Genomic DNA, 288,358 nt, shown 5'->3' on the forward strand with positions numbered 1-288,358 from the left:
AAACTGGGCCTCGTAGGGGTGACGGTGCCCTGTGGGACATGGAAGGAGATTGTAGGCTGGAGGAGAATTATTCAGGGAAGGAGGGCAGTATGTGTAATGTCTTTGCTGAGGAAGGCAGAGGTTTTCCTGCATTTTGGGAAGTCAACACGTCCCTGGCTATCAGCATTTCTGGATGGTTTATCCGGAGATATCGGCAGGTTATGTGGGTGTATCTTGTTCGAGTCTGGAGTTCGTTCATATAGACAAGAGCAACTAACACTCCCCCTCCACAGAGAGACATGCAAAGAAATTCATAAATGCAACAACACATTCACCACATTCGCTCTTTGGGGACTGCTCGTATCTCTCTTCCTGGGGTCTGATAATATTCTGTCTCCCTCTGCTCCATGAGTTACAGTAATTACCAGCGAATGCCATAGAAAGTTATAGATAATCAGTCTGTGTGCGTGTGTTTATCAATGGTCTTTTGTGGATGTGCAACTATGAGCTCACTGGACCACTGAGACAGAGGAGATATGATGGGGTGAGATCATTCCATCTACAAGTGAAAGGAAAATTAAGTAAATTTTTCAAAATAAAATAATGATCCTGTACTTCAAATAGGAGTAAGAATGTTGATAATAAATAAAATACAGAATACTCCCTAAACAGATTTGTTTCCTCCTTGGTTACAATTTAGGAATGTGTGCACTCTATTTAACATGTTACAAAAATGTTCACATATAAACACACTCACACACACACACACACACACACACACACACACACACACACACACACACACACACACACACACACACACACACACACACACACACACACACACACACACACACACACACACACTTGTCACTCCCCCTCCTGAGTAATGAGGAGGAAGAGGATCAAAGCAGAGAACCTGATACAGCCAATAGGAGCGCAGCACTGTTTATCATCCCTCTCCATCATCGCCCTCCTTGTTAACAATTGCCTGAGTAATCAGGTGTGAATAATATCAGCGACGCTCCAGCATTACAACGCTAATTAGGTGTGTGTAATGATAATCCTGACAATATATAACTCTTCATTTATAAAGATGAATAGATTTTAAATGATTATGTCTTGGTAAGACTGGGTAGACTTGACTCAAACACTGTCATCTGAATTATCTGCGCATTACTTATCTTAATCTTACATTTGAAATGTAATCAATACAAATGTTTAATTCCTGTAAGATAAGCGCAATGTTAGGCTACACCACACATCTTAAGTATACTACAGCTACAATTCAAACAATTCTGATAACAACATTTTAATCAGATCTGATTTAACAATATTAATAATAGTTATTATTATATTTCATTTCTGCTAATACATCCCCTTATATCAGATCAGATTAGACTCTGATGCTCCTTTGAAAAAGAAGAAAATAAAACAACATAGATTAGCTCCATGGCATAATGCCGAAACCCGCAAAATAAAGCAAAAGTTGAGACAACTTGAAAGGATATGGCGTTCCACTAAACTTGAAGAATCTCGTTTAATTTGGCATATTACTCTCAATGAATATAAGAAAGCACTGCGTAAAGCGAGAGCAGCCTACTACTCTTCATTAATAGATGAGCCATAGCTCGATTGAGCCTTCTATTCCCATAGCACTCAGTAGTAATGATTGTATGTGCTTTTTTAACGATAAAATTGTTACTCTTAGAAACAAAATCAATGACCTCTTGCCTTTGACCAGTATAGTGTTATCAACAGCTCCTGGAAACGTAAGTTCAAATATTACACTAGATAGTAAACTAGAATGCTTTTCAGCCATAAACCTTGAACAATTTAATTCAATGATTCTTTCTTCTAAACCATCAACGTGTATATTAGACCCGATTCCAACTAAGCTGTTAAAGGATGTTTTTCCATTAATTAGCACTTATTTATTAAATATTATGAATATGTCTTTATTATCAGGCTATGTTCCACAATCATTCAAAGTAGCAGTGATAAAACCTCTTCTTAAAAAGCACAACCTCGATCCAGAGGTTTTAGCCAACTATAGACCTACAGTTGCAAGAAAAAGTATGTGAACCCTTTGGAATTAGCTGGATTTCTGCATAAGTTGGTCATAAAATGTGTTCTGATCTTCATCTAAGTCACAACAATAGACAAACACAGTCTGCTTAAACTAATACCACACAAACAATTATATGTTTTCATGTTTTTATTGAACACACCATGTAAACATTCACAGTGCAGGGTGGAAAAAGTATGTGAACCCCTAGGCTAAAGACTTCTTCAAGAGCTAATTGGAGTCAGGAGTCAGCCGACCTGGAGTCCAATCAATGAGACGAGATTGGAGGTGTTGGTTAAAGCTGCCCTGCCCTATAAAAACTACACACCAGTTTTGAATTTGCTATTCTTAAGAAGCATTGCCAGATGTGAACCGTGCCTCGCACAGAAGAGCTCTCAGAAGACCTACGATTAAGAATTGTTGACTTGCATAAAGCTGGAAAGGGTTACAAAAGTATCTCTAAAAGCCTTGATGTTCATCAGTCCATGGTAAGACAAGTTGTCTATAAATGGAGAAAGTTCAGCACTGTTGCTACTCTCCCTAGGAGTGGCCGTCCTGTAAAGATGACTGCAAGAGCACAGTGCAGAATGCTCAATGAGGTGAAGAAGAATCCTAGAGTGTCAGCTAGAGACTTAAAGAATTCTCTGGCACATGCTAACATCTCTGTTGACGAATCTACGATACGTAAAACACTGAACAAGAATGGAGTTCATGGGAGGACACCACGGAGGAAGCCACTGCTGTCCAGAAAAAACATTGCTGCACGTTTGAAGTTTGCAAAAGAGCACCTGGATGTTCCACAGCACTACTGGCAAAATATTCTGTGGACAGATGAAACCAAAGTCGAGTTGTTTGGAAGGAACACACAACGCTATGTGTGGAGAATCCAAAGGGTTCACATACTTTTTCTTGCAACTGTATTTCTAATCTTCCGTTCCTCTCAAGAATACTTGAGAAAGCAGCAAGAATACTTGAGAAAGCAGTCGCAAAACAGTTGTGTGATTACTTAAAAAACAATGATTTATTTGAAGATTTTCAGTCTGGCTTTAGAACACATCATAGCACAGAGACAGCTCTGGTTAAAGTCACAAATGACCTTCTCAGACAAAGGACTTGTCTCTATTCTTGTTTTGCTCGATCTCAGTGCTGCATTTGACACTATCGACCATGATATCCTATTGCAAAGACTAGAGCACTTAGTTGGCATAAAGGGAACTGCTTTAGGCTGGTTTAGGTCCTATCTATCTGAACGGTCTCAGTTTGTGTGTGTCAACGATGAATCTTCCATCCAAACCAAAGTGAGCCATGGAGTACCACAGGGCTCAGTACTTGGACCTATTTTGTTTACATTATATATGCTTCCGTTAAGCAATATTATAAGGAATCATTCTGTACATTTCCATTGTTATGCGGATGATACTATATGATATGATATATATATATGATATGATACTATATTTATCCATCAAGCCTGATGAAACCAATCATCTAAATAAAATTCAAGACTGCCTCAAGGACTTAAAAACATGGATGACGTTAAACCTTTTTGATGTTAAACACGGCCAAAACTGAAGTTATTGTACTCGGCCCAAATAATCTACGAAACAAATTATCTATATTAAATTAACATGAAGCCAAGTTGTTGCCTGGCAACGCAATCGCACAACGTCACGTTCGTTAATTCCACAACCGCACACATGAATTAACATCGATTTAATACATTAATGTAGCCTTTGTTTCTGCTAAAAGAGGTGTTGACCAGCTGGGGCAACAAGAAAATCGGCGAAATCGAAATCATTATTATATTAATATTGACAATAACAACCGACCGTTGGGGTAGCATTTGCTTGGCATTTCCGGGTATTTGTGCCATGTTAACAATACCGTGTAACTGTCATGTTTGAAGAGACGAAATCGTGACATATTCACGTCTCCCAGCATGGTAAATTGTCACATGTTCACGTCTTGCCGTGATACCGGGTTGGGCGTATATCATATGCACGCAAAATTGGACTTCTGCGTATCTATTGCACGCATTTCCAATGTGTAAAGTCGTGTCATTTGTACACAGACTGAAGAGAGTGGGTTGGATATTATGTACAAACTGTGAAGTCCACTGAGACAAATGTAACATTTGTAATATTGGGTTATATAATTAAACATTGATTGATTATATATTACACACTGGGCCTTTAAGAGCCAAACAAACATATATTGCAGTTTCATCTGGCCTATAGATTTAAAGTTGACTACCACTTTGAAATACAGGTATCAGTATTTAAACAGGATCAAGTGTGTGGCTGTATCTTGGCTGAAAAGCTTGTTTGTGCTCAACTGTTTTTACTTTATTTGTTTTGGCTAGAAGGATTTGACAAGACATCCAACAACAGACAGTGGAGTCCGTAGTGGGGACAGTTAGGGGGGGGGGGGGGGGTTCAAACGGATGCTGTGAAGGATTTAGTAGGGTGCTGGGAGTTCGGATTAAACCACGCACACAAACACACACATCCAAACTGTGCAGAGATCCTCTCCCTCTCTGTTTATAAACTGTAGCCTGTAGTGACAGAGACCAGACCTTTAACTCTGAAACCCAGCACTGTCCTACACTGCCCTGATGCCCAGTGCTGAGGAGTCACACACACACACACACACACACACACACACACACACACACACACACACACACACACACACACACACACACACACACACACACACACACACACACACACTTTTGTTATCTGTGCATCCGATCACCAGGCCACAAAGAGCAGAGGTTCCAGCAGAGGTTGAAAAGTGCCATACTGTAGCAGAACACATGCTAACACACAAACACACTCAAACTGCAGCTGCATCACGTCTCACTTACTTCCGACAGGCCACTTTGGGCACTTTGCCAATTCAAGTTCAAGCCAATACAATTTAAGAAGCGTTGTGTGTATGTCTATTCTGGAGCCAGCCATCAATGTAGCAATGGCTAGCCACAAAGTCAGTTCATGTTAATATATATGTATCTTTTTCTGAAATATCCACCATGTATTTTTGTGTCTTTTCTCTCTCTTCACATTTCCAACGATTAATTTATTTCTGACCTCCATCTGTCCATTTAACTCTGAGACAGTTGTCAAAGCTACTTTTTGTCTGTCCGCTGTGCTCTTTGTGTTTATTTAACAGCCCGTTTTCCAACTGTGCAGGCGTAAGCTGGAAAATACCTAACAACAAACGCTCCAGTGAAAATCTGTTAAGTGGTCTTTGAATCCATTTGACATAGTTGCCAAACCGTGGAATGACAACTTCCTGGTCTGTCACATGATGCAACTGGGCCCAAAAAATATGTTCTCCAATCAGAAAAGACCCTTAAATATTGTGGACTAAAAGTTGTAAAAGGAATGTATAGTTGTTCAGTGAACCACCACGTTGCGCTTCTCTATTGGTTGATGAATGCTAAAGATTAAAATGCAGGTTATTTTATACCCTGCAGTTAAACGTTTTGGGCCCCTTGCACCACTGAGCAACTTTATTATTTCGTTTTTTATATTTAGGATGATGTAACATTTGAGCACAATGACAACACCATGTTTGCTCAAGTCAAAACATGCTGTTGTTCCTGTCTTCTGATTGGTCGTTGAGGTAAGGAGTAAAACATTACCCCAGCAGGGCACATTAGAGATGATTCTCCATCATTTGCCACCATTTCTTTCAACATCCATCACACACATTGTGAAACCCAATACATTAACCACATATTTACACATTTATGCAGATAATGTGTGCACACATTCCAGAGACTAACCAACTCCAACTCCCTCAAGCTGCAAGGACAAGACTTCCAGGTCATTAACCGACACTGTGACAGAATATCAGTCTCTTTCTGGAAAATCACTGTTTGCCTCCCCCCGGATGTTCCTGTCACTTAATATCAAAGGATTTTAGTCTTTTTGAAAAAATAATATGACAAATCCACTCCCAAAAAAATGTCATAATTCTCTATCATTGCCTGGTTTGTCCGTCATATCCTTTTTTTCTTTTCTCTGGCTTGCTCCACTCCCTGCTTTGCACTTTCTGGAACCTTTCTTTGTTTTACTTTGATTTGATTTTTGAGGTACTTGAACTGAGGCGGAAACTAAATAGTGCGCACATTTGTGAATGTGTGTGTGTGTGTGTGTGTGTGTGTGTGTGTGTGTGTGTGTGTGTGTGTGTGTGTGTGTGTGTGTGTGTGTGTGTGTGTGTGTGTGTGTGTGTGTGTGTGTGTGTGTGTGTGTGTGTGTGTGTGTGTGTGTGTGTGTGTGTGTGTGTGTGTGTGTGTGTGTGTGTGTGTGTGTGTGTTGGGGGAGTATGGTTGTGATAAGGGACAGGGAACTGGAGTGCTTGGACATAGATGGATGATGTTTTTCTCACCCCAAGCCTCACTCAAAGATTGCATTCTCTTTCAGCTCTTTAAAACCAGCAAGCAACTATATTTTTCCCATTTTTATATGTCACAGAAAAACACAAGTGGAATGTTTTGCCAATAAATAAAACAATATTTTGCTTTATATTATCCTTCTTTTCCCTGACAATATGTAATGGTTCCTTCCTGTATTGTGTTGTCCTTGTGATGTTTTGCTCTTTTCTTTTTAGTTTTGATAAATTAGGTGAAGAAAAAAAGGACAAGTTAAGCAGTATTAACTGCTTAACTTGACTGGAAAGTTTGTCAGAAGATACCACAATTTGATAGAGGCATCTTTTTCTTAATCACCAAGTAACATTTTAGGAATAAGAAACACTGTAAATATACAGTAGCTTTAATCCTCAACTGCAGCTTTTCCTTGTTTTCAGTTTATATGTTTTATTTTGTTACTCATTTAATATCTAAAAGAAGCTTTCCCCCGACCACTGCAACTCTTTTGTGCTTTGCAAGTCAAATTAAAGTGTTATATCTATGTTTTTTGTAACGAATCAAGAACAAATTACAATAAAAATACAGTAGTATTAGAGATTCTTATACATAAGAAGTTTCATGCCTCTCGTTGGGCATTATTAGTGTTTAAGCAATACTTGCTAATGTTACTTTTGGTTTATTTCCTGCATAGTAGGTCTTTGATTTGTCATACGTTAAAGAAAGGAGGGGCTCTAGTGTCAGCCCTCTGTCTTTTTCATGGGTGTAGTTGTGGTGACGGTAAATATAGGCTGTCAAAACTCACAGCAACAGGGAGTTCTTTGACCATGTAACCTTTAGTCCATGGCTGTGTTGGCTCTTAAGTGATGAAGTGCCTGTTTCTTGTAGGACTAGAATAAATACAGTATTTTTTAAAGATCAACCACACGAAAAAGGGGCCCATAAAATGTGTTGGTACTGACAGTGTTAATCAGAAGCAATCTGCATCCCCTTAGTAACACAATGTGGGCCGCTGTCACTTAGGATGAAATAAATAACTTTCAGTTCTGTCATACAATATTATTTGTTCTCTTACAGGACATTCCAATAACAATATCACTTGATAAATTCCTCCTTTCTCAACATAAGCATTTAACAAAGGTGTGTGTGCTGTGCATGTGTGTGTGTGACAGAGAGAGAAATGATGATGACCGGAGGCATCAGGTGCCCCCCCCCTCGGTGGCCCTGCGAGCAACATCTGTAACCCGTCCCTTTGTGGTGACATCACACAACCAGCCTAACCTTTGAACCCAACCCGGCTAATTAGCACCTCGTCCCTCCATAACTGCCAGGGTCCCTTTTTTTTCTTTCCCCGTCTTTCTCACCATTACCCCCCTCTCCACCTGTTGCCTCATGTCACACAGTGTGTGAGACCGGGGCTCTCGATGTGAAGGTTTTCTAAACACTCATTGAATTTTTTTTTCTCACATGAAAAGCAGTTAGCCCTGGCAAGTGCAAGTTTGAGTCATGATTGTTGTACATCAGGGACTGTGTTTTATAGACGTACAGGGAAGAAAAACACGATTGTGCTCTGTTTTTTTAGCTATTTTAGTTCATTTCCCTTTCCCTGGTGGATCCATGTATCTCAGAGGTGATCATCAATCTACCAGACTCTATTATTACTTTTCCACAGAGTGCTTTGATTTCCAGCCCACCCAGGAGATTAAGCCCCCTCGTTGCTCTCTTTCCTCTCCCTCCATCCCCTCACCTATCTTTTCATTTCTCTCTTTCTTTTTGTCCGCTCTGTGTAGTGCCTTATCGCTTTTCTTTCCAAATGTGTTCCCGTTTTAGATCTTTTTGTTTTAAGATGTATCTCCACACAAGTGTTTTTAAGTATTGTGTCAATTCTATGGCTAAAACATATAGTGCTGGTGCTTGTTTGGATGCACTGTGACACCGGAAGCGAGGGGGTTAAAGGTCAGCTCTCAAGAGACACACCTCTCATCCTTTGCACACGCTTCAGCTGTGAAGGCAAAGGCACACACATTCCCAAGAGATCTGCAGCTTCATGCAAATGTGCAGCTTTAGCCACACGTGCAAACAGCAAATGTTTCAGTCTTTCAGTATCACCAGCAATTAGGAATTTCAGTCAGCAACACATACCTGACTATCATCAGTACTATTAACCCACCGTTTCCCGCTTTAACAGCTCCAGGTCCCATTTGTTTGGAGCATCGGTGTGGAATGATGTGGAAGGCCAAACAGAGGATTTCGGGTCCCGAGTATCCATTACATCAGAGGGGACCAAGGCGCCAGTTTGCCATTTGAGACGTGGCACCCCCATGTCCTTGCACTTTATCCTGTTAACTGGCAAGATGTGCTGAAAGTTACGTGGGCCCTGTAAGTGGAACTCGCTTAAAACAAACACTTTTTGGATTTGTAATTGTAAAGTAAAATCTAAATATCTTAGAGTAAAGTGTCTTGATGATAGGACCTTTTTTATAATATTTTTTAATTATAATGTAAGATTTATGGCAAGAACCGTAAACCAATTTCTTTATAGAAGACTATAGAAGACAGTATTTTGATCTCACGAGGTTATTAGAATAAACGTTATGCCAATTACATATAAGATGACATATTAAAATCATATTGTCCAAAGTTAAGAAAAAGTGGTCACAGGTTAGTTTTCTTAAGTTTTTTAGATGTGCAACAAAATGTGGCTATTGCACCAAGTCAAAAGACATCAGTAGAACCATCACAATTAAAATATGTTTCTTTGTCTGTAATATTTGTCTGCTATATTTATAACCACATCGGTTGTGGCCATTAATGGTGAACAAAGGTCAAACGTTTGAAACCTTGAAAAATAACTGTGAATATCACAGATTGAGTCTAACTTTTTCAAACTGTATGGCCCACACTTTTTAACCTGTTAAGCCCCATCCCCTCACCGGCGGGGGGGGAAAACGCATCATCTGCAGGAAACAGCGTCTGAGGGCTTCTTAATATTTAAAAACCAGCCTGTCCTCCGACAAAAAACGACCATATAGGTCGATTGTTCAGCAGCTAAATACGACCCAGAGTCACGTTTTAAAGTGTAGCACCTCTAGTGGTCGTGTAAGAAACAACATGCTCCTGTCGATTGCAAACGCTCCGGAGGGTCGTTTATTCACAAATAACCCTCTCTGGAAAATCCTAAATTGTGGAATAGTTTGGCCATTAAAATGCTTTTTTATTAGATTTCGAGCGAGAAGTGTATATTGTACTTTTATAATCTACGTCCAGTGGATGTGTAGGATCTACAGTTTGATAGATATACGAAGATGATTTGAGGTCTCGCCAGGAGAACGTGTACTGTATATGGGGCAACTTCCATGTAAAGTTAGCGTGGGTGAAAACAGTATTTCCGGTCTCGAAGTTTTCATAATAAAACCGGAAGTATTCCCCACACTGTCAAATGATTACACAGTGATATCTCCATTACTCATCCACTAAAAAACATCAGTTTATCCTTGTTAATTACACAATATTGATTGGTTTAAATTGTGTACAATGTTTTTGTGTTTTTAACCTTCGATTCGGAGAAACAAATTGTTTTTTCGGAGTTTAGACACTACAGAGTTTCCGAAGACACTACACTACCCAGAATCCCCAGCTATCGTTTGGGACTACAACATCCGCCTTGCTTTACAAACCCCGTGATTAGCCCTCAAGCTCTGTGATTGGATATTGGAGTGGCAGTGCGACAAGGTTACGCTGTCAAACAGCTCTTTGAAATGGAATGGAACCACGCCAGACTATCCAAAACTGGACTTGGACGGGTCCAGCCCGGCCCTCCCCCCCAGAATTACACTTGCTGGCTATTGTGTGTTTCGCAACATGTTCTATGGCACGTCTCTACTGGGAAATGTAGTTTTAAAAGACGTTTTCGTATTTCCCACAATTAGAAGTTGCCAGTATTAAACTGTATACATCCCTGGAGGTTTAGGGGATACAAACACATTGGTGTTATCAAATTTAAAACATATAATTAATACATGGGTGAAAATTGCTTGTGTCCATAATGGGCAGCATTAATACCACATGACAGCTAAGGTCAGAAGAGCTTTATTTAACAGCTGGTCTTATGTCTGTGACCCCTCCTGTTGTTAATTGATAAGCCTGAAACATGCACTTGTCAAGGTTCAGATGCACATTTAGCAAATATGGCAGTAGCCATCGATCATCTTAAGTTAAGATACTTTATTGATCCCAAGTTGGGAAATGTTTTTGTTACAGCAGCATGTACTACTTTGTTCTACTCCACTACAATTCAGAGGTTAACCTGGTATTTTTACTCTACTACATTTATTTTTGTTACTTTGCAGATTCTGATTAATGATGTGAAATATAAACAACCCTTAAATCAGACTTTAGTTACACCTGAGTAAAATTCAGCCTTATCAGTTTGTCTGTTTTGCACATCCTCCTGTTAATATCTTTGGACGTCCTGCACTAAACTGTTTTATTGTAGAGATCACTACAGTATCCTCTTGATATTTTCCATTCTATATTTCTATCATTGACCCCTATTTTGTATGTAGGCTACTCTTAATATTTAAATGTTTTCATCAAATATAACTTATTCAACAACTAAATTCAATAACGTGCTTTAACCACTAGGAGGTGCGGTTTAGACCAGTGGTCTAGTTAATAAAACATAATAATATCGTACATAATATAACTATAAACTTTATTGTGAAATTAAAACAGAACGTTAAAGGAAAATACAGTTTCAGTCTCTCGATGTGAAGCTTATGCATTGTACCATGAACTTGTATAGACCTGTAACAGTCAACTGCATGAGGAGTTGGAAAGGTAGTTCAGAAAATCAGTAATATCTTTAAAAACTACAAAAAAGTCCCTTTCTATCAGCTGTGCACCGTTATGGTGTAAATACAGACTATCTACTAATTGGATCAAATATAAAAGTCAGCCGAATTAGTGTTGATACTGCAAGGAGACGTATTGTGTGAAAATAAATGGAAGATGTTGTTTAATTGTTGATATATTTATGGTCCACGTCACGTATTCAGTTTTGGCGGCATCTCTTCCAGTTTGTCAAAAGGTCTTCTGATCAGGGCTCTATAAATACATATCTAGGGCAGATATGTAATATTTAATGCAGCCGAACCGTGTATTGTAATGCCGTTATGTGATGACTTTCAAAGAGAAAAGCAAGAACACTCGGAATAAAGTATTATTATAATTTTGTTCATGTTTTCCGATTTCATATCACATAAACACCATATCCCGACGTGCATTGCGGCGTGATTTCAAAACCTCTGAAAACAGAAATGTGTCTCTCAGAATCGAAAGAGAAAAACCTATGGGAAAAACACAAAAGCATTGTACACAATTTAAACCAATTAATGTCGTATAATTAACTAGGATAAACTGATGTTTTTTAGTGGATGAGTAGTGCAGATATCACTGTTAAATCATTTGATCATTGGTTTTATTATGAAAACGGCGAGACCGGAAATACTGTTTTCAACCCGTAACTTTACATGGAAGCTTGCCGCATATACACGTTCTCCTGACGAAACCTCAAATCATCTTCGTAATATCTATCAAACTATAGATCCTACATATCGACTGGACGTGGATTCTAAAAGTACAATATATACTTCTCGCTAGAAATCTAATCATAACGCGTTTTAATGGCCAAACTATCCTACAATTTAGGATTTTACAGAGAGGGTTATTTGTGAATAAACAACCCTCTGTAACGTTTGCATTGAACGGGAGCACTAGAGGCCGACAATTTTAAAACGTAATTATAGGTCGTATTAAGCGCTTGAACAAACGACATATTTGGTCGTAATAAGGGCTTAAACAATCGACCCATTTGGTCGTATGAGTTGGAGGACTTGTTGTTAAAAACCTATTAATGTGTCATACCCACTTAACGGGAAGAAACTCAGCTATCAGACAATATTAACCACTGTTAGCAAAACAACACATAAGGGTAATACGTTTAACAAAGGCTCTGAATTAGCCCTGAGCGACACTTAGCACAGAAATCACTTTAAAATACCCTTATTACTTTTCTGCAAAAACAAGATATCGATTAGCAAACTGAGATTGCACAGATTCGACAGGTATTGGTATCATTACTGACCCATCCGAACTCAAGACATGAGAAGCTAACAAAGACATCACACCACGTAGCATTAGGTAGCAATTACCTTTGTTGTTTTTTGATCAGAAGTTGTCTTCAATGGCAACGATAACAACGCTGCTGAAGGTTAATCCAGGTTAATCCAATGTGTCTGTGTCACTTTGAAATTATTTCTGATAATCCATCAGCAATAGAACTAGATTTCAGTTTTCAGATTTCAGAGCGTAAAATAGGTTTCGCTTTGGGCAAACTGCGTGGCATAGCTATCATTTATCAATGGTAACCTGTGTGTATGTGGAAATTCCCCTTCGATTCTATTGGCTCTAACGGTTCAAAAGAGATGTCAATCATCAACATCGACCAATGGGTTCCAGATAAACGGCAAATACGCCCATTTCAACCCAAATGACCCCAGAGGTGGAGGTTTTCTTTGCTAAACCTCTCCAAAAAGGTCAAATGCCACTTGTTTTGCATCAATCTTGATACAGGGTACTTATATGTTATATTTTAGATTCTTAAAGATTTTAGTCTCCGATCCCATCATTCAAGGGTGGTTTTCACCATAAGTAATGGTTTATTTTTGGATGGACAATATAATTTACATTAAAATAAAAAAATCTATATTGATTCTGACTTTTCTACATCCAACTCACAGGTTTATCATTGTTTTGAGAAAAAATATGATTAATTTACCCCTTTTAGAAGTTATTGTCATTTGTTCTGGGAATGTCATTTTTGAGCCTGAGACCTGAAAAACAAGCTTGGGGCTAATGCACCCCTTGAACTTCTTAAAACGGACAAATATATTTATAATTCATCCTTTCAGTTTTTTTCCTCATAGAAAGGCCTACTCCTAATTGTTGGTTTGAATTACGGTTCAAACAAACGATATAATCCTCCTTTTCCTGGGGACCTATCCAGCGTCCCTTGGGGTCCTGGACCACTTCGGGGACCAGCATGAGATCAACTCCATGTCTCCTCCCAGCATGAGGTAACGCCCTCCCAACGATGGGGATAAAAAGCCTGCTCCTCTCTGCTCTGTTCACGCTCACTTTGCAGTTGATGAACTTATCTCTGAGGCGCGTGGTTGTTCATTCCTGTCCGGCCACAGCTTCCTGCTCCCATGTTTTAAGCGCGCTGCTTTTGGTTCACCATGTCCACCGGGTCTCTCAGCGATGTCGACGACGAGCTCCTGGACGGCATCCTAAAGTTTGGCTCCTCCAGTAAAGACTCCAACGAGAGCGAGGAAGAGAGCTCCAACTCCGAGGGCGCAAAAGACGCACCGGGCAAGAAACGGAAGAAAGCGTCCCGGAAAAAGGCATCCAAGGGTGGGGCACCGCAGGAGGGCAAGCATGGGCCGAGGAACGCGGCCAACGCCCGGGAGAGAGCCAGGATGCGGGTCCTGTCCAAAGCCTTCTCTCGCCTGAAGACCACCTTACCATGGGTACCGTCGGACACCAAGCTCTCCAAACTGGACACTCTGCGCCTGGCGTCCAGCTACATCGCGCACCTCCGGCAGATACTGGCCAACGACAAATATGAAAACGGATTTATCCACCCCGTTAACCTGGTGAGACTGGGTGAAGGGGAAATTCAGCTGAACGTTTATTTATGTTTAAAAATAAATGTATGAAGGAGGGAACTGAAGTGAAGTATAAATGTATTACAGGCCGACTTGAGCAGGAAGGGTTTATTTTTTTTGCCTTATAATATTTCAGTCCCTGATATTTTTGTATTCCAGGCTACACCAATGTATAGGTGATACATGTGGGTGATAGATAAGTGAAGCAGGTGCATGAGAGAGGAAGAGCAACAACTCAGCTGACTGTTTTTAGGCAAAACATTTGAATTATTTTTACTGAGCTCTGTCTAAAATGTATTTTTACCATAACAAAAATTAAATGCACACATAGGCCACAAATGTATGAGATTTACAATTGTTTTGGGGGGGGAAAGCTCTGAGGCATACAACATTTGGCCTTGATATGTTGATAATAGCTCAAAATAGCTTCACTAATGTCAATTGGGATTACAACTCTTCTGATTTAGGAGACACACTGATTTATTGTTAAATCGATTAGATCTCAATCACATAACATTTGTATTTATTTAATGCATGAACGTCTGCATGATATCGTCCATTCCTGCCAGGCAATTATTATGTGCACTTGATATCCGCAGGTGATAAAATGACACATTATGGTTCTGTGTCTTTTTTCTTCCAATCTAATAACTTGATTTATTTTTATTAATATTCTAAGAAACTGCTGGCCCTAATTGATTTTATTTTTCCTCGCAGACGTGGCCTTTCATGGTTGCAGGTAAGCCGGAGAACGAGTTGAAGGAGATGCTGAACAATACAACGAGGTTATGTGGAACAACGGCGTCTTGACGAACCGAGAAAAAACCAGAAACATTGTGACTGACATGAACGTCTCATCTCCGCAGACTTTGAGTGGGAATAACAGAGAATATTATCTCTTTTTCGTTCCCGTAAAGACAAGTTGAATTTTATTTAAATGCAATACGTCACACATTGTTGTCTTTGCTGGTCCAAAGATAAACTGCGTGCTTTAAATTGCTTTTTTATAATCTTCAAACGCATTTTCACGCATGCAGGCCTGTTGTGGCGGCTGCATTATGAAGGATGTGCATATGAAAAATGTCCACCGTCTCAAATGGTTGTACAGATTACATGTATATAAAATATATTTGTATCACTTTTACACCTTGAGTATTGAATGTTTTTGTATTCCATTTATTCCTGTTTATTACCGTGTGTGGGCCAATGCTTTGACCTAGTAACCCCTCTTATCAGTTCACTCCTTCAGGATAACCTGAGCACCGGAGCATCAGTGCAGATAAATCCCTCTGTTGTTTCTAAAAGATAACAGTGGACGTGGTTGTCATTACATAAACAAACGTTTTTCTTCAAAGATTATTTGAGACCCTTAAAGGAGTTAGTGCTCTTAGTTTAAACAAGTCACAAATTAGTTTACCACCCTGCCAATTGATGGATGAAGGGGAAGTGAACGGCATACAAAAAAATATATCTCAGCTAATTGATATATTTATGAATATCTAAATATAACATGTTGTTAGTCAATGCTTTTATTAAACCTTTGACTTTATTTAATGACAACCACACACGTTTATTTCTAATGCAACTTCCAAATGAGTGTCGAATGAGAGTTGTAGATATACACATTTCAGTTACTGAAGTGCACTGATTGGATAGCCATATTTAGGATTAAGCCAATCAGCAGTGAGGGGCTGAGCAACGCGATTTGTAAGAGGTCAGCAAATATTTGGAACATTATGAAAGTTGTAGAAAAACCTGCGGGCTGATTTTTAATCCCTCCCAAACCAATTGTTTTAATTCGCTCGGGTTATGACCGCTTTGTTTACATCAAGCCGACATTTATTTATGCAGTCTGACACGCGGCCCCGCCCCTCTCTTTCTCTTTAACACGCGTCCTCTCATTTGTCCTCCTTTCTGTATATACATGTCATACTCTATTTTGTATTTAACCTTTATTTAACCAGATAAAAAGCATTGAGATAACATCTCATTTACAATGCTGACCTGGTCAAGAAGGCATGCAACGTTACACATAGCACATACTGTAACACACAACTAAGAAAACAAAAAGACGAAAAAGCAGTCGCTACATTGTGCACATTTAGGACAGAAAGAAAGGTGCACTACTTATTACTGCAAGAGCAGCTGGTGGTAAGGACCTCAGACAACTTCAATTTAAAAGAGGATATTGGGACAATCAGTTTTAGGCTTGATTGAAGGTCATTCCAAGACCAAGGACCATAATAAAAAAGACTCATTTTTCCAGCCTCAGTCCGCACGGCAGGTACCTGGAACCGTATCCAGGCACTGGATCTGAGGTTGTAAGAGTTACAAACTGGAACACATCTGGCACAAATATACAGTGGAAGCTTACCTAAAATGGCTTAATAAAAACCAATGCTGCATCCTACGCAGTGAGGACCATCCAGTTAGGCTATACAGTTTGCAATGATGAGTCCTATAGGGTGCATTTGATATATATCGCAGTGCAGCATGGTAGAGTGGGTCAAGTTTGGCCAAAACAGTGGGACAGGCAAATCTATAGATTGTATCACCGTAGTCCAGCTGGGACAGGAATAAGCCAGAGACCAACCTTTTACGGGAAGAAATTGAAAAACAACATTTAAGTCTGTAAAGGAAGCCAAGAGTGAATTTCAATTTATTTGTTAGAACTTCAATGTGATGTTTAAAGTTTAGATTTCTGTCCAACCAAAAGCCCAGATATGTGTATGTATCAACAAACTCAACAGAGACACCATCAACGGTGTCAATGGAGAGGCAAAAGGACGCTGACTTGGGAGCAAAGAGCATTGCTTTGGTTTTCACTGTTCAATAGCAGTTTAGAATCAAGAGGTGCATGCTACAGAGACAGTCACTGGTCAAATGCAAACACAGCGCTATACCTGACATGCAATTGTATTTTCTTAAAGACAAGCAACATTGCATATTAAAGAAAAATACATCTAAATGTTGATGTGCATGTACTTGTATTTATCATTTTATTTTATGCTACCTACATCATATTTTAGAGGTAACTTTTGATGAGTGAAATCAAATATGATGCATTGTTATATCAATATACTGAAGAAACCAGTTTGACAGATTACAGTAACTGATTAACTGACAGGTTACAGACATAATCAAGATTATATATATATGTACACAATCTAAATATATATCAAGTATTTTATACATCTATATTCCTTCAGTAATCAGCCTAAACACCCCCAGTGTGTTTTTTTCTGAAACATGTGAAATGTTTTTATCTTATAGTGTAACCCTCAAATTCACAGACATATTAGGACATGACCTCATTTTCCTCCATGGAGTTAAATGTTGCTTATACAGTATTTCCACATTAATGATTATCCAATAATCCAAGACTGACTTCAGCCATTCAACTCCATAATAATCTGCTTTTCAATGCATTTACCCAACATCACTTCTGTATTTTAAATTAGGTTTCAAATGCTGCACTTTATTTTGTATTGGAATATTTTTTAGATATATGTTGCTTTATTAAACATCTGAATATGTCTGCTCCCAACTGTAAGCAAAACATAACAGTAAACTACATTAATTTGATAGTATTATTCAATCACTAATGCTATGCAAGTCTCGTTCATGATTTACTAATAGTGATTTGAAAACAATGCTAACTCTCTACCAACTCTCAAAAGCAACTCATGGCCTTCGCAAACTTGTATTTTCTTAGTCGTCATGGAGATATTTACATTATTATTGAGGCTCATGTGCTAATTTTATTTCAGAGGTCATTACCTTTCCAGTGACTGGAATGATGTGGTTGACTTTAATCACTTTTACTAGATCACTTCATTTTAGGCATTAGAAAAAGAAAACACCAAGTGTCCTTTAATAGGAACAATAAGATGGAGTGCTGCAGTAATAAAAGAGTCCCACCGACATCTCTTCAAGGACCCTCACCTAATACATCAGCTGTGGCGTGGCAGGGGCCTCGCCGCCACCTCAAAGGGACCACCGTGGAGAAAATAAACTTGGCCGCCTCTCTGCTGGGGCCAGCTGCAGAGAGATAGAGAGGAAGAGAGATATAAAAGGGGAGGGAGGAGACTGCATGAGAGCAGGGCAGGGATTCCCATACTTGCTAATTGTTTTGTTGGACGGATGCCCAAACTGTGATGTGAAAAAGGTCCAGGAAAGAAAAAGAAAAAATCACATTGTGTTCCATCAAGTTTCCCATCTGCCCTCATGGTTCCTGCAGATCACTTGATAGTGGCATGTCTTTCCTTCAGGGGTGTGTTGGCTAATGCGGTATAATGGTGTTAAGAATATAATAAACAGTGTGTATTCAGTTTATATTTAATCTCTCTGTTTATTCAAAAATATTGGATAGATATATGAGGCAATGAAGAAACATAAACATAATGATCTTTTGTTATTTTTGAAGGCCTAATTAAGCAGAAAACAGCCATCACTTATATGATGCATTACCATTTACATGTCATTGTATTCCAATTTACTCCCAAGGCCCAACCCTGACACAGCCTGCTGTTCGTGCAGCATCCAACACTGCCATCTTTTGGACAAAGTATAACAGTGTTTTTGGGAAAGCTTTGGACCTGCATCACACTCTGTCCTAAGGAATCAGCTCTCGACAGCATTTTTTGTTTGTCCTTTTTAAGAAATAATTCGAAAATCAGATTTAAATTGTATTTTTTGATTGTTTATGTCATGGAAGGCCCGTAAAGTAACTGTATGTAATAAATCACAGTCGTATTAGCAAAACAATGATTTGAAAATAGCAAATTATTTCTCTTTTTGTTCAATTTGAATGGATTGTTTCAATCTTCATTCACATATTGAAAAGCAAGAAGCCACTAAATGTGCTGTGATTGTTTGAATTATCATACACTGCATTCTCTTCTGGTAGGACCAAATGTAATTCATCACCCACATTCAGCTCTAGAGTAACAGCATTTGACAAGTACTCAAAAGAATAAGTATACCTGGTTTGCAAATTAAACATTACCGATCTCCCATTATAAAAGAGTTTCACTCCCATGTGGCCCTTTTTTGTAGAACCACATATTGTGAATCTAAAATAGTACACTCCTTTCACAGGTGCGGTGAAGAAGCCAGTGGTCGGACTGTAGGCGTTGCCAACATTGGTGAAGACCTTGCTGAACTTTAGCACTGTTGGAGTATTGTAAGGCCCTACAACAAGTGAGTCTGTTAAAGCAGCGTAGAAGGCCACCTTTGCACTCTCTTTGATCAGAATGTCCACTCGGCTCTCAATGGTGTTCATCCTCTCCGATACAGATGTAAGTTGGACTTCTTGAGCTGTGTTCTGGGCCTTCAGGTCCTCCATCTTGTGTGTTAGCAGCTGCAGCTGACTACCGCCGACTGTCACTCTGGTTTCTATGGACAAAAGTTCAGCAGCCTGCTTTTCGAGAGCGACCCCCAGCTCTGTGTTTACTTTCTTGAGTTCTTCCACTTGCTTTTCACTTGTTTTCAGTCTCTCCTGTGTGGCAGCGTGATCTCTCTTCAGCTCCTCCAGGCTGGTTTGAGTGAGAAGCAGGTCGACCTTCTGCTCGTCTGCATGCATCTCTGTCTCACTCAGCCTGGCCTCCATGTTCCTGAGCTCCACCCTCTGCTCCACAACCATGTCTCTCAGCATCCTCAACTCCGTCCAAACGTCAGGGCCGGTGTTGGTTTGGTCATTGGGCCCCTCTGCTGTTGTATCGGGGTCCAGAGGTTGCTTTTTGTCAGTCACAAAAACGAGGAGTTTGGTCTCCACTCTTTCACTTGCTGGGACATCAAGAGTGGTTGGAACGAACAGGCAGGGCAGCAAAACCAGCAAAAATAAAAAGGCCCTCATTTTGCCATCTATTGATGCCTCGACGGTGAAAGGTCTAAATGAATGCGGTTTGGGGAGCGTCTTTTTATAAGCAAAATACGTAGCTGTTGTCATCTGCTTTTGTTTTTTGGCAAGCTCTGCTGGAAAAAGTAAAAGGTGGCACAAAGATAAACTGAATGTGAAGCAGGCTGCTCTTCAAGGTCATGTGAAAAAGCCCAGATGATGTTTCACTGAGGAGGGTTGTACTGTATTGTAGTGGTGTTGTGTAAGGATATACAAATAGTATTCTATTAGTACAACAAGTGCTAGAAGTAGCATTTTTCAGAGTTTGACTGCCAGCTTTGGGGATATATATCGATATGTTTTTTTTTTAAATACATCTGCTGTGCTTCTTCTTCTATGTGGCTGTGTTCATATCACCAATTTAATAAACTGTAGAAGGATTGGTGAAGAAGGTGCTCTAGCATGTATATGTTCATGTCTATATTGATGGGTGGCTTTGGTGTTCATGCAAATGGTTAAAAAATGCATGACTTACACTTGACATGTCTGCTATTTGCATGGCATGGCATCTTTCCTAAGTCTTTCTTTATCGATCCGTTAGCCAGTTTGTGTTGTGTAATCCGAGACCCTGCCAAATTGTGTAGCACAAACACATGCTGCTGCTCTCATGACTAAGGTCAGCTTAATACCGTTACTCTGTACTGTAAGAAGGTAACCGAGCCCCACATGTCTCTGTTTTATCCATGTTTTTTGTCAAGAAGAATATAATTGTTTAAAATAAAAGTTAGTCTTTATTAGGATGACTTGGCATTATATGACCAGACATTTTTGACCAGAAGATGGCAGCCTTACAACAATAATGAGACACATCACTTTTAGTTGCTGCACTCAGGACTGGTATATGGATGAAATGTAATGGATGAATCTGACAAGAAATCACATCATTACCAGGTCCCTCAGTGTTTTGGGAAAACATTTAAATGCAAAGTGTATATTTAACTTTAAGACTGCACACTGATGTCCAACCCTTTCTACAAAAGGAGACAACATTTGTACTTTTCTACCTCTTAAGAGTTGAACCAGCAGGTGGCAGCCGAAGACTCCCTTTAACAAACGTCAACAACAGCAGCAAGAGAAAGAAATGGAAGGGAGGGAGGAATAAAAACGCTTAAGCATATTTGAAGATTAAGGAACTGTGACTGAATGGAGCACAGGAAGTGGACATTCAACCTGTGTGAGCTTTGTGGCAAAAAACTGCAGCTGTGACTTTTCCACCAGTTGTGTTTTTGTGAACATATACTGAGAGTTTGACACCAGTGGGTTGCTTTAAAGTATGTAAAAACCACAATCTCATCATGCATTCAAAAACATTGCTGATGTAAGAGAACAGCTGATGATGGTGTCAATTTGTATCAGATGGTATGGCAGCCTGGCACAGCGGCCACCAGCCAGAGCAGAGATGCCAAAGATAGCTGCGGCCTACCCAGATCACATGTGTATTGGCATGCTCATACTTTTGGTGTTATTTGTAAGTTATTTGAGATAGTATTCTTTGAGATGTTTGCCCTTAATCCAAGATGAATAAATCAGTAGTCTTTGTACTGTTCAAAGCGTTGAAAAGGACTTTAAAATTAATCAGCTGCATCTTATATACATAAAATGGCTCCTTATATGATGCACCACTACTTAGTCTATTTGACCTAATATGTAGAAGCTGAAAAATGTTTTTTTCCCCTTTAGTTTACCGTTGATGCTACGACAGTTCTGCCGTCTATTGGTTTCACATTTTGCCAGTTTCTACAGTGTATACATTGAGGAAACATATCAATTTATTATAATAATAATGCCATATGGAGAAAGAGGCTTAGAAGCATTGCAACTCTTCTTATTGAACAGAACTTGTGATGCGTAAATGTGTAGGAGACAAGAGGACAGATGATTATCCATCCCTGCCAGGGTGCTTTTCTCCTCCTCCTGAGCCACAGCACATGAACAATAAATGTCACTGTGAAATGTGTTTGTCTCAAGCCTTGAAGTGCTCGCTTGCACACACAGATTTATGTTGCCTAAAGTACTTTACACTCAGCAGACTGTTAAGGAATGTGACCTTAACACAGTGGCTGTCAGCCTAGGCTTTGGTGATTATGTTACAGTAAATACAATCACTAATATACATGTTCTAACCTGCACGAAAAAGTACTCGAATCCTTTATTCAAGTAAAAGTAGCAATACCAGTGTACAAATATTAATTTAAAAGTACAAAAGTATGAGCATCAAAATATACTTAAAGTAGCAAAAGTATTGTGCCCACCATACAAAATGGTCCATCTTAGAATGATATACTGTATGTGATATTATTGGATTAATACAACATTACTTTAATTAATGTTGTTGCTGGTCAATATGGTTAATACCTTATTAAGTGCTGGATAACTTTGCCTTTAATAATAATTTTTTTAAAAAGCAATTGATTAGTTTATTTAATATTGTGTATTATTAATATAAATCTGCAAATAAACTGATAAACAAAGCTTTAAACAAAGGTAGTATAAGGTCAAAAGTACAACATTTACATTGAAAATGAAGTTGAGTAAAAGTATTAAGTATAGTCAAATGGAAAGTACCCTCAGTACCTTTTTCAAATACTTGAGTAAATGGTATAGTTGCATTCTACCACAGGAGACAAAACAACCAAGGAATATAAAGGTAAAATGTGATTTTCAGTAGGGAGAAGTCATTTTACTCATAGCCTTGAACTGCTAAGCTTATAAAACACTGTATTGTAATTGGATGGTTTAGGGCTTAGGGAGTGTTCATAGTCAAATGCAATTTGGGATCAATGAGCATCCAAAGGGTAAAGGAGGTCATGATTAACTCACACACACATGCACCCAAAAACACACACATGCTGTAAGGGCAGTGTTAGTAGAAGGAAGGGGCGCCTGACTAAATGATGTTTTCCCAGGTGGGCACAATTACCTGTGTGTGTGTGTGTGTGTGTGTGTGTGTGTGTGTGTGTGTGTGTGTGTGTGTGTGTGTGTGTGTGTGTGTGTGTGTGTGTGTGTGTGTGTGTGTGTGTGTGTGTGTGTGTGTGTGTGTGTGTGTGTGTGTGTGTGTGTGTGTGTGTGTGTGTGTGCATAAGAATTATGGGCATGTTGTTTTTAGAGGATGCAGGTCCATTACAATTAGGAATACATGAATCAAAGTCAGACCTCCACAGAACACTCACAGGTAGAGAGCGGTCAGCTGAGAGACAGACAGTGTCCTGATGCTTTTTCTTATTATTAGCACTTAGAATAATACCGTGCAGACAACTATGATATCCAAGCAGCGTACCAGGTTTATTGAACAAGTGGCTATTCATTCGCGGTTAGAGCAGAGCACTCACAAAGCCAGAGGGAGCAGGAGGATGATGGGTCACTGCATAGGGGAGCAGAACACAAGCTCTCACTGTTGAGTCACAGAGTTTATGAGAAGCCGAGGCTAATCCTTGGTGAGTCTGTGTGTGTGTGTGTGTGTGTGTGTGTGTGTGTGTGTGTGTGTGTGTGTGTGTGTGTGTGTGTGTGTGTGTGTGTGTGTGTGTGTGTGTGTGTGTGTGTGTGTGTGTGTGTGTGTGTGTGTGTGTGTGTGTGTGTGTGTGTGTGTGTGTGTGTGTGTGTGTGTGTGTGTGTGTGTGTGTATATTTGGATACAAATTAAGTGCCAGTGTGGAGGCATATGCAGGATTTCACTGAGGGATTGATACCAACACCTGCTTTAGTGCTAATCAAATTGGTGAATGTGTGCGAGTGTGACTTTGTGTGTGCACATGTGAACTAGTGAACGTGTGTCTCATTAGAAGCTAAAATCACTCACAGGTGACTTTGTTTATTTGATCTCAATTTAGCTTCCACATCTTCCAACATGGAAATCTGACTTTAAAAAAAGAAGTCCTTTTCTATTAACTCCAAACAACGCTCCAAGGATTGTGGTTGAAAAGCCAGATGAAGAAAAAGAGGAAAGGGAAAAATAGATTTGTAAAAAATGTGCCCGCCCTGATGGCTGTAACAACGCCATTTGTATCCACACTCTTCCAAAAAGGGGAATACCGAGCACACATGGGCTCAATTATTTTCCCAAGGAATTCCGCAAAAAGTAAAGTCGGCAATAAGGAAAATATTCCTCTAATCTGGGGTCTTCCTCAAGCTGGGTGTGAAGGAAATTTAGGGGGTCCTCCTTTTAATTGGGTCCAGATTCGACCACCCTATTGAACCAGGGCCGGGAAATTTTTTCTTAGTGGGGTTATTTTGTTGAAGAAAAAAAAATAGACTACTTTACTTGTATGTGAATAAATGTCAGATTTGTCTGAGGGGGTTTCTGCAAACCAGATCAGACTGCCCCAGTGTTATAGGAAGCAGATGGACAAGACCAAGAAAAGAAAACAGTGAGTCCCAAAAGAAACGTGGAATATAGAAAGCGTTAGCATCATAGAAAGAAAGTTGAGAATATGTGAGAAGAGACAAACTGTTCTTAAGTCTAAATCACATCAATCAAATGTGACTGTAAGAATTCAATGACATATTGGACAGTAACGCTATTTTCTGATTTCTTAATGAGTTTAACATGCAAGGCTACAAGTTTGACACCATGAAAAATCCCTAATCTCAACACACTAATCATCAGTCACACACACACGCCTGTATTTTTGACAGATTTATCTGGTGAATGTAGTGACTAACAGCACTTTTCTTACAATGAAAGCTTTAAGAGGCCGCTGTGAGGAAAGTATAATACTGCAATTCACTTAAACAGAACTTTTATCTTGTGAAAGTACTACATTAGTACAACCTACAAAGAAAACACCATAAAGTTAATCTAAAAGGACTGACAAACGCACAACTGATTTTACAGTAATAAGAAAAACATAAACTAGCCTACAGCAATGCATTCAAATTAATCACATACTGCCCTTTTTCATGGGCATAGTTAAGTGATCCATTCCTTTATGGATAATTGATTTGTTATTGAAGAGTTTAGGCAGTAAAAATCTGCTTTGTTTTCTCTCACTAGAGTCACTATTATTGCTGTGTCATCAGAAATTTGTTTTGCTTCTGGCCCTGTCGCAAAGTTTCAAAACAGCTAAATGTGGTGACATAAAAAAGAAAAAATTGTGTATGATTCTTTTTAAGGAGAGTGACAAGGCAAGGGTGCATTCAATAAAAAGACAATTGCGCAAATGTTTTTTTAATAAACGTACTACTAGCGCCTGAGCTAACGAACATGCTAGCTACACAGTCAAAGATCAGCAATTTCGAAGGAGCACATTTTTCTGCACAACTTTCAACTCCATGAACTAATGACAAATGCAGACTAGCTACAGCGCTAGGTTTGAGAAATGCACACAGTGTACATGGTCCTTAGGTTTTAAATACATACATAAGGTTCAATGAGAACAAGAAGGAAGACCGCACAAGTTGAGATCAGCGTTTTGAGAGTGTGCTGTCTGAGGGAAAAACATCGCCTACTCCACCATTCACTTCACCCTCACCCTCCATCCCGTTCTTTCTCTCTAGATGCCATTTGTCCACCTTGGTACTCTGATGCCCTTCCGGAGAGCCAGGTATCAGTTTTCTTCCCCAGCGGCCCCCAGCTCCCTCCACCATGCATTTTTAATGGATACACTCGTGCAGCGGACAAATGATTTTTATTTTTGACAGGGGAGGGCTGGCTCCAGTTACATAGGGATGGGGAGTGAGGGAGCGAGCATGCCCAAGTGTGCATGATGAAAAAATGCTCTTTCACACACACACACACACACACACACACACACACACACACACACACACACACACACACACACACACACACACACACACACACACACACACACACACACACACACGACTGGCAACCCAGTCTCACGGCATTTCGACTGGACAGGAAAGTCAAGAATGACCCAGTATCCGCCAAGTACAGAACAGATCTTTCCTAAAATTCCCTTAGACGACCTTATAAACCAAAACAAGTACTGTACACACACACACACACACACACACACACACACACACACACACACACACACACACACACACACACACACACACACACGCACACACACACACACACACACACACACACACACACACACACACACACACACACACACACACACACACACACACACACATACATACACCTTACATTTTCCATAAAGTGGTTGATTAATTCACCACTTGGATTATGATGGGCTGCAGTCCAGGATGATGAAAGAGAAAGAAGCCCACCAAGGCCTTCATTAAACCAGGATTAGAGCCAGTCTAAACCCATTAACTCTGGCTTAAAACCACTTTAATTCCAATCAAATCAGAATTAAAATTCACACTGTGAGGCTATGTGCATCTTACACAATGTGACAGCAGCCCACTGTGTGTTAAACTGTCTAGCCGTGTGTGTGTGTGTGTGTGTGTGTGTGTGTGTGTGTGTGTGTGTGTGTGTGTGTGTGTGTGTGTGTGTGTGTGTGTGTGTGTGTGTGTGTGTGTGTGTGTGTGTGTGTGTGTGTGTGTGTGTGTGTGTGTGTGTGTGTGTGTGTGTGTGTGTGTGTGTGTGTGTGTGTGTGTGTGTGTGTGTGTGTGTGTGTGTGTGTGTGTGTGTTACAAAAATCTCTCCAGTACTGGCTTTGCCCCTGGATGGGGAGGTCCATTCATTGAGGGGGACATGTACATAGTACTCTTGATAGACACTATAGTGTTACCAATAAAGGTATATTCCAATTAAGAGAAATAGAGGTTTGAGACTTGAGCTGTGATTATAAAAGGTATAGGGAAGCACAACAAAGAAATTAAAGGAATAGTTAGAAATGTTGGGAATTATGCTTGATGGCTTTGTTTTAAACAAGAAAAATAATTACCACTCCAGATCTGTGTACAACAATAGGTACAAATACAGTTTTTAAATAGACAATTGGCTACATTACTGCTTAACTTGATGAACACTTCCTGATAATTGAATAAGGGTATTGGATAGAAACTAACATTTTTATTTTGCCGATTTTAATTAAATTCAAATTAAATTGGCGACACCTTTGGCCAAATTTGAGCGATTTAAGTGTTAAGACAAGTAAAAATGTGTCACATTTACGTTTAAATAATAACTTAAAGAAATGTGTTATCATATGTGCATTATGTGTTCTAAATGTTATCTATGTTTGTTTTACAGTTTTTAAAGATTTTGATTGGTTTAATGGCCAGTCGAGTAAATCAACATCTTTTTAATCCCATCAAAAGCTGCAATATCCTACTTGTACTTTAAGCCTGCTTAAATGGAGAAGTAAACATACGTTAAGTGAATGTAATTCGTTACTTTCCACCTCTTGAGAGAGGAAATGATGGAGGGAGCGAAAACATTAGGCAGGTTAGCAAAAAGAGCATTCCCAGGTGTGACCACAGCATTCCCTCCATACACTTTAACAAACCACTTGTGTGTCAATGTGTTTGTGTGTGTGTAGGTCTGAGGTTTTTAGCTCGTAGCCAAACTGGAGCTGAAGTCCAGTCCTGCAGCCAATAGCAACAACTCCTAACTCAAGCATGCACACCCATTCACACACAAACACAGACTTGGTTAAACACATTTGCACTCAGAGAGGTGACAAGTGAGAAAATGATTTTCATTTGGACAGACATTCATTTTGAAAATATTTGAAGAGAAAGTCACTTAATCCGGGGTGACAGAATGACGGTGTCCTTGAAATAACTTTGTCAGCGTTTATTGTTGGAAAGTATATGTGTTTTTTGGGCTGTGTGAGTCATTGTGTAGCAATGAACGTGTGTGAGGCCTTAAAGCTTTCCTGTCGGTATGTACACTGTTTCCCCCCTTTTCTTAATCCTCTCTCTGTTATAAGCTTCAATTTGGAGCCAGCAATGAAAGACTTGGCTTGATATCTGCTGAAATTGTGCACACACATATATATAATATATATATATATATAATATATATATATATAATATATATATAATATATATATATATAATATATATATAATATATGTATATATATAATGTGTGTGTGTGTGTGTGTGTGTGTGTGTGTGTGTGTGTGTGTGTGTGTGTGTGTGTGTGTGTGTGTGTGTGTGTGTGTGTGTGTGTGTGTGTGTGTGTGTGTGTGTGTGTGTGTGTGTGTGTGTGTGTGTGTAATGCGAGCCTCTCTGTGACACAGCAGTTGGCAGATAGAGGGGACTAAGTTACCCAAGCTCCCTGGGGCATCCACATTGTAGAGGGCTGTCTGGGGCACCGCAGTGGTATGTATAGGTGAGTGTGTGTGTGTGTGTGTGTGTGTGTGTGTGTGTGTGTGTGTGTGTGTGTGTGTGTGTGTGTGTGTGTGTGTGTGTGTGTGTGTGTGTGTGTGTGTGTGTGTGTGTGTGTGTGTGTGTGTGTGTGTGTGTGTGTGTGTGTGTGTGTGTGTGTGTGTGTGTGTGTGTGTGTGTGTGTGTGTGAGGAAACATGATGGTTCAGGGATGACAGGAAAGGAGGATGACAGCCTGAGCCAGAAAAGGATGTGATATAAATGTAGGGGCATGAATTAGACAGATTCGAAAAACACGAGCTAATGAATATTAATGTTGCTTTGCCTCTGCTGGATGTTTAAACATAGGCAACTGTTTGATAACCTTTACAATTAAAATATGGGGGATGATTTAAAAAAATACCTCTTTGAATTTATTAAATAATCTGTATCCTTTGATAATATATATTTATTTTTAATAAAAGTACTGTATATTTGACTGGAAGTGCTGCATGAGATGATACTGAGTTTGCCTTGATGTTAAAGGCTAAACACAGGAGCAGCTGTTGGATGTGACCAAACAGATGGCACAGGTACAATACACACACACACACACACACACACACACACACACACACACACACACACACACACACACACACACACACACACACACACACATTCGCCTGATGTGATGCATTAGGTATATGCAAACTCACCTGTCGATGTAAGATATGAATGAACAAGGATAGGATATAATGGCTGTTTTACATACCTATTATCTGACTTTCTCTCCATCCTCTCCCCCAGCCTTGTTCTCTCTCCATCTCCTGCTCCATTCAGCCTGAGCTTGTTGTTTGAATGAGAGGAGCGGACCACCCTGGGGAGAAATGGGGGAGATCACATTACCCCCAAAAATGTAGAGGGCCTACAAAAGGGCCATGAGACATCAGGGTAAGGGAGAGAGGGCGGCAGAGAGGGAGAGAAATAGGAGAACACATGAAAGAGTGCATTAGTGAGAGGGGAGGGAGAGATTGATTGGGATGGAGAGATGAGGGAATGGATAAAGAGAGGTGGAGGTGAGAGAAATAATGGGTGAAGCTGGGTGAAACACTTTCTTTTTAATTATATGTATTTACACTGAAATGCAGCATTCTATGTTTATTCATCTCCCTTTTTCTGACCTAAATCTGTGCTTTCAGAGTTTCTAACCTTTGTCTTTAAATAGTTAACATTTAAAGGGAAATTAAATTATTCTTGGAGATAGCGACATGGCTACACTAAAGTCAGATTAGAGATGCAAGAAGTCGGACATAGAGGTTTAAACCGAAACCCCAAATATATATTTATATATTTGTATGATCCTATCAATAACTACATTGATAATGCTGAGATATAGTTTTAAATGAGCAATCATTTCAATGAACATTCAATCAAAGTTGCAAAACGTACTGAATTTGCAATATCTTCAAAACGCTGACAAACCCAGTATTTAAATTGTTTAAGTGATTTTGATATGAAATACAGACAAACATCTCCTAAAACATAATCGTAAATAATTTAGTTTACTATCATGATATTCAATTTAAAAAAAACACCAACAACTTTCTCCTCATTGCGCTTGCTGACTTTTAAACATTGTATACAATGCACATATAACAGCAAACAGATGAACGAGGACACACATAGGATTAGTCTCATACATTTTGTTACTAGTTCTAAAGTTCCCATTTCTAGTGCATTAAAATAACTTCTGTTAAGCCACACATATTATAATTTTGCCTTGTACCAGTGTTGCTGGATTGACCAACATGGCCGACCTGTGCAAAAGATGGGCCTTTTAAAGCTCTTAAATACAGGAACTGCCAATCAGAACCAAGTGCCTGTCTCATCATAGGGGTGTTTGAGATTTATAGTCTTGACATTGTGTTCATTTCTTGAGAGTATATTAGTTTGTTGGTACTTTTGTTTTTGTTAATTGGAACATATTTATACAGACGGAATAACTGTCATTTTTATTTTATTTTATTTGTATTTTAGTGTTTGTCTTTGGGTAACTTTGTGGCTAAAATGGACTGAACTACACAACAGTAAAAGGTGATAATGCTACGCCTGGTGAAAAATGTGTCATTGAAAAAAGTGAAAAATGTACCTGTGAGTTTTCATGCTCGCCAGCTGGGTCCCTCGTCTTCAGGCCCAAACTCTTCAACCCCAATCCCTAGTGACAAAGTTATTCACTTTGTAAGACCACCATCCACTCAAGACTGTAACACTTCATGTATTAGAAAAATGTAATCCAGGCAGCAATCCCATTAGCTCCCAAATGTAACATTTACAAGACAGGGTGGTTTTGTAATTAAATGCTGGCTTATTGTATTGGAGTACTGAGTCTTTCTAAAGCAATGAAGAATTAACAAAGAATGTTTAGGTTTTTTGTTAGTCCCTGGTACCTGGTCATTTTTTTAAATTCCACCTGGGTCAAGGTTCCCATCAAGCTGAGCCAATGGTAGAAGGTGAAGTTGAACCACTGCAGACCACTGATTGGTCAGAGAGAATCGTCACTAATGCGACACGGGACATCCTGCACAAACCCGTAGTGATATCATGTTTTATTGACTTGACTATAGCAGAGGGTAAAACTTACCCCTAAAGAAAGTGCGTCTTTCTGAGTTTTCAAACTCATTGGTTTGTTTAAAACCTGGCTGATTAACCGACCACTTCTTTCTCTCTGCAAACTCAAACTTCATTGTCGAGGACCAAGCACCCTGCAATTACAACACAATATTGTCATAACGGATAGAAATAATGGTAAAAAACGAAGACAAAAAGAGCCAGGTTGTAATCGACGGATCGTTCCTTTAAGTCAGTACATGAATGTGACTCATACACACATTTTAAACCGCGAACCACAGTGATCGCTATCGAGAGTATCTAATGTATACCTGTTGATTCGTCAAGACAGCCATATATTATTAATGTGCTAACTATCCTGTATGACTCAGCAACATAATTGTAGATGTGAAATAGTAGCTGAATGGAGGCTGATAATGGATGAGGGGGATACAAGAGGTAAAGGACTGCTTCTGAATGACGTTGTCAGTAGGAAGTGATTCACACATAAGGTCATAGCCTTTTCACTCCACTGAATTCATCTTCTCATCTCGAGCAGAAGTAAATGCATTACTGAGGCTGCAGTTTCTGAAAAATGTCCTCAGGAGGCGCTGTGAGTCAGGGCTTTTGGACTTATCTGCAGTCTCTTCATTGACATTTAATGATAATTATAACTTGGGTCACACCAGGGGCAGATGCACACACACACACTCACTAAAGCCACACACACACCCACACACACTGCCTGGTTAAAAACACGAAGACATTAGTGGTAACGTGATGCTGAGTGAGTATTGATCTACTCTCAGGGGGCTTAGAGAGTGAGTGAGAGAACACTAGACAGCACTTTATCACAGCACTTGACCATCTATGCTGGCCAGTGTGTGTGTGTGTGTGTGTGTGTGTGTGTGTGTGTGTGTGTGTGTGTGTGTGTGTGTGTGTGTGTGTGTGTGTGTGTGTGTGTGTGTGTGTGTGTGTGTGTGTGTGTGTGTGTGTGTGTGTGTGTGTGTGTGTGTGTGTGTGTGTGTGTGTGTGTGTGTGTGTGTGTGTGTGTTAGAGAGCAGACCACGAAGCTTTAACAAACTATATTTTTTTGTAGAGATACCCTGCAGAACATACTAATAGGATCGCAACTGTTAAACTGATCTTCGAAATCCAATCTCATTTTAGTCATACAAAATCTAAAATTGTACCTACTGCATTGCTAAAAAGAGAACTTCCTTTTCCTTCCTTTATTTCCTCATTCCTTCCTTCAGCAACTATTCCAATATCCTCTTGTGAGGTCCTGACTGACACATTCAATCTGTATCTATAACATTATACAGACCAGACTGAGTAGTAATCAGGCCTGTGAGTGTGTGCGTGTGTGTTTGTGGGTCTGTGTGTGCTTGCGTGCGTGCCTGTGTGTGTGTGTGTGTGTGTGTGTGTGTGTGTGTGTGTGTGTGTGTGTGTGTGTGTGTGTGTGTGTGTGTGTGTGTGTGTGTGTGTGTGTGTGTGTGTGTGTGTGTGTGTGTGTGCGTGTGTGCGTGTGCGTGCGTGCGTGCGTGCGTGCATGCGTATCTGTGTGTGTGAGACCAGTAGGGATTTCATAATTATGATTGCTGAGGACACGTGCTGCTCAAATTCTTCAATGATTGCCTCTAAACGAAACATAAATGCCAAACAAAACAATAAACCCTTCGAGAGAGAGAGAGAGAGAGAGAGAGAGAGAGAGAGAGAGAGAGAGAGAGAGAAATGGCAACGTCATATACTTGGAGTCTGTTTCTTGAAGATATCCAGACCACAATAACATGAGCAAAAAGTGACCAAAAGCGACCTGAAAACAAGGAGCAGATGGTGTGCTTTCCTTTAAACATTACATTATACACTGCACTCATTAAGGCTATGATTGTGTCTCATTTTTCATTACGTTTTATGATCGTTTTCACACAGGTATCCTCTCCTCAGCTTTCGATCTATGTTTCAAAGTTTTTCCTCATCCCTGACACTTTGTCTTCTCCTCAGAAGTCAAGCCAAGTCAAACTATAGCTGCTCGTCCAGACAGACAGTCACTGTATGTCTTTTGTGTCAAACCCTCGGGCCATTGGCACATCTCTCTGTTTGTCTCTCTAGTAAAATGTGTCTCTTTTTTTTATATCCGTTGCTGTTTTGGCTCCGCTTCAGAGTCATAAAGTCTCTCAGATCCTCGGGAGATGATTCGCCTTTGAACTCTCCATTCTGTTTCATTAATTTTCAGTGTCTTTGTCTCTAACATGATGATGAGCAGCACACTCTCATAAAGTACCGATATACACAAATGAATATGCACCCATGTACAGTACAAACAAACAAAAGGCTTTGCTTTGTCGTTTAGCTTCATTTAAGCACTGATGTGATTGATTCTCTTTTTAATGCTTTGGGACTAAAGTAATTTCCATAATGTTACAAAAACAATGTTGGGCGCTTTGAAACTCCTCAGATTAATGTGTTTATTTCATATGACTAGTAGAAAAACGGTACTTTCAGTAAAAAATAACATCTGACGTATACTCAGTGGCTCTTTGGTCAAAACCGAATGATTGATCGTTCAAAGGGGGATTTTCGGGAAAGAAAGAAAAAGTTGGATACTCTGGTGCGCCGTCATTCCTTTGAGTTAAAGTAATGGTTTGTTCAGGAAGAAAGATGCTTTGTAGAGAGAAAACTAAAATAAATAAATAAATAAAAACTGCAAATTCAAAAATGAGAAATCTGCAATATTATTGCACAGCTGCATTGAAGTTAGCACTTAGGGATACATTTTATTCACATTCATGCCAAGCGGCCACATTCTATTACGTTTGGGCAATACATTCAAATGTCCAGTTTTGAACTTTAAAATGAATAGTACACTTTAAATAATTCAATTAATGGACGAGTTGTCATTCAAGCTGACACTTATGTCTTCATTCTTTAATGACAGACTTCTCAAAGTTATCTTAATCTGGGGGGGAAATATCTAAATGAGTTCAAATGTTTTGTCAGACAGTCCCTTAACCCCAACCTTCATTAGCCAAGAACAAACTGGACTGAGAAAACTATGCAGAGGAATACAAATTGAATGAGAGACACTCGTACACGGCTTTCTTCCTCAGCGTGTTTTCTTCTCTCAATCCTTTTTTTCTCTTTTAATTTGGCCCCCGTTTGTTTTTCTTCATTCTTTCATTAGTTGAAAAAACATTGCAGGCATTCCAGCTGTAACACCACTGAGATTCAGTATCAGTGCGGGGACTCAGACGTGTGTGTGTGCGTGCGTGTGTGTGTGTGTGTGTGTCAGCGACAAACCGAGAGAGAGATGGTATTACACTAGAGATTGTAGGTAGTGCCTCATTATGATTCATCCCTGTCCCTGTGCTACGTGTGCATGGAGGCAAACGTATCAGCCACAGAGGGGCATCAAGCGAATACTAGAGATTTTGAATGAAGACACTCGAGGCATTTGTTTTTTTTAATTCTTTATTTCAAGCCAAGTTACTGCAGGGACAAGTCAAATATGTATTGATATTGAAGCACGTTACTGTAAATCTATTTCCTTTATTAAGCCCTAATCACAAAACTCCCTCAAACATGTTCAAATAACAGCATTACCCAAAAACAATAGAACTTTATTAAAACAGTAACATTTTATTAATCTTAGTCTGATCACATATTTACATTATTTAACTCTGAAAGTCTGTTTTAAAAGAAGCTGATATATACAATCTCTACAGTGGATTTATCCTGAAATAAAAAAGGAAACAAAGAAGACCTTACCTCTATCAACCGGTATATTCTTGAACAAAACAAAGCATTATATTAAACTTCCAGTGATTTAGTTTAGATCTACTTTAATACAAAACAACTTTTAGACCCTGGTATGTGTCATCCTGGATCCTACATTTCCCATAATGCAACTCATTATAATCTTTAATTTGAGCCTCCCTTCCTCCTAAATGCTCATATCTTTTAAACACCACTTTCAAAATATCTTTCAGAGCCACCAAATACCGTATACACTCCATTTTTTTACAAGCCGTTTAGTACTTCTCAGGATGAGGAAAGCAAACTTCAAGTGTAAAGTCAATAGAGGGCTCATTTAAAGCTGAATAAACTAAGAGCAAACAGGGATAGCATGCATGATGTCTTACAATGATGAGGTTAACATGTTTTTGGTTACAAACAGCTATCAAAACGTTACAGGGACAGCCAAAGATATACCCAAATATACTGAAAACTGACTAATTAAAACCTTAAAAGATACATTTAAAAAGAAAATAATAAAAAATACACTAATAAAAACTATTGTTCCTAATTTTCGCTATGGTAGTTCATTTCGCAAATACTTAAGGCCTCATCCTGTTGTTTGACCTCTGCAATAATGCAGAATGTTTAAGTGGGTCGTCTTTTCACAACTGACCATTCAGCTGGAAGGATTTTTACATTATTCTGAAAATACGGAAAGACCGTTTCTGTGAAAGTGTATTTGATTGTGTGGACAGGTTTTTTCCTGTCAAGGTCAAAAAATGCTAATATTCCACGGTCATAATCAAGCTGCACTCTGACTCTTTTGGGATACGAATCTTCAGATACAACTTTCACATAATCCTCTGGAGTAAGTTCACGCAGGATGTCAGTGCAAGCGCACATGTAAATGGCCCAGATCTTTTTATGGAGGTTATCCTTAACAGCCACACCAACAGCCCAATAACCTTCTACCTCCACATCCCAGCTGTGTTTTCCACGGCTAAAGCCTTCACAGCCAAGAACGTTAAAGCCGCTCTGCCTTTCTGGGTTTTTAGGAAGGGTCTGACACTTGTCCATTAATGTTGAACGAGTCATGTGTTCGGATATACTACTCCAGATGCTGCCAGTGTTGGGGTCCAGAGTAACTGGAGCTTCAGGGAAAAGCAAATATAAACAAAAAGGGGGATATTAATTGTGACGTTTATTAAATTAAAAAGGTAAATGTTCTCTTAAAGGCATTGCAGTGTATTCATGGGAAAGCCAGGTGTTGCCTGATAAAATTAACAGTATCTTGACATGCCTTTGCAGTTTAAAATGTAAAATATAACAAAAGCAAAACCACTTTGCTTACTGTGTTGGAGGATGTCCTTCATCTTCTTCCAGACTGTGAATAACAGGTTCCCAGTGTGTTTGGCCTCGTCAAGAAGGGCTCCTAATGGAGTCTCAGGGTCTGGTAGGTTGAACTGGGATCTGAAGGAATTAAGTTATTGTTGCATGTTTAAGTTATAAGTCATCATTTTCATCATAGGAAACCCATTTTTTGGAATTGTTCATGACTGGTATCTATTCGTCACTAGCTTTCATGGTAACTTCTTTATATAAGCGTTTGCATTGTCAAAATCCGCCCTTATCACACAAAACATTTAAACAGTATGATTCACTTTCGAAAATATTTTTCAGTTAACTTCCCCTCTTTTGAACCACCCTTAAACTTTTGAATGTCATGTCCATGACTTTCCCCACACCTTGGATTTGATCCTCCCAAAAAAAAACAAGCTCTGCTGCTAAGATGGACAATGTAAACGTTTCACAGGAAACCACTTACCTCTCCATAGTGGATTTGACATTCTGTAAAATAAAGAGAAAACAGGATAGCAAATCAATATTTAAATTATGTTAAATACTCAATATTATGTTCTGAATTCACATTAAGAATCATTAAGTACCAGCATAAATGTTATGTCCTCAGCCTTGATGTCCATCTCTAGGGTTTTGAGTTTGTCTGTTAGCGAGGAGATCTCTGCTGTCAAATTTACAATCCTGATGTCCATTGCTTCACTTTTGAGCGCTGCCTCTATCCTCACTGCATCAATCCTAGCAGTCTCCTCTGCCCGCAGGAACTGGTAAAGCTTCTGAAACTCCTCTTTGATCGTCTTCTCCGTCTGCTGAGCCTGGAGCTGAGGCGAAACCATTTTTGTATTTTTTTTAATTAAAAGTCAACAACACATGTTTTGCGCCTGTAAATTCAATCCAGCATGTCTGTGACTCACCTTGATGTGTTTGGCCATTGTATCACACTTGAGCTTTTCGTCTTTTAATGACCCTTGTTTCGTTATTAAATTAATCACCTTAAGACTGAGGTGAGCCTACAAAAAAAGGTGCATACATTACCTGACTAGTATTCAGTGGGTGAAAGTTACACAACACATTTGCCTGGTATGTGAAATATGAAACATTCTAAATAAAGTGATGAAAACTACAAAACAAAACGACATTGCTTGTATTCTTACCCTGAAGGGTCCAGCTGCCTCGTTGATGGGGATGCAGTTGTGTTTCTTGTGTTTTTGTGAATCCCTACAGATGACACAGATGAGCTGTCGGTCATCTTGACAGAAGAGCTTCAGTTTCTCACTGTGCAGGCTGCAGATCAGATCCTTGGATCCTGACTTAGGTCTCTGACTCTTCTCGTGTCTCAAATTGTCACACAGGTTTCTCAGTGCTATATTATGTGGAGGCTGTTCCAATGGAAACAGCCCCTTACATACCGGGCAACTCTGGAGAGCACTCTGTCTCCACCACTCCTGAAGACAGTGCTTACAGAAGCTGTGACCGCACAACAACACAACAGGATCCCTGAAGATATCACAGCAAATAGGGCAGGTAAAGTCCACCTCAGCCGGTGAAACATTAGCAGCCATTCTGACTTCTCCTACGGCTTTCAGACTGTTCACTTACTTTCACTTTCAGAGATTCACTAGTATTTCAAACCTTTAGCTCCAAGTGCTTTCAACCAACACTAAATAAACCAAAAATACCGAGTTAAATCATTAAACCTTCGTTTAACTAGATATTTTTACAAATAGATTACCATGAGCAGTTTTATGTGCCGACTCATTTAACTTATTTCCTTCTTCCTGTCTTCTGCGTAAAAAGGGAGGAGTTTTTACCAAAGTGAAGTTGGTTTTATGTTGGATGTTCGATGTTCAGTCAGATCTAGAGGTTATTCTTCCTCATTTGTATGCAGTTAAAGGGCGATTAGCTCCAATCCGATTCATAGCTCTTAACCACACGGTATTTACTAATAAATTACTGTTTCAATGGCACAAAGCCTTTGTTATTTAAAAAAATCTCCACGCTAACTTGCCCATACTACTGAAAATAATGATTAGGAGAAATAGTTGAAAAATGTTTAATGAAAAGTGTCATTTACTTTCATGTCATGTGATCTATTGATTCCCAATGCATACCAGATATTTAACTATACTGGAAAAATAAGACACATCTTTGTATTGGATTAAAGGGCTCCTTTAATTTATAGAATAGTGTTATTAAAAATGCAGCTGAACTTTTTGATGATCCAATAAAAATAAGCGTGTCCTACTTGCCCAATGCAGTAAAACAATGCTGGTATGACATTAGGTTTATGAAAGCTATTGGAAAAAAATCTTTAAAAAACTAGAAAAAGACTTTTCAAGCAAACATTAAATTGTTCATGATAATATTAATTTTAAATAATGTCCAACAAATCCAACACAAAGAGATGCATCTTAATTTGCCAGTGTAGAAATAATATCTGTTATGGATTTGGAGCCCATTGGTCACATGGAATGGAAGCTATATAAAAGAAAATAAGAATCATCTATTAACTGCTTTTGTAAAATACATTAATGAAACATGAGTAATCACAAAAGATGTGCTTTGCATCATTTTTATTAAGTTTATATGAACAAGTTAGCATGGAGGTTTTGAAAAGAACATTGGGTTTGATACCAAACATAAAACCAACTGCACCACGGATCACTTTTTTATTTTTTTTGCAGTGCAATAAATAGAAACATTCATGGCAAAAACAATGCGGAAAGAATATATCCTGGTTATCTGATTATTAATATGATCTGATGAGTCTTTAACAAATTGCAAAATGAATGTAGACCATAATCAACCCTCATGCACATCACCAGTGCAAAGGAGTATTGACATTAAGCTTTTTAAAAAAGACCTTTAAAATGTAACCAAGTCTTAAAGCAAAACCTGTTTTTAAAGTCTAATGTGGGCATTAATCTCTGGCTTTTACTTTTATGAGCTGAGCATTTTTTTCTTCACAAAAGTGCTTTGTGGCAATAAACCTGAGCTGTCTATTAGACATTGTAAACAGGTCAAAAGTTAGCTGGTACTTAAATAATAGGTAAAACAGAAAGTGAACGCAGCCATAATGTCTCAAAACAGCGAGCATCAAACTGTGACTGCAGCAAACAACGACACTATGTGAGTGGTAGGAAAAAGTCAGACATCACTTCCTGGTATGTGAGAGAGACTCTCACCACTGAAACATGCAATGCAAGAATCACAGAACCAACAATTAACTGAGAATTTCAGTTCCTTTACTTTTATTTATTTTAAATGTGAGTGCTCAGTATAGTATTTTTTTTATAATAAATGTTTTATTGCAACTTCTTCAATTTACAACACAGTACAGAAGACAATTCAGGTTGCACAACATTTTGGATTAATGAAATCACATCCCTCTACCCTACACCCACCCCCCAGTTCCTTTGCTTTTTAAGAGTGTCCATTTATTCAGATTTGTATTTTTTTTAAACAAATCCTGGAAAAAGGAACATAGACCAGATTAAAACTATGCTAAAGAGCAGGGTCTGTAACTGGGTATTATAATGGGAATTATATCATCAAGAAGCTGATACAATCTTAACAGTGGATTTATCCTGAAATGAAACAAAACATATTTGAAAGATTATTTCAAAACCTTTCAACAGATTCATACTCAACCTAACCTCTATCAAACTGTATATTCTTAAAGAAAACAATGGATTATATTAAACAGATTTTACAGTGATTACATTTGGATCTAGTTTAATACAAAACAACTTTTAGACCCTGGTATGTGTCATCCTGGATCCTACATTTCCCATAATGCAACTCCTTAGCATCTTTCATTTGAGTCTCCCTTTCTCCTAAATGCTCATATTTTTTAAACATCACTTTCAAATATCTTTCGGAGCCACCAAATACTGTATACACTCTGTTTTTTTACAAGCTGTTTAGTACTTCTCAGGATGAGGAAACCTAATTTAAAGTGTAAAGTCAATAGAGGGCCCCTTTAAAACTAAGAGCAAACAGGGATAGCAAAGATTTACACAAATATACTGAAAACTGATTCAAAATTCAAACTTAAAACTTATATTTAAAAATAAAAGAATAAAAAGTAGACACTAATAAAACTCATATTCCTAATTTGGCCATAACAGTTAGCTAAGTAGTTCATTTTGCAAACTGGCCCCAAAATAAGGTCTCTTTCTGTTGTTTGACCTCTGCAATAATGTAGAATGTTTAAGGGGTTTGTCTTTGCACAACTGACCATTCAGCAGGAAGGATTTTTACGTTTCCCTGAAAATACGGAAAGACCGTTTCTGTGAAAGTGTATTTAAAGGTTTTTTCCTGTCAAGGTCAAGAAATCAAGCTGCACTCTGATTCTTTTGGGAAATGAATCTTCAGATACAATTTTCATAAAATCCTCTGGAGTAAGTTCCCTCACCTTGTCAGTGCAACTGCACATGTAAATGCCCCATTTCTTTCCACAGGTGTTATCCTTACAAGTCACAGCAATAACCCAATAACCTTCTACCTCCACATCCCAGCTGTGTTTTCCACAGCTAAACCCATCAGAGCCAAGGACGTCTGAGGCGCTCTGCCTTTCTGGGGTTTCAGGAAGGGTCTGACGCTTGTCCATTGTTGTTGAACGAGTCATGTGATCAGATATAATAAGTATGCTGCTGCAGCCAGTGTTGGGGTCCAGAGTAATTGGAGCTTGAGGGGGAAATAAAATATGTATTGTGATGTTCATTATAGTAAAGGTAAATGTTCTACTTAAGGCATTACAGTGTATTCATAGAAAACCTGGAAGTTGCTTTCCTGATAAAAGGAAGTTACCTAAACGTGCATCTGTAGGTTAAAAAACTCTTACTCATCTTCTTCCAGACTGTGAATAACAGGTTCCCAGTGTGTTTGGACTCATCAAGAAGGGCTCCTAATGGAGTCTCAGGGTCTGGTAGGTTGAAGATGGAACTAAAGAAATATAAGAAGCCAAAGATTATCAGTCGAAATATTTTAAATAACCCATATTGGTACCATTTATATCTGGTGCATAGAAACAAATACATTTATTGTTACATATCTTTAACTTGCAAAAGTTTCATTATATTTGTGGGTTTTGTTTATGACTGGCCAGACATTCAAGCAGTATGTTTAAGAAATGGTTTCAGGTTAACCTCCAAACCTTTTAACAAGCTTCAAACACCCTACACTTTTGAAAGTCACGCATCCAGGACTTTTCCCCACACAGTGGACGAGATCAGTCCCAAACTACCATAAGCTATGCTGCTGAAGTGGACACTCTTAAATGTTATATACATAGTTGACACGAAACAACTTACTGCTGCAGAGTGGATTTGACATTCTGTTAAATAAAGAGGAAAAAATAGGAAAACAAATCAATATTAAGATGCTGTTAAATACTCAGTGTTATGTTCTAAATATACATTTAGAAAGGTAATCATTTAGTACCAGCATAAATGTCATGTCATCGACCTTGATCTCCATCTTTAGAGTTTGTAGGTTGTCTGTTAACGAGGAGATCTCTGTTGTCAATTCGACAAGCCTTGTGTCCATTGCTTCACTTTTGAGCGCTGCCTCTATCCTCACTGCATCAATCCTAGAAGTCTCCTCTGCTCGCAGGAACTGGTCAAGCTTCTGAAACTCCTCCTTGATCGTCTTCTCCGTCTGCTGAGCCTGGAGCTGAGGAGAAAACATGTGTACTTATGAAAGTCAACAACACATGTTGCTTTTCCATTGGAGTTTGACTTACCTTGATGTGGCTTGCCATTTTGTCACATTTGCGTGTGTCATTTTGAAATGACCTATGCTTGGTTTCTAAATCCATGCTCTGACGATGAAGGAGACCCAACAAATAAAAGGTGTATCCATTACATATATATTCATATGAAATAATAATTTGAAATAAGTAAATGAATCATACCGAGCACAAATAATGTATTTGTTATAATGTCATGCATCCAGGACTTTTCCCCACAATGAATCAATTCACTGTTTGGTTTCGTAAAGATTAAATAATAAATAGAAAATAGTGAGAAATTCCTTCAAAATATGACAAAAAAACTACAAACAATTTACCAAAACAGTTGCCGATAAATGTCCAGTTAATCGAGTAATAGAAACAAATTGTGCTGTAATTGTACATGTTCATATGTATTGTGTGATAGAAATATATACAGTTGTAAAGTAAAACATTTAAAAGTACAATATTCCCCAACTGAAGTGTGGACTAGAAGTATAAATAAAAAGCTAGAAATGCACAATAAAATACTGGGTAAATATACTAATATCTCACTGCTATTAACAGTATAAGCTACAGTTAACTGCCTAACTTTTTGCTAATGTCTTTTCTACAGTATACAGAATTGTGTCCACTAACTTTTCCTTCACTCGTCTATTTATTTGAGATAGTGGTGCGGGGTTGGATTCATGTGAGACTGTTCCTATACTTAAATATTATGTCCATAACCATAAAACATTCAATCCACATAAAGCCAAGTGTTCTGGATCTGGCCACAGTAGCCTCCCCAGGGTGGTGCAGTAAAACAGCCCTGAGCCGCCATTAGGTGGAGCGAGCTGGAAGAAATACTGGACGGAGGCTGGGACCGAACGAGAGCCAGAGCACAGCTGATGGTAAACTAATTGTGTTGGCCTGAACCCCACTGAAAAAAAAACACACACTCGTGCAGTACGTGTTGTGTTCACACACACAGCGTATGAAAGACACACATACTTGTTCTGTATCATGCTTCCACACAAGTAGAGTCTCATAGGACGGTCAATGCGGGACAAAATCACACTCTCTCGCTCACTCCCTCTTTCCATCTCTCCCCTCAACTGCTCTCACACACTTGATCACCATCTCAGCGAGTCAGGCATATGCTCCATCATTTGCCTTGAGGGACAGAAAAGACTGGGAAGGAATTCAGCGAGAAATTGTAGCACTTCTCCGCAGAGTCTTGGAGAGAAGTTCTGTATTTGTGTGTGTTAACAGCGTTCAGCTGCACAGCTTTCCTGTCTGTGAAACAGATGAAACACTATCCAGGTCTAAATCTGGACTTCATATTCAATGTACACTATTTCAAATGAGGAACATCAGTCATGTTCCTGGTGTGATAAATAGCTCAGATTAAGTCTAAAAGAGGTTACACGTTAATGCCAGACATCATTTAACAAAAGTGACCAGTATGTCCAGCATTTTAATTTTGGATGACTACATTTAAAAATGGAAACAGCTTGTCCTGTCACATGAAGGCAAGAAGCACTTGAGACTAAATCCAGAACAAATGTTTAGTGATCACAGAAGGCCACAAACAAAGAATCTTAAAACATGCAAAAACAGCCATAACGATATTTAATTGACTCTTATTGTATTATGTTTGTCTTTCTATCACCGGACAGACAGCAAAAAGATTACAAGTGTAACCAGAGCGGGGACTCCTCGGCAGGACATTACAGGAATTTACGATGTGTTAAATGTTTCCTTTGTTCCTCCCTGTGGCAGCTCGCTCCAGCAATTAGGGAAGGCAGCGTCCTGCAATGAGTTCATTATCCCTCCCTTTCTATCTTTTACTTCATGTTTATGCAGTCATTAAATGTATTGGTTGATACTTCCAGCAGTTAGTCATAAGTAAAGTAAAAAATCCTTCCACTTGCATCTTTGTCTTTCCGACAGACACATGAACATTGGATTCGACTCATGCACCACCATCCTAATTAACAGAAGAAAGTAATTAAACGTAGCTTTTGTGTCGCTTTTAATACTGTAATCAAATCCGAAACCCAGTGATGGCACTTTGCCGAAGTCTAAGATTCTGTGCACTCGGCCCCGGAAATAAAACCCATGCGCCATTCCATTTGGCAAACCAATTTGGGATGAGGGTAGGGGCAGGAAAGGGAGAGGTATAGGTTAGCTGTAGTAATAACCATAAATCACCTCTGAAATGCTGCCATGTCACAGACTGCCTCACTAATGACCAGGCCCATCTTTCACCGGGTATTTTTATCTGTGTGCCCTGACACTCGACTTCTGGAAGCGTCCTCTCGTTTTACGTCGTCAGCACCTCGGCCCGGCCTGAGCACAAGTTCCTCACATATCTATAAATACCAACCAGCTAAATGGCATTTTCACCCACCCAGCCATCCACCCCCTGCTTGGCAAGAACCAGGAGCTCTGTGACTTGGCAAAGGGACTCGCAGTCCTGCACCACTAAACATCTTAGGGCTTAGCCCCCCCGCCCCCGCGTCACCCTCCAGAGAACAGCTGGCTAAAAAAATAGATCCATCTGCCACTGCCTTCAAATTCCAAAGTGGTTTCAATTTAATTAAACGCTTTGAAATTGATTAATAGCAAATATACGCGCATCTGTCCAGTCAGGTCACCTGTAGGATTACTTCCTGACCCTGCAGGTGTAGTTAAAGCATTAACATAGATTAGTGCTTGTTGACTCATGTATGCCCACCAAAAACGCTCAAACACCTGCACATGCTTCCTTTGTGCAGAATGTTCTGCCAAGTTTTTTAAGCTTGCTGACATGTGGCACTAGAGACTGCAGGTCAGCGACAGCTTCCTGCTATTTCGGGCTCTGTCACAGCTTGAGGTTTTAATTTATTCTAACAGAATGTGTCAATCACTGAGCGGCAGGGTTCAGGTCTGAGTAAGTGTTGAGGGTAGAGGGAGAGGGCACAGCAGGCAGGGCCGAGAGTCAGAACTAAAAACAAACTGATATTATGACGGAAAGTAAACCGCGTGAAATTCCCCACAACCTTTCCTTCATGCCTTTACCACAGAATGCATGTGTTAAATGTGTTGGTCAACAGAAGCAGTGTCACATCAGGGACTCAGAGAAGTCTGCTGTTTGCACTAAACTTCAAGACAAATGTCCTTTTAATAGGGTGAGATTTCAGTGATGTGTCATGTGATTTTCTGCACTAATAACTGCATGTATTTACGTGACAGAAGGCTGAAAAGAGCACGTTATCAGAGAAGCAGCTTCACTCCTCCATCAGTGGCCACACAGGATACGTTTAGGCCGTTTACTCAAGAAGTCTAAAATAGAGGAGAAGTCTTAGCGTGGTGTCGCGTCATATCGTTGACAACACATGCACAGTGAAATCGGGTCTGAGCTTGCTGAAAGGCTTAGTAGCTGGCACAGGATCATAAAACATTTGTCATGATTGATTTCACAGAGATTTTAGCACGGACACCGTCAATAGAAGCCATATGTATAGGTAAGAATTACAATTCTACAAACCTTTGCCCCAACATCAAGGCCTGCAATACATTACTTTTACATTTATACAAATGAAACTGATTATTTAAAAATATATACACATTAACATTTACTTACGATACGTAGAAGGTGTGTTGCCGGTCTTGGTTTGGGTTGAAGGTCAAAGCATGTGTCGCCTGAAGATGAACCTCATATTCACTTTTCTTTACTTAATGGGACAATTCCAGATGAGCGTCTTTGGTAATTGGGTTTGATGAATTACGTCTTAGTGTCAATGAGTATTGTTCTCTCTTTCTCTTAGCGGCAGGCCTGTTTGCCATGCCAGTGCGTGTACTCAGACCATGCCACAGATTTGACCCTCTCCCAATGCAGTGCCAAAGCAAGCCCACACACACACACACACACACACACACGCACACACGCACGCACGCACGCACACACACACCGCAGTCATCATGTGATGTCACACCGACTTCACATGGCATTATATGACTCTGCACAGTGCTAATGTATGAATGACAAAAAAGCTCAGATGTAAAGCAGAGGCACAGAGCAGGATGACAACAGGACTAAATAATCTGGCATTTGGACCCCTCCCTAATTACTCCTCTCGGTGTCTAAAGGCAAACGTTTTTCTGATTATATGATCATCTGTTTTTGTTACCTTTACACAGTGATAACTTTAATGTCTGTGTTTAAAGCTGAAGCAGACGTGTGCTTGGACATACCCTTGTGATGGTTGCTACGCGCTAACTTTATGAGATGTCTTACTGTAGTACTTATAGGTATATTAAAAAATTGCAACATTTTATCAAGAAACACATAGCAATTGTTTATAATATTTATAAAAAAATAGCTTCGCTAAGGCAGAAAAAAATGAAATGTCATGTTGTTGAAGCCAGATGAGAATCATGCTCTTATCGATACACAACCAACGTGTTCTACCAGAAAAACATTCGAGTTAAAACGAGGGCCTGCTGTTCCTTTCCCCATGTTCATCTTAAAGTCAATGCTAGGTTTCTTTAACGCATGACCACAATCGATCTCGACTGTTATCCATGTGTTTGTTATTGTAACCATGACAATAAAGCTCAGCTGACCTTAACAAAGTAGTCATTTTCACCAAAACCACAATGTTTCCCAGTATGAACCAAGTACTTATTTCAACCCAAACCATGATCTTTTCCTTAACAAAGTGTTTTTTGTACCTCAACCAAACCGTAACCACAGTGCTGTCATATCAGAAAACTGATTTATTTTTCACCAGTGATTTGTAATGGTTTCTAGAAGTCACAGACAATATCATGCTGTCGTGTCGATAGGGGCGCTAGATGAGAAAACGACAATTGATATGTTTATTTGCTTAATTTTTGAGGACTCTTTTTTTTTTTACCACAGGTCACTTGATCCATTACACAGCCTGCTAATTGTCCTACTCCTAATAACTGATGAGATAACGTTGAGTTCAGCCACTAATGTGTGTGTGACATCAATTATACTGCATCAAGCCTGCAGCTGGATTATCTCCGGCACTTAATTTAACAGTTACATGTTACAAGGCAATGAATGGATAGAAAGATAAAAGGATGGGACAGTGAGAGTAAACACTGAGGTTAAAAAAATAACCGCTTATCCAATATGTAAGCTTTCCCTTTGTCTCAGGATCTGCCAGCTGATGTGTCATCCAAGGCCACAAGTGTTTGTGTGTTTAATGCCAGGGAAACTTGGTTGTTTTTATTACCAAGAAGCCTCTTAAATCATATTAACAAATTGCATTTGTGTGCATGAGAGGGACAGAAAAGCAGGGGAAAGAATGCAAGATGCATTTAGTTTGTATGTGTGTGTATTTGTGAATGTCAGCAGGGTTTTCGAAACCAACAATCAAGGATCTGTCTGACATCATTATCCCAAATAAATGACAGCATGGTAAAAGAGCGCAGATCCGAGGCAAGCGGGATCCAACAGTCACAGAATCCATCAGCCATAACAAAAATTCCATTTTTCAAATAAACTACACTCCATGGCCAAATCTGTCATCTATCTGGGGCCACTGTGGAGCGGTGCTGTCTGACTGAGTATGTTTGTTATTTTGTTTTGTGCACGCAGCATGTTTTTGGGCTTTATTGGCACATTTGTTTACCATCTCTTTGTCTATTACTGTATATGGATTAACCCGGACCATGTTTTCCCTCTGCGTGTCTCTTTGATGTTGTTCTTTTGCTTTCATGTTTGCTTTTTATTAATGTATATGTGTGTATAATTTGTATGTGTGTGTGGGTCAGTGAATGTCAGTTCACCCGAACTCTGCATTTAAGTGATTCTTAGATTTAACCAGACTTGCAGCTCTTTATTAGTGGACCCATCTCTTCTGGTTCACATCAATTCTTTCTGGAACAGCTTACAAAGTACAAACATTTTTTAATATATCATCACAGTCATAAACAAATTGTTTGCTTTGTAATGTTTTGTAAACTGCTTGGAGCATTTTTCCAACTTACATTAAAATTCATCCAAAAAGCTTCCAACTGCACGCAAAATACTGTATATTGTAGTTTGAAGTATAACTTTGTGTCTCTTTTGGTTTACGAACCAGTTCAGTGTCTTGTGGTTTCAATCTGTTCTTAAACTAAACATGTATATACAAGAGTCATATGTGTCACGTAATTGTGTTCTTAAATAACTGTTAACATATACAGTAACTATTGCCCCATGTTATCACTTAATGACGATTAGTAATTTAACAGTTTAAGAACAACAATTTAAATTGTTTTAATATAATTATAGATTTATATGTGGTATAATAATTAAAACCATTGGGAGAATACATTTTACATATTTGATAGATAGCTAGATAGATAGATAGATAGATAGATAGATAGATAGATAGATAGATAGATAGATAGATAGATAGATAGATAGATAGATAGATAGATAGATAGATAGATAGATAGATAGATAGATAGGTCAGTGGGTGCGTTTTGTTTTTGCTCTGATGCAATAAATAAAACTGTGAGCACGTCATTTGGGCCAAACTATTAATAAGAATGTCATTTTGGTGCCCCCTCCCCTCTGAACCCCATTAGTCCTTTGGACACTTGCCCAATACTGTCCGCATGGCAGCTGAGCGCATGCGCAGCGGAACGGTTTTCAATAATGAAGTTGAGCCTAATGCCTCTGAACAGCCTGGTGTTCAAACTTGGACGCGGACTGAAAATGATGTTGTTTCCCGCTGAGGTGAGCCGTCCGGTCACCGAAACCGAGACCCGGGACTCTTGTCTGAGTTTGTAAATGTGTTAAATCGAGTGTGATCAACTCGTCGGGCTTGTTTTTGGACTCTTGCGGGTAATGGCCAGCAGTGGCTGAAGTGTTTTGATCCAGTCAGTGACAGCCTGCAAACAGCAGGGAGAGCTGTGCGGCGACCACACTGCATTTGATTATGAGTCTTTCTAAGAAGTGAAGGGAATCTGGGAGCTGTTTCTTGCTGAGACAAAAGTAATTTAAGCACAGGTATGTTGACTTTCTTTCTTATTTATGGGCAATAACAGATCTGTGGTTTTACTCTGAAAAACATCATGCGAGTGACAGTTTTGGGTTCATGTAGTCCGAGGATCAGTCGATAACTGTCATGGTTATTGACTTTGATTGAACATTAATTAAATTAAATCTAAACTATGCAAAGTATTGAAGTATGATTCCTTTTCAAAACATGCTTTATTTAAAAAGTATTTATCCCACAAACAATGTATTATAGACATTTTCACAATTTATATGAATTTATTTGCGTAAATTGATGAATGCAATTACGCACCCAGTAACACATCTATCAAATTGAATGACTATCATATTTAAATTGGTGTCCATTTTTTTGTCATTTATGGAGTCCCAACTCCATCCCATCCCCTGGCACGTCCAGGCCACTTTAATTTATATTAACAACCTTTTAATTCGCAGGTATAGACTGAGAAAAACTACATTAGACGAGAACCCTCACAATTTCACAGTAAATTCAGTTTGATTGTCATTTATTAAAGAGTAGCCTACTCCCCCGTAAAAGGTCGATGTGGTTTCTACCTTTTTTAAATGCAGATTCATCGCATGGAGGAATTTAGTGTCTCCTCGGTGCTTTGCCAGCATCCCTCCGTGTGTCCTCGATTTTTCTCCCCATCTCTTCTATCATCCCACGTGGAGTTTGTGTTTATATTTGATATGGAGGAAATGGGAATCTTATACCGCGTCCGAGCTCCCAGGGCTTGAATGGCCCCTAACTGTTGGCCTGCCCCTAACAACACAAATTACGCGCCGACTCCAAATCTGATAGGCCTACTGCCCCGTAATCCATACAGATTAGATTTCACATTAAGGACTCATAGCTACTTAACCAATGCGCATTAATGCGCAATAGATGGATGGACGGGGTTGGGGTTGTGGAGATTTTGGGGAATGTTAATGTCCTCTAGAGATGGAAACAAAATTGTTCCGACTTTTTCTTTTTTTTTCTTTGGATATTTATAATAAAGCCTATACCGAAAACTGCACTCAATTTTAAAATAGTCTGTTTTACATTGTGATGAAAACAATATAACGTAGCCTATCGATTTATTCTGTCCTATAAAATGTAATACATGTTTTAATAAATTGCAATGTTTTAAAATGGCCTTTAAATTTGTTCAATTTATTTCATAATTTATTTAATTTTTCTGTTGTAGTTGTATTATCTGAAATGTTTTTTTTGCATTCAATATAAGGCTAAAGGGACAGTCCGTCGACTTTTTTGTTCTAAAGCTAAGAGGGGGAAATCATTTTGCGTATCAAAAATAAAATATCGATACCATTATAGCCAGTAATAAGAAAAACAAATATTATATTTATTGACTTAATTGTCTAATAACAAATACAAATACATGTATATGCCTACCTACTGCCCATTACAAACATTTATTTTGACGATTAGGCCTACTCGACAATTATTCACAGGAATAAATATGTGCCTCACTTTTGCGGAAATAATCCAAATTGAAATGTATAGAGAAGATCTGCATCTGCATCTATTTTTCTGAACAATTAAAGGAACATTTAAAAACTGTCAGCCTCCAATAAAAACGATCTGTGCGTAACAACGACAGATGTCAATAAAGTTTGACTCGGATTGAATATGTGCCTTTTCACAACACGCTCTCCTGCAGCAGCAGTTTGCGGTTTGTTCAACATTCTCCTCTCTTCGGCTTTTATAGCGTGAAATTACCGCAGTGTAGCCTTGCAGTGCACTTTCTAACCCTCCGCTGTCCCATATGTGTTTCCTATGTCGCTGTCAATAGCCATAGTGAGAAATCTAATTCTCTCTTCTGGGACCCTCAAGGAAATGGCTGGCATTATTGATTCCCCTTGCAGTGTCAGGTAACTTCTGGTTTTAGGGCCGTGTCAGGCAGACATGTGTAGTGGGATATAGCCTACCACATACTGTAGCTAGAGATGGGCAAACTAGTTAACGTAGCCTATAAGAATATTTAAAAACAACAATTTATGTTTTTTCTTTCAATATACATATTCTAAGCTACCATACTTTGACACTGAGTGTAACATAAGATTATCATAACTTGATTGATAATCTTGACTTAATGTGGGTTTGCTATCCACTACATCCTCACTAAATAGGAATACATCATAAAAGGGGAGAGTAAAAAGCAAACAGAAGCCTGAGTCTGTCCTCCACAAAGGTGAGAGGGGGGAGAGAGAGGCAGAGAGAGAGGGAGGGGGGAGTGGGGCACAAATCAATTCACCTGAGAGACACATTATTGTCTTGGGTTTCAGGCGAGGAGGAGCTGAACGCTATGAAAAATTAAAAGGATGCCAGTTAGTTTAAAGGAATCGAGCTAGAAAAGTCCACAGTTTACGAGCACACACACTGACGCACACTCAATCGCATGCATACACACACACACACACACACACACACACACACACACACACACACACACGGATCAAACTGAAACAACACTTAATTAATAACAAATGTAATGTTCTTCCTTGTCAATTCGGGACACATTTAGATTTAAAAGACTAGTCAGCTTTTGTAGGAGATGAATACACATACATACTCTATATGTACTCTCTCTCTCTGCATTGACACAGAGCCTTGAATACACTGTGCAGCAGCTTGCTCTTGACACTGGTTCGAATTGCGGGTGTAGAAAAATATTCATGTAAGGGAAAGGTAAATAGTGCAAATGCATTCAAACTTCATCACAGGGAAAATGAGCCGGGGGCACTCCTTGCCACACTTGCTGGGAAACTCAGATCTAATGACAGGGAAGGACTATTTGTGTGTGCTTGTGGTTTGTGTCTTCCCAGCATGCTCTTTTGTTCGACTGTGAAACTTTCGCACACAATAGCAGAAAAGAGCCGTTCTGTTGGGATGATGGCATTGTTCTCCATTCTTTCAGCTGACCTTTTGTTGCAACTGGGTCACAATGGCAACGGAAACACGGCTAGGGCAGAATGTGAGTTATGTGCTTTTCTGATCGCAACATCTAATCTCACTTCGGTTGTAGACAATCACCTCGGCCTCCCCGTCGCTCCGGACTCCTGCGCCAACCTGTCTCCTGTCTAGTATTAATAGGGTCACTCACTGTCTTCGCGTGCCAGTCAGCCACTGTGACTGTGGTCCAGAGCCAGCCAAGCAGCCGTATCATTTACACTTCTCCATTTTCATTGTTGATATTTACTTCTGCAATTATCTCTCCACTTCACCCTCGGCTAAAGATGATATGCTGAAGTTACTGCTGCCGCTTCCCTCCTTCAGTCTCCTGTTGCTCACACATAAACACAGTGGCAGAAGGTCTAACCGACAGATGCACATAGACGTGAAAAAAAGGAGAAATGAATACAGTCGGTGCATGGTTTCATCCACAATGTGATTACATGTGGTAATCAAACCCCCTCAATCGACATCACTGCAAAACAAAGTTACAGTAGTGCAGGTGACGATTCAACCTGTGCCCAGGTAATACAAAACAAATCCATTGACGCCCATTTTATTTCCTTATTTTTTGCCCCTCAAGTGTGTGGTGGATCACAACCAAAGAAGCCATGGAGGCCTCACAGGACCTCAACGAACAGATGGTGAGCTAAACGCTACTGTATGCATGTGAACGTGTGTGTGTGTGTGTGTGTGTGTGTGTGTGTGTGTGTGTGTGTGTGTGTGTGTGTGTGTGTGTGTGTGTGTGTGTGTGTGTGTGTGTGTGTGTGTGTGTGTGTGTGTGTGTGTGTGTGTGTGTGTGTGTGTGTGTGTGAGTATACCTTATATCGACCACACAAGTCTGAGGTATGGGTACATTGGAGAGACGTGTGTGTGTGCGGTAACACACAGCAGATGTGGTTCAGTGAGTGCACAGTAACCATATGGCTGCAGTCAGAGTGAATGAGGCCAAGACACAATGCTGGACAGAGACATCAATTTTGGAACTGTGTGTGTGTGTGTGTGTGTGTGTGTGTGTGTGTGTGTGTGTGTGTGTGTGTGTGTGTGTGTGTGTGTGTGTGTGTGTGTGTGTGTGTGTGTGTGTGTGTGTGTGTGTGTGTGTGTGTGTGTGTGTGTGTGTGTGTGTGTGTGTGTGTGTGTGTGTGTGTGTGTGTGTGTGTGTGTGCCTAAAGTGAATACACAGTTGGGTATCCCAGTTATCCCAGTTTAATTGAATGATTAACTTAATTGAAAAAAGTAGGCCTTTTTTATCCTCACCACATCTATTAGAGCTCAATCACACACACACACACACACACACACACACACACACACACACACACACACACACACACACACACACACACACACCGTGCCTGAGAGTTTGTCGGTGTCTCTGCACAGCGGGCCGTCTCTTCGTCACGTCAGTGCGGCGTCCCAGTTCTGCTTGTTTAAAGATCAGGCCGTATTGTTGGGAAAATGATTTTGGCGGTGAGCGAGGTCTGCTCGCATTTCAAAGTCGTTAGTCAGCCACCAGAACAGGTGTAATTTCATCTCCTCCTCCTCCTCCTCCTCCTTCTCCTCCTCCTCCTCCTCCTCCTCCTCCTCCATCAAGCTTGGTTCTCTCTCCCTCACTCTCCCTCTGACCTGCCAGCCACGACAGTAATAATAGCACAAAGTGGGACAGAGCGCATGAAGTATGTTGTTTTTCCCCCTCTTTTTGTGTTGCTCTGTCAGACTCGCCCTGGGTTGGATTACGGGCTGACCCCAGCTGAGTACTGTCACTCACACATACAGTACAATACAAAAACACAGAGAAAGACAAAGAAAGGGGAGAGGAACATTCATCTTTTCTTGCTGCCACCTAAATATCAAATATTGATGTCCATATTCCACAATTACTTCACCTTCTTAAAATAGGGCACTGATATCATTTATAATGCGAATTTGAGCTGCGGCCTCAAAGACATTGATTAATTGTTCAGGTTGGAAATGAGAGCTCCGAGCAAGGACAGAGATTTGAATCAAACTGCACAGAGCTATAGGCTTACCGAGCTGAGATCTGTGACTTCCGGGACTTATTTTCAAGTATTCAACTGCACATTTTGAAGCTAGATCATAATAGTTGTGTTGTTGTGCATCCGTGTTTGAATCAGTATTCAGGAATGTACATCCAGCCTTAGCTAATGTCCAGTCAGAATATAGTGAAAAATGCTTTTCACACTTTCCCAAAGCTCAAGTTATTTTGTTCAATATCAAAGAGAAAGAAAACCAGAAAGCACTCACACATTGAGAAGGTGAAGCCAATCAGCATCTCGCTTTTCTGCTTAAATAATGCTTCCAAATGGTTACTTTTTGTCTCACTTTCATTACACCTGAGCTTTTAATTCTACGTCTGACAGTTTCCAAGTATTCAATTTAACATATACTATTTAATATTTAAGCTGAAAGTGGCTAACTCTTTCCCCGAATTGCTTCATTGAAATAGGCGTGTCTCGGGTGACTGAGAAAACAGCGCAGACCTCACACACAAAGTTTCGGGGAGTTGTCTGTTGATACCTGATACCCTCATCCCTCCACTCTACCCTTTTAGAGTCCCCCCCCCCCTTTCTGTCCCTTACTTCCTCCACCCTGCCCTTTTCCCACCACATCCATCGCACGTCATCTGGGTTATGGTCAGGCGTCCTCTCTGGCCGCCTGCCTGCCTGCCGAGGGCCAGCCTGCCGTCTGGGGTCCTCTGGGAGGCAGGGCCAACTGTGGGTAGCCCCTTAATGCTACTTTTTGCTCGTTTAAGTGTCTCACTCCACCTGTTGTCACTTACTTGTTTAGCTTTGAAGAAAAGGTGACAACGGCCTTTTGGTGATGTTTTTGAGATAAAGAGATGATGCTGTTTGGATCAAATGTTTTTTTTATTTTTTTTAAATGAGTTCAATCGTAAGGATTTGTATTAGCATTAGGCGTTTATATCAGATAGACTAGTCTTTGAGTATAAACACACAACACTCACAAACTCCACTCACAGTCCCTATGGATCCGACAGAGCCCTGATTGAAGTCTCCAGTCTGTTGGCGAGTGGAGGAAGCGGTGAGAGACGTGGGGGGGGGGGCAGCGGCGGTGTTTGTTGACCCCGGGGAGCCTTGCAGGATTTAAATGTATGGCCACCAGAAGAAAAAAGTAAGAGAGATGAAGGAGGAGGTAAAAAAGAGGGGAAAAAAGGTTATTTTAGCTGTAGCCTTTTCCTCTGGTGCACTGGGAGAGGCCCCGAGTATGGCAGCTGTCCCAGTGTGTGTGTGTGTGTGTGTGTGTGTGTGTGTGTGTGTGTGTGTGTGTGTGTGTGTGTGTGTGTGTGTGTGTGTGTGTGTGTGTGTGTGTGTGTGTGTGTGTGTGTGTGTGTGTGTGTGTGTGTGTGTGTGTGTGTGTGTGAGTGAGACAGAAAGACGGAGAGAGAGACCAAGTTAGAGGAGGAAAGGGGTCAGGTTGCACCCCTCTTTCACCCCTACAACCCCATACAGACACATTCGTACAAACGTACATGCAGTAGCTAAATGCGAGCACGGCCCAACCCCGATTGCCAAGATTGCATTGGCGTCACAGACAGTCGTTTTTAAAATCTGCCCGGCGACAAGGCATGTGGACAGATCACAAGAGTGTGGAGTGTAACAGCTACCCCCTGGCATCCCTCTACTAGGCTGGCATCCTAGTTGTGGCACCGAGGCGCTCTTCAATTTCAGCTTGGTGTACAGTGATTCTTGTAAGATGTATGTTTAGTTGACAGCTGAGTGTTGCCGAGAGGCTGACGTTCAGTCTTCTAGTCGCCTTAGCTGTAAAGAGGGAAGAAAATATTTATGGCATTAACCTCGTAAAAAGAAGCCGTTATTCTTGATTGCGTTTTGTAACTATAGCAAAGGAGGAGATGAAGTCTAATAGGAAGCAAAACATGTGGAGCATGCAATAAAACGTAACTCATCCTCATCAGGAAAATGTTCAATAAATACTTTGACACTCGGGGAAATATTCTCTTTTCTGCTGAGAATAAAGGCCATTTAATTTAGACGGCACCTTTAGAAGTGTTTCTGACACTTTGTCACATGTTCATCTCACGAAAGATTTACACTTCCATTAAACAAATGTGTGAATTCACACTAACTTCATGACTTCCATATGGGATATACGTCACCTACAGACTGACGTTTTATATTACACATATTATCCCACTGTTTATCTTCTGAACGCTATCTGTAATGAACGCAAATCAAAAAATAAAAACAATGCAAATGTCTTCCCATGAAGCCTAAATGAATGCTCTATTGTCTTTTTTGTAGAACAGAGGCTGTTAAATTGAAAAATAACAACCAAAACATCTGTCTCTCACCAAGATCTGTTCATTCGTGCCTTGGTTCAGATAATCTATAACTCATATATGAGAGTCTGGCCAGCCAGGGAAAGGCAGCTAGGTGTGAGGTGAGCAGGTCACAGACAGCCTGTGAGCCAATCACAGTCTAACGGAGTCAAAGCCCCCAAACAGACTGGAGAATCCATCTAGAACCCCAGAGCCACCGGCGTGGGCTTTCTAGAAGAACGCACCAGACAGGAAACCACATGATATGTGTGCTTCAGTGTCTGCTGTATGTGTGTGTGTGTGTGTGTGTGTGTGTGTGTGTGTGTGTGTGTGTGTGTGTGTGTGTGTGTGTGTGTGTGTGTGTGTGTGTGTGTGTGTGTGTGTGTGTGTGTGTGTGTGTGTGTGTGTGTGTGTGTGTGTGTGTGTGTGTGTGTGTAGGTGTTTCTTTCTCTGTTATACACATAAACTCTCTGTGGTGTGGGGCGGCTGAGGTCATCTGAGTGGAGACGACCTCATATTGTGACCGTGCTTGTTTAATGGAAGTCAATCAGGGCACGATATTTCATGCCAAGATTTCCCTTTATTGATTACTCAAAGAGTTTGAAAAGAAAATCACATTATTGCCAGATGTTACATTTGCCCACTACTGAAGATTTTAACATCATTCTTAAAGAGCAGTGGCACTGAATTCAAACTCCAGAGCTTTGAAACAGAATAACAGAAGTCCTCAAGTACTCAAACATTTTTATTTTTTCGTTCCCAGCCACTTCCATAAATAGAGCCCTTGATAGCACAGCCCACCTTTTGTTCAGACTGGTCTTCTGGCCAAACGCTCATCTGCCTTTCGTTACAAAAAATGCAGCGTATTTCCTCATTTTGCTGGGAAGGAAATGAAATTGCAACAATTGTGCTTTGGTTTTGGAGGAACCTGCCTGCCGCGAGAACTTCCTCTGCTGCTCTGCCGGGGGATTGTGTTTCTCTCTCAAATCAGATAGGTAACAGAGGGGTCGCCAGGACCAGATGATCTGTGACCTGGGTCTGCGCTCACTCAATACTTCAGACTAGGGCTGCAGCTAATGATTACTTCCATTATCGATAAAACCATTATATCCATATACATCTTTTGTTAACATACGTTGTTTTTTCTCTGACTATGGGTATTTGCTTATAGCTGGGGACATTTGTGTCCAATACCTGGCTGAATAGAACATTTTATTTGCGATTATAATAAAGTTGAAGTTTAAGGTATGTTATATGATTTCAGAAAAGCTCAAGGTAATACCAACAATTATGGTTTGGTTATTTTTTTCAGGTGTTTTTCTCTATTAGGGTTAGTTGTACAGTAGTAGTTAATTTCCACATGAAAAAGTGAGATGGAGGGAACAACATGCAGAGAAGGGCAAGCAGGAATTCTTACAATTAAGAAGCTTGAACAAAAATGTGTTAGCCTTTGCGCTTGATAAATTAACCATTAGTGTCATAATTGGATGATTAAAATAGTTGTTGACTCGTTCTCTGTTAATTCAATAATTGTTCCTACGTTACTTAGGTACAAATCGACATTCACACGGGACACCTACTAGTCTGGTGTTTTCCACCCCATCCTCTTCCCTAGGGCTTTACTCATACTTCCTGGTTCACAATTGCACAGTAAATATTGCGGGATATAGACAAATGATGGCGTATTACGTTTAGCTATGAAAAAGGAATGTATTTGAACAGCATGCAAGAGCTTTACTGTATTATTTAGACCGTTAATTTTTTTAAAGTTATGCTAGATTTATTTTGTGTGTGTGTGTGTGTGTGTGTGTGTGTGTGTGTGTGTGTGTGTGTGTGTGTGTGTGTGTGTGTGTGTGTGTGTGTGTGTGTGTGTGTGTGTGTGTGTGTGTGTGTGTGTGTGTGTGTGTGTGTGTGTGTGTGTGCCTGTCTGTCTCACTGTCTGTCCCACCCTCTCTTTCTCCACCGGCCTCTTCGTCTCCCCCTGTGTCTCTCTGGCTATAGAGTGATGATTCAGGGCCTATTGTGAAGTCAGCAATCCGATACAGAGCCAGCCCGAGAGCAGGGGGGGAACGGGGGGAGGGAGGAGAGGGGGGGAGATAGAGAGAGTAGAGGGGGATGAGAAACAGAAGGGATTATGGGTGTTCTCATAGCCATGTCCATGCTGTCTGGGGCCCGGGGCTCTTTGGCACCGCTACCTGTCCTCTGCGTTACCTGTTGCTCTCATTTTCTGATTTGTGTCTCTTTGTGTTTCTTTATCTTTATCTTTCTCACACCCCCGGGCTCTCCCTGCCCTTCTCTCCTTTCTTTTTTCACACTTACGTACATCCTCCTCTCCCTCAAGCTGCCTCGGTTCTATCGCAGACATATGGTATTGTGAGTGATTTTATTAGGAAGACGATATGAAGTGTTTCGAGGCCTGGACTGACGGAACAGCTTGCAACTTCTGAAACACTTTGCCCCCGCTCGCTCGCCTCAGCAGTAACTTCTAATAATATTGAATCTGAGAGCAGATGGCATATGAGGGCATACCTATCTGTCTGCTGGATGTCTCCTCAAGAGTCTGCCTTTTGAAGGATATCTACCTTATGGCGTAGCTCTCACAAGCACACACACTGTGATGTCATGAGCAGCATTATTTAACAGGCAGCTGGGAGGCCATTCATCATTTAATTAAAAGCGTCTGAAAAGGATCTTAGGACTAATGAGATTAGCTTTAATTATTGATGCTTCTGCCGCTGCCACAGACATGCACTCACACACAGGCTCACACACACAGGCTCACACACACACACACACACACACACACACACACACACACACACACACACACACACACACACACACACACACACACACACACACACACACACACACACACACACACACAAGTGATGACCAGACTCTCAGACTCTCTTAGGCTCTTAACACGCAATGTTCCCTTTTTTTGCTTTTAAATTCTTTGCTTTCTTACCTGATGTTTTCCCCGACACACACACATACACACTATACATTATACAGAAACACACACACACACTCATTGATTTCAGTTGTATGAAGTGCTCAGGGAGGGTGGGTTGGTGGATTCGGAGGGGGAAGGCTGCGGTATGGGGACCGAGCGGGGGGTGCGGTAGCTGCGGTCGAGTTGGGGATGAGGAAGGGTGAGGGGGGGGGATTTGCAGAAGGATGGTGTTGTGTTTCTTCAGGTCTCAGAGCAGCAGCAGAGAAGAGCTTTTACTGTTGTAGCCCACTCACTCTATTCGCCATCAGGCCGGATTCTGCAACATAACATGGAGTAAACACAAGTGCGTGTCGTGTGTAAAGTGTTCTCTAACATACATGTTCCCCTTTATTTATCTTTAGTTAAACAATATCATATATTCAACTGATGGCTCTTAATGTTTTATGACTGCAGCATCTGGTCATTTTATGAAATATAATATATAACTATTCTAATGAAGGCCTAGTGAAAATAAGATTTGTTTTCAGTTCAGTTTGTATTTCTACTTGGCAGCCGGATTAACAGAAAAATACTTGCCTAATGTTTATGAAGCTTGGTAGAAATATGTACGGTATATGGACCAAAGAAGAAGACATTTCATTTTGGAGCTGATCAGGATCACGGGGCTGAGACACAATTTATTTTTGACTTTCGTTAACATAAGGAGATAGGGCCTTGTTTGCTCTCTCTGAGTTGAATTCTATTTTTATATTCATTTTGCATGACATACTACTTGGTTTATGTGTGTGTGCACTAGAATTTGTAGGTTGAAAATTTGGCGGCACAATTTGTACCTTGAAATGTCTCAAGTCGAAGATAGATTTGTCCTAAAATATCAGAGTGAAGACATGTCTGTAATAGTATATCCTATACACTTTCACAACTTCTACCTAGGTTACTAATCTGTTATCCTGCCGCATGGAGCCGAGTCACTTTTTGAATCAGATGATCTCGCATTCAATGAATTTTCATCTTTCTGTTCACATTGCAGTGATCTCTTCCCGTGTACGTGCATATTATACAAATATAAGTGTGTCCACTGATCAGAGTGAAGTCCAGAGTGTGTGTGTGTGTGTGTGTGTGTGTGTGTGTGTGTGTGTGTGTGTGTGTGTGTGTGTGTGTGTGTGTGTGTGTGTGTGTGTGTGTGTGTGTGTGTGTGTGTGTGTGTGTGTGTGTGTGTGTGTGTGTGACTGGTTTAGGTTTCCCCCAGTTGTTTTTTTAATCACTCTCATCAGATTAGCTGAGCAGGGGCAGTCGAGGCCAAACGCTTCACAATTAACAGCGCAGAACCGTCTCACACACACACACACACACACACACACACACACGGACGTATACACACACATCCATCAGTGACTTTTCATTTGTCTCCATTGAGTAAAGCTGCATTAAATCATGTCTCTGATCCCCTGGCTCTCTGAGACAATGAGGAGCCAATTTAAATGGCAGCTATGAAGACCACCAGGATGGCAGGGGGGCCTAACACGGTTCTGCTAGACTGCTCTTCTTCCATAAACGCGTGTATTCCCTAGAAATTGATTAAATACAAATGTATGGGATTCTAAAATGAGTCGAATGCGCTGACTACAAATGGTCCATTGGTGCAAATGGGATAAACACCGAAGACATTATTATTTTCACTTCATAATTCACGATTTCTTGTCTTCTAATGAGAAGAAAAAGCATTGTGTTGTAAAAAGTCAGCAGCTATTGTAAAAGTGTAATTTCTGCTTTGAAATGGACATGTGGGGTAGCGATCTGAACAGGAGGATGTAGAGATGGTTTAGTAAGATAAGACACTTCATTGAGATGTGAGGTGAAGTGTGACGGTGGTTATGGTGACTGGTCTATTTCTGCCTACCTACTGTTTGTGTGACAATAACTTTAAGAAAATGTGATTCATTACATTGTTTGGCAAATGCATCACTAACACACTGGTTGTAAGTTGCCCATTATGACAGATGAAGGGAGTCTGAGTGTACAGATTCTGTCATTACACTAGTCGGATATCTAATCTCATCAAATGTGTTATTCTTTGATCGTTCACCATGCTAGTTGGCATCACAGCTAGATGCCCTGTTCCCATTGTTACCAGTCTTCATGCTATTATTTCCATTATTGATCAATCTGCTGATTATGTTCATGATTGATCAAATACATTTCCGAAAGTAGTATAAATATCTGTGACGAAAACTCCTGGTCTCGTGTCTAACTGTATGACAAATCACTTTCACGATGGTTCGATGAGTTCAGGATCAGGAAAACACTAAGACTGCCAGCATATATTAACATTTGGGAAGATGGAATAAGAACATTTAAATTAAATCTTTGCTAAAGGAATATCCACACAAACAATTATTATTTCTTTGTTATATGTATTGCTTCTTTCAGACTGAGCCATTCGTAAGCCTTTTCAAATACACCGTAACTCCTTTCTTTGTCTTGAATAATAACATGACTGTGCTGTATAGCTTGGAGCGACCATGCTGCGCGTTGTTCTCTCGTTTCTACGATTGTACGTATTGTCCTGGGGATTCGATGTAGAGGTCAGCGTCTTGTTTTTGCTCTATTTTTGTATTTGTTCTCTCCCTGGGTGATTCCAAGACAAAGGCCTACACAGACATGCGATACTTTACTGTGTGTGAATATACTTTCATTTCTGCGCCCTTCGAATTGTGAGTAACACTAAGCAGCTCTTGGCAAATTCGTACGAGGAGAGACTGGTAGAACCAGAGGGAGAGGGAGAGATGTTTCGGGAGAGTACCTTTTCACCCAAACACCTCCTCCCTCTCCTCCTCCACCTCTTCCCTGCTCCACAGACTCACCCTGTTCTTCCCTTTCACTCCCTCACTTCTTTTTTTCCTTTATAGCTTCCTACTACACCTGAAAAAGGGGCATTTTTGGAGGTATAAAGAGAGGGATAGTTTTACACCTCCCCAGGCCGGGGGAACTGCGTGGGGGGGGGGGTAGGAGGAGTGGAGGAGAGAGGGAGGAGGCTCGGCACAATGTATTTTACATGAAAGGAAGGGGATAGAGTTACCACACGGATAACCACTCATACAAATGGGGAGAGCGTTGGGCAGGGGACAGGTAAATGTGTGTGTGTGTGTGTGTGTGTGTGTGTGTGTGTGTGTGTGTGTGTGTGTGTGTGTGTGTGTGTGTGTGTGTGTGTGTGTGTGTGTGTGTGTGTGTGTGTGAGAGAGAGAGAGAGAGACTTCATGAGTGTATTTTGTGGTCAACACACCAGCCTCTCAGAGACAGAAATGGTTGAATGATCACGTTGCACAGTGTGTGTGTCTATCTTCATCATATAATTCTCTGTAAGAAAGCAAAAAGGAACCATCATTTCCTTAAAGATCAAACAATTCCCTTAAACTCAAATTTATTTCATACATTTTATTAATTAATTATAAAGAAGTTTAGAAATGCACTGCTGTAGTTACATGTTGGTGTAACATGGCGGACTCCGTGGAAGAGGACCTGCTTCTAATGTAAATATGAAGGGCCTATATTCAACTAAAGAAAACACGGTTATTAGTTTTAGGTGATAAAAGAACAATATACATATATTAAACTACATTTTTGCTAATACATCTTAAATATTACACGCTGACCTAAAAACAACTAATTAAAAAAGATGGAAGATCAGCATATTCAGAATAAATGAAAAGAGCAACAACAAAACAAAGGAGATAATGAACAGCAGTCTGTCACACTGTCCGCCTAGTAGAAGATAAACTGCTGTTGTTCCACTTGAAGAACAAAGTTGTTCTCGAGGGCCTCTTTAAAGGGAGCGAGGCAACTTAGTCAGACACTTTAAAAACCCTCCTAAAGTCAACAACAACCAAAGGCGAGTGCAGCCATTTAGCCGTCTAATATACTACCCGCTTCCTCAGCTCAGTTCACTGCTCTGAAGTGCCCATGCCACGCTACCGTTTTGTTTTTCTTCTGCCTTTCTTTCTTTTTTCTATTTCATCAGGCGTGTTTTGGGACACCTCCCCTGCTCCCTTCTCCACTTGCTGTGAAAATATTTCATCGGGGATGTTTTTGGAAGACCCCCTCCTGATGGGGGTCCTGCCTAGCTAATAATAAAGTGCTTGAGTTGTCAAGCGCTTCGGCAACACCCTAATCTGTTCTGACAGCTAGTCCTCCACCTACGCTCTCAAACGTCCCGCACACAAGTGCATGTCGGTATGCACGTATAACACACTTTCACCAGACATTTGCACTGATGTATGCACAGAGCTCCACAGACAGTCTATCAATCAGGGTGTTTATTGGGGTTGGGGGGATAAATGCTGTGGGACAGGACCGCATGCTGTCACCATGGTGATCGAGCTAAAGGTGGCTAGTGCACAGTCGGAGACAGTGCCTCTGTTCCAAATTAGTCTCTACTGTAGGCCTGTTTTCATTTGGCACCCTTCAGCTGTTGTAGATGTACAGTAACATACAGTACAAGCTAGTCTGAGTGTAGTTAAAGGATCACTTCACTCAAATAAAAAAAAGACTCAGTTAAAATGGTATAGCCCATGGCCCCGTATTCATTCTCCAACACCGATTAACAAATTAAGATATTTAGTGCATTTTAAAGGTGACATATTATGTAAATGTTCCGGTTCATATGGTATTTTTGAGTTTATACTAGAACATGTTAACATGCTTTAATGTAAAAATAAACCTTATTTTTGTCATACAGTCCCTATAAACACACCTGCATTCACCCTCTGTCTAAAACACTCTGTTTTAGCGCCTGTCTTTTTAAGACCCTTTTTCTGAAAGCCTAGTTTGCTCTGATTGGTAATTTGTTCTGGGTCCAGCATATTTGCGCTCCCAGTCTCTCGAATGACCATATCGGCACTCTAGCCTCACTTTCTACCTATATCAGTGGCGAACCATGTCTATCACAGCTGGACCTTCTGTAGACACACACACCCCCCGCCGCCGCCGCCCCCCCCGTGGCATTATAATGTCCGTCTTTTCACTGAATTGTCGTCTTGAAAAGGGTACTCACAACAATTCCGCAACAATTTCATCTTCACCTGTTGCACTTGTCATTTCAACGTTAAAAACAATAAAACGACATTCGAACGGCTTCGTCGCATTCATCTAGATCCTCTGTCTCGAGACAGTTAACTAGCGGGCCTTCTAGAGCACCCTGGAACCGAGGGAAACTCTGAAAGAATACGCCCATTGGCTACAAATCAATATATGATTGGTTGATCAAACTGTCAGTCCAAACGTACGCTCTCATTCAGTGCAACGGCCAGGGCATCCTATCAAGGATGTGGAATACCTTGGTTGAAGGATATTCTACCCAGAGACCCAGAACAAGATCTGATTGGTTGCTTTCTTTTCTAACACAAAACCACTGAAATGCGTAGTGCATGGTCCGAGAAGGACAAACAAATCAACGTAACACTGTAATATTACAGATCGACAACACAGATACGATTCTCATTTAATATACATTTTATTACATTTTATTTATATAATTAAATCGATTTTTTGTTTGTTTTATCTGAGAGTTCCAGGGTATTCTCTGAATACCTTGAAGGCCCTGACGGTTCGCCACTGACCTATATATGTACAGTTGTGATTTTACCCCAGCCTTTTAACACCACAAAGACGACCATGTTCATAACCAGAGTGGTCCGTAAAAGCAGTATGATCAACCGAATCTTACTTGACCAAAATATTGTTTTGATTTATAATATACGTATGTTATATTCTAAATAACAACATTGAACATTTCTAATCCCTTCTTAAAAAACAGACTCATTCTGCCAGATTAGTGTTATTAGGCCTATTATCACACAATCAAATGTTTTTATATTTAGACAGTTTTCCAAAGTAAACAGACTCTATAAAGACAAGTTTAAGGCAGAAATCGAATAACTTGGCCTGGATAATATTCGAGATAAGAGACAAAATATGGCCCTTTACATTTGTTGTAGTGCAAGGAATTTTAGTATGATGTTATTTTGGACGAGATGACTCAAATGCTGGATGAAACCTGATTTAAGCGTTTGTATTTTTGTGTGTGTGGGATTCGCGGTTGTGTGTTTGGGTGTGTGTCTCCCCTGACAACACCTTGACCACCATAGTGAAAGAGTGCCATCTTCAGACTGAGGCAGCTGGGAATCTACCTCGTATATAGACCCCCACCCATGCCTCCAGCTCAGCTCTTCACATATGACGCACACGTGCAGTCCGTGTGGTTCCAATTAACACAGATTGAATGTGTGTGTCCGTGTGCTCAGGTGTACATGTGAGTCTCTGTGTGGTGTGGGTGAAATGGTGGAGGGTGTGTGTGTGTGAAAGAAGTGGGGGGGGGGGGGGGTCAATTGCATGGTGTGAAGTTTATGGTCTGGCCTGTACTTTCTACTGCACAGCAAGACATTACATCTACACCATGTCTCCATTTACCATCTATAGCTTCGTGGAAGTCATCACGCTAGAGCTAACATCAGCGGGATTTAGGTCACACACACGGATGTTTTTAATTTTAGGGGCTCCGACCTATTTCTGTTATGGTATATTTTCATACACGGGCTGCTTACAATGTGGAATTTGGTTTATTTGGGTCTAGAAAATCTACATCTGTTACATTTAAAGAACTTATTGGGTTTTAAGAGTCTGTAGTGAGTGACAGCCGAGAGGGAGAAAGAGAGAGAGAGGAACGAGGAGGAGGAGGGGAAGAGAAAAATAGGGGGAGGAGGCAGAGGAGGAGAGAAACAGGACGAGTGAAATGTTCCCCATTATTGGAGTTGAGGAAGACAGGAGCGGTGCATGGATGACCTAAAAGAAAGATAGATAGAGGGAGAGAAGGGAATATAAGTGTCTTTTTCACAGATTAAGAGAAGAAGACTCCAGTTTCTCCTTTAGAGCAAAAAACTAGAATAACGTGACACCTGGAGTACAAAGGGAGAGGCAGGTAGATAGAGCCGAGCTGGAGTGTGTATGCTTCTGTTTGTGTGTGAAAGCAGCCTGTGTGTGAGGGGAAGCCAGTGGATCGTACAGCTCTGTAATGCTTTGTGGAAGTATAGGACTGCTAAGTGACCTGATTACACCCTGAGGTAAGAATGCACCTCCACCTCTGTGTGTGTGTCAGTGTGTGTTTCATGCTCAAACTAATGTTATAGGTTATTTTATCAAGCAATTATTTTGTATATTAATCTAGTCAGTATATAAATGCTTCTGTACAAGAAAGGATTGGAAATGCTATTCAATATTTCATTTGGCTGAGCGGGTGCAATGTTCAGGAAGAAACCAGTAAGGAAAGGTTAGTAGGTTATGGTGACAGCAGCGATGTTTTAAAGTAATATTTAAGGTAATTTATATATAATTTAGTTTACTGTTTGAATCAACAAAGTATATATATATAAAAAAAAAGTATGATAACAATTTTTTAACTAAATACATTGTTTCTAAATTATTTTCGATGTAAATAGACAAGGTATTTGTTTTAGATGCTGTTTCAGAATTGTCATTAATAAATATTCTTAGATCTGACATCATCAACATTTTAATGTATATAAAACTACCAGATACAAAAAAAGTCATTAGGATTTCAGAACCATTTTTACTATTATGTTTTTATTTTTTATAAATTATATATTATTGTTGCATTTTTTTATTTCAATTACGACATTTTGAAGTGGAATTACTGCAATCACAGCAAATATATTATTTGACGAAAACATTTTTGGAAATTTTGATATTAATCTAAATGTTCCTTCTACACAAGCGTAACAACAGATATTTTAAAACGTGTTTGTGTATGTGTGCGCAAACTCTGTGCATGATATCGGATGACCCATTGCAGATGGGTTGGGTTGTTACCAGAAACACATAGCGCTATTCTTCTTTCTCTCTCCATCTCTACCCCTTTTCTCTTCCTGCACTTCCTTCACAGTTTGTCAGGAACAATAACACACACCTTGTTGATGTGCTTTTTATGTAAAATGTTTGACCTTTCAGTGAGCTTGTTAAAAAAACAAATTGTGTGTGTGTGTGTGTGTGTGTGTGTGTGTGTGTGTGTGTGTGTGTGTGTGTGTGTGTGTGTGTGTGTGTGTGTGTGTGTGTGTGTGTGTGTGTGTGTGTGTGTGTGTGTGTGTGTGTGTGTGTGTGTGTGTGTGTGTGTGTGTGTGTGTGTGTGTGTGTGTGTGTGTGTGTGTGTGTGTGTGGGACAATACAAGGAAACAAATCTAGGACCAGAACTAGGACTGCTTCTGCTCATTTCGGATAACACCTACTGTTTCTTATTACTGCCCTTTGGGTCAAATTAGGGCCTCATGGTATCATTACATAATGATGATAAGTAAGTACCAACACAAACATAGCTATGTGTAATTCTCTTAAATATACCATTGTTATTAGGGCTAATTACCTGGGGTACCTGTATTCATCCCTAAGGGAGTCTCCAGGCTGGCCAGGTTGTGTTGCAGACCGGTCACCCGGCCAACCAGGTCAAAGGTCGCCTATTTAAATGGCTCGGATGACACAAATGGGTCCTTCAGGCATCGTGTCCACAGGACGCTTACAGGCCCTCTGTTTTGTTGTTAGAGATGAAATTGTCCATGCTTTACTGCAAAAAAAGGAAAGAGCAAGAATGACGCATGCTGTAAGCGTGAATATATTTGTAGCTTTAATATTGCAAGATTATGGCAAACACTTGTTTCAATGGGTTTTGATTGGATCATCATTTATATGTGTGACTGTTAAAATCAGTAAAAAAAAAAAAAGTAGAACATAGCAGAACAAAAACATGTTCAGCACGGTCATATGTCCTTCTCATATTTAAAAAAGATGAAGAACAAATATATACAATTTTCTAAATACGGAGTTTTAGATAAAAACAATGAGCTAGAAGAGATGTGAGAGAATCGGAAAGGTGGGCTGGGAGAGAAAGTGTGCAATGGATAAAGCACAATGATAAAAGCTTTTCGGGATCAAAGCCCTCGTGTGCCTGTGTTTTCACAGATCATGTTGAGACAGAAACAGCCAGGGTTGTGCGCGTGTGTGTGTGTGTGTGTGTGTGTGTGTGTGTGTGTGTGTGTGTGTGTGTGTGTGTGTGTGTGTGTGTGTGTGTGTGTGTGTGTGTGTGTGTGTGTGTGTGTGTGTGTGTGTGTGTGTGTGTGTGTGTGTGTGTGTGTGTGCGCTCCTTCGTTTGTACGTAGCCCGGCGTCTGCATAACATGTGGATTGCAGTTTCTCACATGTCTCATGTCGTGACTGACAGCCTTGTTACATTTCAGTAAAGCATGAAACGTGACATTAAAGTGCTGTGTTAGTGTGTGTGTGTGTGTGTGTGTGTGTGTGTGTGTGTGTGTGTGTGTGTGTGTGTGTGTGTGTGTGTGTGTGTGTGTGTGTGTGTGTGTGTGCGTGTGCGTGCGCGTGCGTATGAAAGTGATCCATATGAGGGCACCGGCTAACCTTTGAACCCTGTCTTAAACAGCTAAGTGCTGCTTCTTATTCGCTCTCAGCAGGATCCTCTAATCAAAACCATAACACCACAACTCAAACAAAAATTGACACACACACACACACACACACATGCATACAGAAATGTCCTATTTTCCAAATACCTGGAGTTTAGTGTCTGCTTGGCCAAGCACTTTCTCTGTATACTTACCTGTGATTGCGATAATGTGCAAATGGCTTGAATATATGCTGCCTGGGTGAATTTCACCATGTGTGTGTGCGTTTGTGTGGGCATTTCCATGTGCGGGTGCAGATGTGTGTGTTTGGCACCTCGCGCGTGCCCTACACCTCGACAGTGTGTTGACACAGTGATTATAGGGCAGCTGGTACACATTGGCCCTCGCTCCGCCCTGCATTTACTGTTCTAATTAGTTCCTGTTCCAAATAAGAGAGAGGAATTTTAATAGAGAACCGCTGGTCTGTCGTCGAGTGCCGCATAGCCTCACACACAGCGACGCACATGAAGCCGGCCTGTGTGTGAGCGCAGTGAGTGTTTGCTGCGGTGGAAAGCCACGGAGGCTGAAGTGTGTTTTCTAACTTTTTTTTTTTCAAGGATGAAGGAAAAGTTCCAGCTTGCAGTGATTGACACGACCAAATGTGACGGTTACCCCCACCAAAGTCAAGGCTCGATTTAGTGTCTACCGTGACGTGGGTGCAGAGTGAACCCTGTGACCTAACATGACCCTGGCGTGACCTTTCAACTCTTTAAGGGTTGAGGAAGGGGCTTGAGCTCCGGATGGAGCAGGGTCACGGGTGAACAAGGGAAAGTTCATATCTGTCACTTAGACGCCAGTTAGCACTTCTGTCACGGCGGTGGCTACAACTACAGACACCAGTTCTGGTTTAATATCAATTCTGCATTTCAGTAACATTGAATAAATAACACAACAAAAAGTCAATGCATTTTGTCGCAATATTCTGTTAAATTTGCAGAAACATTACATTTGAATTTTCTCTGGCATCTTAGTTTCTTCTAAGAAGTGAAGGGGGGAATCTATTTTTGTTGTTATTCACAACAGATATCTGTCTCATTCATAAACACTGGTTTATGACACTAATATAATATATGTGGTGAGTTAACATTTCCTCTGCTCTGGTTTCTCTGCAGGTGAAGAAATCACACAGTGAATCTCATGTTCCAGACCCCTCCGACGCCAGGTACGCTCACATATGTCTGATTGTATAATATAACAAACAACGTGAGGTCTTTCAGAACTCTATGTGTGTGTCCTAGTTCTCTCGTCATGGTGCAGAGAGGTGAGGTTTCACTGCAGTTGCGAGTTATGATGATGTCATCAACACTGGCCCAAGACCTCAGTGTCTGACACACACACACAGAAAAATATGTTCTGATCCAATCAAAAGACAAGCAAAGTGAGCAAGCTGGAGACTGTGACTCATTTAGTTGATTAGTATTAAAACATTTTAAAAGCTATTTTGATAACCAATTTATCCTTTTTGTCATTTTTCAAGTACAAAGTACAAAAATATTCTCTGCTTCCAGCTGCTAAAGGGGAAGATATCCTTTTTTGTTAGGTATTTTATAATGATAAAATCTCTGGTTTTGTTCACAGAAAAGGCAAGTCATCGAGTCAGAAGTTAAATAAACTATTAAGAAAAACATTACCATATGAATCAATACCCAACAAAGGTGTCGGTTGATTGCCTCAAACTATTCATTTTACACAATACATCGTACATTCTGCATTGCATCAGGATGCAGCGTGTTTTTTCAATGACCAGACATAATGTGAAAACCAGAAAAGAGTTTATGAAACACCAACTCCTGCCATCGCCTCCCGAGAGGAGCGAAACGGAGAGAAGAAAAAAAAACAAGAAGGGGAGACACAAAATAAGGATGGATGAAGAGTGTTGAAGCACACAGGAGAGAGAGAGAGAGAGAGAGAGAGAGAGAGAGAGAGAGAGAGAGAGAGAGAGAGAGAGAGAGAGAGAGAGAGAGAGAGAGAGAGAGAAAAAACACAATCTGTGAAAGATCTTAACTGTTATTGCCGTGTATTATAGCAGAGATATTTGAGGCTTTCAATTGAATTTTGGGCTTGGTTTAATATCTTATCCACAAGAAAACCTTGTTGATTTTATATAAATGATTTTAATTCAAGCTGCACATGAGAGCAGATTGGATGTTAAGCTGTAAATACAGAGTTGATTTGGAGTGTTTATCTTTTGTACGGTTTATCTTTTGCGCCCTGTAGCTGTGTCTTCCTCCATGCTGAAAGCTCTATGTTTATACCTGTCAGTCATGGGCTGCAGTCATGTGTGACAATGCTATCTGCCCATAGCATTGGGATGGCCAGCTTCCAAACCACAGATGTATTGTACACACTCTCTTTTAGTACACACACACACACACACACACACACACACACACACACAATGGTAGAACGGCAACCCGCATTTGTTTAATTCTCCCTCCATCTCTGTCATTTCTCTCTTTGATGTCTCACACAAAAGCACAAGTGTGACCAGCCTGCGGGCGGCGTGAGTCAGGGCTCACACACACATGATTACACACGTTCATAAGAAGTACTGTCCAAACACACACACTGACTCAACGTTAAACTATGTCCACCACCAAAGGACATGTCAAAGTGTCGGTTTGTGGCCACAGTGATGAAGAGTCATGAGCGAGTGTTTAATGTTGCTTTTCTTGCAGTCTTCATGCATAGAAGTTTATTAAAAACACTTACACCTCTCAATGGGGGTTATGAACCCTGGGATGAGTGGTAGTTGCCATGGTAATAACTAATAGGAAGTCAAATAAATAGTAAATATTGAAGTCAGACCTCTGCTCCACCACAAATGTTCATCTTCATTCTCTTCATGTCTCTATTTACTTCCACACACACACTCTCACTTTACCACTACCACCTTGTGCACTGGTTTGTCCCACTCATGCATGTGGAACACATTGTAAAACCAAAGCACGCTGGCAAGCTGTGGGTTTGTATTGGAGCCCAGAAAGTGCACACACACATACACACACACTCCATAAAAGAGCCAGCAGGCCCGCAGACAATGTCTAGCGCCTCTGAACACATGCTCATGTAAGCTAACTGGTACGGAGAAGCATAACGTTTATGACTTTAATGTGTGTGAGTGTGTGTGCAGTATGTCATTGAATGTGTTCAGTGAAATTTCAACGTGATATATCGAGGTGGCAGATTCCCAGCTGTGAGAGCATATTGCTGTTGATCTGTTATTCATTCAAAAATCACAGTTCATCTTTATTTTTCTCCTCTCCTCCCCCCCTCCTCTTCCTCCCAGGTCTATGGAAATGCAGGACCTAGCCAGTCCTCATAACCGTGTGGGAGGTGGAGATTCGACGGGCTCCAAGCTGGACAAGAACAACCTTGGCAGCCCCTCCATCACAACCAATGGAACAGGAGGTGAGAAGGCCAAGAGTGTATGGTGTTGCAGTAATGAATGGGTATTTGTGTTTGAAATGGTAGAAAGGTTAGTTTTAGTGTTGTTGCTATACATGGTCTTGAGCATCTTTTATAATCTATTTTCAATGTGTATTCAGGTATTATTTAGACTTCTAAGCTTTAGGAAGACAAAATGTGCTGTTTAAGTACTTCATTTCACATTTCGGGATCTACTCTTCTGGTCACGAATAAGTGAGAAGATAATACCAAAATAATGTGAGGCTCTTCACCAGTAGGCTATTACATTAGCTTAGCACAAATAATATAACTAGTGATAACAGCTCGGGTCTGTCCATAGGTGACAAAAACCCTTTGAAAAGAAGATTAAACAAGAGATAAATTGTAAATTAGTTAGCTTAAACATTTGTTGGTAGGTGAATCTAGTTACCCCTGGACAGAACCCAGCCAGCCTTTTCGAGCTAAGCTAACTTTCTGATGGCTGTAGCTTCGTTAAATCAATCTTCTCATCTTAACTTCGGCAATAGAACAAATAGGCAAATTGCCTAAAATGTTGAATATAATCCCTTTAAGGGCTTCTTTGTTCCATCTATGTTTTCATATGAAATGAAGACCAGTCAACTTCACTCTTTGAAGTCAGAGTCACAGTGAAAGCCGGCTGTTTCAGATTAGGGCTCGACATGTCATGGTAACATTAATTGATGTCCTGATTTTTAAACAAAATAAGAACATATATTAAGTTGAAGGAAGCACTTCTACTATACATTCTGTTTTTTGTTTTCCCAGAAGAGATGCACTTCCAGTTGTTTTATGAGATGTTCTCCTGCTACAGCAGAGGTTGAAAGTGCATATTGTAAATTACTTTGGGCAAAAAAAAACTGTGTAATGTAATAAAATATATTTCAAAATCATCAGTCAGAAAGACTTTCAACATGCAGAGATAAGTACTTTTTGAGGAATTTATAGGGACGGAAAGAGACGCGCACATGCAAACGCACATATACACACACACACACATCCTGCGCTGGCAGGAGGACTTGAGTAAACCACTGGAGGATGTGTGTAAACACACGGTGAAGCACTTCTGCTCTCCTCCACTGGCCGCTTAGCAAAGTGTGTGTATGTGTGTGTTTTTGTCTGTTCAAGCCCAAAATCCCATTGGAAACTATTCACTCTACAAGAGCATTAAAGCATCACAGCTCTCGTATATGTCAACACCAGTGAGCGCTCTCCTCTCTGTCTTCCCCTTTCTTTTTCTTCCTTTTCTTTTCCTCTATCCATCTGTGTTTCTCTTTCCTTCTTCTCATCTTTTCTACAGTCACCCTTGATCCCTTCCTCTCTCAGTGTCTGTCTGTACATTTTTTGACAAGGCAATTTGATGTAATAGCAATGGATGTAAGTGCTTTTGTTGAGGGCGATCTTTTGATCTATTGCTAATTTTAACAGGCAATGGAAACTAATGTAATGGAAAAAGTGAGATACTACATTTGAGTCAACTTCATGTGTCATCACACACAGACAAAGTCATACTCAGATGTAATCGTGCATTTAGACCATATTAGCACATTAAATCATTTTTGATGAGCTCACAGTTAATGGTTTTAGCAGACAAAACCAGGACTACACACTCACAGCCAAAACAAACTACATACCCAACATTCCCCTCACATCAGCCAGAGCCCCGGCCCGTTGGCCGTCTCCATAGCAACTCATTTGTCTTCATTAGGGCTTGTCCGATGGCTTGTATTGCTCCCCGAGGGGCTTAATGAAGTTCCCCTGATCTAAATGGAGTTCTCAGATGTTCACTGATGATGAGTTTGAATCATGTTCAGAGAGAAACAAGAAAAGTCACCTAATAAAACGGCTTGGAGGATTTTAAGGTGGTTCACAGGTGTGCTTCTTTTTTTGTAGTTTGGGAAAAAGCTTTATTGCTGTGCCAAGAGTAAAATAAGAAGATACCACTCTCCTCTTAAGGCGCTTATTATCAATACATTCACATTTGTGATGGATCACATTACAAAGCTGTAGGTCATAGTGACAAACCAATAGATAATTATTATTCAACTCTGCTGTTCCCCTCATCAATACACATCATTGTAGCTCGTCATTATTTTGGTTTGTCGGCCAAAACAATGACCTGAAAACAGAGGGAACAGCTAACATGGTTTAGCTCATTATATTGTGTTTGTTTAATCTGGACCAAAACTAAAGCTTAAAAAATAAGTTGCATTTCTTCGTCAGGCTTATTGTAGTTTCCCACTGCCTGTTAACATCATTATGATGAGGTACATCAGAGGTGCCAGTAGGCAGAAGATATATACATTCCCACACTTGTTCCCTCTGCCTCCATATTTAAACTAAGTAAAGCAAATAAATATCTCACATTAGCTTCTTATTTAGTTTACAGACATGAGATTGGTATTCATAGTCTCATAGAACTCTGGACAGGAAAGTAAATAAGCATGTTTCCCAAAATGTTGAAGTATTAAATATTAATAATGATAAAATTGTCTACCTTTTAAGTTAATCAACACCATGTCCCATATACCTGAGACTGGCTCCTGGTTCTCAGTGCATCTTATCCTCACCACCTTCCCACCTTGCACCCTTTTAGGTGAAAACATGACAGTTCTAAACACGGCTGATTGGCTGTTGGGCTGCAGCAGCCCGCCCCCTGCCCCGGGCTCCAAGGACTATGGTACAGAGGTGCATGTGTGTGAATCTAAGGCCAGAGGTCATACTATCCCTTAAATGCAAAAAAGAATGGGTTCCTATAGTTTAGGCTGGTCCTAGATCTGACGTTTTGTGTGCCGGAATTGCAGTGATTTTCTTTCTTTTTTCTTGCTGTGCAGTGTTCCCTGCTCTTTGGATCCCATTGGGGTTTTCACAGTGTGTGTGTGGAGTTGTTATTTGCAGGGTTCCTACCTGTCAACAGATTTATGAAAAGTTGGAGAATTTGATAAATCGGCTGGGAAAGAAAGTATAGTAGGAAGGATTTTGACAAAACGGTCAAAAACACAAAGCTTTACAAAAATAAAAAAATCTATGATGGTGGGAACCCTGCACACGACACTCACTCCCATACTTGAACTGCATGGTAGTTTTTGTTTGTATGTGTGTTTGTGAGTGCGCGACAGAACTTCCTTACTGGCCTCCCCTAACACTGATATTTTCCGTCTTCCTTAAGTGAAAACAGAGCCTATGAACAACAGCGATACAGTCACTACGACAGGCGACACCGCACTGGACACATACGCAGGCTCAGGTAACACACACATCTCTCTAATAAATGCACTCATGTACTATTTCCTCATTGAAAAGGAAAAAAAAAACTCTCAATTCAATTCAAAACCTTTATTTATCCAGGTAAAATCCCATTGAGATCAATGATCTCTTTTTCAAGGGAGACCTGCAGCAGTCAGCACGTCTCTGTCAGCTCTATATTAGTCTGTTGTCTCACACACACACACAGACACCGTCATCCATTTCTGCTCCGCGGTGGGCCTGCTGAAAGCTTTAATCCCGTGAAGTATTGCCTGTCCTTGGATTGCGTCATCAAAGGCTGGCAGAGGGATGAGAGAGAGCGAGAGACATTTTTACACTTGTCTTTTTTTTTAGACTCACACAAGACCCCGTGCTCCTTCACTCTGCAAAACACGCACCCACTGAGACACAAAACCATTAAGCAACGCACAGTGAGGGCTTGGAAGCAGCGGGGTGTTTGTCAGTATTGAGCTCTGACATCTCAATGACCACAAACACACATTTTGTTTTACTTTGAGGCCCGCAGTAAGGGTTTCATGTACAGTGCTCTCTGAAGGGGGAGAACTTGGCACCTCTCCATTGGAAATGCTTCAAATTATGTTTACTGGAAATGCATTTCAATTCAAGCCCGAGGCCTTGAATTGTGCTATTCAGGAGTGGTTTTGTTGAACGTGAAAGGAAACAGATGATTTACGTCGACACCATCCATAACCTCGTGTTGCCTTGTTGTTTTTTATTATTGTGCTGTTTTTAGTAATCACCAGCAGCGGATACAGCCCTCGTTCAGCCCATCAGTACTCCCCTCCTCTATACCCATCAAAGTAAGTGTGACAGAAGCTGGTTTCTAAAAATTATTATCAGCATGTCTCGTATTCTTCAATTGTATTGTCCCATTCTGCCAACATTGTTTTTGTATCTACATTACCTGTTGTTCCTCTCCTTTTCCAGGCCCTACCCTCACATTCTCTCCACACCGGCAGCCCCCCCCATGCCCACGTACGCCGGTCAACCGCAGTTCAGCAGCATGCAGCAGTCCACCGTCTACACCGCCTACTCCCAGACAGGACAGGCATACGGACTGTCCTCCTATGGTACCAAAAAAAACATTTAAAAAAGACAAAGAGTGACATTCAATAACAAACAACTGTTAGGAGCAGATCGATGACAAAAGCAGAATAAGTCTTACTTACAAATATGTTTTAGAAATTAAACTACAGGTTCTGCAATACGTAGAAAAAACACACAATGGAGATTGAACCTTATTGGGATATTTTTAAGAGTAGAACAATGATCAGATGTAGTTGTTTTAGGAAAAGAAGCAAACAAACATTTGAAATGAGATAGAATCCATTTCAAGACAATGGTACTCGCGTACCATGCTGTGAATGGATCTGGTCCTTCCTACATCCAGGACATGGTTAGACCGTACACCCCAGCACGTGCACTCTGCTCTGCATCAGCCAAACGGCTCGCTGCACCCGCACTGCGAGGGGGACCCAAGTTCCCATCAGCAAAAACACGTGGGTTTGCTATCCTGGCTCCAAAATGGTGGAATGAGCTCCCCATTGACATCAGGACAGCAGATAGCTTACACACCTTCCAGACTGAAAACTCATCTCTTTCGACTCCACTTAGAGCGATAGAACTATTAACAAAGCACTTATATACTAATAAAGGACTGGCTTACCTAAAGCCAGTTGAGTAGCACTTGAAATGTTTTTGCTCTATGAAACCTAATGTATATGATATGATTCTGTTTTCTTCAAGTTTGTATTTTGTTGGTCGAACGCACTTATTGTAAGTGGCTTTGGATAAAGCGTCAGCTAAATGCAATGTAATGTAATGTAGATACATTTTCTCTTGTCTTTTTGATTGACTATTGTAGCTACAAAATTAGCATGCAAGATGTAAGTTATGGGTGCCAAATAAATAATTACCTCAGTGAAAAATGCAATATTTTCACCATTATACTATATTATAAAAATTGAAAGACATGTAATGTAATACAAGTAAAGCCAGAAAGACAACATTATTCAAACATTGATGATGGCATAAAATGTGAAGTTTCAAGAAAATACATTCTGTTAACATTCAAGTTTTAACAGTACAGTTTGCTGATGCTGTAATATTTGCACTACATTGTATAATATTCCTGTTGTTGTTGTTGTTGTTGTCACAGACCTGGGTGTTATGCTGCCGGGCATTAAGACGGAGAGCGGCCTGGCTCAGAGTCAGTCTCCTCTGCAGACCGGCCTCAGCTACAGCCCCGGCTTCACCACCCCTCAGCCCGGACAGACTGCATACTCACCCTATCAGATGCCAGGTCAGTCTGAGATGTACACTATCAAATACCTTTAATGGCTCACCTTTCTCTCCTGCCACAAGTTAATAATGCACTCCTACAGTTTTAAATAAATCACACATCATCAGTAGTTCATCATTTTAATGCTATAACTTTGCGCGTGATTACATTTTATTTTTCATTCTCTCTGTATTAGTCCATCTTCTCCTTTTTGTCCCAAGGTTCCAGTTTCACTCCTTCCTCAGGCCTCTATGCCACCAACAACTCAGTGTCCAACCCCGCCAACTATACTGCCACACAGCAGGTACCTTTGTGTTTATATACTGTGTGTGTGCAGGCTTGACGTGTACATGACATTTCATTTAGCTACAGTAAGGCTCTTTTCCAAAGTGTGCTTTAAACTGGACCGTCCAGCTGTAAGTTAGCGAGTAAAAAAACATTTTCCCAAGCCCAAAAATACATTTACTAAAGGAGTTCTTGCCAGCTTGAATTAACCACACTACAAGTTTGGTCAAGTGAAGGGCATTTTCGCAATTATGCTGCTGGCTAAAACTAAAGTTGAGGATATTGCATGGTGCAGTAACGAAAAGTGGACCCGAAGGGATATTGCAGTCACTAACCTACAGCACTTTGCTTACCTCACGAAATAAAAATCTAATTACATTGTGACCCCGCAACAGGAACAGACTTATGAGTGAAACGGACAATTAGTCTTTGTGAAGGAGTGCTTTGTTCTGGATATTTCTTTATGTCTATTTGATGAATTATATTGAGGTAGTAAAATGCTTCAAGGGGAATTTCAATGTTCCACTATGATAGATGTGGCTGTTTATGGGAAGAAAGTCAAGGTTTGGCTTGTGTGGGTGGATTGAGGGGAATAGTGTGTGTGTGTGCGCATGCGTGTATATGAGTTTAACAGAAAAGGAGAAGTAAGGGTGTATACAGTGTGGATATGCATGCTTGCGTACGTACATCATTGTATTTGTGTGTGTGTTGGTGTGTGTATGCATTCATGTGGTACGCTCCACTTTATAAGGATTTGTCGAGATGGACGTAGTGACAGGTTTAGAGAGCTGACTCGTAAAAGCGCCCATCTCCACTGGGTCAGTAAAAAGCAGCAACACAAGGCTTTAATTGTTTTGGAGATATAAACTACAGAACCGAGGGAATAAAAGATTTGAGAAATGAGAACGAGCACTTGTAAAGTCTCTCTTCAAAAGTCAGTTTGAACCTCCCCAGAAACCTCTTCCTTTAGTTTCTTATTGTTTTATTCTTTTTGTCTTCGAACCCTTTGTGCTCATGTATCGTGTTATTCCCCGCAGGATTATCCCTCATATACGACGTTTGGCCAAAACCAGTACGCCCAGTATTATTCCGCCTCCACTTACGGGACTTATATGAGCTCCAACAGCGCGGACGGCACAGGCTCCACGGCGGCCTACCAGCTGCAGGACCCCGCTCCTGCCATGACCGGACAGGCTGCTGAACTTCACCCAGGTTTGTATTCAAAAGAATGAAAACACTCCACCACGGTTCTTCCTAAGTCATGAATATGCAAACAAATGTTAAATCTCTCACAGTTTCTTGATGCTGGCTCCATGATCTTGTTTTTTTAGGAAAAATACCACAGTTTGATTAGCTGAGTTCAAACTCTTTCACCCATGATGAAGCACAGGAAGTAACTTCAGACTGTAGCCATAGTTACCTAGCATTGCACTCTCTAATTGGAGGATCCACATATGTTTACATTAGCCTCTGAGAGTTAAGTTATGTTAAATATTGCACTTTTGTAGAGAAAGAGAAAAGAAGTTAACCCATATGTACAGAAATATGACTTGGTGTTCTATTATATTTTTCTTTTTTGCACATATTTCCTGTGGTTTGTCTTGGCTGTTCCTCAGAAAGCCTGATTAAAGGAGCTTATCATTCTTCCCGTCACTGGCACTTTCCCCACTTTCCTCGCTCTGCCTCTTTTCTCTCTTGTTGGAGTTACAGTTTGCATTTGTGTTCTGTTTTTGTCGCTCACATGCTCTTTGTGTCTCTTTGTGTATCTACCCACCCCCTCTCTCTTGGTCTCTCCCTCTCACCCTGATTGAGACATAACAATATGAGAGCTGAAGCTTAGAGTCTGGTTCTAGTTACCACACAGCAGTGGGAGCATATGGCATTAGGAGTGTGTGTGTGTGTGTGTGTGTGTGTGTGTGTGTGTGTGTGTGTGTGTGTGTGTGTGTGTGTGTGTGTGTGTGTGTGTGTGTGTGTGTGTGTGTGTGTGTGTGTGTGTGTGTGTGTGTGTGTGTGTGTGTGTGTGTGTGTGTGTGTGTGTGTGTGTGTGTGTGTGTGTGTGTGTGTGTGTGTGTGTGTGTTCAAGAATGTGTGTCCACTCATATGTGCTCCTGCAGAATTTTGTATCTTTGCATCAGATTACCTAACTTTTTCTAATTTATTGCACAGCTCCATCGCTCCCGCCCTACGTTTAATCTTTACATTTCATGCTACCATGAATCAGTCAGAATACCAATGGCACTTTTTTGTTACGGTTCATTGGTAGTCTTTCAGTTGATCTGTTGTGCCAATTACGTTGAATTATTAAACCTGACAAGATGGCTTATTACTGTACCAAGTCTGAGTTATCGCTCTTCCTGAAGTTGATACCCCAGAACACCTGAGGGATCAGCCCAAAACCACATCATTACTGTTGCTTTAATGCGTTGAATATATTTTCTGATCGTTTGGGACGGACATTTGATCATTTGTACATTTTCAATGTTTAAAATGTTTAGCCCTGCCTGTGTTTGCCTACACTCTCAGGGGACTTTGATACAGTGCAGAGCCCCTCCACGCCCATCAAAGAGCTGGATGACCGAGCCTGCCGGAGTGGGGGGTCCAAGTCCCGGGGAAGGGGCCGCAAAAACAACCCCTCCCCTCCCCCTGATAGTGACCTGGAGGTAAGGGAGCGAAGAAAACACTCAGTTGACTCTAAGCGCTTACATTTCTGACTTACAAAAAAGTTGTGTCACTTTTTTTGTTCTCCAGAGGGTGTTCGTGTGGGATCTGGACGAGACAATCATCGTCTTCCACTCTCTGCTCACAGGCTCCTACGCACAGAAATATGGCAAGGTAAGATCCTGCAGTCTATTTGATTTCTCTTTGCCAAAGATATAGATTAAACTATGCATCATTTTGCCTCAGATGCTTAAACAAATATCACAATGGAGGATCAATAACCAAAACCCTTGGAGAAAGGCTACATCTGCTCTACTGTTGAACTTCGACCCAAGAAAGCACTTAAAACTGCATTGTTCTCACTTGTAATAGAAGCAGACATGTCCCCATTATTTTTTACAGTTTTAGTTTATTTTGCTCACTTCTAAACTGTGAACTCTGACTGTCCAGCTGCCGGAATCCTAGTGAGACGGGGAGGAGTTGATAATATTGTTGATACCCTCTTCTGCCTTGCCTACAGTTATTGCTATGAGCTCAGAGGAATACGCTTTACAAGTAATCCTGCAGTCAGTGCTGTGGACTTTCTCTGCCCCGCGCTTTGCCTTACAGGCTACATACAGGCTTAACCAGGCCCTGTGGTTTGTGCAGGTTGTTGGGGCAATATACAACTTTTCAGGAATAGTTAAAAAAAAAAAAAAAAAAAAGAATTCCATCAGTTTTTTTCTGGATGGAGTAAAACATAATTAAACTAAAATTCGAAATAATTTATTGAAAAAGATCAGAAAATAGTTATATTTTAAAATGGTGATAATAATATATAAATGTGATTTTAAGTAGGGATAGTGCCTCTGAATCCAAACCTCGCCCCTACTTTTGTGGGGACTATTTTCATAGCTAAATGTTTCTCTCTGTAGTCTCTTATAAAATGCAACTCACAATGAGCTCACCATTCGAATACGCGTAATTCTCCTCAGGCGTTCTTCAGTGTTATGGTCAATTTATGATCATTACCACATATAAGAAAATATGTAAAAAATGCATATCATGTTATAAATACATTTAAAAGCCATTGATAATTGCCTTTGCTTACATTAGCTCAATTTACTTGGACTGATGTTTATTCCAATCTTTATTTTGAGCTTATTTGGTGGTGTCGCCCTCTCACCTCCCAATTACACTGTTTATAGTTCCCTACATTTTAATAGTTCTTGGCTCTGATCCGGCTCATCCTATGTGGCCTAAGCTACAGATCTTTTTATTGGGTGACGTCGTTTCCTGTGGGCACCAGCGTAAGCCACCAGCCTTGCCTGTACGGGTTTCGCGTACCACTCTGAGCCTGCAGTCCATTCTGATATAGTTTGGCACTCAAACAAAAGCTGGCGCCGCACAAATACCATTTAGAGCTAGACCCGCATAGACTCATATAAGCCCAGGCATTTTACAGATAAGGGTTTGTGGGCAGTGATGTACTTCCGAGTTGGATCCGAATTTAATGTTGGGCAATTGAGATTGAATGGATAAAAGAGAGGCTTGGGACTTGTACAAGTTTGCATGTGAATGAGAAGTTAATTCAACTTGGTTTGCTGTGTGTTTATCATAGAGAAATACTGAATACCAAAATATATCACAATATAAATCTTGGCTTAAGTACAAAAGCATTTTCAAATATTAAATTAAATGTTTTTCAATGGCTCAAATAAAGTTGCATGTAACTTCTGATAAGGAATCATGTTTTTTTTAATCCAAATGAATACAAAAGAAAGAACATGTTTTCACCTAATTTGCTGCGGCTGCCCTCGAGAAACTTAGTGGCAGCTGTGTCTGTTCACACCTCGCCCAAAATAGTGTTTACACTGTTGACATAGCAACCACTAGCCCTGAGCACCCTTCTCACAAGCTCTAGGGAGTATAACTGCTTTAAAAGATGTTTCAATTTTTAATAAATATTCGTTTACATAAAGTTATTATAATCAGGGATAATGTTCACATCATCATGAAGTGTTGAGTTTTCACCGCTCAAATAATAACAGTGGAGGGAGAGAGTGGAATTGTTCCAGGCTACCTTTGCCAGGCCAAATTAATATTTGCTATTCTCTGTGATTGATTGAACTTTTCTGGCAAAATAAGAAAAAGCCAACTCAGCCTTTCTGGAGCCCAAAGCAATATCCAAAATGAACTGCTCAAAATGAATAAACACATTTGAGCAGTGAGTGTTTTGACACACTGATGTTAGTAACGTATCTCTGGCTGACAGCCAACGTAATAATTACCTGAGACACAAACGTAAGTGCCTCTTGTCTCTGTGATTGACAGGTAAGAGGGACAAGAAATACCTATTATCACTATTAGCAGCTGTCAAGTTTTTTAGAGCTCTGAACACTTTCGGTGCCTGCTCGCTCACTTTCACTCTCCTTCCTGTTAGTTTCTTTCTATTCTGGTCCTCTGACGGCGTCAGCGAATCGCGCAGCGAGCTGTCGTCCCTTACTGACCTATCACAGATGATGGTTTTTGCAGCTGAGCCCCGGGCCCACACATAGACACACACAAACCATTCACATACCAAATACACTCCAAGTATCTCTCTCTTTGAGGGTGCTTGCTCCCTGCAACACACACATGAGGACGCACACTCTTCCTCTCACCCCCCCCCCCCCCACACAAACACCCCACCACCACCAAGCATGAGGAATGTTGATGGGACAGAACAAGTGCAACCTGTCTGTCAGCATCTGCTGTAATGAGTGGAGTGTACCATCTTTAAAAGTGGGGGGTTATGGGGGCAGAGGTGTGAATAAAAAAAAATTAGGAAGAGTGTGAAAAATTAAATCTATTATGGGTTGTCAATAATTGTTCGTAATGGGGATGTCATGATGATGATAATGATGATTGTATCTTCCTTTAGGACCCTCCTATGGCCGTAACGCTGGGTCTGAGGATGGAAGAGATGATCTTCAACTTGGCTGACACACACTTATTCTTTAATGACCTGGAGGTGAGTCTGGCACATGCAAAACACACTTTTAAATAGTTTTAAGGGTGTGTCATAAGATTGGGAATTTTGTACAGTATTCCCATTTTGCACAAAGCTGACAGTTTCTTGAAGCCCGGCTGTCATTCAGTTGAAAACTACTACTGCCCCCTAGTGTTGTAAAGTGGTGTAACATGCTTTTTATACATTTGGCATAACTTTATATTTTCTAATTTTAGTTCTGTTAAAATGGTGTATGTTAAATAGATTAATGTTGACCAGAACATGTATTCAAACAGGGTTCATTAAGAATTATAGTTACTATTTAGGTTTATGTATAGCATTTAGTATATTTTACATTTATATTTTCATGCTTCATTTGTAATAGCAAATTCTCATAATGTATATAGCATACTAGTTTATTTGAGTCACTTAGCTTAGCATCTATTTTTGTATTTATCCTGCGTGGAATTAATAATATGTTCTTTGTGTGCACAGGAGTGTGATCAGGTACACATTGATGACGTGTCATCAGACGACAATGGCCAGGACTTAAGGTAGGCATTCAACAATTCACATTTATTTAAACAATAATAAGTATGATGTTAACACTGTTGATGTTATTGAATTTGTTTTATTATTATTCTTTAATTTGGCTTACATTTTTTAATGTTGGTAACATCCATTTATCAAAAATAACAGTCACCTATATTTTTGCTTTGCATTTTAAAGGTAGTACTGAATTGCATTCTTAAAAAGACATATATGAATATTGAAAATAACCATTTGTTCTACCAGAGGAGATTTTTCAAATAAAACATATCATTATTATTGACAGTACTTACAGTTTTGCAACTGATGGCTTCCATGCAGCTGCAACCAGCGCCAACCTGTGCCTGGCTACGGGGGTCCGCGGCGGGGTCGACTGGATGAGGAAACTGGCCTTCCGCTACCGACGGGTCAAAGAGTTGTATAGCTCGTACAAAAACAATGTGGGGGGTAAGCCAATCTGACGGGAATACTGGACACGAGGGACAGACCAAAGGCTGATAGAGAGGGGGGGGGGGAAGAATACCTTGTTATACATATATATATATTGTAGTGGCCAAAATCCTAAAAAGCTTGTCTTGTAACTCGATACCTCGGAAGTTATTGTTCTTGGCCGCATGTAGAGCTTGGGGCTGGGAAGCAGTACAAAATCCACTGGACGTTTGGTTGCTTTTCAACGTTTGTTTCCAGCAAACAAAATACGAAAACAATATTTAACGTAAACTTAAACAGCAGATCCTAATAATCTGTCTTTTACTAAACATAAGGTTGCGTCTGCGTGTCAATGACGGTATTGCTGCTGCCTGCTGCCCTCCCGTCACACACCGCACCTCCAACGTAAAGCTTTAGCCCCGCCCCCTGAGCAAAGCGCACCTCTCACTGAAACAGAAAAATGCATTAATAAAGTTTCCAAATAAATCAAAACAAAATCAACTTAAATGCGGCTGCTACATATATATATATATATATATATATATATATATATATAAACAGGGTATCAAAGTTATTATAAAACAAGTTAATGTATCTTATAGTATAGCTGAATTTGAGAGGAAAGGCATTCAAGGGAAGATTATTCAAAGACAGAAAACAGAGATTAAACATGGAATGGGAAGCCACGATCTGGAAACAAGTATTAAATATATACTAGTATTTGCAAACTGTGCATGTACATACATATGATAAAGGCTGCAGTGCACAAGTGTTTATATCTGTTTTTAAAATGTGGGTTTAATGAAAGCAGAGATCAAAAACAAAGCTGCTGTTGGACTATACATTTAGCTTATTCCTAATAAAATAATGATTTTTATTTGACCAATTTTAGGGTTTCATGAAGGATATATTCAGTGTTTCCTCCTGAGATGTATTGACACTAAAGTAGACCATACTTAGCTTACTGTGTGTGTACCTTTCCTGATGTATATACATGTGTGATGCTTTATACCGGTGTGTGTGATGCTTTATACCGGTGTGTGTGATGCTTTATACCGGTGTGTGTGATGCTTTATACCGGTGTGTGTGATGCTTTATACCGGTGTGTGTGATGCTTAAAGCTGCGAGGGGTAACTGAATATCATGCTGTGTTTTAGGCCTGCTGGGTCCCGCTAAAAGAGACGCCTGGCTGCAGCTCAGAGCCGAGGTGGAGGGTCTGACTGACTCCTGGCTCACCCACGCACTCAAGTCGCTATCCATCATCAGCTCCAGGTGCCATTTTGTGACATATTTCACACAGACTTTTATCGCTCTAATCCTCCTCTCTGTTCATTTACAATTTTAAGATTTAGAGCATGGGAACTAATCCATATTCAGCATCAAAGTACATTTACTCATGACCCAGCTTTACACGGTCTGCTCTCTGTTTGTGTGTCCCTCAGGAGTAACTGTGTAAACGTGATGGTGACCACAACGCAGCTCATACCAGCGCTGGCTAAAGTTCTCTTATATAGTCTGGGATCTGTTTTCCCCGTGGAGAACATTTACAGTGCAACGAAAATAGGTAAGACACAAACACTGGTGCACACAAACGTTCATTCACTTCTAGGTAATAATCCAATACGGATGAAAATAAATTGAATGTAGAAGTGGAGTAACTAAATAGTAGCTGACTATATATTTTATGTATTGTATTTAAATGCTCAAAGGTCACATGCATTCTGTTCTGTCCATTATTTTTGATGTGTCTTCATCTACTCCATGTGGTCCAGATATCCTGTTTCTTGTTATGATATAATTGCTTTAGTTGGGCTCAGGTTCATTGAGCGGCTGGTTAGGATTGTTTGAGTTATAGTTTGTTTTATATTATGGTGTGTGTGTGTGTGTGTGTGTGTGTGTGTGTGTGTGTGTGTGTGTGTGTGTGTGTGTGTGTGTGTGTGTGTGTGTGTGTGTGTGTGTGTGTGTGTGTGTGTGTGTGTGTGTGTGTGTGTGTGTGTGTGTGTGTGTGTGTCCTAGCATTACTATACTTGTGGGGACCTAAATCTGTTTACACAGTCACGTGTGGGGACTCACCTCCCTTATGGGGACAAAATGGAGGTCCCCATGAGGGGGATCATTCATTTTAGGGTGAAGAATTGGTTAGGGTTAAGGGTAAGGGTTAGGGTTATGTATATAGAGAACCGCAGTGACACGTCCTAAAACCCGGATGTAAACTCTTTCCGGTTCCTTCGTCAAAAAGCAATGCAATTTCTCCATAGGATTTTGGAAAATAGCTCGAAATAAGGTCTGTGGTTGAAACACATTTAAGAGACGGATCACGTTTTGTTCAGCCGGATAATATCCACATGTCTATCCTACTTTTATAATTTTCGAATCATAAATCTAGTCGCCAGAAGCTAAATGCTAACGTTATGCTATAAAGGAACTACAGCAGGGTCGCTGCTTCAACGTCACGCCAACTTAAGATCCATATTCAAACATACAGATTGTAAATGGTACAAGTTGAAGCGTTTGTTTGAACAGTTTGAAGGAGGCAGGGACTTGCTTTCAAGCAGAACAGGGCAAACAAACTTAGCGGGAGTGTTTTACGTGTTCGGTGTAATGACGTAAAACGGCCTGGACACATTCTGTAGTCCTATATACAACCATCGTTTTTCAGACACGTAAACTCTTCAAAAATCACCAGTGGGGCCACTGCTGATGGATTTAATGTCGTAGAACAAAACGTGATCTGTCTCTTCAATTTGTGTCAAACACAGACCTTATTTGGAGCTATTTTCCAAAATCCTATGGAGAAATTGCATTGCTTTTTATCGAAGGAACCGGACGTGGTAAAAATGCTAACTTACTTCCGGGTTTTATGACGCATCACTGCGGTTCTCTATGTTGGTTATGGTTAAGGTTAGCATAAGTCTCCAGGAAATGCATGTAAGTCAATGTAATGTCCCCTGATGTGTGTGTGTGTGTGTGTGTGTGTGTGTGTGTGTGTGTGTGTGTGTGTGTGTGTGTGTGTGTGTGTGTGTGTGTGTGTGTGTGTGTGTGTGTGTGTGTGTGTGTGTGTGTGTGTGTGTGTGTGTGTGTGTGTGTGTGTGTGTGTGTGTGTGTGTGTGTGTGTGTGTGTGTGTGTGTGTGTGTGTGTGTGTGTGTGTGTGTGTGTGTGTGTGAGCAAGGAAGTTGACTTAGAACAAGAGGCTATCAAGTAACTGTACAATTATAGTATTTAGCAAAGTTTAAAAATTCCAATACATAAACATATTTCTATGTAATTTGAATTTAATGATTTAATACAAATTACAATTAATCGCAATTGAAACATAAGTGACATAGCGCTTGTGATTCAAAGCTGAAAATACCTGTGAGTAATGCTAACTCTTTGGACCAGCATTAGAGCACATACATCCTCCGATTAAAATGATTTAGAAGGTTTATTTCAAGATTATCAACAATGCATTATTTTAATCACTTTCACTGATAGAATGAAGAAGGGTTAGGGCCTACATCCGTCTTTTCCTTACTCCATAGTTTACAATAAACGACAACAATGGATGTTATTGATGAATGAATGGTATGATGAATTAAATGTTACTGATGCAAGGATTTAATGGACGCAATAAACTCCTTGTCTTCCGTAATGGATTGTCCACTCGACGCTATGAAAAGGAGATAATTGTGTCTATCAACACCCCCGATGTATAATTACTTAATAATTACATCATCCCCTGGCTAAATGCTTAGTTCGACTGCAGCCATTTTACTCCAGCTCACACTGACCTAAACAACAAATCCATCCTCACATCACATGCAGTCCTGCTCTTGAACATCTCCAACACTTGTGGGATCTTCCAGGCCAGATGCCCACTTTCTGAATGGAGTCCGTTAGCAGGAGAAAACGCAACTGGTTACGCCAATGTACCGCAACTGTGGCCAACACTAAATCCTATTCAACCAGACATCAAGAAAACAAAACAACTCGGATAAGAAATGGAGTTAGAGAGCCAAAACATCCAGGAAACAAAACTCAAAGCCAAGTGTGTGAGTGTGTGTGCTTGTGAGCTAATGTTACACCCAGTTCAACCCCCACGGCGCCTTGATTCAAACGGACGTAGCAATGTGGAAACCATGACAACTGCCTGATGTTTAGGACACAAGTGTTTCAGGTCAAACGCCGGATCACGTAGACTCATGGATACTTTGCATATGGAATTACTCTAAATGCAATTAGCGCTGTATATGTATAGGAGGAAGGCTAAAGGTTAGCATGGGGTGTGACCTCTGACAACAGTCGGAAACATGTTGTGGCAACCAGATATTATATTTATCTGAAAGTGTGTGTGTGTGTCAACCTTGATGCATACAGCTCAGATTTTTTGATGTGTTTAATTCCCATTCCGACCACTAAGGAAAAACCTGTGAAAGCCATTTGTTTGTCTCCAGGCAAAGAGAGCTGTTTTGAACGTATAGTCTCCCGCTTTGGCACTAACATTACATATGTTGTGATTGGCGATGGGAAGGATGAAGAGCATGCGGCCAGCCAGGTAAACAAACGACTTCAAAACGTTGACCCCTCTGACCTTGTGACCCTCCTTCCTCCCCCCTTTGTTTATTTGTTTTTTTGCAGGAAAAGAGAGTTGCTTTGAACGCATAATGCAAAGGTTTGGCAGGAAAGTAGTGTATGTTGTAATTGGGGACGGTGTGGAAGAGGAGCAGGCGGCCAAAAAGGTAATGGACCCGCAACCTCACCGTGACCCCGCCTACTCCACACAGTGTGAGCTCTGATTGGAAGAAGCCTGCCTTTCTTTGCTGTAGAGGATTTGTGTTACTTTTTTTCTGTTCTACTTGCTCTTGCTTTTTCCTATTTTATAAAGTGGCAGGTGACTTTTGATTGTCAGGGTGACAATTTGAGACTAAGGCTTGGCAAGTGTACATTTTGGACCTACTTTTGGAAGTCAAATATACCAAATTCGTGAGCCACCTGCAGCTACAATTCAACTTAATGTGTGTCACATTTGACATGAATGGCTCCGAAATGTACACAATGATTTGAACAATGTGATTTGTTAAGCGCAATAATGCTGTTTTTTTATCCAGTGGTGTGCGAAGACTTTTTTCATTGGTACTGTAGTAGAAAAGCTATATCCCAACAAAGAAATATGACAAATATTGACAATCGAGGACATATTTCCTAAAGTGAAAATGTAAATCCCATCTTTCCTCCAGCTTTGGGTTTCATTGTTGATGCTGGGTGCTGGGATTGTTAAAGGAGAAGTTTGACATTATTGGAAAAGATCACAATCACTTTCCTGCTGAGAGTTAGATGAGAAGAATAATATCAATCTCTGCCCCTTAAACATAATGTTACCGACAGTTAGCTTAGCATATACAGTAGGCAGCTAATAGTGCAGTTAACTGTGTATCAATGTTGTTACTTGTAATGCTAAGCTAAGGGCACAGCTGTAGCCTTATTGATATAAGAGTTATACTTATCTTTCTATCTCAATTAACTCTCAGCACAAGAGCAGATAAGTAAATGTCTCCAAATGCTGAACTCTTCCTTTAAGCCTTATGATTGCATGGATTTCGTTTGCAGTGCTTTTGCAAAGCAAGCAGCTACAAGCTACTGTAGTGTAGCTTGCATGAGTTTAGGTGGCGGTGTGCAGCTCTGCTAACAGTACTGTTGGTTCTAATGATGTGTGTTCACTCCACAGCACAACATGCCTTTCTGGAGGATATCCAGCCACTCTGACCTGCTGGCACTACACCAAGCACTGGAGTTTGAGTACCTGTAACTATTATAGCAATATGGACTCATGCAATGTTACCGTGGACATGGTCAGCCCCCTTCTTTTGTATAACTATTTAAGAACAAACAATACACTGCAACCGTTTTTGTGATTTTTTTTTTGTCTTGTTGAACGTCTGGATTTACAAACTCTGAACGGTCTTAAGAAGAGGTGTCTCGAATACCCAGCTCAGCCCCTGTGGCCCCTATGCTGCGAACAGACCGCTGTGAAACCCCCCCCCCCTACTGTCCCTGCAGCTGACTGGAAGCCTGGAAAGGCTCAATGCCTCCCTTGGCCTGGGAGGATGTTTCTGGGGCAACTCCTGGATGTTTGGTTTGATGGAGGGCAGCCAGACTAGTCTCAGGCCTGCTGAGGATCTTCAAACCACGAGGGCTTCTCTGTACAGGCATTCTGTGTGCGGGGTTAACAGCTGCTTTTTTTCTAAGTGTTTTCTTCCTGGTGGTATAATAATCACAACACAATGGAGCCTGCATCAGAAACTTGTGTAAATTATTTACAATAAACTTAAGGGCAGTGGTGGATGTTTTTGTGAAGGAAATTAAATGCATTTTTGGGGTCTTTATTTTTTTTCTCCACTCTGGATTTTTGTAATTGTTTGGGCAGGGGAATTGAGGTGGATGTGCGTCATGATGTGTTGTGCCTTAATGTGTTTGAATGTCTTTTCTTTATTCAGAAATGTCTATGTATGTAGATATAAAGGAGAAAACTTATACAAATGACCTATGCATCTCGTCTTTCCTTTTAAACTGATCCAACATGCATGTACAGGTAGTGCTGCTAATTATTGAAAATGACATTTGCAGTATGCTAATCATAAAGCACACAAACCATAACAGACTTCTGTGTTCATATCTGCAGTTTGATTAACTCGCCAACCTTTGGAGCAATCAACTTCATTCCCCCCATAGATATATATAAACACATCTATGGTTCCCCCAGGCCACTGGTGCTTGCTGGGGACCCAGCAGTTATTTGAATAATCAGTTTTATACAAAACTTTTTTTTTTTTTTAAAAACTCGGTCCAGCCAAATAATCTTATAAAATAGAGCGCCTTTCTGTGCCATTATGTCAGGGGACAGAAATAAGGATGTTTGTGCATTAAACACTGCACTTCAAATGAAGCCTGTGTCAGCCAGTCTGACCTTTAAAGGGGACCGATCATGTCTTTTATACATAAGTGTCCCCGGTGTCAGGGAACTCAACCATCTTTTCCTCCATACCCAAATCTCTAAAAACAGGGGTACAACGGCGCTGATCCAGAATGTAGCTATATCTGCCGGTAGAATTCTGAGCAGGCATTAGCTTCCCCTCTTTTTTTCAAGCCAAGGACCCCAAACCTGCAGTTCTCTAACAGGCCTGAAATAGAGGGATGTCTAAAATGCATAATCTGTTTGGTATTTTGAGCAAAACACATCAGACGTGTTTTTATATATCCGAGACCCATAATATATGCCTAAAAATAGCATAATAGGAGACCTTTGGACAGACCAATTTAATATCACTGCCAGTGTTTAGTTTGGGTGAGACTTGTCTGGAAAAAGGAACACTTCAGACAACTGCATCATTTTCACTTTTTATTGACATTTTATTTTTTGCCTTTGAAGTATTCCTCAATCACATCCTTGGCTTGAGACTCCTTGCCGTAGTCCTGTAAACAGAAAAGTACAGTTTGAGATGAGCAGATTAGACGGTTGACTAAGCTATAAATAACAGCGGAAGCGATATCATCAGCCATGTGTCTAGATGTGTTGAGGGCCTTGTTGGGTCAAGGGATATTTACATTCAGTCTGACCCACCTAAACACATTGTGTGAATAATAGTGGTAAAACTGAGCATTAGTTTATACATTACTCAAAAGTCTAGCCCCAAAAACACATGTTAGGCTCTTTATGGGAATCATTGCAGCTAATTCAAATAAAAACTAGAAATTAATATACAGGCATGTTGATTGGAATAAATCGCAAACTACGAGGTAAGTCAGTCATGACCCGTCACTCCTGGTGCTCGTTTACTATTTGTTGCCATTCTTAGGGACCCCAGACACCACAGTTAGACGACGGGGCTCGTACCCTGGCTTTCATTTGGCCAGATGTTTTTAAACAACAGCTGCATGGCACAAAGCACAGCAGCTGCACTTGTCTGGCAGATAGTGTATACTTAGCAGGAATATGTTGAGCGTCTATTCTGTTTGTTTTTCTTGAATGTAAGCAAAAAATGAAGTGAACCGCATCATTTACCTTGACCACCACACAGCTGCAGCCCACAATCTTACGGGGTTTGCCCTCACGGTCGATCTTGCACAGACCGACCCACTCGCCGAGCTTCTTGTTGTCATCAACCTGAAATAAGGTTCAACAGCATGTTTTAACTTGAGTCATTCCTGATAAACAATGAGGTGTAATTATAATGTATTTTTTCAACATAACGGCAGCAATGTGTGTACTCTTGCTGCACCGCCAACAGGACCATTTCACATCCCTTTGCATTTGTTCATTTGAATTTCCCAAGCCAGATACTTGATTAGTCGGTTATGAGCAGCCTTGTTACCTTTATCAGGTTGATCTGATGCTCCGCACAGAGGGCTTCCACCAGCTTGACGTATGTGGGCTCATCGCAGTTGCCTGCAAGGGCACAGAGATGGGCTTGACGCCTGGAAAAAACAAAACAATCATGATTTAGTTTGCAGCAAAGGCTACATTAACACATTCCCAAAAATGTGTGGCAAGACAAATTGGGTAACATTGGCAGTCATCCACACAAAGGTTCAGTAGAGGGAGCCAGGATGTCACCCGGGATGCGAAACTACATTTACATTTTTTTTAACTAAATAAAAATTAAACATACTTGTCCAGGGCCTTGGCAGCCTCACGGATACCACGGGCAAGGCCATCGTGGATAAGTGCGGTCTTGAGCACTTCAGGGAGAGCAGTGTTCACATCCATCACACCCGTCGAAATACCTCCAGCAGCACCTCCAGCAGGGACTGCAGCAGGGACGCTACTAAAAACAGAATTGTTTTGCGTTTTATTTTAGCAAAATAGGCTTCATAGATTAGCAGATTTCAGTTGAGCTTCTGGCGTTGTCAGAACAGGGTTCTCACTCATTGTAGAGAGAAGGGGTATCCGACAAAAGAAATAAAGTCATCATTCAAGCGCCAGAGAACTCGCCTGAAGTGGGAATAGCACACTGAGCATTTCATTGCATGCCTGAGGACAGCTGACCATTTAAATGGGATGGATAATATAATCCCTGTCTGGTGCAAGTTCTGCCTGGAATAAAAAAGTAAGCATTCTAAAAACATTGACAAAAGCATTGACAAAAGCGTTGATATCGTATTAAATTTGGCTTTATCCACTTTTGCTTGTGATATTAAAGTGCACCGATTCGAGCCTTTGCAGAGAGGGTACTTCAGGTTAAAAGGGGAACTGGGGTTGTTTTAATAATTATGCAGCTACTGACTTGACCAGTAACATGGCAAATTCAATGGTAAAATATGTTAGCATAGCAAGAGCTGATCAAAACATAACCACGTTCAACTTTAGTTTTTTTTAGCCTTCCCTACACTTGATAACTGCTGCACAAGCAGAAATATGTTGGTCTAATCACCTCACAGTATAAGTTGACATGTTGCTAAGCTAGGTAGCTAGCGGTAGCTTCGGCAAAACAATAGACTACAACTAACATTTATAACCTCACAAGTGTGGACGACATGTTCTCAAAAATAATTGTAAGTTTCAGCCCCTCCATCACCACTTTTCACAGAGAGTAAGAACAGTTTTTGTTAGAAATACCTCGCTTTGTTGGTTAGCGACAGATAGAAGAATGTAATTATGCTCACCCTTCCTCGGCCATTGTTGATTATCGATGGATGTTGGATATAAAGATCTGAAATACAGAACAAAAATGAAAGAATAGTTGTTATTAAACATAAACGGTTCATGGTGATGACTTTATATATCAAGATGTTTGATAAATCCTTTAGATTGTGCCGGTAGTGGGAGAAACGTACCCTGTCCTCCTCTCGGTCAGCGTGTAAAGAGGACGTCATAACTCCGCGACATTGCTTTAAAAGCAGAAGGCCCCGTCCGTGCTTCAGAGGGTCGTCCAGTATGCTGCCTGTTTTAGTTTCAATGTTCAATATTACACAAACAAATAAATAATTATGAAATAATTGTAGGTGGACAAACTCAGGCCCTTTTACTTCTATACAAATGGTAATACCACAGTGTAAAAGAAAAAGTGGAGTAAAAGTCCTTTATTTGTTGTTTTTACTTAAAATGCAAAAGTATTAACATCAAAATATATCTAGGGCTACCAATAGAAGGCTACTAATTCGGCACAGCTGTCCATATATACTGTATTTATTTATATATATATAATATATATATATAGTTTGGTCCTTCAACAGGGTTTTTATTTTATTTTCGTGGCACCCAGAGAGGCGCATACTGAAAGCCTCCCAGCAAGCACCAGTGGCCTGGGGGAACCATAGATGTGTTTATATATATCTATGGGGGGAACAGTCTACGGGGGAACAGTTTTATAGATGTTATTTTCTGTTCCCACTTTTTCAACAATTACATTTAGTTATTAAATTAGTATTTGGGACAAATACTCTAAGAATTCTATACTAAAAGTGGGTTTTTTTTCTCTAAGTTTTGGGACACTTCCAGTCATGTCTGTTGCTTTGCTAATACTACGTACGATTGTATGTTTATACCATAGACGGTTTATACCATAGACTGTATATATAAAGGTGTATACATATGGAATAATGCAGCGACTTTAATCTCAATTCCCTGGTAAATGTGCAGATCGATACTTTTTACATAGAAAAAGTGTCAATAAGGGCAACAAGCAGAGTTCAAATTATTATTATTTTTTATTTCATTCATGCAACTCCAAACATTTCAGAAGGCAAATATGTTTAGCTGAACATTATCAGACATTGCCAAATCAAATGACAGTTAACAGAAATATTAATAGTATTTTTCAAAGATCTTCATTCCTTTTTGAGCTTGAGAAACGCCTCCAACTGTTCGTTCTCAATTGCCTCCAAAAATGCTTCGTAGTTCTAAAAGAAAGAAAAGATGTTGGGGGTGGAGATGCAAGAAAGTGAGAAAATAAACACAGAAGCAGTTAATATCAAACAAATCTTAATAAAATGAATACATATTTGAGAGATATTGTGTGCTGTAATTTGTACTTTTAATATTTGTTGGGAACCTTCAACAATCCAAGGTGCGCCCCTCAAAACAAGAACAACTTCCTCTCAGACAAAATCTAAATGCAATGAAGTGTGTGTATGTGTGTGTGTGTGTGTGTGTGTGTGTGTGTGTGTGTGTGTGTTGTGTGTGTGTGTGTGTGTGTGTGTGGTGTGTGTGTGTGTGTGTGTGTGTGGTGTGTGTGTGTGTGTGTGTGTGTGTGTGTGTGTGTGTGTGTGTGTGTGTGTGTGTGTGTGTGTGTGTGGATCTTAGGTGATTGGGTGGTACTGTAAATATGTATTTAATTTCTAAGTCTCTACGCCCTGTGGACGACCACATTGTTTTCCCTCTTTTCAAGTTCCACTATGTAAATGATTAACATTCAATTGTAATTCTGTTGGTTCCAATAAGGTGTTGCATTGTCCCCAGAAATTATCATTACTTTTGGTAACTGTGTGAGACTTACCCCACAATGTTCGTTCCCATTGCATATCTGAGGAGGTAGAGCCGTAGCGTCATTTGCCATTTTCCTCATTTCATCCTTGGTATTAGAATCCTGACTAATGTCTATAGCTTCAAATTCTACTTTCTTGGAGGAAAGAACATCCAAGATTTGTTGCTGTCTTTTCTTGATCTGGAAAGGATAGTATTTCATCAGTTACATACATATACAATGCATGTGTAACCCTTACACTTAAAAGTTATCACAAAGTTTTGATTTGCAATATACATTTCTTCAATGGCCATGATGAGCAGTTACAGTTATTCAGAAAAAAAATGTATGCATATCAACGTGAATTCTGACAATCTTTTATTAAACGTAATCTTCTATAAAAATTACTACAAGTAAAACAATCAAACAAGTAAGACAGCACTGTACCTCTTTGGAGCCGCTGACGCTGGTATAAAATACTTTGACAGGCATATCTGCTATTGTTCTAAAATGATCTATAAAGAGAGGAGTGCAGGCACAGAATGATCCAGTTTCCAAATGCAGGTATACGGAGCTGCTTCACTGCACTAGACAAGCTGAGCAGGTTTGGACAAGCTGAGCAGGTTTGCAGGTACCTGCCTGCATGGACACACCCACTAGTGTGAGTGTCATTCTTTGGTATATTGCTTCATTGCTAATCCAAACCTGTTACTTAACTGAACCCCCTGGGCCGTCAGGCTGCTCAACCACCACACATAATGCAATAACTGTAACCATTCTCACACATACACACACTTTTAATGCACTTTATATACTATTTTTTTTTAATCAATATTTTTAACTATTTATTCCCCCGTATGATTGTATGTCCTATTGCTGTGTTTTTTAGTATTATGTATTTGTTTGTATTTTTTGCACACCGGGACAGAGTTGCACTCTGAATCTCGTTATACTCTGTGTATAATGACAATAAAAGGCTTTAACATTTAACTTTAACATTTAACCACTTATAAACCACTTATAAAGTGAAAAATAGTTTGGAGTGTATCAAATACATAGGAAATCGAGAAACTATATAGGTACTTTTTTTAACCTGAATTGACTGATTTGTTTGGCCACTTGGGGGCAGTTTAACAAGCTGTAACATAACATTGACATTACACAATCTTTTTCCTGCAAAAAATCAAATAAGCATTTTGTTTGTGTTGAGGTTAAACAAGGTGAGCAGATTATATAACAATAACAACATATCTGCTGTATGGAGACACCCACTTATGTGATTCATGTTGTTGACATTCCAGCCTGCTTACGTCTATCATGAAACCACAAAAACTACCAGCAGTGGTGGGAAATAACTAAGTATATTGTCCCACTACTGAACCTAAGAGCTAGTAGAGGTACTTGTACTTGAATATTTCCAGTGTATTCCTTCTTTCTTCTTCTCCACAAAGTTTCAGGGGGGGATTGTACTTTTTAGTCTATATTCTTTTTTGCATTGAAGGCCTTTTGAGTGGAACAGCATAGGTGTCAATGATAATTAATAATGATGCTGAATACATTCAGTTCCTCTTTTATTGTACAGGTTATGCTGAATAATTTGTTATAACAATTACTGATTTTGATTGATAAAACATATTCATGTATTTGATAGTTCACATATTTTGGCAGCGTTTGGTAACAATTGGGCACATTTCCCCACATAAAGCAAATTACCATAGCATGCAAAGACAATGTAATCAGCCTACTCCTGCAGGTCAGTCGATCTAAGCTTTCTGATCAATAGAATCTCTCTGTCAAATGTAAGCCTCAACAGGAATAAAGCAAAGAATGCAGCATATATTTGAGGAAGTGTGTAGATTAAAAAAATGTTGTGTAAAAACACACTTAAACCTGGTCTTCCCGAAAGAGCAACAGATCATCAGCTAGTCACCGATACACTGTGACACCATTGTTGGCTGTCGTTAAAGATGCAGCAGACTTATAAACTTTAACCACCCAAACTTTTCACGTTTTGTGAAATTGCACAACATTCTTCATTACTTGATGCATTTAGTTATCAAGGGAAAACGAGTGGTTCTCGCTCATAGCACACTCTCCCAGCCAGATCTTCAGGGATCCTCTCCACAGAGTTATCAACATCAGCATTGTTTTCGTCCTGCCCGGGGCTGTGTTTCTGTTCATTCTCTTCGGTATTTCTGGCACTGAGGGGAATGAGGAGGAGGACAATCGCAATCAATTTAAAGTTGTTTGATCTAAAACAAAAATATGTATATCTTTGCAAATAACATTATATGTACTACCTTTCATAGAGGGCTCCATTGCACCTGTCGTCAAGATCATCCTTTAATGCTCCTCCAAACCTGTTACTGAACTGAACCATATTACCTGGAAAGTAAAAATATTAAAGTTTTTGACCTAAAACAAATACAGGGGATCCAGATTAAACTAATTTTCTAAAAATGCTTTTACTGAATTGTTTGGCCATTTGGGGGCCAGTTTGACAAATTGGGGATGTCTTTGTTTATGCATGGCTCTGCAAGGTAACTGGTATTATTGTGTTTAACATTTTGACCAATTACTTTTTGGTTATGTATGTCATTATGAAATAACCATGGTTAGACTGTTAGACTGTAAGTGTGGTTGTCTTTAGGTTTGGGGGTACTTTCTTATCATAATTAAGGTGCTACAACAATCCTTAGAGCCAAAGGGATCAGTAAATTGATTATAATTGAACACAGTAGCCTAAAATGATGCTATGAGAGCAGTGAGAGTGGACAAAACATTTAAAGAGAGATGCAAAAACGTTATTTGCTGTGAAGGATTGAACCATCCAATTTTGTTATGTTTTGTGTGAAACTCACCAGCAACCCTCCTTCTCTTTCTCCACATCAGGTAACCTAGAACCCCCACAAGTAACACTGACAGCAGACCCACAACCCATCCTGTGGCCACTGAAGAGTATGAGGCCGCTGTAGGGGTCAAAAGATCATTTAGTTAGCAAAGGAGAAAACTAGCCATTTTAAGTCAAATCATTTCTCAAGGGCTCCTTGGGTCTTACCGACTACATGGACTTGGAGTGACTTGGAGGGAACTGAAGAGAAGGACATTGAAGACATGTTCACACCGTAGATGCACCTATAGTCCCCTTGGTTTTTATAATCTATTGCAGGAAATTCAAAGGTTGTCAGGTAGTGGATGGAGTGGCCAAATGCAGGCACCGGTTCAGTGACATTGTTGTGGGACTTTGTCAGATAGAAGAAACCTCCAGGGTATATGGAATGAGTAGAGCATTTGATGGAGAAGCTGCTCCCTCGGGTGACCGATATTTTGTCAGGGCTGTAGACCACCATTGCATGAGGAGATGACAGGGAGAGAGTGGGTTTGTCCAGTTTCACTGCAGATTAGAAAACCTTTTTTTAACAACTCATTTGGATCACAAAACCTGTTTGCAATATTGCAGTCAAATTAACCCTTTTGCTAAGGCCTGCCACATCAGCTTAAGAAAAGCTTAGTTTTAAAAACAAAATAAGCAATTTCAGAGAGAAACAGATCTACAATATGCATTTGAAAGATTTATCGGAGTTCATTTCGTATTTGTTGCTCATTTACTTAACGCTTTGCTCTGCTAATTTCAAAGATAGCACCACAGGTTTTTACATAGAAACACAGGCTAAACATTTTTAAACGTATATTAACTTTGTCTGGGTATCGAGAAATTTCTATTTCAGACACTCCAAGCACTACTGTTAGTGTTAACCATAACTACGAACAGACTGAAACTGATCTAAACAATGGCATGACAGTCAATATAGCATATACAGTTTAATAGCCAAATAGTTATCAGACAGAATTATTGACCTATGATGGAGAGCTCTGCCGTTTCTCCTTGAGGAAAATAGATGACTTGATTGGGCAATTTCTTTTGATATTCACAGAAATATGACCCCTTCTGGTTGAAATCTACTGAATGGAAGATAAAGGTTGCAGCTTCATTCTCCGTGAATTTTTCCATTTTAAAGGAGTCTTGGATCCTCTTCAGGAAGAATGTCCCGCCCAACTTTTCTGTTATTATATTGCATGTGATCTCAACTTTGTCACCCCAGTTTACCTCTGGAGCGGGAATCAAAGTGATTTGGGGCTTCTCTAGAGCACCTGAAAAAGACAATAAGCGCCATTACACCGTGATGTAATACCAGTTAGAAGGTAATGATTTAATCCACAAATTAGAAAAGGAGCCAGGCCTCTCACCTATACAGATAACACCAGCATCTTCTCCGTGCCCGCAGTTATTTTCTCCATAACCGTTATGCGGACAATGTGTGATTGCAGTCTCTTCGCCTGCACACTCCACGTTATCCATCCATATTGGACCAGTGCCTCTACCAAAGTGGGCACTTGTAGGAGCAGAAATTGCATGTCCACAGCCAAGCTGTCTACATACCACATCAGCATTGCCAAGTGACCATTCATCATCACACACAGTCCCCCACTGGCCTTTGTAGAGGATCTCCAATCTACCGGAGCATTGACTGCCGCTGACCAACCGAATCTGTGCTGCATTTAAAAATGTAATTTAGGTGAGTTCAACAGCAAGCGACAGTCCTTAAGTCATGTTTTAACAAACAATTCTAAAAAACATTAATACATATTGTAAAACAAAAAGTGAATATGTTTGTATTAAATAAAAAATATTGTTTATCCCATCATTACAAAAAGGTAAAAGGAAAAGGTTGACTTACGGTAACCTAATTATGTATAACTTTTGTCACGTACGTGAAAAATGTAAGCAATACATATTGGGCAATATTCTATGCTTTTTCGTGCTGAGCGTCGGTAAGTATAAACAGTAGGCTACTAGAGCCAGTGGCAAGTTAGCATAGCATAAAAACAGGAAACCAGAAAGTGTGTCTTTGTCTAAAAAAGTAAATAAAAAAACTCTGGCAACCATTACCTATAACACTAAATAAATAATTAACCATTAACATATATCTGAATTAATTTAAGGAAGCTTGTTTTTTTCATTCCTAATTCAAAGCTGAGCTAAGCGGCTGCTATCCTGAGATTCCAATCTTCTCATCTAACTCTTGACAATAAAGCTGATTAGTGTATTTCCAAAAAGTTGATCTATTGCTTTAAGGAATGATTACACATCCTTTATTATTGTTATTATATTTGTTACCCAAAAGCATGTGAGAATGTTCAACACCTAATTTTAAAGGCCATACCTGTACAAACAGCGCCAGCGTCATGTCCGTGCCCACAGCTTGCTCCTCTGTAACCTTTGGTCGCGCATTGCCGAAGAGATGTCACATTGTCAAAACATGAATTGCTCGCCTCCACTACTAGTCCACTGCCTTCACCAAAATGGGCACTGCCTGGAGCGGTCTTTGCCTCACCGCATTCAAGCTGCTCACACACCACCTGAGCTTTACTCAGGGTCCAGTCTGTGTCACACACAGTTTGCCACATGTCGTCATGACGGACCTCTACTCTGCCAGAGCACACATCCTTACCATTCGCCAACCGGACCTCCAAATTTCCTGTGATATGAGGTAAACTGAAATTATTTTACAGTACATTCCACATTATAAAAAGTTTTTAAAAAAAACACTGGAGCACATGTTGCCTATTGCACACCATTCAGATTTGGAACAGAAAACATTTAACTATATGGAAATGGAGATAAGATTGAATGTGGCAATTTAGTAAATAGAGTTTTGTAAAACCAACTAAGAAAGCCCTACATTTAATTGTACAAAAAATAGGAGTGATAGAACTGAACTAAACATTATAGAATGTATAACATTTGTTTTAGATATGCTTTTTCTTACCTGTGCAGACAACACCAGCGACTGAGGTAATGTTGCAGGTTCTGTCTCTAAAAGGACTTTGTGAGCACTGACTCAGTGTTGACTCCAATCCATTGCATTCGATTCGATTGGTCCAGGTATGTCCTGTGCTATGGCCATACTCAGTCAATGTGGTAATCTTGTGAGCTGTCCCGCAGTCAAGCTGTTTGCACACCACATTTGCATCATTCACATCCCAGGATTCACCACACACAGTCCCCCACTGGCCTTTGTCGTAAAACTCCACTCTTCCAGCACAACGACTGGACCCATTGGACAACCTCACATTGCCTGGAAATGACAGTTGTTATATACGTATATGTACAGTATACAGTATGTACATTCCAACTTTGCTGTTGTTTTTTATTTATGCTACATGCTACATTAGTGGTCTCCAGGGGCATATGCTCGTGACTGAAAATGTCTGTTGTTTAATTGGTATCATTAGTAAAAAATATTGTGTAATATTGCTTCAATTCCAATTGAATTCCAAATGGGGTGCAGTTAATCAGCCCGGGGAGCAACATTGTTAGTCATTGCTTGCTACCATATGTGATTTCAGCAATTGAGCTTGTAACATACAAGTTTGCTTGGCCTATTGCTGACATCTGACAATCTGGCCCTGTCTTTTTGTGTTGACAAATAAAAGAAAGTCAGCAAATGCCCCACTTCTTTTAGAAATCAGTGTGTTGTGGGCTTGTTGAAAACGATCGTGGGCTACACGGCAGTCCTGATGCCATTTTTAGACGCTGTTTCCATAATTGCCTAAAAAAGGTTCATGCTAATCTTTTAAAAAAAAATTACCACTTCAAATATCAATTACATTTCAAGTCTTACCTAAACATTTTACAGATGCCTCTTCAATGCGAACATGGCCTGTGCTTCCACTTTCTCTCAGTGTGCACTGTGAGAGAGAACTCTCTCTACCGTTACAGCTGACCTGATACCCTCCAGGATGTCCGCCATGACCGTATGATCCTGGAAGCATGTCAGGATCTCCGCAATTCATCTCTCTGCACACCACTGTAGCTTCATTTATTCCCCAGTTAACATTATATGGTGTTGCCCATTTGACACCAGTGTAGAACTCAACCCTGCCAGAGCACTGGTCAGTCCCATCGATCAGTCTAATTGTAGCTGGGAAGCAAAAAGCAGAGAATCAGACACTGATGTTCTTAGCATGTTTGTCATGACATTCAAATTGTATGTAGCAATCTCCAGATACCCTTCTAAACAACTTCACAATCAACATTTCTGGATGAAACGTTGTCAGGAAATTCAAAACAAAAAGACATAGAGACAGACGGACAGACAGACAGACAGACAGACAGAATTTGCCTTAGTAAAACATTTTGATGTAAGTCAAATTACCAAGAATAATCAGCAAAATACTGATATTAGGAACTGTGTCTTCATGGAAACAGTAACACTTATCAGAGGCTGGCAGGCCTGTTCATTTAATGGGGAAAGGGATGTCACCGGAGTGACTCTGTTTACTCTTGGTGGCGCATTTTATATATAAATCACTATATAAATACAGTTCATTTACCATAACATATTGCATAGGAGCTCACTGCAGGCTATAATTCAATTGTTCCTGTGTTAAGGGCGACAGTTAAAAGCAAGCAAATGAACATTGAAAATTTAAATAATATAAATAGCATGCAAAAAGCCATAAAATAACTGAGATGATACCTGAGCACATCACACCCGCATCTTCCGCATGGCCACAGTTATTTTCTCCACGGGGGGCATGTCGGCAGTGCAATAGCGACGTCTCATTACCGACACATCTAACATCATCCAGCCAAATGTCTCCGTGGCCTTCACCAAAGAAGGAACCGGATTTGGCCGTCTTAGCTGTTCCACAGTCCATGGCTCTGCAAACCACCTGAGCATCTTTGATGTCCCACTCATCATCACACACAGTTCCCCACGTGCCATCATGAAGAACCTCCACTCTACCTGAGCATCGATCAGTGCCGTTCATAAGCCTTAGCGGTGGATTACCTGAGGACATGTCCACTCATGTTAACATTACTTACTTAATTTAGACTGAAATAATCCAAATATTAAGCTTTGTCTGAACTTTCAGTTTAGTAGTTATTAGTAGTTAGTTAGTTGCAACCATTAGAATATTCACCAGTAAATAGCAATAATAAGGTGTAATGCACATACAGTATGCCAATTCTGTTTTTTAATTAACCACTTGTCCTTTGCTATAATGGTTGAATAGTGCTGCAGTGCAGTGTGTACCCTCCTGTTGTGTCTTACCTGCACATGAAAGAGAAACAGCTTCACATCTCCCGGTGTAATCTTGAATATTGCATTTGGAGAAGGAATCCACAGGGCCAGAGCATCTACTTGTATACCCTCTGAGTGTGCTGTCACCAAAATTGAAGCTTTCTTGGATTTTTTTTGGAGCACCACAACCTAGTTCCTTACACACCACTGCAGCATCTTCGCTGGCCAAGTTATTACAAATTTTCCCCCAGCTGTGATTGGCTAAGACTTCCACTCTGCCAGAGCAGCGGTCAGTCCCATTGGCCAATCTGATCGATTCTTGAAAGCAGATAAGAAGAGGTATTTTATTAAGAAAGTTTGTGAAAAATGCAAATATTTCTGCAATGACTCTGTCAACTATAAAAAGAGAAACAGCCAAAACTTCAGCAAACTGTCATACAAAAAACAACTAATACTTTCCAGAAATTGCATGCATTATCATTGCATACAAATGCCAATATTTAGGATTGGCAATTGAATTTCCACTATTAATTAGAAGAAATAAAGTGTGTTACCTGAGCATATAACACCAGCATCTTCATTGTGGTCACAGTCGTGTTCTCCAAAACCTCTGTGTGGGCATTCAGAAAGGGACTTCTCATGACCAGTGCACTCAACATCGTCCAACAAAACCTGATTGTGACCTCTTCCGAAAAAAGACTTGTACTTGACAGAGAGAGCATTCCCACAATTCATCTCTCGACATATCACATCTGCTTCCTGCATCCCCCATTTGTCATCACAAATTGTTCCCCAATTTCCATCGTGGAAGACTTCCACACGTCCAGAGCACCGACCATCAGAAGAACCGTTTACCAGTCGAACTGGTGTACTGTCTGTCAGGTGGAAAGTAAAAAAATCAAGGGTATGTATATTCATAAGCCATCCAAATTGTAAGATTTATACAGGTGAAGTTTAATACAAAATTATTGATGTAGCTTGAACACAGGAATTACTAACGTTCACAGACGATAGTAGCATCCAAACAGCTTTCCTTGCTTTCCTGAATTCCGCACAGCGAGATAGAGCTCTCATTTCCTAAACAGTTGGGTTTGATGCCATGCAGGTCACGTGACTCTCCGAAATATAGCTCTTCAGTCTGAGTGACAGGGGTGCCACAGGAAAGCTCTCGGCACACCACGACAGCGTCTAACTCCTCCCAGTCACTTTTGCATGCTCGTTTCCAGTTGCCTTCATGGTAGACTTCCACTCTGCCAGTACACCGATTGCTTCCGTTGACTACCTTCACATGTTCTGCAAATGATGTGCACCGTTAAAAAAAATCTATAACCGTTTTTTTTCTCCACAGCCGTATTTCACAATTTCTCCCGAAAGTTTCACATGTTCTTGATTTAAATTGAGAAATCCTAGAAATGCAGAGTTTCGAAATACCTGATCTTCTGAGCTAACTTAGTCTATTCAAAGCAAAAGCTCAGCATTTTGGGAATCGTGATTACTTTGGGGGAGCTTCACCAAAAATTGGAAACAGTTGTAACAGTTTCCAGGCAACCACCAGAAACCTAAGGAAGTAACTGCTCAAGTCCAAGAAAATAGTTTCCCAGTGATTAAATCTGAAACTCTGTAGCTTAGCATAGTTAGCTCAGCTTATTTTAGCTTGTGGTTAAGCTTGCTTTATCTTAGTTTTAACGCTTCTGCTGCAAAAATCCTCTAAAAGCAGAGAGCAAATGTGACCTGACAATATAACCGCTGGGTTTTCAAAGCAATATTATGATCAGTTGCCAAGATAAATGCTGCGTTAGTTTTTTTTCTCCACAGCCGTATTTCACAATTTCTCCTGAAAGTTTCACATGTTCTTGATTTAAATTGAGAAATCCTAGAAAAGTAGAGTTTCGAAATACCTGATCTTCTGAGCTAACTTAGTCTATTCAAAGCAAAAGTTCAGCATTTTGGGAAACGTGATTACTTTGGGGGAGTTCGATAAAAAGATTGATTCTACTCTTCCATTCACTTGATAAACAAAAAGTATACAGCAAGCAGCAACTTATCTAAGCACAGCAGAAACACTAAGAACAGAGATAGACCCTGGCTTTCTCTGAGGTTAACACAATCCAGCACGTTCAAAGCTCCATCTTTAACACCTGTTTGTTTGTGAAAGAAATGACAATATGCCCTTTTATAATCTCCAGTATTTATGCTAAGCGTAATTTAGGGGCTGAGCTTGACCTTTGCCTTGTATGTCCAACTATAGATTTAATAAAAGGGATTATCCTTTTATTAAGAAAGTCATTGAGTACTGGTAATTTTTGAAAAACATAGACCAAACATACCATTAATTGAACTCTTGAAGTCTTACCTGAACAGATAACCCCAGCATCTTCAGAGTGGCCGCAGTTACTTTGCCCCATTGGTCTGTGTTGGCACTTGAGGATAGATGTCTCATGACCAGTACACTGCACATCATCCAACCAGATCATGTTCTTTCCCTCTCCAAAAGTGGCGGCTTTAGTGGCCTGAAGAGCTGTCCCGCAGTTTAACTCTCGACATACCACGTCACCGTTGGCGAGGCTCCATTTGTCATCACACACAGTTCCCCAACTGTCTGTGTAGAAGACCTCCAGTCTACCAGAGCAACGTGAAGGCCCGACCAGCCTAACCTCAATGCATTCTATAAATGAAAAATGAACACACAATAGCTCAAGGTCATGTCAGCCTGATCTCAGTGACAAATGGTCCTTTGTTGTTAGATCAGACTATAATTCAATTTGAGGCATGAGATCAATAGAATGTACTGACCTGCAAGCAATGGTATACTCAACAGACCTAGAGCAGACACAAGACGTTTGTCATTAATATTTAAAACAATATTTTACAATAGCAGTGTTTACTTTAATTCATCTTATTTATTACGTATCAGGAACGCTTGAGATGTGCAGAAATACATACCTCCTTATTGTCCAACCTCAACTTTGTAAAATTGTTTTAAAGCAAGAAAATGTGAACAATCAATAATAAGAGCTGTCTTTCTTAAGGGACTGAGAGCATGAGACCAAGTTGTTTGACTATCACATGATTTAAGAATTCAAGAAAAGAATGGAAAAATGAAAAACTTACCAATTGACAAGTAAAAAGCGAAATGACGTTTTTCAGCTGAAATGAAGATCATGGTGTCTTCAAAGTAGATCAAAAGCTGCCAAAATACAGTCAAAATGGGGTATTGTTAAAAAGGTACTTTACTGTATTATCAGTCTTCAGTAGAACAAGAAAGTTGATTTCAGTTCTTGTTGTTTTTTAACCAAAATCTTCAAATTAAATGATGTTGCCATCTAACCTTTTAAATCCAGCAGCTGCTTAAACCTCACAATTCAAAATAAAACGCTGATCATATCTGAAACATCCAAAAGACAGCAGCCTCGTGTACAGATCCAGTAATTGTTATGAATAAAAGGGGTTACATGGACTTGGACTGCAAACTGGACGCATGTTGACATTTGGATCAATCATTAAAGACAGGGGATGAGCGGAGATTTCATTTTGTTTTACACAACACCTACATTACTTTCTAAAAAGACATTATATTCAACAGGATATATGAAAACTAATGCTGGTAAACTGTAGTAGATAGTATTAGTAAGATAGTGACTCTGATGTAGCGACACAACGAAGGTTGAGCTACAGAAAAATAAAAGGGAAATGTTGATTAAAAAGAGAGTTGTTGTTTAACGAATGACAACATGTGAACACCGAGTCCCACCTGTCCCTAGAATCTCATCGCCTTATCATTCCCAGCAGTCCTTTTATGTTGAATTTGTTAAAAGAACAGCCAATCGATTTCAATGTAATAGTATAAACTAGCTTAAATAAACAGGCCATTTTGATTGACTTGTTTTATTTCCTTCATCTCAGTTCAATATCTTATTCTGTTGCAGGAACTTAACAAAAAAAGGTATTTAAGGATATTAAAGCAATTATAGATAAAAATCCGTGTGTTATAAACACGATCTTGCTTTCCCCTGGAATACTTTTTTCAATGTTCAAGACAATCGTATTGTTGTCATGGATCGAAACTTAATATGGTCAGTCCTAATAATTAATATGTTGCCTTTGTTACTTCAAAATGTGATCCAAGACCTGGATACTATAAACAGAACTAAAAAAAACGGATCGTTACTTTCAACCCATGCTTTTTATGGATACTAAACCTCATCTGTAAGGTTAAATGCATCAAACATTAAGCTTTGAATCTAGTTTTACCCCAAATCAGACATATCATCATTTATTCTTACCTTACAGAATGGGTTGTAGTTTTTTGCTCATCACAAAGAATTAAACCAACAGATCTACATTAACTGAGATGTTTCCTTTCACTAACGGTTGACTTGATTGAACCACTTCCCCTTCAGAAACCCTCAGCCTTAGTTATTTTTTTTGTTTGTTCAGCACCTTTTATAAATCTGGAATTTTCTGCCGTTCTCTGAGTGCCCCACAAATAAAATGTGGGACAGCAGGATGTACATTTAGTAAAACTTTATTTTCATACACGATACGATACGATATTACTTTATTTGTCAGATCGCGTCACAGCAGCTCCATGTCCAACATCAACAGACAAATATCCAGACAAAAATACATGAAACACAAACAACAAACATTTAACATAACAGCACAATCAGTGAGAGAAAAGCTGCTCAAAGAGCCTTCAGTGTGCATGTGATCTAGGATTCAGCTCTGTATTTACTGTGAGGATTGACTGATGCACAAAGGAGTGCTTCAGTCTGACTTTATTGAATCGTGGGACCCTGTATCTCCGATTTAGATGGTAGCAGTTCATATTCACTGTTCAGAACATGGTTTGGGTCAGAGATGATGTTGTTGGACAGCCTCACTAGGTTGTTATGAGTTGTCATAGAGTCTACAGCAAGTAAACATGTGTAGTTCTTCTCACATGATGTTTTTTCTTTTGTTCATAAGAAGATACATTAGTGATTACACTGAGGCAGCACATCATATTGCATAACAGACTTGTCTATTCAGCATTATAGATTGCCTGGTTTGGCCATCTGTTTGTATAATGTACAAGGAGTTCCCTTAATTTGCCTCCGGTTAACCGTTACATGGTTGTGTTGCAATTTCATAAAGAGAATAAGTTCCTCTTTAGCCTTTAGAGAATTGTCACATGCATGCTCATATACACGCTTTATTGTTAAAGTCAATGTTGGCCACTGAAAATAAAGCAGCTAAATTGAATCAAGCAATTGATAATTGTATCATTCACACCATTGCTTTTCGTATCATGAAAAAGGACTAAATGAACATGACGTGCTGATGGACTTTTCTGTGTCAGTACTTAAGGATTAATGAAGATTCTTTCACATCCAATCTCAATATATTATTCAATTCATGTCTGTACTTTGTATATGAACTGACACATGGCTATGTCGTGCAATTCATTTGTTTAAAACCGTAATACATAAGAGTTGGGCACCATTCACATACACAGACAAAAAAAGTACTGCAACCAGCCGCAAAAGAACCTGTAATGGTGGTTTGTGACTGGAATGTGTCTTAAGTTATAAAGGCTGTGAACCAGTATTCAAGATTAGCACAATAAGAGGCTCTAAAAGTAGTGAAGCGATTACCTCAGCTTTCTAACAGTATTCCCAAATGACAGAAGGGAGGATCTTAATAGTTTGGACTTCAGGTTAAGCACATATTGATGTCTGGGTAAATCATTACACAGAGATTTGCATCATCCTTTGATGGGAAATGACATTACTCTGGGGGCGTAGGGCCAATATTTTAGAAGTGACAAAAAGCAAATATAAGCCATTTAAACGTACAGCATCAAGTTAGTTACCACTGAACTATGTGTACTTCAGTTTGTTTTATAGACATGAGTCATGTAATAGCATTACTCTGAGGCTATGTTTTAGATATTCACCGCTCCGGCCCTTGTGTGTTTTCTGGCTGTTTGATGTCTGCCTCACCCTGATTGTTTTCACCTATTCCTCATTAGCGCTGTTCTCGCCTGTCCCTTGCTATGATGCTTCTTTCTTTGTGCATTTATTATGCGTGCTCCCCGTTTGGACCAATCTCCAGTTACCTTGACTCAGATATTGCCTAGTGTTTTTGAATGCCTTTTCCCTTTGTTGGACTGCTTACACGTAAATCAAACCCTGCCTTTAATTAAAGACATTAAAAAAAAACGGTGTTCAAATGTTGCTATTGAGTCATTTGTTACTCATGTGTTTCCTATGGATTGTGTTAGTAAATGTGTTGTTATCCAGTTGCAATCACAACACAAATGTGGATCCAATAGGTTTTTACAGTTTTGTTGCCCTTAGTTTTTTTGTAATTCTGCAGGTATGTAACTACAGTATAAAGAAATACAAAAAGAAATGTGTTTACCAAATTCTGTTTTCAGTTTGCAAATTGAAATTTCTCCGTAACAAAACACAGATGTGATTCAGAACGTTTATGACTGTTTACATTTCAGATAGTTTTTAGTCAGATTTCTAATATGAAAACAACAAAAAAAACGAATTTTGAATGCAAATTTTACTTCTGAAATTTAAATCTGTTAAAAAATGGATCCCACGAGTCTGTTATCAACCGAAAAATGCAATAATCAAGCACGACAGAGAGGTGTAGCACAAAGTATATTTAGTTGGCCCAACAAGCTTGCTAGTATCTGTCACAACAAAGTCATCACATGATTTCACAGTACATGAGCTCAGTAAAATAGGAATGTAGATAGATAGAATTGGAGGGATGAAACCCCTCTTTAATGGTCACACATGCAGCGCACACAGCACACAGTGACATTTGGCCTCTGCTTTGAACCCATCCTAGTACCAGGGGTCTAGTACTAGGAGCAGTGGGCAGCTATTGTACAGCGCCCGGGGAGCAAGGGGGTTGTCCGGTGCCTTGCTCAAGGGCACCCCGGCAGGGCCCAGGAGGTGAACTGGGAATGGCTAGAGAGGGTGAATCTGTTTGTGTTGACATGTGTAAACAAAGGGATTAGTCAACCTCTCACCCGTGATAATTTAAGTAGAATGAGAAACATAACAACAACATGCTTAGTGTTCCTGACGAAGAATATAACAACAGATTGGACAGTACTGCTATGATGCGTCAACCTGTTCATTTCACAACATGCAACGTAAAACACACTGAAGGCAGTCTGTCAGAGCTTTACATTTATCTCTAAGCAATAAACTATATTTTCTTACATCCTGTCCTGTGTCTGATTCATCTTGGAGTAATAATCTGCCAAGTGCACTCCTATGGCTCATGTGACCCTGGTTGTAGCTTTGATTTGTCTATAGCAGTCTGGATTAGAGGATAGAGCTGGCAATATGTTCCATGTCATAAACACATCCCATGAACCTTAAGCACTGTAGTTTATGTAGGGTTAATCCCCTAACATTGTCCTGCTTCTGTAAACAATCAAAAAGATCCAAACGTGTATTAACTCATAGCTTAAAGTAGTCCCTACAAATTATATTTACTTCTGTTTTACTAACGTTTGCTGTATTGTGCCTAGCTTCTTTAGGAAAATACTTAGAAAATATAAAAAGTATATTTGTAACCGAACCAAGACCTTCCTCCCAGTCATTTGAGTAACCTATTTGGCAGTTGAATAAACAAGGTTTGTTTTATTTGATGACGGTGACTACACACTTGAATGCTAGCAATGTTTTAAGGCCTTGCCTATCCCTATTATGTTTAGGATTGATAGTATTTGGTCTGATCTGCTTTGTGTTGAACTGAAGTGTCACTGTCACCTCTGGGAACTCTTCCTCACTCCCACACATGAACACACACACATGCAGCCAGACATGATAGCTAGACCTCAAGTTGTTTAAGGTTGAATTAAGTGCTAACTCTCATCCTCCCTCAATATACACAGCTATTATTAACAGCTGCTGATTGAAGAACACAGACACATAAACACACACTCACTAAGGCATACACACACAAGGGTGGTGTGTTCAGGTGACTTAAGCTGCACCTCATCTTATTCTTCATCTACAGCATTAAACATCGAACTTAGGCAACTGTTCTCCTGAAGCAAAAGCTGCTACATCTAGTTTGCTCAGAATGGATGCTCCTGATAGATTGTTGTGACAGTGTGTTAAACATGAAAAAGGAAACATGAAACATAATAAAGTGAATCCCCTTTCTTCTGTGATTTAGTATCTGTTGATCATCAGATACTTGTTGGAGACTTAAGTGATAGTGGAATGAGTGTTTGAAGAGTCAGGAGAGGTCGTTCAGGGTGAGATCCGTGGAGTCTGATGTTTGGCAAGGTGCTGGCTTTGAAGCGGGAAGAACGTGGGAGAAGAGGTGATGCAACACAGGAAGCAATGCAGTTTTGGTCCTCGTAGTTTCGGGTCCCTCGTCGTCACATACCAGCAGTATGATCCCAGCTATGACTCAGAATCCTAGAGATTGGGGGGGGAAATTATATAGATATTTAACAATTAGTATCTACATTCTCCTTGGATTTGTTAGATCAATGGTTCCAAATGTTTTCCTAAAGGGACCCCTTTTCTATGATTAAGCACAGTGAACACCTTTAACTAAGCCACATATGTTATATTAGGTTCAATGCTTAACAATATCAGTACAGAACGACTGATAGGCTGTGCAATGAACCCAAGTAGTGAATGCAATAACTGCAGGAAGTTTGTGTAAAACAAGTACATTTTGAGTGGACTATTTTCAATTTAATTTACTTTCTACCAGATAGATTGGATATAGGCCAACTGTATAAATAAAAAACAAAGAAAGGTTTTCTTACTACCATTTGTAATCAAGTAGGCCTTGTGAAGCTTTGGCGGCCCCTAGTGTGGATCAGATACACCCATAGATAAGAAACCAGTGTACTAAACAACACATTCAAAAGCCAGACATCTCTTCTACACGTGTCCATGTCCATATTGAATATATCTGCAATATCCTGCTGGTTATATATTATCAGATCTCGCCTAACATAATTATCCATAAGGAGAGAGACAGAAAATGGACGCAACTGGAGGGAAATCAAATCTCTTATGTGATGAATGGAAATAAGGTCCTTTGATGTTTGGTAAGTGGATCATTGAATTGTGCCTGGACCTTTGTATTCTTTCAAAAGCATCAACATTGCCCAAAGCAGTTAGGAATCAGAGATACTGTGTATGTTATTTGTTTACTGGTCATCTAAGCACTGAGATTAACTCAGTGAGAACTATGATTGTCTCAATTCTAAGAGGATCTTTGGGATAAATATTTCTAACAGATTGAGGGGAGGAGACAAGGCAGCTGAATCTAGATGTATGGGATTTGAGTTTTGTTCTTTTTCCTGCAAACAAAGCTGATTTCAATGAAATGCAAATAAGATGGAAATCCTACGTTTCAGAGCAAGCTTGCTGAAAGTATAGCTGCTCGTCCAGCACTGGAGAGGGTTTGAGGTAATCTGGATTGACAGCTAACTTTCTTGGCTGTATGATTGATACCACAGAGACAGCAGAGTGTTTGAGTGTTTTCAAATGCCTATATAATCTCCCTTACTTTCACTGAGGGCTGGGCACTGAGCCCAAGGAATGCAAACACAGTGTTGTCCTCCTTTGACTGGAAGAAGTCTTCGTAGTCCTGAGGGGAAAACAACAAAATGGGGATGTTACATAATCTCGATGTTTGAGAGATGCTTGCAAACATCTGTGCCAAATAGTCCCTCCTCTTCTGTTTTTAATGTAATTCAATTGCCATGACATTACAGAGTAATGTTGGATTACCTTGACCAGTGAGAGGGACGGCAGGCAGCAGATAATCCACCCCATCCGTGAAACTGGATTACCACAGGATTACTGGGTGGCGTGCAAACTCAGTGGAGACATGAACTGGCCAGCACTAACTAATCGAACTCACCAGCATAGGATGCTCAACCTTGTACTGACTTACAATGATAAAGATGTATGTACAAACTCAATTGCATGGTTTACACTGCTTAAATTAAATGTTATCCTGAGTTAAGAATTCAGCTATTTATTGTTATATAGACTTTTCTGAGTGTTTGTGTATCAAAATCTCATTCTGTTTCAAACATTTTGAATGACTTATTTGAACTTAAAAATATCCAATCAAATGTGATTTTGGGCGAATCGCCTTCCTCTGCTTATCATATAAAACAACACTACAAGTAAAAAAATTGGGTTTATTTTTATCTCAATTGGTAAAAATGTTCCTTACATTTGATTTGAAATCCTCTCTTTGTGATATTGAAGGTACTTTCTCTCAATTTTACCACCAGTGTCCCTGGAGAAAAATATTAGATTTTCTTCCTGCTGTTATCTCATGTTCCATCAAAATGTAGTTCTAAACTCTTCAGTTCTTCAAGAAATGAACCTTTGGGCAACACTGTCTCCAACTGTTAAAAGCTACCATATGGACGTATGATCATTTTAAACATTATAAACAAACTTCCATCATACCCCACAGTAGTGATCATCATTGAAGATCTGTGGAGGCAGTGGGTTGCCTTTCTCTGGCTGCTTGTCTTTCGGGATGTTTCGGTACATCCACTGCCTCTGCTCCTCCAGCATGGTGATGTCTACTTCCTGGAAGCTGATTCGATTGGCCTCCAGGAAACCCACCACTGCCTGCTGATGCTTTTTTATCTAAACAGGCCAAAAAGAAATAGTAACAAAAAAGAGGATTCAGCCCTGAAGAGTTTGGAGAGTCAACTTTTTTGTGTGTGAAAATAAGTGTTTGTCTATGATGTGAATACACACAGTACATATGAATATGTATGCGCACAAACATATTTTGTGCTGTAGCTCTGTATAGCTGGGTCAGTTTATGAGGGAACCCCACCGTGAAGACATGCAATTAACTTTTCCATTTGTGGTCTAAGGGATGGATACAACAGCTCCCTACGGTATTGTCCCTGTGTGTGCTCTGGGACTGTGTGTGTGTGAAACTGCATCAATGTGTTTGTGAGTGCTGGAACAAAAACAAACACAGGGTTATTTTAGAAGTCAGAATACTCCCACAGAAGAGAAAACAACAATCAAACATAACACACTAATCCATAAGACATAAGGTTGAAATGTCATGAGATTTCTGATTAAAAATGATATTTTTTTTACTGAATTGGTTTGGTTGCAACTTCACTTAAACACATTTCAACAATGTTTGTCATTTTATTTATCTAGCTTGCATTTTTGCTTTAAAGCATTTTTATAATTATTGATGTTACTGCAATTATTACGTTTGTTTAGCATGGAAATAATTGTATATTCAGCATCACCGTCAAACATTCTGTTATCATGTATCAATGCTCTCAACAAAAAACAATAAATGTGCGCTTTATTCATTCATTCCTATTTGTCTCCATTTGTATTATCTCATGCAGTCTATTATTGTGATAATATCTTTTGTATGATTTAGTATTTATAGTTAACAAAACAAAAGGGCTGATTTTTCTAAATCATTTGGGGACCAGACAGTGTGAACCAATAAAAACAGGGCGTATCATTTTGTGGAAACATTTTTCTACGAATTATGCCATTGGCAGATAATGAAAAAAATTAAAATATGACGATTTAATAATGATAACGGTCCAGTGAGCTTGTGTGTGTATATATGTCAAGTGTATCCATTATTTAAGTGACGCTAAGGACCACAATGGAGCTATTGTTTAACATTAAAAACAATAAGGGATTGTTCAGGACAGTCTGTTATAGACACACACCCAAACAAGATTATCTGTTGTGTCTGCCTTCAAACAGTGAGCCTCTTTGTGCGCCAATAAAACAGATTTATCTGGAGACTCACAACAAAGTAAATGAATTGCAGGGGGACTGACTGTCTTTAAAGAGAAACACATGTCTGTCTGTTTGCTCTGGGAAAAGGTTAAAACTCCATATAGAATCACAGGTTTAAGTATGTGCTGTATATCACATTGCTGCTCACAAAATGATACAACTTTCCTCTGAGCTGAAAAGCCGGCAGCGTGAGCCTAAATAATGAAAAGGGTTCTCCCAGTGAGGGTGAGTGTGTCAAGGGATGGATGAGTTCAGGTTCAATTTGGGAGTATGCAGAAATGACACTCCTAAAAACTCACATTTTCCTATATGAGTATGCATTCATTGTTTGAGCGCACGTTCTGAAATATGGGGATTAACTGGAGGCTGATCTCTCAGTCATGGACAGAGAGGGACACAGGGAAAGAGAGGATTTTGGATGGAAAAATGAAAATACATACATTTCCTGAGCTACTAAATAACATTTAAAAACATGACATTTTTAAAACGGCAGCATTTCTCCCCCCCCCCCTCACGTTACCACTATATAGAACTTGGCACATATCCACGGATGGGTGGGAGGAATAACCTAATTTGCACTTCATTCATTCTGCTCCACTAATCTGCTGTTGTTAAACTGTGAACTGCTCATTTTATCGGTTCACTGGAGTGTTTTCATTATTACTCCCCCTTATTGCTGTTCACATATTCCAACTTCTGTTGCACCGGTCTGTTTTATAGAGTTCACTCTATATTTAACAGTATTATTCCCCGAATGTCTATCTAACACTATTTACTGTATTTCTTTCCACTCACATGTCCAATTTACTTTAAACCAGCTGAGGGATCCAGTCCCACCTTCCCTGTTTATTCAATCACTTGTAACTCAATTTAAAAGCATTTGCAGTAAATTGCATTCACATGAGCTCAACACTCACATAACTGACCCAAATGGTGGACCTATTCAGCCAGGCGTGCACGACTGTGCTTTGTGTGTGTGAGAGTCAGTGTGCTCTGAATGTATGTGTCATAGGGTTAAAAATAACTTCTTTGTAAACGCAGAAAGATTGTGCTGATCTCTTATAGAGATGGAGCGTGTTAAAATAAATATATTACTCATTTTCCCCATTACCTAAGGCTTGAAGCATTCACACAAGAGTGTTGTTTGATAATCTGCCGGTACTAACTATCAGATGTGCTTTCTCAATGACATTTGGCTTTCACAAACTGAACTAGGGCTGCAAATAATGACTTTTTCATATTGGTTAATTTATTTTTTGTTCATCAATTCATTGCTATCAATAGCAAAAAGTGAACTATTTAAGTGCTTTTACGGTCTGATGATCAATCCACAATCCAGTTGTATTCAAAACACGATTATTAACATCTGTTAAAAAAAACCTCCCATTTTAGCAGCTAGACATTTCTGTTGTTGTATTCAATTACTAATTTCTGCACTGCTCAATATAAACAGGAAATGGCTTTCTCAGAAGTATGGACCCCACCCAAGATTAACCTAAGGGTTAAACAAACCATGGTTAACAACTAAATAAAATCTCACAACACGAATAAGAGGACATAAGGAATGTTCCATGAGAGGTGCACTTCTACATATAGTTCACTATGACAAACATAATCAGTTTAATACACAGTAGTGTTCCTGTTATTTTGTCCACCCCTGTGCATCCTGGGGGGCTGTTGTTTGCTCACCATACAGGTACTTTTTTCTAACAAGAATGTGTTATTTATTAAGCTTCTAAATTAAAATGTAGAATGCTGCACATTAAAATTCTTATACAATTTAAAATTAAAAAAATATATTTTTGGAAAATGCATTTGCCAAAAATGCAACAGGCTGAATCAACACATGCATCACACATTATACAAAATAAATGTATCCTGACAATAAAAAATGTTTTTTAGATTTGATGTCTGAAGGATGCTATTACTTTCACTGCTTGTGAACAGCACTAATCACAGTACGCTGTGGCTACATTATGGCAATAAACACTGTTTGGCCAGTCATATTTCAACACTCCTTTGTGATATGCCTTGATGTGCAACTGTCAACAAGCTTTAAAACATATTTTGCAAACACTCACCGCGATAGAGCCAGTTGAGGAGGCGATGTAAACCTTGATGACCATTTTAATCCCAAATTAATGTCAGATGATAGACGATAGACAAATTGATGGCAACGATTTCGTTTGTTCTCAATAGAGCGAATTCCGACTTTCAACTACAGGCAGTAGAAAAGAGTAGACACGCGTCTCCAGTATTTAAACTGAGCCATGGTAATAACACAACGTGCGCTTCTGCTACTGTGGCTCTCAGCGCACAGATGCAACAGACATCACATTTAACACTGAAGCCTACTTCCGGTCACAGTTTTCAAAATAAACAAACAGTGGTGTTGTTTTTGGAGAACAAAACTCAATTTGTGAAAATCCAACCTTGCTGTGGGATTATTCAATTATTATAGTATTGATTAAAGCTGAGGTTTTAAATGACAAAATTAAAGTCCGCATGTGCTCAGTTTGAGTGTCCCTTACATTTGAATAATGAAGTAAATAGTAGCCTATAATATACTATAACATAACAGATGCATTTCACTGCATGACTAAAACACATTTGTTTGAGTTATTTCCAATCAAATCACATTGTATCCAGAGCACAACATGCACTACAGCGCCCCTCTGGATGTAAAGTGTTACTGCAGGGAGCACTGCGGTTGCCATGGTACAGCGTCAGCGGAGGGACTGGAGCAAACCTCAAGGCGTGGACTATAATAACATTATATGAGGCTGCTGGCTCGGGAAAACTCCGTCTTGCTGTTTTATTGTGGATAATTGCAGGACGGCTCATTATTAAAAAAACATAGTCATTACTGTGTCCATCAAGGACGGACGTCAATGCTTTATATATCCAATGCTGAAATCAAACGGTAGCTAAATTAGCTTAAGTTAATGCTAGCTTGCTAGAAGTTGAAGCTACGTCGTTATCATTAGCGGGCTGAGTCTTAAAACAAGAAGCAAGGCATTGCTTCTTCTTGCAAAGTTAAACGTAAACTAGCCAACAAGATTGAAAACATCAACACGCGGGACAAAAGGACATGTTGGTGCCAGCAGATGCCAAAGGGTAACGTTAAAACCTCCCACCAGCTGATGGTAGTTTTGTATTGCTATGCTAGCATAATAAGCTAGCATCAACAAGTCGGTCATCTCTCACCGTTAGCTTTATACAACCTCTTTTGGGCTAACGGTTGCTAGTGGCGTTACGCTAAAATGCTGTTTGGAAGCTCAACAACTACTCTCCTTTTGTATTCGTGTTTATTTGATAATGTGGAGTATAGAGCCCACTTAAGTGTGTGGTTGGCTTCAGGCAACTAAACTATTTACTTGAGAGGCAGTTTAGAAACAAAGCACCTGTCAACAGCAGACGGCCTACTTTAATCCTATCTGTCCGTCACTGAGAGCAGGCTCGGGAGTCGGGACGCTTGTTGTACCGCTATAGTAAGCCCTTAATAACACGAATCTATTTTTATTTTTTTATTGAGAGCATAATAAAGCATATATATTTGTTCTCAATTTATGTTTAGGGACCTCCTGGGACAGTCTGGCAATAGAAAGATGAAGTAGAAGATGCCAAAGGAGATGATGGGGATGAACCTCTGTGGTGAGTGATGTAACACACTCTGATGCTGATAATGAATATTATTATTATTATTAAATCACTTTTTGTGATCAAAAACATTAAACAAACTGAAATTGTTAAGTAAATCCGTTTAAATTATTATGCTTAATCTATGTATCCATTTATTTCTAAATGTTAGAGGTGAACAACATTATATAGGGCCACTTAATTTATTTGTTTAAAGTTTTTCGTCTGTTTGTTCATTTAACAAAGCTTTTTACCCTCATTTACACTTTTCTCTGATTATTGTAATGATGCTGTGTGTGTACTGTTGTTGCCATAGATACAGTACTTATCCATCAAGTGTTTCTATTATTGTCAAGGCAGATGAAAGGGCCAGATGACTGCACGATGATATAAGAATATTATGGTTGGCTATTAGTTTTTAATATTTATTCCTTAATCTACTCAAGGTTGTTTGATCCCTTACAATCAAAATCTTAAGTGGCATGGGCGTTTGTCCTTAAATACTAAAACAATTTAAAACAATAAAAAAAGGCAATTTTATATAATAATTCACAAAATATTCTCCGAAGAATTCTACATATTTTTTATATATATACAAAATAGTGTCAGCATACAATAAATATACATGTGCATGTTATTACATGACATTATGTATATATGCAACACCATATTTATAATCAGCCAAATAAAAAGTGTCAGGTAAGAATTGTAAATGTTCCTATTTTTCTGTTTTCTTTTAACACAAGTTCTTATATTCCAGTAAGAAATAATCAACTGGCTGTTTAATAAGTCACCAGGGCAGACAGAGGCATGTTAGTGTGTTGTCTGTAGCAGCAGTGCTGTAAGGTAGTGATATCATACATCATTCAGCCTCATGGAAACTGCCACCTCTTGTGTGTTGTCGCTTAGTGACCAAGACACACAATACAGAACATCTTGAGAGAACGCAGTTGGACTATGTTCTTATAAGTGGTTTGGATTCATGGTTTGCATTGTTAAACAGTTGAGATCAGATTACCAGGAGATGTTTTTTATGTTAAATTATAAATCAGGTAAGACACATCCTATAGTTTGTTATTGGTACACTTTAATTTAGAAAGTATCCTTATGTAGTTCAAAGTCTGACATGTTTCTTTTCCCTTGTGTTTGAATTCATCACAGCATTTCTTCTCCGAGTGACAGCATGGAATCTGAAAACATGACCGACCCGTATGAGGACAACCGTGATGTCGATCCAAGTCGTCAGTCACTCCGCAGTTCAAAGAAGGATTCCCGATCATCACACTTCGAAAAACGCAAAAAGAACTCCCAGGACAATCTCAAGGACGAGGTGGAAAAAGAAAGCTGTGTTGAGAGTAGATCTAAAACCCGAACCTGGCGTTCAGATCCAGATCGGGACCAGTTATCAGACGGAGAGGGACGAAGAAGTAGTGGGACGTTTTACTCAGACGACTATGACAATGAGTCTCCCTCAGAGCGCTCAAACTCACCATACTCCCGGTCCCGGACTCCAACTGCTACTCCTCGGAGAATGGTGCGTTCAAAAAGGATTTCTAACAGCCCCCTCAAGACAGGTATGTAAAGTAAGAATATGTTCAAACTCATCTTGTAACCTTTACTGGCTACATTGGATTTAATGTCCAGGTGATGGCAGTATAAGGCCGATTTGAACATGGTCATTTAATGACAAGACTATACTCCAGCTTTGACTAACACATCAATACAATCTTTCATTCAGAAGTTCTATTTGAATCTAATAAAAGCTCCTCACATTCTAATTATGTTTCAATAAGTACAATTGTATTCAAAGGTTTTAAATTAATGTCATATGCACATAAGCTACAGTGTAGAAATGGCAATGAAAATCTTATTACCCGAGCTCCTCCAACGATGCAACATATATAATAAAATACAAATAAAAAATAGTGCAAGAAGTCTATACACGTAAATAGAATATGATATATACAAAAACAGAATGGGAAATTAAATATTGTACATTAAGACGAAATTAAACACGGTATGTCGATTAGTCTTCAGCCTCAACCTTATTTTCCATTTACCACTACCAGTGCACTTGTTTCAGTATGGTCCTGTCAAAGTGTTTACTGTCTTTATCCCTACATCATGTGTGTTCCTCTATCTTTGCAGGAGGTGTGGGGCGTCGGGGTGTTTCTCGTCCACAGCGTCCAGGTGGCCACCTGCTGACCCAGCATCAGCGCAGGGGAGTGCGTTCACAAAGCAAGGACTCCACGCCTCCCAAAGACCTGGACCTGGTGACCAAGAGGATGCTCTCAGCCCGCCTGCTCAAGATCAATGAACTGAGTAACTCACTCGCTGAGCTGCAACAGCGCACTGATGAGCTGCAGAAGGAAAATCGAGTTCTCAGACAGGTAAGTTTGCCACTCTAGTTAGATCGAGGTTAAATAAATAAGGCCAGGAAAGGTTGAGAGTTTTAAGTGAGCAATGTCGGATTTTATTGGCAAGTATGGATCTTTAAGACATCTTAAAAGGCCCTGATTAAATCATTTAACACCTACATTTAGGTTGAAATGTCTTAAATCAATCCCTCAAAAAGTCTTCAAAAATAAATGGGAACTAGTATTTTATGAATGTTTTTTTTCTGCTGCTGCATTCTCAAAAAAAATCTTTAAAAGAGAAAGATACCTAATATCTAATTTGTTTGAATTAGTTTTTTTGCATCATGAAAAGTGTTAAACATGAAATCTAATTTCCCTTTAGCTGTAGGAATCCTATAAAATAAAATAAACACATCTCTGTTGGAAAATCAATCCCATAACCCTTTACCTTAATAAACATTTTCTAACTCATCATTATTAATACCTGTGGTGTCCTGAATTCGAATGTCTGCTTTTCCATGCTTCAGCTTCAGGTCCGCCAAGATAAAGCCCTGCAGCGCTACGATGACACAGAAAGTGAGATTTCCCAGCTGATTTCGCGGCACAACAACGACACCCACGTGCTGCGCGAGCGGCTCAGACGCACCCAGGAGCGGGAGCGGGCCGCTGAGCGCCGGATGAAGGACAGCGAGGAGCAGCTGCAGAGGAGTCAGGCCACCATCGCACGGCTGAAGAAGCTCGTCGACCAGCGAGACTTAGGAGCCAGAGACGAGCTCAGCCGCAAGCTAGAGGAGGAGAAGACCCGGGCCCTAGAGGCAGAACGCAAGATTAAGGTACATTTATTTACTTATTTATTAATAGTTACGCGTTACTTTGCAGTGTTTCTTTTCTAGAATGTAATGCTATTACTAACTCTAATCTGTACGGGACTTTAAAGGCCTCTGTGTTGTAGATATTCAAGGGAAATTGCCTAAATAAATCAGGTTTTTACATTTTTACAAAATCTGTAAATAAATGAAGTAATATACATTATTGCCTGCTGTTTACACCACAGTAAAAAAACACCTGTTCAGATTTGATAGAATTGCGTTATAATAACAAAATGTTAACACACATCTTTTTTTAATATTACACTTTTCTTTGTCATACTTCTGTACATTTATTTTTTAGTTTATTTGCACAATTAAAAAATACACAAACAAACAAAGATAACAAATAATATACAGTGGGGCAAAAAAGTATTTAGTCAGCCACCAATTGTGCAAGTTCTCCCACTTAAAAAGACGAGAGGCCTGTAATTTTCATCTTAGGTACACTGCAACTATGAGAGACAGAATGGGGGGAAAGAATCCAGGAAATCACATTGTAGGATTTTTAATGAATTAATTGGTAAATTCCTCGGTAAAATAAGTATTTGGTCACCTACAAACAAACAAGATTTCTGGCTATCACAGACCTGTAACTTCTTCTTTAAGAGCCTCCTCTGTCCTCCACTTGTTAACTGTATTAATGGCACTTGTTTGATCTCGTTATCAGTATAAAAGACAACCTCAAACAGTCACACTCCAAACTCCACTATGGCCAAGACCAAAGAGCTGTCAAAGGACACCAGAAACAAAATTGTAGACCTGCACCAGGCTGGGAAGACTGAATCTGCAATAGGTAAGCAGCTTGGTGTGAAGAAATCAACTCTGGGAGCAATTATTAGAAAATGGAAGACATACAAGACCACTGATAATCTCCCTCGATCTGGGGCTCCACGCAAGATCTCACCCCGTGGGGTCAAAATGATCACAAGAACGGTGAGCAAAAATCCCAGAACCACACGGGGGGACCTAGTCAATGACCTGCAGAGAGCTGGGACCAAAGTAACAAAGGCTACCATCAGTAACACACTACGCCACCAGGGACTCAAATCCTGCAGTGCCAGACGTGTCCCCCTACTTAAGCCAGTACATGTCCAGGCCAGGGTTTCCGCTAGGATTTTTCCTCGCCGGTCAAATGTCCGGGTAGAGTTTATTTTACCGGACTAATTTGAAACTTACCGGTCATATTTCAATAATAATAAGAGTTGTGTAGCAGAGTTTCCGTTAGCATGTAATTACCGGACTATGAGCAGATATACTTCAGTTTAAAACTCAGTTCACGGGGCTCATTTTTATATTGCTTCAGTTCATAATTGTAACTGTGATTCATTTTTCAATAAATGATTCCACAAACAACAAACAACATAATTATTACATTCAAACAAACTACTTGTAGTAGATGAAGTACATTATTCAAAAGTTTACATTACATTTGAATAATAACACAGGAGAAACGGATCCTCTCTTTTCCCCTCTCTCTCTCCTGACAGCCCGTCAGTTTCTCATGCAGCTCCTGCAGCTCGCTAAACAGAGGGCGGGGCTTCAGGTGATCATGCAGAGCTGCGTGTCTCGGTCAGACTCAGCAGCCGATCTGATCTCTCTCTCTCGTCCGGTTACACTTCACTCGCGTTTATGTCCATATCGATCAGATCCAGCTCTCCTGATCGGCCTTTATAGAGAGCACCGATCAAACTATTAAGAGTGAATATTGGCCGATAATGACCGGCGGCCGATTGATCGGAGCCTCCCTAATTATTACCAGACATTTTGACCGGCAGGTTTTGAATTGACCGGTTTTTAATAAATGTTACCAGCTAAAAACCGGTAATTACCGGCTAACGGAAACCCTGGTCCAGGCCCGTCTGAAGTTTGCTAGAGAGCATTTAGATGATCCAGAAGAGGATTGGGAGAATGTCATATGGTCAGATGAAACCAAAATAGAACTTTTTGGTAAAAACTCAACTAGACGTGTTTGGAGGAGAAAGAATGCTGAGTTGCATCCAAAGAACACCATACCTACTGTGAAACATGGGGGTGGAAACATCATGCTTTGGGGCTGTTTTTCTGCAAAGGGACCAGGACGACTGATCCGTGTAAAGGAAAGAATGAATGGGGCCATGTATCATGAGATTTTGAGTGACAACCTCCTTCCATCAGCAAGGGCATTGCAGATGAAACGTGGCTGGGTCTTTCAGCATGACAATGATCCCAAACACACCGCCCGGGCAACGAAGGAGTGGCTTCGTAAGAAGCATTTCAAGGTCCTGGAGTGGCCTAGCCAGTCTCCAGATCTCAACCCCATAGAAAATCTTTGGAGGGAGTTGAAAGTCCGTGTTGCCCAGCGACAGCCCCAAAACATCACTGCTCTAGAGGAGATCTGCATGGAGGAATGGGCCAAAATACCAGCAACAGTGTGTGAAAACCTTGTGAAGACTTACAGAAAACGTTTGTTTGTTTGAAGCCTTTATTTAACCAGGTGAAAGCCCCTTGAGATAAAAAGATCTCTTTTTCAAGGATGACCTGCAGGACATGTAACATAAAAACAACAGAACAAAAATAAGGATGACATACAACATAATGTACAGGGTACAGTTTACAAACTCTATTTACAGTGACAGGTACCATGAGTATCAAACAGCATGTCACCCAGCCGAGTTTTAAAATGATGCAGGGGAACCAAAGTGCTCAGTTTTAAACATGTTTGCAGACTGTTCCAATTTAGTGGAGCTGCACAACTAAAAGCTTTCTTCCCTAAGACAGTCCTAGCACTTGGCACATTTAATAAAACAACATCATGAGATCTCAGGCAATACGTACTTTCAATACGTCGAGAGATCAGAGAGCAGATATAAAAAGGTAGTTTACCCAACATGGCTTTATAAATGAAGCCATGTAAATTGAATATAAATTTGACCTCTGTCATTGCAAACAAAGGGTATATAACAAAGTATTGAGATGAACTTTTGTTATTGACCAAATATTTATTTTCCACCATAATTTGCAAATAAATTCTTTAAAAATCAGATAATGTGATTGTCTGGATTTTTTTTTTCTCATTTTGTCTCTCATAGTTGAGGTATACCTAGGATGAAAATTACAGGCCTCTCTCATCGTTTTAAGTGGGAGAACTTGCACAATTGGTGGCTGACTAAATACTTTTTTGCCACACTGTACAGTGTAGGTCGAGGCAGAAAACCTACTGGATTCATTTGAAGCCTCCACGTAAACAATGTTCACACTTCACAATGTTCAAAATAAAATGACTTGTGAAACTATTAGAACAAGATAATGTGAGTTTTTGAGGGGGATATTGACTTAGACTTGTCTGTTAGAGTTTATTTTCTTCTTGTGTTAGCTGGAAAGTGTCTACATCTGTGTGTGTGTGTGTGTGTGTGTGTGTGTGTGTGTGTGTGTGTGTGTGTGTGTGTGTGTGTGTGTGTGTGTGTGTGTGTGTGTGTGTGTGTGTGTGTGTGTGTGTGTGTGTGTGTGTGTGTGTGTGTGTGTGTGTGTGTGTGTGTGTGTGTGTGTGTGTGTGTGTGTGTGTGTGTGTGTGTGTGTGTGTGTGTGTGTGTGTGTGTGTGTGTGTGTGTGTGTGTGTGTGTGTGTGTGTGTGTGTGTGTGTGTGTGTGCGCGCGCGTGAAGGAGCTGGAGCGTAGCATGGAGCTAACAAGCGGCAGTTACCAGAGGCAGCTGGCTGCAGAGAAGAAGAAGACCATCAGTGCCCAGGACGAGATCCGGACCCTGCAAGAGGAGCTGCAACGACTGACCAATAAACTCAAGGTCCAAACACAGAAAATATACTTTGGAATATCCACTAAGGCAAACCGTATCGTCCTCTTTCATTTGGTATAAAAAGCAACATTGTACGAAATGTTCACTTTGTTGATTCCTTTTCTTTTTAGGAGAAGGAGAGAGAACTAGATGATAGGAACATCTATGCCAACCGCATGATGAAACCTGCCCCAAGGAAAGATGTTGAGCGGAAAAGTAAGGCCACAATTTTGGTTCTAGGTAGACAGAAGCTTATTTGTGCAGTTAACCAAAGAGTCTATTACAAAGACTGAGGGATTTTGAAGTGCGGACTGTATGAGATAATTATCTACCTACAGTCGGCAAGCCCACATTTTGCATAAAAGGACACCAACACAAGTACCAGCACAGGAGCTAAGCAATGCACTTCAATGGATTATGGGCAGCAGGAAAACATATTTTAGCCCCCTAAAAGAAAGGCTAGACCAAGATATCGATCAATCTAACTGCATGCAATAAGTAGAATCGTTTTTACCAATATACCTTCCCGTCATATCGCCCTTTTCAACAGTGAACCAGTAATAATGGAAGTCACACAATGAAACAAACATATCGAGCACACAGTAAACCAGCAATTTATTTATTCTACAATCTTAAATAACTGTTTTTATCAATGGAGTCTGGTGGCTACCTAATTGCATGTGGTAAGGGCTGTCTAATTGCATGTGGTGAAAATATTCAATATGTAGCGTAAACTAAAACTGATATTGATTTTTGTGTAGGTTTTAAACTTTGGAAACTTCCCTCATACAATACCGCCACTTAATACAATCTGTACTATCCCTTTAAGTTTAGATGGTCATTGTAGACCTGTAAATATCTATACATAAGCTTCTCAAATGTTTGTATATTTATCCATATTGAAGTAGTTTTGAGAAGCTGATGAACATTGATGCTAATACATATTGGAAACTAGTGATCAAGGTTTCATGGTTTGCAAAAGGACTACAAAATGAACTTTAATATTTATTCTGCTCTTGTTTCACACGTAGTCCCCAGCAGGGGCAGCACTAAGGCAGTGCAGACTAAAGACAGGGCGCCCAGTCTGGATTTCCCCACTCCTCCCCCTGCCATCACTGATACCAATGGGTACAGTGAACAGGCACCTGATGAGTATCTATCGCTCAAGGTAAATTCACTGTACCCAACATTCACATTTATTCCCCTCTCAGCGTCATTTGTCTGTCATTCACCTTTTACGCCTCTTTCTCTCAATCCATTTACTTCAGCAGGAGTTTGCCGGTGTTGACAGACAGGTGGAGACAGAGGACCGACATCTAAAGTGGGAACAGCAGAAGACAAGCAACAAAGAAATAGAAGGAAACAAGGAGAAGGAGAACAATAAAGAGCTGCAAAAAGAGGAGAAGCTGCAACTGAACCAGGAGCTAAACTTTCTTGAGGAGAAGGCAAAGCAACTAAGAGAAGGTAAGATGAGCATAGAGTACACATGTGCAACACTAATGTATTGAGAAAAGGATTAAAACATGGTCTTATGTCCACAGAGGAGAAAAAAGAGAAAGAGGACAGGAAGAGGATGAGTTCCCTGTTATGCCAGGAGGAAGAGAACAACAGGAAGCGTGGCCATGTCCAGGAAGAGGTGGACAGGTGGAACCACGGGGCTCTGTCCAATCGGCAAACGGCAGAGGAAGCACGTCGCACAAAAGAACTGCTGCTGGCTAAGATGCGTGAAATAGACCGCCAAGAGCACGGATCTCAGGACGCTATTTTTGCTGAGTCTATTCCTTCCGAGTCCAATAAGACCACCAGTAACCACGCTTCTCCTCGTCTTCCTGAGCAGAGAAACTCTTCCGTTTTTAACCTCACAGAACCAGAAGAGTCGGCCGGTTTCCGTGCTGGAGGCGGGGACAGTGGAAGGAAGAGATCAGGCATGGAGGGTGGAACTGCCACAGCAGGAGTGGGAAGGAGAGCACTGCGGACACAAATCTCCGGTGACGACCTGGCATTCGGGAGCTACGCGCCTTCATTCGGGAATTCAGCTTCTCGAGGTTCTTCCGGTTTCCCACCCCCTCCCCCGAAACAGGACAGGGACTCGTCGTTAGAGGCGATAGGTGTTTTTAGCCTCAGAGGGGTGGAGACAGAGAAAGAAAAGGACACGGAAGGAGGAGCGGAGAAGGACAGGAAGGCTAGCCTCATGCAGCAACTATTCGGAGCTCTGGCAACACCTCTGGGTGACAGTGTGAGCACATACAATAAGATGGAGGTCCTCAAAAATCCTCCAACTACCAACGTGGTGCGTAAAAGGGACGGACTACTCGGCTTCAACTCAGGTTCTTCTACTCCTCCAGCATCCTCCCTCAACACCATCCACGTGGCAGACAGCAGGCCCGCTATCCGTGCCATCACCTCATTTGATGATGACATAGAGGAACTTACTTTATGAAAATAATTTCGATTTGAGGTAGTCAGGCTCATAAAAGGCCATCACTGATGTCTGAAGTCACAAGATGAGTCAAAAATATAGATAATAATAATAATAAAGAGGGCGTCTTTGGCTCAGATGGTCGATGGTTGTCCGACATCGGAAGGTCGATGGTTCAATCCCCAGGCTCTGCAGTCAACATAAATGCAGTCCATTCACAATAAACATTGTCCTTAAATGTAAGTCTTACCACTATTTATTTCACAACAAAAATGTCCACATCATCAGCAGAAAAAATACTTTTCCTACAGATTTTCTTAAATATTTTCCAACAATATAAATGAAAAATTAAATAACTTGTGTGAATTTTTTTATGTAGAACATGTATGGTTTAATGAGGTGTTGATGAAACTGGTAATACAGGGTTTTTGACCTTTTGATGTTCAGCTTGTAAATGTTGTGGACACGGACAGAGACTTGTTTCACTCCTGTTGTTCACGCAAATATTTAACAGATGTGTGATTCATTATTGGATATTAGCCCTGGAAAAGAGATCTTCCAGTATGTTAGTCTGGGGTAGCTGATGTGATTGTTTGGTTTGGACATTTATTTTATGTTTAGGCTCTGTCATTATGATTTATTTTACAGTCCATACCTCAATAATCTAGCACTAAGCAATATGACAATCACTGTATGATAAGAGATTCTTCCTGAATGTCTGACATCTATATAAAACAGGTTATTTTTACAACTTTATGAAAATGGCAACTTTCTGCAGGTGTGTAACTACCAAGGTAATCATGATATTGATTAAAAGTAATATTACAGGGAACACTTAAATGACCCGAACTACATGTTGCTGCCCTGTTATCAAAGGATGGAAATATATTATTATAGGCTCAATGAATGCTTCTGTAGTTGTGTGGGAAATGAAATCAATCAATTAAATGTTGTGTTTGGACCATAGACTGTATATATAAAGGTTTGGACAAAAACTAACAAATGTGTTCCCTTGACTTGAAGATATTGTAAAACGGTAACCATTAAACAATATGTCTTAGGGCCAGTCCCCTGCACTCGGTCTCATGGGATGGCAGACAATCAGCACTAAAGCAAACCAGGAGAAATTACATGCTATATTGAAGTTATATTGAAAAAAAAAATACTTTATTTATATCTATATTTAATGATGTGTTGTTATAGACTGAAATCATACCTTGCAACTCTGAATGTGGCACACAAAAGTGCATCAGTAAGCTTTAAAATTAATAGTTTTTTATTCAAATGTCCCATTAAACAATTTTGAAAAGGTTTTTGTACCTTTTTGTGGCAAATTTGGTAACTTTCGTGATGGATGAAACTTGTAACAGTTAAAACAAACGTTGTAGTCTGTATTTAATTGTCGATTTTTTCACATTTTGTACCTGTTGTCAAATGTTTGTTTGTTTTAAAAAGTGTATTTTGTTGAAAATAAATGATAGTAAAAGTGAAGTTGTGGCGCACTTGCAGTAATATCCGTGCGGCGGGAAGTCTGATTGGGATTCCTGGGACGTCTCCAGGCAACCAGAACCTGACGCAACCTCCCGCCCCTCCTCCGGCAGCTCGCTGCTCAAAAACAAGTGAACCGTGGAGCTGCTCGTGGATGATATGAGCGAGAGGGCTGGCTCGCGACGTGACGGTCTTCACTGATGTCGCTGCTTGAACTACAAGTTTGTCTTCTGCGGGGAGATTCACAAAAGGTAACGAAACACACGCAGTTTGAATTATATTAGCGGCCTGTTCCACATGATGCCAGTGGTGACTCTGCAGCACGGTGTCAGAAAAGATAGAGCAGGTTAAAATAAATGTTGAAGTGAGCTCGCAGTGCCACCTAGTTTACTCGTTCAAATGTAGCCTTAACATGTTGCAATGTGAAATTATGCTAGGCTATATCCTGAAGAAACAAACTAGAACTAGTTACATGGGGTTTTATTTATACATTTGGCTACATGAACGATGAGCAATGGTATGATATTTGTTAACCACAACGTTATGTTTTGTCGTCAATGCTTAGTCTAAAAGTATTGTCAAGTTCATATTTAAAATTATAAATCTAAAGACAGTAATACAGCATTAAGTTGTATTGTTGCATGTGTCAAGTTTAACCCATGCACAAGTGGAAAACTTTATTTGTAATCTTGATTATCATTTACCAATATAATCTTAACCTTGTGTCTGTCTATGCAGACATTACATTTTAGGTTGTGTATTATTGCCTTTTTATCTTTGGGTATATGGTTTGACTAAAGACCAAAGGACTCATGTTTGATGGTCACCTTGACATTAACCTAGATACAGTAACACAGTAATTTAGTTTTAGTCTCTAAAATGTACTTTATTCAAACTCATAAACAACCATAAAAAAAACACCTGTTGATACTAATATCAAGTGGGCTTTCTGCTCCATTTGTGGTTGGTGTAGGCTGTAAATGTTGCACATTATGAACCACAGTCTTTATGAGTGTTGCCGTAACGAACAAATCCAATATGCCACAGTTATTGGGTGTTTGACTTATAAATAGCTTTAGTTTTTCGGCTTCTCATCTCTTTTATTCCTGGTGCTATCCTGCTGATGATGTGGATGATTCTCATATTCCCATGTTCAGAACTGTATATCAGCACATAACCTTCCCTCCAGTTCTAATGTAGCACCTTTAAATGGAAATGACTCACAGGGGATAAAGCCTGGTCGGTTACTCTGCATTCATGTTTGTTTAGTAGACATGCCTGCGTGTGCTAGATGGGAGAGCCAGACTTCTTAAGGACGGTCTTTAGCCAGACTTCTTAAGGTTTGGCATCTCATAACAGCATCAAACACATTTTATTAGTGTGGTAACGCTGTACTGGATGTAGACGAGCCATCCAATTCTGCTGACTTGAAACCAGAGGATTATACGCGCAATACTTGGTGGTTTTGATGCCAGTTGAGATATTTGGATATAGCGATAAATGGTCCTTTTTCCCCACAAAGATTTGTCTGAGTTTGTATTTGCCTCAGACTGCATTTGATATTCATATTCAGGATGTAAATGCTGGCTTCCTTAAGAAAAAGCTTCCCTGCTGGTCTATTGAAAAGTGGCTGGCTTCACCAAGAGTCTCACAAGAAATCCACAATAAGGGTGGTTATGATTCACAACCATTTAAGTCTTTATAGTTTTCATCAAAGCTCATTATATGCGTACAACACACACACACACACACGCACACGCACACGCACACGCACACACACACTTCCCCTATCTTTCTAAACACCCTGGCTCTGCAGTTCCTATTCACAGTTTAAATCAATATCTCGCTGTACATATAGGGTCTTTACAAACTCTTTAAAAATGCATGTGGCATGGATTTTCCTCCGCTTTCACCGGCCTCCTGTAACAATGTGGTCTCCAGAGACACACTGATTCCTTTAGAAAAGAATGAGAGGATCCATTCCAGGGCATTCAAACAGAAGTCAGCTACTCTGCACAGTCAGAGGTCTATTTACCTTGCGGAGCAGCTAAGCCTATCATTAGCTACAAGGGCAATGACTTCACTTCTGGTCTGCTGTGCCCATTATGGAATAACTGAGCACTAACCGCTTATTGAGTGCTTTAAGACTTTGTAAGAGGACACTGGGCAGAAAGTCCGCTTTGCTTCCACTGCTACGAGCGTGTGAATGCTATATCATTTAAGAGGCTGCATTAACTATTTGTTTCCTGAGTTTGTTTTTCCTGTGGGCCTCCAGACTCCCATGCAGTGTTTCTAAACTGGTCACATTAAAAGATATGGCGATTTGGATCCCATATGTCTTTGTGTAAATGCAACTGCGTATGGATGTATAGCAATACACAAGAGCAGGCTCCTTAACAATATGTGATGTAACTTTTAGCAATGTAAGCTGTATGGCTTTATGGTAGGAAAGCTAGCGTGTAGGTTGATCCACCACTTTGGTCCAGACTAAAATAAGTCGGCACATATTTGATGGATTGCCCTGAAATTTGGGATAGACTCTTGTGGTTTTGTGAAGGGAGAGTCCGATTAACTTTTTTGTGACCAAATTTAAAGTTGTTTATCGCTTTTCCCCCTTTTCTCCATTATGGAGAAGACATTTCACATGTAAATGAAGTTACTAGTAATATAGTGTGTTGACATTGCACAACACATCTACATGTATTCACTAAGTTAATCATAAATGCACCCTACATGTACATACATGTATATATTCACATAATGACATGTAATTAAATGCAAAAGGAAATGGTAAAAAAGAACACAGTAAAACATTGATTACCCTGGGGAACCCAAGATAAGCACATCAGTGTGCTATGCCTTAGCGAAAACCCTTAATAGAATTCATAATTATTTTCCAAACATCATTAAAACCTCCTATCACCATAATTATAACTTAACCCAGGATTAGACTTAATGCACTTTGTTGAATTGTGTGTTTTTGTAATGTATATAGATATATTAGAAAGGGATCTATGACTAATAAGTAATTAATACATACTTTTCTTGGCTCTTAATTTATGAGTATTCTATGATTTTGTAAGATTATGTTATTGACATACGTTTTTAGCTATAAACACAAGGCTTGCTGTATAAAAGCTAGCCTATCCCCCATTGTGCCCCACTGCCAGTCCTCTGACCCAGGTTCCACTGTTTAGGTCAATAAGTGCTGACGACATGAAATGGAAAATGTGCAGATTAATTTACATGGGCTGTGACGTTGTTATGGAAACAATGTGTTCCTGTTAAATGAAAAACCTGTAGGTGTGTTTCATCTGTGCGCTGATTTGTTCTTATCTGATACGAGAGAAGCCAATTGCTCAGTCACGTTACAGAATGAAGGCAAACACGGAAAAGACACAAACTTTCCCTATCCTCATCATTCAGGACATGTTCTGTCCACTCATAACTGAGCCTGCCAAGCTTCAGCCGAGGTTAGTCTTGCTTGTCAGATGATGACACACTAGTTTTCGTCATTTGGATGAAATTGCCAGTCAGCAAAAGTTTCACAAGTTGTATTTCTCTCCTCTGCAGATCTAACTCTTCCTCCGAAACGCCAATGGAGATGTCAAGGAGCTTTTAGATATCAACTTTCCTGACAGAGACAGTGGACACAGCAAAGGAAAAACATACGACTATGATTATTTGTAAAAACGAATGAGGCCACCAATGAAGAGCAGATATTCACTTTTATTTTGAAACATTTTGTACAGAGCTTTTTGTTTTGAAAAGAGTAATCATGGACAGTACCTCAGCTCCTCAGATTGTTGTGGACAAGGCAGAATGTGAGGAAGACTTGGCTCTGCCTGCAAACGACCATCTCATGGACCTGAAAGCCCTGACAGAGAAGCTGAGACTGGAGACGAGGAGACCGTCGTACCTCGACTGGAAAGCCCAGCTCGAGATGGAAAGCTTCAGAGAGTTTAGATCGGAAAAAAGCCCGGTCACAGAGGAGCCTGAGGGCGAAGCAGCCCCCCCCAAAGAGACCGCAGTGAGGTCTGCTGTGATTCAGTGCAAGATGCCTTCAGGTGCACTGAAGGGGTTCGAGAACATCGATGAAGCTCTCAGCTGGCTGCGGAGAGAACTGGTGAGACGATGCTTACATTATTTTCAATGTAGAAATATATCATCTTTTTTTGTAAACCGGGAAAAGATGACATAATGTTATCCAATTTGTAAGACTATGAGGTCTCATATCACAATATTGATATACAATTGGTTTATTTTCTAGCCCTAGATATTGTAGGTCCTATTTAAAAGTTATTTAGACACTTGAGAATTGCATGTGTACAGATGAAAATACACACTTTGACTCACATTTCTAATTTGAAGAGCCTTACAATTTTGCATTAAAAGGCCAACATAGGAAAGAACTCGGCTAATTAAAATGTAACATCGTGCACTATGTCCAATTAGTGGCCTGCAGAATCCCATTCGCGTGAGATGGATGCAGCAGCAGCAGCAGCATCAGACATTTGTCTCACACTGTTTCTGCCGCTGTAATCTCTTTCCCTCTGCTCAATCACTCAATGCATTCACCCCACGGTTGGTGAGCTTGGCTGCAGCACGCAAAGAGGCACAGGCAGAGGGAGAAGCTCTCACAGTATGTGGCCGCAAACGTTTTGCACAAACACAGAGGCCGGGAGAGGTGATTACCATCTCTGCACGGGCGTTTGTGCACACACACACACACACACACACACACACACACACACACACACACACACACACACACACACACACACACACACACACACACACACACAGGACACGAGAGCGATAAAATGGAGAGAGGTTACGATGAGGAACGTCTTTGTTGATGTCCCACTGTGAGTTTTCTTTTTGGATTGTGTTACACAATAAGGACTCACAGCAAAGGTCCTGCAGTCAATCAAGATCATGCATCAAGTAAATAAGTTCCAACTATATCAACAATTAATTGAAGAAAAAAAGGAGTTTGGGGGCAATTTTAGGAAGTTTGCTTTCTTTCTTTCTTATTTTATGTCTGTAGGGTAAACATTCAGTTACAACCAGGAAACAATTAGCTTAGCTTACCATAAAGAGTGGGACAGGTGGTCAAACATGGCCTGGCTCTGTCTGAAGGTTACAAATCTACCAACAAACCTCTCAAACGTACAAATGAACACAACACAATTATAAATCTTAATGATAAAGTTGTAAGATGTCCAAAAACGATTTACTCAGCTAAAACAATAGCGCAATTTTTTTTTCGACTTTTCACTTAAGTTGAAGACAATTTGATTTGATTTGGTGATCGGGTTGTTTGAGCACCACTGTTGTCCCGCCTCTCTCCATCAGACAGACATGCGGATGCAGGACCAGCAGCTGGCGAGGCAGCTCATGCGGCTCCGCAGCGACATCCACCAGCTGAAGATCGAGCAGACGTGCCACCAGCACCGCCGGATGCTCAATGACGCCACCTTCGGCATGGAGGAGCGGGACGAGCTGTCCGACCTGCTGTGTGAGTGTCCCGTCACCCCGGGGCTCGGCCTCTCCGCCCCGCTGAGGCTCATCGGCGTCACCAAGATGAACATTAACTCTCGACGGTTCTCGCTTTGCTAGTGACTGGGATACAGTTTGAGGCAAAGAATCCTGAAAACCAAAAAACAGCCGGTCTAATCTGGTCTTGTCATGACAGCCCTGGTTGTTTGTTGGATTGTGGAGCAATCTTTTTTTGGCCACAATGTTGTGAGGGATGTAAACACCGTTTTCAAGACCCTATAATCCAAGAGAGAGATTTAGGTCATTTGGAAATAAGAATTCTAGTGTTGAAGTAAATATATCATTTGTTTGCCACTTAACTATAATACATGGCAGCTATATACAGAAACCTTTATTTCTTAAAACTACAGCAGATTTTAGAATTTTAGACATTGAAACAGAAAACTTGCCCTTTTTTAAACTACAGTAAAGCAATCTCAATCTTATTCCTGAGCTTTTTAAGCCTCATCAGCTAAACTACAAACAGCTACAGTATATGTTTCCTTATATTTGTGTTGTTTGCCAGATTGATCAAGCACAGATTTAAATATATTCTTACTGTATTCAGACCTCTATGTAGGATGTTTCAGTGACAGCTTCTTTCCCTTAATATAAATACATACATACTTTACATACATAAAGTTACATTTAAAAATATGTTTTAATATGGATACCATTTGTATACTATGCTGTACCTTATGCACAATTGAGTAAGCGAGTAGTTAAGCAGTTTAGAAAGCATTTGTAGAATATGATGAAAATTATTCTTTATGATGACTGTCATTTTGCACTAGTTGTTAACATCGCAGTGGTTTCCAGCAAATTGCTGCATTTTGTTATAAATAAAGAAGTTTAGCTCTTGGGTTGAGCTTTGCTCTTTTTTTACTCTAATTGTTCAGTTCCAGCCAGGAAGTTAACATTTGAGATGGCGTTCTTTGTCTGAAAAATATGGTTTTGTTTTATTGAATTATAGGTCATGGCATGATTATGTGGGTCCTACTATAATGGGACATATAATTGGAGGTAACCTATTTTCTATGTTCAGACTCACAATGCACAGACCGCACAACAAGCAAAGGAGTTTAGACTTTGAGATGCCCCTCCTTGTGTCCCAGAATACTATAATATAGCTTGGGCAAAATTACAGCTTTAATCTCTCACTCCACTAGTTGCTTTTCAACCAACACAATACCTAGCCTCAGTTTGCAGTTCCCCTGAACAATAAGCCACCTGGCTAGAAAACACCAAGTTTGCCAACTTGATCTTGTGTTACTGAGCATATAATAGACGGGAACATACCTTAAAACTGGTTTGGTTAAATATGATATACCTAATACAGGAAGAAGCATGATTTATTTAAAATAAAGAAGATTAGATACATTTTACCAACAATTATTTTTGAGTTGGGATACAGTATACATCATTGTTGGTTTTTAAACAATTAAAGCTTCTCTTTTTGGAGATGCTCTGGGCTTTTAACAACATCTATATTAGTTTAGCTTCATGAATACGTCTCTTAAAACTATACATTTCTCTTCTTATTAAAGAAACCAGTTGAATGTGCTGTCACTTTAAGAGTGAAGTTTTTCCTTGTACGATGTGAGGGTCTAAGGACAGAGGGTGTCGTATTGTCATACTGATATTCTGTACAAACTGTGAAGACCAGTGAGACAAATGTAACATTTGTGATATTGGGCTATATAAATAAACATTGATTGATTGACTTTAAGCTTTAGAGAAACGGGTCTATAACTCTTTAATAAGTAACCTAGCCAGGCAAACTCCCCTCTGTTTCCATTATGCTAAGCTAGGCTAACTGACTGTAGCTTCATAATTGACCGTCCACTCTTAAATGACAGTGGTGTCTGTGTTCTCGTCAAACTAACATCCAGAAAAGGAATACATTCCCGAAATGTTTAATTTGTCGGTAAAACTTTGGTGAATGACATACATTGGGTTTCCACCTTTCTTCAAATAAACCCCTCAGTTTTTTTGTCATAATACTTTTGTTCCGCATACAGCTGTCGTCTGTGTGCACGCTGCACTGGTGTAAACAGTTGGCTCCAGCAGGTTTTGCATTATAGGCAGGGCTGCACATAACTGGTGCGCAGGTGCGCATGCGCACCTCCGCCAAAAAAAGAGCACCGTGTCATTTGAAAAAAGGCGCATTTGCGTACCAACATTGAGAGAGGGAGAGAGAGAGAGCAGGGAGAGAAATATATTTGCGAGTTGCATATATGAACCATATTAACCTATGATATGCACTCAGGGCCCGTAGCACTGGCGTAATAGATGTTCGCCTAGGGCGCCAGATCTGGGGAAGCGCTTCGCTGGCAGCTCTGGGAGGGGAAAAAACATTTTTGACCGTTGATGCTCATCCTAATTTTCGGCCTTGATGTAAGAATATTTATAATTATGTAAATGTAACACCCTTTTCACCCCGGTTACACGTTTAATTTGCCCTGTACGATGGACGCTGTAAGTGATGAAAATGGGGGATGTTGGCTTATCTGGCGCCCGCAGCTCACAGCCAAAATGCGAGTGAGCGAGGGAGGGTGCACCGGTACCGGCGCTGTTGTTATTAGAATCTGGTGCTAGCTGCTCTAACGGATATAAGAAGAAGATGTTTCAACAATAATGTGGAGGGAGAGTCCTCCCAGTCAGACTGAGAGGCTGATAAGTTAACTACAGCTCAGTGAGGTAAAGGACTCTGAGTGTTTAGATAGTTCACTTTTAGTCTAAGTTCAAACGGTTTGGTCTTTATGTATATTTCCAAGGCACTCCTTTATAATTATTGGGATAAACAGGTTTGAAATCATTCAAATGTATACTATAGGACAGCAACCACAAATATCCTTTAAAACTGGAGAGATAAAAAAAAATGCATAAATAAATGTTAAGGTAAAATAAGATATGAATGAACAACACAAATAAAATAAGTTACATTCATTTGTTATTGGCTATGGTAGGTTATTGGTTATGTTCACATACTTATTTGATTACATCCACTTGTCTAAGATGACAACAGAGACTTTCGACCCAAAACCAGCTGTTGACTTGTGGATGCAAGCAGCTAATCGCAGACTCAACCAGAGAGGAAGTAGGCCTACATCATCAGCTACCATGTCTGACAGAGAGGAAGACAATGAGGAGAACAGTCAGGAGAACAGTCAGGAGGGTAGTGATGACAGCTTGTAGGATTACTGGTCGTGCTAATGTTGTCTTGTGTTCACCTCTGCTGCATGTGTGTTCTGTGTTCACCTCTGCACATGTGTTCAGTTCCGTGTGTCTGGCAAATAAAGTCAAGACCCCCTCAAAAGTTACGGTTGATTTCATTTGAAGGATGAGCACCAAGCAACATCTCCAGGTGCTCCTTTGAGAACCAGGGCAAACAAGTTATGTGCACCCCTGATTATAGGGCTCTGGTTTTGAGTGTGGTGAAGACATGAGCACGGGGTGACGCTTTTTAGCATGTGACCTGTCGGTGTAACCCATAGATGTGTAACCCTTGCTGATCCCTGCGTCCCTTTCCATTCTGGAGGGCCTGAAGTGGCCTGTCATGAAGGCAGTGTTAAATTGCGGCGGCGCCACTTATTATTAAAATAATAATAAGCCACTGTATGTAGGCTACTAGAACTCAAGAGCCTTACTGGTGCTGGCAGACACAACATATTGGCGGGGCACACTTCGCACGCGCACACACTAAACAATTCCAGTGCTCCGCGCTCACATTTTACTGGGCCCGCGTGCCTTAGCACCGCTGCTGTGACTCCATCCTAGAGGAAACATTGGAAGGACTTTGAGATGTTCATGCATGAGCTCCAGCTTTACGTTGGTTTACCGCTGCTGAAAGCCACAACTCCTTTTGACTGAAAGGCTGCCAAAAAGGGGCTAGTAGACTTTTTTCTGGTGATCAAGATTTCTATCTTTCTCTTGTTCTATAAAGCTTATTAAATGACCTAAATCCAAGAAACACCAAGAAAATCGTTGTGCTTGTTTAGACTCAAGGTCTGACAGATGCTCCTGGACTTTGCCATTTTATTAATGTCATGCCTAAATCTTCTAATTTCCATGACAAAATGAATTGACTAGCATAACATCTGGCACTATCGCCTAGGCTGAAGCATGAAGATACTGTGTAGAAACCAGTCCTGATGCAAAAAATAGACAGCTAATTCAGGGAGATTTTGACAGTAGCCTGTATGATGTGCATTTAATGTAAGGGTAATTACGTTACAGCTTCCAGTTAGATTTATATGTATTTTAAAGCAGCGAGCAGTCTTGCTTTCTTAACCATTTGTCAGAGTTGTTTTCTGGGAATGTAGCTGCGATACTCTTCCAGGAACATAGCAGATGTGACACCACAGAGAGGCACTTCTCACCCTGACTGAGCAGCAGACACAACAAGCATCAATGACTGACAGGAGGCTCACAGAGGGTCCGCAGGGTGAGACTGGCGACAATCCCAGTCTCAGACAGCATCTACATGCCGAGACTTTGTGTTGGAGAGAATCGATCAATCTCAGCAAATATTAACTGTAAGAATGAGACCATACAAGAAACCACAGCCCAGAGAACAGACCAAGAATAGTCAAGGACAAGGAAGCATTTTAACTGATGGATTATTCCCTATTTTGCATTATAACTATATGTGTGATAACAAAATGTTCCTACTTCCTCATTTGTGACACTTTGCAAATACATTTGATCAATTTATCAATGATTTACTGGAAGATACCCAACCAGAAATGTCACTGTTAACTTTTGATGTTGTAGAAATAAGGACCGAGTCACTGTTTTTGTTGCAGAACAGGGCACGTTGCTGAGGCCTGAACTCGACCACACCATTAACCACCTGGGGGGTATACTGCGAAGCAGGATTTTCGCTTAGCCGGCTAAATTCAGGGAAACTCCGGCTTTCCGGTCATCCGAAGCTGGTTCTCTTTTTAGCAGGCTAGATCTCCATGGTAATATATGCTAAGCAGCTAACCTGGTCGGGACCAGGTTAGGTTGCAGGCTAAGAGCTCAACTCAGTGAAAGCACCGCCTGCTGACCAATCAGAGCTCAGTGTGCGGAGTTTAAAGCGATCAAGTCATATTACAGGAGAAAGGAATTACAGAAAAGCTGCCGTCGCAGGAAAGACGGCCGGCAAAAATCACCGACTGTGTGAACATGAATAGAATATCACCTCCATCTTCAGAGCAATCTGACTATTATAACATTAGCGTTAAGAAAGCTTACTTAAATATCGGCCACAACATAAGTAACCGGATCAGAGTACATTAAGTACAGTCCGCGGCATATCACTTCATAATGTATCATATATCTCCTGATCTGAGTCAGCTGAGCCGTATCTGGCCGTGCAACACTCACAGTGTCACATACTGTATGCAGAAGTATTATTTTAAGCAACACATAAGTTGACGAAACACTCGAGACAAATGTAATTAAAGTCAGATCGTGTTTTAGACGGGGCAGTGATATCATAAACCTGTTAATGTACGCATTCAAACACTTTTTCTTTTTCCAGCTGTATTCACCTTGCAGGTGCAGCTATGTGGCTTTGATCCTGGATAAAGTGTTTAAGTCATGGATGTTTAAAGTTTAACTTCTTCATTTTTGACTAGTATTAAAGTTCACTTTTCATTCAGGAAGTATGACGCTGCGCTGTCAGTGCGCTTCTCCATGTTTGTGATTGGTCGAATGCTCCAAATACCACCCCTTTCATGTGAACGCGCACCTAACTAGATAGGACACGGCTGGCTTGAGCGATCCACTTGATAACCCGCGTCGTAGGACCGTTTAGCGAGAGCGCGTATGTTTTGGATTAGGCCAACCGGCTAACTCAAACATATCCAGGTTAGGTTGAACCAGCTTCGTAGCATAGGCCCCTGGAGTGTCAAGACACGGATTCTGACTGTGTTTGTTGTTGGAAAATAGATTTATAAGGTCAGAGGAACACTTATTAAAAGTGTCCTGGAGCTAACAATAGAGATTAAACCATAGCTTTCTATGTGGGATATTAATTTGGGGAAAAGCCCCTTGCTTGCAGATTCCTTTTAATTTTGGATTAGGCTAGTGGGCCTTTCATTGAGGATCAAAGGTTGTGTTTTTTTATATATATTTAAAGCTTTTTGAATTTGTTTAATCAGCATTTTGGGACAGATTTGTTCCAACATTGTGGCCAACTTTGTCTGCCATTTCGGGCTTCGTATATCCGATTGTTCTGTTGATGCTGGAACAGATGCCTAAAATATGTTAAATTGACCTGAAAACAAAAACAATGCAGGATATGTTAAAAAGTTATGTAGAACTAAGGGGAACTGCAGTCAGGTGATACATATGGGAGTTTGCCAATAAATAATTCAACCGTTAACACATTTTTATTTCTAATTATAGCTGGTAGGCTAGCTAGGCTTTAGTCTTATTAAGGTAAACCACAACATAAATTAACCCTTATTTTAATATCTAGATTGTTTTTTATTTAAACTGTGAAACATACATTTGGAGATGCAAATCCACTGTATTTACAGATTTTACACAATGTTAATCCCATAACCATTATGACTTAAATCTCATGTCTGCATTTGTGACTACAATAATCTTCTCATTAAAACGAGCCAACACCCATCGTGTTCTACTTCATGAGGAATGCTCACACGAAGTGACAGGAGGCTCAACAGGGGCTCCAGCAGTTGTGGTAAATACTCTTGTTATAAAGCAGCATGGGATCTGTTTACTGACTTAAACAAACGGATCTATTTAATAATTACCTACTTCAAACGAGGCACTATGGTTCATTCTGCTGTTTAAAATCTGGATTAATTTACAGTCGGCCAATTAGCAGTCTGCCGAGCTCTGTGAGAACATAGTTTGATTACACAGAGGCTGTGTCAAAAACAATAATTGACTCTACTTATGTACCAAAACAGTGCCGGGACTTTCTCAGAAACTAACCGAGAATAGTTTGCTTGTGTGATGAGAGGATTTGCTCGGTTAGATCATCCTTTTGTTTGAGGCAGACAGTGTCGAGAGCCAAAGCTATTTGAACCCAGGTGTAGTGTTGCAGTCTGCACATGCACTCCTATACCCTCTGCTCCATCCGGACCACTCATTCCAGTTTTTCTAAAATCATATAAAAAGTAGATCTGTAAAGGAAATGTTTTAAAATCCCAGAGTGGCTTCACAGGCTGGAATGAGCTCCATTTTTCTTGCCAATTTTCCAAGACTCACAAAAATATCCCCCAACTTTGTAGGGCATGTCTGGCATGATTGCTTTGATGAAACTCAGACTGATGTTTCACAGCAGCTTATGTGCATCCAAGCACATGATCAGTCAGAGAGGATTATAATCAGATTAAACCTTCGCGTCTTGGGTCAGATTTGGTGTATGAAAGTCACACAAAACAGCACAGCCTCATTTCAAACTGCTTATAATGCAGCAGCGTAGAATAATAAAAAGGCTCGTTAATGCTTAGCGCTTTAGAAAGAAAAACAGACATGTCAGTGTAAATAGCTGTTATTTAATAACCATGATTTGCTCAACAACTGTAGTTACAGTTCATAATTCCCTGTCCGTGTGGCAGACAGTCGGCAGCAGTACTGCAGCGTAAAGGCACAATGACAGATACATGTAATATCAGGTGACATAACAAAGATGACCTGCAGGAGAAATCATACATTTACATCAGCCATAAGTGGCTTTGTCAAATACATTCCACTCAATCGCTTGGATTGACTGAGAATGTTTTGTTTGTACAGCATTTCCTTGGTCAGTTTGAATAAAGCAAAAAAATATATATAACGGCCTGTCCACACTACAGCTTCGACAGCTTCAAAAACGGTTTCCAACGCGTCTGCCCATTCACTTTCAATGGGGTGACGTCACTTTTCGCCGAACTGCATTGTGGGAAGCAGAGCGAAGCTTTCCTGGCGTTTCAGGCTGCAAAAGTTGAGCAATGTTCAACTTTTGAAGCTTTCGGTGGAAGCGTCAGCCAATCAAATCATATGCCAGTACAAGCTCTAGCTAATCAAACCGCTGCTTGTGTGTCAGGGGTGGGAGATTCATGTGATTGGTTGTTGGTCGAGCTTCAGACAAGCCCAGCTCCAAGCTTTTTTTGAAGCTGTAGTGTGGACGGGCCGTTAGAATAAACACTGATTAAAAAAAAATGATAGTGTACTGTTAAGTGATACACAAATCTTATGAGAAAAAATTATATATATATCAAAATGTTCCACTCTCACAGCGACACACAAATGTGAAATAAATGAAAGTTCTCCTGGTGGATGAAGCTGCCTGACCTAATGGTAATACAACAGCACACCGATACAGCCTCAGTCTTTACCTTCTAAAACATGCACACAAGCTTTGAGACGTTAAAAAAAACAGCCGGAAATATTCTCAATCACTGGAGATTTTCACTACAATGCCGACAGCCGTGGCAGATACTGCCAATAAAAAGAGTACAAAATCAAGTGACTTTAAAAATAAGCCAGAGGCTCTGAAATCCTCTGAAATGCAGAAATAGTCCACTGACTGCCTAATGTCTGCAGCATAAGTGCATTTGTTGACTTCATGTTTGTTTTCTTCGTGGTGATAGGTTGAGGTTTTCCTTGAGTGCGTGGGGATTATGGAACGTCCTCTTGATAATTAGAGGAAAATACAATAAACAAAAAAAAACTCTTAGGTCAGTGCTTCGGACCCCCTTCATCTGATCCGTTCAGCTCATGCCTACTTGTTCACCTCCTCAGTGTCCCCCTGTGTTCTCTGGTTCAGGGGGCCACGCCCTCCTGGTCCATGCTGCAGCCGAGGGCCTCGATGTCGTTGCTGATGTCCGTGATCATGCGGTCCCACTCGTCCCCCTCCGAGGCCTCCTGGCCCTCGTCCGAGGCCACGCTCCCTCCTGCCGCGCCGTTCCCGTTGGTGGTGGAGTCGGAGGCGGAGCTTGCTGTGCGGCGGTAGCGTCCGAAGCTGTCCGTGATGATGCCTCGGCCGTCCTTCACACCGATGGTCTCCAGGAAATTCTCAAAGTGCTGGCTGTCCTTCTCTGGTATGAAGGGGCGCAGGCCTGCAGCGAGAGATTACAAGGCATACGGTTACTGTTTAATAATATTAAAAAGGTAAGTGATTTTTGAAAAAGGATCTGTAGCAAACAAGGATTTCTATAAAGCCTGTAGAATAGGAATGTCTCTGCAGAAGATATTGCATCTTGTGATTCCACTTAATTGTGCAGCCCTACTTTAAAACATTTCTGTTGCATTTATTCTGATATAAAACACAGGTGTTTTCTTTTAAATATTGAGTAAAAAATTGGTGCTACTGGCAGTTTTATCCACATGTTTTTTTACAACATCTCACGATTACATGTGGGGAGACAAAATGGTGCCGGTTTGACCACAGCATCACAATAGTCTTGTGGCATGATGCCCAACATCCTTGTCTCTTAACTAATAGGAGTACAGTGTGGTCGTACCAAGTAAAAGGAACTTCCTGCTGTCCCCGTAGAGTTGCCGCAGGTTAATGCAGAACTCGTGAATAGAGGCACCGTTACGGTATTCATGGAGCAGCGTGGCAAACTGCTGGATCTCCTGTGATGATAGTTTTGTCCGCAGCTAAACAGAAAATAAAAGAGATTAAAATAGAGACTTATTTGAATCACAGTCTGGGAAATGTTCTCATGTACAGAAAGGTGTGAAGTTGTCATACTGTGGTCATGTAGTCCTGCAGCAGCTCTGCAGCGGTGGTGCTGAGCTCTCCTTCACTCGCCGTCTTCGTTTGAGGGGAAGCAGGGGTGGACGCTGATGGGGAGCTTCCTTCTGCCTCCATAGATGCCTGGAAAGGACTGAGAGATCAAAACAAACGTGTCAAATTCTGTCTGTGTCCAACTGAAAACCTATGATCAAAGTAGGACTCTCAACTGTGTTCTTACAATGTGCCTGCTTCCCCTTCAAAGGACTCTTTAACATCCACTTTGCTTGAAGAATCCTCTGCAAAATAAAAAACAAGTGAATAATTAAAAGGATTATTTCTGAATCAACAACACATAAACTTGTTAAAGGACAATGACTAGTCCCATTCAGTTTGTTTTTCCTGTTTTCCCCTTACCGCTGTATAGAGACAGGTGTCTGGTAGGTGTAGTTGCTCCATCAAAAATGGCTCTGTCCAAGAAGTCGATGGTTGACTCCGTGTAAACAATCTGAAAGACCTGGCTGAGCAAGAGACAAAGCTCCTCCGCTGCTGCCTGGAAGACAAACACAGTATCTATAAATGCAACATTCTGCAGGAACCAAGTTACGACAGTGCTCCGATACATATTCACAATGTAACCCATAATGTAAAACTATACATGTGAGAGTTTTCTTGCATAGGTCAAGTTTAATTTAGCTAAGCCATTTTAAACCATTGGGAATAGCTGCAGTTGACCTTCTGTGCTATGCCACTTTTAAAAGGCTCCATGAGTTTCTCTTTGAGATTTGTATGCACTTTTACTTGGTGTATTTGTTTGTTGGGGAACCTTCTACAAACAGCCCTGTAGGTGGCTTGGAGCCAAAAATCAATTCATTTTTTAAAGTAGCCTCAGTAAATTGTTGCCACCTGTGTAATCTGAATAAACTTGAGGAATGTATTTTCATTTAGCGTAGCCACAGATGCAAAATAATACCTTATTATCAACAGCGAGCACCAGCAGACAGCAGACTTCCACGAGCACAGCCCCACTCTCTGATAAGGAGCTCAGGGTCTGAGACTTGTTAAGATCGGGACACGAGCTGGGACAAGGAGAACCCCCCGACTCCTGGGCTGGAGAGCAAAGAGAAATACGCAGTCAGTCAGAATAATAAAGTCAAATTTTCATTTGTTGCAAGTCCAAATATTTCTTCATTATTGGTCCCCCTTTACGTTACGAACTCATTTTGAATTATTTCTAGTTACTCAAGAAAGACATGAGTTAAACAATTAAGGCGAGACACCCCAGGTGAATAGGGTAATTTTTTTAACTTAAAGGTATCAGCTAGAAATGTCTCCAGTTAATTACTTACAATAAGGAAATTGTCTTTTATATTACAAGTTTTCTGAAATAGCATGTTTAAATATACAAATTATCCATTATCTCATTAAATATGCACATATTTGAACACATTTCAGGAATCGAAATCTGAACTTTGGATAAAGCCAGATTCAAAATTATTGTTTCATTTTGTAGTCATATTAGTATCTAAGGCTTTTACAGAAGGGATATTGGATATCTCTTTTTATCACTCCATAAATCAGAAAATACTGTCAACAGCCATAAAATATCAATTTGCGCCACGTTTTTAGGTATACAATGTTGTATAATTCAGGCTATGAATGATATATGAACAAACCCTTCTGTAAAAGCCTTCATAATATTGATAGGAATATAACTGGAAGGTTTGGTGTATCTACGTGCTACTGAAGTTGAAATTTCGAACTCAGAGTAGGAGAAAAAACTCATTTTGAGAAAACGACCTTTAAAGATTGCAATGAGGCGCTAGCTAAACCCTCCTGTTCTTTGGATGATAGCTTGCGCATCGACGCACTCCGTGAAGGTATTTCATGTTCGGGGTCATTTGTTTTTTGTATAACCTTGCTTCGTGCAAGTGACAATTGTTGTCGTGTTCTCTGTGAACGTTTTTTTCGCCGTTCTTTTGCCATTTTGAGATTTCAATTTCTAGCGGAAAGCTAACCAGGAAGTGTTTTAGCACACCACGTGACGCATCTGAACGAATCACGTTGTCAGAAATTGACACCAGCCAATGAGATTTCGTTTCTTGGTTTAAGACCCCTTTGTACTTTCACGATTGGTTGCTGATACAAAGGAAATGACCATATTTGGATCCGATGAGATTGTGCAGGAGAGACACAGCTTTCCAGCGATACCTCTGTTGACATGGTGCACACAGCGGTCGCGGTACTTTATGTTACGTTAGAATGCTAACTTTTGGTGAATTTAGGAGAAATCTACAAACGCAAATAGACAAACTATAGTAAAATAAACACTTAAATGTGTATTTTGTATGTTTTCCTTCCAAAAGCCTGAAAGAAAACATGTTATAGAATCAAAATAGCACAACATCTCAAAATTGACCAGTACTTGAAAAACGATGTTTTTGCCTGCCGTGTCTCGCCTTAATGGGATTTAACATTATCAAATCCTCATTATTACTTGTTGACATAAAGAAGACAACAAAATAAACAACCAGATGGACCTGATGTTGATGTGAGGTTGGCTACAATTAAAACAAAACATGTTTAAACAGGACTGCAGGTGACTCCTCTCTACTGTAAATTCACAACATGACTTATTTGACCACTTCATTTGAACATCTTTAAAATGTAAACAATGTTGTCCACCTGTTTTGATCACCACGAGGTGCAGAGAGTCGTCCCTGATGTAGGACACAGCAGCGATATCATGGATGGGCACTCTCAGGATGATGTCTTCTCCGTCGCGCCGGACTAGCTTTATGTTGTACGCCGATAAGCTCACCACGGCGTCCTGCTCCGATGTCAGCTGGCCCGCCAACTGATGGGACTTCTGAGAATCACAGAGGCGTGAGCAGAGGGTAATTATCCCTGACATGATGGAAATTATAAATGCCATATCTGACAACGTTAATATGCGTTCTGTCTTTGCATGAACAGAACTAATCTATTAAAGGAGTTCAATCTAAGAAACAAAACCATTTATTTTGAAATTAGCAACTAACAAGTGAACGAAGAAGTGAAATGCTCTTTCTCAGATACTAACCCTTGCGGTGTCAATGAGCTGCAGCACTTCTGTGCGACTTGATGGGTTCAAGTATCCTGGAACTGATGATAGCTGCCCCAAGTACTGGGAAAGAAAGAACAGTCACAAACTTATTGCCATAGCATTGCTTGAATGAATAGTGTTTCAACATGTATGTGTATGAGGTAAGGGAGTTTATATCTCTGCTAGTCACTCACTTTGACTTCCTTCTCAATGTAGTCATTAAGCAGGATGTCAGGGTCTATACGGTGGTCGGGTTGAGAGAGTGAGAAGGTGTGGAGTGCTCTGCGCTCGGTGGCCTTCTCCTGGGCCTTCTTATCTCTCCCCTTCTCTCCTTTCAGAAAGACTCTCTTGAACGGAGAGACGATACCAGGCTGGTGAATAAAGACAAAGAAAGCAGGGTGAGACGTATTAGATGATTCTCAAAATGCAGAAGGAAATGCGACTCAATATGTGTGGATATGTAGCATTTCACACTCTCTAAATGATAAACTATTGCCATAATCTGTTTCTATGTAACAGTATGTTATAAATAATACAGGACTATTCATATCCACTACCTAGATATAATGTACATGCAATGGGCTACGCAATTGAAGCTAAAAGTGTAATGTCTGTCAGAAAAACGTCGGTTGAGTGTGGTTCTTTAAAGCCTTGTAATTTATGCTGAGCCTGCTTCCCGTGGCGGAACGGTTGCTGAGAAGAAAGACACAGCAGATGCAAAGCCTGCCCTGTTATCCAATACATGTTACTCAAATGTCAACAATAGCATGTGCACAAGAAAGCTTTGCAAAACTGGAGGTGTTTTCAGTGGAACTTAACATTACAAATCACAAATTAGTCACAAAAGAATGAATTTTCTTTAAGATATTACTGAATATACCACTTAAAAAGTCTTCATTGCTTTACTTTTAAATGTAATGTCCTGTATCAACTGGTAACACTGCAGCACTGTTTAGGAGCTCAGCTAAGTGTGCTGCGAATGCGATTAAATAAAACCTTGATAGAGTTTGTCCATTGCATTATGCCTAATACAATACACCTTTCTAGATTCAAAGCATTACAAAGCCTACCTCGGTCTCCATGAACCCTCTCGCTAGAAGAGTCGCCTAACGCCAAACACACTGCCTGGCCACAGATGCTGCTACGCTCGCCGTCTGCACTAGTCACCTGTTGCCTCCCCTCACACAGTGACAGCTGCCAACTGGTGACAGATCAAACGTGATGAGGGGCGGGACCCGTCGCAGAGGAAAGGAAGTGTCAGCCTCTGGTTTCAGGCCCAAGAGCAGGAAGCGGACTAGCCACAACATCCTGTGATGACACGCGCGTTCATATGAATATTGAAGCACTAACTGAACACACTTCTAGTTTTATTTTCACTTAATTATGGACAAAAGAACATGTATAGTGATAATCACTAACTCCAGGATTGTATTGTGATGATTGCTGCCTTTGTGCATCACTTACTCGGGACTGTTACTGAAGGTCGATGCTAACCACACGTCACATTTGCAAGGCTGTTGTGTTTACACTGCAGATTCAATAATACCACAAGTGCAGAGAATCTGATGAAGTTCGAGCCAAATTGTGGCAAACCATTGAACAGCACAACCTACAACTGGTGCATTATTAAGTACGTTGCTCGTGAAGATACCTACATTAACATTTAATAGCTTGTCTTTGGGAAATGGGAGACAAGAGCCACAGTAGTTGACCCAAGGGAATGACTTTAAAATAATGAAATGCCTTTTCTTAAATAAAGTCTGTTTAGTAAGAAACATACGAGAGGATGATTTGTGGCTTACTTTTGCAGTTATCCAGGATTAAAAAAAGTTCGGGTGGACTTGAGCAATTTAAGTCCCATTTGTACCCAATATAATAATATATTACATTTTTAATTAGAGCGCTTTTACAGGTGCTCAAAGCGACATGCATGTTTAGTTTTCTGCGAGGCATTGTGACTGCCTTTCCAGATGTAAGAAGCAGCATGGTTATATATGCCCATTCATTTTTATCAGTTTTTAACTACTTCTGCTGGTCTGAAAGCAAGCCAATACAATATATATGAAAGAGTAGCTAATCACATCCTTACATTTTCCAGATACCTCTGACAGTTTACAGAGTTTAAAGTTTATATTTAGCAAAGTGAAAGTAACACTATCAGGACATCACATGAAGGGGTCTGAGCTTTCACTTGTGTCATATTTTAATACTGCTTTTAATATATCATCAAGAATACATCTGGGCAAAATGTTGTTCATTATCTCCACCAAGTGGCATATACAGAAACTGTATACACTGGAGACACCAATCTAAAAGTAAAGAGCATCAACCCTTAAAGACAGTACTACACATGTGGCTTATCCAGTTTCATAGAGCTAACAACAATACTTTATACTGAGGTTAGAGGTATTACTGATATTTGGTCCCCCATCTTTCCAGAAAACCACAATGCTGCCAAGCAGGCGTTGAAATATATTTACTTCAAATCTATCTGTTTTGGGGCCACAAGTATTTAGTCATATCAACATTTTCTGAGTTGAAGTTTTAAAGACGTGCCTTAATCCAACCACAGGCAGTTTTTTTTTTTTTTTAAATTGCTGACAAAAACGTTTTCTTGCCGTAACTAACCTTATTAACATAAGGATATCCATTCATGTCCATCCAAATTTCCCTTCACATCAAGAGGACATTGAATTGGATGGGAAATAACATGGAAAAGATGATGGACGTCAGCACAGTCATAGCATGAATGTTAACATAAGACACTTCACTGCATTGCTAAGGTTGTGAGAGCTTGTCAATGTAATGTCCTGCTTAGATTTGGAGGGTTCTGCCCTTCCTCCTGTGAACAACACGAAGAACAGAGGGAAAATGTCCTTTGTGTCAGATAAAAGAAATGTCAGCTATGTGTCTGAACATACCGATCTGCCTCCACATCAAACGGGATCATTAGGCAGTATGTGTCTGTAGTGTTTGTCTGTGAGAGCTGGGTAAAGGATGCTGGTTCCCCTTAGCATGACTGACACTGATAGCCGCTGCCTCTGACAGCTGTTGAGCACACAGATCCTCTTTGACCCACGCCTACACATAACGACGAGGGTTACTACTCTGAAAAACACATGGTTGTGCTTTCATTACGTTTAGGGGAATACTCTCTTTGAGCCATAGCCTCACTGTTAACACAAACCAAAACAAACGCACAATTAGCCACAGTAACACAACAGTAGCCGATGTTTTCAGGACGTTACTATAAATAGCACATCTGGACTACAAAACTAACAATGCAAAGTCGATATTCAGAGAACTATGAACCAACAATAGATCACGAAGCTCATGTTGATTATAAATTAAGACACTTTACACTGATCTTGTAAAACGTTGCTCTGTTTTTTAGGTTCCATCTGTTGCACATCCTGAAGATAACTTTATGTAACATTCATTCTGTAAATTACACACTCTACGTATTCAATGAAAAGTCGGGAAAGTGTCAGTGTGTTATCGTGATATGTTGGCCCCTGCTCGCGGACATTGACTCCATATTTATTATAAACTTAGCCAGCAAACAGTTAAGCTAGTCTGGTATGAGTAGCTAGTAAGTTAGCATGCTAGCTGGCAAACTTGCAGTAAAAAGTAATGCTAGCTGTGACAATGGCCCGACTTACCTTTTTCACTTTTTTCACATCATCCTCCATTTCTATGTAAAGGTCCTCCTCTTCATATTCAGTTCAGCGTGGGGAGCAAGGTGTGAAAACACATAACTATCTACAGAATATGTTTAACCAGCACTCATCTGAAAGTAGTTAGCTTGCTAGCCTAGCTTAGGCTAGCCTAGCATTGGTAAAGTGATGTCCGAATTTGAGCTGATAGCAACATGTCATTATGATCTGCCTTATTCCGCAAGTGTTAGATTATACACCGGCGTGACACCAGTGTGCGAATGGTGTGCTTCAGTGCCGCGAACACAACTAAAGCAGTAGACTGTTAAAAAAACAAACTCGGATAAAACAGGCAAAACTTTTCAATCGTGCCGCCATTTTGGGCGTTGAACAGTGGTCCAGCATGCTTTGCACAAACCAAAACAGCTGTGAGAACACATAGTGAGAACACCGCCCAGGCAGTTTGACGAGGCGCTTCTTCAGTATCACTTCACAGGCATAATTTCAGGTAATATAATATACATTGTAATTACAGAAAAGCAATGTATTGAGTGACAGAGATTCACTTCAGACCAAAACATATATTTGTTAACTATAGAGCACCTAATGCAGACAGAGTAGCTTATATATTTGGTGATTATAGAGCAGCTAATGCAGGGTTGGCTTTTGCACAGCAGTTGACTACTTTAACTTGTATTAACATTAGCTGTAACGTTGAATACTTTATTTTATCAGGTAAATGCTTTTTAAAAAAACAGATTTATGGAGACTCACATTTGAGAAGATTTTGAAATGTTGACAGAACTTGACATTTTTGCCTCAATTCTCGTAATTAAATTCACCAAATCTCACTTTTACTTTATTATTTTGAAACTTTATACAATGTTTTTTTTCAACAGCTGACATTTTCACTTTAAATAACAGGAAAAGCTCTGACTCCTTTCAGTATTATTGTTAAGGTTAAGTCTAAAATCACAATTGAGCTGTTCAAATGCAGGTGTTTCACTGAGCAAGAGACTATACATATGTTATATGAAAGCAATGTCTGACAGCCTGTTTACGGCTTTTGTTTTATATCCCTATTTTACTAGGACATGATTGTACACGCATGAGTGAGAGAGAAGACAAGTGGGGTGAAAAAGACAGAGACATGCATACAGCAAGAGCATATGAAAGTCTCGACTCACAAGGTTGGCTGCAAAGTGGCAACAAAAGAAAGGGTAGGCTATGTTATGTACTCATATGGTAACTGTCAGTGGTATTTAATTTGTATACATATCACATGCTTACCTTTCATTTTTCTAAACCTGTGTAAAAAGTATATAGCCTAAGGTATAGACCTATTTCAAGCTTCTGGCTTGTCTAAGAAAAAGCACAGGTGTAATTGATGAAATGGTTAAAAAAACGAGGTTCACCTGGGGGATGCTTAAAAAGGTACCTACTGAAAAAAGGTTTACAAAATAAATAAATGCTAATACAAATGAAACCCAATATTTGTAAATGGTTGCAAAGTGGGATATAATAAGCCAACCCTGTCAGGAAAGCTGTTTCCTGACTACTCTCTATGTCTTTCCTACTTTCCCCCTTTAAACCATATGACTACACTGTACTAGTAACACTACTGTGCACCTTTGATAATACAGTACACACACACACCATACACCATTTAACCTAACATTTGCTCTATTTATTTTGTTTTGTGTTGTCGTGTGTATTTATTCACATCACCCAATGTAAGTCTTACCTTTGCTTTGTTTCACTAATACAAATATAAAATCAGTTTCAGCCGTGTTCTTCCTACTCTTTTTACTTCTGACAAAATAAAATGATAAAAATGACTGCCATTAAAAATATTGATTTGGGATGGTCCTGAAATGTCGCTTTGATGGCTTTTTTAGGTCATTTGTGGTTTAATCAGGTCTGAATTTGTTAAGTCAAAGGTCTCTTTTCAAATAAAATAATACATCCTTCTAAATTGGCTCTAAAATTACAACTGCAATTAAGAAAATGTCACGTATATTTGAACTGTTATTCCAATGTGCCAAATATATTCCACAATAATTATTGTTGGTATCGTGAAATAATTAGCAAAAAATGATGTGATGTATTGGACTCATGTTAAAAGATCTTAAACAGCTTTAGTCAAACTACGCAGGTGTTTTCACTTATTGTCCCTGATTACACCTTCCTCAGATTGATCGTCATCTCTAAAAATGTTCACTTTCATTATTTTGATTAATGCATCATTCTGTGTTTGGTGTTATCACAGTAATCCCCACCACAACTTCAACCTGAATAAGTATATTCAAATGAAATGAAAACACCTGTGTGAGTGTGGAGGCCTTTTATCTGCTAGACATTCCCATCAGAGGCTGGAATGTATCACATTAAAACACAATTAAGGTGTGTAGCTTACATCTTTGCATCTGCCTTCATATGTTGAAATGTGAATTGTGCATGTGAACACAGTACTAAAATGCACTTTTAAATACTATATTTATTTTTCTTTTCTGGGATGAACAGTCTGATATATGAATCTACAGTAAGGCTTAACATTACATTTTCAGCATAATATTTCTCTTTTCATCTAAAAACCAAAACATACAAAAAGAACCGTAGCACCATATGTTATTAATAATATTCATATTGTTCCCAAAAAAAGGACATCAGTTTTGCTTTTTTTAAAGAACAGGGTTTCCATTAAACAGTGTACTATGTTATATTTAACAACAAAGAAACCATTCCTTTTATGTTCTCAGTTAAAACATTGGTTGTATGAGTACACTTTCATAAAGATGCTACAGATTGTAGCAAATTTGCTTTCTGACATTGTGCCAACATTTGGAATACCCTGGAAAAAATAATAATGGTCTAGGAAATATCCTGATTTGTAAAATACACCAACAAGCTAACACAATCTAGAAATTGATTGAATATAAACAAAGCATTATTTCCCAACACAATTTGATAACTATTTCAAAAATCAGCAGCAATTAATATAACAACCATAGTCGCTTAATTGGAATATCAAATCCATGTTAAACAAAAATATTACAGCCAATTCTACAATAACAACAAAAAGTAGATACACACAGATTAAGGACATATAGATGACAGGAATTTACAACACAGCAATCACGTTCTATTTTTTTAACCCAAACTCCAGTAGCATTTGTGATCCTGTTCGTCTGCCATAAAGATGCTTTTATCTGCCAGTTTCATTCTCTCTCAGAGAAAAGAAATAAAAAAATCCTAGTGCAGATTGAATCATAGTAGACGAAAAACATACTCTATGCTTAAACCAGTATATTAAACATTAAATGCAGAGAGTCACTCGTTTTTTGAGCAAGTTAGGAAATCAAAATGGCACCATTGAGAGTTGAAGTCTGCTGTAAACTATGTGGCTGTAAGGTGCTAGCGCTCAAGCATTTTGAGACTGCAAGTATGTGGGGCGCAGGCCCTCTCAGTCAGGCTATGCTATCAGAAAGCTAAAAAGTGGACTGCAGTCCACAGTAGTAGCACCTTTTTAAATGTATTTATTCAGCACCAGGTTATTAACATAAATCAAAACGGAATCAAAAATAAAAGAAGAAAATGCACCATTTTATCTTCTGAACATACTGCTCCAGTGGTCAAAGAGATGGTCATGAGTCATGACACAAAGGTACAGATTCAAACCAAGTCAAACACTGACCTGCTGCTACACATTAATGCAGAAATCAGAGGGTTTGTTGTGCAGTCGAGAGCACTTACATGCTAAATGTTGAGGGTCACCTCACAATGACTTCCAAAGGCATGCTGGGAGGTGGTAGGAAAACAAGAAAATCAGGTTATTTAAAAGTGAAATAGTGATCAGGCCTGTTAATCCTTACATTGTAAGCAACATTTATGCAACATAAATGTTTTTTTTGCGCATTTTGTCATCATTGACTCTCGTTCAAATCCAACTGCAGGCATTATTGTTTTGGCTAGAGGAAGTATTTTTCACACAAGACAAACGACACAGAAACTTTACGTCTTGGCACCACAAATCATTCATCATTGCAAGACAGAAGTAGATGTAAAGGCATAGACAAAAGTACAAAACAATCATTGACCAAATCGCTCGGTACCGTGGCTGGCATCTGTTAAGAGTTTCCATCAAACAGTCCAAAGCTAACACTTTAGAGCTCAGTCCAAACTGCTAATTGTAACTTGCTGAATTAACTGGGGCTGTTGTATTTCAGCTTGCTCCAACGTAATATAGATGAGGAACCCTACGTTCAAGTACAGAAGGTGTTCAGTATTGCCTTACTTCTCCTCCCATGTCTTTGACATATGCACCACTTGGTTCTTTCACTCTGTTATTAGTTGTAACACTGTAACGAGGAAACAGTGCAACTGTGGATGTCAACTTAAATGAAATAGTAAGATTAAATGGAGTTGTCAAATGAGGTGACAAAATTGAGAACTTGGCTTGATTTGGTTTGGAGAGACAAACAGGAAGAATATTGTTTGGTGTTGTCACCATCTTGATGAGTGGGCTGGCACATGGAACAAGTAAAGAAACAAATTGGCATTGTTGTTTGCGGGCCTGGCTGCCATGGCTGGATTGAAGCACCCAAAGTAACAAGGCACAACAAGGACAGAGTAGAACAAGCTTGCTACTTAAACACTCTTGTGCGTTGTGTCAGTTGAAAGATGGGGGCTTGCAACCTGACAGAAACAGGGGATTTCTTTGTGACCTTGTTCATATTGTAATGTGTGGCGGCCAAATATAATATTGTTTGGTAATGTTTCCAAATGCAACCCTTGTGTAGCTTAGCTTTTGAAACCTGTGTATAATTAAGGAAAACATTAAAAATACTAAATTAAAACCTACTTATTGGGCTTCTAGCTAATTTGTTTAAAAATACACAGAATGTGGCAATAATGTGATTGTTCTGTAGAAATAAGTAAAATATACTGCATGTTTCATAAAAATCTAGACTTGTACATTTAGACTCTTCACATACTTAATTAAAATCAACAATGTAATTAACTGTAATTACTTTATTCATATGACACAGCTAAGCAAGCATAAATACTCTGCATTATACAACATTAAGCACCACAAGATGAAATGCAGCCCAATTGTACATAATCTTGGTTGTTATAATATATACTACTGTACTCCCACACAAACACACCCGCACAAAAATGAATTAATCACAGTGTATTTGCACCTGATTTGGACTTATGTCCATGTCTGTAAAATGTCAGCAGTGTTTGCCAGGCAGCCAACTACCACAAAAAACTGCCTATCCCCCCACCAATAATAAGAATGAGCAACCATTCCCATTAAAACAAATGTGCAAACCATAATTAAGTGGTGCAATCCCAGCCACGTAGTGGTGCAATCCCAGCCACATTGTGGTCCAGGATGCAATTTTGTAAGGAAAAAATGGAGGACATGCCTGGGGATGAGAACTGCATTGAGACACCCCTGAGTCAGCTGGTATAGTGGTCTTGGTTGTTGGTCCTGAGGAACCCCTGTATTGGCTGCTTTGCTTAGTTTTTTTTTTTAAGTCCAACAATATTTGTTTACATTAATTGGCTTGCTATTAACATGGCTGTTAATTCACTACAACAAAGAGAACTACTGGCTGCTATGGTAAACAATGAACAACTTGGTTGTTTGCATACTCATGTATATCAAAACATATGGGGTGTTGGATGTTTGCTCCAACCGAGCTGACCCAACAGTTAAATATTACTCAGGGCTGAACATCGCTTTAAGCTGAAGGGTGGCAGACCCTGGATGTTGAAGCTCTTGGTTATGGCAGTGTACCTCATTGCATGTTCTCATGCCAGGATCTCCAGTTGTTCAGCCTCAACCCTGTTGTTCAGTTACCAGAAAGTGTGAGAGTGTGTCATGGGAGTGCACCAAGGCCCAGCAACGCAGGGATTGGGAAGAGGGCAGAGCAGCAACCAAGGGTGGAGCCGAACTTTCGGCGAGAGGACAGAACTGTGGAAAAGGGCTCAGGAGATACACATGACACGCATGCATACACACACCACGCAAACACACTTAAATCCCAAACACAAACTGTAGGTTGCACAGCACGTGCTAACAATAAAACACCCATCTTTCTTACACAAGCATACAAAGAGTCATACAGCATAATTCAGTTAAGACCTTTCTCAAGTTCTGTCCTCATGTTCATTTCCATCCCTGGCAAAAACCCCCTCTCACCTTTGGCCTGGACTTAACGTGGCATCTGCCTTTTACAGTACGATGTTAGTAGGCACATTTGGCCACAGCTAAGCAGAAAGCCTGTGAGCCAGGAGAAAGGAATCTCTGCTTTGCGTAGGGCTCTTGGTCATCCCTGGTTGGGTGCATTGGTACTAATGCCTCATACTAACGTCATGCCAAACAATGTAGAAAACACACATTATATATTTGGATGAATCATTGAGTAAATAGATACAATTGGAGTATGAAATGCATTCATTTTTTTAAATAAATTGTTTAGTAGCCCTCTCTGGGAGTTTTAGTCAAACTCCTTTGACCTAGAAGGCATCTTTTTTTAAATATTTGATTTCATTATTGTCATGAGTAAATACAGTGGCCGTCCCAAGTGTATCCGTAGTGAAGAACTCCCGCAGGTTCAGCTGGGAGATGTTGTGTGTACTCACTTTACAGCAGGCCTATATATGTTAATGTTTAGCAAGGACTCATTCTACTGGTTCAAGGGCGCAGATACGACGGAAAGACAGTTCTGTAAGATGCCATTTTGCTTTGTTTCAACTGCACTAGCAGTGCCAAAACAGTTGACCTGTACACCCATATTAGAGTATACACTCTTGAGGGCACACTGATGTTGAGGAGTATAACTTTTAACACTGCACTGCACAACAATTGTTGTTATGTAAAAAGTTTGTGTTCTGGCAAAATATAGATGTCAATGTATCAATGACTATAAATGAGGACACAAACACGCACTGAAGTATAATAGCATAGAAATATCTTCTCCTAGTTGTCTTTTTTTAAAGAACTTATTACGAGTCTTTGCACCAGATAAGCATATATTATCAACCCTAACATTTGTTGATTAGAAAACAAAATAGGGAGGCTGTACTTTCTAGGATTCAGAAGGGAATGGTGGAGGATTCCTTGAAGGCTGTCTTTGCAATTCAAACACAAATGTGTGTTAACACATTTATACCCTTCTACCCTTTACTAAACCCTTACAATCTTTAAAAAAGTTATTGGAATGTTTAATTATGATATACCCACCAATTCAGAAAATGTTGTGCTCATTTCCATTACATTCTACTTTCCTTTCATTGTGTTTTTCTTTAATATTTGTGCTGTCACAATTACGGGCAAAAATAACCATGTAAGGCATGCTGTTCCAGTTCGCCTCCACTGGAGGGCAGTCTGCACTGTTGAAATTATATATGTGGGTGGAACTGATTGAAGGTCGGTGTGCTTCTTTTTCCTTCCATACATGATGCGATTATGATTAAGGGTTTTGAACAAAAATAGTACGGCCAGGTTCCACTTGAGCCATGTATGGCTCACAGAGGGATAATCCATTTTGAAGTGCTTCTTCTGGACATTGACTTTGATTGTGTCCTTTTTGTTATTTACAGTATCGCGATTTCAGTGCTTTTCAATTCACGGGCTAAGGAATTAGTAAACATTATCATACAGTACAATCATTTACATAAAGAATGGCAGTAAATGTTGGGATGTGCAAAGACCTGCCCCCTTTGAGACTCTCCTCCATCATTCCCATCAGCCTTTGCGCCAGTCCCATGTCACAGGGACATACAATATGCCCTTCAAAAGTATTCACAGGTTGAATCACCAATACAGTATAATGTATTAAACACATTTCATAATGAAACATTCATATTTGATCTACACACGCATACAGAACCCTCCTATATCAATGTAGAGGGATTTACATGATTCTTCTGTATATATCACAGATACTGGAGGTTCATGATTTTATCTCTGTACTGTATGTTTCTTTTCCAAAAATAAATCATGGCTGTGTGTTTCGACCGTCTCGACACACATCTCTTGCAGGAAAATAGAATGATCAGAGAGGAGAGAAGGAGATAGCAGTGTGTCAAATGGAAAGAGATAATATCTGGAGAGGAGGAAGAGCATAGTCCAAGAAAGGATAAGTATGTGCATCGTAGTGTGTAAGAGGACGTTGGCAGAGCTGTGGGAGAAGATGCCTTCAGAGGGAGGATTCGTACTGCAGGAGTTCATAGAGAAATGGACCGTCCCTATACCTGATGCCCACCGCGTTAGGGCTAATGTACTGCAGCACATTTATGGTCCTGCGCAGGCGCCGATCCACAAAGTGTGCATCCCATGCTGGGTAGCGTTTTCTGGGCATGTCTATCTTAATGAGAGGACCCTCGGGCTGGATGGGCCTGCCAGTGGCATCCACAGGCTCTGTGGACCTCACCTGGAAAACCGGTAGGCAGGTGTCCGTGGGTGTTTCATCTGACTCCTCATATTCCCCTGCCAGACCCCGTGTGGGGGTGGCCTGAGAACCACGCGGTCCAGGTGTGGGAGCCATGGGCTCGGCCTCGGGGGGTAATGGAAGGCCCCAAAGAAGCTCAGCGCAGCACGAGCTGGCCAGCACCCTCAGCCGGGGGCCCATGGGGTGTAGGACCCCGTAATAGAGAACCATACAGGCCACACCTGAGGCAAAGCACAGGAAGACACCACAGAGGGCAAAAGCGGCATAGGCGTCGGTGGTGACTGGGTCACGATACGCATACCAAAGGAGGCTGAGGATGGCGTTCTCTAACAGCACTACTGTATAATAGGTCACCATTCTGTACCGCGTCCGGCCCTCGCGTACATTGAACCAACAGAAGACATAGACCACCCCCACCACCATGTTGAACAGTACTTCCTCCCACTTGGACATGCAGAAGTCGGTGCCGCCATGGATGACCCAGAAAGCCATGGCACACCAATGGAGCACCACAAAAATGCCAAAGTATATGTGGAAAACCGAGGCAAATAGGGCAAGGGAGATCACCCGTGAGGAGATGGTAAAAAGGCGCCAGAACAGATGCACCAGGGCACCTCGGTAACTCATGCTCTTCTGGTCGTCACGTGAATCACGCAGGAGTTTGTGGTAAGAAGCTAGCACCCAGGCCAGGGACAGGAGGGAGGACATGGTTGAAAGACCTGTGAATATAGACGGAGAAAGAGTGTGAAAGAAGAGAAAGACTAAGAATGAGATACACTGACATGCCATGAGATGGTTTTCAAAGCACCAGAAATGTAAAGAAAAATCCAGTTTTTATTTCTAGTCTAAAGCATAATCCAAAGAAAAATACTTTTATCTTGACTTGGCTGGCGTTCCACTTACAGTACATTTCATTTCAGCCAAAGCAATCTATCACATTCTAGAAAGCCATATTATTACCAAGATCATCATAGGTCAATCAGTCAACAACAATTCAGTTTGCTTTGGACTTGTATAACAGCATTATGTCAGAGCAGTAACCTGCGACATGAAAAATGATAGAGGATTATCTGCAGAGCAGCAGCATGGTGCCTCTCAGCAAATGTATTGATGGCATTTCTATAGACCCCCAGACAGGGAGGGTATCTTGTTATGATTGAATTGCCTTCCTTGGGGAGATGTTTTGCACGTGGAAACTGGAAATGTAAAAGAGCTTTCAAAAATGATGAATGTTTGAAATTGAATACAATGGTGGAGAATAGTGCACACTGTAAATAAAGCGATATGTGAACTTCACAGAAAATGAACTGTCAGGTTTAAAATACGAAACCATCTCAGCATTATGGGACAACAGTATGACGTAATGCACAAACGAAGGATAGATGTCTGGAATTAGACACAAACATAATGAAAGTTGTGTGTTGCCTGTATAGTGCCATATGGAAGTCCTTACACTGCAGCCACTCAGCATCGTTGCTCTGGATCATAATGCAGAGCTGCAGCACCATCTGAGGGGCGCTTTCTAAGAAGGTCTCCAGCAGTCGCAGCATGTTGACATCGGCATACTCGTACATCATAGCCCAGTAAAAACGCCGCTGGTTCTCCTTCTGCCGGTGACTCTGTATACCGAGGTACATGGTGCGGATGTACCTGCAGAGAAAAGAAGGGCGGACAGTTAGACAATCTAATAATAACTTCTTTATCTTATGGAAACAAACGGCACAATAACACGTTTTCATATTTTAAACTGTTGCATCACATGCTTGAGTTTGGTTGAGTTTTGACATCCTTAGCACACTTGGTAGCTATCACTTTTAATAGCACAATTCAAATATTGTAATTTGCATTCATAAGGGATAAAGATGTTCATATCTTTACCAATTAAATAAACATTTGATGACAGAAAATGTGTGGACTTTGATTACAACATCATCGTTGTTAAACAAAAACATATTGCGGGAAGCTGTAGTGATAAAACTGAAAAGAATAAAGACAAGAAAACCAATATAGTACAATTAAAAGGTACAAATAAAACATAGTCATGAACTGTCCTTTACTATTCTACAGATACTAAAAATATATTCCTGTCAAACCAAGTAACTACTTGCATAGCAGCTTTATTCCACAGTATCACTGCCTTGTGTAACACAGCTACAACAACAGTTAAAAACATATTTGTGGCCCGCAGTAAGCATGGCAATGATCATTGTCACCACATGACCCTTATTGTCAGCTGTGTGGGCTATTTTCATGATTTGTGTAGTTTCATAACGGTGAAGAGATTCTGGTGAAGCCATGGGAGTGGTGGGTAATGCAGCTGAGAAGGGCCGGATAATTGAATCAAGCTCCTGTTGCCATCCCAGCTGTACCACTGCTTTGATGGCATTGTGTAATGCTGGGCAAACATGTAATGGGCCCAGGGCTGTGTGATATAGCTCATTAAGATCATAATCTTCTGTGGGTATGGATTTGGAAACGTACCGCTGCAGTCAACGCCGCCAATTAACATGCATGGAAGAAGACCACAAGTGATTAAGAGGAAAACATTTTTGCAGAATCTAAGCCTTGGAAGGAAACATCCCCAAATCCTTGGTAAAAACATCAATCCTTTCAACTCCAAAGAAAGCAACAAAAAGACGTAAAACTGCAGCCTGGCGTTTTTTTACCCTCTCTAATCTGTAAACAACTTCAGCTCTTCAAACATGTTAACTCAGAGAGAAAACAATCACTGAAACCATTACGACAGTGAGAGTTATCTTAAGAGTGGATTCAGACATTTCATATTGTGTCGTAACCGCAGGGCCTATCTGCCTGAGCTGGCAGAGTAGCCAAATAAATCCTTCACTTGATGTGAAGGCAGTCAACCGAGGACAATAGTGGATTAAGGACAGAAATAGACTAGACAGTAGCACTCCCCAAAACCAATTGAGAGGCCATGGATCTACAATCAGTGCAGCATTGCAAACAAAGACAGAAAATGCTTATGAGTGGTTTTCAACATAATTAGCTTCTGCATTAGCTATTGGGAAAGAGATTACTGCTTAATTTGAAATGAGGTTGAGATCAGTGCACTGTAAAGAATGCATCATCTAGTCGGCTCTGATTGCTTTGATTCAACCACTAGTACATACAATACAACTCGGTAGACCTTCAGCTAAATGTGACAATGGGAGTGTGAAGTACATCTGGTACAAATGGCTCCTCTCCCATTGTTTACTTGATCTCACAAAAATAATGTAAACTATATATAGAGGTTTATGGGGGCTTTGATAGGATAACTTTCACTATTGTAATCACTTGACCTATAGATTTGACATTATTTCTGTCGGATTGTGCAAAGTTATTTGTATGTGATCCTTAATACTTATTTCATGCCTAAGAATATCAGCATGCTTTGGTAAGATATTCCAAAAAGACATAGAGAAGGACATTGTTGGCAAACCTCTGCAGTCTACATAGTCAGTTAGCTAACCTACAAGACGGCCAGTGTCCCTCAATGTGTGAAAGAAACTGAAGAAAGGAATCAATGGAGGAAAAACTCCCACATGCACCCAATGTTAGTGTGGAAACTTGATGACTGAAAGATCTTCCTGTCAAATAGACAGTGAATAACAACCATTCACATGTTTTGTCGTGCTATTATCCACACTAGTGCGTCAAAACAAACGAAAAATATCCCCCGAGGAGGATCTACTCTGTCCCCCGCACTGCTCTGGCATCATTTACTCGCTGAGCCAAATCTGCTAATGTACGCAGTAAAAGAAAACGATGAAAGCTCTGGCTGGGAGCAGGAACGGTGGTCTTCCTCGGGACAGTGGACAGAAGGAACAAGAGAGGAGGCAACATGGACACAAGTTTTTGGGGATCAATAGCTCTAGGCTGTAAGAGGCACCATTATATCCAGAGGTAAAGGCTGGCATTCGGTGACATTTTCAGTCGGACTGGTAAATGTCAGATGAAGCAAGTCAACCCCTCTTTCTCACTAATGACATGCCACAGAGACCTACGTCGACTCTTCGTCTCCGCCCCCCCATTTTCCATTAGTCTGTGTTCCAGTGATGCGTCTCACTGGTCTGTCGTGCCTCCGTCAAAAAAAGTAATTTTCATTGTCTCCAGAGATGTCTCACTTTGAAAAAACAACCTTACAGACGTGAGCTGCTCCGTGAGGCTGCACCCAGGAACAGCTGTGCTATAAGCTAAATGCTAATGGCAGCATGCTTCACTGCTCTCAACTGCAACTGATAGGTGTCATTAGTTTTGCAGCTATATCAATAGTATTAGACAAACAGATAAAGCACTAGATGAGAAGTTGTTAAAATTCAACCAGTAGCTAATTAATGTTTAACTGTCATGGTGGCACTAGAGCAAAAGTCATTAAGAGAAGTAAATGTTGAGAGAGTAAGTGAAAACTTTAAGCCTGCCGGTGGCACTATATTCAAAATCAGGGAGTCACCAAAATCTGTTGTCTGGGCAACATAGGTGTTTGTTCCAAATTGCATTGAAATCCATCCAAAAGGCATTTAATTTGAATTCTGTTATCGCCTATAATCTATTTTTAAACAAACCAACAGTAGCTTACCGTACCTACCGTTGGTACAATCATCTAGACTTCAGCCCTTTCATTTGATACCAGGCCACACTTTATTCGCTCGTATTCCCATGGCTTCAGCAGAAACACTTGTGCAGTCGAACACTTTGGGTTTCACAGCTGTCATAAAAATCTGAACTCACTCCGTCACATTCCAACACACACGTAGCGCATGCCTTAGCAAGAATCTTACACACATCCTGAGATTGTGATACACACTTCTAACACTCCCACTGTGCCTTTTTCAGATGTAGTAACACAAATGGCTGTCTAAAAATAAGCGCACACAAATGCGTGCGTTCACACGCAGTCCCGTCAGAACTGTAGGTAATGGGGGATTTCCTTTCTATTCCAGACACATTTGTCAGATGGATCTTTTGATGTCTTCCTCCCTTCATCCCTCGGCCATGCACCACTTAGGCTGTGGTCCACTCCGAGATGCTTTCACCCCCCCTTTCCCTTTTAGCTCCATAGCTCCACTACAGAGCTCCTCATGAATTATTTGTGGCAAGATCATAGCGATCGCTCATGGCTCGTTAAGCAACGTATGGATGGCCTAACAGCTCTACGCTGTGCTGGGGCCGTGTTCCAAGATCAGCCGTCTGCCATTGCAGTCGATACACAGCCAACCAGTAACCCCCCCAAAACACATACATGCAATCTTGAGAACATTTTTACAACATCTTAAAATGAGCAAAATGTAGCCAGTTTGAGACATTTGAAGATCTGAGATTGAGCCGCAGTGAGCGACACACCATGTGGTTCCTTCTCCAAGTTATTTCTCCCTCTCCTCTTAAGTAATGGACCGGTGAGTCATCCAACTACCCTTATACTTATTCATTTAGTGGGTGGTAAGAAGGATCCCATCGACGGACATAGCCACGTTTGACAGCATCTGTCTTCCAAGCCGATCGTGGGAAGGCTCCGCGGCTCAGACAGACTGCATTCATATCTTGGCATAAGCTGATTCATCAGATCACATGTAACATTACAGCAGCAGGGAGCAGAGCTTATGCATTGGCTGTTAACAGGTGGAATCCAACAGAACGCTAAGCATGGGGGACACATGGCATACACAAGGCCTGAGGCTTTATGGAGAAGTGTGAGGTTGTGTGTGTGTGTGTGTAAGGTAGAGTGGATGCCAGCTGCCATGAGTCACACCCTGAGTCACTCAGTGGGGCTGCACATTGACTCCCAATGAGGTTCCAGCCTCCTTTCTCAGGGAGATTTAAATGTCTCCCTCTTTCACTTCTCTGTGTCTCTCACTCTTTTCATAAGTCTTCCGAACACCCCGCCTAGATTGCGGAACAGAATTCAATTTCTGTCTGCAGAGATTTTTCTTCGTCTATGCTGTCTTTTCCTGAGGAGATTGGTGGAGGGTGTGTGGGAGGGCCGTTACAGCAGGTGCTTCAGATACTTGGCTAATTTTCTTTCTGTTTGGCTCGTGGTTTTTAAACTCATTACCTAGTTAGATGAGCAATTCTGCAAGTGTTATCGTTGGGTCCTATCTGAGTTACCGTTGTGATATATATTCCTCTATTTAATCATTTATAATCTAGTTGTTTACCCAATCCCATATAACTTCCTCGGGATCTAGTGTATCGTTTATTTTTCAATTCTTCCCTTTAGGTCTGCACAGCCCTCTGCCGGCCTGAGGGAGTCCGTTTGCTTCAAACTAAACAGGAGGCCAGAGGAAAGATATCTTTTCTGGATTTAAACTTCTCTTTCTTGTCCTTCAACTCCTATTAGGTCTCCTTCTGTACATTTAAATTACAATTACAATTACAATGTAAGCATTTTGAAGTACCAATCATACTCACTTAGTACAAAATACACACATAATATTGCCATCTCGTATGTTTTGTTGCAGCCAGCAAAAAGTCATGTTGTGGCTTTCTATCAGAGCATGTATGGCATTTCTCCTGCTGGAGCCTCAGCGGGATGGATCACAGATAGCTGGCTTCAGTGTTTCTTGTGATACGGATATTCGCAGGAGAAAGTCATTTCTCACTCAGCCCTAGTACGGTCAGCAGTATGGGTGAGCTATTGAAAAACTGTCGGGGATTCAGCGTCTTGTTCAAGGACACTGTTGTCGACTGCCGTCTCACAAGTGTGCGATTCTTTCGCGGGAGCTTAACAGTTATGTCATTGTTGTGTTATTCATCATTCTCAAATCTGAACAGTGCTAAAGAAAACTGTTGTAGTGAACATGTCTTTAGCGTCGTAGCTTGTCTCTGAGAGTAACAGGAATGAATAGTATACCGTTGTGTCTTAAGAAAATGCTAACGTTTATGTATGTCAAGATGAGGGGTTTTCTTTACTTCCGGAAACACTTTGTGGCTCAACGGGCTTTCCCTTCAGCAGGGTAGCACTGATCCTACATCAGATATGTCTTTATCCTCCTTATGGCGGTGAAGAGCCCTGGATGAAAGGCTGTCAGAGTGGAGATCTCAGTCCCACAGGCAAGTCAGACACTCGCATACAAACACACAGCGATCTGTGACCAGCGCCTTTGGGCGATTGCTACTCGAGAGCTGCTGGAATGCTGAACAGAGACGGGATTGACACGATGCAAGCTGAAAGCGATGGGACGCATCAAGCCGAGATGAGAAGCGCTGTGTCGAGTCTGCTCCACCTGTCAGTTCAGAGTGTGTGCTGGTTAACCACCTCTGACGTCTTGACTAAACATTATCACTGTAATTATGACACGTAAATAACATTTCATGGGGTCTGTAAAGAGAAGTGATTATTCTTTTGATTCTCAATTATAAACTTTGTTACAACCACTGCCTTTTTTTTACAGAAAACACTGACTACGGCAAGTCGCAGGAGGACAAACGTGCAAAACATATCATTAATGATGGCTGGATTCCATTTAGCTTCTTCAGTTTCAGGGTCTTGGTAGTCTGCATGTTGGCGCCCTGTCACACTATCATGGCTTACATACTATTAAAATCACTTGTCAGGATGTCAGCTGTGATGAAGATGGCGTTAAAGACACATGCGCACTTCAAGTCAGCTTCATTGTTGTTATTCAGAGATATTGAGAGCTACGACATTTCCTATTTGGTGAAAATGACTCATTGTGTCATCAAACCCGTGGCGATTGGATGCAAGTCGGTTTATTGGTTGACCAAATTGCTAAATGAAAGAAAGGGATAAATAACTTCATTGAGTTTAGGGTTAGGGTAAGACAATTGAGTTTAGCTTACCGACGTTCTCGACAACTTTGACCTAGAGCTGACATGTTGAACCACCCTTGTGGAAGTTAATGAATGTTGTCTTTTATGTAATGGCAAGCTATAACGTGTAATCCTTTTGTAATGAGTCTGCACAAACATGATCCCCCGGCATGTTTAGTGGCGCTCCTCTACTGTACGTTCTCTCTGCACAGCCAGTCATTTGTCACCATTAGCAACGGTCCACAGGTACCCAAACGCATTGCACTGTGACCATGTGACATTATTCCTCCTCTCAGACGGGTGGGTAGCAGAGATAAGAGGCTAAAGGAAAGGACAGGAGAAGCAAAGAGTGGACGGTGTAGGTGAAGGGGCGAAGAGGTGTAGACTAGTCATGTGATCATGGCCTCTTTGCCTTTTAGATGGAGGACAGCCAGAGATTGGGGCTGATCTAAGATCATTTGGAGTTATAATGGGCTAAAGCAAGATAAGGAGGTGCAGATTCAGGATCAGTGCGAAAGAGACGGGATGTTGTCTTGCCTTTCAGAACAATATTGATCACTTCAACTGATCATTAGCTGCTATCAACATTACTCTTGAATATTCCGATTTGTAATGAAGGACAGGTTTGATTAAATGATTGATTTCAAAGATTATAAAACCTCCAACCCTGCCGTCACCTCAGCCTGAACTCTGGCTTGTCCCATTTCCCTGAATTTCATCCGGCAGTATTGTTTGTATTTGCCTAGTGTTTGTTGAGAAGTCATGTAAATACTGTTGTCCCTTATCGACCAGATGCCACATCGTTTTGCGCGACTGACTCTATTTTCATTAGGAGAACAGCACGGAAAGATATGCTTCTTGCAAAACTGCAGATTGACGGTCAAAAACCTCTATTCAACTAAAGTTATTTTCCTTGTGAAATAATCCGCTGAATGTGATGTTGGTTATTTGATTCATCTTCATAAAGGGTCATCTCCGTATGTCTCTTCATCTGACAAAGCAGCAACACCTCACAATAGAGAAGCTGGATCTCGATCATGTTCAGCATTTTGCTCGAGAAATTATTTGTTATAGCACTAAAACACACTCAGAACATGAAATGCTAATGTGACTTGATGTAAAAGGAACAATTTAAGCTGCTTTTCACTCACTGCATGCTCGGATAACCTCCTCTTTCATATTCTCTCCTTTTTAATTTGAATTTTTTCAAGAGATGGCTGGCAGTGGCTTTTCAAAGGTCAACATGTCAGTTACAGTAATATCACTGAATGACTTTCTCAAACACATGGCACATTACAGCTTGTTCACACACACACACACACACACACACACACACACACCACACACACACACACACACACACACACACACACACACACACACATCATACACACACCACACACACACACACACACACACACACACACACACACACACACACACACACACACACACACACACACACACACACACACACACACACACACACACACACACACACACACACACACACACACACACACACACACACACACACGTCACTGAGATACTTTAAAATATTAAGATAGGTGGTTATTACAGTAACAGCAAAGTGTCACGCTGTGGCCTTCTGCTTCCTTTAAATGCTTTCCTTGGAGAGAAATGCCTTTTAAGCCTGAAGTGAAATCTCCCCCTTCCCTTCCTATCACCCTTCATCTCCCCACCGCTGCTGTACTGCTTTGTGGCTGCTCTAACTAGGAGGCAGGGCCAGATTATATACGGATTAAGAAGAAAAGGCTTGACCCACTTGCTTTTCAAAGAGCACCAAAAAGGGGCTGCCTTCAGTGTCGGCACTTGTGGTGTGCTGCGAGGGACACTTGAAGCTTGTGTTTATTGCTCTTAAGACTGTAATTAGCAGCGCTGGCTTATGTTTAAATGCTTTCCTGACTTACCGACTGAATGAATGTTCTCAGTTTGAATCTCTTTTCATCCATGTGAATGAATAAAACAAAGAAAACATTATCACCTCATTGTGTTTTTGTTCTTTCTTTTTTTTACTTGATTGGCTAGCTTGCAGGTTAGTTGGCATTTAGTATTTATTCCAGCCCGGAAGATAACAGAATAATAAAGACGAGAGCCAAGTCAGCACACAAGGAGGAAAAGAGGAAGGGGGGGGAATAACCGCCAAGAAAGTGGAGGAGAGCAAGCGAGAGGAGGAGAGAATAGAGAGAAGTGACAGTGTGATGAAGTGACAGAGGAAGAGGAAAGAGGCGAGAGGCGGCAAACTTGGCAAGACACAGACACAAGGAAAAGATACTAGTGGTAGAGAAGAACCTGGGGAGTGAGAGGAGAGTGAGAGGAGAGTGAGAAGAGTGGAGTGAGAGAGAAGGAGACCCAGGAGGTAAACTAATCACCAAGCACGCAATGCAATTTTCTGGCTCTGTGCCTCCACTCCACCACACTCCTCCCTCCTCTGCTTCCTCCCTTCCTCCCACCAACCCTCTTCGTCTCGGGGGCTCTTTTTACTATTCAGCTCACACACACACACCATCTCTCGCTCCTCTATCGGTACCATTTCTCCTCTCTCTTAATACTGCCCAGTAATACCCTCCGGCTCCCAACAATGGATTGACTCACTTTACAAAGCTGTAAATGAAGGAAAATAACGTTTTGAAAAAGAGTATTTGTGTTTGAAATAATTGTTATCATTTAGTGCTTGATGTTTCTTCAGGTGTCTTTATGATAGGGTTTGTGTGTAACAAGGTGAACGATGGGAAAATACAGTCACAAATAATATAGAGAAATGCCGTCTGTTTGCATCTACCAGTGTGTCGAGTGCCTTTCCCCCCGAGGTGAAGGCGTTTAGGAAACGTTTGATAACGCTGCAACAGAGGTTTGAAAGTGTGTTCAGTCTCTCTCCCGAAAGCGTCGCGGCGCCTGCCTTCCTCACTGTTTGCAGCGCCTTGATGATGATGATAGATGTTCGCTCCAGACATGCAAATGAAGGAGGCGGCTCCCTAGAACTGCGCACATGCTCTCACTAACAAACGCACGCACTGGCACAGACGAACCAGCATGTGCATATGTTTGACTATGATCGAGTCATCCATTGATATATTAATCTTCCTCTTTACAAAATATTCCCCCCTGGGAAAATGCGGAAAGCTCCCACACACAGCAGCCTCAAAACTGCCCTATTTTTTCACTCGGCGCACTCACTTGAGAGGAAGACTTGTCACATAGCGTGCTGATGTGAAACATAGTAGCTCTAGAGGAGAAGTGTGAACGTATGAGGCGGGGTAAGTCTCTTTATTGACATGCAGTATATGTCACCTCCAACACCAGTGCCACTGCTGTAACTGTTGAGGCTTATTGGGACACACATATACACACACACACACACTTTGTGAAAAACAAAGCGACAGACTGAAGGATTGATCTCAACAAGCTTATCAAATGTGCACTCGTACACATTCTCCCTGTCAAACATACAAACACACATGAATATATAACATGTGTGCACAGGCGCAGCCATATCAGGCCTCAGCACAGACCAATATGTCCGTTTTCATAACATTCATTACACACAACGTACTACAAACACTTGCGATCATATGACTTCAAGTGAAAGAAAAATGAAATACCCACAGTCCCATTTGTACACAAGGCTTCACACCATCAGACAGTGTCACGATGGGAAAATCCTGAGGGGATTCAATGACACAAAACATATGTGTGAGCCCCCGACTGCTAGTCAGTGACAGGCATGCTGAGCAAAAGCTGTTGTGACAGATCAAAATGTCAGCCTGGCAAGCGCAGGGAGGAACAGATGGAGGCAGACGGAGAGGGAGAAAGCACATGAAGTGGCCCCCATAGCAACTAATCCAGAGGTGCTCTGACTATGCATTGTCCTTTCAGGTTGTCACGATTCTCATGTTATGTCACGTTTGTAGTTTTGTATGTTTGGGTGTTTGCTGTCATGTTTTCCTCCTGGGTTATTGTCTGGTCCTTTCCCCTGTGTTTTTCCCCCCGTCGTTAGTGTCCCTGGTGTCTCGTTGCCTGATTGTGTTCACCTGTGGCCCTTGTGTTTCTCCTCCCCTGCCCGGCTGTTTCTCGTCTCGTGATCACCCCTCCCTGTATTTAGTCTGGTCTCTTCCTGTGTTCAGTGTTGGTTCGTCTTTTGTTGGTGAATGAGTTCACCGGTGAGTGTTCTGTTTTGTCTATGTTCATTTTATTATCCTTGAAATAAAGGTTTATCAGAGTTATCTGCATTTGGGTCCTGCTTCCTTCACTCAACCGTGACAGTACGAACCAACCAGAAATGGACCCAGCAGATGATCCTTTTGAGGTGGAACTACAACATTTTTCCTTTTATTTGGCTTGCTGCTATGATTGGTGGAAGGGAGCGTCCAGTGTTCTGCAGAAGGAGGCCGCTCTGGTAGAGGCGCACCGGTTGGCTATGGAGAAACCAGACTTGGTGAAATTCTTACCTGGCTGGATTTTGAACTTCCTCTGGTTGTGTGATTTCCAGCCTGCTGACTACAAACGTCTCGGTGTGTTCCGTCTGGAGTCAACCCATGCTTCTGCCCCAGTTCCTGCTCCTGGCCAGGAGTCGTCGTATTCTGGAACTCGTCTGGCTTATGGAGGTCCACGGCGCCTTCAGGCGGCTGCTAAGAGAAGGAGTCGCAAGGCCAAGCTAGCAGCCCGAGCCCCAAGAGCCATGGTTCCAGCCCCAGTCATGGCCCCAGCAACCATGGTTCGGGCTCCAGTACAGGCCCCAGAAGCCATGGTTCCGGCAACAGAACCGGCCGACACAGCCATGGTTCCGACCTCAGTTCCGGCCCCAGAAGCCATGGGCCCGACTCCAGTTTCGGCTACAGGGCTGGCTCCCCAGCCGACGCCAGCTCCCCGAGTCTTGTCGGCGTACCGGCCGACTCCAGCACCTCGTCTCCTGCTGGCTCTCCAGCCGACGCCAGCTCCCTGTGTCCTGTCGGCGTACAGACCGACACAAGTCCCCTCTCAAGTTCCCTCACAAGTCCCCTCTCGACTTCCCTCTCAAGTCACCTCCCGAGTTCCTTCTCGAGTCCCCTCTCAAGTCTCTTCTCCAGTCCCCTCTCAAGTCTCCTCTCAAGTCCCCTCTCGAGTCCCCTCTCAAGTCTCCTCTCAAGTTCCTACCCGAGTCCCCTCTCGAGTCCCCTCTCGAGTCCCCTCTCGAGTCATCTCTCAAAGTCTCCTCGAGTCCCCTTTCAAGACAATTCTCAAGTCACCTCTCAAGTCACCTCACCGTCCTGTCCCGTTGGGGGTCCTGCCGACGACTCTTCTGCCGGGGGTCCTGCCAGCCCTATGTCCTGTTCCGTTGGAGGGCCCGCTGAGAGTCCTGCCAATCCCATGTCTTGTTCCGTTGGAGGTCCCGCCGTTACCTGTCTCGCCGGGGGTCCTGCCAACTCTTGGTCCTCTTCCGTGGGGGATCCTGCCGAAGCCTGTCCCACCGGCTCTGGTTCCTGTCCGGCCGACACCGGGTCCTGCCCGGTCTCCGGAGCTGTCCCGTCAGCGCCTTCCTGCCCGGTCTCCGGAGCTGTCCCGTCAGCGCCTTCCTGCCCGGTCTCCGGAGCTGTCTGGTCTTCGCCCTCGAGCCCGGCCCCCTGAGAGCCGCAGTCTTCGCCCTCGAGCCCGGCCCCCTGAGAGCCGCGGTCTTCGCCCTTGAGCCCGGCCCCCTGAGAACCGCGGTCTTCACCCTCGAGCCCGGCCCCCTGAGAGCCCGGCCCCCTGAGAGCCACGGTCTTCGCCCGCATGCTCGGCCCCCTGAGTTTGCCCGCTGTGGTCTTCGCCCCTCCATGGACTCTACCTTGCCGTCCGCCCGAGACCCCCACCTTGGACTTTGCCTTGCCCCCGGGCCGTCCGCCCGAGATCCCTTCCGGGTCCTCCGCTGTGCTCCTGGGCTGTCAGCCCAAAACCCGTCCTCCAGACCCCCTCCACTCCACCCACCCTGGTGGCCCTAGTGTTGTCAGCTGTTCAAGCTCTTAAAAAACGCATTCACACAACTACAGGCACACACAGACGCAACATGAACACACTCGGCTAGGATGAAAACTCCTGGGTCTGCTCTACCTTTCTTTGCTGGGGGATGGTTAGACGGAGGATAGAAGGCAACAAGAGATGTGGGGGGATGGGACCAGATCGATAGAGGTGTCCTGGGAACTCTTCCTTTCTTCCATGAATCCATGCAGGGAGATCGGATGCTGACAGGACAAAGACCCCCTTTAGACACCTGATCTAGGCCTCTGCCCCAGCTGAGGGGGCTTAATCAGTTTGAGCAGTCACAAGCATCCCTCGGTAATACTTGTCTTATCAATAAAAGAAGTGTGTGTATGAAGCAGCAGCAGCAGCAGCAGCAGCAGCTCCTTGTCTGTGGCTCTGGGTGGATAGGAAAGTGCTGTGATGTGTGATAAGAAGACGCAAACTGTGTGTGGAAATGAGGGATGTAAGGATAACATATCCAGAGGGATGTGTGTGTTTTTTTTATTAAACCGTTTTAAAGATAGTGTTGTAACTTGAGGTAAATAAATACTGTCTGACAGGCACACATCTTTTATGTTTATAGGGTTTATAGGCTTTGACTGAATAGTCAATACATCACTTGTACGTTATATACATTATCTTTGCCAATTGTTATTTTTATTTGTCTGACGCTTTGTAATTTTAAGTAATTTGTTCACAGTCTATTGGCTTATCATAACTGTGGATTTCAGGGTGGCAGTTAATCAATTTAGCACGATGACAAAGACAGTCATGCATTGTATTAGTGATGCAGTTTTCGGTGTATTTCAAAGTACTTTTTAGACTGCACGACTCACCCTGATTGCTTTCTGCCGTCCTGTTAAGTGGAAAGCTTTAAGTAGCGTTTGTTCAGCTATTATTTTGAAATGAACACTGTATTTTCACTCCAATGACGCATTCCTTCTTACCTTAAAGAGTATACTTGTATACCTGAATGGAGCCACGCTCGCTCCATTAAGGCTTGTTTTCCGCATGTCATGTGACAAAGTGAAACACAATTTGGCCATTACCGCTACAGAGCACTTAAAGTTCAGTGGGTGAACGGAGAGAGGGATGGGAGAAAGGAAGAGAGGGTCTGTGGTTGTTTGGATGAGGGATGAAATGATGGTGTGTGCACGTGTGTGTGTGTGTGTGCGTGCGTGCACACAGAGTAAGTGAATGACAAGAAGCGGTAAGTAATGTTCCGAGTGAAAAAGATACATCCAAGGCGAAATTGATTTTTTATTTTTATAGCCACAACTGTACACACATCATAAAAACATTATCCGTGAAAGTATATATTTATAGTACATGTATGAGTTTTACCTTTAGATTTACAGTATAAAATGAATACACATGGATAAACACATACCGCTTCAACAACATTGAACAACATTGACTCCTGGTAACTGGACTCCAACATGCAGTCTGGGAAGTCTCCTGATGAATAGGACAGAGAGAGGGCAGTGGAGGAGGGGGGGGGGAGACAGGAGAGAACCGAGCTGCGTAATGTACGGGCCAGGTGCCAAGGCGTCCATTTCATTCACAAAACCCCTGAGCATGTCAAACCTCAGGCGGAACAATCTGCTGCTACTCAGCCGGGGGGGGGGGGGGGGAGGCTTCTCTCCCTCCTGCTTCTTCTTGCTCGCTCCTCAGTTTCACCATTATTTTTCTATTTTTGTTTCCTGCATTATGCCCTACCTTTTATTTTCATAAGATGTTGCCTTTTTATGCACCATTACTCTGGATTTGCCGAGAACAAGCAGCCAAGCTGTTGTTGTTTTGGGGGGGAAATTAAAAATGTTGTTAATTATACCTAAAGTCTGAACATTAGCTTTCAGGGCTGTGTAACTGATGTTATTAACTGAATCCAATTACTTAGATCTGAGTGCCAATATTACCCCCTTACTCTTTTCATAAAAAAGCATCCCATCCCATTTAGCAGCTCAACTCACCCTGACAGGGTGGTCATTTGAGTCAGAGGAGTTTCTTCAGCCTAACTGGTCATCATTTTGACAACAGAAAAACAGCACACACAGAAATATATGCTTGTAAAAGATGAAACTATAATTTACATCACTTTGGTTGAGATATTGAAGACTTAAATTCAAAACGTTCCACTGACATGTAGAAGGTAACTCTTTGAAAGCACATAGGAGCAAACTCTTTCAAATTGGTATTTTATATTTAAAGAGCCACAGCCAGCTGATACTCACAAAGCTGACCACAAAAAGTACAAACAGCTGAGCTTCAACATAGATTGGTTGTTCAAGGATAAAGGGATACCTCCTGCAATGACTCATTACAGTTGTGTGTTTACATACATGTCTGTGGGTGTGTACTGTATGTAGGTGTATCAGAAAAGAAATCTACTACAAATACTACCATGATGTGGGCCTGTGCACATGTTGATGCATATGTATGTGTGGAAGTTAAGAATGCTGTAGTTATTCTTGTACGATAAGGAGTAATGGGTGGGTGGACAACCAACATGGGCTTTGGAAGAAAAGGCACAAAGCTCAACAAGGAAAAAATGGAATGCAGCGTGATTTTGTGATTCTTAAGCAGAGGCTTGGAGCATGACTTTAGGAGAGGGGAGGGAGAGAGGAAGATTAGGAGGGGGAGAGGGGGAGAAAATAGGACAGAGATGTGTGGGCCTGGCTCTGGAAGGACGGTGGCTCTAATCAGGACCGAGCAGCTGCTATTACTCCAGCGCTCTCTGAGGGAGGCCAGGCAAAACCCTCCTCATGCTTTAACATCACGGAGGGACCCCTTAATCTCACAGGAAGCGATGTAAAAACAGAATGTTCCCCTGTCTTGCTATATTAAGACATGGCGAGGGCTGTACTTGGTATATTGATCTGCAGATGAAGAGGATCAGGGTGGAATTGATGAAAAACCTTCTTTTCTGTACACTTCAACCAAATAGTAGAGATTGATAGATCTAAGCCTTTTGTCTCAACAGGCCTGTCGAGCTTTGGGCTTCTCGACATGCCCAAAGTGCGTGCCTGGGAGTGGAAGAGATGAAACCAAACATGTAAGGGACTGAATCAAACATTGTGGTTATCTGCTGGTAAGCTGCAAAAGTTAGCATGTCCACTTAGCTACAGAAGCAACTTAGCATGTCATAAAGGTCTGAAAGCATGTCACGCGCCATTTTGGGGGGGGGGGGGGGTTCACAGATTCAGATTACAAAAAACCACAGTGGATGTGCTAGCAGCTAGTCCACGTTCACTGTGGCTGAAGTATTTACCTAATGTGTGGAAGTTGGTTTGGGATGCTAGCAGTCTATAGGCAATTCTGTACTGCACATATTGGATTAGGTGAAGTTTCAAATTCAGCAACCCCAGCCATTGTCAGCCAAGGTAGTTTGCCGACACAATGGTTACATCACAACTTGTCTGGGGAGGAGAAGACGACAGCCTCCACGTGGCCTCCTCTGCAAGTAACAAGAAATGGTGCAAGACCAACTTGTGAAACTAATGTCGCCAACCAAACGTCGAGCTGGCAGGCTTAGGACCGGCAGACGGGCAATCATCCCGACCGTCGAAAACCGAGGCCCGTCAGTGCTTCAACTCAATGTCGAGGGCCTAACAACCGCCAAACTCGAAGTCCTGCGTCACCTGGCTGATTCCAATGGGGCAGCGGTTCTGCTCCTGCAGGAGACACACTGCACATCAGACAACATCTTCAAGATCCCTGGGTTCCATCTCGCTGGGTCCATCTACAGCAAGCAACACGGTGTAGCAACGTTCGTCCGGACTGAAATAAGCTGGTCAGCCAGTAGCCAATCCCCACCAGGCTCTAACATCGAGTGGCTGGTTACAAAAATCCAGGAAACATCAGTCGTCAACGTATATAAGCCCCCACCATCAGAGCTGTCCACGACGTCACTCCCATCAATAACTGCACCTGCCATCTATGCAGGGGACTTCAACTGTCAGCACACAGACTGGGGTTACAACTACACAACACCTAATGGAGTGGCGCTGAGTGAATGGGCCTCCAACACTGATGCACTGCTGCTGTATGACCCCAAGGAGCCTCCAACCTTCTTCTCTGCACGCTGGAACACCTCCACCAACCCGGACCTGGCCTTCGCCACATGCCACAGTAACGACCCGATACCGGTGAGACGCGTCCTGGACAGGTTTCCCCGCTCACATCACCGACCATCCATCATTAAAGTCCCATCACTGGTGGAACCGGTACCAGGGAAACCCGTCAAGCGATGGAACTTCCGAAAGGCCAACTGGGAGTCGTATGCTGAGGAGACTGAAAGAATGTCAGCTGGCCTGCCAGACCCAGGCACAGCCGACCTGGATACGGCCTATGCAGCCTATTGCCAGGTCCTCCTGGGTGCGGCAAAGAAGTCCATCCCACGTGGCTATAACAGGAATTACATCCCGGGTTGGGACGAGGAATGCAGCCACCTTCTGTGTGACCACCAGAGGGCTAGCTCCAGAGAAGAGGTGTATGTGACTGCAGCAGCACTGCTCAAGAAGCTAGATATCACCCGCAGGGCCAGATGGACAGAGGTCGTTGAATCAATCGACTTCACCCATTCTAGTCGCAAGGCGTGGCAGACCATCAACCAGCTCACAGGCAGAAATACAACACCCCACAGCTGCCCAGTCACAGCAAACGCCATCGCATCCCAGCTCATGAAGAACGGCCGCTTCCCGGATGCTGACAAAGCCTTTGCCCGACTGACATCGCGTGAGGTGTCTTGCATCTCGGGAGCGGCCAGTGTCGATTCCAACCTCTCGGGAGAATTCACAGCAGAGGAACTCAGTGAGGCCATGAGCAAGCTCAAGCCAGGCAAATCCCCTGGCCGTGACAACATCCACCCGGAGTTCGTCATCCACCAGAGCTCAACAACATCTGGCTGGCTCTGTGCTTTCTACACATCATGCTACCAGAGATTAAAGCTCCCAAAGACTTGGCGCCGTGCCTCTGTCATAGCTCTGCCAAAGCCAAATAAATCTGCAGAAGACCCCAAGTCATACAGACCAATCTCATTGCTCTGTGTCCCATTTAAGATCTTGGAGAGGATGATCCATAGCCGCATCGAGCCAGTGGTGGACTCCCAGCTCCCACGGGAACAAGCTGGTTTCCGTCGTGGAAGATCAACAGCAGACCAGGTAACACTACTCTGCCAGGACATCGAGGACAGCTTCCAGGCCAATGAGAAAGCTGGGGTAGTGTATTTGGATCTGACTGCTGCATATGACACTGTGTGGCTCCGGGGACTCCACCTGAAGCTGCTGAGGACAATACCGGACCGCCACATGGTGAAGTTCATCATGGAGACTCTTTCCAACCGTAGCTTTATCCTCCAGACCAGCAATGGCCAGTGCAGTAGGCTCAGAAGACTGAAGAACGGGGTACCGCAGGGGTCTGTTCTCTCGCCGATGCTGTTCAATATTTACATCCACGACCTACCTGATACAACATCCAGAAAGTATGGCTACGCAGACGATCTTGCCATCATGCTGAGCCGACCAACGTGGAAGGCGATGGAAGAGGGTCTTAACGAAGACATGGGCACACTAGTAGCATACCTCCGAAGGTGGCGCCTACAGCTCAGCGTCGGGAAAACAGTCGCAGCGGCATACCACCTTAGCACCAGAGAAGCCAAGAGGGAACTTGAGGTGCGCGTTGACAACAAATGTCTGGAGGTCCAGCAAGCCCCGAAGTATCTTGGAGTGCGTCTGGATCGGACATTGTCCTTTAATAAACACCTGGAAGAAGTCAAGGCCAAGGTGACATCCAGGGTCGCGCTGATCCGCCGCCTCGCTGGAACAACCTGGGGAGCCTCCGCTAAGACGCTGCAAATATCCACTCAAGCCCTGGTCTTCTCTGCAGCCGAATACTGCGCCCCAGTCTGGAGCAGAAGCCCTCATGCGAAAAAGGTCGACGTGGCTATCAATACCTCCCTCAGAATAATAACTGGATGCTTAAAGCCTACCCCTGTGTCCCTCTTGCCAGTCCTTGCGGGAATAACACCGGCCGGCCTCCGACGGGAGGCTGCCACCCTCGCCCTGGCCAGGAGGGCACAAAAGTATGACTGGCACATCCTGCACCACACCACAATAACTCCAGCACCTCCAAACAGACTCAAGTCCCGCCACCCCTACAACATAGCAGCTCAAGAGATGCTCAACTCCACCTCTGAGGACATCTCCAGAGATGCATGGTTGGCAGCAGCTTGGAAGCAGGAGTGGGTGTCAGCCGGGCCCTCCCGAATCCACCGTTACATCTGGGACCCAGGAGATGGCACCATTGGAGGAGACGACCTACCGCGCCGGCAGTGGACCACTCTAAACCGTCTACGAACTGGGGTCGGTCGCTTTAAAACCACGATGAAGACGTGGGGCTTGGCGGACAGTGCGGCATGCGAGTGCGGTGACCCTGAGCAGACCGCTGTCCATATAATCACCATCTGCCCCTTATATAGACCACCCTCGGAAGCCAGCCTCTTCGACCTAGGACCAGAGATGCGGGCATGGCTACACGACACCGAGTTGGACATATAACGTTATACGAAAGAAGAAGATCACAACTTGAGAACTTTTCTTCTTTTTCATTTTTTAAGTTACATGAAAACGTTGTCTTATATAACGAACAAGCATCTTAGCTAAACCAGAATTAAAATAGTTGATCTTTAACAGGGGGGGCGCACCCATGTTCGCTCAATATGTTGTTTTTTATCCCTCTGTCCCTGCATCCCTAGCTAAAATACTATAGATGCAACTGAAATAAGGGCATGGCTAAGAGAAAGAATTGTTAAAGAAGAGTTTGTGTGCGATTTCAGGACCACGGACAGCGCCATGGATTCATCAAAACACAGCACAGTTAGGTTCCGGATATTCCATAGCCATGATTGGGAACGCACAATATATTCCTTATTGCTTGTTTAGTTGCTGGCTTGTTAGGCATAGCTTAAGAAACTATGGGGGGCGGGGCTTCCACTATGTTAAAGGGCCCATGTCATGCCTTTCCGGTTATTACCCGTCCCCTTGTGTGTTATGAAGGTTTGTATGCATGTAAACGGTGTGCAGAGTCACAAACCCTCAAAGTACACCCTGTAGCAAGTAAAACTGTAACACAGAAAAGACCTGTCTACAGTATGCTGCCCTAGAACGCCTCGTTGGAGATTTCTCAGACTTCTCACACACACATACTCAATCCATTCTCAGCTGCAGCTCCGCCGATTTCTCCTCCCTGAGACAGCGGGACGCAGCGAGGCTGTGAGTCGGTGACAGAGAGTGAATACACATACTATACAGAGATGCTGTATGAGAAACTAATGAGATTTTGGAAAATTGCACAATATAAATCTATTTTACCTCAACAATGGAATTATGATCAGAAATGACATGGGACCTTTAATGAGTTGCAAAACCTTGACCAGCGACACAAATTATATAGCAGTTTAAATGAAGATACCAACAAAGTTTTCATACCAACTTTTATCGGCACACATATTGTTTTCATGCAAGTCACCAAAGCCCTAATCCCTGCAGCAGACCCTCTAGCAGCAACACCCAGAAACACCTCACACTGAAATATTAAACAGCAAATGGGAAGTGACTGTCTCTCGAACACTCAGCACTTTGAAAAACAAGCTGTCAATACGAGCACCCTGGAAGCACATGAAAACTTGAAAGAGACAGACAGTTACAGAGATGCAGAAAGAGATGGAGGACACGCTGACGCTGACGCCCCCCCCCCGTGGGCTAAGGTGCTATAGACTCTGACAAGGAATCGTCGATCTATATCTAAAGTGGACAGCTGAACCAGAGGAGCCCATGTTCACCCAGGAGGCCATGCAAGCCCACAACAAAGACTCCCTTTGCATTAGACACTTGGAACTTTTGGAGGGTGAAACTGGTTGATTGTGAGGTTTTGAACCGTTACAATTTTGTTACAGGACTGTATCGCAAGATTTTCTTCTCACTGAGTGAAAATACATTGTGTCCTCAGTATATGTTAAGTACATCAACATCCACATTGTTTGATATCTACATACAATTGTGCGTCATAATTTGCTGTACAGCATTATAGCTATCTGCTTTGTCACAGAAAGTGGTTTGCATTTGTCGGTCATTGACGGAATTGTATGCTTTAGTTAATTATTCACTTTTCTGTTTTGTAAAAATGATACCAAGTTAATACTGTGATTATTTAAGGATAACACACACTACAGATTCTCTATCCAAAAGCCCAATTGTCAAATGTACGAGTCAATACAACTGATAGCACAATATTAACATCAATGCATCTTATGTGGGGCATGGTGTGTTTGTGCATTCTGCATTCCGCATAACCAAATCAAGGATTTTTTGGGGTAAGGGTCTGACTCTGAACTAAGTTATCTGACCTTAAGTCCTACTCCACATCATCAAGAATTTCCAACTATGCCCGATAATCTCTCATAAGAAGGTAGAAGAAAAGTTGCCATACATTATTGAAAATGGAGATCTTCCCTCCATTAGAGAAACACAAAAATGTTTGTCGTCTGATCAAACTTTGAGTCGTTATCAGTGTACAGAAGCACAATCCAATATGGCCCCTAATTTGAACCCAAATCAGTTCCTAGATGGTGCTTAATCAAATTAGCACACAGCCATCAGGAGGGCAGCTAGTAACCTTATTTCCTTGTTGGTGTCTCATTATAGGAATTCCCACCGTGCCAGGTTTGCAAAGCATCCCAAAACTAAACATCTGGAGGTGGATAATTAGCCAATGTGCGTGCCTATCTGTGTTTGCACCCAGGTCACCTCCCCAATTTGCATCAGACCACATCAAAGGGCTGCATCTCAAGTCTGTGACACACTTCCATCAAAGGCAGCACACAAGAGAGAGAACCGTCTTCAGAAAGGCTCAATATGCTCCGGTCGAGTTGCCTTCCTAAAACAGGCCAGGATATAAGCAGCATAAAGCACACTCCATGACACACATACACACAAAGTACACTGCTGGAAATGGAACCAAGGTTAAAAAAAAGAAAGACACACACAAGTTGTATTCAGTAACAAAAACAGGACTTTTCAAAAATAATGCAGAACAGTCCACGGCTGAATATATATGCGGCTTATAAAACTTTTTCTAAAACGAGAATTCTCCCTGTACATCGGTGCTATGACAGGAACATTCACCTTGAAGTATTGCGTACATCTTCAGAGGTGTTTTCTTGGCTTTTTCCTATTTTGCCTGTATTCTGCACAGTGACTGCCTGTGTCAGAGTGCAAGACAAGGCAGCGTTGACTTCAAACAGTCTTGTCCCATCGAACACCACTTCACAGGCCTGCCAGCTCTACCTTTGAAGCACCCCGGATGGAGCATGCTCAGTTGCGCTCAGTCAATAAGTCATTATTGGTGGCTTTAATGGCAGCTGCTCATCGTGTAAGGTAGTGCACTGACCCAGAGTCAGACGAGGGACCACCAGCGCGCCACTCTGTACACTTCATCTTACAGATCAGAAGGACAAAGAGGAATGACAAAATGTCTTTGGAGGATAGGTTAGTGTTCTGTATTGGCTTCCATGTTATCTTCTGCTCATAGACTGAATATGAGAAGTAGACATAGTAGTCAACTTAATATCTTCCATTTGTGTGTGGACTGTGGTTTGAAGTCTTACGTTTTGCATTGTGGTTGGCAACTTAAATGTTACAATTGACTTGTAAACTGAGTATTCTTTGGGAGAGAGTTTAAGACCAAGACCAAGACCGGACAATACTTTTTTTTCATTTCTTTTTTTGTGAATGTCAAAAACATATAACAATAATACGTTTTCTTTTTTTCTTTTTAAATAATAATAATAATAATTATAACAAAGAGATGCAAAAAAAAAAGAACAAAAAAAAGAATATGCCATGTTCAACAGGGGCAAGAAGAAGCTTAAAAAAACGTTTCTGGTCCTACCCCCTCTAGCGTACATTGTTCTTGAAAATAAAAGATTAGGTCATCGTCATCAGCGTCATGTTCATCATGTTGAAAACAAATAATTTTCTTTTGTACGAAACTACGGAGCCCTGGAGGGTTCATAGAGAGAAAAATAAATAAAACGTGGCCACGCTTTAGTAACTCGTGCGCACGAGTTACTAAAGCGTGGCCACGAGTTACTAAAGCGTGCGCACGAGTTACTACAGCGTGCGCACGAGTTACTAAAGCGTGCGCACGAGTTACTAAAGCGTGCGCACGAGTTACTAAAGCGTGCGCACGAGTTACTACAGCGTGCGCACGAGTTACTAAAGCGTGCGCACGAGTTACTAAAGCGTGCGCACGAGTTACTAAAGCGTGCGCACGAGTTACTACAGCGTGCGCACGAGTTACTAAAGCGTGGCCTCGTTTTGTGTGTACGTTTTATTTATTTTTCTCTCAATGAACCCTCCAGGGCTCCGTACGAAACAACCGAAAATAAATAACTTTTACAATGACAATACTTCTTGGTAGTGACCTGTCAATCACAAGATAGTCCCGCCTCAAAGCATGACCTATTTTATTCTCTTTATTACTTGAAACGGGTCTTCAGTTCACATAATGAACATCAATCTGCATTGAATTTATCAGGACCATTTTCATTAGGTAATAAATCAAGAGAGAAATAGGCTCATTTTCTCATAGACTTCTAGAGAAGTGGACTTCTTTTTGAACCAGTGGAGTAACCTTTGATTTAGCTAAGCATTATTATTGGTGCCTTTGTATTTACAATACAGACATGAGAGTGCTATCAACATTCAAGTCTGGGAAGTCTGGCACTTCTTCCCCTCAAGTAGGTCAAGCTATTAAAATATATTTTGTAAAGATCACCGTCATCCCCGCAGAAGCATTCATGTGAAAAGCATTGACACATCCTTAGTTATGCTATCTAACCTTATACTACAGGAGACTTGCAGACAATAAGACTTATTAGAGTTTATTCATTTGCGCTTCAAACATTCTGGTTAAAGCTCTGCCTTAAAGTGGACCTATCATGCTATATTTGAAACATATATTGTAGGGCCATACCTATATAAAACATGTCTGTGAAGTATTTTTTTAAAATACCAAACAGATCATGCATTTTAGCCAAGCCTCATTTCGCACTATTTGCTCTTTTCCAGCCCTGTTTTTGCAAGGGCTGATTCTGCTTTTGTGGCAGACTACAGCGCCACTTACAGGCCTGGCATGCACTACAGCGTCTCCAGCACTTTCGAGCGGTCTCTCATTCCCCTGATAGGTGGAGAGTTGCCCATATAGGCGGAGCACCCCTTTTCTGACGTCAGAACAATTCAAATAATAATCAGCTCCGTTGCAGCCCCGTTTTTGGGTATGGAGGAAAAGAGAGAGGGTTGTGTTTTCTGACACTTGGTGAGTTCCCTGACACACCGGGGACACATATTCATGCATAAAAGACGTACAAAAGTGCATTTTGCATAATAGGTCCCCTTTAAGTTAATTCAGGTTAAAAGGAGCAACAATGATCCACAACCAGGGACTGTTTTTGCTTACAAGAATGGCTTGAATTGGAGTATATCCATCCTTTCTTAGGCAGTCAGATAAGACTTTTCTGTGCAAGCAGCCAGTGTGTTTGAAGTACTACTTCCCCAACGTTTAGCCAAGAACCGAATACTTGGTGAATGTTATTTTGGAAGTAGCATCTAATGGTGGTGTTGGATGGAAAGTCAGAGAATTACTAAAGCCCTTGCAATTTATCCAAAGTACCACATTGCATACATGTATGTAGATATTTTACTTTGGATTGACAAAATCAACAAACTTCTGAGAGTGAGGATGATAGCAAGCTATACAAGGCAATATACTGTAGACTACTGACTGGATACTGTAATTATATGTATAAGAACTACATTTCTTTAATAAATAACTGCATCAGTGTAATAATAAGCAAAAACAATTTTACAATAAACTGGATAAACTAAGGTGAGCTAGATTTACTCTTAAGTACAGCATCTTATACCAGAGCCTCTGCCTTAGGTTCCCCATCATCCCTCTAACGTGAGGTCCCTCCGTCCCTTGTCAATTTCCTCCGTCTACACCAGATAGTGACTTTGAGAGAAACTGTAATTTCCAGGGAGAGGCGAGGAAACCTTCTCAGTAACGGCACAGCCTGGGGCCTGACACGCAGCTCCTCTGCCCAATGCTCAGAGGAGCTGCCTGTAACCAGAACCATACCTGACGGCCAAAAGAAAAAGCAAGGCCATGAAGGCTAATGGTGGGTGGAGCCCAGTCACAAGATATTCACATCCACCCTTGGGTTCTGGTTGCAGTGTACTCCAGGAAGAACTAAGATAGGACTGAGCTGCTGGGATGTGTTGTATAGGTCATTAATATGTGCATTGATCCAGAGGAGACACATCATTAACAGGCCATCATCACCACTTCAAATGTCAAAGATTACACCAAACCCATCTTGCATCATGACTCTATGAAACTCCCTGCCATCTTTCTCACACTTTCACAATTCAGTGAATCTAAAGCAGGAAACCTTCAAGTTTACCGATTTACCTATAGACTTAAGGATTTGATAAATAAAATATGTATTTTCTACAGCTATAGTGAGGCCAACAAACGTATCTGGCATATTTCGTTTCAGATTGATTTAGAGCTGTTTTAATAAGAATTATTGGATTAATATTCCCTGAGCTGTAACACCAAAACAGGGTGTTAGTGCTTTTTAGTACTACCAGTTTCAATGAATTCCGAGAATATCTTTCTGGGTATCTTTCTTTTTCCCTCAAAAAGACCAATGCAAATGTTTGACCCCTCTTCACATGTTCAATATGAGCTGTAAGCAGTTCAACAACAGTACATTTTCCTTATAAGATTGCTTGATTTTAAAGGTCACCTATTATGCAAAATCCACTTCTTCATGTCTTGTATACATCAACATGTGTCCCCTCTGTGTAAAGAGACTCTGAAAGTTCCAGGAAAAAAGATTGTCTCTCTTTTTGTCCTGATCCATTTATATAAAAACCTGTCTGAAAATGAGCTGATCAGATTTTGTCCACTTTATGATGTCATAACGATTTTTTGGCTTTTGTAACCATTAGCCAATAACCACCCAAGGTCACACCCCACACCTTATCACCTGCATCTCCTCCTAGAGCACCATTGTGTTCTTTTTAACCAAACATCTCTCAGTGGGGAGGGGCTCCTTATTTTCATCTAAAGTAACAGACAGAGAATCAGCACTTTTGAAACAGGACTGAAACAGAGGGGATTATGGGATGCTACAATGCATGAACTGTTTGGTATTTGGAGTCAAACACTTCAGAGACATGTTTGTATTTATCTGAGACCTGTAATATATTGATGAAAAACAGTATAATAGGGGACCTTTAATTATTTTCCGAGTGGAATGAAAAGCAAAACTAAGGAGTCTTATCAAACAAGTGCTATAAAAACTCCATGACGTTTTTATCCAGAGCAGATCTGCCCAATCAAACTTTTACACAGAGCAGCTCTGCGGGGGTCTCTTGCCTCTCATCACCCTTCACAATAAGCAGACTGAGACAAAATGTCTTGTGCAAAACAACCGACCAAGAATCCGCCCACTACTGACTCTCCAATAAGTTGAGTGGCCCCCCTGCTCTGTGGCGCGTTGGAATGACACCATCTGCACAGGGCTTGAAACGCCCCCTCACTTGAACCTCAGCGGGGGGCGATTGTACTCGCAAGTGATTGCTATGGTAACTACACTGAACAAAAATATAAATGCAACACTTTTGTTTTTGCTGCCATTTATCATGAGATGAACTCAACGATCTAAAACATTTCGATATACACAAAATAACCATTTCTCTCAAATATTGTTCACAAATCTGAAAAAATCTGTGATAGTGAGCACTTTGCCGAGATAATCCATCCACCTCACAGGTGTGGTATATCAAGATGCTGATTTGACAGCATGATTATTGCACAGGTGTGCCTTAGGCTGGCCACAATAAAAGGCCACTCTAAAATGTTCAGTTTTATCACACAGCACAATGCCACAGATGTCGCAAGTTTTGAGGGAGCGTGCAATTGGCATGCTGACAGCAGGAATGTCCACCAGCGCTGTTGCCCGTGAATTGAATGTTCATTTCTCAACCATAAGCCGTCTCCAAAGGCGTTTCAGAGAATTTGGCAGTACATCCAACCGGCCTCACAACCGCAGACCACGTGTAACCACACCAGCCCAGGACCTCCACATCCAGCATGTTCACCTCCAAGATCGTCTGAGACCAGCCACTCGGACAGCTGCTGCAACAATCGGTTTGCATAACCAAAGAATTTCTGCACAAACTGTCAGAAACCGTCTCAGGGAAGCTCATCTGCATGCTTGTCGTCCTCATCGGGGTCTCGACCTGACTCCGGTTCGTCGTCGTAACCGACTTGAGTGGGCAAATGCTCACATTCGATGGCGTCTGGCACGTTGGAGAGGTGTTCTCTTCACGGATGAATCCCGGTTTTCACTGTTCAGGGCAGATGGCAGACAACGTGTGTGGCGTCGTGTGGGTGAGCGGTTTTCTGATGTCAATGTTGTGAATCGAGTGGCCCATGGTGGTGGTGGGGTTATGGTATGGGCAGGCGTATGTTATGGACGACGAACACAGGTGCATTTTATTGATGGCATTGTGAATGCACAGAGATACCGTGACGAGATCCTGAGGCCCATTGGTGTGCCATTCATCCACGACCATCACCTCATGTTGCAGCATGATAATGCACGGCCCCATGTTGCAAGGATCTGTACACAATTCCTGGAGGCTGAAAACATCCCAGTTCTTGCATGGCCAGCATACTCACCGGACATGTCACCCATTGAGCATGTTTGGGATGCTCTGGATCGGCGTATACGACAGCGTGTTCCAGTTCCTGCCAATATCCAGCAACTTCGCACAGCCATTGAAGAGGAGTGGACCAACATTCCACAGGCCACAATCAACAACCTGATCAACTCTATGCGAAGGAGATGTGTTGCACTGCGTGAGACAAATGGTGGTCACACCAGATACTGACTGGTTTTCGGACCCCCCCAATAAAGCAAAACTGCACGTTTCAGAGTGGCCTTTTATTGTGGCCAGCCTAAGGCACACCTGTGCAATAATCATGCTGTCTAATCAGCATCTTGATATGCCACACCTGTGAGGAGGGATGGATTATCTCGGCAAAGGGGAAGTGCTCACTATCACAGATCTTTTCAGATTTGTGAACAATATTTGAGAGAAATGGTTATTTTGTGTATATAGAAAATGTTTTAGATCTTTGAGTTCATTTCATGAAAAATGGGAGTAAAAACAAAAGTGTTGCATTTATATTTTTGTTCAGTGTACATGTGAGGTTTTTTTGAACACCCGTCAAATTATATCCAATGATACCTGAAGAACATGTGATAGTGTGGCTGAGAGACGCTATTGTGCACACAGTACAAAGAAAACTCAGAGACTGCATTATAGTTGAGATTCTTAGGGATTCCCTGTCCTCCCACCTACCCGCCTTTCTCTCTTATTCCCTCCACCAGTGTGAGAGACTGCTCGTATAGCAGTTCACACTGCTTCCACACTTTATTCAGAGCTTGCAAGGAGACAAGAGTCTGACAGAGACGGGGCAACAAAGGAGGGATAAGGGAGAAGGTGGGATGTGCCACACTGTGCAGCGTCTGGAGTGTCACCGCCATTGTGTTGTTCCTGTAAACCAGAGATCTACCACAGCACCTTGCAATCCACATGATGCCGATGGAAGCCGACGTCCAGTTGAGACAGTAAAGAATATCGATGAAGCTAAGTGTTGGGAAAATACTGAATGTACTTTTCCAATATCAGAGTAGCACATGATAACAAAGGCCCAACTGTAACTGTGTACATGACAGGGTGTATATGATTGCCAAGCGCGTCAGGACACACGGTTTTAGGCATATGATAGCTATGTGACAACGATTAACATGATGATTCAGCCTCGATGGAGACAGGCATATGACAAGCATGATCATTTCAATCAATCAACAACTTTATTAATCCCGCAAGGGGCAATTGGGTATGAGCAGCAGCTTATGTCATGTACACAGGCAGGAACATACAAGAAGAAAACACACAGATACACCCGGGAGCACAGATGTGGATAATTCCAATTTACACTATAAATAGTTCAAAGCATCACAATAATAAATAAATAAATAATCAAGTTAAAAGCCTTTTCAAGAATTTAAAGGTTTGAGTGCAGAAGGGATGAATGATTTAGAAAAGCGATTAGTCCTTTGAGCAGGTAGAGCATATCTACGCCCTGATGGCAACAGACGAAATTCATGTGAAAGTACACGACCTGGAGAGTTCAGAATGCTCTCTGCTTTCCGCAGAATCTGTTGGTTACAGAAGGAATTTAAGTCTCTCTGTTTCATGCCGATGATCTTGGAGCAGGTTTTAACAATGCTGTTCAGGCTGTTCCTGTCTTTCACTGTAAGGCTATAGAATCAGCAGATAAAAGAAAAACAAATAAGGCTCTCAATGAATGCTTGGTAAAAACAACAAAGAATGAAAGGCCTGACAGAGAAAGAGTTCAGTTTGCAAAGAAGGTGCATTCTCTGTTGACCCCGCTTCACAATACACTCAGTATTCACATCAAATTTGAGGTGGTCATCGAAAATGGTGCCCAAGTATTTGTATGATGTGACAATTTCTACCTTGTCATTGTGTATGATGCACTCCTTAGGAACATCCTTGTGACGTCTAAAATCAATGATCAATTCCTGGGTTTTAGAGACATTTAAATCCAGAAAACTGTCATCGCACCAGGAAATAAAATCGGCAAGAGCACACACTCGTGGCCTGATTCTGAGCCGCTAATCTGAACTAAACATTGTATACTGCTTTGAACCGGCATCTTGTGACTATACCCTCTCTTGTATATAAGCATGTGAAGGACACTGTTCGAGGTACCATATGCTCTGTATGTGATGATACTTCCATTCTTGCAAAGATAATAAATACATGTATCCTGATGAAGCTCAAGCCGGTGACGAGTGATATTTTTCTGATACTAAGCGTCCAAAATGCTGCAACAGCCACGGTCGTCTTACACTTATGCACGACTCGCTAATGCCTTTGAATATCACGCAACATCTTTTGTCGTTTTCCAAAAAGCTGTGGAAAACGACAGTGGTAAGGCTCAGTTAGAAACTCCTTAGTCTCCTTCAGTGCAACCGGACGACGAAAAGCTCTCAGGGGAGCAGTCACACTCAGCCCACTCGTTGCCATGGCGATTACATGTCAATCAAGAAATGGCAGGGGCTCTCTGCATTAGATTTGACACCCACATTCAGCCGCTCTCAGTCTCACACTTCCCTTATTCAGGCTAAAGCACCAAGGCAAATACACATAAACATACGTAGGTGGACTGGAGGTCACTAATCATGTCAGGAAAATCATCCATGCTCAATGGAAAGGATTTGTTTAAAGTAAAAAATAAATATTCAGTTGGCTTGAAATCATTTAGCCTCTTCGTTTCTTTTTTAGATTTCATTACGTACTGTATATACTGCTGTCTATCTGTTTTTCAATATTTTCCATGTACTCTCGCCTCTCCCTCTCTTTGTCTCTGTGGCTCACACTGTGCTGCTGAGTCTCAGTGGGGCTGAGCAAAAGTGACCTCGCAATCAACTGCTAATACAACTGTCAGCGCCTGCTGCCCACCAAGGCTCACCGGGGGTAGGTCTGGGAGAAGACGCAGGGAAATGGGAGATAGAGAGATAGAGAAAGAGGTGACTGTATGAGCAGAAATGAGTGAGAGAGAAAAAACAAAAAGGCCCTGGAGCGGAGAGAGCTGTAGCGTGGTGAGCGTGGTGAAGGCAAGACATGCACAGTGAGACAGAACTTATGTCAGTGGGTGAGCAGGAGCACAGTGGGCTGCAGAGACCGACTGCTCAGACCGCTGTGAGTCACCGAGGTCATCGTGTGACAAGAAGGCAGGCTGTAGCATCAGGTCAGCAGACAGGTGGACGGCTCTGAGGAGGCGGTGTGTTCTACCACCGGACACAACAGGGCGCACCTGCCACCGTGCGCTGTGGAAAAACAGGTGCAAATTCACCTAGATACGTGTGCTATTTGATCTCATCTTGGTCTACATCATCAACGTCCACAAGCATCTAGAATCTGTGGGACCTGATCCCCTTTTTCTTTTTACATAGGACTACTTTTAATCAAATTCAATTCAAAGGTTTTATTGTCATATGCACAAAGCTACACTGCAGAAATGGCAATGAATTTCTTCTGACCTGAGCTCCTCCAACAATGCAACATATATAATAAAATACAAAAATACAAGATAAAAAGTATTGCAAAAAGTCGATATACATGTCAATAGAATATGGGATATTCAAGAACAGAATATGAAATTAAATAGTGTAAATTAAGACAAAATTAAATGCGGTTTATTGCGGTGATAACTATTTATATAAATGTGTATATTGGAAGATGACAACAGGTTGATGTGTGCACACAAAAAATACAAGCCACTCCAATCCAGCCACAAAGTACTCAAGTCTGTACAACGGACTACACAAATATGTGTCATATTCTAGGATGACTTAAAACTGTACCAAACCTCTTTCAAAGTGATATTCCAATAAAAAGATGAAGAATGCAATACACCTATTTTCCAAAACACAATAGGACACTTGGCACCAGATTCTTCTTTGTAATCCCCCCAAAATGTCTAAAACAATCTATTAAACTTTATCTGAACAGCTCCACTTACAGATCATACAGTATATTCATCCCCTCACAGTTCAGACACTTGGATAATGAAGTGTCCGATTTTTTTGTTGTAATTCTGATGGGCAGATGCTGTGCAAAGAGCTAATTAAAACTGCACTGGGATTTCAGTGGCGAATAATTAATTTCATTATTACTGTAGCTTCAGATGATCTGTTTAATACTTCTCACTGTAGAACAAATGAATTCAGAGAGTCCCGCAGACAGAGCATTTTTACAATCCTCATAATCAACATCCACCGAACGCTTTCCTATGATCTCTTCGTCCTTTCTTTGTTTTTCTCTTCTTCAATGATACACAGATATTTTCCTATTATTATTTTCTCTCTATCGTACACAGATTTAGAAAAAAAGCCAGAAGCTTTAATGTGAGGCTTGTTAATAACTAGTTGGACACTTTGGGAAACCGTGGGCAAATGAATGTTTTGGCTTAATTCATTTCACAGTGTCTCTGGCAAGGACAGGAGTAAATTAAACCTGACGCATCAAATCATCATCAAGCGTCCAAATCCAGGGAGGAGAACGCACTAACACACAAGCCAGCCTGCACACACACACAAATACACACATACCAAGTTTACATCCCTTCAGGGGACATTACATTGACTTACATGCATTTCCTGGAGAATTATAACCTTAACCATAACCAACACATGCCTAACCCTAACCCTTACCCTAACCAAGTCTTCACCCTAAAATTAATGATTCCCCTCATGGGGACCTCCCTTATGTCCCCATAAGGGACCGCACACGTGACTGTGTAAACAAATGTAGGTCCCCACAAGGATAGTAATGCTAGGTCACACACACACACACACACACACACACACACACACACACACACACACACACACACACACACACACACACACACACACACACACACACACACACACACACACACACACACACACACACACACACACACACACACACACACACACACACACAGCTGAAGTGTAAAGATGACCGTACAGCATATAAAGCATTTGGCTTGATATATAAATGTAACAGGTATGTGTAACCTTGCAGATTGTGGAGGCATAATATCAAAACTCAGAGGGAATATAAGTGTGAGTGAGCCCTTTCAAATTCCAAATTTGAACCATTTACTGAAATCATTTAAATAAATCACGAATATACAAAATGACATGGCCAAAGACTTCTAAATCTAAATTGAGAAATTGCCACCCTTTTCCATTTGTCTTTGGTTTTAGTTAATGATTTACAAAGATGTATATTCTACATGTGTGACAGAATAATAAAATGCATTAATGATTAATATCAATGTTTCTTTAGAAGGAAGGCACTCAAGAGTCTCGGCAACTTTTTTTGTTGGAAATCGGGGGTATAAAATACTTTGATTGACGCTCTAGTGTGTCAGATCCTCTGTAATATCTGGCCTTAAATGATTATGTCATATTTTGGTTTAAAGAAAATAGTCACATATTTGATTAATAAAGTATAGGTATAGACATTTATCAAAATGTTAACTTTAACATTTGGTTTGTCAAAATGTTACCCAGACCCACATTTAAAGATGTTGTTATTCATGCTGGTTTAAAAATGTATTCCTTACCGATTGGAAACTGCACAATTTCAACTTTTAAAGCCAACTTGTTTGAGAAGTTCTGAAAATTCTCAGAAATATGGGAAAATGAGCATTTATGCTACAATGTGACCTCTGGCCTATAGTTGCTTAGAACGATCGGTTGACCATCTTGTGAAAAGATCGACTCGTGTTTGCAGATATACCTAAGAATAGCCAATATCTTTTAGGCTAGCTCCGATTTAAAGCAAGAATCAAGGCACATAAGCACTGAATGAGGATGGCAGAAATACTATAGTGTTTATTACACTCAACTCAGAATGCTGAGGTGAGATGAGGAGAAAATAACAATTGATATGTTTTAAGATCACCTTCAGCAGCTTTACTATACGAAAAGGTTCAGATGTACAGTAGCTGTGCTTATAAGGGTTTGGTTAGAGCGGCCTGTTCCAGTAGTAGCTATGTGATCCTCTGAACTAAAATCCTGATGAAAAGCAGCCTTAAAGTCTCCATTTTGGTGACGTCCTCCAGGTTGAGACTGCACATAGGAGCATAAAGCCATCACTGTGCAGATAGGATGTCTGCTGTGAGCCGGTGGAGCATGACAGTTCTGCGTGTTGCTCCATGTGTTGTTACATTCACTTGTCTTCAAAGAGCAGAGCTTTGTGCCCAGTGGGAAGGTGAGAGAGACGAGAGCTCCACCATGCAAAAAAGACAAAGACCAGTCTGGAATCTCTTCTGGCAGTGAGGGGAAAAAAGCCAGAGGACAAAAAACAAACAACCACCTCTCTCTTGAACATTAACGGTTTGGGGAAAGCCTCAAAGTCCTGCACTGAAAACACAATATCAAAAAAAGTCCAAAAATAAATCAATAAACAGACACTCAAACATTTGATAGTGCTGCTTGATTTTGTATTCCCAAGGACCAGAGAGTACAGAGGAAAATCATTCCTGTGCACTTCGTCGTTTTTTTGTGCCAAACACTCAGATAAATGTTGAGCTTGTTTCAAAAGGCTCCATGATTAAACAACATGCTAATCTCCCGCGTTCTGCATAAAACGACACAGAGCATGAATCCTCTTATTGCAAAATGTGACGAGAGTCAAACGCAGTGGCGAACCGTGTCTATCACAACTGGACCTTCTGTAGACACACACACCCCCCGCCGCCGCCCCCACCCCCTCCGCGGCATTATAATGTCCGTCTTTTCACTGAATTGTCGTCTTGAAAAGGGTACTCACAACAATTCCGCAACAACTTCCGCTTCACCTGTTGCACTTGTCATTTTAACGTTAAAAACAATAAAACGGCATGAATTGCTTCGTCGCATTCATCTAGATCCTCTGTCTCGAGCCAGTTAACTAGCGGGCCTTCTAGAGCAGTGATTCTCAAATGGGGGTACGCGGACCCCTAGGGGTACGTTGGGGTACTGCAGGGGGTACGTGAGATGAAAAAAAAAAAGGTTAATTAAAAAAATAATCTTAGTAAAATAAGTTAAATAGAAAACACAATTTTATATAAAACATTCCTAGAACCACCAAGGGGGTCCTCATATAAACATGTCAAATGTGTGTATTGTATTTTATTGTTTTTCACAATAACATATTAATTAAATTGAAAAACTCCTTGGAAAAATCTGTTTTAAAAAAGTGTTATGTTATTTTATTTCATGCATAAAATGAAAATATCCTCAGTTTGTTGTAATGCATACCACGAAGGAGTTAATACATCACACACTGAGGGAACATCACTATATTGTAATTATTTATATAGGCTTTTTCAATCAAAAATGTTCGGGGTCGGTCAGGGCTGAGAAAATGTTTCAAAGGGGGTACACTACTGAACAAAGTTTGAGAAGCACTGTTCTAGAGTACGCTGGAACCGAGGGGAACTCTGAAAGAATACGCCCATTGGCTACAAATCAATATATGATTGGTTGATCAAACTGTCAGTCCAAACGTACGCTCTCATTCAGTGCAACGGCCAGGGCATTCGATCAAGGATGTAGAATACCTTGCATGGTCCGAGAAGGACAAACAAATCAACGTAACACTGTAATATTACAGATCATCAACACAGATACGATTCTCATTTATTCATTTTATATACATTTTATTTATATAATTAAATCGATGTTTTGTTTGTTTTATCTGAGAGTTCCAGGGTATTCTCTGAATACCTTGAAGGCCCTGACGGTTCGCCACTACGTAGATACAGAAGCCACAAAGTGTTCAGGTAAAAAGGGCAACTTTATAAAGAGTGTGAAAAGATGTGGTTGCCTTTATCTACTGAAAGAGGTGAAATGTTGCATGTGTGAGAAATAAAAGGAAGAGAAAGACTGAAAGTGAGTTTGTTCCGTTTGTTTGTCCTTGTCCAAGAATGAGCAGTATATATAATATAGCAAATAGGCTTATATATATATATATATACATTTCAATCAATCATCAGATGTAAACTGTCTCCAATGTTTGCATCCCTTATATCATTTTCTTCATTCCCAAACAACCTTCTCTCTCTTAAGAATCAGCTTCTTTAAAGAGCTATTCCTGGTCATGTGTGTGGCTTTTTATCCAAGCCTGTAATTCATATGGAGGCGATGGAGTTGCAGCAGCAGTTTTCAAACTGTTATGGCCCTTAAAGGAATGCTGGACTAATCCACTCAGACACGGTGGCTGAAAATATCTCACTGACTCCATTTCATGGTGAAAACACTGCAGACCAAGTCCAACGTAGAACAATGATCATCCCCATTCTGGGCACAAAATGACACGCAGAGCATTCTAGAAAAATGATTGTTATGTGTACATATACAAGTATCATTAAGAAAATGCAGTTCATTTGATGTGCTGTGCATTTAAGGTCAAGATTGTCTGCAAAAACTTAGTGTTCAGTTATTATTATCTTCTTAATATTATTCATGTTACCTCATCTCAACTCAGGAAACAACCTCTTTCAATGTTTTAATTTGGAATTTGGTATGGCTTTGTCTTGATTTTATACCTTATTATTTGGTAAGTTTGACTAATTGCTCAGCTCTTGTTCTCTTGTTTCCCCCTCTTTTCTTCTTTCTGTTCAGCACTTTGTCAATTCTGCTTTGACAGGTGTTATACAAGTCAACTTTGCATTCCTTTAAAATGTATTTCCACTCATGAGGACCTGAATCTATAATAATCCGATCAACACTCACACCATGTCTTACTGAAGAGCCGAACTATGCACCAAAGCATCAGATGTTTGACACTATACCATACGAGATGAGTCAAAACTAATGGTAGCATAAGGCAGAAGAACATTCACACCTCCTATGCACTCACACTCACACATTTACACGTATTCTAGCTGAGAGGCAGGTGGCTGAAGTTTTATATAGGGGCATCAACGAAGGAGTGACATCACTGAACTCTTGCTTTTGGCCCGAAGCTTGCAGGCAGTTCATTTGCAATTCAAACAGGAGGGAGGAAAGAAAGCAAGAGATGAACGAAGAATAGAGTGATAGAGGAAAGGAAGAAGGAGAAGCTGGAACAAAAGGGAAGAAACGAGAGAGCAGAAAAAGACAGAGAGGTTTAAGAGTTATAACAAATAACCAGAAAACTAAAATCACAATTTGGTGTGAACCCATATTTCTGAGCTGATGCCCTCTCCACTGTGATGCTAGTAGCTCTCCCTCAAGATCCCAATGTAGCTCTCCTGGGTTGCCACGGTCACCTGGAGAAAGGAAAAAGCCAGCCAGACACGACCATGAGGAAGAGAGGAGGGGAAGGACAGTGAGGATATTGTCTGAATATGGGCTGTCCTAAATATGATGAGGCCCCAGTATCATGTCAGCCAGATCAGATTGTCTTTACAGGAAATGAACACTGTGAATCAACAAAACATGAGGATTCAGAATGTAGTATTTTTAAGGCAATAGTTGGGAAATAGGCGCACATTCGCCTCGTCACCAATATATAGATATGAAGTCTGATACTAGTGTTGTATCTGTATGTTTCACATGAAGTGAGAGCCAGGAGATGACTGGCTTTTTTTATGCTACAGTGTGACCTCTGGCCTATAGTTGCTTATAGTTTTTTTTTTGTTGCTATAAAACTATAATCTATGGGAAACAGCTAGCTTTATTTGATCACAAATCTCAAATTAACATGTTATATGTTGTGTTTCATCCGTTTAAAAAAGAAAGTAAAATGGGCAGGACATCTTCTGTCTTTCTGCTAAGCTTAGCTAACCATTTCGCAGCTTTAGTTTTATTTTAAACATGACATTAGTACCATTTTCTTTAGTGTACGTCCTACAAGTTAGCAAATAACTGTCCTTGTTTCCCAAAATAATAAACAATTATTTTCTGCATAGTAGATATAATTCTACACCTAAAACAAAGATATTAATATTTAATGTTATAGCACAATTTGCTTTGTTTATGTTTGCATTTCAACCACGTTCTGACAAAGCTACAGCGCCATGTATGACTTAGTTGTTTCATAGTGTCGTCATGGTTTTGTCATAATATTTTTTTGATTCGCATATTAGGTATTAATTGACACCTGGCTTAGTGAGCTGAGACGGCGTGCACGATAAGATGTTATGAAAGGATTGTGCTCTTTTGACTTTGCATGAGGCCTATCTTCACATTGCTCATTCCTCAGTGAGCCTAACAGCTCACTAAGCAGGGTATCACCATGCAGATAGGAGAATGAGGAGAGACGACTGAGAATCCCTGTGAGTGTGACACCGTGAGGGCGAGAGAACTAACGGGCCTGTTCAATTATTTATAAGCAGAGATTGTCTGTTTATCAATCTGACGCCTGGAGCGTCGGCCATGATTAGACTCAAAACAATGGTGGTCCTCTCTGAGCTCTGAGTGTGTGTGTGTGTGTGTGTGTGTGTGTGTGTGTGTGTGTGTGTGTGTGTGTGTGTGTGTGTGTGTGTGTGTGTGTGTGTGTGTGTGTGTGTGTGTGTGTGTGTGTGTGTGTGTGTGTGTGTGTGTGTGTGTGTGTGTGTGTGTGTGTGTGTGTGTGTGTGTGTGTGTGTGTGTGTGTGTGTGTGTGTGTGTGTGTGTGTGTGTGTGTGTGTGTGTGTGTGTGTGTGTGTGTATTATCCTTTGAATTAGGATTTGTGAAACTCTTAAGATGCTTTCTTGGACATTTCGCCTATAGAAATTTGACCAGTAACGCATACTTCGTGGTAATCTGGTGAAAAATCCTTTATTTGGTCAGCCTTTATGACATTTTTTGCAAAAGACTGACATCAATATGAAAGTGCCTACATACAGTAACTGTTTGTGTTTTACTGCGTTTGCTAATCAAGTTGTTTTAATTATCTGGAACATATATAAAGTTGCATTCAATTATTATTTGTTTCTGTCCCCTGGCACATTGAAACTTTTTAAAGAAAATATATTGTTAATATTCATTATAACCTCAGTATTTACTCTTTTTAGGCCTTCATTTGAGCATACAGCTCCAGAGGAAAATATCCGGGTCCTTTTCATTTCCTGATTGTTTGACTTCCTCTGCCTGCTGCTTGTTTTCCTTCCTCTCCTCTCTGGCAGGTTTTGTTTTCGTGATCTCCTGGGCTGAGTGCAGCTTCCCACAGATGTATGTGTACCAACATTGTTTTGACTCAAGCTGAAAAGTGTCTGACAGCCGCACTGCGCTGCGTCGTGGGGCCAACTCTCAGTGGGACCTGCAGTACAAGCAGCCCTTTTCACAAAAAAACGAGTTATTTGATTCAGTAGCTATATCAAAATCTTATTTTATCCACCTTCAAATGTTGGTATTAACCCATCCAATTTTGCACCATTTGGTATTGATTCGCTCTATGGTGTGTATCTTTTCGACAGACCATAAACAAGCCTGTGAAAAGCTGAACATCTAAAAGAATGGCATGAAGCGTTGAAAGCAGAGCCATTTAGCCACAGGTTGACTCGCGAATCAAGGTGTAACAGTTTCTCGCTGAAATTAGACGTTGTGTCAGAAATAAGGGGCAGAAGTGAAGAAATGAAAAAGATGGTTGAATGTAGGAGATCTGCAAATGGGCTCAGCGGGGAGTAAAAGAGGGACGGGGTGGAAGGATAAGGGAAAGAGGGAGGGGTGTTGAGTAGTAATGGGGCAGGAGCCAGATGCTCCAGTTTCCTTGACAGAAAGGGAGGTCAAGTGCAGCTTTATGTGAAGGCAACACAGGGAGTAGAAGGCCGTCTAACTACTGCACATAAGGAGAGGATAAGACGGCGCAGTGTGGTGTCTCCTTCCAGGACAGATGGAGGAGGATAAAAGGCGTTATGAGGAGCCTAAGAACATTAATAGGTGTAAGTGATAGGGAGGGATACAAATAAAACACATGTTAACTTTGCAGGGAGGGCAGATGGTAATAGTGTTGCCTGAGCTTGCAAAGAGCATTAATGGATGGAGAGGAGTACAGAGGGAACACATGATCGTCTCAAATTGTCCATCTGGGAGTAAGGGCACCACCTTATTCAGGAGAGAGTACAGGAAACATATATAAGGAATACATATTAAGAAAAATAGCCTTTCCCTTCACACTAGATATCCTCTGGGCCCAGGTAATGATTTTCTCTAAGCAGAATATACAGCAGCATAATGTGAAAACATTAATCACACAACGTGCACAATGTTTTAGTTGTGAGCTCTTCAGAACGAGCTCAAAGGGAAAGTTGCAACAGGGCAGAATTAGATTTGTGTTGGAGATAACAGACAGCTGTAGGGAGAATTGAATTGAGGCAGCCAATATATAATTGCCAAACAGAACTAGGCCCACGCCACAATGAACAAACAACAGACTTGAAAGTCAATAAATGCGACATCAGCCAAGTTCCAAAAGCATGCAAGCTACAACTGTAGCAAGTTGAAGAGAGCAAACATGTTAACATACTGAGAGGCAATTAGGGAAATACTCTGAACCTGGTTAATACGTGTCAGATAAACAGAGTTTGTGATAAAAGTCAGCAATGTAATGAGAAGAATCACAAGAAGGGGATACCCGGCCCAAAGATAAAACTGTTTTCAGCCCAGTGAGTGTTACTCATCTTGCGTAAATGTAAAAAAAGTTTGGGATTTTGCGGTTTTATTTCCCAGTTATGCGGCCTGCTGAATATGCACTGAGTTTATTTCCAGCTTGCCTTGATTACGATTTCCTGCTCAAGCCATAGTTTTTTATTGTAATCGTTTTTTGGCACAAGAGAGACGTTTTGTTCTAATACTGTGAGGCACTAGGTACAATTATAACCTAGCCTAACCTTATTCAGTCGTTTTAAACATCCATAACACTTCCAGACTCCCATTATGTCAGTGCATTCAGCCTTTGGGACATTGGTTCCTAAAAAACCGCCAACAAATATAAATAAAACTGGGCACTGTAGCTTTTATCAAACATCACAAACACAGGACTAAACAGTGCATTTATGGGGGACTACTTTCAGCTGTGGATTAACACACATTTAATGCTCTGGTGAGTATTTCTGGCAGGAAGACGGTGTTTGTGGGATTCAATCAAAGTAAACTCCAGTGCCCATGCTTATTATAATAAACAAACATGCAGTGGTGTGGCTCACTGATGTGTTTTTAATAGTTTTAATCTGTGTGTGCAATGGATGACTTTTTCGTTTTTCTAGCCAGGGGGAGGGTGGCAGGAGTTCCTCGTCCACGGGCTGCACAACCTCTCTCTCATCTAAGAGCCCGAAGAAACAGGACATGGACATTTCTAATTATTCCGTGTGAGACTGCAGGAGGTTTATGAAAAAACAGCTACTCTCTGCTCCCCTGAGGTTTGGTTTTGTGTGTGCACGTACACATATCTGTGTGACCTGCATACAAATCTCTGTCTGGTAACCCATCTGCTCATGTGCTTAATATTCCATCATGAGTGCCGCCTGTCTCTGTCTGTTGACCAGTGCTGAGAGACAGCAAGGGGGCAACATCGGGGGGCTTCAGGCTTCTACTACAGCATATTGTTTTGTTTAAAAGACAAGCCGGTTAAATCAAGCATCATCATCATCGTGTGTTTATCCTAATTTATTCTCACTGGATTTAAGAGTCTCTGCAGCACCAGAAATGTGATTAGAATCGCCCTCGTGTTAGCTACCCATTTATTTAAGTGCTTTTTACCTTAGGTTTAGTCACCAAAAACATTCCATTATGATTTCCATGATAGTTTAAAAGGTGTATCTGCCTGTTTATCAAGCACTGAAACGTGTTTGATTTCAAATAAATCCAGCATGCTGAGTCAAACCTGAATCGGTTTTCTGGCAATACTCTCTAATTCAATAACTCAGCTTGAAGTCAAATCTTGATGACTCTCAACCAAAAAGAGCAATTGAATCTCCTTTTTATGTGTCATTTATTCTCTCTTTATCCCCAGCTGCGAAACGTTCCCGAGAAAGCGGGCTCTCTTTCGCATTTTGATAGGCTCCTCTGCCGCGTAATTGGGGGTTTTCTTTAAACGCCAGCTTTAAAGGTTTGTCCCCTGTTATCAGTGCTAATGAGAAAATGAGTAGTGTGGCACAGATATGTTCCAGAGCTACAATGGAAGTGTAATGTGCTGTCAGTAAATAACACACAGTGTAGTCTGATGTGTACCTTAAAGGTGGGGTATGTCATTTATTTCAGAAACACTTTTTGTTATATTCCATGGAATGCTCTTAACATCCCGATAGCAATGAATATCTTAAGTGCTTTGACAATAAATACATAAATAACTAAAATAACGGCTAAAGTAACTGGATGGCCTACCTGCCTGTCAGCCTTCCATCTGTGCACAAACTTATCTCGTGCCCTCATTGGTCATGTCATTCATGTGTGTTGGAGGAGGGGCTCTGTAAGGAAGTGGCAGATGTGTTCTGGTTGTGCATTTTCAAATTCTAGCGCACTCGAGCTGGTTTCTCCAAAATTACCTACCCCACCTTTAAGAGAGATAAATGGCTTCTGACTGTGCCTGTGTGCTCTTCTCATCTTTTATTCTCAAATGCATTCGAGGGACTGGTATTTTAATGTTTTTACTATAGAAGGAAGTGTGGAACTTGTAAAACACATTTCCCTCATATGCTTTTACAACAATGGGAAACAATTGGATATATAAGAGACATTCCCACACTAATTTACTCTGCCAATAAACTGAATGAGCAGCCCACTCCAGTCCCAGCCGTCTATCACCCATTCTCCTCTCTCTAAAGTAGAGGGAACAAGATGTTCTCATATTTCGCCATTTTAAACTCTCAATACATAATCATATGGAATGTCACCAATTTAGCCAAGCCTTCATCGTTTCCCTTTTGTACCCCGTCAGCTGTTTTCCTTTTCATATACGGGGCAGCTGGTTGCTTTGTTTCATCTCAACGTCTCGCCTCACTGCGTGTACAAACCTTTTTTGGCAACTACAAGCAGCCCAGCCAGCCAAGAGAGGCTTTAGTCGACTCCTTCCCAGTCTGAATTAATATTTACCAGGCTGGGAAACAGAGGCAGATGTCAACCGTGAGGCGATTTTCGTCGCGTTGCTCGGCGGTGAGCCCGCACTCTTGTTCTGGATTAACGTGTAATCCAAGCATCAGATTTGTGGTGTCAAACATTTCGTACAATTGCAAGCCATTTCTTTGGCTGCTGCAGAACTGGAGAATTCGTCAAGAGATAAAATGGATTTACAGCTTCAGTCATGTTATAATAAGAAGAAGGTATTCGCCAGAAATACTATCACTGTGGTGTCATTTAACCCCTGCACATATGGAAGATTAGCAATTTAATAGACTGAAGTGCATTGCTTCTTGGCACTTAAGTGGAATATATTAAATCGAACAATATCACAACCCACACACTGTCTCCTCGACAGAAGCCAGCATTGTGAAAAACAACACCAATTAACAAACACATTTTCAGTAACTCTCCAGAAACCCACTGCCAGCTCTATTCATTATAATTGACAACTGTACTCAAATTATTTAACTTAATTTCTTTTTAATTTAATTTAACTCAAACCAAAAATACACTATAACCAAACAATAATATAAGTTGATTCCACCCCTTCAATATACAATAAACAACCAAGTGTGCACTGAACATAATATTAAGCCTTATATCTTATTTCAAAATATCAAAACAAGACCCACATCTATCAGATTTCATTGTGGCTCTGGTGCTGTGCACAACATCGATGTGCTTGCCTCAGGCCTATGACACCCAATGAGTCAGAGTTAATCAATGCAAACTCATGTACACAACCTGTGTGTTTCATTTGGCTGGTATAAGGCTGCATGTTGGTGAAAATGCCAATGAAATGCAATAAAGCCAGAATGTCAGCACCAGACAGCTCCCGAGTCTTGTTCAACGTATTGCATCTGTTGAGTTTTTAAACAAACATCAACTGGGTTATCCAAAAATGACCACTTTACAAAGACCCCTGCAAACTACTGTCCTCACCGACATCTAATCAAAAGACATCAAAATGGTTATTGATGCCCAGGCTGAAAAGAAAAGGTTTCAATAGAATAATAGATAGGGATGTTTTACGCAAACGATGTATGGTCAGAATAACTGCATTTATTGCATATTGCCCTTGCTAAAAGTGGATGGACTTTCAACAAACAATTTAAATACCAAACAGGCCAACTTGATCCCAACTTAAATCTCCAAAAAAACTGGATCCTACATTTCCCACAATGCATTCCTATAATACATTTTTAATACAGCCTTCATTAATACCCCACTTCTCAAGCTCAAGCCAATGTCATCACCAGCTTTGTCTTTTCAACTCCTACAGAGCAACAGAGAAAATGACACAGCTGTTTCCAGATGTACTACTCACTGTGATAAGTGTGATGAAGTACATGAGTGAGTGCCCCTTTAATTATGTGGTAGTTTAACCACATTCAAGTGTTTGGTTACTGTTTTGTTTTTTTAAATGCAGGACGTTGTCAGTATTTTTTTTAATAATACAGAGAAATATAAAGTCTACTGAATAGATGTCGATTCTCAGCAGCCACTGAGCAAAAGAATGCCAGAAATATGCTACAATAATTATTACAGGAGACAACACCCAACCCAATTCTGCTGGGATTTCCTAACAACAAAGAGCTTCCAAAACTTTCTACAGGGACTTCCTTGGGGAGCCAAGATGGATGCATTTGTTTTTTAAGTCAGATGCTAATTTGGGTTTGCACTGATTAAGCTGTCCATCGTGTCGCCTCTTTGTATGTGTGATCCGCTGTGTGCCTGAGCATATGTGAGTGGAATCTGTAAAGCTTAAGAGGACACTGTCTGAGAGGATGACGGGACAGAGGTGTGGAGAGACTGAGACAGAACGGGATTACAGACGAGAGAGGGATCCTCCCCGTTCTGTCAGCAATTGACAAGAAAATAACTGCAAAACAAGCTGTCATCGGCTCGGTCCTCCGGTGCACAGAGGGAAGGCAAATTGAATGAAGAAATGAAAATAGGCTTCAGTAATGAGGCAGTGTTTTGGACTCCTGTCAGCACTTCATCTTCTTATCTTATATTAATGATGGCAACACATTTCAAAAACAGATACTGTGGCATCTTGTTAAGAATGCTGAGGACTGGCAGTTCCTTTGAAATCCTGTCATTCCCCGCATGATGAAGAAATATGAGAGATTCAGATAGTGAATTGCACCATATACTGGAACTAAAACGTACTGTTTAATAAATATATTCATACCAATTAATACAATGTAAATTGATAGCAGATGCTGCCTATTGTTATTCTGGACTCTCACAGTGACTAACAATCTCCATATCAAGTGTTGTAGGTTGTGAACTCTCACTAAGCTGACAAGAGCAGCTTTTGACCTTCGACCCCACACCAGCATCCAGGCAGAGGATGTCCGAGGGGAGACAGTGGCCTGACAAAGATCCCCCGCCCAAAGCTTGGTGCTGTCACAACATAGCCTACACACCAACACATTATCTTTCATTAGAGTTCTTCATGAGCAGGTTTCTATGCTGCTATCATACTGTAGGTCCAGATGTACTACTGTATAGCTGTAAATCTGAAGCTAGTCCAACCGCTGTACTGTGGTTTGCATGGTTCTAACAGGGCTGCCAACATTTGAGTTCAGCTTGGAGTGAGATTTTTTTTGGGTGAACCGAAAAAACAAACGTTCATGTGTGCAGTGTTACAAATGTATTGAACATGTACAAACTAGGGTTTCCCACGGGCGCTACAGTGGAACACGCACATCCACAGTGTACCCGCGACTCTAGGCTCGATAATCAGCTCACAGCATATAAAATGGTATATGTAAGCAGAGGCAAAGTGCTATTTTACAACAGATTTTCTTTTTCTCTATGGATATTTTACAAATCACTCACCTTTTAAACTGTATTCTTGCTTTACTGTCATATAGTGTTTCATGACTGTTTTTCATTTATTCTCATAAATGGTGACCAAACCGTTTGAGACCCACTGAGATAACTAGACTAAAGTTATCTAAACAGAGAGTCCCTTACCTCACTGAGCTGTAGTTATCTCTCAGTCTGACTGGACAGAGCTCTCCCTCTCATTGATTTAGAAACAGCTTCTAATATCCGTTAAGCTAACCAGATGCTAACAACAACAATGCAAATAGTGAGTTTGGTAGAGATATACTGTATAATAGTAAAGTTATTTAAGATGATGCCATAGTTATTGAAGATTTAGAAATATTCCCCACAATTATTCAAAAGCATATTCTTCCAAACTCCTTGCATGACACACAGGAGAATATTAATGTGTGTGGTGAGTTTGTGTAATAGTGATTGAATATTATTGTATTCTCTTTTTTCGGAGTTGCACTTTGCACTCGTTTCTTCTCCGGCTGCAGATAGAGACCAATGTAATGTGTCCAGCTCGGAGGACGGCGCGTATTGGCTTTTTTTTTATCAAAATGTGATTGTAGTTGATTGATAGTTCGTTGTCAACCTTACAACGGTACTTAGGTGTCGTCATTTGTGTCTGAATAACGTTTTGTTCATGAGTTATTGATCCGTGAAATCAGATTCTCCCAATATCGTTCCAACTTTACTGAACTAAGCCAGAAGACCGTCTCATTTCGTAGACCGCTCGGTTTGCTGTTCATTCACTTTATTTGTTTTATATACATTTATTTTGGACGAAAACTTAGCGTGAGGAAAGGCAAGTGTGGCGTGAGTGCGTGAGATATGGGTTAATTGCGTGACTCTCACGCTCAATGCGTGAGTGTTGGCAGCCCTGGTTCTAATATCCTGGAAAACATTTACTTGTGTCCCACTACACAAAAGTTAGTAATTTAACAACATCAAACAAAGGTTTCAAACCACAAAAGAACCGATTCAATGCTCACACCAATGGAATAGCATTCATGTCCATTACAAATACATTTTCATGCCACAACAAATTATATTGCTTAAAGCCAGCTTTTTTGATCAAGTGTAATGTTAACACAGAAATACCTAAGACACAACAAAGTCGTTTCTTTTTTCAACCTTCATAAAGGAATAGTTTGACACTTTGAGAAATGTGGTTAATAGCTTTCTATGTAGCTTCAGCTAGCAGCTAGTTTAACTTAGCAATGTTAGCATTATGTTGGAAACAGCTTCTCTGTACAAAAGTCACTATTCTCCTATAAACAGCACCTCCAGGACTCAATGATTCAAATGTTATTTAATTGTTGAATTAGAAAAAAGCAATGCCATTGTACAGATTTAATCAAACCAAATAAAGCGTGTTCGTTAGTGAGCATCTCGAAAGGCTATTAGATTGATTTTGTTAGCTTTGGACAGAACTAGGCCAGCTGTTTTCTGGTGTGTCCAGTTTTTATGGTAAGCTATAGCTATCCTTCTTGTTGCTATAAATTCACTTCTTGACTTTCGACATGAGAGAGGCAATCTTTGAATGCCTCTGCCAGAAAGCAAATATTTACCAAACAAATTTGAACTACTGTGTTCGTCTTTAATCTGATAATGTGGCTGCTACAAAAACATGGACACAATCTAGACATCAATCTTACACAAAGTCTTCTTCAACTACACCAAAGAGACATAATAAAGTACATTATGCATACAGGAATGATTGGAGGCATGACCAAACATCTAATGTGCTAGTTAGATGATGTGACTCCAGAGAAGTGTGTTCCCCCCACGCTGCTGCTTCCTGTCCAGTGACACCACAGAGAGATGTCTGCTGACTGTTAGGAGAGGTTAGACATCTTGAGATGCTCTCACTTTACTTTCACCAACCACCGTAACCACCAACACAACACATTACTTTGACATGTGCAACAGTTCCCAGCACGCCACATATCTTCTTACCACTACAGTTATGAGCAGAGTAATCAATTGAACCACACTGGAGTAAATAAACTTGAGCCAATACAACTGCAGGGAAATCAATATAATAGCCTTCAGGTGTAGATTAAAATGAGTCTGATGAGGAATGCAGAGTAGTCTCATTCTGGGAAAACCCATCTTGACAGGGGATGAACGGCCATCCACTAAATTAAACCTGAACATAAGAGTGGAGATGTTCTTTTCAGCCAAAAGGATATTAGGTTTATTTTTAGACTAAATTGTGAGAGTGGATATGTAAAACTGGATAAGGTATTTCATTTAGGCTTGTAGCATTTCTTTTAGTTTTAAAAGGTAATTTCAGTTTGGATTTTACTCCCAGTGTATACATGTGAGGAATTTAGCCTGGGGCACACATGTTCTTGTGCATTAGACTTAAACACAATCATGGCATACACAAGCCATTGGCCTGATGAAGAGCAGAGGCAGCTACCTATACACAAACAACAGAATCAGTGGTTAGTCTGTTGCACACAAAAACACTACAAAACACTATAAACGTCGACTGAAAACCTAAAAGACCAGATGGAATTATGTGAGCCCTTCCTATGAGTCTTACTGTGTGCTGTTTTACATTTGTTAAGCCTGTGGCTGTCCTCTCAGAGCAGCCATCATGCGTTACTTTCTTTCCATTAAATGCCAGCCACTGCGTCTGTCTGCACCAAAAACAACTCGCAGCTTCCACTGAGCAGCCCAAATGGAGTAGAAGGGCTGCGCACACCACTGTCACATTTCACTAGGAGGCTGTAGCCTCTACATGCCACAGATTACGCGCAGACACGTACACCATGAGTATCCCCTCGGTCCCCAGACGCATCAATGTGTATGGTCAAAAACCGGATTTGGGGACTATAGATGTCGAGCGTCGCCAAGGAGTCGATGACATCATGTCTGAGGGGGGAAGATGTAGTTTTGTGAGCTGTGAAAACAGATGCTCGTCTGGCCTCTAGTTGCAGAGTTGGAGTATTTGACGCGGGGAGGGAGAGGGGGTGAAATGAGGCAACCGTGTGCACTGCGATGTGAACGGCGCGCCTGACGCTCACTCAGACACTCACACACACACGCACGCACGCACGCACACATACACACAAGCTGTCGGCTACCTGTCTGTCTTTGAACAAATAGCCCTCTTCCCTCCCACACAAGCGCAATGGCGCACTGTGATGAAACAATCACAGCGGTGCTAAATCTGTGCAGCTGTAGCAGTTTGGTCTGCACACATTGGACGAGGGGCATGGGAATTGTTGCAAAGCGTGTAGAATTTGTATTTTAAACGCATGCATGTTTGACAACACACAGTGGACACTCTGAGGCGAGCGTAATGGCATCACCACGGTGCTGCTTTTCACCCCTGTCAGCAGCAGCGGGTTATACCAGGTGACAGTCAGGAGGAGGTTAGAAGGCTGAGAGAAGGGATAGAGTGAGAGGAGCTGGGAACATTGTGCTTTGGACGTTTTTAGGTGAACCAAAACTTGAAGTTTGTCTTACCTCCACACTTGTCCCAACTGAAAGATGTGTATGACGGTCTGCCAGACCCAGACAGAGAGGAGGCAACACCTGTCTCTTTGCAGACTTGAAACTCTCCGGTTACTCAGCCCCTCCACGGAGCCCAGTCCTCCTCCAGTGTAATCCTGCACAAACCACCTGAAGCTCAGGATCTGGACCAGGACCGAGGGCACCAGCACGAAGAACAGGGTCAGGCCTGACCACAGGAACTCCTCCTTGTGGTAATAGTCGATGGCCAGCCACAAATCGGTCCCCACGTCCCAGAAAAAGACCAGCAGCGCTAGGATGATCCACAGGCAGTCCAGCCAGAGGCGCTCCTCGTGCGGTGGCCGCGCCGAATCTCTCCCCTTCCCCTTCCCCTTTCCCCGGAGGTAATGCAGGCAGGCGCTCCGGCAGCCCCAGTAGCACGACGAGGTGTGGCAGCAGTGGCAGATATGGAAAGAGCTGCTGTTCCGATTGTCGTCCTCTCCCGTCCCCACCACCTCGTCCAGGTTGTGCAGCTGGGCGAAACCGGTGACGACCCCGCGACCATCGGATTTCGCTGCCATCTTTCCCTCTGATGTTCCCACCTCCTCCGGCTTCCGGGGTTCGTGACGACACTTCCCTGACACCTGTTTTGCACCCCAAATGTTGGAGCCATCTAAACGCGGGGTGTCAGTGCGTCGCCGTCCCCGGATAGCGCACCAGTGGCGCCACGGACGCAGCACATCTTGTCTTCCTCTCCCCCTCTACTGCAGATCTATTCCCTACTTTTGGCAATAATCCAATCTAAAAGTTCAAACTATTTATTTTGGAACTCGTTTATCCGTCTGGGGTCGTCCACTGTTGTACCTGTGCATTCATCTAATTTCCCACTGCGCAGTCTTTTCCCTCTCTGCAGCTCTCCTCCAGCTGCAAGTCGAGTGCCATGAACAGACCGTCCCTCCACTGTCCCACCCCGACGTTATTAATCCCCCCCACCTCCCTCACTCTGTCTCCCTCCTCTCTGTCTCTCTCACTTTTTCCCTCTCACCATGGTTGCCATCTAGTGTCTCGTTTGAAGCCCCCCAAAATATGCAGGAGAGACTGCATGCATGCAACATGCCTCATCTTTATGTTTGAGCATTTCAATCAGCCACAGTCACACACTGGGGACACTGTTTGTAGTAGGAAGGTGGAACAAAAGCATTAAGCTGTGCTACTGAAAAGAGAAAGAGCATTCCACCCTGAGTTTAATGCTCCATAAAGGGTTTATAATTACCTTACTGTGCTTTTTAGTAATTGTATTGTCAGTATAGTTGTAAAAACATAAATTACCTTTTAACAATCTGAATGAAATGAACTATCAAAGTGAATGTTGGAAGTATATCTCTGCAATGCATGATATATATGTGTATATATTCTGTAAAAGCATAGTCAACCCAGAATATCAAGAATCAAATATAGGTGGTGAAAAAAGGTGGTGGACAATATTGTGATTCTTCATATCAGCCAACCCTATAGTTCAAAGTAATTGTAATGGCATGCCACTACAGCTATAGGAGGCTTCTACAAGTCCTCTGGGTAAAAAATGGATCTATAGGTGAATCCATCGATGGTTGCTATAGAGACATGTTGGGTTTTCCCTCTTTTTCCGCAGCATTTTCTCAGCAGGCTTTAAGGGTGTGCTGTAAGTGACATTTTCCCCTCGGGTTGCATTTGAAAGTAAAGTAAGTCCACTGCAGGCTCAACAACACAGTGATTAGACGGAGCCCACTGAGCTGCCATGCAGGGTCACATCCAGTGTGAGAGTGATTGGATCATGTCCGCCGCCCCCCCACTGCTCTGCTCTCCTGCTCAGATGCAGGATTTGATGAGAGCTGTCCGGTGCTGAAGCAGTGCCGAACCCAAGACAATGGAAAGATTAAAACGGATTAAAACAGTGTTAAAAAGCACAGGATCATTAGTTAATCATAATCAGAGTGACTGACACGTTTGTTTTATACAATTAAAGTTAACCAGAAACACCCCAACCCACAACCTTCAGGTTTATTGTGATAATATTGTTAACTTGAGTCGGATTCATTTGGTCACCCACATTAATTCCAATCCAAACGTATGTGAAGACTGTAACTAAAATGTCTTTAATCAAGTATACGACAGTAATCATGCCACCATAAACCAACAAAATGCCTGGATTAAGAATTGTATGCATTTCAATTGATTATATTACATAACGTTACTTGTTAGACGCTTTTATCCAAAGCGACTTACATTCTCAACACTGTGGGCAATCCCCACAGGAGCAATTTGGGGTGAAGTGTCTTGCCCAGGGACACAACGACATGCTGACTGCAGCGGGGTTTGAACCTGTGCTCCCTTGATCCGAAGACCAACGCACTATTCCACTGTGCCACACACCTCCATATATGTTTATATATATCCATATATATGTTTATATATAGCTATTTATGGCACTTTTCTTTTCTACAAAGTGTTCTTGTTTGTATTCATCTAAAAATGATTTAACAACATATGTTATACAGAAAGACCTGTGTGTATTTTTTACTACAAAAAGTATGATTTCCTTTTAACAACAATGACACCAACTCCTCTTCCCTCACTCCCCCAATGCTCTATAAAATCTATAAATATGCAAATATTTTTTTGAAATATAAATCCGCAGTTGAATGTGCTAACCCATCATTCGTTGAAGCTCAAACATCCAAGAGAAGAATAATAAACCACAATCTTTTTTTGAGTTCCTAACATTATCAACATGTTCACCTCTGCTGGTCTTGTGAGTAATGACATATATCACATTGGAGCGAAATGTCAACACATTACAGAGAGGTAAAGCATGAATAGCTGCAGGCTTCTCTCTCTTGGTGTGAACTGCCAGGGTAAGAAATGCTATTGGACCAGTGGGGAGTAGCCCAGAGCACATTAAGTCACTTAATTATTTCTCATTGGGTTCATTGGACCAGTTCTCTGGTCTTCACATCAAATCACCCATATGTTTTCTTGTTAAATTACAAAACCTTTAAAACACTCGTTTGGAGCTACACTGAATCTAGTTTTTCTATCAAAATTATTACCGATTTCCTGCATAAATTACCAACATCTACAAACATGCTATGTCACATCTCTTACTTTCATTTCTATCAAGGGTGGTAAGCAGTGGAAGAGGAAAGAGCTTTGTTTCTTAAATGTATCAAAAGTCACTGTGAGCAGCAAGACAATAATAAGGGTATACTGTAGCTGTTCCTCCCGGGAAGATACCGGAGGAAAACAGTCCTAAAATGTGATCGAATGCACGCAAGATAATTTTTCAGATCAGTTAGGCCTCCTCAATGCCTTCTGTGCAGCATACTTAGATCTAATATCCACAGCAAAGGCCTCGCAGCGATGAAAGAAAATCAAATCAGTTGACATCAACTCAAATTATAAAGCACTTTTTAAGCAAGTTGTCACAAACCGCCTTAGAGGGCCACAAACAAACATTAGCAGGGCAAATGCAGAAGCACACATTAGATGAGGAAAAAAAAACCTAAGAGGCTAAAATGAGGAAGATGATAGGTACATCCATCCAAAAAACGTTTGTCTATTAAATACATAATTTGTGGGCTAAATAAATACAATAGATTCATTGATTCTTTTAAAAACCTTGTATCATGATATTGCCTGTGTTTAAAATAAGAAAAAACTGAAATGAAAAAGGAAATGAAAATTGAAAAACAGCTGTCATGCTTACAAGGTTTACAGCAGTACGTCTGTGGAAGGCGCTACATGTGCTTCATTAATGAGAAAATAAAAAGTGATACATCTATTAGGAGCTTTTTCACAGTATTTTTGAGAAGTGTTAAGAGTAGCTGTAAATGTCTCAATAAAAAACTCTTTCTGTGACACAAACAACGCTGAACAAACCTAGCCAAGCTGTAATTTAAATATATACTGTAAACCACAACAAGTACACTCAGTACCATAGCCAATACAGCTCTAGTCAAATAAAAATCTGAACAAAAAGGAAATGTACTATTTGGAATCAAATCAAATCAAATCAAGTTTTATTTATATAACACATTTATAAACGATTTTTGGTCGAGCCAAAGTGCTGTACATATAATAAAAATAGCCTACTTGTAAGATACATAATACCATTTGTGAACACTTGATGGAGCTTTAATTAAAGAAATAAAGGAAGTTTCTCAGAGAGCCTATGCAACACATTTTGAAATTAGACTCCAAACCCATATTTATGTCATCTTCCGCGGTGACAGACTTCTCTGATTCACTGGACATGCACGAAATAACATCGCACTATGTAAGAGAATGAACATTAAGCAAACCATCCACAACAGAAGGTTGAATGAGTCATTGTCTCTACAAGAAACAGGATGAAAAGCATGGGTGAGTAATGGTTTCGGTCTGGGCTCAAGCTGCCAATCCTTAAAATGTTCTGCTGGATGATGTTCCTAAATGCTCGTCAAATATGTCAACATCTGATCTGTGTGATGTAAGCGAGCATTCACATTTGGAAACTCAGAGATAACATCATGATCAGTGTGACATGTTGTAGTTACTCCACCAGATCTATGAATATACTTTTAATGGAACATGTAGATTCGTGTTGGACAAGATTATTAAGATTTTCCTTGAATTCCTCCAAGGCAGAGAGAGCTGTGAAGTGTTATCTCTAAACATTCATCTGCTGACATGAAAGTTAACATTTTATCACTGAAGCCTTTATAAGTAAATCATCTCCTCCTGCACAGACATATTTGTTTTAGCACCCTGTTAAATAAAACATAGAGGTTGGATCACTCTATTGTGTCCTGCGTAAGGCTGTGAAGTGAATATTTGCTATGAAAGCACATTTTTTTGTATCAGCGCATCTTCCTTTTTTAAAAAGCCACAGCGAAGCAACTTTTCCTCAGAGGAAGGGCAGCTATTTGGTTTGTAAAGCAACGTCGGGTTTCATTTTCAATTGAGCTCAGGCGTCTGTACATGATGTGGGCTGGGAAGGCCCAGAGCGAACCATCTATTGTGAAGCGCAGACAGGCTGCAACTGAAGCAAATACTGCACTGCTTTGCAATGCATTACTCACCCACACATACATACATACATACATACACACGCACGCACGCACGCGCGCGCGCGCACACACACACACACACACACACACACACACACACACACACACACACACACACACACACACACACACACACACACACACACACACACACACACACACACACACACACACACACACACACACACACACACACAGAGATGTGTCTGAAACAAGCCCAAGCCATCTGCTCTTTCAGGCCTCCTCACTCTGCTAAGAACTACAGACAACATCCTCAGGCAACAACTTTTTTCTCACAAATAAACTCCCAGCTGCTATTAGGGAAGCCGGCTCTCCTATGATCTTCAAATAGACTCAAACTCAATCTTTTTAGGAGTGGGCGTAGCTTTCTATTTTACTTTAGATTAATCAAGTCCTTTTTTCAGGGTACCACACCCTCAGCTTCACCAAGCTGTATACTCTGCTATATCCACCGAGGGATTGATGTAACCCCTACACCACCTTTCTGCCTAACTGCTTTGTAAAGAGCTGAAAATGGTCTTGTATCATTGGACTGATTTTACAGATATCTTAACATGAGATTTATAGTTAAAATATTTTTGTATCTGACATTTAATGCCGTTTCCCAAGCCATGTAAGGAGGCTTAAGTCTTTGTAATCTCCCTCTCAGATGTTATACCTTCTCCATGCTGCTTTGCAATTGCTTGTAGGTCAAGTAACATTGTACAAATACTGTAATTGGTCATTTGTTGTTTATTCATTTTTTTCTGTGGCCATGATATGTTTGCCTACCAGTGCCCAATCCTTTTATGAACCTGATTTAATTAAATTTGGACTGCCAGGTTTGCTGCTTCCCAATAGTTATTGATAGGTCACTGTCATCATGCGGGCGGCCTGTCTGACCAACCAAGAGCTTTTAAATCATTCAGTTTGCCTGAAGAGTCTGCTTTGATATCGGGGGGGTATTTCTCATGCAGATGAACCGTTCAGATATCCTGGTGTTATTGAATTATGGGGACATTCAGATCAGTCCTTAAACACCATGAACCTCTCAAGATTGTTCAATGTCACCACCTTGTGTCCTTTTTTAATATGGCTAGGGGTTTCCAACAGCTGGGGAGGAAAACATGGATGAGCCTAAAATGTAAAAGCAGCTTCATATAAACAACAGAACTTGAGACTTTAGTGCCATGGAGGAAATATGTTGTTCTTCAAATAATTCCATTACATAAATATCTATATTTCCCTTAACAGAGTAACTAAGTACAGCTATTTACTAATCTACGAGATGATTTAATGACAAATACTCAACTCTTTAACTTCAAATTCTATGGGCAATTTAGACTCGACTACCAGGATGAATTGAGTATTCCGTTATACCTACATACATTGACATTTTGGTTTTATTGCATATTTTTGGTCCCATTTAGTCCAGAATTGGGTTTATAAACGCGTATTTAACAGTAGCCTACCGTTGATATCCAAAGTGACTGGGATGCACACAGTATTATTATTATTATTATTATTATTATTATTTTATAAAGAATAATATGGGGATCTGCTAATGTATGCAGATTATCCTGAGTGTCACAAGTCAGTTGTTTCCTGTCGGCTTGTTTATGTGAACGTACCAGTCTCGCCCATTCACAAATATAACGAAAGAGATTCAGGTAATTGTACGATTAATCATTTTATCTTAAACGAAACACGTAAATTGTTTCACTGTACACTTAAAGTGTGTGTAATGTTGTAATTTCGAAGTGAATATAAACATGTCGGACGATGTACACGGTGTGACACGGCTAGCTAGCTAACTAAGGTTAGCCACTTCATTTCCTGAGTCGAGCTAACTTGAGCTAGCTGACATGTTATTGCCGCATTAAATCATGTAATGTTAATGGACTTACATGATGTGTTTATTTAGAAGCAACACAGCTGGGCTAACGTTAGCTTGTCTCAGCAGTAGTGACGTTAACTAATAAGCAGCGTTGTCAGTATGCTTTGAAAACCATCATCTTGTTTCTGCTGTGTCTGCTGTCGTTTCTTCAGGTCAGATCATGGAGTTTGCAGAGCTGATTAAGACCCCCAGGGTGGACGGGGTGGTCTTACATCGGCCTTTTATGCCCACTGTGGAGGGAACTCTGTGTTTGACTGGCCATCACCTGATTCTCTCCTCCAGACAGGACAACACAGAAGAGCTGTGGCTGCTTCACTCAAACATTGACTGCATAGAGAAAAGGTGATCTTTTTATTTACTGTTTTGGGTATTTTACACCTTTTTCCTAATTTGTGATTCAGGCAATGTAATGCTCACACTAGAGTTTCATTAGTTATGTTAAAAAGACACATGAAAAGGTTTGTGTTGTGCAGTGCATTTTGTATCATTGTTTGACCTCTTTATAACACCATTGTGAACACTCATCTAGGTCACCAGGAAACTATTTGGTGAAGTAATTTCAGAAAAACATCCGGCTGTGAAAACACCCCAAAAAAAGACAATTCCTGTTATTCCATGCAACAAATAAGGACATTTCACTGCATTTTTTTTCCTTCTGTTTTAGCGTTATGCCGGCTCTACTTTTATCTACTTTTGAAGTGGAAAGAGGATCTGAAACTGCTGTGCCAGAAGTTTCAATCGGAGTGTATCTTGTCACTGCAATGATGGATGTCGTACACTCGGGTTCCGGTGGTTGAGAGTTGATTTTGTATGAGGGAAAAAGGGCAAGAGATTAAGAATTAAACTTAAGCTGTTAAGAATCTCAAACAAAAAAACTCCTCTATATCCCCAACATAACTATAGGAGCAATTTCAAGGGGCAAACTATAGCGCTGAGGCCTGAGCCTTGGTTGAATTTAGATTGGAGTATTACTTAAAGCACACAAATCTTTAGGTACAGAATAGATTTAAGTTCCAGGAGGAACCCCAACCTCTACAGTGTTTTTATACAGGGACATTTTGTCCTTTTTCACTTCATTTTTAAGTTCATGTTTTTAATCAAATCTTCCGACTTCCCTATTAGATTTGCAGGGTCTCTGGGAACCATTATAGTCAAATGCAAAGACCTGAGGGTGATCCAGCTCGACATCCCTGGCCTGGAGGAGTGTCTCAACATTGCCAACTCTATTGAGGTAAAGAAACACAACGGCAAAATATTCACTTTTACCTTTTTTAATGTCAATTCTGAATGTGTTCAACTGAAACACATCCTTTACTCCTCTCTAGGCTCTGTCCACGCTTGATATACTCTCCCTGATGTACCCTTTCTTCTACCGGCCCATGTTTGAAGTCATAGAAGACGGCTGGAAGTCATTTCTTCCCCTGGATGCCTTTAAAGATTTGGAGACGATGGTATGGACTTGATTAGTGGCAAAAATGTTCACACTTAATATTCTTCAAGTCATCTTTTGTACCCAACATCTGTCTTTTACATTGTCACCATTCCTCTTAACAGACAGATGAGTGGAGACTGAGTGAAGTCAACAAGGACTTCAGTGTGTGTCCATCGTACCCTCCTCTGGTGGCAGTGCCCAAAGATATTGATGACGACACGCTGAGGAAAGTAGCTAGCTTCCGTCACGGTGGCCGTTTCCCAGTACTGAGCTACTACCACAAAAAGAATGGCATGGTGAGCACCTGGGGAATTGCCTTTTTATGATTTCTGCTGCGAGAAAAGTGTGGATTTATTTTGGCATGTTTTAGTTTTAATTGTACGGAATCTACTTTCAGGTGATGATGCGTTCAGGGCAGCCTCTGACTGGCACCAACGGGCGGAGGTGTAAGGAAGACGAGAAGCTGATCAATGCCACCCTGCGGCCGGGAAAACGTGGCTACATCATTGATACGCGCACAATTAACGTGGCCCAGCAGGCCAAAGCTCGAGGTGGAGGGATTGAGTCCGAGGCGAACTACCCCCAGTGGAGGAGGATTCACAAGGCGGTCGAAAGGTGAGCGGCCATTAAGGGCTCCATTTGATCCATAAAGTGATGAATAATATTTGTGCAGAGTTCTACAAGCTACTGTGTTTGAATGGAATGTGATACTGACAGGGATGATGTAACAAAGTACGATTATTTAAGTATAACTTTGAGATACTTAAGTAAGTATTTCTATTTATGCTACTTAATACTTCTATTCCACTATGCTTTGGAAGCCAGATTTAGATTTTTAGCTTTTACAAAATACACTTTATTAATAAACATAGTATGATTATATAAGTAAAGTTAAGATATTCAGCAGCGGTAAATAAAGTAATTAAAATGTGCCGCACTCTCATCAGCTGTGTTAGACGCATTAATGCAGTAATAGTCATAATCCAGTAATTTAATATGATTATGGAATTAGCTATTACCCATAAGGAGTACTTTTACTTGCTTAGTTTGTTTGGATGCCAATGCTTTTGTTCTTCTACTTCAAGTAGATTTTGCATGCCGGACTTTAACTTGTAACTCAATATTTCTACAATTTATTTTAAGAATTTAGCTACTTTTCTAAAAATAAATGTGTGTAGTAACACCATTGCATACTGATACCATTTGTAAAAATCAAGTTTTTAACATTTGTAAACTGATATTAAAATATATATTATTTAATCAAACGTTTTTGGTATTCAATATTTCTTTTTTTCAACAGCGATAAAATGAGTCAATAGAAAGACCTTCACTTCAGACCAAACCTCAAAAATAAACATCAGTCATTTATTTGAACTTTGCGACTAATGTTTCATTTGCAGATCTAACGTCCTCCAGGAGAGCCTGATAAAGCTGGTGGAGGCGTGTAACGACCAGTCGCACAGTATGGACCGCTGGCTGAGCAAACTAGAGGCTTCCAACTGGCAGACCCACGTGAAGGAGATCCTCACCACCGCCTGCCTGGCTGCTCAGTGCATCGACAGGTCAGGGAGCAATGTTTCATCTGCTTTTTATACTAATAAACCAGTAATATGTTTCACAATAAATCTTCTTTGTTCATACTGACTCACTTGTGTGTGTGTGTGTGTGTGTGTGTGTGTGTGTGTGTGTGTGTGTGTGTGTGTGTGTGTGTGTGTGTGTGTGTGTGTGTGTGTGTGTGTGTGTGTGTGTGTGTGTGTGTGTGTGTGTGTGTGTGTGTGTGTGTGTGTGTGTGTGTGTGTGTGTGTGTGTGTGTGTGTGTGTGTGTGTGTGTGTGTGTGTGTGTGTGTGTGTGTGTGTGTGTGTGTGTGTGTGTCAGGGAGGGGGCATCAGTGCTGGTTCACGGCACAGAGGGGGCCGACTCCACCCTGCAGGTCACCTCTTTGGCTCAGATCATCCTGGATCCAGCCTGCAGGACCATCAGAGGCTTCCAGAGCCTAGTGGAGCGAGAGTGGCTCCAGGTACACTCATGGAACCTCCGCCCAAATATTTATCACCCTTATGATGTATTAAAGGTCCCCTATTATACTGTTTTTCATCAATATGTTATAGGTCTCAGATGTATACAAACATGTCTCTGAACTGTTTGGCTCAAAACACCAAACAGTTTCTTCCCTGTTTCAAAAGTGCTGATTCTCTGTCTTTTACTTTAGATGAAAATAAGTGCCAAAAATCGTTATGACATCATAAAGTGGCCAAAATCTGTTCAGCTCCTTTTCAGACAGGTTTTTATATAAATGGATGAGGACAAAAAGTGAGTTAATCTTTTTTCCTGAAACTTCCAAAATGTCTTTACACAGAGGGGACACATGGTGATGTATAAAAGACATGAAAAAGTTGATTTTGCATAATAGGTGACCTTTAAATGACTGAGATTTATAAGGAAAGTCATCTTAAATGCTTGAAAATACACACCGTTCTTATATACAAATTGTTATTCATCCAACGGTTATACAATAAACAATATGGGCACAAATAGGGTTACAGAAACATTTGCACCTTAATCAAGTAAGCATTTTATCATCATGATGGGTGTGTTCTTTGCACTCCTTCTCCTCACCTCTAACCTATTTACTGTCCGTCCCAGGCGGGTCACCCGTTCCAGCAGCGCTGCGCTCAGTCGGCCTACTCCAACAGCAAGCCTCGCCAGGAGGCTCCGGTGTTCCTGCTCTTCCTGGACTGCGTGTGGCAGATCCTGCGCCAGTTTCCGTGCTCATTCGAATTCAGCGAGAGCTTCCTGGTGCTGGTGTTCGAACACTCTTATGCCTCTCAGTTCGGCACCTTCCTGGGCAACAGCACAGCTGAGAGGTGAGTCTGGAGTCTGGTGAGGTTGCTCCACCAGCTTACGTCGGCCATTAGCTTATTGATTTTGTTTTGCCAGGTACACATGCCTTATTTAATGCTAGACCTGAAAATGTATAAAAAGTGTCCATAAAGCTTTTTGCAGTATGTTTGTAAAGTGTGGTTTCACTTAATTTCATGTAACAAAGCATCACATATTTTATGTAGCCTTTGTTCCATATTATGGATCTCTAAGCAGCTACACAGTTGTGGATTATGTGACTTTTGTTCCTTGTAATATCTTTCCATTTAAGATATTTAACTTTTTCATCGTGGAATATGTAATTGTACAGATTTCAAGCCCAGTTTTTACAATCTGTTGCAACCACCTAACATCCTCTCATCCTTTCCATAGAGCCAAACTGTCTCTGCCTGAGAAGGCCGTGTCCCTCTGGTCCTGGGTGAACCGGCCCCAGGAGCTGGAGCGTCTGACCAACCCGCTCTACGAGGCCAACAGCCTGGTCATCTGGCCCTCTGTGGCCCCCCAGAGCCTGCTGCTGTGGGAAGGTAGGAGACAGATACCCCAATATATCACAGATCTTAACATTGTTTACAGTTAGTGTGAATACAGCTGGGAAAAACTACAGATAATCTGCCCTAAATTCTCCTTAGTCTCATCTATGATTACTTTTTTCCCCTCAGGCAGGCCCTCTGTAATCCCACCACAAGGGAGAGCTATTGGTTTCACCCTAGTCGATGGTTTCACCACTGTTACATGCTGCAGCATACATACATGTCCCATTTACTTTGGGCCCTATGTTGAAGACATAATTACAGCTGTGCAAATATTTTTATGTGTTTAAGTTTTTTTTTTTTTTTGGGACGTTTTCAATTTATGTAACTTATATACACATAGAGAATAATAATAGATACAAAAATCACTACTTTTGAAGAAGTGAAAACCAAAGCAAGCTTAGTTGCTTAAAAAAAAGTAGGCAATATGGTATGTTATTGTATATCATTATCATATACAACCATATCCAAAAGTCACAAAGAAAATCCACACTGCTGTACAAACTTAACATTCATAATCTTTTTTACCGTATTACCGATTTTCATTTTCAAAAACGTAAACAAATAACAAATTATTGTTATTAATATTAGAGGTTTCAAACTTTTAAATTCTTCTTAGTTTTTTTGTATAATACTTATCCAATTAGATGACCTTCCGACTCACCACTCCCTCTGTGAGAATGAACTATCAATATAACAAACTTTTCTCTGTGGATATTAATATTTAATATTGTTGTTGTTGTATAGCACACAGGTATAATAAAATAAGTAAATGTTTTTAGTCTGAAATACTGTGCGAGCTGTTTTTAACCTTCCAGCAGTGAACATCCACCTTGGCTCCTGAACTATCACATGTGGCATGTGGCCTTTTGGCTCACATGACCCTCTCGTTTGGCTCTTGAGACCTTAACATTTTGGACATTGCTCAGATGGCTTCGCAGGCACCTCGTTGACGTGTTTGCCCGCCATTTTTGTCTTATTATAGGTCGCACAGAAGGTGTCCTCACTGGCACCTGGGCAGTTGCGTTTTACTACAAGTTAGCAGTGAGCATTCACGTGCACGCTAATTTTAGTTCTGTGGCACACCTCTATATTTTGTCCCTCAAACAAAACAACAATGTCAACTTATTTTTGTTTTATTTGAGGGACAGGTTTTTGGTTTATGCTCTTAACTTGATTTCAATTCTGCAAAATACTTTTGCCACCTTTTTATTAAAATAAATGTTGTGTTTCAATGCACCAAATGATGGAGCCAGCAGTGAAACAGTGAGGTTTCATTATGCTTCTGCGTGGGCAAAGTGTGCATACTGCTCTTTTCTCTCTTGGTGTCCTTAAGCCTTAAACTAACCTCCATACAAAACACAGTGAGAATGAGATTATATCACGCCGCTGTTGTTCATCCTACACTCATTACAGATTTCAGATTTGTTTCTAGTGATTTATGGTCGACTTGAGTATCCACTGCTTTCCCAACATGTCATGAATTCTGGGATATACAATGAATCCATTACACACAACACACATTTAAAAAAAGTCTGAATAAGTTAGTATCATTGCTTTCTAAGTTGCTTTATTTAAGATGGACAGTGGAAGTTCCTAAAGGATGGAGATGTCTCAAGTATAGCTAACAATCGGCAACTCACACCAAAAACAGTCTCGATGAATAAATAGCCCGACAGGTCAAACGAAATTGCGCTTTTTTTTTTTTTTTTCGCTGAACTGTCCCTATAGGGAGCTTTAGTTTAGAATGTGATAGGGGTTTTCCAAACACAAACTTAATGATTACCTTTTCTTTGGAACTTCAAAGGGATTACGTAGATTACAATAATTGTGGGTTCAGTTAAATTGACTCCAGAAAGTCCCAGTGCAGTCTATTTTGAATTTGCTGACTCATCAGCTCAAAGCAGACGCCATTCATAAAGAAAAGCAGTGTGGGGGGGGGGGGGGGGTGTATGACAGAGGAGGGGTTACGAGGTTCAGGCGAACCTGTTGGAGGGGCCCCCTTCCTGCTTAAAGCCTCAGCCCCTGATTCTATATGAAGTATGAGAACAACTCAAGCACGTGAAATTCAACAGACACCCGGTTTATGTGAGCCTTTGAGAGTGACGCACACTCAGGGGCCAACCAAAAAGCCCCCATGGACGTCCATATCTGTAGCTCTTCACGTTGACACAAAGAGGGACTGGAGCTATGATTAGATGTGTCGTCCATGTTGGCTCACTGTCGTGTCTTTGTCTAGCATTTCAGAAACAGGGATGGTTAAATCATTTCAGTAATGTTTGTTCCACAAATGTACACATTGAGCTCCAGTACCCTGCCCCAATTTCATGTTATAATATGTGTATTATACTTCTACTAATCTGGAATCTAATCCACCAGTAAAAAAATGTAGACAAATACGTTTTTTTTTCTATTTTTACAAAATTTAAATGAATAAAATGACAAAATTATTCGCAAAAATAAGTGATTTCTTAGCCATACGGATTCACAGTGATCTGCTTTTTTTTTACACTATTTGACGATCATCTATTTTGACAGCAAGGGAGTTCTTGGATTTCATCATTTCACAACATTTCCTGCAAACTTGACTCAACATGAAAGCGTTATTTATTGCACTTCTAGAAAAGCTATTGTGACATGATTTGATTTCAATGGATACAGTTTCATAAAGATATCAGGATCTTCCCTCTAGTTAAGACATGCTTCCAGCATACTACAGCATTTTGAGCATTTTGTGTTTATTATTCTCGGTTCAATAATGCTAAACTATCATGGTAAATCGTTCTGTATCCATCTAACTCAAAGCACTCAAATAGCCGCTAGCAAAACTGTAGACTCGTACTGTTGTTTGAGCATTACAGGGAAAAGAGACACCACTTCCTTCCTACCACTCCACTTTACATGTTGTACTTTATAAATACTTCATAGATAATTCACTGTGCTCTCCTCTCTTGTGTCGCAGGAGTGTTTCTTCGTTGGAACCGCTCCTCCAAGTGTTTGGACGAGGCCTATGAGGAGATGGTTCATATCATTGAATACAACAAGGAGCTCCAGAACAAAGTGAACAGCTTGCGCAGGCAGCTGGCCCAGCTGGAGACGGAGGACCCTCTGCTGCAGACGCCTTAGAGAGGAGAGAGGGAGGGAGGGAGGGGAGAGGAGCGAGAAGGGAGAACGAGGTAGAAAATGTGAAAATGTAACTAAACAGATAACAGGCCATTATTTTCACATGTTTGAGAGTATACAAGTCAAACCATTATATCTAGGAGAATGTGTGCATGATTGATGATGGCTTCCTAACAGATGGAAAATGTAAAGGAATGGCCTTAAACACAAATTAAGATTTTCCACTCATGCAATAATCTTATGTCACCCAGTTTATATAACGGAATAGACTCAAATAGTGCCCTAAAGCATTACATTCATAAAGCGTCAATTTAACGCTAATTTAACCATGTATTGTCATTTAAATTAATTGTAAGACACAGAAACAAAAATCACATAATCTCAGAGTCCCCTTAAATAGATTGAAACAATTAGTCTATAAACCAATCAGTCAATCATCCAAAAAATAATTGAAAGCTGTTCAGTTATAAAAAATAAACATTTCAGTAATATTTGAAGACAATACGGCAAACATTTCCTGGTTACACTTTCTAAAATGTCCGAATTCGCTGCTTTTCCATGTCATGAATCACTGTAAATGTATTATCCGTCGGTCAGGAAATTAGAAGTCATCTTGAGGTCTTGGACATTTGTAAAGGTGTATTCGTTTCCCTTTTTGGCATCTCATTACCTAAATGATTTAAAAACATAGTAAGATTAATGACAATGAAACTACCTTCACTGAAGAATTAGTGCACAGCTGTGTGTGCGGAAAATAACTGATCATTCCGAGGAATTTCTGGGCATTGTTGTTTTTCATTAATTTACTACAGGGTACTCGTTTTCACCAAACATACTGCTGAATGTATATTCCACTAAAGCACTGCAGAGTAACTATGGCAACATATAGGGTGCTATAAGACGGCATGTGACTGCTGCACGATGAGATGATATAATAAGCGTAGGAAGGGTCAGCGCCTACTCTACTGTATGTTAATAAGGATCTGACCAAAATATCTTGTGTAGTTATATGGTCATTACGTGACATTCCAGTGAGGAGCACAGCTGGAGGCATTGAGAAAGACTTATTTAACACAAGCTTATACACATTTAGCATTTTTTCAAACTCGGTGTGTGTAATATTAGTCAAATGTGTTTGACATTGATGCAAAAATGAAAGGTCTTGTTGCCACAGTGATGCTGGCCATGTTGGTCAAATGAATATAAGCAAGACTTAACAGAGCTGATGGAGGTTTAAAATATTATTTTTATTTCATATATTACTTTAAAGACCAATCTACATTTTGGTTATTGAAGTTATGTTGTAATTGTTGCTTTCAAGTACATTCTCAAACTAAAAGCGTATCAGCTGTTTTTAGTTCATAACTAATGTCATTTGTGTTAAAGGCCTCATCAATAATTAGGAAAATATAATATATTTCTTGTAATGAGCATACTTTTTGTTGTCAGCTTGTTGAAAACATTAGAAAGTATATGTATTTTTATTATAATACATAAAAAAACCATGCCAATATATCTAAATGATGTCAACTCAAACTGTAGCAGATATCAAGGCTTTATCCAAGTGATCATTTTCTCAACAAATAATGTGTGTCTGCAAAGTTACATTACAGCGCGTCTGTCAATGCTGCCATGGGTGAAGGTAGCCTCCTTAGCATTAGACTAAGAAGAAAGCTTTTTGCTGCACTTTAAATACAAAAAATGGCTGTTCTTAGGTTACAAATCCACAGTGGTCATTCTTGGCCAACTGTGTTTGTTTTGCCAGTAAGATATATATTTTTCTCTGCTGGTGGTCATCTCATCTTCATACTTTTTATCTATTTTGCTTTAAGAATGATTTTATATTCACACTAAACACAACCGATTCCAGCCACTACATTAAGCTGCTTTGTAAAGGGAACGTTGTTTAAAGCTGCATGTTTTCCTTCTGCCAGAAACAGAGAACACCTTCCATTGCTTTGGTGTGTATGAGTGGAACCATTAAGTCAAGCTGATGGTTAGATTTACACGTTTACACATTTCCTATGCTTGCCAATGTGAATAATGTTATTGTTTATTGATTGTAGCTTTGCAACTAAACTCTACTGTGTTTGTGCAATGCCTTACTGCTAAATCAGAACAAAAAATAAGTAATTGTATTACTGCTGATCAGTTGTTTGTAAAACTATATTATTGTTTAAAAGATTAAATGTTTTTTTCAAGTTTTCAAGCCATTAAACATTATAGCTCAACAACATGTTTGATTCTTTTATTATTGAAGTATTTTTACTATATTTGTACTTAGTTAGCAAGTGGAACATTTAGCAGCAATTGAACTTAGATATACCTTAATCATTACAACTCTATGGTGACTAAATGACGTTTTATTGGCCAAATACCAAACAGCATTTTTACATAACATTTCTATAGTGTCACCTGCTTAGTGTCACATGCAGTTCCAATGTATTGGTAGGTCACTTTCCCCTTGTGGCTCGTCCAAAGATTAGTAAACAGCAACCCACCCCCCTCACAAAATATGTTGCCATGCTGTGCCTGCAGAATAAATAGCCCCGGATCAGCTGACTGACGGAGGCATGTGATGGCCGCCAGTGTTTACAGTGCTTACGTACAACCATCACTCTTCTCCTTATTGATGTGGCCTTGGGTTTGTTGCCCACTAATTTAAAGCACTAGGGTATCAAGTGGAAATGTTGTCTCTTTGCTAACCAGATATTCTCAGCCAGGGTTAGACATGGTTTATTATTATACTACAGTAGAAAAAAAGGTGTAATCTCCCAGTTATCAGTTTTTCTTAATATGTCAGTGATTTTTGAAAATAGAAGCAATCTTATTCTTATTTGAAGAAAACCTGGTTTTGATTTTAGTGCCAGTATATCAGTTTACATATTGACTTGTTTTCCCGCTCAGTGATTACAGGCGTGGGTGTGTGCACTCGTCGACCACTCACAGACGAGCACAGATTTAAAGCCATCCTTTTCTCGCCCTGCTCAGATGTTGTCAACAATTTGGCTCTCTCCTATCTACTGCAAACAAATGTCAATGTCAGACACACTGTGTGCACGTCATATCTTTCCCCTGATAAACATGCATATTGATGATTCTGTTAAAAATAAAAGAGTTTAGCTTTACGTGTATTGCAGCTATGTTTATTTAACATATTGACTATAGACGTCGACATGTGAACTAATTTTGTCCTACTTGCTGTTACCGTCCTGCTGCTTTCAAGGACATGCACTTCTGCTGTAGGCTACTATAGTGAGGTTTTGCTTAGACTACAGTGGACATAGAGGTATAATAATCACTTTCAAACCAACAAAACTTCACTTTAAATTCAAAATCCCAAAGTTATATCTCAGGCTTTGTTAAAGCAATTGTACAATGTTTCATAATCTTCATTTATGCAAGTTTAACATATTGCCATTTGGGAGTAGAATTAATGTCCAGCTCCAAGTGGAAAATAGGGTAAACTTGAAATGTATATAGTTTTACCTACATTTGGACACACATACGTACTATTGTATGGGATAGTGGTGGTCTAATGGATAGTGAGGTGGGGTGAAGATCTGAAGGTTGTGAGTTCAAATCCACTAGTGTGCCCTTGAGTAAGGCACTTAGCCCTTAGCATAGCCGTGGGAACATGTTTCAAATGGGGGGTGCTGTGGGGATGACACCAGGGCCGGTTTTGACCAATTTGCTGCCCTAGGCAAGATTTTAGCTGGCAATGAAAAACCTCTACAAAAGACCACTACACTACAAACAGAGAAACGTATTGACATGGTGGACAGCTTATATAAAAAGGCTTCAAATGTATTTAGTATTGCATGAACATGTTTTAATTGGGGGGTGGACTTCACATCCTCTAGGGGGGTCCGGGGGTGCCCCCCCCGTGAAGATTTGTTTTAACATTTTAAAGTAAAATGCTTCAATCTGGTGCACTTTGAGCGCACAATTACTAGAGACTGATCTAGGGGATACAACTCTAAAACACACATATGAAAAAGATCGGTTTGTATTTTAATAATCAAATAAGTATGTGAACATAACCGATAACCTACCATAGCCAATAACAAATACATGTAAATGGTAAATGGTAAATGGACTGTACTTATATAGCGCTTTATCCAGTCTTTAAGACCCCTCAAAGCGCTTTACATACTACATGTCGTAGGCTAATTTGTTTTATTTTTGTGGATCATTTATATCTTATTTTATCAGTTAAAGGTGGGGTAGGTAAGTTTCAGAAACCGGCTCGAGTGCACTAAAATTTGAAAGTACACAGCCGAAAAGAATCCGCCCCTTCCTTCAGACTTCCTTACAGAGCACCTCCTCCAACACACATGAACGCGCAATGCACGCCCAATTACGGCACACCCAATGAGGGCACGAGATACATTTGTGCGTGCACGAGATGGAAGGCTGACAGACAGGGCGGCAATCCAATCTGTTTAGCCGGTCGTGCTTTTTACAGTATTACGGCTTCCACAGATGACATTTTTTTATGGATTTATGGAGCACTTAAGATATTCATTGCTATCGGGATGTTAAGAGCATTCCATGGAATATACATTGGAATGATTTCAAACCTGTTTTATCCCAATAATTATAAAGGAGTGCCTTGGAAATATTTATTTAAATAAATTGTGATCAAAACGTTTGAGACCCACTGAGACAACTTAGACTAAAGTGAACTATCTAAACACTTGGAGTCCTTTACCTCACTGTGCCTCTCAGTGTGACAGGAGAGCTCTCCCTCCACATTATTGTAGAAACAGCTTCTTATATCCATTAGCGCAGCAGAAGCTAACAACATTCCCCGCCGGTAAAATGTGAATATTTGCTGGTTTTCTTGTAGCCTTCTTTGACAGTACGCATACAAAGGTGGGGTTTAAATGATTTGTCTTTCATAACAACCGGACAAGCTTCTGATAAAGACATATTTTGTTCTCTGGAAAATAAAATATTTCCCATAGGAATCACTTTTCCCCTGAAACTCATGATAGAAACGATCATCTCTGGTCTTTCTGGCCAAATGTTCAGAAATGTTATTAAAATGCACTGTCCTTGTCAAACAAACTAATCAACAAAACTATCTTGACATTTTTCACAATACAAAAAAGAAAATTGAAAGCAAAACCTAATTTAAAGAACAACAAATTGCCGTGTTTATAATATACCATATATAGCAAACTCCGTGAGTCGGCAACAGGCGGCCCGCGGGCTATTGTTGGCCCGCCAGCAATAATATTTGGCCCGTAATTTTGAGAATCAAAAATAAAATATTATTTTGAGTTTTTTTTTTAGTTTTTTTTTTACAACATAGGACCGAGAGTCACACATCAGGGTTTCTGATAGCCGGTAATTACCGGTTTTTATCTGGTAAAATTCATTAAAAACCGGTAAATTCAAAACCTGTTGGTCAAAATGTCTAATTAGGGATGCTCCGATCGATCGGCCGCCGGTCATTATCCGCCGATATTCACTCTTAATAGTTTGATCGGTGCTCTCTATAAAGGCCGATCAGGAGAGCTGGATCTGATCGATATGGACATAAACGCGAGTGAAGTATAACCGGACCCGAGAGAGATCAGATCAGCTGCTGCATAATCACATGAAGCCCCGCCGACTGTTTAGCGCGCTGCATGAGAAACTGACGGGCTGTCAGGAGAGAGAGAGGGAGAGGGGAAAAGAGAGGATCCGTTTCTCCCGTGTTATTATCCAAAGTTAATGTACACTTTTGAATAATGTACTTCATCTACTACAAGTAGTTTGTTTGAATGTAATAATTATGTTGTTTGTGGAATCATTTATTGAAAAATGAATCTGAACTTTTCGATCTGTAACGATTATAAACTGAAACAATATACAAATTACTCCCATTAACTGAGTTTTAAACATCAACATATCCTGTCATAGTCCGGTGATTACCTGCTAACGTAAACTTTGCTACACCATTCTTATTATTATTATTGAAACATGACCGGTAAGTTTCGAATTTGTCCGGTAAAATAAATTCTGTCCATACGTACATTCATAATGTCAGCGGAGGGAGGGGAAGCGGCGCTGTGGAAGAGCAGAGCACGAGGGAGAGCTGTCATCTTCCCTTTACAAGCTTCAAACATGTATGTATTGTGTGATTTTGGAAATAAAAGTTCCATATTCTGAAAGCCAAGACTTTGTTTATTTAAAACAAACAACACACCCGAACAACTATTTTTTACGCAAATCCACGTTTATTATGAAATGAGCCGTTGCGATTTCCGACTGATTTCGATAGAGCGGGTCACATATGGCAAATGTGTGGTTGTGGGGAACCAGGTCAATTAAAGTATTTATTTAACTATTAAATACATTGAGTTTGAGTAAAATACTTGGTTACTGATTAATTTAGGTTATAATATATTAAATTGCAAAGCAAAACATGCTGTAATTGATTTATTTTGTCCTTTAATATTTTTTAAAGGTTTTCAACCTGAAAGAATCCTAATGTGTCCTTGAAAAGTTTAAATAAAGAAAAGGAAAAAGGATTCCAGTTGTCCATGCGTCCTCTGTTGCCCCTCAAGCCTCTCAAATGTGGGCAAACACTCAAATAAATGCCAAAAATCCAGAGAACTTGACAATACTTATCAGAATAAAAGTATGTAAATAACACTGCTACCTAGTTAATAACTCTACTTTACTTAGTGGAGGTTCGTCCATTGAGGAAAGGGAGGACCATCCTCCCTACAATTTCAGAGAAAAATTTACTTTGAAGAGAACAATAAATACACCTCAATTTAAAAGATAAGTCTGTTAAAATACAGATAATAGCCCTGGCTTTGGGACTGAAATGGGGCTAGAGAGGACGAGCCTCCCTTTGGGCGGGTCTAGCGAGAGGCTGTGGATTGGGTGCCTATATCATCAGTGAACCAATCAGCGGATCTGACTGCGCATCAGAGTGTTGATGGGGAGGGTTATCAGCGATAGAGTTTTTTCTGAACCGGGGAACAGTGGCGCTGCGCCCTCTTACCAAAATCAATTCCTTGAATTAGGCTTTGATTATGTTCTGGCCTGCCATCTTGTGGCTCAGCAAAAAATTGGCCCACGGCCAAACTTACTTGCCTACCCCTGGCATACTCTTTCAACATTTTTAAATCCTCTAAATGTGACATTTCTGACCAGTCTACACACCAAGAATCCCTGAGTATAATCCGTTTTTGGAGAAACGCGTAAACGGTGCTCTGTGAATGAACTCATTGACAGGGTCGTCAGCGGAGGGACAGTCACTCTCAGTGGGTGTGGTTTGTGAGGGAGGACCGCACCTCCGAGCCTCCGCCAATCCGAGAGAAAGCCGGCTCCCACTGAAACCAGATGGCCGCTGATATATAGTGAAGCTGATGCAATACCGGCCGGAGATAACACGAGCATCACGTCAGAGCACTGCAGCTCAGAGGAGGAAACAGCATCTCATCCTCACAAAGCGACTCAGGAGTTTTTACCGTTTATAGTCCTGAAGAAGAATAACCGGTGAGAAAACTTACATTTCGTGTATTAGTCCGCCGCCCCGTGTTTGTATTACTCTGCACTAGTTTAGAGACCGTTTTAAGACATTTTTAAGAATATATACAATCCTTTATTTAATTTCAACACCCCGACCACGTGTTTTCTGTACGAACGTAGGCTACTTCTTCTATATGCTTTATAATGTCTTCATTTCAGACTACTAGTGTAACACTGGTGTAATTGAGCCAAGAGACAGACTGACTCCGGTGCAATGACCAGGTTTCATCTGTCCGAGTGGCTCACTGTGTCTCACCGATACACATTTTTAAAAGATACTTAACTTCGTATAGCCTAGTAAGAAAGCGAAAGCTTGCTGGTTATTTGTACTAATTGAAAAGGAAAAGGATCTTCATGCTCCTTTGACTGTTCATCACCACCATTGCCCACGTGGAAAAGCAGCCACGCCAATTAACCCTTTAATTATGGAACCCATTAAAGACATACGTTGCAAGATCCACCATGACGAAGAACATTACACAACCCGCCTCCTGCATGGGCGTAAAACCGGGGTTGTAATGCAGTGAATTGGCCTTTGGTGATGTGGCAAGGGAAATACTTCATCCAAGATAGAAAAAGAGCGCTTTTTTTGCGTAGAATATAAAACAGAAACCTTGGCTGTTCATTTATCTGCCGTGTCATAATAATAGCCTTTCATCTATTACATGATATATTATTTTAAGAGATTATGTTACTCTCTTCTTTACTTTTTTTGAAAGATCGCTGCACTCTCGGTAGGCACACTTGTGAAAAATAATGCACAGCTCGGTGATAAACAAAGGAAGCTTTCTTTATAATGCGATTAAACCTGCTCGTTAAAAGTTATGAGGCTGCACTGTGAGAACTGCTTTCAATGTGCTGACACAGTTCTCCATCTTTTCTGTAGTCGTGTTCGTTTCTAAAAATATATGAATTACGGGTGTCTCTCATAAAGTTGTGTACAAGTTAACAGACTGAGTGAAACGCAACAAGTGTTTGGGTTGCTATGCGCTCGAGAGCTCCTTTGCGCCACTTTGGAAATGGCATGTCATTTGCATTTAACTGAAGCTTACGTGTCTTCCCTGCTGCTTTGCAAACTCTCAGACCGTTTTCAATGTTTGAATGTGATTTTGCCGCAGATGCATTTGAAATGAAGTAAACGACTCCCTCAATGCCATTTCTGTAACCAGTCTGTCTCTTGGCGCCTGAGATCTGGAGAGAAGCCCAACAATCTCTTGACATAGAACTTCATGCCTTGGCCACAGAAATGTGCTATTAAAATATTTTTGGGTGGGAAAAGGAGAATTTCACAGCTCCAAAAAAAACCTCATGAAAGAATTTCACTTGTGTCTCTGGCAGTTGACACTAAAGTGTAAACACACTTTTCCTTCCTCCACAGGTACCAGCATGCCTGTCCTCAGAGCCCTCAGTAAGGTGGTAAAGCAGACCCTGCTCGGCACCCCGGGGTGCAGCTGCCAGCCCCTCACGGTGGCTGTGCGCAACATCAGCTTCTCTCCTCGCCAGGTGACGTCTGATGCCAGCTTCCACTCTGTGTCCTTCTCAGAAACAGACCACCCCAAGGTGCTCATCACAGGTACGCAGCATCTGTTTATTTGGTATATTACAAACCTGATAAACAGTTTTTTTTTAGCAAAAAAAAGTCTGACCTTTGGGCACATTTGGATACCATCAGTGCCATTTGACCTTTTTCCAGGTACCATACTGTAAAAATAATTTTATCGTCACTAGGTAATCCTTCCATCCAAATACAAGTGTTTTTATAAAAAAAAAATACATTTCTTTTATGTAAATGGTGTGTCTGTGTGTGGACTTTGCCACAGTCCTTACATGTTTATCACCCGACTAACACTTATAGGAAGGTTTACTTACACAATACAAATTAGGAAACATAGGATAAATTTGTCTTCAACAGGAGCAGATTTATTTCAAAAATAACACAGTAAAAAAAACTACACTAAAACCGAAATAACACCACAAGCATTTTTTTGTAAACACTGGCAAAACAGAAAAAATGTACACAACCTGAATGTGTTTAGTGTTTTTGAATTGAGGCACCAGGCACTTAGTGCAGTAGATAGGTCTTCACCGTTGTGTTGCCAGCATCAGAGCACCTCCTGAGCGCGGTGGCATCTTCCCCATAATACATGGGAATGCATACGAGTGATGATGGGAGGGGGGGGGAGTGGCAGGGACTTCACCCCTCATGTCTGCAGCAAGCTGCTCCCTGAAGGACTTCTGGGTGTGTGGCTTCGTCCTGCCGGGGTCACCCCTCATCTTGTGCAGCTCCTTGTGGAGAAGGAAGCTGTTCACCACTGCAATGTCCAGAAAATGGTACCCTTTCATGGTTTTGTGGTGAACGCTGTAGTACCCAATCATAGCATCGGACACATCCACGCAGCCCATGCTTCTGTTGTAGTCCACTACAGTGTCAGGAACGGTAACAATCTTAGTCTGCCACACACCAGCCCGTTTCACTTTCCTCCTGACAGTCTGTCCACTGAATCAGAAGATGCAGAGGGAGGCTGAGTTAGTACTGGTGCAGACGTCCGGCGGCGTAGCTTGGATGTTGATGGCTCTGGGGCAACTGTATGCTGATCTGATGCACATCGTAGCTCGGATGAAGCAGATGTTGATGGCTGTGATCCAGAAGCCATTTGATACTCATCTTCGTCACTGTGAAAAAAACAAAATCGATTACTTCACTGGCTTATTCTTTCAAAAATGTAACTCAAATCAGAAATAATTCCTCCATTTAGCGTGTGTGAAATAACAGTATACACAAATAGACTGAGACAATACAGCTTTATTTATGAACAGCTAATAGTCAATGTCTGTAGAACTACAAAACAGCATCCATTTGGCGTGTGTGAAATAACAGTGTGTGTGTGTATATATATATATATATATATATATATATATATATATATATATTAGTGCTGTCAAAATTATCGCGTTAACGGCGGTAATTCATTTTTTGAATTAATTGCGTTAAAATATTTAACGCATGTGCAGAATGGCCCGCCCCATACGTGCCACCAGTGGCAGCGCCAGGGTATGGCTGGGGTATGCTACACCCATACCAAGAAATGGCTTAGCCCCACCATGAAAAATGATGTTAAAGTAAGCAAAATAAAGTCTGCCAACTCGCGCGGAGTAAATTGCACAGACAGCAGTTAGTAAGATTGATTTCAGTAGCCACGGTTTTGAAAACTTTTGTCACGTAGTGATCGTCTTCTCAATAGAACATCTTTGATAATGTCTTCTGGCCAATCAGAATCAAGATAACGGCGTGGTGTTGTTGCAGGAAGTCCCGACGGAGAATACTTTTGCTGTAGTACAGGGGTGCACATAACTGGTACGCAGGTTATGTGCATAATCTGAAATGCGTACCGTCACTTGTGTCACAAAGTGCATTTGCGTACCGACCACTTGTGAAGCTTTTCCAGAAGGCGGTTAGATCACCAGACGACAGAGTCGGTCTCCGTGTGCACAGACAGGGCTGCTGTTAACGTCGGTCTGTACAACGGAATTTTGTCGAAACTACGCCAACCGGCTGCGGAGGGAGAATCCCCCCTTCACTGGAGAACTGCGCTAAAACAGCTGATCACAACATTCACACTCTGTGGTCAAGAAGTACCCCATATACATAAAGAAATGGCATATTTTGGACATAGTTCGAATGGTGATTAATCATGATTAATTAATTTTTAAGCTGTGATTAATCTGATTAAAAAAAAAAAAAAAAAATGTAATCGTTTGACAGCCCTAATATATATAGATAGACTGGGTTGTTATACAATACAGCCTTATTTATATACTGCCGTGTTATATAAAATTAATCTATTTATACGTTCACCAACATGATGTTCCCATTGTTTTAGTTTCTCACGGAACGATAACGCTACAACAACAAAGCGGCGTCCATTTTGTATTTTGCGAGTGTGGAATTACTATAGATTACACCGAATACACAACTAATAGATACAAACAGAGAGAGTACATACAACCTGAGCCCCGGACTGCAAAACTTTATACCTACTCTGCGGCCATGAATGTAATTATGGATTATCAGGAACAATTCTAAAGTGACTAAGAGACATTGGATTAACCTTAAACAGCGTTTTTATTCCCTTGAACACGACTTTTGATCACAAAACAACAACTGTAAGACATAATTGTTGTTATGGTTTAGAACACTGTTGTTGTTTTCTTGCTCTGTTCTGGCTGCTAGCTCAGTGAGTTTGTGTCCTACAGTGATTATACTTATATCAAAATAATCTGTGGAGTATTAGCTTTCAGAAGATATGTAGTTTGTGCAGAACATATTACGTTTTAAAGATCGTTTTTGCTAGTTAGCACCGGAAGTAGCATCAGCCCGTTTTCACTAAGGGCTAATACTAACGCTTCTTGTGAGACTTGTGTTTTGTTTCGGTAAAAATGGCTCATTTTTTCCCGTTATTTGAGTATAAGACATTCATATGTTTTTAAATATTAAGAAGCCCCCAGACGCCGTCTCCTGCAGTGACGCGTTTTTCCCCCGGTATCGGAGGGGGGGGTTAGGGTACTCTGACCTTTTTTTCTCAAGGCCCACTCTTTAAATTACTTTAGTCTCCATGGAAACAAACACTGATGATTCTGATGATGATTGTGTTTTCCCTCAATGACACCATTATGTCTCTCTCCATCAGGTGGTCTGGGACAGCTCGGGGTGGGACTTGCCAAAATGTTGAGGTAAGATTTCTCAGTAACTATCGAAAATCACATGGTTTGCCAGAAAACCTCTTAGTGCCAAATACTTCCCACAATGTGGGAGTTTCTGGTACATTTTCCAATTGAGTAACCCGAATCCCGATTCACAGAAAGAAGTTTGGAAAGAATAACGTCATCCTGTCCGACATCAGGAAACCTCCCAACAGCGTTTTCCATAGTGGTGAGTCGACTTGTGTTTATACTGTACTGTATTCTGCTTCCTGAAATTGATCAGATCTGGTCTGCGCAAAGCACCTTTTTTATTATTATTTTTAAGCATGGGTGTTTCTGATGACATTTAGTTAATTTGGCAAATGGGAGCATCCACACTCTTGATTGTCGAGACAATCTTTTATCACATAAAATCTTCAAAAATGTGTTAATGTTTTACAAACGTACTACACTTTATTGCCAGATAACACAAACAGTGTTTGCAAATAAGGCCTGTCCAGTTATTGATTTTTTTTTTTTTTGTGACCTCGTCCTTCTAAAAGTCAAGTAATGAGCTGTCCAAAGACGTAATGAACGTTTGGGCTTTGGGTATTACATTACATTACATTGCATTTAGCTGACGCTTTTATCCAAAGCGACTTACAATAAGTACATTCGACATTCGTATTAGAACAGTGTAACTGGACAACATGTCACAGGTTTTAATAATAAAACTAAATAATGATTAATAATAATAAGCCTAATTTATAGAGCATTTTTGATACAAGCTCAAATTGCAGTAAAAATACATGATAAAAGATTATACGTTTTTTTTTTTAATCTTCCAAGGGAAGGGCAGATTTCAGATACTTTATACAACTTAAAGTGAAAGTTTGATTTATAAACATAAAGACACATTTCTTTCGTTTTCAGGCCCCTTCATCTACTCAGACATCCTGGACTACAAGAACCTGCGGGAGATTGTGGTGAACAACCGCATCACTTGGCTGTTTCACTACAGCGCCCTGCTCAGTGCTGTTGGAGAGGCCAACGTGGCCCTGGCGCGCTCCGTAAACATCACCGGTAAGGACGTCATATTCTCGGGTCAAAACACTGAGTTGAAGTGTGTTGTCCTTATGTTTATTTTTCTCGTTGTTAGGGCTTCACAACATCCTGGACATCGCAGCGGAGCACGGCCTGCGTCTGTTTGTCCCCAGCACCATTGGAGCCTTCGGTCCCACTTCTCCCAGAAACCCCACTCCAGATCTGTGTGTGCAGAGACCTCGCACCATCTATGGGGTCTCCAAAGTGCATGCAGAGCTGATGGGAGAGGTGAGAATTCAGATTTATTTATTTCGAAGTAAAACCCCATACACACCAAACGGGTGCCTAGATATTAGGCATTTGACATGGCATTATTCTTCTCTACCAATATTTAACTTGACAAATTGTAACATGTAATGTAGCATATTGTTTTTTTCCACATTTGTAATCAATGTTCTTTTTTGACAGTATTACCACCACCGTTACGGCCTGGACTTCCGCTGTCTCCGCTACCCAGGGATAATTTCTGCTGACTCCATGCCAGGGGGTGGGACAACGGGTGAGAGAGATGAAATTTGAATGGACGTCTATTCCTGTAACCATATAACCAATGTATTCCTGAAAGTTAACGCCACAGGTTCTATTTTTAGACCAGCTGATAACTTGATGCACTATCGCCATACTTTCACTTTCATAACCACAGCCTCATTTAATTTATTTCAAATACCCCTGGACTGCTTTTTTTAATTTATATGTATTTGTTTTAATTTCTGTCTCTATCCAGACTATGCCGTCCAGATTTTCCACGATGCGATCAAAAATGGGAAATTCGAGTGCAACCTGAGACCCGACACGCGGCTGCCCATGATGTACATCGACGACTGCCTGCGTGCCACGCTGGAGGTGATGGAGGCTCCCGTTGACACGCTGAGCATGAGGACCTACAACATCAATGCCATGAGCTTCACCCCCGAAGAACTGGCCCAGGAACTGCAGAAGCAGATGCCCGAGCTGGAGGTCACGTATGACGTGGACCACGTACGGCAGGCCATCGGTACGTCACAAATGATGGTCAAAACTGCGAAATACAAGAAATATGTACATTATCACTTGATTTCTCAAGTGATCTGCTTTTGTGGGCTGCAAACATTTAGGGTGCGTTCACACCTAATAGTCCGCTCTCTGGTGCGCACCAGACGACAGTTTGTTACATTGTTTCATTTTTCAGAAGGTTCGGTTTGCGTTCACAAACGGACTATAAACTTTAAACACAAGTCATGTGCTCGGAAATGCTGTTCAACCATTGGTCAGACATTAAGGGGGTACAAACGCAAATCCCGGCAATTTCTAGCGGAGCCTCCGCCATGGAGCATCGGCACTTTCGGCAGGTTATTCTCATGCTGCTGTTAGTCTGGAGATCAACAGACACTAGCGGCCCGCGCATATGATTATATAATCAGACAACGTCCGTTAAAAAACATTATTACATGGTTTAGTTGAATACTCGATTCTGATTGGTCAATTAAAAACACGTGACACGTTTTTAATCCAGAAAAGACAGACCGCTGTCAAGGATTTATTGACCGTTGTTAAGGACGCTCACATCTGCACAAAGAAGTCCGTTCGATTTAACTGTATACAGTTTGGCTGAAACTAACTGACAAGACAAGAGCGACAAGAAAACAGCGGAGAAGTAACGGGCTGAAACCTTCCTTTTTACGCAGCGGTCTAGACATGGGTCAGACGGCGACACATATTCAGTTGCCAGTTACTTTGGCATTAGGGCAGGGATATCTAGATACTTCCCAAGGTTTGACATAATGAATTGTGCTACTTTTAAAGCAAGCAACGATTTTTTCAAATCTGTAATCAAAAAGCTCCTCAAAAACGCTGTCGAAGCAGTTCCTGCCGTTGCTACGTTAGTTCAAACGGTAACAACGGACTATTTTTCTTAGCGGATGCATGTCAATTTAAATACATACAACTATTTTTTAAATCAATAAAATCATTTTCTAAATCCACAAAAGCATTTCAATTAATATTGGGAGTCATGTCGTTACTTTGTTGAGAATGTGGCCATGTAATAAACGGGATAATGTGCAGCATTATCCATGAGAGACGTTCTGCAGAGGAGGGGCGTTTCACCGACGACAGGTGTTCTTACTTTTATGTAGCTAACGGAGAATTTTTACTTTACACGACACTGTTCAACACTTAATTCTGCTTTACTCTTTAACTAAACAACCGCGGATGTCTTGAAAGACTCTTTCGCTAAAGATTTTTGAAGATATCCGCGTTCTTGTGACACGTAAATACTGCGCTTCCTATGTTTTGGTGCGGACTGCGTTCACACCAGCAATGAACCGCTCCAGAGTTCGCAAGCAAGCGCTCCGAGACCACCTATTTTAGCGGACCAGAGTCCGGTTGTTTAGTTCACTTAAGAGGTCTCGGACTGCGTTCACACCGACCCAAATGAACCGCACCAAGCGGCTAAACGCACCAGGGTTCGATTCAACCGGACTATACAAGGCAGGTGTGAACGCACCTTTAGAAAACCCGTTTTTGTTTAGTGTTTAAGTTATGTTGGTTACACAGCAGTATATTTTGTTAAGTTAGATAAAGTTAGCCCCCATAAGCTACTGGTAATTTAGAGGAATTAGCTTTACAGTATAAGCAAAACCTACATAGTCAATGGCAACTACTCAGTTAAACCAATGCATGCTGTGAATTGGAACTACAATGCCATAAATTGTTACTAGCATGTTTTCTTTCTGAAGTTTAATTCTATATCTCGTTCATCTCTTCTTTCCAGCTGACAGTTGGCCGATGAACTTCGATGACTCCAACGCACGGAAGGAGTGGGGCTGGAAGCACGATTACGATCTCCCAGAGCTCATCCAGACCATGCTGAACTACCTAAGCTCGGAGACGCGAGTTGCTCGTGCTAACTGAGGGACGCTCACCATCGGTCCGAGTATTCATTGTACATAATGTAAAGACTGACCAAAGAGAAACCTGGCCTGTACATAGTCATTCTCTCACTTCTCTGTAAAACCAGAAGGGCTCTGCTTGCCTGGCACACCGTGTCTCCAGAATGAAAAGGTCAGTGCAACGGAGACACTCCTCCCGCTCCCGTCTACTCCCTGCTTCGCTTTTGCCTCATTTTTTTCTGCTGGAAAATCTGGGTGAGGAGCAGTGTGACGGTGGAATGTTGTCTGCAGTGTCAAGGATAACAACGTGGCCTGTGAAAACTTGTTTGGATTAAGAAGAAGATGACTTGCATGTTAATGAATTGTTGCAAAAATCTATTTAACAAACTGAGAATGTTACCTTTTTGTAAGTGTTTCCACTTGTTATTCTTTGGAGATCCAAATAGTTTTGCTTTTTAAAGGAATGTCAATATTCCGGTTTTCTGGGCCTAAAGCTCCTGTGGCTTAAATCAAGTTAATTTGATTTCCTTTTGTTGTGTCCTTTGATGCACTTTAGACAGATTCCTGTTAAAATGACTGACCTTATCTTATCACTTGCAGGGGGCAGTGAATCTGTATTTTGAGCAGTGTGCAGAGTTATTATAAAGAACTGTTCTTCTGTTTATTCCACTTTATTTATTCTCTCTGGGTGTTTCTCAATGTCGAGGAAGGCTACTCCAGAGCTACTATTTCAAGCATACTATGTCATCGAGTTACTTGGAATTCTACCGAGGCCGGCGTACTTCGTAGCGAGAAATGTTGAGGCTGTACATGTGTAGACTCCGCCTTCTTAAAATCCCCACAATGCTTTGCGCACGGACCAATTTCCAAATCTTTGGCGGAAATATAGCTCCATTTAAGGCGGGGCTCGAATATGACGCACACCTGTTAGCCTGTTCCACAATTCTTTGTTTTCCGAGGCTAGGAAGGATTCTTGCCTCGCTTCTGAAGCAAGTGACTCGGAAGACATGTGCTAACAAGCAAGCGCCCTCGACATTGAAAAACACCCTGCGTTTGTCTGAAACATCAGGGAGCTTCACCGAGTGAAAGCATTCCTTAAGTGTTCTACCTGTTGACTTTAATATTTTATTTTTTTCATCAACTATGCTGGATTAATTTGACACTAAAGGGAAAATGCTTCTTTATGCCACTTTTGCGTTTGCCACATTTAGTGGTTTCTGTATTTGGACATTTTAAATGAAATCGGTTAATTATGTTCTTCCAATCACACAAGCTTTGACAATAAAATATTTTTCCACATACTTCTGCATCTGTGGTCATTTTCACTACTTCACACAAGATCATTTTGAACCCGAGAATGATTCATCTTCATTCTCTCATGAATTTAGAGCAAGCCTTGTAGCCTCAGTGCTTTAACCTCTGGGAACATACCATGGCAACATTTGAGTTAAATTCCTCACACAGTGGTGACTTCATTCCTTAGAACAAGGGTGTGTCTGTCTACTCTTAAGGTGATGTCATTATTTTCATATCTAAAATAAATGTTTTAAAGCATCGAATACAAAAGTTGCAGGCTGTCGCACATTAGATAAACATCACCCTCATAAGTGTTCTTGTGTAACCCACAGCAGATGCATCGGAGCATACATTAAGTGAACTTGACCGTCGTTCCGTAGATTCAGGCTTCATATATTGTGGCAGAATCACTCTTCAATGCAATTTGTAGATTAACCTTAAATAAGCCCTTGATTTGACAATAAGTCGGATCAGTAGCGTAGGCAGAAATGTACTTTAGGGCGGGCCTGTATAAAATAGGGTGGTTCAGCTTTTTCCAGGGGGAAAAATTACTTTAAGGTAAGCCTGGCCTATAATAATAATGCCCATTGCCAAGCATCGTTGTAGCATTTCCCTCCGAATAATGGTCGAAGACTTGACTGATATGAATTTATTGAAATCTCCAATATCAACGTAAGAGCTAGAAAGACACACAAATAACAAATAAATGTAGGTTCCATCCTAGAATCACTTTAGCATACTACCAAAAGTTAACTGTAAACAGACGGCAAAGCTACATAACAGCATTTGAATTAGGACAAAGCCCAAATGTTTATATTATAGTTAATACCAACCTTGTGCCTCTTCGGGGGGTGCTACACTTAAACATAAACTTTATCCTTTTACTTTCTCCGTCTTTATATGTAGATTAATCTCCGCTCCTTTTCTCCGTCACGTTGTTTCCATAGCAACAACAACTTCCTGTCAACAGCGTAAACTCGCCTTCAAAATAAAAGCATCTAAATAACACAGGAAGTTAACCTAAATTACATTTGAGACATATTTACAACTGCAACAAAAGTAACAAAAACAATGTAATATCCTTTTCAGTTTCACAGAACACAAATTGGGTTATTTCATCTCACAATGTCGCTTGGGGCCCCAAGTTGGACAGGGACGGACCTGCTGTGCATTATACTTGTGTTGTGTAGTTTATACTTTATTCCAACTTTAAATATTTTAATACCTGAACACACTGCTGCTGTAAAATAATTTCCCAATTTGGGATTGATAAAGTGTCTGCCTGTTTATTTATTTTATAGATATAAAAAAAACACATCTATGTATTTTCAAGCTAAAGGTGATGCACAATATAAACTGTATACTGTTATTTTTTCAAAGATATGTTACATTTCAAAGGCATATATTGCTATCTTTAGGACAAACAATTAAAGACTGGTTTAATTTAACAAATTCTACAATATAAAAGTGGCAGATTCGCTGTATTAAACTGACTAGACCTAGGTTGCATACCAACACCATCACATATTACTATGTTGGTCTGAAGAGCTGAAGCATTCATACAAAACGCCACTGAGTCAAATCGCACCTCCAGCATTCCTGAACAGGTTGAAACCTGCATTGTCTGATTGGATATGTTATAAAATAAGCAGAGAGAAGCGGTTTTAGTAACAGCTGTGAAGAGATTATACTGTTGTATTGTGTACGTGTATTTCAAGTGTACTATGTATTAATTTATTGAGCTATACTTAAATCAGGTTTTAAAATTGTTTGACTGATAGAGATCATGCAATGTTGTTTGTTTATTGATTGTTATGAACCTGTCTGAGGACCACAGATGGAAATTAGCTATTAGCTATAATCTGGCATATTGCATCTCTTCTCTTTGCTGAGATTAATGTTTTTGTATACATGGTCCTTCTATAAATAAATAAAATAAATAAACCTGTAATTCAATTCTTTAAATAACTTTCTGTGTCCAACTAAAGTGATTCAAAGCAACTCCCAACTTGAAGAAGTATCTAAGAATTGTACAATACATGCAAGAAATGTTGGGGAAAAAACCACATCCAGCTGCCAAGACTGCAGTTTACACGTTGTGCACCCGCTACTAATGTGTCTCCTAAAGTCTGCAGTTTACCCTTGCTGCCATTTACAGTTGGACTCAAACTGAAATTCCTGTTTTATGAGTCATACGCAGTCTTTTTGCAGGTGCAGTGGCGCACCCGTGATCGACTGTGCTGTTCAGCCAGTTAGGATGACATTGCATATTATAGTCACATGACTTGGACTCGAGTCACACATTTGATGACTTGAGACTCGACTTGACAAAATCACAAAACACCAATGACTCGGGACTTGACTTGGACTTGAGCCTTCTGACTTGAGGTGACTTGATACTTTAATTCAGAGGTCTCCAACACGCCGATCGCGAGCTGCCGTTAGAAGAGCAGACTCCCGTCGGGGAGAGTAGAATCTTCAGCCGCTCCTACTCTTGCTGAGAATCCTTGCAGGCAGGGGCGGGTCTTTATTTAGCTGGGCCACCATGCGGCCAATCATATGCGAGGACACACTAGGATCATACCATTATGTGAAAGAAGGATGGGGGGCACAGCATGTGTAGTGGTACAGGCAAGCCCGCCTGCCATCAGGCCCTGGGGCTGACAACAAATCAAAGTCATTTATAGCCTCGGCAGGCTCTGTGATCGCACTTCTCCACTCTGCTCTATGCGCGCCTGGTCCTCTCCTCCAGATGAGTGACGTATCGGGCCTCCCTCATGTATTTGTCTGGTTGCCGTTGGCTCTCCTCCACGTACTGTAGCAAGTCCTCGTTGTCCTCTCCATCTCCTCCAACAGATAATGTCCCTCCTGTCTGTCTTTCCTCTCCCGGCAGCGGTGCTCGGTACAGAACTCATTTGTCCTTCCTCCTCATCCTGGCCTACAGGCTAAAAATAATCTGTAAACTTCGGCATTTTTTGTAATAGCTGCTTGTCTCGAAACTCCTTTTCCCTCAATAATTTCCTTTTCCGAGCGCCACTCTAAAACGTTTTCTTCTCCGACATTTTCTCCTTAACAACCTTCTTCTGTCACTCAATCAGTCGCAATTTGAATAAGTCACATGTGAAACATATTCTCATTCTGATTGGCTGTTAAGTGGTGCCCACTGACTGTTACGGACATACTTGCCAACCCTCCCGATTTTCGCGGGAGACTCCCGATTTCATAGCCCTCTCCCGGTTTCCTCCTGGTGTCATATTTCTCCCGCATTTCTCCCAATTTCTGACAAAATCAGATTTACACACGACTGTTTCCACTCGGACTTTATTACAGCTACACCATTGTTTGGTTTCCATGGTAGCGTGTCTCTTTAGTAGCGTGCACAACTAGATAGTCACAGAACAAGAATGGACAACTCGACCCTCTGATCACTCCTTTCCTGGTCCAGCCCACACATATGCTCCATCAAGAGGATGGTGCTACAGGCCGCAAGGCATTGCACTCAGAACTAAAATAAGCACGTTAATGTTAATATCTAACAGCTCCGTTGATTCACTAGCCCCTGTGTGTATTGTTTGTTTCCCGGGGAAAACACTCACAAGAAACATCGGCTGTTGTTATGCCTTCTGTGACGTCAAGTTAGTCCGTTCTGCGCTTGTAATTATGCCGAAGCTTCAAAGTTGTATTTATCATCTGAATTTGCCGAAACAAGTTTAATATTCTGAAAGCCAAGACTTTGTTTATTTGAAACCAGATGAAAACAAACTGTAACGGATTCTGCCGTGTTATCTATGATTACTATACGCCTTACATTCATAATTTCAGCGGAGGGAGGGGAACAGCAGAGTGGCGATGGAGAGCTGTCTTCTTCCCTTTACAAGCTTCAACAATGTATTTATTGTGTGATTTTGGAAATAAAAGTTTCATATTCTGAAAGCCAAGACTTTGTTTATGTAAAAATGTTTTAAAACATCCGAAATAAAAAAATAAAAATTAGAATTTTTTTTACAAATTTTTTATTGGCTCATGATAGGCCCCCAATTTCCGTAGGCCCCTGGGCTTCAGCCCAGGTCAGCCCGTGCATTAAGGCGGCCCTCACAGGCCAGCTGCACAGAGCGACGGGAAGACGGGGAGCCGGATTTAAAAGCAAGCGCGTCGGAAAAAGTCAAGAAATGAGCGAAACCGGAAAAAATAAGCAGCATCTGGCTGCTTTTCAATGATATTGGAGAAAGCAAAGCTGAGTGCAGGATTTGTAAAATGAAAATAACCTTCAGAGCAGGGTTTTTTTTTGGTAACCACTCAGGATTTATTGTCAGAGGTGGGAGAAGTTCAGAGTCAGACAATTAAAAAAGTTACGATCAGGGTTCCCGCGGGGTCTTAACAAGTCTTAAAAAGTATTACATTTGATAATCTGAATTTAAGGCCTTAAAAATGTCTTAAATATGATTTAGAAGGTCTTAAAAATTATCGGATTAGAAAGGTACTTCTGTGTTGCGATAGCGTCTAAATGTGTTTTGGGCGAAATGTCCGGGCTGCAAAGTAACCAACGGTAATAGCCTTTCAGTTCCCCCCAACAATTTGTATTGAATTAAATCAACATGGAACCAGTAATCACTAACTTTGTTTCCCCCGGCCCCTTATTGGAGAACACCCAGCTAGTAACCTAGCAACCAAGCTTCAGCTCATGTAGCCTATCTTCGAATCTACTTACAAATTAATATGGGGAAGTGTCAGTTTAACCGTATTTGGTTGGAAAACATCTGATTTAGTGCTTGGTTGAAAGCAGTGGAGGGGAACGTGTTTGAAGCCCGCTGCACCTTTTGCAAAAGAAATTAGCGTTTGTTTTGCTAGTGCAGCGTTAGCTAGTGGAGCGTTACGGCTCGTCCACACAGCGGCGTGCGTTGAAGCTTGCCGGCGGGCGTGTCTGAAACTCGACCAACAACCAATCACATGAATCTCCCGCCCCTGACACACAAGCAGCAGTTGGATTGGCTAGAGCTTGTACTGGCATATGATTCGATTGGCTGACGCTTCTGCTGAGGCGTCAAAAGTTGAACATTGCTCAACTTTTGCAGCGAGCCACGCCAGCAAAGCTCCGCGTCGCTTCCCACAATGCAGTTCGGCGAAAAGTGACGTCACCCCATTCAAAGTGAATGGTGAAGCGTCAACGCACACCGCTGTGTGGACGGGCCGTTAGCTAGTGCAGCAGCTCCCGCAACAACACCGGGCGAAGTTTGGGTCTACGTCAACCCTAAAAGCGGAGGTGCTGTAGAAGCTAAATACCGTAGCTAAACACCAATCATACAACAGCAACGATGAAATAGTGTAGCCAAGGCAGCAGAACTCTGAATATAGCTCTTGTCACTCTCTCTCAGACACACACAAACACACTAGGGCTGCTCGATTATGGAAATAATCAAGATTATGTTGGTCAATAATTAATATCATGATTATTAAATATGATTATTCATTGACTTTGAAAACATCCATTTATTGAACTTTAAAACAAATAATAATTTGAACAGTATCTTTTTAACTGTTGATTACCCTGAACGTATAATTCAACTGAAAAACCAATACAAAAAATTATTAAATAAATGATACATTACTAAAAAATTAATTAGATCAAATATGTTGAAGTGCACTGTCACAACCTAGCAAAGCAAAATCATCGTTTTATTTGATTATGTTGTTCTTCGTAATTGTGGCAGGCCAAAATCGTAATTGCGATTAAACACACACACACACACACACACACACACACACACACACACACACACACACACACACACACACACACACACACACACACACACACACACACACACACACACACACACACACACACACACACACACACACACACACACACACACACACACACACACACACACACACACACACACACACACACACACACACACACACACACACACACACACACACACAGTTCTGTACTGTTATGCTGTTCAGTCATTGTTCTTATGTTGAACATGAATACATTTACTTTGTAAGTGATTATAGGACGTATTTCTTCTTTCATATAAATGTTCCTTCATACTTTATTGCCGTGAAATAGGTTAAATTCTATTCAAAGTGGTCTTAAAAAGGTGTTAAAAAGTCTTACATTTGAGTTGGCGAAACCTGCAGGAACCCTATACAATAAAAAGTCCTGCATTCAAAATGTTACAAGTAAAAGTAGAAAAGTATTAGCATCAAAATACACTTAAAGTACCACCTGCAGAGGGATCTAGATTCAGGTGTTCTTTTCCCCATAGAGACCGCCTCGCTGCACATTATCCCTTCCATAAAGATAGATTGTAGGTCCCTTATAACATGTTGTACACAGTGGAAATAAACATTCTGGTCACTTTAACATCAGGGATCTTATACATTAAACTCCTTCTGAATCAAACCGTCACGGTAGCCTTACCTTACTGATCCCTCTTCAAATAGAAGCCGGGCCGGCTAAACGGATTGGTTGTACTTTTTACAGTATTACGGCTTCTACAGATGACGTTTTTTTATGGATTTGTTGTCAAAGCACTTAAGATATTCATTGCTATCGGGATGTTAAAAGCATTCCATGGAATATAACAAAAAGTGTATCTTGAGCCGGTTTCTGAAACTTACCTACCCCACCTTTAAGCCATCTATATTTTTTTGATAGGCCCTCGTCAGCACATCAATAAATGCACTAAATCGGATCTGCTGTATTGCCTTCACCGAATGGGATCGTAAACTGTAACCCTGAGGAGAGCATGTCCTTCACCGCCCGCTTGATAGCCTTTCTTCAATTTCTCTGTGTCAGTAAATTGGATCTGCTTCGAGGGTGACCTTGTTCGGGGGTTTTTTGCTGCCGAGAGAAAAGAGCACATAGGGAACACAGACTGCCTGAGTGCCTGAGAGATTTGCTTCATTCAACTGAAATCAATGTTAAGTGTTGTGCATCTTTTCTGTTTAGTCTCAATCAAGAGCCACTCAGACTGAAAACATTACAGGAGCTCTCTTCACTAAAACGCTCCTCTGCTCTTTGAATGTGTGTCAATAAAACTGCAGGTGGGCTCTTTGGTTGGGAATGAAACATTATATTTTTCTCTTCAAATACTTTAACTAAGCTTTCACAAGTGTGCTTTATGCAGGCTTTCTTCACACATCCTTTTAAGTAGGAATTATTTCACAATGTGCAACGGTGCTGGACAAAACATTGTTAACACCTCCTTTAAATAGACTTGAAAGTACCTTAGTCATACTGACTGGCACAATTACAAACATGTGCCCTTGAATGTAAATCGCAGCACATTTTGTTTTATATTGAATATTAATGTTCAACAGAGGTTCCTTTTAATTAAGACTTGATGAACAGTTCTGTTTACAAACTGTCTGGCACTTGGTAGAAAAATGGAATTGCACTGAACATATTTGCACTGGTTTTGCATTATTTTTACATTTGCAATGTGAAAGTTTGTTTTAAAGAGCTAAGTGGCATACAGTTGACTAATGCAGGAGAATGAACATATCTTTCAGGATGTACAGCACATACAGGAACTTGTTAGCAAATGTGATGCATCACATAGACCTGTTGCCGAGGCAACACATTACATATCATTTTGTTTTGCATGCTGTGAATGTGACAAACGCTTCTTCATTGGTGTGTTGGAAGAAGGAAGCAAGCTGCAATGTCTTCATGTTTTTGACTTCTTCTTCTTCTCTTTCTATGAAGGGAAATCTTACCTCTTATGTAAGACTGTTAGTGCACACACCCCTGCAAGCTTGACCAATCAGGAGGCTTCCCTGGTGGCCTTGGCCCCCAGTGTTTTGTTTGTCATCGTGTAATAAGATTCACACAGCGAGCAGCAGCTTCGGGCGGTCGGTCCTGGGGAAAGTGAAGGACGAGACATAAAGAAGAACGAGGGGGGGGGGGGAGTTACTGGGCGGTGGGCCAGAAACGTCATAACACTGTGCCCCAGCTGTTAGTCCTCAGGGAGACCTGTTGCCATGGTAATAAAGACTAAGACCCCACCACCTTCCTCTCAATGGAAACGTTGGGGCATGCTGTATGTCACTTACTACTTACAATCATATGTAGTAAGCGTTGTGGCTTCTTTCTTACTTCTTTGTTATAATGCCACAGAGAAGCACGCAGATAGAGGTGACATTGTCAAGAAGCAATGCAATGTGGGCACTTTTTACAGTCTATTCAGGTTCAATTGTCTTTATGTTTTAACATCTTGTGTTTTTTTTGGTTTTTGTAGTTAAATCACATCCCCTTTTGGCACATTAAAGAACTTCCGTTATAGGAAATGCTTTTGCAAATCATTTGAATGGCCTTTCTTTTCTCCAGTAGTTCGGAACACAACTGATATATGATAATTCAATAAATCAATTCTGACTTTGGGGTCATGGTCACATTAATGCAATATGATTCAATGATCCCTGAGCTATAGGTTTATGACCTTATCTGACCTTCAAATGACCTACTAGAGCATTTTTTTATCGGATCAGAATTGAAGTGCTGCAAATTACAAAGAACTCTATCTAGGTTAGCTGAAAGAAAGAGAATACACAGGAAAGGCAAGCTCGGCTGCAGTGATACCACAGTATCATGATTCCTCCGGTCAGCTCCTTTGAAGCACACAGTCAGGTTGACAATGCCCGCTGATCCCTGCCAAGCTTCTGATAGAGTTACATAACCACACCTTAATCCCAACCCTGAGGTGGTGACTGTAACTACTAATTTGAGGTCAGATTAGAGCGTCACACCACTCCGCCTCGACTGTTATAGAAACAAACTGATGTCTGACTCTTGAACAGCAGATGTGATTACCTGGTTACTTTAATCTTCTGGACAAAGATGTGCAATAAGTACAAGGTGCTGCGATACATACATATGTCAGTATTGAAACTGTCAATTGCATTTTATAACTTTATGAAAGTTGTCACTATTTCACAGGCTTTAGTTTCAAGGGAACTATATATTTACCACATTTTTTAACCATCCATATAATCTTAATTTAAATGCTGAATTTCTGAAGTTAAAAAGTAAAGTGGTGAGATTGAAAAACTGAATTTTCCCCCTGGGGTTTCATCTTCAATCATACAGCTCAATATATTGTAGTCAAGGAACAATTTAACATATTAAATATATGATAAAGGCATTATTTAATTTATGTTAATTCGAATTGGAAACAGATATATATTTGACATATATATCTGTTATTAAGAGTGGTGCAGTATGATTCACATGTTGATGTACAGGGGGACACCAACACTCTAAAAAGTGTACTTGATAGTAGTTGAAGTAACTTAATACACTTAATAAATCTGATTCAGATTTCTGCTTAAGAGATTCCAATGTACTTTTGTGGGTTATATTCATTTGATTTTTTTGTTCGTTGACTTGACTTGCTATTTTGTTATCAGTGAAAGCAAATACATTTGTTCACATTATATATGCTTCCGTTAGGCAATATTATAAGGAATCATTCTGTAAATTTTCATTGTTATGCAGATGATACTCAACTATATTTATCAATCAAGCCTGATGAAATCTAAATAAAATTCAAGACTGCCTCAAGGACTTAAAAACGTGGATGACCTTAAACTTTTTGATGTTAAACACGACCAAAACTGAAGTTATTGTACTTGGCCCGAAGAATCTACGAAATAAATTATCTAAAGATATACTAACTATGGATGGCATTAATTTGGCCTCCAGTGAGACTGTAAGGAATCTTGGTGTTATATTTGATCAGGATTTATCCTTTAACGCCCACATAAAATCAATTTCAAGGACCGCCTACTTCCATCTACGTAACATTGCAAAAATCAGGCATATCTTGCCTCAAAACGATGCAGAGAAACTAGTCCATGCATTTGTTACTTCTAGGCTGGATTATTGTAACTCTTTATTATCAGGGAGTACCAAGAAGTCAGTCAAGTCGCTTCAGCTGATTCAAAATGCTGCGGCTCGTGTACTAACCAGAGTTAGGAAAAGGGACCACATTACTCCTGTTCTGGCTGCCTTACACTGGCTCCCTATAGAACACAGGATAGAATTTAAAATTCTTCTTCTCGCCTACAAAGCCCTTAATGGGCAGGCGCCATCTTACCGTAAATAACTCATTGCACTTCTCAGCCACCGTACTACTGTCCTACTAGGGCATTGAGTTCCAAGAATGCAGGGTTGTTGGTTGTTCCTAGAGTCTCTAAAAGTACAATGGGAGCCAGAGCCTTTTCTTATGTGGAATCAGCTTCCAGTTTGTGTTCAGGCGGCAGACACCCTATCCGTTTTTAAGAATGCGCTTAAGACCTTCCTTTTTGATAAAGCTTATAGTTAGGGCTGATTAGATTCAGCCCCTAGTTTTGCTGATATAGGCTTAGTTTGTCGGGGGACATCTTACTTCTTCCTTCTCTCTGTCTATACCTGTGTACTCTCATGTTCCGATTAACCCAGCTTCCCCAAATTTCTTTCTTTTTGGTGTCTATATACGCCGGGATCCGGAGTCATGGATGATCCTGCGGTCCTGTGTCCTGCATCGTTTTTGTTTTTGCTAGCAGTAATTTTGTTTTATAAAATGTAAATTTGTCTCAAGCTTTGTTAAAGTGTTTCACACTTTGTAATTGTCCATTGCACTTCTCAGCCACCGTACTAGTTTTTTTCATAGGCTATAAACGGAGGTGGTATAAGTATAGATATTGTGCTAGAGTAAAAGTAGAAGTACTCAGATCTTGTACTTTAGTAGAAGTACTCAGATGTTGTTCTTAAAAGTAGAAGTACTCAGATCTTGTACTTGAGTAAAAGTAGAAGTACTCAGGTCTTGTACTTGAGAAAAAGTAAAAGTACTCAGTTCTTGTACTTGAGTAAAAGTAGAAGTACTCAGATCTTGTACTTGAGTTAAAGTAGAAGTACTCAGATAAGTACAAGTAAAAGTACTCAGATCTTGTACTCGAGTAGAAGTACTCAGATCTTGTACTTTAGTAGAAGTACTCAGATATTGTACTTGAGTAAAAGTAGAAGTACCAGAGTGTAGGAATACTCTGTTACAGTAAAAGTCCTGCATTCAAAATGTTACTCAAGTAAAAGTACAAAAGTATTATCATCAAAATATAGTTAAAGTAGCGACAGTAAAAGTAGTCATTGTGCAGATTGGTCCATTTCAGAATATATATGATATGTTTTATAATGATTGATCATGAAAGTGTTCTCAAAGCTGGTGAAGGTGCAGCTAGTTTGAATGACTTTGTATACTGCAGGGAGCTTGTGGATTTACTCCAGGTGGAACTAAAGTCTGATTTAACACTTGATTATATTTCACATCATTCACATCTGTAAAGTAACTAAAGGTATTAAATACATGTAGTGGAGGAAAAGTACACCATGTACCTCTGAACTGTAGTGGAGTATAAGTACACCATGTACCTCTGAACTGTAGTGGAGTCGAAGTACACCATGTACCTCTGAACTGTAGAGGAGTAGAAGTACACCATGTACCTCTGAACTAGGGTTGCCAACCGTCCCGTATTAGCCGGGACGTCCCGTATTTGAGCCAAAAGGGGCGTGTCCCGTACGGGACTTTGTTTGTCCCGGACTCCCGTGTAAAGGGAAAAATAAAAAATATTTTTCTGTTTGCGCGCAATGCTACGGAGCCCCCTAGGGGACATGGAGAAGAAAAAAAAAAATAGAAAAAAAAAAATGTTTTGCGAGATATCGCAAAACCTTTGCGAGATCTCGCAATACTTTTGCGATATCTCGCAAAACCCCGTTGCAGTTTGTAGACGGTCCCTAAGCACTCCTCTCCTTCCTCCAGCTGCAGATTGTGACCAATTCTTGATGTTTAGCTCGGATGACGGCATATCGAACTGTTCTGATAAAAACGACTCTGTAGCTCGTTGTCTACCTTGCTATGATTGTAAAGTCATGTTGTTTGTATTTTTACAATGTTATGTTCATGAGTTATTGATCCGCGAAATTCGAATCTGTCAATAACTCAGCTCAGAGGAACGTGCATGTCCCCTCGCTCTGAGTGTTTTCTTGAGGTGTCTTCACTTATGTGAAACCCTTTTATATATACAGTCTATGTGTGAAACCCGTGCCTATTGCCAAGCACTGATGTTATATCTTTATATTTAAGGCCAAGCTCAAAGTAAAATCGATGAACCACTCCATTGTTGTGGTTTCTGTGTTGCCGGAGCAGCCGAACTGACCAGGAAGTACTAAATGAAAAGTATTGCGAGATCTCGCAAAGGGGTGTTGCGAGATCTCGCAAAGGTTTTGCGATATCTCGCAAAACATTTTTTTTTTTTTTTTTTCACATTTATTTTATTTTTGTTCTCCATGTACCCTAGGGGGCTCCGTATGGGGGTTATTCCCTATCTTTATTCAAGAGCGTGGTATTTAAATTTGAGAGCATACTTTATGTATTTATTTCCCTCAAACTCTGTCCTCGCACTCAAATAGTGCCTGCTTGCACTTAGATTTGCTCTGCTTGTGCTCAAACTGTACGCTTGCACTCAGATATATAGAGAGGCGAAGTCCCTCCCTTTCCGGGAGCCTCCATGGGACCCCGGAAGCGTAAAATTATACATTGAAGTCAATGGAGAGAGAAAGGTTATCTTTTGATCCCGTTTGAATTGTGCCACGAATGACACATATGATGTTTGTCAATTTAAAAGAATATTTTGCAAGTCAAAAAAATAAAAATGTGTCGTAAAACTGTGAAGTTACACATTTTTTTGTGTGAAACCGCTGAGTGAACTACAGGTCTCTTGGTCTCGCACAATACGCGTCACGATCACAAAGACGGCCGTCACGTTAGCAAATTTCACCTGTTTCTTTCAGAATGAGAATAAAAGTATAAAATGAGGTGAAAATCACTACAAGTCTGGGCATGTTGAGAGCTGTACATACACGAAAGGGGAGTTAGTCGGTTCTGTAAGAGCAGCGGGACCGGCTTTACAAGGTTTCGGTGAGTAATATGAGTGCAATGTGTAACGTTAATGTCAGCTAGCTAACATTAGCTAACAAGGTACACTAACGTGTTTTGTTTTAGTAACTAGTTTTCTCCTTAAGAACTTTGTGGTCTCTGTGTATGCTGTGGATAACATTAGTGTTCACAAGAACAAGGTACACTCCCGTGTTTTGTTTTAGTTGCTCTTCAGATTGAAGCGGCCAGTTTTATATCGACTATACAGGATATTCTATACTGTATGTGTGATCTCCTTTTACATCTCGTTGTGTCATTTGAGTTTATTTGCTGTGTGTAGATTCAAGGATTTTGGTGACATGAACATGAGCATCGCGGAGGCAGTCCAGTTACCATCCTTCTGTCTCCGTGAGGAGGGTGGGTCATATATCACCCATACTGGCACCAGGTCCAAGGGCAGCTGCACATCACAGACCGGAGTCTCTGCTACTTTGTTGTGTGGACCACGAAGGAGGCGATCATCATCCTCATCCCCAAAGACCCTGCATGGCATGGAAATCTCCTCCTCCTGGAACAATTCTACACCCAGCATATGCTCCCTGTGTTGGCCAGTAGAGAGGAGGACATTTAAATAAACATACTCTTAACACCCTCAGACTCTGCGTTGTGTTCCGTATGTGTGATGGGGTGTTATGCAGAGGGGAGGAAAACAGGACACAGCAGATTGGGATTGTGGTGGAGACGCTGAGCAGTTATTTAATTGTTGCATGTAATTATTATTATACTGCGTGCTTCTTAGTTATTCCATATTTTGCTGTAACATGGATCTGTATTTAACTCTATATTTACTTGTTATCTACCACACTTCCTTCTACATCATACACCATCATTATACATGATGGTGTATATAGGATATATATATTTGTATACATTACATATCTGTAAATTGTATAATTTAATTTTTCGTATTTGGGATTGTTGGAAACGTCTTTTTGATCTCTGTCTATAAACACAAACTGAGTAAGATTGACAATAAAGTTGACTTTGAAAAATATATATATTCTTTATGAAAATAGTTGACTGTTGGAGAAATGAATCCAAATGAAACGTTGGACTGAACTACAACTACGCCTTTAAATCTCTACGGACTGTTTTTCAGTGGGATGGCAAGTTCCTATCTTTAAACATTTATTAGTTTTTTCTCAGAACAGATTTTCTGAAGTTAATTTAACTTTGCCGACCATGTAAGGTCATTATTAAAAAGGTACAATCAATTTGTTTAGGGTTGAATAAAATAATGATAAACATTTCATTTGGATAATTTACTGACAGAATAAGAAACTCAATAATGCTCTACTCACCTGTTCCTTTTTATAAAGTGAAACAGTTGAAACGATAGATTTTTAGTAAACTTAAAAACAACCTTCTCCAAAAGCTATCAAGGAATATACCGAATACTTATTTTAGAACTTTATTACATATTATTTGTATATAGTTTGAATGATCCATAATTGACAGAAACTTGTGTTTACACTGACCTGTTACTCATATATTAATGTCTTTGTAACTTCTTTAAACCACGACCTCACTAATTTCTTTCATTCATCACGGTTCAGTAAACTAAGTGACACATGAACCGGTTTAATCATTATAATAACGTAGGATTGCAACTCTTTGAAACTGTAGGTGGCTCTTAAAAGAGCCGTTGTGTTTGGGTGTGCTGGTCTAGGGTCAGTCTAAGCCCTCTCTCCGCGGATGCAGCTGGATGTCCTTGGGCATGATGGTGACCCTCTTTGCTTGGTTCATCTTACTGGGGGCAGCTACATGGATGTCGGTGCAGTCCACAGTCATTGTGCAGTTGAAGGCAGAATGGATGAAGGCAGAATGAATGTATTATTGACTCCGAATGAAGCACAACTTCATGTCATACAATACATTGACTTTATTTGTAATTGTGTGAAAACATATGAGCATAATGATTAGCAAGCAGGACCTGCAGGAACAGAGCACCATGATGGATGGAGCTGGGAAGAGAGAAGAATAAAGAAAACAGATCAACTTCATTTTCGGATATTAAAAATTCAATTTCAAAACAAGTTGCCGCTCCTACAGTTTTCTAGTGTGTAAAGATGATTTCACTTGACCTATGCACAATATCACACTCAATACATGTGTGTCTCTGGGGGGTGCATTGTGCCTTTGATGTATATAAATAATATACCATAACCAAATACTATTACGTACAGTGGAAATCAGGTTGCCAGAGCAGGTCAGTGTGCATGTTCCTCAGGGTCTCAGCAGTTACAGGTGAGGGAAAGGAAATAAAAGAGAAAAAGGTCAGTAACAACACTTTAAAGTAACACAACAGTAACACTTTGAATAATTATCCCTTCTAATAATTTTCTCTCACTCAATCACTGAGATCACTCAACTACTGTCTTTCCAACAAACAGATTGACTCACCCTTACTGTCATCACAATGAAACACGTCCAGAAGAATCTGTCATGCAAAGCTCCCTGCCTGCCTTCGACTCTCCCTGACTGCTTCCATAGCACCCGGTGGATGGCGCAGTAGGCTACTCTTCAAATGTTTCACGAAATACTTACCATCTACTCTTACTTCATGTAATAAAATAATAACTTCATGGTAAGGCTACTAAAAATGACAAGGCTAAGTAATGTAATGCTAACTAACGTGCTCGCTACTCGTCGCTACTAGCTAGGTAGCTAACTTGACTATATGTTCCATGCACAACATGTATATTACCTGATATGTCTGATCCGGCGACTCCTGGTCCTTTCATCAGACGGGAATCGATAGAACGAGCAAGTGGTTTGATCACTTATGTGATTACAACCTGGTACAAAGCACACATGCATCTTGTAAAAGTGAATTTATTTTTAGAAATCTCTTATTTATTGGAGGGAATAAATCGGTTATGAGATCTTCTTCTTCTTCTTCTTCACTTTAATTACGAGTCGCAACCACTTGGAGAATTATCGCCTGTGACATCACTTACGCGAGCCAGAATGGGATTTGGGATTTGTAGTCTTTGTAGTCGCGTATTTTTCATAGTCTTATATTTCAACAGTTTTACGACAAAATGTGACTTTTTTGACATGGAACTTATTGTTTAAGATTGACAAACATCATATGTGTAGTTCGTGGCACAATTCAAACGGGATCAAAAGATACGTGTTCTCTCTCCATTGAATTCAATGTTAATTTTTCGCTTCCGGGGTCCCATGGGCCGGAAGTAGATGGGCGTGACTTCGCCTCTCTATTGCTGCTCAGAATTATTCTGTGCACGCTCGAAACTTTTTCTGCTCTCAGAATTATTCTGTGCGCCCTCGAAACTTTTGTGCAACAATCCTGTCAAAATCCCTCAACCAATAGGAGGCCAGGTGTCCTTGCAGGTGCGTTCGCTTTACTTATTAAAGCGTCCCGTCAGGGCGGTTACTCTTTGGTTTATAAACTCCAGCCCTCCACGGCTTTTTACATGTACTTCACTTGTTTGATTTACAACTTTTTTTGGGGGGGGGGGGAAGCACAGTTAGTATATATATATATATACCAGCACCTTACATAATAGCTACGTTCAGTGGCGTACTGGGACTAAAAATCAGCCCGGGAATCTCGACCGGCCCTCGTTATCGCTAGTAAATTGTCAACGGGAGGAGGGGGCAGCGCCATATATAGAGCTCTGGGAGGGGGGATTGCTAGTGAATTTTCCAACCGGCCCACTTCTTCCTCCAGACTGTTGTTCTGCTCCAGCACTGTTGTGCTACTGCTTGGTTCGGCCCGACGCGAAGCGGAGTGTCGATAGATATTCGTATATCACGGCCTGAAGTGAGCTATTGCATTTATAAAACGGTTACCACGTGTGGCTGGCAATGTGAAAGAAAAATACACACTCCAATTTAAATAGTTTTTATTATTAAATAATGATGTTCAAAATAAAATAGTCCCTCCGTTGCCTTCTGCACAAAACATAGGTGGTTGCTATGCAACAACAATAACAGCTAGAGAACATAATAGACAGACAGCATTGTCGTCGTTTAGGTGCTTTTTTTTCTGGAGATAGGCACTTCTCAATCCACTCCTCCATAGTAAGGCCACCCCGGAGGTCGAAGTTAACCTTAAGCTTTGTTAGTTAGTTAGTTAGTTTCGTGACGGACGTAATGTAACAGTTGTAACCATATAGGCCATAAGGTGAACCCTGTTATCGTTTCAACCCGCTCCACAGAAGTGGAACTACATAATCTTCAGTTCATAAAAAAGAACGAGTCATGCTTATCCACCAAAAAAAAGTTTGTCGCTAAAATTCCTGCCAATTCTTCTAGGCAAGTAATTATTGGCTGAACTAGTCCCTTCAAAGCGTAATAATATCTTGGTCCAAAGTAGTGCCACGATTCGTCACGTGATCGTGCTACACCAATTGGGTAGTTGCATATTGTCAACAGAAGTGAAAGATGGCCGCCTACATGGTTGCGCTAAACCAGACCAAATGGATTCTAAACAGTGCAGTATGCTTGTTTTATGTCATGTTTTGTCATACGTCATAATACATCTCTAAGTCCGAGGTATTTGCGTTATATACGCGGTATTTGTGAGAGGTTTTACTATCTGGGAACAGAGTTGAACATCGAATCAACATTGACTAGCAGCGTTTATCAGCCAACTCCAGCTACAAACAATTTCCCCACGGGAATTAATAAAGTATATCAAACTCAAATGTATCAAACTATCATTCCTGGACTACCATGTTCGCATCGCTAGGTTAATTGGCTGAGCTCGTGGATTATTCCATTAGACTGAGGACTTTTTGTCTGTCTGTTGTTACCCTGTACACCATGGGTCGGAAATAGGCGGCCCGCGGGCCATTGTTGGCCCGCCAGCAATAATATTTGGCCTGTAATTTTGAGAATCAAAAATAAAATATTATTTTGAGATTTTTTTATTTTTTTTTTACAACATTGGACCTTGAGTCGCACATCAGGGTTTCTGTTAGCTGGTAATTACCGGTTTTTATCTGGTAAAATTAATTAAAAACCGGTAAATTCAAAACCTGTTGGTCAAAATGTCTGGTAATAATTAGGGATGCTCCGATCGATCGGCCGCCGGACATTATCGGCCGATATTCACTCTTAATAGTTTGATCAATGCTCTCTATAAAGGCCGAACAGGGGAGCTGGATCTGATCGATATGGACATAAACGCGAGTGAAGTATAACCGGACCGAGAGAGATCAGATCAGCTGCTGCATAATCACCTGAAGCCCCGCCCACTGTTTACCAGCTGCATGAGAAACTGACAGGCTGTCAGGAGAGAGGGAGAGGGAGAGGGGAAAAGAGAGGATCCGTTTCTCCCGTGTTATTATCCAAACGTTTGAATAATGTACTTCATCTACTACAAGTAGTTTGTTTGAATGTAATAATTATGTTGTTTGTGGAATCATTTATTGAAAAATGAATCTGAAGTTTTCGATCTGTAACGATTATAAACTGAAGCAATATAACAATTACTCCCATTAACTGAGTTTTTAAACATCAGCATATCCTGTCATAGTCCGGTGATTACCTGCTAACGGAAACTTTGCTACACCATTCTTATTATTATTATTATTATTGAAACATGACCGGTAAGTTTCGAATTTGTCCGGTAAAATAAAATCTGTCCCGACATACATTCATAATGTCAGCCGAGGGAGGGAAGCAGCGCAGTGGAAGAGCAGAGCGCGAGGGAGAGCTGTCATCTTCCCTTTACAAGCTTGAAACATGTATTTATCGTGTGATTTTGGAAATAAAAGTTCCATATTCTGAAAGCCAAGACTTTGTTTATTTAAAATCAAACAAAACACCCGAAAACTAGTTTTTTTACGCAAATTCACGTTTATTTTGAAATGAGCCGTTGCGATTTCCGACTGATTTCGATAGAGCGGGTCACATATGGCAAATGTGTGGTTGTGGGGAACCAGGTCAATTAAAGTAACTTATTTAACTATTAAATACATTGAGTTTGAGTAAAATACTTGGTTACTGATTAATTTAGGTTATAATATATTAAATTGCAAAGCAAAACATGCTGTAATTGATTTATTTTGTCCTTTAATATTTTTTAAAGGTTTTCAACCTGAAAGAATCCTAATGTGTCCTTGAAAAGTTGAAATAAAGAAAAGGAAAAAGGATTCCAGTTGTCCATGCGTCCTCTGTTGCCCCTCAAGCCTCTCTCACTCACTCAAATAAATGCCAAAAACCCAGAGAACTTGACAATACTTATCAGAATAAAAGTATGTTAAATAACACTGCTCCCTAGTTAATAACTCTACTTTACTCAGTGGAGGCTCGTCTATTGAGGAAAGGGAGGACCATCCTCCCTACAATTTCAGAGAAAAATTAACTTTGAAGAGAACAATAAATACACCTCAATTTAAAAGATAAGTCTGTTAAAATACAGATAATAGCCCCAGCTTTGGGACTGAAATGGGGCTAGAGAGGACGAGCCTCCCTTTGGGCGGGTCTAGCCAGAGGCTCTGGATGGGTGCCTATATCATCAGTGAACCAATCAGCGGATCTGACTGCGCATCAGAGTGTTGATGGGGAGGGTTATCAGCGATATCAGAGTTTTTTCTGAACCGGGGAACAGGGGCGCTGCGCCCTCTTACCAAAATCAATTCCTTGAATTAGGCTTTGATTATGTTCTGGCCCGCCATCTTGTGGCTCAGCAAAAAATTGGCCCACGGCCAAACTTACTTGCCTACCCCTGCTGTACACGTTAAATGCACTCTTAAAATGACTTGATTTCATACATAGCTGCGTCCAAGAAGAAGGTTAACTTGTTACGTTAAGTAATTTAGATCAATAAAATGCAGTACTTCCAGGCTGAAGACTTTTCTTTTTGTCGCTGCTTTTAATTGAACTATTCATATCTTAGACTGCACTGTAACTTTTATCCATGTATTTTTTCTTTTAATGTTTATTTTATTAGCTTTTCTTTTTAATGACTGATTTTAAATGCCATAAAGTAAAAGTACTCAGTTCTTGTACTTGAGTAAAAGTAGAAGTACTCAGATCTTGTACTTGAGTTAAAGTAGAAGTACTCAGATAAGTACAAGTAAAAGTACTCAGATCTGTACTCGAGTAGAAGTACTCAGATCTTGTACTTTAGTAGAAGTACTCAGATATTGTACTTGAGTAAAAGTAGAAGTACCAGAGTGTAGGAATACTCTGTTACAGTAAAAGTCCTGCATTCAAAATGTTACTCAAGTAAAAGTACAAAAGTATTATCATCAAAATATAGTTTAAAGTAGCGACAGTAAAAGTAGTCATTGTGCAGATTGGTCCTTTCAGAATATATATGATATGTTTTATAATGATTGATCATGAAAAGTGTTCTCAAAGCTGGTGAAGGTGCAGCTAGTTTGAATGACTTTGTTATACTGCAGGGAGCTTGTGGATTTACTCCAGGTGGAACTAAAGTCTGATTTAACACTTGAGTATATTTCACATCATTCACATCTGTAAAGTAACTAAAGGTATAAATACATGTAGTGGAGGAAAAGTCACCATGTACCTCTGAACTGTAGTGGAGTATAAGTACACCATGTACCTCTGAACTGTAGTGGAGTCGAAGTACACCAGTACCCTCTGAACTGTAGAGGAGTAGAAGTACACCATGTACCTCTGACTAGGGTTGCCAACCGTCCCGTAATTAGCCGGGACGTCCCGTATTTGAGCCAAAAGGGGCGTGTCCCGTACGGGACTTTGTTGTCCCGGACTCTCCGTGTAAAGGGAAAAATAAAAAATATTTTCTGTTTGCGCGCAATGCTACGGAGCCCCCTAGGGGACATGGAGAAGAAAAAAAAATAGAAAAAAAAAATGTTTTGCGAGATATCGCAAAAGTATTGCGAGATCTCGCAAAGGTTTTGCGATATCTCGCAAAACCCCGTTGCAGTTTGTAGACGGTCCCTAAGCACTCCTCTCCTTCCTCCAGCTGCAGATTGTGACCAATTCTTGATGTTTAGCTCGGATGACGGCATATCGAACTGTTCTGATAAAAACGACTCTGTAGCTCGTTGTCTACCTTGCTATGATTGTAAAGTCATGTTGTTTGTATTTTTACAATGTTATGTTCATGAGTTATTGATCCGCGAAATTCGAATCTGTCAATAACTCAGCTCAGAGGAACGTGCATGTCCCCTCGCTCTGAGTGTTTTCTTGAGGTGTCTTCACTTATGTGAAACCCTTTTATATATACAGTCTATGTGTGAAACCCGTGCCTATTGCCAAGCACTGATGTTATATCTTTATATTTAAGGCCAAGCTCAAAGTAAAATCGATGAACCACTCCATTGTTGTGGTTTCTGTGTTGCCGGAGCAGCCGAACTGACCAGGAAGTACTAAATGAAAAGTATTGCGAGATCTCGCAAGGGGTGTTGCGAGATCTCGCAAAGGTTTTTGCGATATCTCGCAAAACATTTTTTTTTTTTTTTTTTTCACATTTATTTTATTTTTGTTCTCCATGTACCCTAGGGGGCTCCGTATGGGGGTTATTCCCTATCTTTATTCAAGAGCGTGGTATTTAAATTTGAGAGCATACTTTATGTATTTATTTCCCTCAAACTCTGTCCTCGCACTCAAATAGTGCCTGCTTGCACTTAGATTTGCTCTGCTTGTGCTCAAACTGTACGCTTGCACTCAGATATATAGAGAGGCGAAGTCCCTCCCTTTCCGGGAGCCTCCATGGGACCCCGGAAGCGTAAAATTATACATTGAAGTCAATGGAGAGAGAAAGGTTATCTTTTTGATCCCGTTTGAATTGTGCCACGAATGACACATATGATGTTTGTCAATTTAAAAGAATATTTTGCAAGTCAAAAAAATAAAAATGTGTCGTAAAACTGTGAAGTTACACATTTTTTTGTGTGAAAACCGCTGAGTGAACTACAGGGTCTCTTGGTCTCGCACAATACGCGTCACGATCACAAAGACGGCCGTCACGTTAGCAAATTCACCTGTTTCTTTCAGAATGAGAATAAAAGTATAAAATGAGGTGAAAATCACTACAAGTCTGGGCATGTTGAGAGCTGTACATACACGAAAGGGGAGTTAGTCGGTTCTGTAAGAGCAGCGGGACCGGCTTTACAAGGTTTCGGTGAGTAATATGAGTGCAATGTGTAACGTTAATGTCAGCTAGCTAACATTAGCTAACAAGGTACACTAACGTGTTTGTTTTAGTAACTAGTTTTCTCCTTAAGAACTTTGTGGTCTCTGTGTATGCTGTGGATAACATTAGTGTTCACAAGAACAAGGTACACTCCCGTGTTTTGTTTTAGTTGCTCTTCAGATTGAAGCGGCCAGTTTTATATCGACTATACAGGATATTCTATACTGTATGTGTGATCTCCTTTTACATCTCGTTGTGTCATTTGAGTTTATTTGCTGTGTGTAGATTCAAGGATTTTGGTGACATGAACATGAGCATCGCGGAGGCAGTCCAGTTACCATCCTTCTGTCTCCGTGAGGAGGGTGGGTCATATATCACCCATACTGGCACCAGGTCCAAGGGCAGCTGCACATCACAGACCGGAGTCTCTGCTACTTTGTTGTGTGGACCACGAAGGAGGCGATCATCATCCTCATCCCCAAAGACCCTGCATGGCATGGAAATCTCCTCCTCCTGGAACAATTCTACACCCAGCATATGCTCCCTGTGTTGGCCAGTAGAGAGGAGGACATTTAAATAAACATACTCTTAACACCCTCAGACTCTGCGTTGTGTTCCGTATGTGTGATGGGGTGTTATGCAGAGGGGAGGAAAACAGGACACAGCAGATTGGGATTGTGGTGGAGACGCTGAGCAGTTATTTAATTGTTGCATGTAATTATTATTATACTGCGTGCTTCTTAGTTATTCCATATTTTGCTGTAACATGGATCTGTATTTAACTCTATATTTACTTGTTATCTACCACACTTCCTTCTACATCATACACCATCATTATACATGATGGTGTATATAGGATATATATATTTGTATACATTACATATCTGTAAATTGTATAATTTAATTTTTCGTATTTGGGATTGTTGGAAACGTCTTTTTGATCTCTGTCTATAAACACAAACTGAGTAAGATTGACAATAAAGTTGACTTTGAAAAATATATATATTCTTTATGAAAATAGTTGACTGTTGGAGAAATGAATCCAAATGAAACGTTGGACTGAACTACAACTACGCCTTTAAATCTCTACGGACTGTTTTTCAGTGGGATGGCAAGTTCCTATCTTTAAACATTTATTAGTTTTTTCTCAGAACAGATTTTCTGAAGTTAATTTAACTTTGCCGACCATGTAAGGTCATTATTAAAAAGGTACAATCAATTTGTTTAGGGTTGAATAAAATAATGATAAACATTTCATTTGGATAATTTACTGACAGAATAAGAAACTCAATAATGCTCTACTCACCTGTTCCTTTTTATAAAGTGAAACAGTTGAAACGATAGATTTTTAGTAAACTTAAAAACAACCTTCTCCAAAAGCTATCAAGGAATATACCGAATACTTATTTTAGAACTTTATTACATATTATTTGTATATAGTTTGAATGATCCATAATTGACAGAAACTTGTGTTTACACTGACCTGTTACTCATATATTAATGTCTTTGTAACTTCTTTAAACCACGACCTCACTAATTTCTTTCATTCATCACGGTTCAGTAAACTAAGTGACACATGAACCGGTTTAATCATTATAATAACGTAGGATTGCAACTCTTTGAAACTGTAGGTGGCTCTTAAAAGAGCCGTTGTGTTTGGGTGTGCTGGTCTAGGGTCAGTCTAAGCCCTCTCTCCGCGGATGCAGCTGGATGTCCTTGGGCATGATGGTGACCCTCTTTGCTTGGTTCATCTTACTGGGGGCAGCTACATGGATGTCGGTGCAGTCCACAGTCATTGTGCAGTTGAAGGCAGAATGGATGAAGGCAGAATGAATGTATTATTGACTCCGAATGAAGCACAACTTCATGTCATACAATACATTGACTTTATTTGTAATTGTGTGAAAACATATGAGCATAATGATTAGCAAGCAGGACCTGCAGGAACAGAGCACCATGATGGATGGAGCTGGGAAGAGAGAAGAATAAAGAAAACAGATCAACTTCATTTTCGGATATTAAAAATTCAATTTCAAAACAAGTTGCCGCTCCTACAGTTTTCTAGTGTGTAAAGATGATTTCACTTGACCTATGCACAATATCACACTCAATACATGTGTGTCTCTGGGGGGTGCATTGTGCCTTTGATGTATATAAATAATATACCATAACCAAATACTATTACGTACAGTGGAAATCAGGTTGCCAGAGCAGGTCAGTGTGCATGTTCCTCAGGGTCTCAGCAGTTACAGGTGAGGGAAAGGAAATAAAAGAGAAAAAGGTCAGTAACAACACTTTAAAGTAACACAACAGTAACACTTTGAATAATTATCCCTTCTAATAATTTTCTCTCACTCAATCACTGAGATCACTCAACTACTGTCTTTCCAACAAACAGATTGACTCACCCTTACTGTCATCACAATGAAACACGTCCAGAAGAATCTGTCATGCAAAGCTCCCTGCCTGCCTTCGACTCTCCCTGACTGCTTCCATAGCACCCGGTGGATGGCGCAGTAGGCTACTCTTCAAATGTTTCACGAAATACTTACCATCTACTCTTACTTCATGTAATAAAATAATAACTTCATGGTAAGGCTACTAAAAATGACAAGGCTAAGTAATGTAATGCTAACTAACGTGCTCGCTACTCGTCGCTACTAGCTAGGTAGCTAACTTGACTATATGTTCCATGCACAACATGTATATTACCTGATATGTCTGATCCGGCGACTCCTGGTCCTTTCATCAGACGGGAATCGATAGAACGAGCAAGTGGTTTGATCACTTATGTGATTACAACCTGGTACAAAGCACACATGCATCTTGTAAAAGTGAATTTATTTTTAGAAATCTCTTATTTATTGGAGGGAATAAATCGGTTATGAGATCTTCTTCTTCTTCTTCTTCACTTTAATTACGAGTCGCAACCACTTGGAGAATTATCGCCTGTGACATCACTTACGCGAGCCAGAATGGGATTTGGGATTTGTAGTCTTTGTAGTCGCGTATTTTTCATAGTCTTATATTTCAACAGTTTTACGACAAAATGTGACTTTTTTGACATGGAACTTATTGTTTAAGATTGACAAACATCATATGTGTAGTTCGTGGCACAATTCAAACGGGATCAAAAGATACGTGTTCTCTCTCCATTGAATTCAATGTTAATTTTTCGCTTCCGGGGTCCCATGGGCCGGAAGTAGATGGGCGTGACTTCGCCTCTCTATTGCTGCTCAGAATTATTCTGTGCACGCTCGAAACTTTTTTCTGCTCTCAGAATTATTCTGTGCGCCCTCGAAACTTTTGTGCAACAATCCTGTCAAAATCCCTCAACCAATAGGAGGCCAGGTGTCCTTGCAGGTGCGTTCGCTTTACTTATTAAAGCGTCCCGTCAGGGCGGTTACTCTTTGGTTTATAAACTCCAGCCCTCCACGGCTTTTTACATGTACTTCACTTGTTTGATTTACAACTTTTTTTGGGGGGGGGGGGGAAGCACAGTTAGTATATATATATATATACCAGCACCTTACATAATAGCTACGTTCAGTGGCGTACTGGGACTAAAAATCAGCCCGGGAATCTCGACCGGCCCTCGTTATCGCTAGTAAATTGTCAACGGGAGGAGGGGGCAGCGCCATATATAGAGCTCTGGGAGGGGGGATTGCTAGTGAATTTTCCAACCGGCCCACTTCTTCCTCCAGACTGTTGTTCTGCTCCAGCACTGTTGTGCTACTGCTTGGTTCGGCCCGACGCGAAGCGGAGTGTCGATAGATATTCGTATATCACGGCCTGAAGTGAGCTATTGCATTTATAAAACGGTTACCACGTGTGGCTGGCAATGTGAAAGAAAAATACACACTCCAATTTAAATAGTTTTTATTATTAAATAATGATGTTCAAAATAAAATAGTCCCTCCGTTGCCTTCTGCACAAAACATAGGTGGTTGCTATGCAACAACAATAACAGCTAGAGAACATAATAGACAGACAGCATTGTCGTCGTTTAGGTGCTTTTTTTTCTGGAGATAGGCACTTCTCAATCCACTCCTCCATAGTAAGGCCACCCCGGAGGTCGAAGTTAACCTTAAATGTTTCCATTTTAAGCTTTGTTAGTTAGTTAGTTAGTTTCGTGACGGACGTAATGTAACAGTTGTAACCATATAGGCCATAAGGTGAACCCTGTTATCGTTTCAACCCGCTCCACAGAAGTGGAACTACATAATCTTCAGTTCATAAAAAAGAACGAGTCATGCTTATCCACCAAAAAAAAGTTTGTCGCTAAAATTCCTGCCAATTCTTCTAGGCAAGTAATTATTGGCTGAACTAGTCCCTTCAACGCGTAATAATATCTTGGTCCAAAGTAGTGCCACGATTCGTCACGTGATCGTGCTACACCAATTGGGTAGTTGCATATTGTCAACAGAAGTGAAAGATGGCCGCCTACATGGTTGCGCTAAACCAGACCAAATGGATTCTAAACAGTGCAGTATGCTTGTTTTATGTCATGTTTTGTCATACGTCATAATACATCTCTAAGTCCGAGGTATTTGCGTTATATACGCGGTATTTGTGAGAGGTTTTACTATCTGGGAACAGAGTTGACCATCGAATCAACATTGACTAGCAGCGTTTATCAGCCAACTCCAGCTACAAACAATTTCCCCACGGGAATTAATAAAGTATATCAAACTCAAATGTATCAAACTATCATTCCTGGACTACCATGTTCGCATCGCTAGGTTAATTGGCTGAGCTCGTGGATTATTCCATTAGACTGAGGACTTTTTGTCTGTCTGTTGTTACCCTGTACACCATGGGTCGGAAATAGGCGGCCCGCGGGCCATTGTTGGCCCGCCAGCAATAATATTTGGCCTGTAATTTTGAGAATCAAAAATAAAATATTATTTTGAGATTTTTTTATTTTTTTTTTACAACATTGGACCTTGAGTCGCACATCAGGGTTTCTGTTAGCTGGTAATTACCGGTTTTTATCTGGTAAAATTAATTAAAAACCGGTAAATTCAAAACCTGTTGGTCAAAATGTCTGGTAATAATTAGGGATGCTCCGATCGATCGGCCGCCGGACATTATCGGCCGATATTCACTCTTAATAGTTTGATCAATGCTCTCTATAAAGGCCGAACAGGGGAGCTGGATCTGATCGATATGGACATAAACGCGAGTGAAGTATAACCGGACCGAGAGAGATCAGATCAGCTGCTGCATAATCACCTGAAGCCCCGCCCACTGTTTACCAGCTGCATGAGAAACTGACAGGCTGTCAGGAGAGAGGGAGAGGGAGAGGGGAAAAGAGAGGATCCGTTTCTCCCGTGTTATTATCCAAACGTTTGAATAATGTACTTCATCTACTACAAGTAGTTTGTTTGAATGTAATAATTATGTTGTTTGTGGAATCATTTATTGAAAAATGAATCTGAAGTTTTCGATCTGTAACGATTATAAACTGAAGCAATATAACAATTACTCCCATTAACTGAGTTTTAAACATCAGCATATCCTGTCATAGTCCGGTGATTACCTGCTAACGGAAACTTTGCTACACCATTCTTATTATTATTATTATTATTATTGAAACATGACCGGTAAGTTTCGAATTTGTCCGGTAAAATAAAATCTGTCCCGACATACATTCATAATGTCAGCCGAGGGAGGGGAAGCAGCGCAGTGGAAGAGCAGAGCGCGAGGGAGAGCTGTCATCTTCCCTTTACAAGCTTGAAACATGTATTTATCGTGTGATTTTGGAAATAAAAGTTCCATATTCTGAAAGCCAAGACTTTGTTTATTTAAAATCAAACAAAACACCCGAAAAACTAGTTTTTTTACGCAAATTCACGTTTATTTTGAAATGAGCCGTTGCGATTTCCGACTGATTTCGATAGAGCGGGTCACATATGGCAAATGTGTGGTTGTGGGGAACCAGGTCAATTAAAGTACTTATTTAACTATTAAATACATTGAGTTTGAGTAAAATACTTGGTTACTGATTAATTTAGGTTATAATATATTAAATTGCAAAGCAAAACATGCTGTAATTGATTTATTTTGTCCTTTAATATTTTTTAAAGGTTTTCAACCTGAAAGAATCCTAATGTGTCCTTGAAAAGTTGAAATAAAGAAAAGGAAAAAGGATTCCAGTTGTCCATGCGTCCTCTGTTGCCCCTCAAGCCTCTCTCACTCACTCAAATAAATGCCAAAAACCCAGAGAACTTGACAATACTTATCAGAATAAAAGTATGTTAAATAACACTGCTCCCTAGTTAATAACTCTACTTTACTCAGTGGAGGCTCGTCTATTGAGGAAAGGGAGGACCATCCTCCCTACAATTTCAGAGAAAAATTAACTTTGAAGAGAACAATAAATACACCTCAATTTAAAAGATAAGTCTGTTAAAATACAGATAATAGCCCCGGCTTTGGGACTGAAATGGGGCTAGAGAGGACGAGCCTCCCTTTGGGCGGGTCTAGCCAGAGGCTCTGGATTGGGTGCCTATATCATCAGTGAACCAATCAGCGGATCTGACTGCGCATCAGAGTGTTGATGGGGAGGGTTATCAGCGATATCAGAGTTTTTTCTGAACCGGGGAACAGGGGCGCTGCGCCCTCTTACCAAAATCAATTCCTTGAATTAGGCTTTGATTATGTTCTGGCCCGCCATCTTGTGGCTCAGCAAAAAATTGGCCCACGGCCAAACTTACTTGCCTACCCCTGCTGTACACGTTAAATGCACTCTTAAAATGACTTGATTTCATACATAGCTGCGTCCAAGAAGAAGGTTAACTTGTTACGTTAAGTAATTTAGATCAATAAAATGCAGTACTTCCAGGCTGAAGACTTTTCTTTTTGTCGCTGCTTTTAATTGAACTATTCATATCTTAGACTGCACTGTAACTTTTATCCATGTATTTTTTCTTTTAATGTTTATTTTATTAGCTTTTCTTTTTAATGACTGATTTTAAATGCCATTTTCTTAATGTCTTTCATTTTTTGTAAAGCACTTTGAATTGCCTTGTGTTGAAAAGTGCTATATAAATAAACTTGCCTTGCCTTACTTATACCAATGTCCATTGATTAATTTATTTACTCATTCATCCCTCCACAAATGAAAACAACACTGATGAACCATAAAAACGAGATTTATTACAAATATAAAAAGGTATGACGTAGAAAACAGTACAAAACAGAATAAGGACATGTAATGGAGTATAATTGATTGGTGTCAGGTGATCGTGATCCGCAGCCACGGCTGGGCGGAGCGGCTGATTGGTGCTGTGATTGCCTCAGCTGGTTAAAAGAGTCCTGCTGATTATACTCTGTGTTCTAGTTTGGTTTTGAAGCCACACGGTTTTTTGACCGCTGCATTGCACTGCAGAGAAGAGACTATTTGTTTATTTAAAGGACGAACACTGTTTCAACCTCGTCTGGTAAGATACGATAACTTGGAAATAAATGTACCAAAAACAAACGTATCTCTGAGTGATGTGTGAGCGCGTCGGCCAGGCGCTAAAACCAAAAGAACAGAAAAGAGCTTAAGAAAGGTGGAAAGAAGGCTCTTTTATTCCTATTCCTCACTGTCAGTGTCAGGGCAGTCATCGTTCTCTTCCTCTGTTTATTTTTTATTTGCACAATTTGAGCAACAACATAAGTCTGTGCAACAGAGTCCTGCAGAGAAGCATGAACACCTGCCTTTCTCACAGGCAGACTCTTTGCAGCTGCAGTGTATCACATTCAACACACTGTCAGGGGCAGGATTTCTTGTCATCCAGGTGACGTGTAAGTTCCCATCCTCTATTTCCCAACCATATCCAGCAGGTGATGGAGCATTAATTTCTCTTTTGAGACAGGACCTCGTTATTGCTGCCTGGTAATTTGCCCTTTTGCAGTGCTGATGGAGGGCATCAGGAGTAGGGGGAATGCTTAATTCTGGCAAGGCCGATGATGCCATACAGAAAGCCTTGTACCTAGCATAATTTACGTCTTCTGCTGCTGGCTGATCATATAGGTGACATACATACCGGCAAAGAAGTGCAAATGTTGATTGCTCCAAGTCAAAGTTAGTACCTAAACTTCTAAAAGCCTTAAGGTAGTCATCTTTCTCACATGCAACAGCAAATGACTTTCTTTTACCTTTGCCATAGAAAGCGCTTGTGGAGTCACACCCAGAGAACGTGTGAATTCCAATCAAGGCTGTGCAGCATGTTGGGCATGTAAAAACACCCGTGTGTCACATTCCTCATGATCACACTGCAGGTCTTCAACAACATCAACAGTGGTTGTTAAACTTCGTTCCGAGAGTCTCCCTTCAAGCCGAGCCACCGTTGTAAGCTTGTCCTGTACGTATTCCATCTTGTATTGGCAAAATAATCAACCTTTTTGTGCTTCACAGACGTAATATGCATGTAACAATGTTTGTGTGTTGATAATTTTGACTTTTTGAGACTTTCTGGTGCGTCTGGAGCCTTCTTTCCACCTTTCTTAAGCTCTTTTCTGTTCTTTTGGTTTTAGCGCCTGGCCGACGCGCTCACACATCACTCAGAGATACGTTTGTTTTTGGTACATTTATTTCCAAGTTATCGTATCTTACCAGACGAGGTTGAAACAGTGTTCGTCCTTTAAATAAACAAATAGTCTCTTCTCTGCAGTGCAATGCAGCGGTCAAAAAACCGTGTGGCTTCAAAACCAAACTAGAACACAAAGTATAATCAGCAGGACTCTTTTAACCAGCTGAGGCAATCACAGCACCAATCAGCCGCTCCGCCCAGCCGTGGCTGCGGATCACGATCACCTGACACCAATCAATTATACTCCATTACATGTCCTTATTCTGTTTTGTACTGTTTTCTACGTCATACCTTTTTATATTTGTAATAAATCTCGTTGTTATGGTTCATCAGTGTTGTTTTCATTTGTGGAGGGATGAATGAGTAAATAAATGAATCAATGGACATTGGTATAAGTAAGGCAAGGCAAGTTTATTTATATAGCACTTTTCAACACAAGGCAATTCAAAGTGCTTTACAAAAAATAAAAGACATTAAGAAAATGGCATTTAAAATCAGTCATTAAAAAGAAAAGCTAATAAAATAAACATTCAAAGAAAAAATACATGGATAAAAGTTACAGTGCAGTCTAAGATATGAATAGTTCAATTAAAAGCAGCGACAAAAAGAAAAGTCTTCAGCCTGGAAGTACTGCATTTTATTGATCTAAATTACTTAACGTAACAAGTTAACCTTCTTCTTGGACGCAGCTATGTATGAAATCAAGTCATTTTAAGAGTGCATTTAACGTGTACAGGGTAACAACAGACAGACAAAAAGTCCTCAGTCTAATGGAATAATCCACGAGCTCAGCCAATGAACCTAGCGATGCGAACATGGTAGTCTCACAAATACCGCGTATATAACGCAAATACCTCGGACTTAGTGATGTATTAAGACATATGACAAAACATGACATAAAACAAGCATACTGCACTGTTTAGAATCCATTTGGTCTGGTTTAGCGCAACCATGTAGGCGGCCATCTTTCACTTCTGTTGACAATATGCAGCTACCCAATTGGTGTAGCACGATCACGTGACGAACCGTGGCACTACTTTGGACCAAGATATTATTACGCTTTGAAGGGACTAGTTCAGCCAATAATTACGTGCCTAGAAGAATTGGCAGGAATTTTAGCGACAAACTTTTTTTTGGTGGATAAGCATGACTCGTTCTTTTTTATGAACTGAAGATTATGTAGTTCCACTTCTGTGGAGCGGGATTTCTTTTCTAGAGGACTTTTCGAGGTTCACCTTGCGGCCTAATATGGTTGTAACGGTTCTCAGACGCGGAGGGATACTGACTTGTGAAAAGTAACTACAATTATACCCGGGATATACGCTCATTATATCACGACTAAGAAACATCAGATTGCTTGATTTGAATTGTCCGTTTTATAAACATGTACTAACTGTGCTTACACCCCCCCCCCCCCCAAAAAAAAGTTGTACAGCGAAGTGATGTACATGTTATGTTATAAAGCCGTGGAGGGCGGGAGTTTATAAACCAAAGAGTAACCGCCCTTACGGGACGCTGTAATAAGTAAAGCGAACGCACCTGCAAGGACACCTGGCCTCCTATTGGTTGAGGGATTTTGACAGGATTGTTGCACAAAAGTTTCGAGCGCGCACAGAATAATTCTGAGAGCAGAAAAAGTTTCGAGCGTGCACAGAATAATTCTGAGCAGCAATATATCTGAGTGCAAGCGTACAGTTTGAGCACAAGCAGAGCAAATCTAAGTGCAAGCAGGCACTATTTGAGTGCGAGGGCACTATTTGAGTGCGAGGACAGAGTTTGAGGGAAATAAATACATAAAGTATGCTCTCAAATTTAAATACCACACTCTTGAATAAAGATAGGGAATAACCCCCATAGCTCCGTACAATGCAGTGTGTCTGGCTGCGTGCCTGTGTGTTTGTGTGTTGTATGCGAAGGGCACTAGGACCGCTCAGTTGACAGAGCAGGCACAATGCTCGCACGTGTGTGTGTGAGATTTTCTCTGGTGGGCCGCAGCATCATTGTTTGTGTGGCATGTCAGCCTGTTCTATTTCGTATATGGCTTCGCCCTCTAAGGCTATCGCTATTGGGTTATCCCTCTGCACCCCCGCGCAGCACTGAAACACTTGTAGTCCACGCCCACCCGCTAGGTGGGCCCCACCCTCGGGCCTCCTTCTGGTATAAATAGGAAGGTGGCCCGGCAATCTGCTCCCTCTTTTCTTCAGCAAACCAGCACAGTTACTGAAGCACAGCAATTGAGAATCATCATGACAACTGCGTCCATGATTGTCCCTCATGTGGCTCTGGGTTCATAATGAGTTATGACCAGCAGAGATAAAAGCAGTATGCGAATCCTGCCTGGGGTCAGAGCACGCGTACGCGGCTCTAAACCAGCAGGTAGCATGCACACACTGCGCTCGTCTCCCCTCGGGCGACAGGAAGCGGAGAGCGGACGCTCTTGCTGCTGTGGCCGAGGAGGACGATTGGCCCGTCCAGGCTTACGAGCCCACGGACGGGGCCTCGTGTCCCTGGGGCCGAGTGCCGGGCAGGAGTCCGAAGAAAAGCAACTCCTGCCCCGCCTCCCTCCACGGTTCGGTTCTCTCCTCCCTCCTCTCCCCCGGACGGGGGAGACAGAGTCGGAGCAGGGTGCCAGCTTGGCGGCCGAACATGCTTTCCCCCTCTCCGTCACCACAGCGCGGCGGCGAATAACATCGCGCGGCTCTCCAACTCGGTGGGGACACTGGTAGAGCGGTCCACCACCAAGGCAGAGGAAATCAGCAAGGCGGCCAGCACGGCGTCTGTGCGCGTCCGTCGCTGTCTCCCAGGCGAGGATTTCCGCGTGGGTGACACAGATCCAGCGCCACCTCGGGCTGAAGTAGGCGTCTGTTACAGAGACGGCCAGAAAAGTGCTACTGGACGCTCCAATCAGCCCGGACGGGCTGCTTGGACCCCAGTTCCACGCCATGGTGGAGTCCATGAAGACGGCCGCGGAACAGGCGGACGACATTCACCAGCATGTACAGCTGGCTCCAGCCGGCTGAGCTGCCACAGCGGCATCAACGCCCGCAGCAGCCGCGGCATCAGCGCCCTTCTGCGGCTGCAGGGACTCCGTCCCACGTCTCCGCTCCTCCGCCACCCCAGAGACAGGGTCTCCTGGCGGCGAGTCAAAGGGGAGGGAGGCTCCCCCGCTCCTGGACTGCTCCGCGAGAGCCTCCGAGGACGCAGAGCCGGTAATTAAGCCGGCTGCCACTAATCTGTTGATTAAGTAGACAGCAGGGCTCCCTGCAGAAGCCTGCCGGTTTTAACCTATCGGTTAATAACCTGCAGAGCTCGCGGCATTCCTCTGTCCGAGATATACCTCCTACACACGGTCATAATAACCCATGAGCACCGTTATAACGCCTCATGTGGACAGCACTGCACACACCGCCACTCATCCCCTGAGCGTGTACACGCCTCATGATGACAGCTGGAGTGAAACGCAGCGTGTGGAGGCTTCCTCGCAGCCCTTTCGCCTCACGGGCAGTGGCGGCGAGGGCAATGGCGGCGAGGGCAATGGCGTGGCTCGTCTGCATGACGACCATTACGGCACATCACAGAGAAGCCAGAACGGGGGAAGGTGCAGTATTCCAGGCTGAGTGCCCCAGCGGCAGCGCCCGCAGCGCCACGGCGTCAGGGCTCGCTGCAGAATTCTGCTGGTTTTAACCTATCAGTTAATAAACTGCAGAGCTCGCTAATTAAGCCGGCTGCCACTAATCTGTTGATAAAGTAGACAGCAGGGCTCGCTGCAGAAGCCTGCCGGTGTTAACCCCTGTTAATAACCTGCAGAGCTCGCAGCATTCCTCTATCCGAGATACGCCTCGTACACACGGCCTTAATAAACCCATGAACGCCGTTATAACGCTTCATGTGGGCAGCACTTGTTAGGAGATATAAATGTTAATTAGGCCGCATTTCCAAATCTCCTCGCGTCCCTACACGAGCCATTATCTTACAGGAAGGAAACCCAGAACCTACAAGTAACCGTTTAACAATAATCCACTTTAATGGTAATATACAATGCAATACAATCAAGTACAATCAATACAGTACAAATTACATACAGTTCTGTGGGATCCCACATTTACCTGATACTCACGTGAGCCAGCCAGCCAGCCAGCCAGCCAGCCAGCCAGCCAGCCAGCCAGCCAGCCAGCCAGCCAGTCAGAGAAGAAAGAGACCGAACACAGCGGGGTTTCTGTCTATATCCCTCGCTGACCCAAGGAGGAGTTATCTGCGCCTCCCTTCCAGACCAGTGATTGGCTGCCCAAATTATCATCAACACCCCACATCTTAAGTCCCCAATCCCAGTGGCTCAGCTTCCTTATCACAGGGATCTGAGATGACTGTATGTCAACTCCACACCTTCCCCCTCTTCCTTTGTCCTCACAAAACCAAATGTTCCCAGGCTCCAAACACAGTTCACAGTTTTCTCACCCAAATCATTTTCCCTTTTTAAGCATCTTGATAGTTTACTAACCTGAATATATACAAATATTTCTTTACAATTCCCTCTTTTGCACTCTTAAAAAAGAGTGCAATTTACACAAGGCACTTGCAAAAAACTGCATCCTTGTCTGCTGAGTCTCCATACTTTTTATTCTCAGTGTCCACAGTGAAGGGCACTCCGTCCAGGCTCTCGTTGCAGATGACGCAGCGGAAGCAACCTGGGCGGTAAGACTTCCCCTGGGCCTGCATGTCCATGATTAGATGTCCACCTGCGTTGCACTTGTCTGCAGACTGCTGGAACCCAGAGTACAGAAAGTCCTCTTCACAGAAAACCCTTCCTGCGTCATAGTAGAACGCCTTCCCTCTCAGCCTTCGACTACAGGCGCTGCAGGTGAAGCAGCTGTCATGGTAGAGGCTGCCCATAGCTTGGCAGGCCTGGCTGGCTCCATACACCGTCTTGTTGCACTTAACCCACACTCCTGTTTCAGCGGAGAGTGGAGTCCCCTGTGCCATCCTGGCTTGCCGTGTCTTTGTCCCCTCTGATCCGCTGACGGCGGCGAGATGTCTTCCTTCTCCTCCGGCTTGCTGATGGCGGCTTCCGAGTCGATGCTGAATAGATGTCCTCCCGATCTTCCTTCTCCGGTCCGATGATGATGCCTCCCAGTCGACCTCCATGATGAGAGCCCGATCCGTCCTGATGTCGTCTAGGGTCCTCGCAGGTGTTTTCCCCCGCCGCACACTGGCTCCGCACAGTGGTACCAGTTGTCCCCCTTTCCTTGTAGGCGGACGGCACGGGATGTCCTCTGGGTCACTCGGTCGGGGCCGGAGAGCCTGGGGTTGACAGTCAGCCTCCTGCGTCTCGGGTCCCTCTTTCGGCGTCCGCAACCTGTGTGGAGAAATCTGATACAAATCCCTCAAGCCTACGCTCCGGGCTCTGGGGCCCTTGGCTGTTTAACCCACCAGTGCGTGGCAACTTGGAGCCTGTTGGTGGGGTGTCTTAAAACAACAGACGTGTGTGCACAGGTTTTCTAAATTAATTGTGCTGCTTCAGAATCTTGGACTGTGCCCACTAAATAAGAACCCCAACATCTTTAGGTAAATTAAAATAACATATTTCAATAGCTCTGAATTTCTGACAAGCATCTGTATTTATTTTTAAATGAAATCCCTGAGATCCCATTAAAAATCTAAAAATATGATTTGAACTGTTAATGTTTCTGGTAAAGAAACACACTAATCTTATGGATTCAAAAACAACCAAAATCACAATGCTAACAAAGTGAATGGCTTCCTGGTGATACTGCTTCTACCCGTCAGTGCTTAGATATTATCCCACTGAAAAAATGAATACAGAATTCCCACCAATTGTCATCAAATGTCTTTCTAAATGTAGATGAAATGTATATCCCCATAATGACCTAAACAATCAAGTCTATGGCTTTTACTTCTTTACCAGACTAGTTACATGATGTTGTCCAAATTACATTGTGTCTCATTACATTACTATGTTTTAGCTTAACTGTAAATATGTTCTTTCTACATTTCAAACCTCCGTTACTTTAATACCTGTTGAAACATTAGTTGACACATTACTCACCGGTCAGCCTCTCCAGTATTCCATTCTGGACTTACATCTCTCTGGCAGCCCCTTGGCCACGGATTCTCTATCTGTGTTACCTGCTATAACTCAATCAATATTAGAGACATGTCAACATTCACCAAACAGCCTCTTATCCCCAAATATGGAGCAGGTCAATTCTAAAACTGTCAATCAATGGTCAGATTGAACAATGGAGTTGGGCAGCAGGTTCCTTTCAGTCCCTAAATGAAAAATGTACATTGTAAAGTTTACACTCCCCCTTTTTTACACATTCTCTCATGTGTAAACAAAAACCTGTATGGGAAGAAAACCTTCAGGTCATAATGGATTATAAGACAATACCAAACATTTTTCCCAGTAAACACTTGAGAGTGTTTCTCTCCATCATTCAGTCCTAAAAGAAACAGAATTCCAAATTTCCTAGTTTGAGTTTCACATTCTGCAAACAGCCACCTCCTGTGGGAGTGAAACATCATCAACCAGATTAGATACGGTTTCCCCTTTTGTGCAATGTTAGGAAAGCTCTCATTTCACACATTATTATCACACAAAAATAATGTGTTAGTCCAAAACATGCTTGATTAGTCATCGTTTCAAATCATGCAGTTGCACTGATCAGGTGCAGACATACACACACTCACACTCACACTGTCAGGTTGTAAAGTCAGGTTTGGTCAGGTTCACCGCAGAGTCAGTCATTGACAGTGCCTTCCCAAGTTACCCTGTCGGTCAGTTGGTCTCAGTCTTTTTGGCCATGTGTTGTGCTCTGCAGAGACTTTGATGTTCCAGCACAGGCCAGCATCCTCCGTCTATACAAATCTGTATATATGGAGCACCATCATTTATTAATTCACAATTACAACTATAATGTTCAAGATATCTCCAACCCCTCCTTGCTGTTTCCCACATTCCCTGAAAAGTGTCTAGCCAAAAAAATGTCACTTCCTTATTGTACTATTACTGCAATTCATGTACACCTAATTAGTATTAAAATGACTAATAGATCTATTTCAGAAACATGTGTACCTCACTATCTTGTGTCAAAACATTACTAGGATCTGTAAAGCTCTGCTATTTATTCCATAACTCATTCTATCAATTTATCTTCAATTCTGGTGCACTTAAAGAACAATGTTACCCTCTTTCACAGTGCGTGGAACTCTGGGTGTCTGAACATGAAACCAGTACCTCAAATTGAAATACTATATTTTGTTTAGAACCAGCTTTCCCTTCAACATGACCTATATAAATAAATATTTATCTGATCTTATAGAGCTGTTACTAAAACTCTCCCTTTGAACTGATCAATACTGTAACAAATTAAAACACTACCAAATTCACACACGAATAAAAAATCCAGTGCATACTTCCTTCATGCCCCCCCCCTTTTTTTGTATCAGTGTGTATTAGACTGATTTTTCACTTCCCTTTAATAGTTCCCCTCTTTTCCGCTATTTTTATTTACCAATTGACTAATTTATGGTCCATACATCTTCTTATCTTCACTTATTTATCAAGTCAATTCAAGTTCTTTACAATACATTAGTAGATACCTTGTGGAGTCTTCACAATAACTAATCCCCTCTAGGATATGAAATCCATTCATCTTCAAGCAGATACTATGTCCTTATTTATGTTTTGTTCACGATAACAATGGTATAACAACCACATGTCATCAATTCTGGTCCACCTAAAAACCAATGTTAAACTCTTTAGCAGTGTGTGGAACCCTGGATGTCCGAACATGCAACCATTCCTCCCTCCTTTATCAAGGATTTAAAAACAGAAGTCATTTCATATTTCCCATGGTAATAACTATGCTACAATGGTGAAATCAATTATTTAGATTGGAATACTATATCTGGCTTGGCACCAGCTCTCCCTTTAACATTATCCATACAGATAAAGATTTGTCTTATAGAGTGGTTCCTAAAACTATCCCACTACTTTATTCACACGTGAATAAAAAATGTCAAAGAATATTTTGTTAACCTGACGAAAAGATTGAAGAGTATGGTTGTACTCTGAACCCTCAGTGTGTTCTCATTTTACCCTAATAGTCGACTGCTATTTTTATTTTAATAAATCTTTCTGTCTTTACGTATTTATGCTTTAAATGTGCGTTTTGTGAATAAGTGTGTTTATGTGTAAACTCACTCATTCCCGTTTTCCTTTTCTCCTCCTCTGGTTTTCTCAAGCCGTGACCCCGGCCTCCTCACTTCTAATCGACCATGCCAACTCCTCTGATTCTGTGTTCTCTTCAGTCCATCAGCTGTAACTTCATCCGCTGTCAGCCATTGGCCCAGTTACCTCTGCATGCCCCATCTTGCACTGCTTTGCATTTTATCCCCTCCTTTACAGTCTCTCTGCTGTTTTATGGGGGGCAGATTCTGCTCTCATCTCCCACACTTTGCTCTTGTGCTCAGCTTGGAACTTCATGGTCCTGTCTGAGGGACTGATGAGCGTAGATTTCTGCCCGTCAGCATGCTGTCTGGTTCTGGATGCCACAGGTGGAGATAGTTCTGGCTGCAGTCTTGTTGTTGTCGTTTCAGCTCTGGTTCTCTGTCTGTTCGATGGAGAAGGAGGAGTTTCCTGTTGGGTTAGGTCTTTTGTCTGCTTGGAGGGTCGGGGTCGAAGCCTTTTCTAACTCAGAGGGGGAGTCCAGGTCTCGGGACGCATTACCTATAAAAAATCTAGCACACTGAGGTTAAATAAATCCAACCCTTTCCACTCTGACTCTTTGTAATCATACTATCTGTCTTAATTGTTAAATGCCATCTAAACAACCTAATTGATGTCTACAAATGATATTACAAAAACTCACTCTAAAAATTGTTTCATCCATTGCTACATATGTACCCAACATAACTCTTTCAGGAAAACATTTTCTCCTATACATTGAAAAACGTACATGTTTCCAGCATCACATATTCCACACACCACGAAAGAACATCTACATATTTTCTCCAATATTTTAAGCTAGTTTCTATAACAAGATTATCATGTGTGACATAATAATCAGATGTCTTGTTTGCTAACCAAGAATATTAAACTTTAAAATGTCTTTTGGCCAGTTGAAGTCCTGCTTACTTCATCCTTAAACTCTACTTTAATTTGAAACCAAAAAAGGTCTTCCTTCTCCACCATGATCCTATCTCTATATCAAAGTCCAGACAAACTGATGATTTATCTTTATAAACCATGAGGAATGACTCATAAAACACTATTCTCCCTTACTTCAGTTCTAAATCAAAAGGAACAGGAAACCCCCTTTAACCACTTGCTTATCCTATTATTTTGATCAAAGTGGTGTTACAAGCAGGTTAGATCTGTAATGAATTAAAATCAATATTTAAAGACGCAATATAAGTTAAATATATTGTTAAGGTAATTACTGTTTTATTGTGAAGGCATCTCTGGCGAACAGCGGCCTTTGGCTTTTATTTTGAAAGGCCGTTCCGGAACAGCCGTGTTCCTAGATGCATTAACTATAGTCGTGAAAGAGACAAGGAGGGGGAAGGCGTGTGGAAGCAAGCAATGAACTGAAAATGCCACCAATCCTGTTTTAACGTGATGGCGAACATTGAAAACCGAAGCGGGCATAAGCTAGTACTTTTTGTTTTATTCATAACCTAAAAATACAATTGTGATGAATAGCTTGCTTTTGTATCATTACATTTACCAACATAAAACAAGGTCTGTACTAATCAACAATGACAACCCACAGACAGCTCATTTAGTTAAATATACGCAATATATTGACTTCGCTTTTATTTATCTGACTTAATTAACGTGCTTCCCCCCCTTTCAGCCACTAGATGGCAGCAGCAGAGCACAAATGAGCTTCACTCTTCTGACTCAATGTCTGATATCCATAGACAATGCTCATACAGGTTATTTAGGTAAAAATCACACAGATTTATTCCCCTTACATTTTGTCCGGCTTGATAACGTGCTTCATATGTCGTCACGCAGGACTCTCTGCCTACCTTGCGATCAACGTTATGTTTACGTCAGCCTTTCAAATTAATTTTTACAGACAAGGGAAACGGGAGCCGGTCTCGTCACAATGTAGGTGACGTTAGCGCTCTCTCCCAAGGATTTAACAGATAAAAGTCCGCTGACACTTTCGCTTATTTGGTCTTGGACTCTTATTTTACCCCCAGTTATAAACGGCGGACCGATCAGAAATATCGATCATCCAGGTTTCGCCGTGTGGGACTCACACCGCACATCCCACGAACTGCACCGCTCCTACGCCACTTCAGGACTAAACTACCTGAAGATCCACGCTAAACTGCTCTAATTTCTCGTTACGCAGGACTCTCTATACCTGGCGATCAACGTTCACGTGTTATATATAACTTTCCTAACATGGTAAAAAAGATGCATTGTATACTCCATTCAAACTTCAAAAACACTCTGAAACGCCTACAGACAATCCCACAGGGCCCTGCTATTGTCCGAGGCGTCTAAAAGTGCTTGTTCCCGACCCAGTGTTGTCCTCTGAATCCTTCCACAGCTCATGTTTATTCAGCGTCGAGTCACCATTTGTTAGGAGATATAAATGTTAATTAGGCCGCATTTCCAAATCTCCTCGCGTCCCTACACGAGCCATTATCTTACAGGAAGGAAACCCAGAACCTACAAGTAACCGTTTAACAATAATCCACTTTAATGGTAATATACAATGCAATACAATCAAGTACAATCAATCCAGTACAAATTACATACAGTTCTGTGGGATCCCACATTTACCTGATACTCACGTGAGCCAGCCAGCCAGCCAGCCAGCCAGCCAGCCAGTCAGAGAAGAAAGAGACCGAACACAGCGGGGTTTCTGTCTATATCCCTCGCTGACCCAAGGAGGAGTTATCTGCGCCTCCCTTCCAGACCAGTGATTGGCTGCCCAAATTATCATCAACACCCCACATCTTAAGTCCCCAATCCCAGTGGCTCAGCTTCCTTATCACAGGGATCTGAGATGACTGTATGTCAACTCCACACCTTCCCCCTCTTCCTTTGTCCTCACAAAACCAAATGTTCCCAGGCTCCAAACACAGTTCACAGTTTTCTCACCCAAATCATTTTCCCTTTTTAAGCATCTTGATAGTTTACTAACCTGAATACATACAAATATTTCTTTACACACTGCACACACCTCCATCCATCCCCTGAGCGTGTACGCGCCTCACAATGAGAGTCGGAGTGAGACGCAGCGTGTGGAGGCCCCCGCCTTGGGTTGCCTCACGGGCAGCGGCGGCAGGGGCTCTGGCGTGGCTCGTCACATCTCGAGCACGTGCGCCCGCTCTCAGAGTTTTTCTCAGAGTGAAAAAGACTGAAAAAGACTGGGGCAATGAGACATCCTCCATCTGTCAGTATTCCACATGCTGACGATCAAACAGGTGCTGGAATGTGTTCACCAGGACGACTGGTTCACTTCCACCTGAAGGATGCATACTTCCACGTACCCCTCATCCCGAAACACAGGAAATTCCTGCGTTTTCTCATTTCAGGGAATATCAGACCAGACAATCGTCTGCCGTTTGGATATTTCCTGGCTCCTCCCATTTTTGTGTAGAGAAGGCTGGAGCCACTACACAGAGGAGGGATGAGAGTGTGGTTTCCTCTGGACGACCTGCTATTTGCTGGCTCGCTCCAGGGAGGAAGTCGCTTTACAGACGGTACATCTTGTATCGCATCTGTCAAAGCCTGGGTTTCATAAGAAATTGGAAGAAGAGCTGTCCTCTTCCCTCTCAGACAAATGTTATCTGGGAGTGGAATTAAACTCAGCCAGCAGAGCGCGGCTTTCGCGGCAGCGAGTGGAGAAACTGACAACTCTCCTCCGGCATGTCACAACCCACACAGCCCTCTCCGTGACGCAGCTGCTCGGCGTTAGCGTCAGCTGGTCAGGTGATGATCCCCCGGGTCTCTTCCAACAGGGAGACACTACAGAGGTGGTTCATTCGCTGCAGAAGCCTGCTGTTTTTAACCTATTGGTTTATAAACTGCAGAGCTCGCGGCATCCCTCTGTCCCAGATATGCCTCCTACACACGGTCATAATAAATCCACGAGCACCGTTATAATGCCTCGTGTGGACAGCATACACGCACCTCTCATCCTCTGGGCGTGTACGCGCCTCATGATGAGAGACGGAGTGAAATGCAGCGTGTGGAAACTCCCTCGCAGCCCTTTTGCCTAAAAGTGCACAGACAACAGGCCACGGCTATGGAAGCAGCCTACCTCAATCGCCAGGGAGGAGTGTGATCTGCGCAGCTTCTGAACACAGCCATGGCGGCTGCTGTTCTGGGCGCGCACACACGTTGCTCTCCATCAGAGCAATGTATATTCCCGGCGAATTTAACCGAGGGGCTCGCAGAACGCAGCAGCCGTTGTATGCGAGGAGTATTGAGACTCAGGCCTGGCGCCGTTCTCAGCGCCTGTTTGTGCACTATAGAGAGCACTCGATCGGGCAACCTCTGTCTGCACAACGGCTGTCACACTGGCTGTGTGAGGCTGTGTCGCAGGCATATGTCTCCTCTGGGGTGGAACCCCCGGAGAACATTAATGCGCACTCCACCAGAGGAATTCCTCCTCCACGGCTTTGCACGGAGGAATGTCAGTGGAAGATATTTGCACTGCTGCATCTTGGTCTTCCCCCTGTTCATGTATTCATTTTTATTTATCCTCTCTGACACACCCTGTACTGGGTGTCCTGTCGGAGTGAGTGACGTCAGGGAACCAGCTGTGCGCCTCTCTCCTGCCTCTCGGCACGCGGAGAGCAGCCCTTTTCCCCTCTTATAGGAGGGATGTTCCTTTTTCCTCTGACACACTTTGTACGGAGTGTCTGGTCAGAGTGAGTGACGTCAGGGATCCAGCGGTGCGCTCTCCTACCTGTCTGACACGCAGAGAGCTGCTGTCCCCCTCTATGATCGCTGGGCAAGGTGGGACCTTCGTCTCTACTTTCTCACAGCGGCCGGTATGTATTGTTCCCAGCCTTCACCCCGTCGGGAAGATAGGCATGTTTTGCTATGTTCCAGGGACGGTGATGCGCCATTACGCATGGCACAACAGGCAGGGGGGTGTTATTGAGCAGGTGTGTCTGTGCTTCCTGTGCCGGGCGGACCCAGTGGGGTGCAGACTACATCATGCTTCGCCCTTAACCCAATAGCGATAGCCTTAGAGGGCGAAGCCATATACAAAATAGACTGAGGTTACCTACTGTAACCCAGCTTCTATGAGTAAATGGCGCAGCCCTCTAAGCGCTGGGCCCCACTGGCTCTACGAATAGCCGGGCCACCTTCCTATTTATCCAGGAAGGAGGCCTGAGGGTGGGGCCCACCTAGCGGGTGGGCGTGGACTACAAGTGTGTCAGTGCTGCGCGGGGGCGCAGAGGGATAACCCAATAGCGAAAGCCTTAGAGGGCTGCGCCATTTACTCATAGAAGCTGGGTTACAGTAGGTAACCTCAGGTCAGTCGTGTGGGAAAATGAGCGCTGCCGGTGGAGGAGGTGATAATGAAAGAGGAGAAGAGAGAGAGGATGTGGTTCTGGGCCCTGGCCCTTCTAAAAAGAAAAGACTTGTGTCTTACAACAAACAGTGGAAGAAAAACACAGTTGGGTAAAGCCTGTGAGTGGAGATCTGTCTCGGGTCTACTGCGCGTGTGTATGTGTGTGTGTGTGTGTGTGTGTGTGTGTGTGTGTGTGTGTGTGTGTGTGTGTGTGTGTGTGTGTGTGTGTGTGTGTGTGTGAGAGAGAGAGTCAGTTAGCTGATTGATGGGAAAATGCTGGGAAAATGGTTGGTTGAAGGATAACATTAAGTCTAATGATGTACCGTGCATGTTCGCATCATGTATACTTTGCATTACTTAATACCATTTTTCAAATATTTATTTTTTAACATTTTGGACAAAATAGCCAATTGTACATCGAGGTGCCCAGATGTCCAGTGCCCACCTATCCGATTTGAACATGCTGATGTACAATGTGATGTAGTAGCCTAATGCAGGTGTAAGATCATTGTGTTTGTATTGTGTTATAGGTATGCATAGTTTTCTATGCATTTTGAGGGTTTGATCCCTCGAACCCTAGGGGGCTGGCTCCCCCAAAAGAATTAAATAACATAACCCTAACCCTAAAACCGAAATAAAGTAACAAAAAAACTAAATCCGCCAGAAACCCGAAAATCTTCGCGCGCGGTGGACACGTGCATGTGTCCCGTTTCTCCATTTTTGGAAGTTGGCAACCCTACTCTGAACTGTAGAGGAGTAGAAGTCCACCATGTCAGGGTGCGAACTGGAGGGGAGCAGGGGGAGCTATAGCTCCCCTAGTGGTGACATGAGCTCCCCTGGGAACATGGTTTGTGAAATTTGGGGGGAGCTCTCTAAAATACTGATATGATGACCAAATAAATTCCATTTTGGGCATGTTTTTTTTTTCAAAGGTGTAAAATAAGTGAAATAAAATTATAGTTTATGATTCATGAAAAAAGTGTCGCCTGCTTGCACGCTGCCCGCAGCTCCACCCACTACCCACTCACTCACAAGCTCGTTTAGTTGGCACTGCATGTTTACCAGGCATTGTTGCTGCTGCTGACATGTCGAAAAGAAGAAAAAAAACGTACCTTGGGCAATTTCTTTAAAAAGACGGCCAAACAACCTGATCAAGAAGAC

The 288,358-nt window shown here is 40.9% G+C and overlaps 15 protein-coding genes and 1 non-coding gene across 33 annotated transcripts; 6 read left to right on the forward strand and 10 right to left on the reverse strand.

Annotated features, from left to right (window-relative positions):
- The first annotated feature begins 13,619 nt into the window (after positions 1-13,619).
- On the forward strand, positions 13,620-15,296 carry tcf21 (transcription factor 21). Its single transcript, XM_034076230.1, has 2 exons — positions 13,620-14,140; positions 14,870-15,296. The coding sequence occupies exons 1-2, from the start codon at positions 13,724-13,726 to the stop codon at positions 14,960-14,962; spliced, it is 510 nt and encodes a 169-aa protein (XP_033932121.1). The 5' UTR covers positions 13,620-13,723; the 3' UTR covers positions 14,963-15,296.
- A 3,122-nt stretch (positions 15,297-18,418) lies between these two features.
- Positions 18,419-20,027, reverse strand: LOC117439597 (uncharacterized). Its single transcript, XM_034075580.1, has one exon. It carries the CDS (start codon positions 20,007-20,009, stop codon positions 18,984-18,986), a length of 1,026 nt encoding a protein of 341 aa, XP_033931471.1. The 5' UTR covers positions 20,010-20,027; the 3' UTR covers positions 18,419-18,983.
- A 14,293-nt stretch (positions 20,028-34,320) lies between these two features.
- Positions 34,321-37,732, reverse strand: LOC117439596 (zinc-binding protein A33-like). The gene is made up of 6 exons (XM_034075579.2): positions 37,106-37,732; positions 36,866-36,961; positions 36,542-36,772; positions 36,421-36,443; positions 35,947-36,065; positions 34,321-35,746 (listed from the first exon to the last, which is right to left on the reverse strand). The coding sequence occupies exons 1-6, from the start codon at positions 37,511-37,513 to the stop codon at positions 35,241-35,243; spliced, it is 1,383 nt and encodes a 460-aa protein (XP_033931470.1). The 5' UTR covers positions 37,514-37,732; the 3' UTR covers positions 34,321-35,240.
- A 1,511-nt stretch (positions 37,733-39,243) lies between these two features.
- On the reverse strand, positions 39,244-49,394 carry LOC117439598 (E3 ubiquitin-protein ligase TRIM35-like). 2 transcript variants are annotated; one of them, XM_034075581.2, is made up of 5 exons: positions 49,250-49,394; positions 41,397-41,627; positions 41,267-41,289; positions 40,798-40,898; positions 39,244-40,640 (listed from the first exon to the last, which is right to left on the reverse strand). In XM_034075581.2, the coding sequence occupies exons 1-5, from the start codon at positions 49,310-49,312 to the stop codon at positions 40,258-40,260; spliced, it is 801 nt and encodes a 266-aa protein (XP_033931472.1). In that variant the 5' UTR covers positions 49,313-49,394; the 3' UTR covers positions 39,244-40,257. The 2 variants fall into 2 exon arrangements, with proteins under 2 accessions (XP_033931472.1, XP_033931473.1); XM_034075582.2 differs by having other exon boundaries at positions 40,764-40,898.
- Positions 48,315-90,833, forward strand: eya4 (EYA transcriptional coactivator and phosphatase 4). Of its 13 annotated transcripts, none has more exons than XM_034075569.1 (20): positions 48,315-48,685; positions 52,237-52,297; positions 69,560-69,609; positions 71,737-71,858; positions 74,470-74,553; positions 75,043-75,120; positions 75,874-75,940; positions 76,068-76,210; positions 77,299-77,442; positions 77,643-77,725; positions 78,744-78,918; positions 80,230-80,366; positions 80,455-80,538; positions 83,267-83,356; positions 83,831-83,889; positions 84,171-84,331; positions 85,471-85,585; positions 85,756-85,877; positions 88,748-88,848; positions 90,019-90,833. In XM_034075569.1, exons 2-20 carry the CDS (start codon positions 52,265-52,267, stop codon positions 90,097-90,099), a joined length of 1,929 nt encoding a protein of 642 aa, XP_033931460.1. In that variant the 5' UTR covers positions 48,315-48,685; positions 52,237-52,264; the 3' UTR covers positions 90,100-90,833. The 13 variants fall into 13 exon arrangements, with proteins under 13 accessions (XP_033931460.1, XP_033931456.1, XP_033931459.1 ...); XM_034075565.1 differs by lacking the exon at positions 88,748-88,848 and adding an exon at positions 88,932-89,078; XM_034075568.1 differs by lacking the exon at positions 88,748-88,848 and adding an exon at positions 88,932-89,032.
- Positions 90,834-91,676: 843 nt separating this feature from the next.
- Positions 91,677-94,185, reverse strand: rps12 (ribosomal protein S12). The gene is made up of 6 exons (XM_034075988.2): positions 94,125-94,185; positions 93,954-94,000; positions 92,960-93,115; positions 92,663-92,765; positions 92,353-92,454; positions 91,677-91,763 (listed from the first exon to the last, which is right to left on the reverse strand). The coding sequence occupies exons 2-6, from the start codon at positions 93,965-93,967 to the stop codon at positions 91,701-91,703; spliced, it is 438 nt and encodes a 145-aa protein (XP_033931879.1). The 5' UTR covers positions 93,968-94,000; positions 94,125-94,185; the 3' UTR covers positions 91,677-91,700.
- LOC117440408 (small nucleolar RNA SNORD101) lies at positions 93,192-93,268 on the reverse strand. The gene has a single exon (XR_004551267.1). It is a non-coding gene; the product is annotated as a small nucleolar RNA SNORD101 (small nucleolar RNA).
- Positions 94,186-95,012: 827 nt separating the features above from the next.
- Positions 95,013-96,619, reverse strand: LOC117440334 (SH3 domain-binding glutamic acid-rich-like protein 3). The gene is made up of 3 exons (XM_034076656.2): positions 96,200-96,619; positions 95,786-95,953; positions 95,013-95,189 (listed from the first exon to the last, which is right to left on the reverse strand). Exons 1-3 carry the CDS (start codon positions 96,242-96,244, stop codon positions 95,118-95,120), a joined length of 285 nt encoding a protein of 94 aa, XP_033932547.1. The 5' UTR covers positions 96,245-96,619; the 3' UTR covers positions 95,013-95,117.
- Positions 96,620-97,306: 687 nt separating this feature from the next.
- On the reverse strand, positions 97,307-108,242 carry LOC117439478 (scavenger receptor cysteine-rich type 1 protein M130-like). 2 transcript variants are annotated; one of them, XM_034075369.2, is made up of 17 exons: positions 108,129-108,242; positions 106,957-107,032; positions 106,639-106,665; positions 106,199-106,510; positions 104,845-105,138; positions 104,400-104,720; positions 103,876-104,163; positions 103,297-103,611; positions 102,439-102,738; positions 101,584-101,892; positions 100,978-101,292; positions 100,001-100,306; positions 99,611-99,904; positions 98,811-99,146; positions 98,614-98,721; positions 98,053-98,137; positions 97,307-97,953 (listed from the first exon to the last, which is right to left on the reverse strand). In XM_034075369.2, exons 2-17 carry the CDS (start codon positions 107,006-107,008, stop codon positions 97,809-97,811), a joined length of 3,807 nt encoding a protein of 1,268 aa, XP_033931260.1. In that variant the 5' UTR covers positions 107,009-107,032; positions 108,129-108,242; the 3' UTR covers positions 97,307-97,808. The 2 variants fall into 2 exon arrangements, with proteins under 2 accessions (XP_033931260.1, XP_033931259.1); XM_034075368.2 differs by lacking the exon at positions 108,129-108,242 and adding an exon at positions 107,174-107,282.
- Positions 108,243-111,585: 3,343 nt separating this feature from the next.
- On the reverse strand, positions 111,586-117,957 carry sh3bgrl2 (SH3 domain binding glutamate-rich protein like 2). Its single transcript, XM_034076171.2, has 4 exons — positions 117,737-117,957; positions 114,321-114,506; positions 113,401-113,481; positions 111,586-112,289 (listed from the first exon to the last, which is right to left on the reverse strand). The coding sequence occupies exons 1-4, from the start codon at positions 117,779-117,781 to the stop codon at positions 112,275-112,277; spliced, it is 327 nt and encodes a 108-aa protein (XP_033932062.1). The 5' UTR covers positions 117,782-117,957; the 3' UTR covers positions 111,586-112,274.
- A 423-nt stretch (positions 117,958-118,380) lies between these two features.
- On the forward strand, positions 118,381-128,950 carry lca5 (lebercilin LCA5). Of its 2 annotated transcripts, none has more exons than XM_034076133.1 (10): positions 118,381-119,146; positions 119,233-119,309; positions 120,456-120,868; positions 121,443-121,684; positions 122,179-122,484; positions 126,160-126,297; positions 126,420-126,504; positions 127,320-127,456; positions 127,557-127,752; positions 127,830-128,950. In XM_034076133.1, the coding sequence occupies exons 3-10, from the start codon at positions 120,478-120,480 to the stop codon at positions 128,726-128,728; spliced, it is 2,394 nt and encodes a 797-aa protein (XP_033932024.1). In that variant the 5' UTR covers positions 118,381-119,146; positions 119,233-119,309; positions 120,456-120,477; the 3' UTR covers positions 128,729-128,950. The 2 variants fall into 2 exon arrangements, with proteins under 2 accessions (XP_033932024.1, XP_033932025.1); XM_034076134.1 differs by having other exon boundaries at positions 127,560-127,752.
- Positions 128,951-130,248: 1,298 nt separating this feature from the next.
- On the forward strand, positions 130,249-136,598 carry fam167ab (family with sequence similarity 167 member Ab). 3 transcript variants are annotated; one of them, XM_034076136.1, is made up of 4 exons: positions 130,249-130,446; positions 133,622-133,668; positions 133,769-134,321; positions 135,554-136,598. In XM_034076136.1, the coding sequence occupies exons 3-4, from the start codon at positions 133,974-133,976 to the stop codon at positions 135,815-135,817; spliced, it is 612 nt and encodes a 203-aa protein (XP_033932027.1). In that variant the 5' UTR covers positions 130,249-130,446; positions 133,622-133,668; positions 133,769-133,973; the 3' UTR covers positions 135,818-136,598. The 3 variants fall into 3 exon arrangements, with proteins under 3 accessions (XP_033932027.1, XP_033932026.1, XP_033932029.1); XM_034076135.1 differs by lacking the exon at positions 133,622-133,668; XM_034076138.1 differs by lacking the exon at positions 133,622-133,668 and having other exon boundaries at positions 133,990-134,321.
- A 6,641-nt stretch (positions 136,599-143,239) lies between these two features.
- On the reverse strand, positions 143,240-152,569 carry ccm2 (CCM2 scaffold protein). The gene is made up of 10 exons (XM_034076601.2): positions 152,172-152,569; positions 148,704-148,880; positions 148,507-148,590; positions 148,110-148,293; positions 146,398-146,534; positions 145,842-145,977; positions 145,666-145,723; positions 145,443-145,578; positions 145,210-145,348; positions 143,240-144,804 (listed from the first exon to the last, which is right to left on the reverse strand). Exons 1-10 carry the CDS (start codon positions 152,199-152,201, stop codon positions 144,509-144,511), a joined length of 1,377 nt encoding a protein of 458 aa, XP_033932492.1. The 5' UTR covers positions 152,202-152,569; the 3' UTR covers positions 143,240-144,508.
- A 2,115-nt stretch (positions 152,570-154,684) lies between these two features.
- xkr6b (XK, Kell blood group complex subunit-related family, member 6b) lies at positions 154,685-211,417 on the reverse strand. Its single transcript, XM_034075333.1, has 3 exons — positions 210,529-211,417; positions 162,087-162,283; positions 154,685-161,352 (listed from the first exon to the last, which is right to left on the reverse strand). The coding sequence occupies exons 1-3, from the start codon at positions 211,092-211,094 to the stop codon at positions 160,382-160,384; spliced, it is 1,734 nt and encodes a 577-aa protein (XP_033931224.1). The 5' UTR covers positions 211,095-211,417; the 3' UTR covers positions 154,685-160,381.
- A 5,777-nt stretch (positions 211,418-217,194) lies between these two features.
- Positions 217,195-227,691, forward strand: mtmr9 (myotubularin related protein 9). The gene is made up of 11 exons (XM_034076013.2): positions 217,195-217,270; positions 217,650-217,839; positions 218,620-218,728; positions 218,823-218,948; positions 219,052-219,225; positions 219,327-219,544; positions 220,330-220,491; positions 220,806-220,947; positions 221,574-221,794; positions 222,183-222,334; positions 225,303-227,691. Exons 2-11 carry the CDS (start codon positions 217,658-217,660, stop codon positions 225,464-225,466), a joined length of 1,650 nt encoding a protein of 549 aa, XP_033931904.1. The 5' UTR covers positions 217,195-217,270; positions 217,650-217,657; the 3' UTR covers positions 225,467-227,691.
- A 5,137-nt stretch (positions 227,692-232,828) lies between these two features.
- Positions 232,829-242,954, forward strand: tdh (L-threonine dehydrogenase). Its single transcript, XM_034076080.2, has 9 exons — positions 232,829-232,966; positions 234,378-234,572; positions 237,688-237,730; positions 237,859-237,929; positions 238,613-238,762; positions 238,839-239,011; positions 239,192-239,282; positions 239,508-239,777; positions 241,536-242,954. The coding sequence occupies exons 2-9, from the start codon at positions 234,386-234,388 to the stop codon at positions 241,673-241,675; spliced, it is 1,125 nt and encodes a 374-aa protein (XP_033931971.1). The 5' UTR covers positions 232,829-232,966; positions 234,378-234,385; the 3' UTR covers positions 241,676-242,954.
- Positions 242,955-288,358: the final 45,404 nt, after the last annotated feature.

The sequence above is a fragment of the Pseudochaenichthys georgianus genome, chromosome 24, assembly GCF_902827115.2.
Source record: "Pseudochaenichthys georgianus chromosome 24, fPseGeo1.2, whole genome shotgun sequence".
Taxonomy (NCBI): Eukaryota; Metazoa; Chordata; class Actinopteri; order Perciformes; family Channichthyidae; genus Pseudochaenichthys; species Pseudochaenichthys georgianus.

Excerpts from the sequence above, each read along its gene's own strand:
- mtmr9 (XM_034076013.2), top strand. The coding sequence starts at position 217,658 with ATGGAGTTTGCAGAGCTGATTAAGACCCCCAGGGTGGACGGGGTGGTC. Across the intron at positions 218,949-219,051 it reads TTAAAGATTTGGAGACGATG|ACAGATGAGTGGAGACTGAG; the intron begins GTATGGACTTGA and ends TCCTCTTAACAG. Across the intron at positions 219,545-220,329 it reads ATTCACAAGGCGGTCGAAAG|ATCTAACGTCCTCCAGGAGA; the intron begins GTGAGCGGCCAT and ends TTTCATTTGCAG.
- LOC117439598 (XM_034075581.2), bottom strand. The coding sequence starts at position 49,312 with ATGCTGGCAAAGCACCGAGGAGACACTAAATTCCTCCATGCGATGAAT. Across the intron at positions 40,899-41,266 it reads GTCAAATCCACTCTGCAGCA|TTCCATCTTCAACCTACCAG; the intron begins GTAAGTTGTTTC and ends ATATTTCTTTAG. Across the intron at positions 40,641-40,797 it reads CACAGTCTGGAAGAAGATGA|CTCCAATTACTCTGGACCCC; the intron begins GTAAGAGTTTTT and ends TTCCCCCTCAAG.
- LOC117439478 (XM_034075369.2), bottom strand. The coding sequence starts at position 107,008 with ATGATCTTCATTTCAGCTGAAAAACGTCATTTCGCTTTTTACTTGTCA. Across the intron at positions 104,721-104,844 it reads TGCTACTATCGTCTGTGAAC|ACAGTACACCAGTTCGACTG; the intron begins GTTAGTAATTCC and ends TCCACCTGACAG. Across the intron at positions 98,722-98,810 it reads ACTCCAAGTCCATGTAGTCG|CGGCCTCATACTCTTCAGTG; the intron begins GTAAGACCCAAG and ends TGACCCCTACAG.
- xkr6b (XM_034075333.1), bottom strand. The coding sequence starts at position 211,094 with ATGGCAGCGAAATCCGATGGTCGCGGGGTCGTCACCGGTTTCGCCCAG. Across the intron at positions 162,284-210,528 it reads CAGTTGGGACAAGTGTGGAG|GTACATCCGCACCATGTACC; the intron begins GTAAGACAAACT and ends TTTTCTCTGCAG. Across the intron at positions 161,353-162,086 it reads CGATGCTGAGTGGCTGCAGT|GTCTTTCAACCATGTCCTCC; the intron begins GTAAGGACTTCC and ends CTATATTCACAG.
- tdh (XM_034076080.2), top strand. The coding sequence starts at position 234,386 with ATGCCTGTCCTCAGAGCCCTCAGTAAGGTGGTAAAGCAGACCCTGCTC. Across the intron at positions 239,283-239,507 it reads GCCAGGGGGTGGGACAACGG|ACTATGCCGTCCAGATTTTC; the intron begins GTGAGAGAGATG and ends GTCTCTATCCAG. Across the intron at positions 239,778-241,535 it reads CCACGTACGGCAGGCCATCG|CTGACAGTTGGCCGATGAAC; the intron begins GTACGTCACAAA and ends TCTTCTTTCCAG.
- ccm2 (XM_034076601.2), bottom strand. The coding sequence starts at position 152,201 with ATGGAGGATGATGTGAAAAAAGTGAAAAAG. Across the intron at positions 146,535-148,109 it reads CCTCGTGGTGATCAAAACAG|CCCAGGAGTCGGGGGGTTCT; the intron begins GTGGACAACATT and ends TTTGCTCTCCAG. Across the intron at positions 145,349-145,442 it reads TGCAGGACTACATGACCACA|CTGCGGACAAAACTATCATC; the intron begins GTATGACAACTT and ends TTTTCTGTTTAG.
- rps12 (XM_034075988.2), bottom strand. Across the intron at positions 92,766-92,959 it reads GCTGCCAAGGCCCTGGACAA|GCGTCAAGCCCATCTCTGTG; the intron begins GTATGTTTAATT and ends TGTTTTTTCCAG. Across the intron at positions 91,764-92,352 it reads GCAGCTGTGTGGTGGTCAAG|GACTACGGCAAGGAGTCTCA; the intron begins GTAAATGATGCG and ends TTCTGTTTACAG.
- LOC117440334 (XM_034076656.2), bottom strand. The coding sequence starts at position 96,244 with ATGCCTGTCAAAGTATTTTATACCAGCGTCAGCGGCTCCAAAGAG. Across the intron at positions 95,954-96,199 it reads GCGTCAGCGGCTCCAAAGAG|ATCAAGAAAAGACAGCAACA; the intron begins GTACAGTGCTGT and ends TATCCTTTCCAG. Across the intron at positions 95,190-95,785 it reads ATGGGAACGAACATTGTGGG|AACTACGAAGCATTTTTGGA; the intron begins GTAAGTCTCACA and ends TCTTTCTTTTAG.
- eya4 (XM_034075565.1), top strand. The coding sequence starts at position 52,265 with ATGGAGGCCTCACAGGACCTCAACGAACAGATG. Across the intron at positions 75,941-76,067 it reads CCTCCTCTATACCCATCAAA|GCCCTACCCTCACATTCTCT; the intron begins GTAAGTGTGACA and ends CTCCTTTTCCAG. Across the intron at positions 85,586-85,755 it reads CTATCCATCATCAGCTCCAG|GAGTAACTGTGTAAACGTGA; the intron begins GTGCCATTTTGT and ends TGTGTCCCTCAG.
- sh3bgrl2 (XM_034076171.2), bottom strand. The coding sequence starts at position 117,781 with ATGGTCATCAAGGTTTACATCGCCTCCTCAACTGGCTCTATCGCG. Across the intron at positions 114,507-117,736 it reads CCTCAACTGGCTCTATCGCG|ATAAAAAAGCATCAGCAGGC; the intron begins GTGAGTGTTTGC and ends TGGCCTGTTTAG. Across the intron at positions 113,482-114,320 it reads ATGATGATCACTACTGTGGG|GACTACGAAGACTTCTTCCA; the intron begins GTATGATGGAAG and ends TTTTCCCCTCAG.
- lca5 (XM_034076133.1), top strand. The coding sequence starts at position 120,478 with ATGGAATCTGAAAACATGACCGACCCGTATGAGGACAACCGTGATGTC. Across the intron at positions 120,869-121,442 it reads TAACAGCCCCCTCAAGACAG|GAGGTGTGGGGCGTCGGGGT; the intron begins GTATGTAAAGTA and ends CTATCTTTGCAG. Across the intron at positions 127,753-127,829 it reads GGCAAAGCAACTAAGAGAAG|AGGAGAAAAAAGAGAAAGAG; the intron begins GTAAGATGAGCA and ends TTATGTCCACAG.
- LOC117439596 (XM_034075579.2), bottom strand. The coding sequence starts at position 37,513 with ATGGCTGCTAATGTTTCACCGGCTGAGGTGGACTTTACCTGCCCTATT. Across the intron at positions 36,962-37,105 it reads AGGCAGCTGGACCCTTCAGG|GCTCACCTCAGTCTTAAGGT; the intron begins GTAAGAATACAA and ends CTTTTTTTGTAG. Across the intron at positions 36,444-36,541 it reads AGGACATAACATTTATGCTG|AATGTCAAATCCACTATGGA; the intron begins GTACTTAATGAT and ends TTTATTTTACAG.
- LOC117439597 (XM_034075580.1), bottom strand. The coding sequence starts at position 20,009 with ATGAGGGCCTTTTTATTTTTGCTGGTTTTGCTGCCCTGCCTGTTCGTT.
- fam167ab (XM_034076136.1), top strand. The coding sequence starts at position 133,974 with ATGGACAGTACCTCAGCTCCTCAGATTGTTGTGGACAAGGCAGAATGT. Across the intron at positions 134,322-135,553 it reads GCTGGCTGCGGAGAGAACTG|ACAGACATGCGGATGCAGGA; the intron begins GTGAGACGATGC and ends TCTCTCCATCAG.
- tcf21 (XM_034076230.1), top strand. The coding sequence starts at position 13,724 with ATGTCCACCGGGTCTCTCAGCGATGTCGACGACGAGCTCCTGGACGGC. Across the intron at positions 14,141-14,869 it reads TTATCCACCCCGTTAACCTG|ACGTGGCCTTTCATGGTTGC; the intron begins GTGAGACTGGGT and ends TTTTCCTCGCAG.